The sequence below is a fragment of the Emys orbicularis genome, chromosome 10 (genome assembly GCF_028017835.1).
Source record: "Emys orbicularis isolate rEmyOrb1 chromosome 10, rEmyOrb1.hap1, whole genome shotgun sequence".
Taxonomy (NCBI): Eukaryota; Metazoa; Chordata; order Testudines; family Emydidae; genus Emys; species Emys orbicularis.
This window is the reverse complement of record NC_088692.1, coordinates 11,012,670-11,217,995: the sequence shown is the minus strand read 5'-3', so window position 1 is coordinate 11,217,995 and position 205,326 is coordinate 11,012,670. Positions and strand designations below refer to the sequence as shown.

General features: G+C 44.5%; 3 protein-coding genes across 3 annotated transcripts; 1 reads left to right on the top strand and 2 right to left on the bottom strand.

Annotated features, from left to right (window-relative positions):
* Positions 1-24,780: 24,780 nt before the first annotated feature.
* TTYH3 (tweety family member 3) lies at positions 24,781-119,024 on the bottom strand. The gene is made up of 14 exons (XM_065412370.1): positions 118,902-119,024; positions 66,920-67,089; positions 57,024-57,135; positions 55,956-56,176; positions 54,980-55,075; positions 51,106-51,178; positions 50,650-50,725; positions 40,303-40,358; positions 39,480-39,572; positions 39,259-39,351; positions 38,103-38,239; positions 33,933-34,109; positions 32,869-32,944; positions 24,781-24,904 (listed from the first exon to the last, which is right to left on the bottom strand). Exons 1-14 carry the CDS (start codon positions 119,022-119,024, stop codon positions 24,833-24,835), a joined length of 1,575 nt encoding a protein of 524 aa, XP_065268442.1. The 3' UTR covers positions 24,781-24,832.
* A 14,904-nt stretch (positions 119,025-133,928) lies between these two features.
* Positions 133,929-174,820, bottom strand: IQCE (IQ motif containing E). The gene is made up of 23 exons (XM_065412447.1): positions 174,725-174,820; positions 171,429-171,476; positions 170,600-170,642; positions 169,171-169,311; positions 168,558-168,692; positions 167,788-167,858; positions 166,918-167,031; positions 166,214-166,261; positions 164,733-164,803; positions 163,787-163,859; positions 163,264-163,313; positions 158,964-159,127; positions 157,545-157,600; positions 156,949-157,157; positions 155,683-155,787; positions 153,149-153,251; positions 149,618-149,713; positions 147,851-147,874; positions 143,781-143,903; positions 142,591-142,721; positions 137,592-137,713; positions 136,883-136,993; positions 133,929-134,056 (listed from the first exon to the last, which is right to left on the bottom strand). Exons 1-23 carry the CDS (start codon positions 174,764-174,766, stop codon positions 133,929-133,931), a joined length of 2,208 nt encoding a protein of 735 aa, XP_065268519.1. The 5' UTR covers positions 174,767-174,820.
* Positions 174,821-178,963: 4,143 nt separating this feature from the next.
* Positions 178,964-192,826, top strand: BRAT1 (BRCA1 associated ATM activator 1). Its single transcript, XM_065412329.1, has 13 exons — positions 178,964-179,090; positions 179,819-179,973; positions 183,680-183,827; positions 184,865-185,234; positions 185,349-185,468; positions 186,391-186,482; positions 187,170-187,288; positions 187,970-188,156; positions 188,602-188,675; positions 189,324-189,426; positions 189,761-189,859; positions 190,904-191,082; positions 191,276-192,826. The coding sequence occupies exons 1-13, from the start codon at positions 178,964-178,966 to the stop codon at positions 192,011-192,013; spliced, it is 2,511 nt and encodes an 836-aa protein (XP_065268401.1). The 3' UTR covers positions 192,014-192,826.
* The last annotated feature ends 12,500 nt before the right edge of the window (positions 192,827-205,326 follow it).

Below are 205,326 nucleotides of genomic sequence, written 5' to 3'. Positions count from 1 at the left end.
TGGTATGGGATCCTGCATGCCATACTTTGCACGGGGGCTGTGCAAACTCTAGTGCTAGTCTTACATTTAAGAGCCTCAAAACTAGGCCAGTCCGCAGGGGTGTGCATAGGAATTTGTTTGACTGCCTTTGTGGGGGCATATTCTGTGGCCCCAGGGCCAGGAAACTCTCTCTGCTCACTGCCTGCCATGGCCCTGGGGTCGGAGGAGTACTGTGCCCCCATGGCCCTGCTTTCCTCCTCCCCGCACCTCCATGCACGTTCCTGCCGGGCTGTGTACCACCGGCAAGCAGGCACAGCCCTACACCCTTTTTTGGTAGGGGGAGGCTAACCCCTGGTACTTCACCCTAATGAATAAGGATAGGCAGAAAGCTCCTGCTCGCTGGGAACACGCACTTGGACTCACCAATAACCCTGGAGCCCACACCACGTTGGCCAACAACCCTCTGTTTAAAAAAGCTCTCTAGAGCTTCTGAGCTGTAGTGTCCCCACCCCACCCCCCAGCGTGGTTCCATCTCACACACACACACATCCCAGTAGTAAGAAACAATCATTTGTTAACCCTGAGCCCAGAGTGAAACTTCACCACGCCCGCCCTGCCCCCAAACCCCAGATGGGCTTGTGATGCGCGCGTCAAACTTTTCATCTGACACAGTCAATTCCCCCTCGTTAAGCAGCACACTTCACAGTTTCACTTGAATTTCTTGCGTATCCTGGGGTGTATTTTTAACCTGCAAACCGAACAGGAAGTTAGCATGTGTCAAAGCAAAAAAAAAACCAAACAAACAAAAAAAGCACTCTGGCGACTGGTGCTGGGTGTGCTTTGGCGCTTGCTTTCTGCGCCCGCTCCTCCGTTATCGCACGTCCCACCATCCTGCCTTCCGAGCAATGAGTCACCCAGCACCAACTGCAAGCGGGCACAGCACTACCCACCCACAGGGAGAAAAAAGGTCAAGTGAAACAGACTTCAGAAGCACTATTGGAACATGAATCACATTTGAGAGCGTCAAAATGATCCCCCAGGGCGGGTGCAGCAAGATCTTCCTCAGCCGTTCGCTAGTGCCAGGCTCCGGAAAGGCCCATGTCATCCTTGGGAAATGATACCAGGCTACATTTGCCTGCGTATTTTCCTATGGCTCACTTTGTTGTGGTTTCATCAGGGCTCAACACATAACAGTGGCCCAGACTCTGCTGGGAAACTAAAGTGCAGTAGCTCACGCGAAAAGCTTGCACTACCTCAGTGACCTAAATCAGTATTGATGTGGCTGGCGGCGCCGTCAGCAGTGAGGTTTGGGCATTTGCCATCTGAAGAAATTTTTTCATTGGCTGGGGGGGGAATACAGACTTTGGAATCAATCTTGCTAGCCAGATTCAACAGCCCGGCGTACCAGCTGCTCAGCTCAGGGGTACATCCTGCAGGAGCTACATTGCACGCCCACCAAAACCTGCTTAGGTGTAAATGTCAATCAGGTAGAAATAGCAAGCAGAAGAGCAAGACTACGCAATTCACTATGCTTTAAAACTTCCGGCAGATCCTGCCAGTGTGATTTAGACAGGCCACACTCACTGTGCCAGTCATTAACTCAAGTCGGTGTGGTCTGTATTCAAGGTCTGGCACACCTCTGTGGGCCTCTTTCTTTTCTCCATGCTGCTGCTATTACAAATCATGTCTCCATCAGTGTACGTGGGGCAGAGGTGGCGCCTCTCCAGGGCTGGGTTTAAGGCTTCAAGAAGTGTGTGCAGTGAGACTAGACTCAGTTGTGAAATGTTGCATCTTGCGGCCCCCCCTAAGTGGCTGGCTTAGACAGGCCTCAGGTCTGCAGTCTCCCCGGGCGTGTCCCTGTGTAAATGCTTGGGCGCAGCAAAAGGCTCTCAGATTGAGCCCATGAACGTCCCCCTCCTCTCCCCCCCCCCAATTAGGGAGCTAGCAGTTGCATAAAGGGTCTTGAGATCTACCTGCAGCACCCAGTCATAGACCAGAGACGCCTACGCAGCGCAGCGCCAGTCTCCTTGCCCAGTGAAGTTGGGGGGGGGGGGAGGAGAGAGAGTGTGTGTGTGTGTCCACGTCCCCCACGCAGCAGCCATGCTGGTTTGCAGGGATTAGTGTGCAGTATGTGCCTTCATCGCGAAATGCCACGGGGGGGGACGGACGGACGGACACAAAGACGTGATGTAGGCTTTGCATCATCCCTGTGTTGAAGGTTTATTTGGCGCGCAGTCAGAAAATAAGGCAAAGCAACTCCCACTGGTACCTGGCATGGTGCATCAAGCCAATTACAAAGCAGAGTCCTTTCATCCTAGTCCCTTGGCAGGGTAAAGCGTCACAGGGCATAATGCAGTGTGAAAAGGCTGGCAAAAGCAGGATGGGCGCAAGCACTAAAGGGGTGGGGGGGCAGAGCTTTAAAAATGCAGCAAAATCCCTTAGCAAGCCACCCTTCTCCGAACACACACGTCTTCACCCTATACCTGCACATTCACAGCTGCACAAAGAACACACACGTTCATATGTTCACACAGACATGCTATTCACGCACAGCCATGAAAATCTGTTCCGTTTTCTGACTAGGCCTATGTTCCTAAGCTGCTGCCCCAGGCTGTCTGCATGCATACAGACAAAAGCCTGCAGTTTGAAAATACTTCACTTGTGTGTCTGCCCCAAGCACTTTCATCTGGTCCCCTGTTCTCTTCTGCAGGACATCCTGTTTACGCTAGCTGGCTCAACGGAGCCAGAAAGATTTGGGTTCTGATAACGTGTACCTTTTGGACACATGCATGTGGCTGGGAACTTGGCTAAAAAAGTCTCCATTCTGTCGGCACTCCTGCTATGAGGCCACTGCTGTGGTCAATCAACTATATGGCGCTATAACCGCAGTAGGACTTCCTCATTCACTCTGTGGCTGAGCTCAGACTGAGCGCATTGGGGAACTTAGAATGGGCTTTACTGAGGGTCGTGGGTAGCCGGTGACTCAGCAGTTCCTCCCCTTGGACCCGAGGTCCTGTCCCTCCCCCTCCAGGAGCCTAGAGCACCACCATTGCGGCCCCCAGCCCCAGTACCGGGCGACACGGTCACAGCCCCCCCCAGCCCTGGTGTGCAGGACTGCCAGCACCAGGCTGCAGCACCCCCAGCCCCAGTGCGCCTGGCAGCGTGGCACCAGTGTCAGCCTCTGAGTCCCTGCAGGAGGCAGGCCACCCAGCCCAGCGAGCCTGGGCCAGGGCAAAGCGCTGGGAACTGCAGAAGGGGACCTGGGGGCATGGGGGGGGGGCCCACACCAGGTGCTTTTGGGAGGCACAGCCTCCCCAAGCCCGCTGCTCATGCTGAGGTTGGAAATAACAGAATTGAGTAGGAAAGCTTAGTAACAAAGGAAATTGGGCAAATAAATTATCTGATTAATTTTTCTCTCTTGTCATTTGCAGTTAGGGGTTTAATAGTCTTCACCCCTTACTTTTGGTAAATATTCCTTTCTGGTACATTGCTCACATGCTGTTTATTGTGCATATTTGCTATCTGATCTGTGCTCGTTATCTTTGATTGGGGACTTGTTGTCATTCCCGGATGGGCTGAGCGTAACTCTTGGTTACATCGCCTTTCTGGTGCAAATATTTGCAAGTACAAGAAAAAAAAATTCACTTAGTACGAATATTCTTGGGAAACGAACACAAAATGGCCCAGGCCATGAAAGCAAATTCACTTTCAAAGGCACACCTGTATGTGTGGCATTGTTGGTGCTCTTGGGGGTAGTCACTCAGCTCCAGGGAAGAGGGAGCCCTTTCCAGTTAGCTACTTCCAAAGCAATCCCTGGTGCTATGGAAACCAGAACACAGGCAGTCCAGTCCATCAAACTACTTATTCAAATCCAATGAAGTAGGCTGGGCATCAGCACCTGAACAGACACTCATTATGCTCCACCTTTGTGCTTCATGGGAAGGGAGACAAGCGCATACACATAGGCACTGTGCAAAGCTTCCATCCCACCCCCACCACACCTCCACGTCCATACAGGTGCCACTAAACTCATTTCAGTTGCAACCTAAGGGAGAGTTGACTTCAGAACCAGGGTTGTTAACGCTGATTGAGGAGCAGAGAGGAAATCCGTTCCATAACACTGCTGCCTTTCTCAAGGTAAGTAGGCAGTTACTCAGACCTTTTGATCCCCCTCTGTGTTGTGCACAGAGCCGGGGCAGGGGTTGGACAGTGATCTCATTGCTGACTCTTCGAGCAGGAATGAGAGGGCTGCCAGGAACAGTAAACTGAGTACAATCTGAATTATGTTTTGCACTATACAGCAATCAGATTACATGCCACAGTACTGGACCAGCCCTGTATCCAAAGGTGAAAGCCCAGTCAGCAGTCACAGCGCCACTGAGCCCCCTCACCTGGTACTCTCTCTCCCCTGGAGGCACTCCCCAAAGCCCTGCAGACAGGGTCTCACGGAGCCCACAGTTCCCCTTCCTTGCCCCCTCACACACACATTTTAGCCTAGTGCCTTTGAAGGGCTCCTTTTGTTCCGTTCAAGGGGGACTGGAGGGAAGGCTTGTCAATGCTGCCTCTTAACCAAGTAGGGGGCTGACTAGCCATGCAAGGCTTTCCTCTCCCTCTCAGCCACTGCTGGCACACAGAGCAAGGGGGCTTGGCTAATGAATCAAATCCAGGCTTTCCCATGGCTGCACAGAGCACACATTCCCACCAGCCTCTCCAACTTCCTCTTTCATGGGCCCCCCTCCCTCATTCCTTTTAGGTGGGAACAATTTCCCCCCTTGAATTTTAAGAGTACCCTGACATTCACTGGAACAACAGAATTCCCTCCTTCTGCATCCGGTGGGTTCCCAGCACCCATACAGGGTGGGGTGACCTCATCGCCACAGCAGGAAGGTTTTAGTTCTTGCTGCCATTTGGCAAGCAGCGAGCGGGGGATGAGAAAAGGAGCTGAATGCAGCATCTTAAAACAGCTGGAAACATTCCCCATTGTTCTGTTAAAGGAGAACAAATAACCCACACACACAAGCTCCAACCGGAGACACTTTATACAACCATCCCATTCTCCCCACCCACCCCATCCCACAGAAACAGACAAGGGGCTGGGAAGGGCAGCGCCTCCACTGAATGCAGCATGGATTTTTGACTTGGGAACGCTGTTCAGTTTGTGCATGTCCACGCCGGGTTGGTTTTATTCACACATCACTGGCCCCATAGAGGGGGAGCAAAAAAAGAAATTTCCCCTAATAGCCCGGGCCAAGTAGCAATGGGGAGACATTGTGAGCGGGAGGCGTTGCCATGGTGACACCTCCTCAGAAAAGGGGGTGCTTGGGAGAGGTCGTGCTTTCTCTTCTTTCACAGAGTTTTTTTTTAAACGTGTCCCCCACAGTCCTGTGTTAAGGAGTCACTGGGCTGTTACTAAGAGCAGGGTGGGGGGGATAATGGGGCAAAATCCAGCTCTTTTTAACCAGCTCCTCCTTCCTGGAACCTGCACAGTGATGGGCAGTTCTTGGGCTTGGCGACACGGGGACTTTGCCCAGTGTCGTTAGAGCGGTGCAGTTAACCTGGTATAACTCCCACGTGGCCATTCCTAGTCTGGCCTAGGAGGGCCTTGTTCCCCTGTAGCGCATGGTGCTTTGGAAGTGAGATAAGCTAAATTTCAGGTTGCCAGGTGTCTGGTTTTCGACCGGAATGCCCAGTCGAAAAGGGACCCTGGCGGCTCCGGTCGGCACCGACGTGCCGACTGGGCTGTAAAAAGTCCGGTTGGAGGCTTGGGACTAAGGCAGGCTCCCTGCCTGCCCAGCTCACGGAAGCTGCTGCCAAGTCCCTGCGGCCCCTAGGCACTGGGGCGGCCAGGGAGGCTCCGTGTGCTGCCCCCGCCCCCAGTGCCAGCGTCCATTGGCTGAGAACTGCGACCAATGGGAGCTGCGGGAGGCAGCGCCTGTGGGTGCAAAGGCAGCACGCACCACGCAGAGCCGCCTGGCCGACCATGCGCCTAGAGGCTGCAGGGACCTGGCGGCTGCTTCTTTGGAACCGCAGTAAGTGACGTCAGGACCCCGTACCTTCCCTGCATCCCAACCTCATGCACCCCAAACCCTTCATCCCCAGCCCCACTCCAGAGCCTGCACCCCAACCCACTGTCCCAGCCCGGAGCCTCCTCCTGCACCTCAAACCCCTCAGCCAAAGCCCTCCCCCCAACCCCTTGCCCCAGCCCAGAGCCTCCTCTTGCACCCCTCATCCCCAGCCCCATGCCCGCTTCCAGTCCTGAGCTCTCCCAGGCACAGCCTACTGGTGATTACAGCTTGCACTGGTCATTTTGTGAGGAGGGCAAAGATCAAAGTTTCCTCTGGCAATCTGAAGCCTAGACGTGTGCTTCCAAAGTGGGATGGTGGCCTTGCCGTCCGGATCGCCAGCCCATTTACAAACCGAACCCCCCCACTAGACGTTAAGACTGCCAGCTGCAAGGCATAGGCCCAGGGCAGACATGCAATTGAGTGTGTGGCTGGGGGGGGGGGGGGGGGGAGGTTACTTTCCTTGTGGCAGGTTCTTTTCGTTCTGCTCTTTGCTACGTATCACTATCTAGTGTCGTGGGCCCTTGTGCGATCCTAGCGGGTGCAGTGTGCGCCTTGGGAGGTTGTGTGTACACACAGGCAAGCCAATGGGGTGGTGTGGGGGGTAATGAATTTACCAGCACATGTAGACATTTTAAATTGCTATTTGCACTATCGCTCCAGACTCTGGGAGGGTGCCTGACAACAGCTGATGGCTGAAACCAGAGAAGGGTCACCTCTGATACTAACAGAATGTCCTACATAAACCTGCTGCTTCTATTTTAGAGATGCTTTCCCCTTTCTGTCCCACACTGCAAAGCCATTCCTAGCCACCTCAGCCCTAGCACCTTGCAGGGCTTAATGATCTTTGGCCTTGCTGCATTTATGCTTCCCCAGCGTAAGAACAGCCTAAGTCTTTTGGGAGGGTTTAGCCCATAGCACTGGCATCCCCTGCAATGCAGTCTCCACACACTGTCTCAGGTGCAGCACCTCCCAGAGAGCCCATCACAGGGACGTGAAGCTGGAACGTCCTTCTCCACATTGTCCAGTTGCCAGGACAGGGGGCTGGATGTCCAGTTTCCTGGATTCTATTCCTGTGATGGGAGCAAGTCACAAATTCTCTGCGCCTCAGTTGTAGGGTGACCATATTTTGCAATGGGACATCACGCAGGACTGGCTCAAAGGCCGCCCCGCTCCCCTTTCCTGCTCCCTGCACGAGGCTGGGGCTGGTGGCGTTGCTCACCTGAGCCCTGCCCCTCCCTCTGCGCGGGGCTGGCATCACCGCTCGCTTCCCCCTCCCCGCACGTTCCTCTGCACTGCACCCCACTTTTTTTGACAAAAGTAGGCATTTGTCCCATTCGCTCTTGCAAACTGATCAAAAAAGTCAGGATGGCCAGGACAGGGCTTAGAAAAGGGACTGTCCTGGGCAAAACGGGACATATGATCACCCTCCTGAGTTGCCCCGTTTGCAAAAAGGATAGCAGTTACCCTCCATCCTAGAACAGATTTAGATTTATGACTGAAAGGTGCTATAAGCACTAAGGCCAGGTCTACACTACCGCGGTAGTTAGACGGCTGGCAATCGAAGTTCCGGGTTTGATTTATCGCGTCTGGTCTGGACGCGATAAATCGATCCCGGAAGCGCTTGCCGTCGACTGCGGTACTCCAGCTCGGCGAGAGGAGTACCGCGGAGTCGACGGGGAGCCTGCCTGCCGCGTGTGGACCGCTTCTGAACCGCGGTAAGTTCGAACTAAGGTATGTCGACTTCAGCTACGTTATTCACGTAGCTGAAGTTGCGTACCTTAGTTCGAATTTGGGGGTTAGTGTAGACCAGGCCTAAGTCTATAATAACACAGCTGAGAGGCAGCGTGGTCTAGTGGTTGGCACATGGGCCAGCCATTAGTCCATGTGGGTTGTATTCCTAGCTTACCTACCGTGATCAAATCCCTTTCCGTGGCGCAGTTGCCTAGGCAGAACAGGTTCCCAGGAGCGTTGTGGGATTGATCAGTGCTGTAAAGCATGTGGCGAGTCACCTATGAAAGGCTCTGTAGTAAAGCTAAGTATTAATCACGCCCTAGAGCACAGGAGAAAGTACTTCCTTTATGCTCCTTATTTTGGCATTAACCTTAAGCACCGGTTCCTTTTAACCGCTAGGATTTTGAGACAAGTGGCTCCATGGGAAGAGTTTTCTAGCAGCAGCCCTAACGGCAGCAGACACCAGCTCACACAGGAAAAACTGGCCCGAGCCCAGTCAGTGTTCTGCATGGTAAATGTGAATGCAAATCAGCCCATTCAGCAGTCCCTGGCAGGCACAGCATGGGGCATCCTTTGTAAACATATTATTTAGGGAAACACAGGATAGTCTGTTGACCTAGAAACCTGTCTGCACAGTTAGGCTTCTCTCTTTTGTTTCTGATTACTGGGGGGGGAAGGACAGCTACATCTTAACGGCAAAACTTACTTTTGGAAATCACCATCCAGTCAACACTGGGTTTAGCTCAAACACTCAGCTGCTTTGTACAGCCGGCACCTACCTCTGCCTCCTCACCCAGCTCCGGAGACAAATCAGCAACAGTCTCTATTATTCTGGGAGCCCCCGAAGCACCTACCCAACGTCAGGCACCCACAGCTGAAAAGCGGGCTCCCTAAATCCGGCAACGGCTTTACAAAACCCAGGCCCAGGCGGCAGGGAAGTGCGAGGATAAGGGAGGCCAGGCTATGGAGGAGCCTGGACAGGGACACTGCAGCAGACATGCCAACTCTCACGCATTCATCCACAGAGACGTGATTGCTGAATAAAACGAAGCCTGACTCATGATCTCGCAACAGAACTCTCAAATGTCAGGATTTTTTTCCCGGGGGTTCCAGCCTGGGAAGTGGGAGGGGGCAACCCACTGCAGCTCCCCTAGGCCTGGGTGGTTGTTTTAAAAACCCTAAGAGGAGCAGGGGTGAGGGTGGGAGGGCTGACCTATGGCCAGAGGGCAGCAGGAGAACTGAAGTGAGGAGGGGCGAGGAGGAGGGGGATAGGGTGGAGGTCTGTATTGATGGTGGGTTCTGAGCCGATGGGGTGAGTGCTGGGAGGGTGAGCTGAGGACAGTGGGAGTGGATGGGGGCAAAGGGCTGAACTGATGGGGTGATGATGATGGGGGGCAGAGGGACTGAACTAAGGGGGGGTTGGATGGGGACAGAACGCATGGGGCACTAAAGGACAGGATTAATTGCTGGGCGACAGGGAGTTCCTGCAGCAGGGGCCAAACTCACCTTATCCAGTACAGATGGGAGAGTGGGTAACACTCATTGTCACATGCACACCCCCTGGGGATGGGCAAGGGAGTTCAAACATCAAGAGACTGTGTGACAGTGTACCCCATAAGGCTTTATGGGGAGGGGGTGCTTATAAATGTATGTATGACATAACTGGAATATGTTTTGTGCTGCCTGTGCCAGGTAACATATCTCCGTAAAGGTTATGGTCTACTATATCTATTCATCCTATTTGTACATATATATATATCATTTTCTACTTAAGGTTAAGAATATGGGCTGTATGCTTGCTTGGTTTCTAAGTAAGCTTCGGGAGGCATTTGGTCAGCTTCGTTAGAAAGGAATTCGCCAGGTTAAGTACCTAATCAGGAAACACTTGGGGAACAATGCATCTTGAAATGCTCCAATCCACATAAGAAGTCTTCCTGGAGACATGCAAGATACCATGTGGACAATGGCTTCAGCCTGTAAAGACTGAGTCGTGCAGGGACATGTGACTTGTCCAGGTGACTCCAGAACTCCATCTTGGAGCTGGACTTTGCATAGGAGGGAGGAGGGGGGTCTCCTCCCACAAGAGAGAGTCTATTTAAGCCTGGGGAAGACCCCTCCATCTTGTCTTCAGCTGGCTAAAGAAGGAGCCTCTCCACCCCCCCAGGATACTTGAAAGAAACTGAAACAAAAGACAGACTACAGGGGTTGTGAGAGATTGCTGGACCCAGGCTAAAGGGAGAGTAGCCTGTAAAAGGGAGCATTCTGGAACTGGTGAGGAACTTATCTGTATTTAGTTTGATTAGGCATAGATTTGCGCATTTTATTTTATTTTGCTTGTGACTTACTTTGTTCTGTCTGTTACTACTTGGAACCACTTAAATCCTACTGTCTGTATTTAATAAAATCACTTTTTATTTAGTAATTTACTCAGAGTATGTATTAATACCTGGGGGAGCAAACAACTGTGCATATCTCTCTATCAGTGTTATAGAGGGCGAACAATTTATGAGTTTGCCCGGCATAAGCTTTATGCAGGGTAAAACGGATTTATTTGGGTTTAGACCCCATTGGGAGTTGGGCATCTGAGTGCTAAAGACAAGCACACTCCTGTAAGCTGGTTTTCGGGTAAACTTGCAGCTTTGGGACTAGTGATTCAGACCCTGAGTCTTTGTTAAAGCAGACTGGAGTGTCTGGCTCAGCAAGACAGGGTGCTGGAATCCTGAGCTGGCAGGGAAAACAGAAGCAGGGGTAGTCTTTGCACATTGGGTGGCAGCTCATCAAGGGGGTTTCTGTGATCCAACCCGTCACAGACTGACCTAACACACACAATACAAATCTGCTTTTGAAATCTCATGATTTGTAGGAGTCCGACTCATGATTTTTGAAGTTGGCAATCCTGTTGCTGTAGAGCAAATGGACCTGCAACTAGCTGGCCCAGAGGAAAACCAGCGAGTTCCCCCACAGCCCTCTCTACTGTTCTAGCTTGTACAGCAGGTGATCATGACAAACAGGGGCCCGCCCGAGGAGCTGTATGTATTCTGAATAGGGTACAATCTAACGGAGAAAGTGATTGATCTGGAAAAGCCCCCGGGCCTAGAAGAGTTCAGACAATTTGTGCGGGAGCCGGAGGTTGTGTTTTAACTGTTTCAGAAATGACTGCAGAGCCTCGCCCAGCTGTTGGGGCACAGTGGCTGGGGCAGCTGATCACGCTTTCAGTGCGATAAACACAGTCAGGCTGGTTGCAGTGTGTAAAAAACCAGGGCTCCCTTTCCAACCAAGCAGAAATCTTTGAATAGGAGTAGTGAAAACTCATTAGAAAGGGACACTAGGGGCACCCCCCGGCCCTGACTCAGGCCCATAGCCTAACAGAAAGCATTCACACTGCATGGCTGGCACAACCGGCCGTGCGAGGGGCTCCCATGGGGACAGCGCTCAGGATGCTACCCTCGCTGAGCTTTGGGGCACAGCCTGAAGGTAAACTGAGTTCTGTAGGGACTTAAATGGGAACAATTGGGGCTTTTGTCTCTAAACTGGTTTGAGCTGGTGAGGAACGCCCTGATCTTAATTGGTCCAATCAAAGGGAGACTTCCCTGCTGGCCCCGGCTCAGCACAGGGATCCCACACCGGCCATGGGAAATGCAGTGTAAATGCTTGTGTAATTGAAAACAGAGAGCAGATGAAACTGGACACAGCAGAGAAAGTCCCTCCATGGAAAGCGTTTTCACGTCTTTACATCCGATCCTGTAATTACACAGCCAGGCCCCAGAGCAGCTGCTCTCCCCCACTGCTAGGATCGCACGGGTGTGGCAGGCCCAGCTCACACTCCCCTTCCCCCATCCCCCCGCTCATATCAGGGAACAAAGGATGTTGTCCAGCTCCATGGCTAGGGTCCCTCTCCCACTCCCCTGCGTCACTCCCATGGCGAACACAGCCAGGGGGGCTGTCACTCAAGGCAGCAGAGGCTCTCCTCTCCCTTTGACAGCCAAAGAGGTGACACTTCAGAGTGTCACTGCCACGCTCCACAGTCAGTGCGTGTTACAAGCTGGTGGGGGGTGGAGGCAATCTGGAAAGTCCTTGTGCAGCTCGGCTGAGAGTTTCATTCTCAGAGGTTCTCCTTTAGCGCACACAGCCCTTTTGCCTAGCCACTACCTAAGGCCTGGAGACAGGTCCAGGCTGCGGCGAGACAAGACACGCTGGGCAGGGTGCTCTGAGTGGTCATTAGTTGGCTAGCCAAGGAGGGAGCCAAGCTCCAAGCCCTTCCTGGCAGGTGGGATGTAAGTCAAGGTTGTCTGAGCACAGGAGCTCCTGTGAAAGCTTCCTGGCCAGTCATATTTCATAGTGCCGTGGCCACTGGTGCCTGGCAACTGCTCTCTCTTCCCTCAAATTTCTTTCTTGTACCAGGCCCTGCCCCTAGAGTACAGCATCGCACCACTCACTAGCCTTCCTCAGGTCAGACAGGATCCAAACAGGGCAGGGACCCCAGCTGTCCTCCAGTAGGACATGCCCAGCACCGAGCACCAGGGCAGCACTTACTGAACAACCACCACTGGGCTTTACAGAGCCCCCTTCTGGTTGAGGAGCTATAGCTGGCCCAGGGGAATCATGCCAGATGGATGCTGGAGAAGTTATCCACAAAGGATTTTGCTTTCCTCCAGCTCCTTTTTCCGAGGGTTTGAACAGCAATGAATTAAAGACGCTGGGTGTGTGTGTGTGGGGGGGAGATATCCTACTGGCTGCTCAGCGCTAACCTACCATAGCCCTGCAGTGCAGAAACGGTTGTAGGAAGTAAAGGAATGTTGGCCAGAACTCCATTTTTGGAGGCAGACGACCAAACCACAGAGTCAGGGCCAGTTTGTGAATGGGACTGTGCTGCAGAGCACAATGAAACAGCAGCTATGCTACCACTCCTGTATACAGTTCCCCAAGCTGCTGGGCCTAGAGAAAGGCTCTTTTGCTGGGGTTCAGGGCTGTCGCTTACCAGACAAGCCACGGGGGAGTGACGCTGTGCCTCTATTGTCTTGTACTCAGGGCATCTCACTTTCAAGACTTTTCTCATTCTCCACCGTGGGGCTTCAGCATCACCCTGTGGTCAAACAAATCCAACTGCTCTCCTCAGGCTTCTGTTTAAGGTGGTGTAATGGCCTCTAGAAGATAGTCTGGCCTAACTTATCCACCCCTTCTCCCTGGCAGAGCTGCATGGACAGGCCCCATGCATTCAGGCAGACAAGAAAACTGAGTCATACTCCACATTTTGTGTTGGGAGGAACAGGTTGGAGGCCCCTGCTCCCAGAAATAGCATTTTGCCCCTCTGATTAGACATGTGCCAGGGGATGTCTCCTGTCCCTCCTCTTCTGTAAAAGGAGACAGCCAAGAGCTATACGTAATGGCCCCTGAGCTGGTGTGCGACTTAGAACAAGTCACTTCCAAACTTTGTAACATCCACTAATTTTAGGTGCCCAACTTGAGCCTCCGAGTCCAATTTTCAGAGCACCTGCAAGTGCCACTAACTTCAACTGACAAGTGGAGCACACAAAAGTTAAGGGATGCTTTTGAAAACATGGCCCTGTGCCTCCCTTCGCGCCCCCCCCCCCAAATCACAGCTACCACCTCCCTTTGCCAAAAAGTACCTAGAATTGTTCCTTCCAGCTGAGCTTCTCCACCTACAAAGCTTTATTCTGACAAATACTTAACCCTCGCTGTACGGTTCTCCCAGGGGATTGTCCCTGAGCATAGAGCTGCACTTTGCACATTGGTGCGTGAGTAGACAGTGAAGTGTAGAAGTGTGGAGCGAGGATTCGAGCCCTCCCTGCTGGGAAAGGGCAGGGCAGTGCGATTGGAGAGGTATAGCTTCGTTAAAGGTCATCGTGCAGGTGGCATTCTCACGTTCTGAGCCCTGCTGGGAGATAGCAAAGCTGGTAAAATATTTACTCAGTGAACAGGACAGGCACTCGCTCTCTGTCAATGATTGCTCCTCACACTTTCCAGTGGAAGCCAGAGACTCACTCTCTCTTTGAGATGAGCTCAGGTTTAATCATCTCAGCTGGAAGGTTGGAGGGGGAGGAAGGAGGTAGAGGACACAGACACTTCATCTCCAGACAAAACAAGTGCTTTCCCTAGGGCCCACAATGAGATGAAATGAAGCAAAGCTGGCAGTTATTTGGGAGGGAAGGTGGTCTTGCCTAGAGACGAGTCCTGCCAGGTTATTCACAAGGCAACATAGGGAAGTCAGCACTGTACCTGTGTATTGATACAGCTAGGGACGGGTGGCCTTCTGGAAGAGTTGCACTATAAAGCCACAGCATTCTCATTAATGCTGTCTCAGCTCAAACTGCTCTCCTTATAAGATTATTCCTAGCTGAGATCCAAGTACAAGGACACAGATTTCAGTTATATTAACAAGCAAGAACTGTAAAAAGAAAGTTCACATCCTCATCCAGATTCAGATTGACACTAGGAAAAGCAAAACATCTACCCCCTTCATAGAAATTATCCTAATTCCAAAGAAGTCTCCCAACAGCAGAGCAGTGTTCAAGACTGCCAAATAGCTTTCAAGCCAAGCATACCGTGTGTGGCTGCTGCTTTCTACAGTGAGAGATACACCAGCACAGATCAGCCCAGAGATAATATCTTCAGATGTAGGAGTGACCCTCATTACCCTCCAAATCCTGATATTTGTTCAGGGACAACCACCACCAACTAGCCAGATTCCTTCTGGACTTACCCCAGGGACTTGTAAAACAGTCTGGTTCAAAATATTCTGCCTTAATTCTGAAGTCAGAGGATTTGTGGCACATGGATGGAGTCATTTCATACGGCACCTGTTCCATACTAGGATTTAGGCTCCTTCTTCATTTCCCTTTATTACAAGGGTTTCATGGCCATCATGTTGTCCCTCCAACACCTTGCCCAGACATTTCCATTGGCTAGAACTCTTTCCAAACCCAGCTCATACCACCTACTGGTGTCAATTGCTAGATCAGTGAATGGCTGAGCAGAAACACAGAAGTCTCCAGCCACAGGAGTTCAGGTAGTGGATGCCTAAGCCTTTCCCCACTATTTGGGCTACCAAGTTCACCACCCCTTCTCCGGTCTCCAGCAACAGGGTGGGAGGCAAGATGGGAATAATTCCTATGGCCCATGTGCACTGCAAGGTACTGGCCTTCCCTTGGCCACACTCAGGACTTCCCAGTGCTGCTGCGCGGCAGCGCTATGAAGCACAAGTGTAGTCGCGCCGCCAGCGCTGCGAGAGAGCTCTCGCAGCGCTGTAAGTACTCCACCTCTCCGAGGGGAGTAGCTTGCAGCACTGCGAGCGAGCGTGCAGCGCTGCAGGCTCGGATTACACTGGCGCTTTACAGCGCTGTACTCGCTGCGCTCGGGGGGGGGTGTGTTTTCACACCCCTGAGCGCAGCAAGTTGCAGCGCTGTACAGCACCAGTGTAGCCAAGGCTCTTGAGTTAAATGGTTTAGTGGTGTGATGTATCTGCAGCCCTGGGAGCTTGTGCTGCAATTCCTGTCAGCTTCCACAAGGTGAGCAGGGTTAGGCCAGGTCACTACTTAAACAAGAAGGCTTCACCTTTCCAGGCAGTGGTGTTGATTATTCAGTTGGCTGTAATCAGCCCTCTGGAGCAGCAGCGGACCAGTGCTGCAGAATCAACATGAGGCCCTTGTCTTTTGGGCAAAAGGCAGAACTGTGCTCTGACAATTTATATGCATTTAAGATGGTGCAGCACTATTGGTTAGAATAGGGGTAGTGAGAAGTTGCAGAAATTTTATTCAACAGATTTATGAAAAATGGCTGCTTTCTAGGGGAAAATGGGAGAGGGGGGATGTGGGGGGGGGGGGGAGGGGAGAAGAAAAAAACCCACCAAACATCTGAAAAATTTTAGCCTAAGCCGTGAACTTCAGTTGAGAAATGGCTCCGTGGTGTTGCATCGGAGTTGCAATCAGGGTGGCCCGTGCTCCCATTCTTCTCTAACGGCCAGGTTCTCCAAGTGGCCTCACCACAGCGTGTCACCTAGCATAGAGAACATGGTGCATCATGGAAGATGTAGTATAGCCAGGGAGCCCAGCCCTTAGAGAATAGAGACGAGGCAGCTCTGTGAAGCAGCATTTTCAGCCTTCAGTTTTTCCCCTCACCAAAAAAACCCTTGAAAGGTTTTGGAAAAGTTTTTGTTTTTGTTTTTTTGTTTTGTTTTTTTAAAGAAATCTATAGTAGAATGTTTTTGCGATCCAGCTCTATTGTTAATAGCTTTGTTTTGACCATATTCTAGCTTGGGTAATGAAACCCCACCTACTTCCAGTCCCACTGCAACAGCACTGGGACATGGTATTTACTTCCTGCCCTAAACAGCTATTACACCTATCAACAGTAGCTGCCCAAGCAGTGGAACATAGCTGCATATCAGTTGTGGGGGCAGCGATCCCTGTACATTCCCTTACCTGCTTCACAGGCCGCAGGGCTGTTTTGTGTCTGTAAAGACTCCTAGGAGGATATACATGACATAGAAATGCAAAGTATTAGTATCCCAAAACTCATGAGTTTATAGGAGAGAGAAGCCTAACCCAGCCCCTCCTTGAAAGCTTCCGGTCTGGCTCCAAGACACCACTGAAGTCAATGGAGTCTTTCCACTGACTTACAAAGGGCCTGACCCCAAACCCACTATCTCAACCCATCTGTTTTACAGGTGCCTTGCAGTGCCAGGGACGACTCCTGTTAATCTGATGCACAGGTTGCTCCTGAAGCCCTGTCCTAGGAGGCAGCAGAATACCCTGACCGGAGTCCAGTGAGCTCTCTGTATCTGGGGGGTAGATCAGAAGTTGAATAACAGCAACGGGCAGTATGGGGGGGGGGGGGGGAGAAAGGAAGGAGGAAACTGGACAGGAGGAAGGGGAGGTAGCAGTAAGAGTGATCCAGGACATTCTATTGTGCCCTACAGCTAGAATCTCTCCTGGAAGCCCTGTTTCTTTCACCCAGGCAAGAGGCTGCACAATCAGATCTCAATGTGGAGCCTGCTGCCACCTGGTGGTGACATTAAAGTACTGCACAAATATACAGCAGATCAGAGATGCACAATACAGATGACCACCACTTAAACGGAACCCAGTCTGATCACATACCTGGTTTCTCAAAGCAAATTCCGTGGCTGTGGGGCTCTCGTGCTAGCATTTGGGTTAAAAAAATTTTTACTGGAGCGTTTCCATTACCAGATTACTCTGCCTTCTCCCTAGTACCATTCACGATTCCTTCCCTCATGCACGAGTACTCCGGAGGTCCCCATTTCTTTCCCTTCGCAGTAACCCCATCCTAAAATGCTTGACTTAGTTAGCTGGGACGAGTGGCAAGAGCTAGCAGCACTATCGGGAGTTTGGCTTTACTGTGGTTTCCTGGATTTAATCTTTTCATGCACGTGGCCCTCAATTCATGCAGCGGTCAGGGAGTAGAACCGACGGTAGCTAGTAAAACCCTCGACGAAGACTGATACGAGTAGACCGAACAGATCAACCAAAACTGCAGTACAGGAAGGAAAAGGATTTATTTTGCTGTTGTGATCAGAGGATGATACAGATGAACTGCAAAAACAAACACCCCACTTATTGCCTACTCTGCAGCCAGGTAAGGAGGGAAGACAGTTCAACTACAAATGGCCCCAGTCATCTTGCCTTCAGGTGATTATTTTATGGAGCAGTTTACATTAATTTTGTAGTCTTCTGAAGGGGTCTGTGAGGGTCTAACGTGGGATTCCCCCCCCCATTGTATTCGTAAATATGGGAATGTGTACAGTCAAGTGAACTTCACCAGTAAAGTTAACCCTTTTTCATTTGTTGTGGTTCAAGCACACTACAGAGAACAACAGTTGACAGTGAGCTTTTGGAACCATCCTAAAAATCTAGCCCCCTGGTTGACATGTCCAACACATTAGCTGGACAGTTCCCAAAGCAGAGTATGAAGATTACTGAAGAGTGTGGTGGGCAGGTGCACGAGCACACCCACACACACTCCAATCACCAGTTTTGCCATTTCACCTGGGCACTTGTTACACCTGAATGTGACAAACTGTCAAAAAGTGTTATGCAAGACAGTGACCAGGAATACTCAATAGCAGTTTTCAAAACTCGGTGGATCCAGTGTTTTTCCCTTCCAAATGCCCAACAGCAGACTCTTCAGTAGAGAGAAAATTTTAACTGTTTTTAAAGGATCACTTTGATTTAGAATTTCCCCTTTACCCTTTAGGTGTGTCTTTCAGCCTTTCCAGAAATGTTATACACCAAATTTCAGAATAGAGTCCACATTTGGAACCTGGTTATAAACCCCTGAGACAGACCATATTAGCAGATTCCAAACTATATCCTCCACAAGGCACCAATTCTGGAAACACTTGTGCACTTGCTTAACTTTACCAGTTAAAGCACATATGGTAGCATTAGCACAGGGGTTCTAAACTGGGGGTCACGAGGTTATTACATGGGTCGCAAGCAGTCAGCCTCTACCCTAAACCCCGCTTTGCCTCCAGCATTTATAATGGTGTTAAAATATATTTAAAAGTGTTTTTATAAGGGGGGGGGAAATCCCTTTCACATAGCAAGCCTCTGAGTGTGGTCACCAGTACAAAAGTTTGAGAACCACTGCATTAGCAGGATTGACACCTGCTCTGATCATCTGATCTCAGTGCAATACATAGTACTAAGTAATGTTTCTATTCCCTTTGCCTCCACTGACTTTACACAACATTGTACAATGTTGTGTACACTTAGCTGTGTAATAGGCAAAATAGGTCAAAATTAAAGCAAGAGATTCTACCAATAAAAGAAAGTTACAAAATAGAACAGTGCTATGTAGTTTCATTTGTTTATTTTAAAACATTAAACCCAAGCTGAATAGAAACCACAAGTTACATTTAGGGTTGTTTTTTTTTAGTATTTTCAGAACAAAAATTACAGTAAAAAATAGCTACGGTACAATCAATAAAACTACAGAAGAAAAAGGAAAGATACAAAATGGGTTCACTCCTCAGTTTAACCCTCACAATTTAAAAACGTTTTAGGTAAGTGCAGGAATACTTGAAAGGAACTAGCAGGTCCAAAGGTTTAAAAAAAGTATATATTTATATATTATACATATATGTATATAAAGTGGTATGATATACAGACATTATGGTTAAGAATAAAAACAAAAGAATTACAAAAAGGCCAGTTACATGTTCACCAGTAAGTTTCCGTGCACAGTGTCAAAAACAAACTAAAAACTTCCATCTTAAAGATGATAGTTAACTAAACCCACAGGGACTTCCCAGCTCACATTTGCTAACAAGGGACCCGAGGCATATGATTCAACAGCTGGGCCACTAGGGTTTGATCCAAAGATGACTGAAGTCAAGAGGAGTCTTTCCATTGACTTCAGTTGCCTTTGGATCTCAGGCCCCTGGAGACGTCTGCTGGTTGATTTGCAATGTGAACGTGGGAGGGAGGGAGTTTGGAATTGAATGAGGAGAGATGCGGTACTGAACGCCTAGAAAGACCCTAATGGTAGGAGTTACCCTCTCTAGAATAAAACTTCACACTTCGCATATTGTCAGGTCTATAGTTTTCCATTTCCTTTTGTCCAGGCCCTCAGATTGCTGGGCAGTTTCACAGATCTCAGAAATAAATAATTAAATCATGCCTCCTGTCAACGATCTCCAACCCGCCCCACCAGTGGGTAGCCCCCATTTTTACAAGGGGAAGCTGAGGCACAGAGAGGCTAAGTGATTTGCTCACATAGCAAACAAGCAGCAGTCTGGGGTAAGAGCTACGAGTCCCAGCTCCCAGCCCTGCACTTTAACCACTGGGCAACTCTCCTTCTCCACACTTGGTGGAGCCACACACTGATAGCTGAGGGGCAGCAGGAGGCTCCACTCATCTGTTTGGAAGGTCAGCCCACTCAGTTTACGAACGGATAACATTTAGAATTTTCTGCCTCCTGATGCTACCACACCAACAGTGCATAGGTCACTCCCCGATGTCAGCCTCTAGTTAAAGAGGGGGAGACCGGGAGTGCAAGGTGAATCATCTTGGGTGAAATGCAGGGCCAGGGCAGGGTGCCCTGCCAAGTCCTCTTTCTCGACAAGCAGTAGAGTCTGTCCTAGATTGGTGGGGGAATGTTCCACCTGACACTGTTGGCTGGTGTCCCTGCACAGTTGTGGGAGAGTGTGGCTTCTTGGCCCAGTGCAGGTGGTTGGAAGCCTGGCTTCCCTCAATACTCCTTGCTGCAGGCTGCCTCTAGCAAGGAGCCTCGCTCTCTCTGGAATAGAGAGAGTCCACAGTGCTAGTGCCTCCCACCCACAGTCCCAGCTCTTCCAGGCTGCTCTGGCAGAAATACACCACCAAAAGGGCTAGAGGGAAGGTGTGCTAGGATAGCAAACATGCACTCCCTCCCTCTCAGCTCCTTTTGGATTTCTGGCCACGTTCAGGGAACAGAGCCTGGAGTTCCCGGTTGTGGAGCCAATGTCTTCCTGCATGATGCTCCAATACTATCCAGGTGTATCCTGCCTGGTAATGAAGGACCTTGCAAAGCAGGGAAAGAAAAAGCCACAAGGAGAGTTCCCTTCTCCCCGAAAGCTACACTGTCCCTTTAGGCACCATGAGGATCTCCATTTCCTTGCTTCATTCATCCCCCTGCTCCTCAGGTCCTGCCATGTAACCACCACCCTTCTGACAGACGATGGGAACCCACCTACCCTTAAATCAACTTGAAGGGGCCCAGTCAGCAGACTGATGCTCTCCCATTTCTCCCTCCTGTAGGGCAGTGTGCTGTCTCTGCACCAACCTCAAGCCTTGACTGCCCCCAGGGAGAGAAAGAAACTGGATCTAGGAGTCAAAGATGGGTTTTATCTATATAAACATTTGTACCACGTAGGCACTTGCTCAGCAGAATGGTGTCCATCTGCTACCCACATTACGGTGCCAAGAATAACGAGCAGAGCACAAGGCCAGCCCATGGAAGCTGTTCTTTCTGGGAAAGCCTGGACTGTGCACATGAACATTACACGTTCTAAGGGCAACTTGTGTGTGACTCCTCCTCTGGGGCCATTCCAAAAACTCCCCTCATGCAAATCGGCCAGTTCAAAGCACTCAAATGGACACCCCCCCGTGCCCACAGAGCTGGCTATACAAATTAATAACTAATAATTAATAATGGGGAGAACTCAAAGAGGATGGGGGGCAATCAAATCCCCTCCCCCGGTCAGGTTTGGTCACATGATGGATGCTGCGATCTCCATTTGAACCCTTTTATCAGCAAGTAAAATGAATTCAGTTAATATTACATACAGGATACAAACACTACAGTTATATTCCCAAGACAGCACAAGAAATTCACAGCCAAGTCTTGATTCGATTTCCTTTACAATTACAATGCAGTTCTGAACACTGGACACAAGAGTCCAACATGCTATTTACATTTCACATTGTGGAGATGTTGGTGTGCTTGAAAGGTCTCAGTTCCAAAATCAAAACATCATTTGTACGTGACGATGGAGCGGAAAGAAAGCAAACAAACCAGACAAGCCGATGACTTTTTTTTCTTTTCTTTTCTTTTTTTTAAGTGCAAACAATGTCTTTGCTGCTGTCACCTTTCTAACCACACAGGAGCTGCCTCCTGTTTTGCGGTCAGCCAGGTGCCCGGAGATCAGAGTCTCACAGTTCCCCTGAATTTTGGAGCCATGTACTAATAAGCAATAACGTGGCTTGATTCTGAGATGATTGTGTGCTGTTGAGAAGTCAGCTGGGAAACATTCGGAGTGATCTGGCATGGACATGTCACACATTAAAATGCAATACAAATTACAGAAGAGGAAGAAAAAAAAAAAAAAAAAAAGACACTTTACTCACTGTATCTAAGACTCCCATAACCAGTAGGTCCACTTACAACAGATTACTCTTTGTCAGTAAGCTCCTGCTGTTCACCTATGGGGGAGTGGGGGAGAGGAGAGATTCTGGGAGATCTTGAATTTTGAGATGTCTACTCCTTGGCCATGCTGTGCCCACATGCGTTCAGGGTTTGCACACAGACTACACCAGACTGGTCACTTAAGACTACAGCGATCACTTCACACCCGTGCTAATGAGCACATGCTACTGGCTCTGCAGCAGATCCATTTGGACCAACCCCTAGAGGTGCCACACCGTTGCCCAATGATCCATATAAAAAAATAAATAGAAACGTGTTAAAATAGAGAGGTCCCTGCATCACATGCAGTGGGACAGCAGGGCTCCGTGACTCTTTACAAAAGTGCAAAATCCATGTCAAGAAAAGGAAGTCCTGGATGGAACCATGCAGTACACAGAGCACACTGCAGTCTTGTTCTTGGCCATTTGGGAGTGCACAGTGTCCCACAGAATTCTTCCTTGGTACACTTTCAAGTGTCAGAGCACAGATCTCCAATCAGCAACTGGCTATAGCCTTTGAGCCCTGTTACAATTTGTTCTGGACAGTACAACCGATTAAACTAAGCCTGGGAAGGAAGCAAGCTAAGGCAGTTTCCAGCCTGGATACTGCACTGAAAGGTATTGGCTCTTTGTTATTCCCAGCGTTGAAACTGCTGGCTCTGGCATGCTGCACCCGACTTCTCCTAAGGCCCAGTGGGAAAACCCATGTGTTCTTTGTACTGCAAAAGCTGCTGACAGATGCACCTGTTTGACTGAAGTTTATTTCCTGCTTTATGCTCTTCCAACACTTACCTTACAGGACTAAGGCCATGCTACTGAGAGGCATGGAGCAGATTTTGGGGCGGCTCTTCTAAATCTAAAAGCCTGAAGTATTTGAGTCTGGGCAGCCTCTAGCTGACAGACAACATGGGAAATAGTCCAGTCGACTAGGGGAAAACAGGGATTTGTTTCTCTCTAAAATGACGAAGTGTGGTTTCAGTTTTCCCCACTCGATCATACCAGCTGTTATGAGCATCCAACTGTCCAGAGGCTTGTAAGCCAGCAGCGCCACACGCTTGCATACCACCCACCACGCACATGCAGCTCTCACACCAGGCTTTAAGGGATCTGTGATGGAACATAACTAGCGTTTACCCTGAGACCCCCTCTCCCGGAAAAACTGGTCAGTGTGCTACTTTCCTTCCTTCTTTCTTCCCCCTTCCTCCAAAGGTTGGAGGCTAGTCCATTAGTGGCTTCTATCTCCTTGAGAGGTCTCAAAATATCCCTTTTCTTGGAGTATGTAACTTCCCCTAGAGGAAGTATTGGCATCCTAGTTAATCATCTGTGGAATATGCAAAATGTTCCCAGAGTGGCGATAACTCACCCCTAGTAAAGGGAAAAGGACAAGATCTGGAGAAGTCTGATATCATCGTCCAGAGCAAAGGCAGATTGCTAGGCTGACTGGTCCACATTATGGACATTCACTATACAGAGCAAACTAAAAGATGAGAAAGGAGTTCTCCTTTGATACAATCCAGATATTGTGGTGCTAGATTTGAACCACGTGTGTCCTGTGGCCCACCTCCGATTTATGAGATTTTGTACTTTACTTCTGTTTCTTGCTTAAGTCTCCCTAAGCAACTAGGTTAAGACGGCTTGCACAGAAAGGAAAATTCAAAAGGACGATTCTTTTACCGACTTGAGTACAAAGTTCATATCCATTTATCGCACGGCTGCGCATGGAGTCTTTTCTAGTAAAAAGTGGTTTATGTCCTGTAGAGCACCATTCTTCAACAGAAAGTACAGAACTGGTGTAGTATGCTGCCCCCTGCAGGGACACTCCATTGCACCGTGGCCCATGCACAGTGTGCTAGGAGTTTATTCACACGTGCCTTGTGTATGGCAGTTAGTGGTTACCAGTTATGACCAGAAAAAAAAACAAAAAAAAAAACAACCTAACAAACCAACCCCCCCAAACATTCATGTTTTAAGACTTGTTTTCTGGAGCGCAGAACCAAGGAGGCTGCAACCTTGCTGCTCTTATGACGAGCTTTGGGCTGAGGCCCTGGGATCCTCCTCTAAAGCCAATGCCTTGAGACTTGACTTTTCTACTCCAAACATTAATGGAAGAGTCCAGCAATCTGTCACAAGTAACTCCTTGCATTTGCTATATGTTCACTGGACCTTATAATCTCTCTTGCTCTTGCAAGTTGACTGTCCCATGAGACCTAGTGCCAGGCTATTGCCCTAGAGATTTGAAACGATTTAGTGCAAAAAACCCTAAGTCTTACAAGTCTTTTCCTGGAAAAATTTGGCACCAAGTGAATTGCTGGCTCCTGTGTGTTCTGTGTGCACCCAGTCTCACAAAAGCAGCGCCCAGAATGCCATCTGTGATTACAGGGGCTTCCCTGATGGAGCAGAAAGGTCAGGCTCACCGCAATGGGCAGGCTGGGGTGCATCTGAGACAGCTGGCTGGTGCTGAAAACCGCCTACTCAAGAATGCAAAAGCTGGTTATAAAGAGGAAAGAAAAAGCTTATTTAAAGTCACCAGAGGAGAGAGTGGAGCCCAGGTCAGACTCCCAGCTAAAAGTAGGTATTCAGTGACACAGGATGAGGGCCTCCGCACAAGGTATCGGGCAAGAAGACTAGGTGCACGGAATTTTAAGAGTGTACATTGGCATGGCTTTCCTGATCTGTACAGTATAGCCATGGGCTCGGAGCCTCTGCTTCTTCAGTGCCCTACAGACTGAGCAGCTCCGCTGGATCACCACACAGAACTGAAGATCTGCAACATTTTTCCATCCAGTTCTTCTGTGGAATGGGAGAGGGTAGGGGAGACCGAAGTAAAAATATTTGCAAATGTTTCCTGATAGACTGTTGACAAAGCTGGTCCCAAGTAGGTGAATCCCAGACAAACTGGTGATCTCGCGCAGGTGCTTGCTCGCTCTCTCCAGGTACAACTAGGTATAGGTTTAATTTGAAAGGGGCTTCCATTCAGGTTGCCAATGCACAGGTACCAGGTTGGAGGGGTGGTCTGTATTGGAGAAGCAGGAGTTGCACTGGGTTTGGGACAGGAAAGCAGGGTTGTTCTACACGGACAGCACAGAGTAGCAGCAGTTGGCACGTTTGTTTAGTTTTACTGTGTCTGCGTTGTTTTTAATGCACACTGCCAGAGTCTGGGCGAGGTTGGTTGGTAGCGAGGTATTTGGCTCTCATGCTGGAGGTGTACTGGAGGAAGACAAAAAAACACACAGTAAGTCAGAATGATTGATGTGAACTCTGAATCAGACTATTAGCACCTCCCAGCTCACTTGTGTTGGTGTTTACAGCTTACCAACGAGCTGTGAGCATGGTCCTCTGAGGCTCTGACAAGCAATCTTTCATAGGCCATTACGCAGTCAACTCTGAGCGACTAACGTTTTTACTCCTGCTACAGAAAGAGGCTGGCTGAGGCCTTCATCTAAGGACTAGCTGATTTAGTCAAGCTCCCTAGCAAGACGGAAATACCAGCATCAAGAAGCAATAGACATAATTTAATCCAAGTATTCTGAACGCAAGAGAAGAATGTGGGTGCAATGCATGTATAAAAACCCACCTGTTAGGATTTCAAAGTGGCTCAGCAGTCAGATTGCCACTTCAGCCCTGTAGAAGATGGGGAGGTTGGGGGTAAAAAGGTGGGAAGGAGATGTGTTTCATGTTCTCAGGAGAACAAAGAAGATGTCAATAGACCATATGCATCATGACAAGGATAGCTTAGAAGAGGACAATGAGGTTATGCACAGGGCAGTCATCTGTCCACAAAGGATAACCACAAGGCTGGAACTAGACTGATATCCACCAACAATAACTGGATGGTTAGTATCAAAACCTGGCTTTGGACAGTTTTCCTACAGCCTGGCAGCAATAAAGGCGGATTCTGGAGTGAAGGTGGAAATTCATGGTGGCTAGATTGTTTTTAGAAGACAGCTCCAAGGGAATCTGATAGCTGAATGATATGAACTCATCCAAACCATCTTCAGTTTTGCTAGAATACAGCAATGAAACCCTCAACACCAGGACTTGTACACAGCAGTAAGGACAGAGACACTGTACCTTCATGCCAGCATGAAGCTCCCGCCATAAACATTGTTACTGTTTCCACTTGGAATTCCACCTGGTGTCATCATGGGGTTAATATGCTTTACAGCTGGACAAAGACGACCCAGATGTCAGCAGGGTTAATTCCTGCTCCCCTCCTGCACCCTCCTTTACAAAGAGCTGCTATGAACTTTGTGTTTACTTCCTGATAATGCTGATCACAAACTGAATGTTCAACCGTTAAGCTGTGTCACTTAAAGTAGCAAGTTCACCTGGCAAAAAACAGATGTGTAGTTATATAACTAAGTGTAAAAATTAAACTCCATTGTGAGGAATCTTTCCCATTTGACGAGACCATTGTGAAGTGTTCTGTACCTGCACAGCAGAGACCAGAGCACTATGTACAGTAACAGCATTTCGCCATTATTCCATCAGTGTCTAGGAATAAATCTGTATCATAGAAGAGCTCACCACATCAGAGTAGAGCAGAGGGATCCCCAGTTGTATTAGCTTGTAGAGATGTTGATGCTTTGTTTGTATACCCACTGACTGCTCATTTTTAAGTGCCTTCCTGCATTGGAAATGTTCAGCCTGAGAGAGGACATGGGTGTTTTGTGGTAACAATGACCCAGCCCATCACTAGCATCTAAACGTAGAAGAGAGTGTGAGAGTGAGTGAGTGTGTGAGTGTGTGTGTGTCTCTCTCTCTCTCGGGTCATCTTATCTGTGCTCTCACCATTGAGAAAAGGACTGAAAAGGAGTCTAGCAGTACTATGGATGATGTTCTACACAGGTGTGTAACTATAGTTGCCCCACTGCCCCCCAAAATAAATAGTTTGGGACTCTGATAGAAACACACAGAAGAGTTAAATGCAGTAAGCTCAAAGTAGTTTAGAAGTTCTCCTCCGAGGAACCCATACAAAAGTAGAGTATTTCAGGGACAGCAGGCAGAGCTGGATTTTCCCACTGGCGTCACTAGAAGCAGGAGTCTTAAAAAGAAGAATTTTTCTGACAGTAGCACTCCATCTGTGTTGTGCAGGTGGGTGAGAAGCAGGGCCGGAGAAGAGAAGTGGATGACTGCACGAATTCAATTCTCCAAGGTTCTTAAATTCAGTGTTTAGATAAAGAATCTAGGAACATATTTTCCACATCCCTTCCTAGAGAGATCATACACGTAGACCTGCAGCCGCCAACTATAGAAGAATCGTTGAATCAAAAGAACAGCAATCTAGTGGGGTGCATTAAAGGATGTACCAGATACACCCAGTGGCATGCAGAGGCCAAAAGATATTGGACCTGCTCCAATTTATCCATGATACAGAAGTCTGAATAGCACCAAGGAATAGAACAATAATTCAAACTAAAGGCAAAATTGGGTAGAAAGTGAAACAGAAGATATTGTTTTAAATTCAAGCCTTCCTTAAAACCACCATAAGATGTCATACAAGCTGACAAAAGCCAGGGAAGTCAGAGTTAAGGCTGATGTTCTCAATTCATGCGTATTGTGCCTTACGTTGTGTCCACATTACAATTTTTAACCAACTTTGTAACCAGTTACTGGCAAGGTTAGCTCTACATAGGGTTGTGCATCCACACACTACATAGTTAGAACTTGGTAGTAAGGCAGCTAACAGTGTTTTGCTCCTCTGGAGTCAGACAGACACATGATGTCTTCTCGTAACCAGCTCACCTCACTGTTTTGGGAGTGCGTACAGAACCCCTAGCAGAACTGGCTGGTCCTGAGAGTGCGTTACCCCACATGCAACAGATACCACTCTGAGATACTACTCCTGCATTGCACTTCCGCGGGAGCATGGGAGAAGAGCTCAAAGAGATGTTAACATCAAGGTGGGCTCGTAGATGCAGGTGCCCTGTCGGTGATGTCAGGAAAACTGCCAGAGGGACACAACCTGAACTGTGTTACCTGTAACCATTCAAGTGACTAAACATCTAACTGAGTAGAAAGCCACTATTAAGAGTTATAGCGTGGACAGACATTTGGGAAAACAAAAACAAAAAGACAGTTCACAGCTAAGTTAAAGACAAAGTACCATCCTCAAGTCAGTGTTGGCTGGATATTGCCTGTCTGTGACACAACCTTGAAGTTATTTCAAGGTAGACTGTTGTATTTAATTTCCTTTAAAACAAAACAGAAAAAAACACACAACAACAAACAAAAGAACAGCTTTCATAGAAGGTTATAAAATCATGTATTATGGATCCTTCCAGCATTCTGGCTAGGACTCTCCAGGTGCCTATATACCTATATATATTCTTTTAAAAACCACGTAAGCAATACAAGTTTTAACATGTATTTTCATCATTTTATTAGCTACCCTATCAGGCCATCATGAACCACCCAGTAGATGGATATTTTGATTGTCCTGATGTCTTGTGCTTTGACATACATCACCGATCACTTACCAACCGTCAGTGAGAACTACTATGGTACCATGTACATTTGTGTTTTAGCATTTCTGCAAAAAAAAGTGTACTCTCCCCACCCCACCCCCCCAATGAATTAGACCCCCCCCCCATTATGGGGGAAAAAAATTCAGACAAGTTCTGTGAGCACACATTGGCTAAGTAGGTGCCTAACAAATACACTTTGCAGGCACAAAAATTCTTGGCCGCAAAAAACTGACGTGCACACAGTTATGACTTTAAGAGGCCGTATTTGAATGTAAGCCAGGTAAATCTTGTGGTCTTTGCAGATCTTGTGGTACTTCACAGCATCACAAACTATACTGCAAGACTGTACTATGTATATGCACCACTCCCATCCAATATAACCCCTGGGGGCAGGGGAGGAATACAGTACTTATGTACGGTGGCTCCCTTTCAAAAATGCTAAAACCCCAAGGCTTACCCTAGTTTAATTAGCTGCAAACTGAAGCTTCAAGGCTTGAATTTTATTTATTTTTAAAGTCTGACCCAAGTATCTTAGACAACTTCGGGTGCAATGAAAACAAACAAAAACCTGCCTTTTTTCAGGGCAGGGAAACAGGGCCAGCCAGTGGATCCTGAAATCGCAGAGTTCTAGTTTTTAAAAGAGAACTATAGTTAAACCCTGCTTCTAAGATGAGCACAATTTGCGAGATCTTTGGGAGAGTGCAAGAACCTTTTATCTTTGCAAAGCCACATAGGATTCTTGGTCTGACCTTGGTACACAGAAAAGATTCTAGGCTGAGACTTTGTCAAGTTTCAGTCCAGAGAATATTTTAAGTCTCGAGTCAAATCCCTGTAAAACAAAGTTTAAGGGTCTATCAACACTATTTATTGTAAACACAATGTTGCTAAGAGCGCCACTATAATACCTGCAGGAATAAGGAAGCAGGAAAGCACCAAGCGCGGATGCTCAAGGAAGGTCTCTGCAAGAGTGCTATAAGAGTGGAGAAAGCGGAGACATTCTGGAGAGCACTAGCACATGCATTAATTGTTCACGTAGATTTCCATTCATACACTGTCACAGAGTGCACCAAGGCAAAACTGTATTTCCCCCCCATAATTCAGCCAGCATCTTAGAAATCCCCAAGCACATCACAAAGCAGAGCAGACAAATGGCAAGGCGGCAGACCAAGCAGTGACATGAGAGAATGGGTATCTAGTGTGAGGCGACAGCAGAGAAGCCCCAGCAGGAATGGCGGATGTGGAAGAGGAGCAACAGCTTTATGTACAAGTATGTCTGGGGACAGGATGCAAACTGTGGACCATACCAACCCAATTGGAAAGAATCCTGCATTCCAAAAGGTGCCAACGTTTCCACTTTGTTTCAATGGTGATTAGAGTTTTCTTTGGACTGATTGCAATGTACTTTATCCAGTTACAGTGTGTTGCTCAGGAATTCAGATTACACACCATACTCCTCAACTCGACCAAGTCACACAGTTCATGAGCTACAACTACAAGACCTGGTACCAACCACTTACTCATTCCTACTGCAACTAGTTCTGGTTGCCGACCACCATGGGGAGGGAAGAAATACGGGCTATCCTGGAGACTGGTTGTAACAGCATATTAATTACTCTGACAATGAAGCAGTGCAAGGAAACGACTCACTGACACGCCATCCACAGCGTATGCAGGAAATTGAGGGAATGTTTTTGGCATACGAAAGTGTTGAAACAGAACTAGGCAGAATCAAGAATTTTAGTGCTTGTGCCTGGACATCAGGGGAAAGTCGCTTACTTGTAACCCTGAATGCAAGGATAAAATGGAAAGCTATATATGTGAGCTCGCAGTACAGCTGGTGGTTCTAACAAGCAATGTGCAGGAGCAATTGTTTGGTTTTAAGATTCTATGGCAGAACATAATGAAAGTGGCAGAAAAATCTCTGATTTCTAGCACATGCCATCGTATCAGTGAGCAAAGGAGTAGTGATAAGGGTTCAAGGGAAGCCAGAGGTGGTAACAGACAGCCAGTCCTTATTAAAAGACAGCTATGTTGATCCACATTATCGTTACCAAGTGGATACCCAGGATGGGGGTAATTCTACCTTGTGCTTAGAGTGTGGAACACTTTTGGTTTGGCGCACTCTCTGGTGCCAGGTGTAGATACTGTTCTTCAACTTGGAATCTGTGGATTAAAGCAGCAGTGACTTTGGCTCCACTCTGAGGTGTGGATGCCTGGCTGTCAGAATGCATACAAGAAGCCTTGCCATGGTGAAATGTTGATATTGCTCCTTTAGTCAGCACCAGGGCAACCCTGGTTAGCTTCAACCCTTGGCAGGAGGGAATGCGGGGAGGTTCAGGGAGAAGGAATGTGAAGAAATAAGGCACTGGCCTGGGGTAAATAGTGCAGGGATGGAGGGGCGGGTGGGAGTGGAGGAGGGGTTGCGCAAGAAGGACCTTATTTCAGTACCTGTTCCATTTGAGGGCGCGGTTACCAGTACGTCCGTGCACTGTCCGAGGGCTTAAACTGCCAGCTCATATGGCTGCTACTGTCCATGGCAGCCAAATACAACTGTGATGATGCAGGAGAGAGAGAGAAAAAGAGAGTGCAGCCTCAACGTGCATGAAAAACACAGTGCAAGCAAGTGACACGCTGTGGTGTGTGCCAGTGATAGGGAGGGCTCTACCACCCTACAGGAATAGCCCTGGGTCAAGAAGGAGGAGAACGATGAAAGGAATGACTGGGGGGGAAAAGAATAGACAAACAATGCAGTAGGTGATTAGCTCTCCTAGGATTATTGTGTCTTGGTTTTCATAATCTGGTCCCACAATCAAAGCGGAGCAGGATACTTCAGTCCTGGCCATGCACTGTCTCTTTACTCTGCTTGGGTGGCTCCTTTTTGCAGATCTCTGACACCCCCCCCCCCCCAAACAGGGAGCATGAACACAGATATTTTTTCTGTGCAACCCCAAACAGCAGGAATCGTTTGCTGACTAAGTGGGTTCAGCCTTTTCTTCCGCTCCTGAAATAGCCTCAATTGCTTAATACAGAGATCTGCCTACATAGACTCTGGAGGATCCTCTCTACCCCACTGCCTACCTAGGTGGCAAGCGCAAAGGGATCCATTCCCTTTCTCCTACCCATGTGGTGTGTGAACACCCTCAGACAGTCCCTTCCACTATCTAGGATGTACATTCTCCTTCAGAAACCCCATTTCCTCCTCTGCTTGGGTTCTTCCTTGTGGTCCAGGCAGGGAAGCTGATACATTCTCCATCCCACCTCCCACACTTAGACAATGTCCCCCCGCATAGCCCTTCTCTCTGGCTGCCCCAAGTGAAATTCCTTTGAAAAAACCCTTACCAGCATCTCTCCTCAGAAACAGCTGGAAGCACCAAGATTTAGCTCCACATTCTGGGCCATTAATGCAACCAGCTACTGAAGAACCAGGGAATCCTCTCCTCATGGTTAGAGTTCCTGCAGAAAGAAGCCTCCTTTTTCTGAGGCAGAAGAACTATGGGGTAGGAAATGCTGTGTGGCAAGACCTTGCCTCAGAGGAATAGGATGAACAGGTCTGTGCAGTGTTAAAGGGACAGTGCATTTGCTGTAACAGAGAATTCCAGCAATACAGCAGCAGTTTATGACACCGCACTGAAAGCTGCGGCTGACCTTTCTCTGGAGCCAGCTCCATTGCCAAGAGCAGATAACGCTTTCTAAGCTCAAGTGCTGAATGTCAGGGACCTGGAACAAGTTTTTTTTTCCATTCTAAGCAAGCTTCAAGAAGTTTGGCCAGTTTATGAGAAGTATAAAAATAAGTGCTGGCCTTCCTGTTTGCCACTTTTGCCTCTTCTAGATTTAGAAGAGTCTTTTGTTGTATGAAGGCCCCACTCAGTGAACTGGGCTTAGCCCCTATGGTGTGGTTTTTCATTAATTATAATGGATGGCCTGTTATTAAGTATGCTATGCTGCATCCTCAGGAACTATTAGCAGGTTGGTTAGTTAGCATTCTGATGGCCCATGGCAAAAAGGTGGTATTGCAGTAATGAGATTACAGCATCTGGAGAGAGAGGTGAATACTCACCTAATTTTATTTTTTTAAATGGATAAATAAAAATCCATATTTTAGTCTATCGAGTAAAATGGCTCCGAGGCCACTTCAAGCTCCTGATTACCAAAGAACCTTCCATGAAAGATTTTTTTCTCCTTAGGAAATTAGATACAAAAATAAGAATTCGAAAGTTGTGAAATGAAAATAAAACCCTTCAAAAAGGAAAAAAAACTTCATCCTTTTGTTTTCACAGTGTAAGTTAAGGAGAGATTCAGCATTACCTTTGGGTTTACTGGTTCAGCAGTTTATTTTGCAAACTTAAAGGACCAACCCCACAAGCAGTTAGTAACTGTGCGTGAGAGACACCCATCTCACAGAAGTCACTCAAAGTTACTCACAAGCTTCAGTGGTGGCAGGATGGGCCAAGAGCGTTATTAGATTTTTATATTTAATTTGAGCTTTTTCATACATACCATGCCCCAAGTAGCATCTGGGCTTTTATTTTCAATGGCAACTTAGACATGCCTTGTCTGTTAAGTTTTTCACCATTTATGGACCAGATCTTCTGCCTTGAGCCGCACAATCAGCTCCCCCTGAAGTACATAGGAGTGGCATGTGCATATCCCCAAAGCAGAACTTGGCCTCGGATGTTGAAGCAGAGAAGCAATAAAGACACTTACTGAGGGAGGTGGAGACTCCCGGCCAATCAGAGGCGTGTTCTCACAGCGGGGGTTCTGGAAGTTTGCATTCTGGCTCCTATGAAAGGGAAATATACATGGTGATAGGAGGACACATGGCACATTCTCCAGCATAGAGACTCTGGAACTGGCACAGGATAACCCACAATGCAGGGTAGTATTACCTCCCACAGACGCTCTCTGGAACCGTCATAATTCAATTCCCTGGAATGCTTTCCCTACATGCCAAATGGGTCACTTCTACCTTGATCAATGGGACACTAACATGGGTGCCTGTCCATCTCAGATTACACTCTCATATTCCATTTATGAAGTACCCATCTCAGAGTATCTGATTTTTTTTTAAATGTAGAGCTAAACGAAGCCAGCCTCCCTGCCCAAAAGTTAACAGCCACAATAAATGTGGGAGAACGAGATAGATGAACCAATCCAACACAGACAGTCCTTGCAGCCAGCCAGCCAGACACTCCCAGGGCAGGAGCTCTGTAGAAGGGATACCTAAACTCAGACTGCCCTGCCTGAACTAGATGGATCTAGAAAGCAAAGACTGTTGACCTCAACTGCCTTGGTGTGGACAGTCTAAAGCTGCTGTCATGTGGATTTCCACCACTTGGGAGGCTTAACACTTCTCTTGCAAAGCAGTTACCTCTGAACAGTCCTTAAGGAACAAGACTCGTAATAGAAACTGGTGACACTTAACTCCATCCCTTCCATAGGCAACACTGTAAATCCTCTAACACAAGGCAACTCAGTACTTTCTAGTCATCTACCTCGTGTAGTTATTTCTATTAGAGAACAGAAACACTTGCCAATGCTGCAAGTAAAAAGATCACTAAGATCAAGCGATATAAACAGAACCTTTTATCACTCTTCCTCTCAGGCTTATCACACTGCTGTTAGTGAGCTTGTTCATTTCCCAGGGCAGCTGCTGCAGAAAGTGTTCTTTAGCTATGCTGTGCAATGGACACCCGCAACTAAAGTACAGCAAAGTATTTTGGATGGAGATAGCTACAACATGGCTCCTCTCCTCGCTCCTGGCTACTCACATGTACTCCGTGACAGGAGCATTGCTGACTGTGTGCGCGGCCGCTGGAATGCTGGTCTCACTGCCATAGCTACTCCCACAGCTATAGAGGCTGGGCATGTGCACCCTGTACAGATTATCGTGGGTTTGTCTGTTCCCTTGAGCAGTAGATTCCTCCTCCCCATCATCATCCGAGCTCCTGTAGGAAAGAAAGTTTATCCTAATAGCCTAGAATTGTTATGTTAGTGGGGCCTGCAAGAAACCAGAGCACATGGTAATCCCAGTAACCTTCTAATCCTCCTCCATACATCCCCCTTAACAGCCAGTCAGCATGTGCCTCAATATGGTAGCATAGATACAGACCCCAGCAAGCATCTCCTCCCCAACCACTAGAGTGACTCAGGCCTCCCACAAATACCATCTGGACTTTCTCAGACTTGCATCTGAAGAAGTGAGGTTCTTACCCACGAAAGCTTATGCTCCCAATACTTCTGTTAGTCTTAAAGGTGCCACAGGACCCTCTGTTGCTTTTTTCAGACTGCAACGTTTTCCATATTGTCCCAAAGTCCTTCCTACAGGGCTTGGCAGAGAACGCAACTCCACAGATCCCCCAACCATATGAACTGGAGTGTGGACACACCCAAGAACACTCGGCGCTTGTTTAAATGGGGCACTGGTTGCAGTATTAACCTTATACCAGGTCTCCCTCATACTCATACTGAAGTTGCACTTTGCCGCGTATGTCTATTTCTTTAACTGATTTCCAGAGGTCTTCCATGTGACATACCGTAAGATAAGAAGGTTGATTCTGCAGTAGTTCTATACCATGAACTCCCACTGAAGACAATGAGAACTCCATTCAGAGTGGCTATAAAAAAAGGTCCCTTTCTACTTCAGTGCATACAACAAAAAACTTTTGGAAGCCAGTGCAGTAGGGCTTAGCTACTGTGGGATTAAGGCATTTTTGCCTAGAGCCCTTGATACTTTAAACATCTGATTTTGATGTATTTGTTTGGACTATTGTTCTCTTGGGGTCAATGTTTATACCTATACCTTCGGGGTTATAAAAAAGTAAGTCATCCTACACTTTGTAGGAATGGAAGGATTGATTTTATGAGAAACATGAACTTTATGAACTGAGTTAGTTCTTAGTCACTTTTTTCAAAGGAGAACTGTACATCAAGCTCTATGTAACAATGGCACCACCTTATTCAACAGATCTCCCCTTTGTGTGCAACAGTTATATATTTGTTAAAATCCACAGATGTATTTTTGCTATTTTTACTCTTAAGCCCTGCAGAGCCCCCCAGCTATGAGAGCGGCATCTGAATCCTATTTCTCCCTGGATAACAAAATTGCCTAGTAACTGGAACAATCTGTTCCATCTGTGTAAACCCAATGAAAACAGAGATTGGAAGAGTTTACCCTGCAGAACCTTCACTACTAGCAATGATGCACGTGAACTAACTAACTAACTAACTAACTTTAAAAAAAAAACAAAAAACACACACATCACCAACTCAGAACCCAGATCGAGTTTGCAGTTGGGAGAAAAGTTTGTTAACAGGACACATTTAATATGCAATCAATGAGAAGCAATCACTTCTCCGAGCACTGCTACACACCAAACCTTCAGCTGAAGGCCAACTGGTAGTCAAACAGAATACCAAAGGAAGAAACAGACTAGTAAATCTTCCATGATATCCTACTTCAGAACTATTCTCTACCTGCTGATCTAGGATTCCAGAGAAACCACATCTGCTTCCGTCTCCTCTAAGCTGTCTGAACCCAACATATCTTTTTTTTCCCCTGGTGCAGTATTCCTTAACCAACTTGATTCTTCTTCCCTCCCTGACATGTAGTCCCACCCCCAGCCCAATGATCTAAACCAGTGAGCAACCTATCAGGAGCAGACAGCATGCACCTCCTGTGAGGTTGTCATGAAATGATAATACCTATTTCTTACACAGCACTTTTCATCAGATTTCAAAGCGCTTTACAAGAGAGATCAGTACCATTTTCCTCATTTTACAGATGCATGAATCTCATATTCTTAGCCACACAGTATAGCTCATTATTGTTAGGCCACTGGAGTCGATTTCACAACAGTGTGTGTTTATCAGAGGCATAGGTGAACACTAGGTTACTCCTCAAACCGAGGCATGTAATTCTGGACTAAGCAGGTGACAGCAACAGAGCTGGTTTATAAATCTGAAGAGACTGACACCAAAACCCCCATATGCCTGTAATGTATATCTTAATCCTTGGAACGCTGTTCTAAATATTTACAGAAATCAAACCACACTGCTAGAGACAACTTGAGATTTTGTTGATTATAATCAACAATCTAGGATTTTTTTTTTCTTTTTTTTTTCTAAAAACAAAGTGTGAAAGGAAACACTAGGCAGTCTCAAATCCAGGCACCACATTTCCCACCAGCTGAACGCTGTACACATTATGTTAACACTGGCAAACCCAAAGAGATTGCAAGTCAGTGTGGACTCCTGCACAGCCTACACCTCTGCTTCAGTTTGGAAGAGCAGATACAGGTATCATTGCCCATCACTTGAATTGGGTGGTATGGAAATTTTTGGGCTATCGCAATATTGCATTACTGTTGCGTAACTAATTAACCTAATTCCGGCCCCTCCCATCCCCCTTCATGGATTTTCTCAGTATAGGGATACTGGATACTACACTGGACAAGTCGATTTCTGATAGGAAACATTCCACACTGGCAGGGAGCTGGACCAAACAGGACGACGTCTCCAACGTCTATGATTAGAAGACAAGTTATCGCACGTCTTGTCAGTTGCCTTTAGTGTCAGTACCACAAGGTGACAGTAAAGTTTTACTAAAGGAGGCAGACACTGTATTTTACCTGTAAGAGAAGCCACTACCTGAACTGGGTGCAGAGAGTACAGGTCCCAGCTTGATATGTAGACCTGCTGTTTACTGCTGCACATGGAAAGAGCATCAAGACCTCCAGTTGTTTTCTGAAGACATTGATATATTTCAAAGTGCCCCCTCCCCTTTAAACCAAAAAACAGGAAGGGCAGCCCTCACCACCCCAGGAAGTCTTCCTAACGCATTTGAGTGCCTCCAGTTCTGTACACTGAGCCTCGGACACTTAAAATCACCTAAATCGTATTTAGAACATGAACGTTTGTTGAACACAGGGTACTTTTCAAACAAATGAAAGCTAAAACGCCAATGCAACATGTCGTACAGAAACCAATGCGACAACTGGCCCTATGACAGATGGACCAATAAATCCTAGTCTCGTAACAACATAAGAATGGCCATACTGGGTCAGACCAAAGGTCCATCTAGCCTAGTATCCTGTCTTCTGACAGTGGTCAAATGTCAGGTGCCCCAGGGAATGAACAGAACAGGTAATCATCAAGTGATCCATCCCGTCGCCAATTCCCAGCTTCTAGCAAACAGGGGTTAGGGACACCATCCCTGCCCATCCTGGCTATTAGCCATTGATGGACCTATCCTCCATGAATTTATCTAGTTCTTTTCGGAATCTTGTTCTAGTCTTGGCCTTCAACATCCTCTGGCAAAGAGTTCCACAAGTTGCCTGAGCATCTCATCTTTAGTTACCACAACTACATATCCATTAGAAATAGCAACAGGTCTCAGATTCCTTTAGTGCCACAAAATAATAGATGTATTTTTTATTTGGTCATCTCATTACTGCTGGGGCCATATCCTGCTCACATTAGTCATGCAGTTAAGTCCCATTGACGACAGTGGAATTGAGGGAGTAAGGTGAGCAGGACCTGATCCTCACCACTTCAGGTCTCTCTCCCAGTAAATGCAACGGAAGACAATAGGTATTGTACAGTTCAAGTATTGCTGTCCTCTGCCACCCTAGAGCTATACCATTAATCTCTAACTCAGACTAATAAAAGTCTCACTCTGCACACCATCAAATACCCTCTATGGTGCCTATATACAGAGTTACACAGTAATAAGGTTCTGAATTAAACTGACCAAGTTAAGGCTAACAAATCCTCCTCCCTTTGGGCCTACGTTTTATAACAACTTATCCCTCGTGCTCTTAGAGCACACATGGTAAGGAGTTCTATGTGCTGACGGGCATAACTCCAATTGCCAGCTTTCATTAGGAAACAGCTCTATAACCCAACAGTGTGAGCAGACTGTATCTAATCCCACTGCATACCTTTTTTGCTGCCAAGTGTGTGGGACGCTGCATACAATGGAACTGAACATGAGAGCCGTGACAAAGGAGAAGAGAACCAGGTAAATGAGCCCTTCCACTCCATCGTAGCAGAAGCCTGTCAGAGCCTGGACGTAATCCTAAAGGGAGAAATTAAGCAGAGCCTCTTGGTTCACCATAAAAAGTAACTCTGCAATTTCCATATTCCAAAAATCCCATCACCTGGATTCTGGCTCACCACCTAAAAACAGCCATTTTCCACAATGTAATTTGCTTGGTTTCATTGGACTCAAGGTTTGTTTTTAAAAGCTAACCAATCCCCTTGTTTTTACACAGGGCTCCATTCAGGAACAGATGTACATTGTATTCTCAGGTTTCAGAGTAGCAACCATGTTAGCCTGTATCTGCAAAAAGAACGGGAGTACTTGTGGCACCTTAGAGACAAATTTATTTGAGCATAAGCTTTCGTGGGCTACAGCCCACTTCTATGCATCCGAAGAAGTGGGCTGTAGCCCACGAAAGCTTATGCTCAAATAAATGTGTTAGTCTCTAAGGTGCCACAAGTACTCCTGTTCTTTTTATTGTATTCTCAGCCATACATATAAAAAAGGAAGATCAAGATAAGTCTGCCTGTTCCATAGTTTCACTATTACTCATGAAATCAGTAGACGTCAATTTCCAGTTCTGCAGTTCTTCCACCCACTGCCCCACTACACTTGTGCACAGCTAGACCTGGACTATAAATTTAACTGTACATCTTGGCAAAGCAGCAATTCACTCACCAACATGGAAATCTTGCTCTACCACTACAAAGCGCTATACATGTGAAAGGCATCGGACTGAGAACAGTATGAAGCTTAGAGTTAAGGTTCATGAAGCCTCAGTGCTGCAATTTGTAGAAGCACAAAAGTTCACCAACTAATTCCCTACACTAATCTGCCATTAAAACACACACACAAAAACCCACACCACCATCTCAAAACAGATTCTCTGCCCTCTGTAGAAGTGGAGCAGCAAAGCCAGACAAACGGTCTACTGTATTTTGACGCTCCAGACAGCTTTGTACTCTGACCCTCACATTGCTCAGCACTCTGGGGCTCTGTATCTGCACAAGACAGTGACTATTTGTCAGCTCCAGACACTGATTCTCCATACTCACCAAATGAAGACTACGACAGTCTACCAGCGCAGTCAGGTGCTGCAAATTGATCTCGGTGGAGTTTAGAACCTCCTGTATCCGAGTAAGGTACTCCTGTAAGCAACAAGCTAGAGATTAATAGAACAAAAGGGCTTTGCAAGAGCTTACTTAGGGTCTCATGTTGAGGGGACACATCCTTGACTCGTCCAGTGCTTTCAGAAGGTAAGTTGAAGATGTTTTACCTTGGAGGTGGGGTACTCTCGGACGGCTGACCTGAGCAGCTCCAACACATCATCCTGCATCTCCACCAGGGCTTTGTGACTTCCTGACAGCTTCTATTCAAAAATGAACATGAACGTGGTCAGTCTTGAGGGGCAAGCCAGGCTATGCGCAACAGAGGAATTTAGGAACTGCCACTGCCAAGTACGGCGATATCATCTACATGACTGGTAATCCAGGGTAAACTAGCTGCGTCTCACAGCTGTAGTGACACTCCACATAAACCACTTCTTCAGCTCAAAAAGCACAGGATGGAATCAGCTTTCTGGTCTGTACTTTCTGGTCTCCTCAAATATACATAGAAATACAGCCAGGGTCAGATTAGTGGGAAAGAAAGCGATTCCACTCAAGGAAAAAAAGTGCCCCATAAGCAAAAAGTAAAACATGGTCCTGACCACATCTCACCTGAGCAGCAGCACCTCTAACAACACTGTGTGTGCCTGACCTAAGAAATGTGAGCCTCTTATTGCACCAATACCACTTCTCACAGCCCCTGGAAGGTTTCCCAGTCAAGTACTGACCAAATCCAACCCTGCTTCCCTTTGGAGAGCTGAGGAGATCACAGCTAGAGATGGCACAACTACAGGCCACAAGCTAGAACCAACGTTAGATCTGAAAGTCCTTTCCTTTTAAGGAAAGAAGGGGGTGACTCAGCTGGGAAAAGCCCTTATGTTTAGACAAAGCTAACAATCTCGTAACCCGCTCTAGGACCGATTTATCGTTTTAAATCCAGCCCCACTGAAATGCAGCTTGTGGCAAGAGAAGGGTGTGAGCTGAGATACTCACCTGCTGAAAGGGGTTTGGATATCCAGCATTACAGGCAAGGTAATAGCGTAGAGTATCTATCAAGACAAAGACAAATAATAGAAATCAGGCTATATTTATTTTTTCCCCCACTTTGAGCATTCTTATGCTTGCTGCAAGGGAAGATTTAATTCTAAGAGCATTAGTAGTGATACGCTGTGTTAGAGGCAAAGTGTGAGTGGACCCACTTTCTTCCCTCCTCTGTGGTGTTACGGAGCATGGAAGACACCGAAGGGAAGTTGGCTACATTCTGCAATAAAGTAAAGCCATGCTAAAAGCTGACCCTATTGCATTTTTTCCAATAAATGGAGTGAGACTTTCCCACCTATGCAGGAAAGTGAGCCATGAGGACAAAACCACCAATGCAGTGCAGAATCAAAAATCAGCCACCATACTCAGTGGCACTCAGACAGGACACTGGGCTGGAGTCTGAGATTTGATTTCTGTGATCCTATGTTAGGAGAGAGAATTACACTAACATGGAAGAGAGTGCGCACACCGGTGCTTATGCTACACATCTGCTGTAAGCACAGCTGCCTGAATACATATTTTTTACACGAGAGAACGAAGGAAGGAGACATCTTTGCAACATGGATTTACTCTTCCTCGCTTGAAGGAGCAGCTGGTTTTTAAACAGTACTCTGTGGAGGGGGGCACAGCCTGGGAAGTGCCTGAGGAAGAAATGGAGGCTGGAGCTGCAGAATGGAAGACTTCTAGCATAAATTAGAGATGATTCATACTCTTCCCCTACTAGTATTTGCGCACACATCATTAAAACCCAGCTTTTAGCATGCACGGTTTCTTTCATACCTCTCTCCTGGCTTGCTCAAAAAGGCGCTTTCTGCACACAGCCAACAGAGTTCACTGCAGGTTTAACCCACAGGAAAACTCCTTCTGCAGTGGAGCATGCCAGGGTACTGGAAACAGGGGTGGTTCTTGCGAACAAGGTAATATCACCAGACTTCCTCATAGCACCCCAAACGTTACTGAACCTTGCCCTGTGCTAAAATCAGCCTCTGACCAAGTCATGCCCTGCCAGCTAACCCCATTACAGTGGCCACCACCAGCTATACATGGACAGGTCAGCCTGGCAAATGCATGGAAATGTAGTCCTGATCCTTCTTCTTAGGGTACACCTGATGCCCACCTAGACCTCTACAAGGGTTTACCAGTTTGAGGGATGGAGAAATTAGCACATGCAAGTTAAACATCAGGATTCCGTTAAGCCATCCTTGATGAGGCCACAGAGGGGATTTTTGTAAATGACCATTTATCTTTCCACAACTCCCATCCCTTCAGACTCATTTTTAACCTGTTTGCAGATCTCAGTTCCTCTCCAGCATTCATTTTGCCAACCTCTCTTGCCTCTTCTCAGAATGGAAGTCAGTTTAGAATAGCCATGCATAAAACAGACAACTCTTCCCTCCCATACACACAAAATAATAATCGGGGCATTTTGCAGATTGATTTTCCCCCCCCCCCCACACACTATGAAGACTCATTGAGAGAGAAGTGACTTTTCCAACTACTCCTCACTGTGGGGCTCAAAAGGAAGAACAGAGAAAGTAAAAGCCATGCGAGGGAGCCAACAAGTAAGGCAAGCAGGCCTGCTCCTGCTGCACTTACCATCAATATTGCATGCACCTTTCATCGCGCCTGTCTGCACACTGGGACCGAGCGGTACAACGCAGCTTGTTAGCTCCTGCATGCTGGCAATGGAACCTGACAGCTGTTATTTATAATTCATTAGCCTACTTTGGGACTGCTTCCACCAGCTGCTCCATCTCTCCCCATTGAATTTTGCTCTGGGACGACTTATCTACAGCTCAGCCGAGCCATTAAACAGCAATTAGTAAAAAAACTGGGCAGATAATAGGATAGCGTGTGCTATTGAATGGATCATACCATGAGTGGATCGTGCGCACACTCTGAATCAGAAGGGATTGCTTATTCCAGGCCTACATTAGCAAATAGACCCTTCCTGAGCGAGAATATCATGCATAGTCCACAGTACCCTCAAGTTGGAAAAAACAGCACAGTGACTGCAAGATGGAACAGCACCAAATTGCACAGGACCCTCCCCGCCACGCCCAAGAAGCTTCACTCGGCAAACCGTCCAAAAGCTTCCCAGTCATATTTTGGACACTATGGGCATGGCATCAAAGTTTACTGGCTTCCATTCATGTGATTACTAATGCTCTGCTCAGAAGTGAATCTCTTCCCCATCCACCCCAATCTCTGGATTGTGGCATCCTAACTACTAGCTCTTGTTTTGGTAGTAAGGCATTAGAACTTGAGAGATTTAAATTTTTATTAGAGAATATTTAAAAATAAACGGTACAAAAGATTTGAAGAGTCAGTTGTCGATCATTGGGGGAACATACAGAGTATGGGGGGGGATGTTGTTATGTCAGGGTTGGCAGCACACAATACATACAGACTGTGATGTCTCCAATGGGGGGGTAAGCGGTGGGCGAGATCAAGACACAGTTGGTAAGCGGTGAGGGTCAATCATCCACATAGGGGGTACAAATAGTCATGGGTACGAGTAGGTGGGCTGGGTAATGGTGATGGGGCGACCCTCACGTGGTGGGATTCAGTTAGGTTGGGTAGGTTCGGGGTTCAGCGAAAGAGGCCCAGTGGGGGGGGAGGGGTTAATAGGTCCCTTCCCCCGTGTGGGTGGGTGAGGTCTCCCCGGCTCACTCTTGGCATTGGCGGTGGCCGGTGAGGTTGGGTGGGTTCAGGGCTCAAGGGATAAGGCCCATCGGGGGGGCGGGGGGGGTATATAGGCCCCTTTCCCCTGGTGGGTGGGCGAGGTCCCACCGGCTCACTCTCGTTATCGGCGGTGGCCGGTGGGGTTGGGCTGGTTCAGGGTTCGGGGGGGATATGGGTCCCTTCCCCCTTGCGGGTGGGCGAGGTCTCCCCGGCTCACTCACTGAGTTGACGGTGGCCGGTGAGGTTGGGTGGGTTCGGGGCTCCGGGGGTAAGGTCCCGTAGGAGGGGGTTTAAAGGTCCCTTCCCCCTTGCGGGTGGGTGAAGTCTCCCTGGCTCATTCTCGGCATTGGAACTGGCCGGTGGGGTTGGGGCTCAGGGGGTAAGGTCCCTTCCCCCTTGTAGGTGGGTGGGGTCCCCCCGGCTCGCTCTCGGAATTGGCGGCGGCCGGTGAGGTTGGGTGGGTTCAGGGCTCAGGCCTAGTGGGGGGAGGGGGGGGAGGGTTAGTGAGTCCCTTCTCCCTTGCAGGTGGGCGAGGTCTGGTCGGCTCACTCCTGGTATTGGCGGTGGCCGGTGATGTGTTCCGTGTAGATGTCCCGGGACCAACGGATAGTGTCTGAGACCATTAGGCGTCTCATGAGCCGTGCGTAGTGACGGCCCACTGCCAGTCATTTGTCTGGCCAAGATTGCAGGAGTAGATTCTTTACTGCATTGAGCACAGCTCTGCTGTAGGGAAGAAGTGGGGAAGTCTGCTGAAAAGCCAGTTGCAGCTCCCAGAGCAAGTCTGAGTACCTGCTCCAAACTAGGACTCTTGCATAAAATCCCTAAGTCACCCCACACTAGCCAAGGCACATATTAAAGTGCTCTGCTCCTGCCACACACCCTTCTCAGCCCCCCCGCCCCAACCCCAGCAACCCCTTATGCTGGAGATGGGTTAGCACATGGGTGGCTGATGTGGAAGGTGGCTAAATCACCCCCGCTGGCTTTATGCTGGCCTTCAGCTGGGTTCAACCTGGTTATAGGTTGAAACTGAGGTGTGAACACTCCCTTCATTTAAGATTGCTGTAAGGGACAGAAGGGGCCACACCTAAAATAAGGCTGAATGAACATAGGCAGCACATAGAATAGGCCAGGGGAGGCTAAGCCTCCCCTGTGGTGCAGCGGCCGACTCTCTGCCTTTCAGAGCACGGATGCCTGGGTCATGGTGGCCCCCCTTCATCTGCTGCATCCCTCCTACTGGTGAGCAGCAAGTGGTAATTAGGGGCACCTGGGGGCAGCAAATGTTCCCCCTTGAGTTTTTGTTCTTGAACAAGTTGGGTGGGGTGAGCACTCGGCTCAGGAGAGGGGTGGAGAGCGCAAATGGCGGGGGCCTCGCGGGGAAGAGGGGTATGGAAGAGAGGAGGGATGAGCGCGGCAGGCAATGGGGGCCTAGGGGCAGGGACAGAGCTTCAAGCACTAGGGCCAGCCTCCCCAAACGCAGGAGGCACACATCGCCCATGCAAATGAAGTCTGCCCAGAAACAAGCACCATGTGGGCAGAGGATTCCAATGGATATTTTTCTGAGAGCAAGCACATACGCGCGCACACACAGATTGAAAGAAGCTTGAGTGTGTAAGTGGAGAACCTGCTCCTTTTGTTCTTGGTTTCTCCTGCATTCAGAGAAGCAGGACTTGGATGCAGTCTTGTTTGTTTATAAGGAATAGACCAAGAAAATACCAGACTCCATCATCAATTTTTACTCCCAACTAGAACACCCCCAGTTTGACTAGTTGCTCTGGTCCAAAAGGGGTAACGATGATTAAGAGTTTTCATACACAAGGGGAATTCTCCCCTGACATCTGTCCAGAATACGGCCCTCCAAGACTGTCAGCTGCCATAAGCACATTGATGGCAACTTCATCGGTTCTCAAAAGTCATCTTTCTACCCCTTCAGGGGAGATGTCAGTTTAGTTTTATCCTTTCAGTTTGAAATACTACAGGCCAATCCCTAAAGTCTGGAGGTGGTTTTTGAAACTGGCCTTTAAGCGGTCTCCAAGAGAAGGGTCATACTTGCAGCTGCTTGTGCCTGCTGCTGCTGCTGGCAGCAATCCTCCTGACCCACTTTCTATGGGAAAAGGAAGATAAAGAGCAGAAATAAGGCAAGGGAACAATTTGATAAAAGCATCAATTTGAAATCCTCCCTAGAAAGGAAATTGAAACAGGCTACCAGCAACAAAGTCAGTTTCATCTGCTAGAATCTGCTTCTCACTTCTGCATACTTAGAAGCCTTACAGTTCATAATGTTATAACGTGATGGCATTGAAGCCCAGGAGAATTGCAGTATGGCCTCTGGGTATGCATCTTAAAATCAGAGGGAATCCTGTATGCTAGGATGGATAGAGAACAAGCAGCATGGGCGGTTTACAAAGGTCACTTAATTTTTTTTAAACAGAGTCAGACCTTGGCCTAACTGGCTTGCCATAAACCTGCAACTCTTCGGCCATTCCTCACATTTACCGGACTGGTTTCTCTCTGCATTTCACATACTGTGCTCAGAAGAGATCATAGTAAGAAGATGCACTGTCTCCATACTGTTTAGTTACTGGGAACTGTGGACGTTTCAGTGGTGATAATTAAAATGGGAGAAAGTAGCTTTTTCCCCCAGGGTATCCATACTGCCCAAGTAGTATTGTCACATTCCCACTTACTATCTAGTTTCCTTAGAACTGGGGATGGACAGGAAAGGGAGGTTTTGCATGGTATTTATACAGCTTTTGAATAGAAGGTTTCAACCTCACTCAAGTGGGGCGGGGAGGGGGGAAAGCAAGCAGAAGTCAAACTTTTGGTTAGAAAAGACTAAGTTAAACATCAGTTAATCTGATTGTTGTTTGACTTGCTAATTAGCTGAAGCTTTTTATGGGCAAGTCAGTGAAACCACAAAGTGGAATTTGGGTTCTAAACTTGGTGAATTTAGTATCCTTGGGGAAAAACAGGAACAAAAAACAAAAAACACATTCATAGCTCTGAAGACTCAACTTTGTCTATGAACCCCATACAAACACCAGTAGTGGCAGCATAAACCACCGCACCTCCTATCCACATGCCTCAACCCTGACCCGGAGCAACTATCTCCAGGGTTCATTCAGTCTGGTTTCTGTGCTGAGATAGTCAATAAGAGGCCATCTAGGCTAGCAATTTTTGCAACATGAACATCTGTCCACTAGTAACTGATGAAAGCCAAATTCACTTCACGTTGACCACTGAACAGCAAGACATTAACAGCTTTCAGTCACTGCCAAACTTGACTGGATTTGAGGTGAAAAGCTCCATTACCCACCCCCTAAGCAATGCAGTCCCTCAGATAAGCTAGTCTGTTCCAGATGCAGCATGCCAGTAAGAGATAATCTAATCTAGAGGTGTCTTCTTTTTGGCTAAAGAGATTACACTTTTTTATTTAATGTGACCAAATAAATCATTTGGTAGTAACAATATCAGAGAAAGGGAATGAGGCTAGAAGATGGCCTCCTGCTTTGAAAATAAACATGTTGGCTGCACCAGGGCTTTTTTTAAACTAGCAAAAAAGAGGTGATTATCCAGTCAGTGTTCAATTCCATTGGCTCTCTCTCAATTAATGAATACCAGATAAGCCAGACACACACTAGCCTCACACAAAAGGATTAAGTTTCTCTCCTCTTTTAGATTTGTTTTAAGAATTCTGGTCCATTTTTTTGCAGCAGTAAATAAACGGAGTCTTCTCTTTAGCTCAAGAGTGATGACAATAGTGATGTATTTAATCAGATTATTTCCAGTGCCATTAGTTCTGCTTAGATTTGGGAACCGCTGAAAATACTAACACAGAAGCAGTTTTAGTCCTGCTGCCCAGCTTCTCCAGGAAAATGCCCCCTTCTCCTAGAAAGCTCCTGTAACTTACACACAAGTTATTGCATCAAATAAATGAACCTAGGCCACACAGCTACATGGGAAACCTTGGACTGCCTGCCATGTCAGCAGGGCTGGGAGGCTGCCTTCTAAGCCCTCGGACTGAAGAAAAAAAAGGGGAGGTGACCTGGCATTACCACGACTCTGCTTAATTTGGATGTGGCACTGACTAAGTTCCAAGAAGGGAGCCTTATCTAGGCATCAGCCAAAGAGACGTGTTTCAAGGGCAAATACCTGTAAGGGTGATAAAGCCCACTGGGAGCCATCCTTGAACCAACAAATAGGGTACAAGTACTGAAGACAAGTAAACAAAATAAGGGATATTAAGAACTTAACCTTTCTGTTGGAAAAACATTTACCTAGCATGGTTAGGAGTAATGCAGAACAAGACGATAGCTGAAGGATTAGTACAAAGTAAGCCTCCTGGGAGAAGAGAAAATCTTTTCCTAGTTGGTGTTCTTTGCACTAACACTTTGTATACTACTACAACTACAACTACAACTGACTATTCTGAATACACTGTGTGTAAGAAAGATTTCCTATTTCCAAGTATTACACTTGTTAGAGCGGTCAGCATCTATTTCATGGAACTTAGGGAGATGAATTAAACCTTTCATCAAAGTTTGGTGTCACATGGATGCACTAGTGCAGTTATGATAGAATAGGTCTTTCATACCTGGCATTACTAAAAATGTTTTCTAGGTTATATTTCTGATACCACACTTCTAATCCTGCAGCAGGCATTTCATGAGTCCAAAAATTGTCAGAAGTTAAAAGCAGACATACATACATATTTGCATTCCTTTGTCTGGATATTGGAGGCAACGATTAGTGTCTTGCTCATTGCATTGTTTCTTATATTTAAGAAAATTACTAGAGAAAAAATAAAATGGACTAGAGTCCTGCTCCAAGCTGATGGTGCGCCTTAAGTTACTGTTTTTAGATGCACCTTTGCTGGTCCTTGAGTGGACCTCAGAGATCCCAGCACTGGCCCTCACAGGATTATCCTTCTGGCTCAAGTGCACATCACACACTTGATAATGAGGACAAGGGCTATCTGCCTAGCACCCTGGAAATAGGTATAGGAAATGCAGTTGCAGTAACTCGCAGGATGAGACTAAACTTGCATCACTTCAAGTTTAGTCTCTTCCTTGTGTTTAGCCATCTCCCCCATGCAGTCCAATGTGATGGAATGCTCATGAATGAAGCCATTAAGACCAACTCATTGCTTAAAAAGGGAGAGGGAGCTCATGAACAAATTAAATCACCTCCCATGAGCCTTGGGTGATCTTCTAGTGACCCCATATAGGACAGGCCACACTGCTAACTACAACCTCATGGCAAAGCCTGTAGTTCCTACTCCCTTCAGTGTCCCATTTAGACCCATCTACTAGCCTTATGGAGCCTTCAGAATGGTATGCTAAACTTATAGTTGGTTGTGCCAGCACAACAGATACCCATTTAATTGAAGGGTCTGCTGTCCCTATTGAGGAGAAGCAGCCGCTTCAATCAGCAGCAGGAGTCTTAACCTCCAAAGCAATTATTCAGTTTGGGAAAATTAACAGGCTTCAATCAGGCAAGGTCAAGTGAAGGAGGAACATACTCCAAGGTGCCTCCTGAGAGTGAGTTCCTTTGCTTTTTCAGGGTTATCTTCACGGTTATCAATGAGCTAGTTAACTGGTTCCTGGTACCGTACCCATGCTGTAACTGCATACAGTTGAATCAGTGAACAGTCAGGAATAGCTGTTTCCCGTCTACCCATTTGTCACCTTTAGTGAAAATGAAGAGCAGCTGCCTAGTGTCTAAAGTCAGTCTTGGTCATTTTCTCAATTGAGAGATAATTCATTTTGCACAGGCCTGGATCACTGTGCAAAGAAATGAAATAAGGCAATTTGTTCACTGAGATTACAGGGCTCCTGTAGTTAAGACCTCTATAAACAAAGGAGCTGGAATCCCTTCCTTCCTTTCCCGGAGTGTTTGATCAATAAGGCATTCCAAGATTGAGACTGAGGGCGAGAATACTAACAGACCGTTTTACACAGAATTTTACCTCCTTCCACAAACATTTCCTGTTTCCAATCTCTGAACCGCCAGCCATCAGCAGAGTAACGTTTCTAATTCCTTATCAGTTTCACAGTACTCGGTTAATAGCAGAGACACACACATAAAACAGCAACATACAGCCAGAAGGCTGGGATTTGGAGCTTTATACTTATGAAACTTCTTTAAAATGTTTCATAACACAAAACCAAAGCTGCATAGTTGTCAACATCTCCCTTTATGGGCCAATACCCTAATTGCTCCCTAGAATTGTTTGACCATAAAACAGAGCTGGACTCAGAGCATAAGATAGATGTGTAAAATAGTTAATCTGACCCTATGCTGCTTTGATAATTATCTCACCCAGCCCTAAAGATCCCTCTTCTTTAGGCTGCAATCAGAATCACATACCAACTGAATAGCCAGCCACTGCTCTCCAGAGGCTCATACAGCAATCGGTTCCTCTACCTACTACTGAATCACAGTTCTGAGCAGCAGTTTAACAATGTGGACTTTTAGCTACTGGGACTCAAATCCAAAAGCCATTAAAGCACTGCTTGCGTAAGTGCTCCATTATCCCTTTGTCATGAGGGTGTCATGTTGTGCGGCTGCTAAGTGTAATAAAAGAGGCATGAGCTCTTGCTTCCCATGGCTATGAGGTATTTATGCAATGACCCCAAGGCAGAAAAACCTTGATTTCAGTAACTAATCATGTGTTTTCAGGAAGGTCTGCAGAATTTATTTGGAGGGCGGGCTGAGAAGGTCGAAGGCGACATTTTCTATTTACCTGGCTGAACCCTTCTATTTTAAAAGCAGATGAGAATTAAAGACAACGAAAGCTGTATAAATACGTTAGCTTGTAAAACTAGGCTGCCAGCTGGACTATGTTCTCTAGAACCCACACAAAGTCTTGCAAGGAGTCCAACACTTAATGTAAACATCACTTTTGCTAGAGTGCAACTATCCAAATGATCAAACTATTTGAAGGAATACTATTTTCATATTTCAGCTTGCAACCCGGTGTCTCTGGTAAATCCTTTAACACAAACGTAATCGCTCCTAATACAGGATAAGTACACGAATTAGGATGATTCTGGTACAACAATCAGCACTGGAATGTGAACAAAACCAGCACTTAAGTGGTCAAAGTTAAACACTGTATTCTAGGAGATGAGGGAAATTCATATTACTCTCTGCAATATTGTTTTGGCATGTTTGGCTGCTGAACTCAATATGACCAGAAGAAATAGAATCTCCTTAAAAAAAAATTATTATTAATAATAATAATAAAAAATCTTGGCTGTTTCTGTACTTCCTAGCATCCAACAGAAGTCTAAACCCCAAATTCAGATTTTCTGCATCTATAGATTTCCATTCACAGCTAAAAAGAATGAAGATACAGAATGAAAAAGGAGAGGTCACTGAATATGCCTGTCTGTGAGAGAAAATTCTTTTGGGGGGAGAGGGGGGGGGGGGGAAAAGGAAGAAAGATTCCTGTAGGGTATTGGCTTTTCAGATCTTTAAATTGTCTCTGCTTTTCGCAGCATTTTATCTCCATTTCTAATACCAGCCTCAAATACTAGGCCTCCAGCGCTACCGTCAGTGCCAGCTTCTGCTACTACACTGAGTATCTGAGCCAGTCACAATCCTAGTACTTACCAGTACTGAGCACTGCATAATCCTCCACCACTTTAGAGATGTAGGCATCAGGGTTAACACAGAAGTCACTGGAGCCCTGGAGAGAAGAAAAAGGAAAGTCAACTATACCATACAAAGGTTCAGCCATATCTGTGCTGGGGAATCCTCCATTAGAGGCTCTCAAGTTTGGGGATATGCCAGAAGTCAGGCCCCATAAGTCTTCCATCTCACCAACCTCCCCCCAGAAGCAGTTTCTACAGATCTATTGCCCAGCCTTGCAGCAGAGTGGAGTTGGGATACTAGCTAGCAAACTGCACTATGGAGGTATAATTTCTGAACCTGTTTCACATGTTATTTACTAGGACAGCTACTGAAAACCAGAAGTCCCATGAAGACACGAGCACTGGGAGTCATTTATTCATGTGCCTGATAAATCTGCAGTGTAGGGTGTGGGAAGGTTGGACCAGAGCCACTTACCACTGCAACAGCCAGTTCCAGACCCAAGGATCCCCAACTGACAATTAGAGCAAGCACCCCTAGAAGACATACCCTGCAGAAGGAACAAGAGACAGATAAGATGGCTGATGTATTGGTTCCAATTCAAACACCCAAATGCTTTAAACAAGGGCTTCTTAGAGTTCAAAAGCAATAACTAACCAGTTTTCATTTGTGTAATTTGCAATGTGAAACAGACAGTCAGTGTCTTGTATGCAAATCCTATTTGGAATACAGAAACCTGCATACCAGCATGCATTACACTTACACTAAGAATGAAGCAGTCCAGGTCCGTAGTAACCAAAGGTAGTTAATCTAATAAGAGGTTGTTTAGTGGCCTGTATCATTTGATTGGAAACCTCCCGCCCCACAGGCTTCTATCCAGTTCCTAGCAGGACACTGATTGACAGCCTCAGCAAGGCAATCAAGGATTAAATAGACACTGAGACTAGAAGTGGCCTTTAGAAGCACATTGGCAAGGAGAGGTTTGTATTCCTGCCATCTGTGCTGGACCTATTCTTTGGGAGAGAAGACTGCTGTTTTAAATATTGCTAATCTTACATCCTTGTTCTCATGAGATGCCAAAGTGTTTGAATTCCCAAAGTAGAGGGGATACAAGCAAGGGAGGCATGTTCAGTGTTACACACTAACAATCGTGACTGGATCCCACAAAAAGCTCCCCTCTTCCCCCACCCTTCATTACTGGTCTTGACACTTGCTAGTGGAAGTAAAAAGGGGATGGGGAAAGAGACTAGATTTACCTGGAAAGTTACTCCATGTTTTAGATCACACCCCCTTCCCCAGCTGTCCTATTAGATTTTCCAAATCCTCCTCTGATCTACCCAGGTACTGTCCTTCACCTAACCTACCTAGACCCTTTTGCAGCACCATAGGTTTCCAACGAGCAGTGGAAACAGACAGACAAACAGGACTTTTTGATCTGAAGAGTGAAAATCCCAATAAGGTTTCTGTAATAAATTGGGCTGTCAGCATTCAGACACTGCCGGGCAGCTTTCCAGCATGGTGCCTGTGGATGGCAACATGCAAGTCACCTCAAAAGGGAGTTTTGAAATTCATTCCTTAGATATGGTCCTGACGTTCCATCCCCAAACAAAGCCATGCAGCTAGTGGGTTCCACCAGTCAGTCAGTCAATTCCTAGTCTTCCTGGTGTCAAGTACTCAAGGAAGCAAAGGAAATAAGATCCAATGCACAGCGTATCAGCCCACAGCTTAGTCAGAAGAGTTAACACATCTATTACATGCTAGATTCACAGATTCCTTGGCCAGAAGGGATCATTGTGATTCTCTAGTCTGACCTCCTGTATAACACAGGCCCTAGAACTTTCCCAAAATACACCTCTACCCCGATATAACGCGACCCGATATAACTAATTCGGATATAACGCGGTAAAGCAGTGCTCCGGGGGGGGAGGCTGCGCACTCCGGCGGACCAAAGCAAGTTCAATATAACGCGGTTTCACCTATAACGCGGTAAGATTTTTTGGCTCCTGAGGACAGCGTTCTATCGACGTAGAGGTGTAATTGCTCTTGAACTAGAGCATCTCTCTTTTAGAAAAACATCCAACTTTGATTTTAAATTTGCCCGTGATGAAGACTCCAGCAGGACCCTGGGTAAATTGTTCCAATGGTTAATTACTCTGTTAAAAAAGTTTACACCTTATTTCCAAACTGAATTTGTCTAGCTTCAAATTCCAGGCATTGGATTGTGTTATGCCTTTCTCTGCTAGAATGAAGAGCTCATCAAATATTTGTTCCCTACATAGATCTGTATAGACTCTAATTAACCCCTAAACCTTCACTTTCGTAAGATACAAATCCTCTAGCAAGAGATACTTTCACACCTCCAAAAAACAACCCATCAGTTCTCCCCAGTTTAAGAGAAACCCAGATTCCCAACCCATGTGCTCCATCTTTTGGGCCAGAATGGACTAGTTGAGATATCCTAGCAGAATGATTATATTCCAATAGCTGGAGGAGGAGCAGAAGCCGCTAAATGTACATTAACAGTACCATTATAATCTGGGGAAGAGGAAAGGTGGCATTAGTAATCATAAACTAGTCTACCAGTTATCCCAAATTCCAGGCCTCTGGGAATTAACACAGTCTGAGTGTACAAGAAGTCAGAGTATAATGGCTGTTTCATAAAAAAGGACAAAAACTGCTCATGATTTTGAGATATTTACATTGACATTCATTGCCATATTTTGTTAATGTAAATTAAATACCTAGTGCATTAGGATCATCCGAATAGTAAACCAGGGAAGGGTTATATTAGTTTGTTGTACTGACATCAGACCCTCATTAATGGCTAGAAGAGCCAAAATAGTTTATTGCATTTTGCAATTCATCAAATCATAACAAAATCAAGGGAATTGCATACAAAAAAAAAAATCCCACTTTTTGAAAAGTTTTGCTTTCATTATACATTGCATTATATTAGTAAGCGTGTGGCTTATTTCATAGAAGAAATGAAGGCTCAGCAATACACAACCTCTGGACAGTACTCTGCTATTCAGTCGGAGTCTTGCTCCACTTCTGGGCAGAGTGGTTGTGAAAATTATCAGGTTTGTATATTAACAAGGTTCTGCTGTATCGTGACATATGGATAAGGTGGCGTTGTACACTTTGACATGTTCAGCCAATCAGTTCACAATGGAGCATTTGGTGGTTTAAATGTAAATGAAGGGGATTGGGTCAGTAACTGTTTGACTAGAAGATCTACAACTGGCATTTCACCATCTTGCTTGGCTGTAAAACATGGGTTCTTTATTTTGTGAACTTCCTTTGGGGAATGCCTTAATTTGAGACTCTGGCTAATAAAGAATGAGTTTCTAATTTGAATTGCGGGTTTACCATCTGTGCATACATTTGCAATTTTGTCCCTTATAAGGTACCAAGTATGTAATAATCTGGCGGGTAACTAAAGGCTGAATATACAGTGCAATTACTATCATGCTAGGGCAATTACGATCATGCCAAGGGGCCATCATGGTATCAAATTTCCATAATGTTTACAAATGCATATTTGGCTAGGATCACACTGTAAGGATGAAAACCATGTCAGAAGATGGCTGGGGGAATAGAGTTTTATTTTAACATGATGCCCCAGCACGGTGGAAATATCTGCAACGTACATGTGAATAAAGTTGATGCACATGACTAGTTCTACTCTGACACACACCTCTTGCTTCGCAGCAGTTTCAGTGGCCTTCACAGTAAACAGTTTCATGTCTGCTGAAGTGTCACAGCCAAGGCCAGAGGAAAGGTAATACGACAATCAGGCATACTACCAGGATGCGTGTTAAGGTGCAAGGCTGGAGACTGCATTAACAGTATTAATCACCAGATTTAAGCCCAAGCCCCACCCTCACACCCCTATCCAGACCATCAATGGATTCTTCCTTTTAAAAGGCCATTTTAATCTTGAGAGGGTCTTCAATTGGGGTGACAGTACCATGCACTGCAGCTTTCCTGCCTTGGGTAAGTGAGCCAGAAAGAGGTCACCGGTGCTAACTGTTGGAATCGAGGCACTCTCAGGAATAAGTTCCTTGTCTTTTTGACACTAAAGCTGGATGTTAAACAGATCGAGTTCTTCTGACAAAAAAACCACCTTCCTGTGAATGTATCCCAGATGTTGTCCTAACCCTGTCAGTTTAGAAAGGCTCTGCAAAGGATCGCTCTAATTGGTAAGCACGCGATCAGCCATCATTGCACTCTACAAATACTACTCAGCAGCCCATGAATAGATTCAACGGCACAGTCTGAAGGACTCAACAAGCTATTGTTAATCCTCTGCCTGCATTTCCTCAAGAACTGTCTCACTGACAGGACTTACCCAATGAGAATGGCCTTGGAATTTCTAATTAGTCCAAAGAGCACCAGCAAACAGATCAGCACATGGAATAGAAGTAGGCCCAGGTATCCCAGCCACCTGCAATATATGGAAACATAGTCTGAAGACAAAAATTGGTGTCTAGAGAATAGACGAGCATGTCTTGAAAGAGAAACTTGGCTCTCCCCCACCACAGTCAAGCCTAGCAAGTAAAATTCACTACTAATTACTAATGATGAATTGCACTACTCAGATCACATAACTAGTCTACCGTGTCCTCAGCTGGCTAGCTCTGGTAAACAGGCGTGAGAAAGTGTTTGCAAGAGTGACCAAAGCATTAAGATGTTCAGTAACATGCTTCAAACTTAAAGGTGACTGGTCTATGCAGCTGGACACTATATAGAAAGAGCAAATACAACAATAGTCCAGGAAGTTTAGTTTGATCTATATCTGCCTGAAGAGTAATAAGCGCACTTCTGGACAGAGGGTACTCCTGAAGTACCTCTGAGCAGACTGACTATTCATTTCTCTCCCAAATAGTGATAGTCAATTCTGTACATCTCCAGTGGCTGCTGCATCGTGAATGCATTATAGCGTGTGGCAGGCCTTCATCTATAGAACGTCCAGACAGCGAGGCAGCAAAGTGAAAAAGCTAACCCCATGCCAGCACCAGAGTGTGAGCAACACAACTTAATGGACTTTACCTGCTCAAAGTAACGCTGATCTGCTGATTAAGTCAAGTCACATTTGTTCTAATATGTTTTTACCAAGACTCAGCACACTTTTGCTCAGGGAAACAATCCCAATAAAGACAGACCTAAAATCCCTGCTGGTGTATAACAAACCTATAGATCAACTAACTAGAAAAATCTTCAGTAGTTGATCTGACCTGAAAGACATAAGCTTTAGCATCCATCATGGCCCAACACACACATCATATGGATGTCACATCAGTGGTACAGGCCAACATGTTGCCCACCTGTACCAGTCATATAGATCAATCTGAACAGCCAGTTCCTCTAATGACAGTTCCTCATTCTTCCAGAAAGGAATCTCTGTTGTTTGCCTGACCAAATCATCCAAGAGGCCCTGGAGTTTCTGGATGACGTGCAGGTAATCAGTCTGTTTCATGAACATCTCCTCAAGGATCAGCAGGTTCGGCTCCATAGTTTGGTTCAGGGCCACTGCAGTGTCCAACACCTGTGGATCAGACAGAAGAACAAGGGGGAAAAAAACATTTACAAGAGAGTCTGCCAGTCTAGGAAGAAGGCGGGGGGGGGGGGGGGGCGGAGGAGGAGGAGGAAAGATAGAAGATAGGGATTATCACTGTCAACCAGTGATGGACAATTTCCAGATTACTGCACCAAGGCTCTTCCAGACTCTGGGACCATTTATCTTCACAGGTAACTTACAATGAGTGAGTCATAAATTCGGATTCATTTGGCACTGAAGATGGAGGTAAGCCACCACAAGTACCACCATAAACCTAGGAAAGATTCACCAGGGCTGGGCAGGAAAGAGAATAAGCTTATTTCCCTGCTTTTAATCAGGCTCCTTTGCTTTACTTTGGGATGGATTGTAAAGCAGAGGCTTCCTTTTAAGCCACAAGTCAGCGTGCACTGGAAGCCCACTGTAGTGTTGGGATAACAATAGGCAGACCAAAGCTGCAGAGAAGTAACAAAATGAAAGCCCCTAGAGGCAGCATACCTGGAGCACAATACTGCAAACCACCATGTTTATTAACAGTGCCATTTACTACAGAGCTACTGTTCTCTGCTTTTGGCCTGGCACCTCTTCTGCAGGCGGAGGAGTGCTAATGAGAAGCTGTTTTTAACCACACACAATCGTGAGAGAACACTTCATTTAACATGTTTAAGTTGCTTTGATATTTTTAGAAGCAATAGAGACTGAAGAAATTATCTCCCCATTAATGGAAATTGTGGCAAACACTTCTCAATTCAGAGAGTAACAAAAGAGGGGCAGACACAGATGGAAACATTTGTCTCACACACCTCATTTCCTTGCTACAGTCCTTCCCTGTACTTACCCGGTCTTGGACCCCAGCCACCGTGCGGTTTGCATGTCGCAGTGAGTATGTCAGCCGGTGGATGCCGTCACTGGTCTCCCCATTTCCATAGAAGCCAACAGCGATGCCAGCGCTGTGGACAGAAGAGCAAGGAAGGGCTGGTTTACAGCAAGAGTTTATCTATGCAAGTTACTGCTGCTTCTTTCAGCACTCCTACCCTCCCACCAGGATTTCCCTCAGGAGGAGAGCAGCATGCCTTCAGCTCTGGGGTAATGACACTATCCCTATTCACTAGGACAGATGGAAAGATAAGGAACTGATTTGGTGAACCTGAAAATCAGATTTGATATGCTACAAGTGTAACTGTGGGCTCTGTTCAGTGCCTCTAGGCTGAGTGACATGCACCCTTTTGTTAGGGGTAGGAAAAGAGTAGTTTATGGCCCAGCTACGAGAGTTAGGCCTGGTCTACACGGGGGGGGGAAAGAGGGGGAAAAATCAATCTAAGATACGCAACTTCAGCTACGAGAATAGCGTGGCTGAAGTCGACGTAGCTCAGATCGACTTAGAATCACTTACTTTGCGTCCTCGCGGCATGGGATCCACGGCCGCCGCTCCCCCATGGACTCCGCTTCCGCCTCTCACCGTGGTGGAGTTTCGGAGTCGATGGCAGAGCGATTGGGGATCGATTTATTGCGTCTACACTAGACGCAATAATCGATCCGACAGATCGGTCACTACCCACCAATCCGGCGGGTAGTGTAGACGTACCCTTAGTTGCAGGGCAAACAGAATTCAAACATCCCCATGGGCTATCTGGATTATAATCAACTAGCCAAGTGTCCGCCCAACTACCCTGAGGTACTGCTGTGCATTGCTAAATAGGTGCCACATTCCAACCCACATGCAGAAGCCATTCACACCCACTGTTGAAAAGCCTTACTTAGGCCATGTCTATACGTACAGCGCTGCAGCTGCGCCACTGCAGAGTGTCTGGTGAAGACGCTCTATACCACTGTGTGAGCGGCAGAAGCTATGGTGGGAGAGCTCCTCTTGCCAACGTAGCGCTGTGCACACGAGCACTTATACCGACATACCTCATGTCGCTCAGGCGGGTGGCTTATTCACACCCCCGAGTAACAGAAGTTATCCTGACATTACAACAGTAAGACAGGCTGCAGTGTAGACAGAGACCCCATGCCTCAAGCATCTGTGCACGAATTACTTTGCTCCAGACCCATCTTATTAACCCCCCCTCCCTTATTCTAAAATATAAAACTGCATCAGCATCTACTTTGACCAGTCCTCTCATAGCATCAAGGTTTCTAATGGGGATTATGGTATTAAGATAGCAGGGACTTGTAACCACTGGGGCACAAGTTTAGAAAAAATAAAAACTTGATTTTCAAAGCAAGAGAATTTAGTTTGGGATTGTTCAGACTCTTACTGATGTCTAACCTGGGCTCTGGTCAGACAGACCCATTTTCCAGTCAAAACCACGGATTGGTTCTTTTGGAATCCATTAACCAAAAGGAGGCAGAGCATGTAACCAAGGAACAGCAATGGAAACGGGACGGGTATCTCCTCCAAGTCAGTGACACCTCCTTGCTTCCACCAGGCAATCACACCAGAGACACTTTCAGTGATCTCCCTTTCCATTCCTCCCTCTCCCAAAATCCATCCACCCACTTCTGTCCCCAGTAGGATGGGGCAGGAAGAGAGAAGGAAGGAAGGTATGTAGTTAACCTAGACAACAGGTTGCCTAAATTATGGCAATTCTTGTGTTTTTTGAATTTCTTGTTCCCATTTCAGATTTTGGGGCTTCACACAAAGATGGGAAAGATTCCTGGTGCAATGGTGGCCCTCAAGATGCCATGTTTACTTGTTTCATTGGGTGTTTTTAGGTCTCTAGCTAGTATTCAAGCTAGACATCTAATTTCTCTGCACCAACTTTCTGCCAATCCCTGGGTTACAGGTTACAGCCACTGCCCTGGAGGTTTGATGGTGGTGTAGGAAGGAAGTACTCTAAACAAAAACTTTCAAAACGGGGGGGGGGGGGGGAGGAAAAGAGAGATAATGGACTTTTGCACGTGGATCTGTCCTGGCAAGTATGCCAAGCTGTCTTCCAAATTTCTAGCTCAGATAAATTCCTCCTTTGCTGCAGAAAAAAAATAGCCCCCCGCTCCCTAGCCTTACCATGTTAAAAAGGACCAGCAGGACAGTGTAGCTAGCCCCAACTGCATCTCTACTTGTTCTCAAACACACAGAAAACAGAAGCAGAGATCACACACTGGAAGCAGAGCAGCTGCATGAGTCTGTCAGTCCCATGGATTTTCCCAGCAATCAGGGCCTTCATAAATTATAAAGGGCATGGCCTGTAAAAGCCTCAGTTGAGGAGTTTTCCACAGAGGGAGTAGCTGACCTACATCTTGATTGCTTCAGGAAGAGGCAGAAGGCATACAATTCTAATGACATTTACAGTCCTAGTACAGGAAAGAGATTCAAATTCCCATGAACACTTTTCCACAGAAGCATTTTCATCATGTAAATGGAATTGGTAATTATACAGAGAAAACCCTCCAGATTCCTCCCCTGCTGGAATTTCTATCTTTGACAGTAGCTGTAACTCCAGGATGAGCGTTAGTCATGAGCAAAGCGAACTAGAAGCTGACAGTCCAGGGCTGTGTCCTGCATGAGAAGAAGCTTGGAGCCATGTCACTGCACTACACACATCAGCCCCCGCCAACCCCATGCTTAGTAGCCAAGGAAAGTAGCTGCGGAGGGGGGGTGGCAACAGACACTGAGCAGATTGCACCCTCCCCGAGAACTGAGACAAAGTCTCCTGATTGTTTTGTTGTCTAAACTGAGTCCGTTCTAGACCATTCTTAAGAATGGAGCAGCACAAATTTGATCCCTACAGTTTTTGTAGGACCACTATTCTGCAGCAAACTACAGCTGCATTAGAGTCACTCCTCCAGAACAGACTTGATCAGCGCAGGAGTCAGCTGCCTGGTTCTCAGTATTCTCTGCACAGCAGCATTTTAATCAAAACAGATCAGAAACAGCACCCTTAAGGAGTAGCAGACACTTTGTACTTAATAATGGGGCACAGCCAGGTGCCTAAGCCAGTTTTACTGTAACCTGTTCAGTTTATAAATACTGATTAGGCAGTTGAGCAGCCAGCCGCGTAAGAGACAGACATACGCTAAGCCGTCAGAGGGTTCTAGAGCTGTGGCACTAGAACAGTGGTTAGTCTCTTGCTTCCCTGACAAAGGAGGCAGATGTTCACTTGAGTGCCCTTCTCCCACCAAGAGACAGCAACTTCCATAGAAGGAAATCTATTCAGACATTCAATATCAGGATTGGAGGATAAAGGAAATTCAAAATTAAAGATACCACTGAAGTCTGCAAGTCAAGATGTCGGTCATACATCCACTGTGGGCTAAAGACGGTCTTAATTACACCACCAAGAACCACCATTCAATCCTGTTCTTTGTCAATAAGAGCCACTGAAATGCTTCTGTAAAAAGAACTTCTGTAAGTTTCACAACATGTCCATTCCCCAGGACCGGCTCCAGGGTTTTTGCCGCCCCAAGCAATTGCGATCGGAGTCAGCTCCACCACGGTGCTTTCTTCTTCGGCGGTAATTCGGTGGCAGGTGCTTCCCTCCGAGAGGGATCTGCCTCCAAATTGCCGCCCCTTCCCCTTGGCCGCCCCAAGCACCTGCTTGCTGGGCTGGTGCCTGGAGCCGGCCCTGCCGTTCCTTTTCCTACCACAATGGAGGGAAGGAAGCTCAGTGCCTGCAAGGGTTGCTGTGCTCTGGTCCCAGCTGTGAGACAGAATGAGCTGTCACAGGTCAGGGGAAGGCAGCTTGAGATTAGCGAGAAAGTAATGGGGATGCCGCTGGGGAATCCTAGCAAAAAAAGATCTGTTTTAGTAAATATTCTTACCTAGATTATATAACAGACACTAATGTAATAACTGCTAAAAAAGTACACGGTGCGTATCATAGCAGTGGCGCCTGTCCTGTGGGGCTGGCTGGGGGTGGCTCCCCGCTCCAAGTGTTGTGACCTCTATGGTCGCAGGGCCACTCACTCAAATTTGGCCCCACTGGCAGCCTGTCATTGTGACAGAGGGGTGGCTGGGCCAAACCTGAGTGTGTGACCCCCCCGAGCAAGGAGCAGAATCCAGGCAGCCCTGCAGGAGTCACCACTGTGGGAAGTCAGATTTTGGGTGCCCATCTAAAGCAGCCTCTAAGTGTCTCAACACAGATGCAGAGTGCTGACAACTCCAAGTAAAATCATCTGCAGCTGTGGATGTGCCACTCTGAAAACTGGGCTCAAGACAACTCAGCTTGGGTACCCAAAAATGGTGAAACGGAATTAGAAACCACTTTTGAAGAGTCTGTGTCTTAGCAAGCATTTGCCTGAAGTTTTATAGGAGCAGTTAGAGAGAGAGAGAGAGAGAGAGAGAGAGAGAGAGAGAGAGAGAGAGAGAGGCGCGCCGGCCACTGGGCTGTGAAAATGGAGGCACTATTTGCTATCTGCTGGAAAATTTCTTTTCTTTGCATTAGAATGTAAATATTTGTCCCATTACACAAACCAGATATGCATTGGAGAACACAGGAAGGTTCTGAAGAAGTATATTCTGTGGCTGAGTGTAAGCAGACCTGCCAATCTCAGAGCACTGTGCTCTAGGGCTCAATACTCCCACACCTCACAGTGTGAAGGAGACATGCTTTGTACCACTCAGCATGACTCCTCCCCACAAGGACAGGCTCAGTGTATCTCAGGGACAAAGCTACAATGAGGTAGTCACATTAGAGCCCATGGAGGTTATGGGAGCCCAATCTGCAGAGGCCACGCTGCTGTAGTTATGCCAGTCTACCTTTAGGCAGACAGGGCAGGAAGTGGCCCCCAGCCAGCTGGGTTCCCACAGAAGCACTCCTGCGCCTACCACAACCACACCCCACCACAGCGTGAGCTGCTTGTGGTGATGCTCAGACCACACCTGCCACCCTATGCCTGTCCCCATAGGCCCTTGCTCTGGATTCAGACTGTGGCCATTGCTTCAACAGTGAGGAGCTCATCCAAAAAGATGCAGGGGGACCCAGGTACTGTTGTGATGGACATGTGCAGCCCCTGATCAGAGTTAATATCTTTATTCTGTTACAAAGTGCTTCTCCTAAGTAGGCTAGATTCACAGGTGCACTCTAGCTCCTATGCAACTCTGACAATGATTTTCCATAGTCAACCTAGCGTGTTTAGCCAGTTAAACTGGGTTTATGGAGTGGCCCAAAAGTAACTGGAGCATAGCAGTGACCCATGCGTCATTAGGGTAGGATCAAACCCTACCCGAATAGCATACCTTAGAGGTATTTAGAGAGGTGAGATATTGGTGAGGGCTGGCTCTTTATCTAGGTCAGGTAAAATTTCTATAAAAGTGCTGAGGAGGTGGTGGTTTTAATTTTTTTTTTTTTTTTTTTTAAACTTGGCAGTATGGATCCTTGTTTGGTTTTGTGACACAGAGCACATTTATGATACCACTTGTTTGCATTTAGTGCCCAGCCACATTATTTGTGAACACAAAGCAAATGCTGTTCGTGCTCAAATGGCAAGTGTTCCATGGGCAAAATTGTTGGTGCGGGTATGAAGATTTGGGGTTTGATTGCCCACTGAATTACTTCCCTATCTTTTACAGCGGTAGTGCCCTTCAGTTAGTTCCAGTAGAGATGCACCAACTTGAAACTGGAGGAACAATGGTGACGCAAGCTCTAAGGCTTTTTGACCTACTACGTGTATGCTTTGGATATGCTTTGCTACTTAGTTAGAAGTTCGGCACATAAAAGCTGAGTTCCAGGTGTTTTATGTTGATACAATATGTATATTTACTAATGTATGAAGTCTCAACTGCTGTTGCACAGATTTTTCCATTAGATAAAATTTACTGGTAAAGTGTTAGTTAGGTTTTGAATATAGGTGCTTTATCTTACAAAAACATCCAAACAAGATAGATTTTGGAGACACTCACACTGACAGAATTTACCAACTTGAGATCAGGTCTGCAGAGCTCCTGCACCATAAAATTTAGCACTAGCTCACTGAACAGTGAAATTTTTGTATAAACGTGTAAAGAGAACTTTTGTGTTTAGACAGCCTGCATATTGTGTTGGGGTATTTATGGATAAGACAGGTACGTTCCGATTTTCCATGTTGGTAAAGGTAAGCAACATTTGAGGATTTCAGAATTGGGAAGGGGGCCCCTAATCTATTTTTGCATCAGGGCCCTCACTACGCCCCTGGTGCGTCTCATTCAGTTTTCCTATCCAGGAGGAAAACTACTGTAATATTGGGCCTTCAGGGTGCAGGGCTTGAAGTGAGAAACACACTCACGCCCCCAATGTGAAAGACTGATCACCAGGCTTCCTAAGTATTCAGAAGTGACAAAGGCAGCTCATGGAGCAACTGGCCTTCTGGGAAGAAAATACTACACAGATGAGCAAGTCTAGCAATGTTATTTGGAGTGCGTATATAGTCCAGAGTTAGCTAATTCTCAGGTAGGAGGACTGTTCAGACAATGAAAGGTTCACAATGTCTAATCATTGAATCTCCTTTCAAATAAAAAATGAAAGGAGATTCAATGATTAGACATTGTGAACCTTTCACTGTCTGAACAGCCAAGCTATAAATTTTCATCTTTGCATCCACTCCTCACATCAATAGTCCATGTTGGCCAGCTTTGCTAAATGAGCAGAATTTCTCTGTAATCATCCTAGAACAAGCCAGAGCCAGAGGTCAATTACATATTCTCTCTCCAGGTGCTGGAAGACAGACATCTGGAGTAGTCTTATTTCCAGTCACCCTAAAATACATTGGCATCTGCCAGTCTGCCACCCTTAGTTCTTCCGAGTCCTGCGGTAGAATATATACCCAGTCAACTAGTCTGACTAGCACCACAAGCTAATCTGTGACATCTAGACCCTTTTTAAAGTGCAGAGAAAGCAAAGGGTTGTCCATACTGTGTTCCTTAGCCAGCCATAAACTCTCCTGTACTGCCACCTCTAGCAGCAGGACATCTGAAAAACAGGCAACTTACCAGAGCTGCAGGTTGCAAAGACAGCAGACGCTGTCTTTGCAAGAGAGAAAGCAGCATTTGGACAGCACTTTCAATCACCACCAGTGATTATGAACTACTGCTTCATAAGCTAGCCAGTTATCAATTTGGTGGGGTGGGAGCGGGGCAAATGTAAAATAAATGAAGAGTCTAGCAAGAATTTTCCTGGAGGAGGAAGGAAAGAAGAAGATATTGCATGGACAAATCATAAACCTTTGCTGTAATGACACACTCCTCCCAATTCATGCTTGGCAAAAACAACTAGACTATCAAACACTGAAGCAGCTAGTTGAGATTTCAGAAGAGATTCTCTCTAGCTTACTTTCAAACACCAGTTTTTTGTGGGGTGTATGATCAGTAATTTAACCTTTTATCTGCCTACTTTGGGAGGCACGAAACCCACAACAACATTTCCCATCTCACCCTTTCTACAGTTTAAAAACCTCACTACTGCAGATGCCTTGGACACAAAAACACTGCATAACAATAGCTACCAAGAGCCTGCAGCAGAACATTTATAAATAGCATCATTTAAAGCTCCCGTAAGAAAAGGTTAGGAACACAGCACTTTCAAATAAATTGGGAGTGGATGTTCATGCAGCTAAAGCTCCTGGGTCCACGAACAAGCAAGGTGACTGGGAGTTTAGATTTATTCTCTGAAAACTATTATTTCCCCCCTTTCCACTCAATACATCTGTATTTGCCTAGAAAGGCACAGTTACTCACTGAACAGAAGCCACTGTGCGACAAGATGCCAGCCCTTCTCAAACATTGCAAATCTCAGCCTTTAAAGGTGAATCCATCCCCAGTTTTCTATGCTCACAATAGAACGCACTGCTCTGCTTCACTGTTTGCTCTAGCACTTCAGAGGGTTTCTATTCTCTTTGCCCTGTGCCTGCAAAGAGCAAATGTGAACATGTACAGAGTACAAGCTAATCCCTCCTCAGGCAGCTAAGCCCCTTATCCACAGAATACAGCCCCGCCACCATGCAAACCTGAATGCTGCAGTCCAAACAGCCACCGACTCACCACGTGAGGAGAAAGAGGGGGAAGAAAAAGACAATCCCCTCCCCATTTCTCTCCCTTTGCTTTCCTCAGAAGTAAAGAATTCCCCGCAAGTTCAAACACTGGAAGGAGAAATATAAATGAAAGCAAAAGCCCCCTAATGATTCTCCCAGGCTTCTAGCTTTTTACAGTGCTGATTCACTATAACTGCACCTGATCAGTGTGTTCAGGACAGGTAAGTGAAAATTAAGGCCTGATCTGACTGACATGGTAGTTTTGCATGGTCAAGGAATGCATGATCTTCTCCCAAGTATTCTCAGACTACTTTAAGAGTTAGAAACCAGGATGACGCATGGTAATTGATGCTGTAGAGTTGCATGGTATTTCTAACCATAAATCACCACGACCACACCTGGGAGATCACCTCCACAGCAGGACTAGTTTTGCGAGTATGGACACTGATCAGCCCAAGCAGGGCCGGCTCTAGGCACCAGCCGACCAAGCACGTGTGCTTGGGGTGACACCTCAGAAGGGGCGGCCAATGTTGGGATGGTGGGCGCTCAAGGGGTTTTTTTGTTTTGTTTCGGCCGGGCAGCGGGGGGGGGGGGGGGGGGGGGTGTTTCGGCAGCGCGGGGGGTGGGGGGGGGTGTGTCCGGCGGCCCGGTGCGGCGCTGGGGTTTGAGCGGCCCGGCGCTCCGGGCGGCCCAGTGCTGGGGGTGGGGGAAGGGGGGCCAGGGTTTCTGCGGCCCGGTCCAGCGCTGGGGGTGGGGGGTGGGGAAGGGGGGCCAGGGTTTCTGTGGCCCGGCCCGGCGCTTGGGGGTGGGGTGTTACGGCGGTGCAGCGCTCTTTTTTGCCGCCCCAGGCAAAAAAGAAGTTAGAGCCAGCCCTGAGCCCAAGTGCTGTCAAGAAAGGGCAGAGATTGATCTACATGCAGGGGTACTTACTCACAGTTCACAGGCTGCAGTGTATGGTTTTTGCCACACACACTGTCCAAATAAAGCCCCGGGTTTGTTTCAGAAATTGTTTAACTGCGTTTTCTATTTCCTAACTCCTGCCACTAACGTTTTGGAAGGCAGGGTTCCTGGTCTGCACCAACCCAAAAGCAGAATCCAATAGGACTGTATTCTTTCCCCGTTATCCATTTGCTGCCAGTCTCCCTCACCTCCCTCGAATGTTTCTGGCATTAAAACATTAGTGGCGGACACTAGCAACATCACTAGCAATCCTTAAGGCAGTGCATCAGTCTTACCAAAGGGATAAAAATGGAGCAATCAGGATTGCAAGCACTGGATACCATTTACATAGGAAGAAGTCAGTATTCCAAACTCCAAGAGGAAGAGCCATGCTTTTTTACCCCTAAATCCACCTACCCAATATATTTATTATTTCCTTAGGGAAACCTGCTTCCAATGTAAATTCCTGACTAGGCCCGATAATTATTTGAACTGCATCCATCTTAATTAGGTGATAAGCCTCTCAGGACAGGGTCCTTGTTTAACTGCTAGTAAATGGCAAATACCCTGCTGCTGTTATGGCACTTTATAGTCATCATCATATGACTCAAACCATTATGCAGTAAGGTGTGGAATAGCAATCAGAAAAGTCTATGCTGGATTTTAAAGTTAGGAGTACACTAAAAGAGAGGAAGCTGTTTCCAACAATACCCTGTATCCAATATATTGAGTCACTGCGTTGGTAGCTGATGCTCAGCAGATGTATGGTGTGGGAGGGATGCAGTGGAGGAAGTGGCAGTGACAAAATAGGTGATGTTAATTTACCCTGCAGACAAAATGTAAACTCACCTGCAGACAAGGGTCGCTATGATAACACACCAAGCAGTGCAGCAGCAATCCGCATTTAAATGCTCTTCACTTTTTCGATGGCGGCAGCACAGCCAGAATGAGTAGAAGAGGAGGAAGAGGAGATCCAGAGCAAGGCAGGACAGGGCAACACCACCAAACAGCAACAAGGCCTGAGGAAGATGACACCAAAAAAAAAATCAGTTACATCAGAGGCCTCTCCATAGCATAAACACATGGCAGACAGATGATTTATCTGAGTCCCAGGGATTCTGCACTCATGGAATGGGTCACAGAATCCTCCCCTGGACACAAGACTTTAATGAATAAGCTTAGTTTCATAAACAGATACTCCACACATCCGCTTGTGAATGTAATCCACAAATAATGAAGGTACTATTGTCTTCCTGAGTCTGCAAGTCACATGAATGAGTCAAGATTTGGCCTTTAATCCAGAGCAGAGATCAGTACTGGGGAAAGCTGGTCAAACTGTACAGCTACAAGTATAAGAGTTTGTTTCTATTTCTGCAGGTCTCTTAATCTTCACGAATAAAATATTCCCTCCAAAATAAATGGTAGAGCAACACTAAGACTAGAAATCCAAGTGCATGAGTGGGTTTGAAACAGAGGGTGGAATTTATTATCCACACTTGAAAGAGACACTCTGCTTTTAAAAATCAATCCTCAGTGCAGCAATATCTTGGAGGCTCAAGCTGGGCCTGTATGCTCCCACATACTGTACAGAGACAAAAAAACAAATGATCTAGATAATACCAATGGAGATGGGAATATACAATACGTTTGAAATGCTCACAATCAGAACTAGTTTATGTGTCTACTTCTATTCATGTCTATGGTTTCCTTCAACGATACCCAATTAGAAACACGAGTGCAGTGTTAACTCCAAATTTCTCATCAGAATCTCAGTGAAACTAGATTCATTAACAAAAAACAAATGCTCCATTCATAACATTCTAACATCAAATCCACACTTTTCCACATTAATGTAGTAAGAGATACTTCAGCTGATTGCATTTAATAGTCACCAACATCCAAATTCTACCCAGAAAGCAAATAAAATTTAGAAATGGCTTTAATATCTGGAATGGGGCCCAAGGATTTAGTGCTGACCCAATAGTCCTAGTAGACTAGGACTATTTAGTTTAGACTAGTACAGTTTAGATACAGATCTGTACCAGCATGGGCAAAACAAAGGATTTTTAATCAAGGTCATCTTCCTGATCTCTCTCTCTCCCCTCCCCTCCCCCCTTCTTCTCTCACTACAATCCCACACTACACTACAAGAGATTTGGTTTTTGGTTTTTTTTTTTAAATTTAAAAACCTATAACTCCTACCTGGTCAGACAACTGAGCTGAGGAATGTTGCAGTTACATGAAATGTGGATTTAAGCAAGGGCTGTTACACCATGGACGAAATGCCAAGGTAACCTCCTCTTGGAGGGAGGGTTTATAGATTTGTATTTTCCTTCCCACTCCCTTTTTGTTTTATAGCTACCCCCAGCTGCATTAGTGTCCTGGGAAGTCTTGCAAGCTGTACAGTTCACTGTACTTCCAATCAAGCTTGTGTCAGTGTAGGCAGAACTTGGTACTTGTCAACCATACATCATGAGATTTGCATCAGTTTACAGCCTGCCTGTTGAATTGCAAGTAGCCCACATGGCAGCATAGTATAATCATCAAGGCTTTGACAATAAATCCACAGCATTTACCAGAAGAAAATAACTACAGGTGATTAACGCATACCTAACAAGACAGCACAGAAAGATATCAGATCATACCAAGAATCATACACATAGCTGAAACTATCAAAATGGGGGTGGGGAGGCCAGAAGGGAGAGTTCTATTCCCGTCACTAGATCATACCACATGGTGTGTGTGTGCTGTTAAAAGAGTTTCTGAACAGAGGGGGTCTCAACAGGCAACTGTATTCCCACTGCCCAAGGCCTGCCATCTACCAGCAGACAGTCCTAAACTAAATACACCTGCCATACTGAGATTCCTTTACAACACCTTAAGTATGGTCCCAGGCAAACTGCACAAGAAAACAAAAAAATTCCCCCTTCAATGGATACGCTCAGAGAAGCATTACTGCCTGAAACAGGAGCCTCACTAATAATCCATCCCTTTCCTAACACACCGTAGTCTTTCTTCAGTGGTGAAGGTTTCATGCTGCAGCTCAGCATGCAGAGACATCATCCTCCCCCATAACAAAGATTGGGTGACACAAGCGACTGGAACCAAGCAAAAAAGTCAGGACTGTGAAGTGACGTTTTAATTTGTTTCGCTGTAACTATTCAGCCGAATGGGACTTGTCTGTATCTAGGAGCATGCCAAGGTTCTGTGTTCACGTCAGAAAGCAAGTGTTTGTTTTCAGCTAGTGGACATACACCATAAAAAAAATGAAATCATACAAGACTGGAGTTGCTAATCCTTCCAACAAAACAATTTAGGACCCAGAGACAGGATGGCAGTGAAAGACTAGCTTCAACTGAAGACAGGCCAGTACTTGCTTGCCAGGATTAAACTACTAGTATTTAAAGAGGGACTGCAAGGCTGGATAAAACCCTTAGTCACTTTATCCTGCAACACTAAATCTGGGACTCTGTTATTCAAGGCCACATTATTCTGAGTAAATTTAAAATTATGCACTTGGCTTTTTGCCATGGAGAGAGCACAGATTCCTCAAGCTATTAGAACCATTATACCAAATGATGCAGGAACCATACTTATCTGGAGACAGCCTGAAGGAGCAACATTTTACCACTGTAGCGACACTTCTGGCAGAAGCCAAAAATCGAGCAGTCCTTGAATGTGAGGGTAAATCCAAGTAGTATCAGACAGATTGGCAGATGTAGCTATACTATAGCAGCAACCTTTCAAAATAAAAACAGTAGCAGTGCATACGGAAGCAGTGATTGTTTCTATCTTAGCAGTGCTGCACAACCAAATGAAACTGGTTTCAGAGAGATTCAATACCCTGGAATTGCCATCCTTTGAGGCTGGAGTGGACAGCCTGCTGTACTTCCCACAGGCTTGCTGCTATTTAAAGGCTGGCCTGACTCTAGGACAGTCAGATTCCTGGTGTTGAGTGTCACATTCACAAAATAAACAGGAGCAACAAGTATCCAGATCCCAATGCCAAGAAAGGGAGAAGTCCCAGAGCAAGAGAGAGGGTACCAGGGGCAACAGATTGCCACCATTCAGTGGATGGCTAGCACTATCTGGGCACTTGCAAGATCATCCACATGACCCTACCATGTGCTTCATTCCTAGTTGAAGGGACCATCACTGTGAAGAGAGAGGGTAGTTCAGTTTCCAGAACGGTGCACTTCTTGACCTCTAAGATCACATCAACATGGGAGGTAATTAGTGCCAAGGGTAACTGGTTCTATTGATGTGCACCCCTATCCTTTGGAAAGAGCTGAGACCACCAACTCATTGTTCTGAGGCCAGAGGTTCCCCAACTGTGATCCATGGATCATTGGCGGGCCACAGAGAGACAGCTGGTCAAGTGGTTTTGGTTCTCTTTTTTCCTAGCTGCTAAGATTGCAACAAAAAACCCCTACAAATACACAAAATACTTTCCTAATAGCAACTTCTCCATATAAGGAGTTGTTCTTACAGCCACAAAGACATCTGACCATCATGCATGGGAGGGGAAGCGATCTGTGTAACAGCATATGGACAAGAGGTCTACAAGATAATAGGAGAAAAACTAAGATGATCCTACCTGTGAGAGAGCTTGAGAAGCCCTCACCTGGGCCACTAAACAGCTTCAATATGGTAACTTTCAGTCACTACTCCTCGAACCAGAATTTAAACTGGTGGCCTGGAAGAGAAGAGCTCCCATCTAGTCAGTCAAAGCCAATCCAGTGCCCAAAGATCATTTTATGGATAGACTGAGTATACTGAAATCAAGAGATCCTTCCCCTTGAAAGGCTTTGTAACGGGGGTAGGATGATGCAGGTGCAAGGGTTAACATTTCCATTTAGTTTGCAGCTATTTGTTCCCCACTTTTGATTTTACAGCACTATAGGGCAGGATTTTGTTTGCTTAAAAAAAAAAAATTTTTACTGAGCAAACAAAACTTGTTCAAAGATTGCTGCTGCAGATAGGAGGAAGAGGTCTGGAAGGTTGGTTTTGGGCACACAATTTGCCAGTAAACAGATTTAAATAGTGGTGTATCCCCCAGGAAACTATTTTAGAAAAGTATGGAGCTTCATTAAAATCTTCTGAAGCAGGACACTAAAGCCTTCACGTATCCTTGAAAAGCAACAGCATAAAGTACTTACTGGAAGAGCTAACTTTCCCTCATCACAACCTATTGATCCATGAGTGAGCCAGTCATTTTCACTACCACAATAAAACATAGCGCTAGTTATATGGCCTCAACACCAAGCCAAGAGAGTTGCCCTTGATCTTCATTTTGGACTTTTCATAAAGCCCAAACCAAAAACACCCACTTACTCTACACTTCAGGAACACTTCACCTGCATTACAGCAGTGGATGAAGTGTAACAACTGTTAGTGAGAAGCTATCCAGTCTACAGTGACATTTGGTGCAGGCCAAACTACAGAGACAAGACTCCGATGAGCAGACTTTCCGAGTTAGGCGCAGTGATAAGAATTTGGCTGCAATCTACTTGTGGATTGCATCTTCCACCAATGAGCTAAAAATTGCTTCTGCTTAAAATTCAACTATTTCAGTCCAATGGACAGTTCTGGATTTTAAACTAAGTGTCTACAGTTTGAGAGGATCCCAACAGTACAGTTAGTTTAATCACTGCTGGACTGTGAACTATTTATAGTTTACTTTATAATTCGCCTTTGCCAGAAGAAAGCTTTCCCTGCAATCTGTGACTAATGTTCCTTCCGGATTTACACGCAGCAACGTGAGATATAAAATAAAAGCGGGGGGGGAGGGGGGGAGTGGTTAAAGGAGTGTGGGAAGAGCAAGATGCTCACCCAGAAGAACAAATGAAGCAAACTGGTCCACTGCCAATAGAGCACTCATATCTATTTATTCCAGTGAGTGATGTCAGTAAGGTGGGGGGTGGGAGACACGACATCCTGAGGATATAAAGTAGCCCCAGAGCTATTTCCTCCATCTTTGCCTCTGGTACAAAGAGGGCCAGCACACCTCGCTCATTAAAAAGCCCAGTAGGAGTCCCATTTCTCCTATCCACTGCAAACACTACCCATCGCCTTTCAGTGCTGACAGTTTCTTAAAGCTGGTAATGTGAAGGAAGCAGCTGACCTTCCAGCTCTTCCCCAGACCATGCGATAGTTTATCTTAATTCACTTTAGTAGGTTTAATGCATTGTAATTAGTCCGCTTTAAGTGCAGCTTTCATTAATTCAGATTAATTTTCCTGAGTGTCTGCACATAGATAAGCCCTGAGACTGCAGTTAGAGTTTGACTAAAGCATCCATCACCGCCCTTCCCCCCGTCACTCTGGCCCCCATTTTACAATGAATACATTCAGCACCCTTCCGGTTTGGCCAGTGTACATGAGAGAAACTGTTGCCGCTTAAAGGTTCGTTGGCTCCAGTATTCAGAGGTCTTGCCAGATCTTTATAGAACGCCAGGGCTGCAACAAAGGGCGATGCAGGTAAGGTTGGACCCTTAATTACCACAGGTCACATGGGGGCAAGGTCTAGAATTCATTCCAGTGGCCCCCAGTCACAAAACAAATGTTAGCTAATAAGAACCCAAACCACCCAGTACAAAGGATTAACTTAACATGAAGCTGGTATTTTCTTTAACTGCAAATTCAAACCCAAGCCATACTAATCAGCAATGGAATACTGGTGTTCCAATGGGTTAAAATTAAAGTACAACCCATTCTTTCCCCCAGTTGTTACCACACTCTAATCTCCATTTTACAGCAAGGAAACACTCCCTTACTGTAAGGGGGCAGGGGGTCCCTCTAAATTGGTTGCTCTTATCCTGTTTCTCTGTAATAACGGCTGAAAGCCTCCACACACTATGGAAAGAATAAGACTCTCTCCAAATTCAGCTTCTACTGACAGGTCCCCACAGACTAAAATGTTTATTAAATGAGGCTTAGCTCAGAACTGGCAGCTTGTCAAATGAACGTTCTCACTGAAAAGGTGGATTTCCTTTCTGGGGCTTTTGCAAATTCCCTTCCAGGAATCTAACAAAACAGATGCATCAGTGGTAAAGCAGTTATTTGTATTCCACTTTTGCAGGATTGGGATAAAGATTGTCAGGGGAATGGGCCTTCACCTTCAGAAGCTACCCCTTTCCCATATTCCCTAAGGTACAGATCAGACCAGATTGGTAACATTGTTTGGGGACAACCCACAGTTATCTGCAATACTTAAGATAAAGGGACTCTCACTGGCAAGGGGATAGCCTAGAGGACCCAATGGGTCTCTTCTGTCACTAGTGTTTATGATTCATAGTTCCCTACCTCAACTACTACAGGTTTATACCATTTCTGACACTGCAAATACACAATGGATTAGTACATCTATTCCTGGCCCACAATGGTTCCTCCATTTGAATGTTTACCTCCTTAGACAGTTCTACTTTCTGTTAAAAAGTTAAAACCAAAACCTCCTCACTAAGTAGTTTGCCAGCAAACTAGAAATTGGAAAGCAGTTGTGATAAACTAGGAAAGTGTGTTTATTAATATGGTACAGGTTCCTGTGTGGTTGTTTATGATAAGTTACTTGCTATGGAGTTAGATCAAGAGGGACAGGTAAAGAAACCAAGAATAGGTGAAACAATGGCCCAGATAAAGAACACCCCTGCAAAATGCAAATACCCTTTATAGCCATGGAGAGGAGACTTCACAGGCCCAGACCAGGTGACACGTTGAGAAGAGCGATCAAAGGGAGCATTAAACCCTTAACCTTGGTCTACGCTACCAACTTATGTTGGTATAACTACATTGCTCAGCTTTTGATTTGCCACACCCCTGAGCGATGTAGTTATACTGACCTAACTCCAGGTGTAGACAGCGCTATGCTGACAGACAGATACATAGGTATCGCCTCTCAGGGAGGTGGAGTAAATACACCGATGGGAGATGCTCTCCCGTCAGCATAGGTAGCATCTTCACCAAGCGCTGCAGTGGTGTAGCTGTGCCACTGCAGTGCTGTAAGTGTAGACAAGCCCTTAGAAAACTTTAAAGGCTTTAGAGAGGGAGGAAATTTTGGCGTATAGGGGAGACTGCCCAGGGTGTCAGTGAAAGAGCTCACAAGCGGACACAGACTGGGAGAAATAGGAGCTGAGAGCAGGCAGGTTCTCTCTAAGCAGGCCAGGCATCTAGCCCGGGAGCTGCTAAGAGCCATGTGGTTAGGTCTCTGTGTTACCTTTAACCCACATCTCTGAAAGCTGTATTCCTGCTGTTAATATTAACACTGAGAGAAGGCTTTGTGGTGCCTGACTATTAACCACTAGTCTCACCTCCCAGGGAAAGTCAACCACAGGGCCTAAATGCCAACTGGGCGTGCTGAAAGTCAGGGTTGGTACACAGGGGGCTGTAACCCAAGTCTTGGTGTAAGGGTGGGCAAGTTGAGAGACTGAGGCCTGACACCTATGGGGTGCACTCAGGGAGACCCGCAACAAGGACAGCAGTGCTGTTAGTCCAGTTAAAAGAACAAGTATTAGTGTCCATACAAGTCAGAGACAAACAAGCACTAGGCTTTAGCCAGGTAGTGCAAGCTCCACTGCCAACACTTCCCCCACAAACACAGCTCTGCTAATGGAGTTCAACTCTGCTATTCCAAGCCTGCATGTCTCAATGGCAAGACTCAGTGGTGCCAAGCTGCCTGTTGTGTACATAAAGCACTAGAAATGTACCAAGTCATTTTTACCCAAGCACATGATCCAAACACTAGCAGTCTTAAATATCTTAAAGGAAGGAAAAATTACTTCTGGGTGGAGTCAGTGGCTTAATCCCACTCCTCTCCTGCCCCACTAACCAACCCCCTGCCTGTAAGTCTCTTCAGTCTAAACATTTAAAAAAAGGGAATTAAAAAGAGGCACCTCAATTTCTACCAGTTCCAGTCCCAGCCCTTGGGGTCACTGGGGAGGAGGTACCACACACATCCAGTGTCTGCACATTCCTAGAACTAGCTCTGCACCAAAGCCAGAATTTGAAGCCAAGACTCCAGATGTAAGAAATCAATGCTTTAGCTCGCACACAAATCCAGATACATATGGAATTTCATTTTGAGCTAGCCACTGATTCAGCCCTTCACCTCTTAATTTGGTAGACTCCTCTGAGCATCTACTAGACCCATGGACTCCGCACATAAAAGAAGAGAGTAGTTCAGGAGTGAATAACTAATAAATCTCCATGTGTGCCAGGAGTTGTTACCACCTACTCTCACTGAAGGAGGAGGTTTGGCTCATGACATTAGTCCAGTTACTAGTGTGAAAACACTCAGCCCTTCTGGCCAGTTAGCAATGTCATGCATATTGGGGCAAGGGACAAGGTGACTTGCAGAGACTTAGTAGTCTTCGCCATCCCCTGCCAATGCAGGATTGTTCCCTACACCCCTCTGGAAGCGCTAGCTGTCTGTCACTACACACAGAATGGTGTCATTAGGGAGACCACCTGCCATTTCAATTACAGGGCAGGCACTGCTGAGATCTGAAGGAAGCAGATATAGCACTTGGTATACAAGGAATACCTAAGGGATGGTCCAGACGCTACTGGAGGCTAGAAAAGAGTTAACCTATTCTCCCTCCTGCAGAGTCTGTTTTTGTCTTCATGGAGTATGGGATCCTCCTAGAAACCCTCTTCGACCTGAGCATGCACCACACCGCACAACTTCAAGGGCCCTCTACCATGGCATACTTGCATCCAGCAGAGATGGCTAGATGCAGCTCTCCATAATTGCAGTCATCCCTGCTCCTTTGGTCAGTCCAGAATGCCTTTCCCAGGGAACTCTGTATAAAAATTGCCCTCCTACTGGTAAAGGTGGGGGCCCAAGACCAAATTCAGGATCACAGCAGTGTGTTCCCCTCCACTGTGGCCAACCAAATGATTAAAAGATGACTTTAGCTGGAACTGTGTTTAAACTACTCACTGAGCCCCAGCATAGATGGGTCCTTTAAGAGAGGGCTCTCCCCAAAGTGCGCAGAGGTGGAAAAGTCAATGATTTTTCCCAATGGAAACAGCCTGTGAAGGTCACTATCTGGAAGTCAAATATGAAGGACTGGAGGACAGCCTTAAACAAAAAAACAAGGAAGGAGCAAGGGCAGCCAGCCAGATCTGTATGGGACAGAAACAAAACAAGCTTTATCCAGTCACGGAAAATTAGCTGAACGGAAATCCATCAGTGAAGAAGATATTTTTCCATAAGTGTGACCGCTGTAGATAATACAGCTCAGCTTGTTTCCTTTTCAATACAATTAGGCTGCATTTTGAGTATCTTCAAGGATTCAGTACCATATGCAGTATTTGAAAAGCTCTGCTATGGAAAGAAGCCACTTTACAATGTGTCTTAAATATATGCATGCACTTGCAGATCTAATTAGTGCATGCGCACATGCGTGACTGTTCTTCCAATATACCTTGTGTTCTCTGCTAATGGCATCTCCACCTAAAAACAAAAACATTTCTCAGCACTGAGTACCTCACTATTTGGAGGCTTAGCAAGAGAAACTGAAAGGGAAGTGGTTTGAATAGATCTCTTCCTGTAACAAACGCAAAAGGAAAAAGCTTCCATAGAAGAGTGATGGAAACTGTATAGTCTTCACAACAGGAGTTTTGGTTGTGCAGATCTACTCTGAAGAACAATAATAAATAAAAAACAACCCACCACCAACTATCACACTTTGGGTTTTGAAGTTTGCCACCATTAACGGTGTTCCAGTTTACAAGGAAAAAGACACATTCTAGTTACCAGTCCTACAAACTCACCTCATTACACAAGATTCAAGCTGGGCTCTTCCTTCTTTCCCATCACCTCCCCTAAAAAGCTTTGGCAGGACAAATCATACCTTTTGTGATATCTCTCACCCCTTGCCTTCAAACAATTTTGCACAGCTGTAGCAATGCTGTTGATTAGGCACAGGGGGAAAAAGAATCCAGCTCACTTCCCTAGCTCAGATGGTTCAGTAGGGCTAATGGGAATTAAAAAACAATACGATATATTTTGCCCCTAAACTGAGCAGATGATGATTTCATGTAGGGAGCAGATCTGCCAAACAGAGTGGTGCTATTTTTACCCAATCACTTTGCAGACTACAACCATGCGTTATATGGCAGGACTAAAGAGATTAAGGAGTGACTTCATTACAATTTAAGTATCTACATGGGGAACAAATATTTAATAACAGGCTCTTCAGTTTAATGCAGAAAGGTATAACAATCCAATGGCTAAAAGTTGAAGCTAGACAAATTCAGACTGGAAATAAGGCATAAATTAAACAATGAGAGTAATTAACCACAGGAACAATTTACAAAGAGTCATGCTGGATTCTCCATCACTGACAATTTTTATATCAAGATCAGATGTTTTTCTAAAATATATGATCCAGGAATTACTTTGGGGATGTTCTATGGCCAGGAGATCAGACTAGATCACCACAATGATCCCTGCTGGCTTTGGAATCTATGACTTTCAGAAGTTTGTACAAGCGGAAAAAGGATGCCATCAAAGAAGGTGTTCATTTCTCTCTGCAACGGTTATTATTCGCAAAACATAGCAAACATCTGGGTATGTTCAAAGAAGTTGTGACTTGACACAAGGAATTAATTCTTGCCATCAGAGTGGAATCAGAAGTAACGCATAGCAGATGCTGGTGGAGCACCATAAACTTATTCACGTGACAGATAGGAAATGGGAAGAGTCCAGGGCTAGAGAAGTGTGGGAATGTGATGTGCCCCTGGGATGTGAGCTCTATGCTGTGCCAATGGGGTTTATGGGGTCCTTAGATCATTTCTAGAAAGAAGTTTCACCTCTGAAATGACGACATACAATACTGCTGTGAGGAACCATTTGAAGAAATTCATCTTAATCCTTCTTAGGTTTCTAAATCTAAATCTGCTAGAGGTCCACTGCTGTCTACTCTCTGATCAGGGATAACTTTCACAGCATTAAAGCAGTTTATATGAGGCTGTGTAATTTGAAGGGAATTCAGAAGTCAACACCAAGACACCAACGTAGTAAGGTTAGTTGAGTAGAAAGGCAACTTAATTGGAATGTGGGAATAAATTCAACAACATTCTCTCATGGCATTAGCACGTCAAAGAGGCAATCCCCAAAATGGCAACCACCAAGGTACCAAAATATTTCCACCACCACCAAGTTCACTAAAGATCTTTCTCAAGAATAGAGAAGATTGCCATATCAGCTCTTACGGTACAGTCTTCAGGGATTAAATTAGAAAAAAAGTGAGTAATGCATGTTCCCCATCTCTACTCACTTAGACCCCAAAATAAGACGTTCTGCAGTGTCTATCATGATGATCTTCATAAAGCACTGTAAGGGATAATCATTTTATCAGCAGTGATACTGTTAAGAGTTTAAAAGTTACCACAACTAGGCTTCAGCGCCAACACACCATTAAGATGAACAGGGCAATTCATAGCACTCACAACTATTGTCTCAGGCTATCACTACTGTTTACGCTTGGTTCACATTTTGCGGATGATCTTTGCAACCAAAGGGCAAGAGACTTTTTAAATGAAAGTTTAGGAGTAGTCTATACTTGAGATTTGCCCCAACTGCAATCCTCCATGGCCAGCCACAAGCGTGGCTGCAAACCCTTGGGGTAGGCAAGCATACTTCCTGTTTGCACAGGGGGAATACAACATGGGTTTCGCACAGGGGTTAACCCCACCCATACAAATAATGGTTCTACCAGTCTACACTGCACAAATGCAACCTGCTAGCTACACTGATGGGTGACCTTCCACAGATGGGTGACCTTCCACAGACGAAACACACACAAATCCACTGCAAGCCAGCCCACTTGACCCTCTCTTTTAAAATAAGCTATTTAAGGCCAACTTTAATAGGGTAGCTACTCTGGAGGAAGATGCCAGGTTTTAAACAGAAAACAGAAGAGAAAAAGCAATAGTTCTCTGATGCTAGGTTATTTTAAACTATGAATGGGAGGACTGGAGAGGGGAGGAGAGATAATACAGACCCCTGATCTGTCTACTGACTATGTGGAATTTACGTGACCCAGCATGAACGAACAGTGTAGCAGGCTGTTAGACATTTAGACACAGTATATCTGTAACAATCAAGTGCAGCACTCTTCACTTGAAATGGGCACAAATCCTCAGAACTTCTCCTTCAAAAGCATTTGTATCTGTATAGGAAGGAATTTTTCTCCTTGCCTTCTGGCATGGGGTATGGGGGGGGAGGGGGAGAGGAGGAAAGGGAGGGAAGCACAAAAAGGTAAAGCTTGTTTAGGTGCAGGAAAGAAAAAAGCTTTCCCCCATCTGCTCTCTCCCTTGGGGGGGGGGGGGGGGTGAAGAAGAGGGAGGAAAAAACAGCAAAAGGATATGTCTACACTACACACTAAGCTCCAAGACAAAGGCAACTGATACTTAGCATTAAGGAGCCTTCCAATCTAGAAACAAACAAAAAACCCTTTACCACTTAGAGCCTGTAACATACAGGAAGCAGCAAGATCAAAGCTATCAAAGCCAGCCAAGACCCACCACAGTCACAGCTGGAGAGGCCTTTCTGCACCACTGACAAGACGAAGCCTCATTAACCACTTCTTTGTCTCAGCACTGCAGACTGTGCAAAGCAAGCTATACAGCTGAGAGGCCTGGTGCAGGCTCCTCACCAATTGCTGGAAATGACTAGGGCCTCCAGCAAGCTACACTAAAGGGAAATACAGTAACTCCTCACTTAACTACAACGTTATGTTCCTGAAAAACACAACTTTAAGCAAAACGATGTTAAGCGAATCCACTTTCCCCATAAGAATTAATGTAAATGAGGGGGTTAGGTTCCAGGGAAATCTTTTTCACCAGACAAAACACACACAGAGTATAAGTTTTAAACAATTTAATACTGGTACACAGTGATGATGATTGTGAAGCTTGGTTGAGGTGGAGGAGTCAGAGGGTGGGATATTTCCCTTACTGCTAAATGATGAACTAGCATTTGGCTGAGCCCTCAAGGGTTAACACACACACGGCAGCAGGAATGGAGGGAGAGATGTGCATTTCCCTTAAGTACACTGCCTTGTTAATTAGATCAGCTTGCTGATAGGCAGCTGCTGCAAGCTCCCTGGTATGTCCCCTGTGCTCTATGGAAGATGGGGTAAGTGGTGTGCAGGGGGGAGGGGGACACCCTGACATTAGCGCCCCTCTTCCTTCCCTCCCCCCTACCCCACAGCAAGCAGGAGTCTTGGGGAGCAGCTCCAAGGCAGAGGGCAGGAGCAGCACATGGCAGTGGGGGGAGGGACACAGATGAACTGCAGGCAGCTGCTGCACAGGGAACTTAGGGGAGCTGATAGAGGGCTGCCGGTCCACACTGGTTCCAAGCCCCCACCAGCTAGCTGCAAGGGGCTGGTCTTCCTGCAAGCAGTAGACAAAGCAGGTGGCTGCCAAATGACATTAGAAGGGAGCATTACACAACTTTAAACGAGCATGTTCCCTAATTGATCAGCAACAAAACAACGTTAACTGGGACGACTTTAAGTGAGGGGTTACTGTATAGTTTTAAATAGACACTTTCCTTCACTTAGCCCCACAGAACTGCAGACATCTTCTCGGCAACCAGAGGCAGTCAGACAGTATGTCCCTGAGAAGAGCATTCTGGCAAGCGGTCAACACTCATGATGAGTCACGCTGCTTCTTCTGTCCAGTTGTCAAGATAATCAGAGAGGACCATATGCTTTTAAGTATCATTCATAAGAGAAGAATACATATGCACTGAAGTGATATACTTCTGGATCAAACTATATAACAGCAGCTTGAGAGCAGTTGCAGGGTAAGTAGGGTGCCACAAGGCTGCGGGGGGGGGGGGGGGGAGAGAAAAGAGAATCTGCTTGTAAAATAATCAACGATGGAAGGGTCTCTCCATAGTCCCTCCATTTTAAAAAAGTGAAGTTGATCCTTTCATTCAAAGCAAAAAATTATTAATTTATGTTACAGCTCATCTGTCCGTGAAGTTAAAAACTGTCAATGCCAATGGGCCTAAATATTATAGCCACCAGCTTTGTGCAAGTCTTCAGGCATGTGTATTCCTCCCATTGCACAATTCCTCTGCTCTGCACACTGAGTTCTGGGGAGCCTGCAGGATATTGGACTATCTCACAGAACACGTTTCTTCCCGAAGTGAACAAAATAGACTAAACAATTCATTAGCTAGTCTGCAGTGTTATTTGTGCTAGCAACCAGAAACATTTTAATGACAGGTAGACTAGAAAAAAACACCCACCCAGCCACTCTCTAAGGATGCCTCCAGCCTGCTCAGGACAATAACATCACTGGCATCACTCCTGCATAGATAGTTCAGAACAACTATTTACACGCACTAAGTTTCCAGATCTGTTTCACAGGAAGGGATTTCCTGGCGTCTGTTTAGCGGCTCCACCTACACTGGCCTCATAGCTGTGTTTGAAGAGTGACTCTGTCTAAAGTGGTTTACAAGGCAGTCTGACAAGGCTAGTGTGAATGGAGCCAAATTCCATTAAAAAAAAAAAGTTTCAAATATTTTAACATCCATCCACAGCAGCCAGTCAAACTTTGTCATAACGCAGTTTAGCTGAAACCATGTTTAGACACTGTTCTTAAAACACAGCTGAGACAAGAGAAGACTGGGACACTGTGCTGTTCCAATAACCTCCCTGGAGCTCAGAAGGTGAAGAAAGCTAGTGATTAGCCTGCCATTTAGAGTCAGATTTTAACTTTACTCCGCACAGCAGCGGGCTTGCAAGCAGAGACAAAGCATGTCCTTTCTCTTCCCACCCACCCACTTCTATTCCATATCACAAAGGGAGGGCAGCAGTACAACACTTAAGCTTAAGAGATGGGCCTCGGAAATGTACAGACATAGCCATAAGAGCACAGAACTCTTTCCAAGCAAACCTGAAGCTAGAGGGGGACGAGGCGAAAAGAGAAGAAAACAAAAAACCCACCAAACTTATAGGGAGAACGCACTTCAACATTAACTCTGCAAATCAGGGAGGAGAAAGCACTAAGCAGCATGCATGCAGTGGGAAAGGGGATTAGAAAATTAGCTTGAAAACATGCATTGAGTAAAGTGCCATAGTCTGCATGGACGCCGAATCTTCAATTTTATTAAGAGGTTTAAAAAAAAAAAAAAAGTGAACGGTACAGAGTTTAAGCGTAGAAGTTTCCAGTTATCAGGGAATAACATACAGATTATCAAGGGGTGCAAAATTCGGTTTAAGATCGGATGGCATAAGGAATACATAATCTGCAATATCCCCGATTGGGGGTAAAAGGTTAACGAGTCAAAGTACAGACATTGAGATATGAGGGTATGTTGTTCATATAATGGCTATGTTCGGGTGTGGAGTATAATGAGTGGATATGATGAGGATTACTACACACTCTCCAAGAAGCCAACATGGTACAGGTGTCCAGATTTCATAAAACAAGGGCAAGCTGTGCCTCTCTATTTCACAAAGCCACAGCTTCTTAAGAAGTCTGCACTGTGCATACTACATGCCTGGGGCACAGTCATACACCCAGGGCAGCACAGGTCTCGCTTGTCAAATTTCACTAGATTCCCCTCTTACAGCAGTGCCCTGAATTCTGCCCAGCTGAGGGCTACACTGGCAATTTTTCAGAAGCCCTCGTGTTGCACCAAATTGCATGAAACTCCGATTGCATATGGCGGCAATGACTCAGGAGAGACTAGGTCCCATCAGACAGGGATGCAAGAAGCCCAAATATCAGTGGGGCAATTGTCCAGAGAACTGTGGTTGACATGGTTTCTGCTTTGACTGCAGAAGACTTCTCTCTGCTCTTGAGTCTCTCCCTCAGGCTTGTATATGGACTCAGTTGTGTAGATCTATTATTCTTACTCCCCTCTTCCCACAGGGAAAAGGGTAGGAAATACAGCAGAACCTCAGAGTTAAGGACACCTCGGGAATGGAGGTTGTCTGAAGCATTCGTAACTCTGAACAAAATGCAGCTCCGGCTCCAGCAGTCCACACTCTGGGCCAGGTTCTGGAGGCAGCTCCCTTTCCGGGTAGGGCAAGTTCGTCCCCTTCCCAACTGGGTGTGTGAGAGTGTGAGTGTGTGAGAGAGAAAGTGTAAAAACAGCACCTATGGCTTACAGGAAAGCAGAGTAGATCCCAGTGCTGCTCCTGCCTGCAAATCTCAGCCTCTTCAACTCCTACCTGTAAGAGGGTGCCCTGCGTGTGGGGGTGGGGACAGATGTGCGTACCTTTAAAATGCAATACAGGCACAGTACAGTATTTGCCCCCTCCCCCCCACCCCCGGACACCTGCTGCTGCCTGATTGGTTACTTCCAGTTTCACTGTCAGTCCATAACTCTGGTGTTCGCATCTTTGAGGTTCTACTGTAAGTTAAACGCTTCAGACTGATAAAACTAGGCAGAGAGTTATTCAGTGGGCCGTACTGCCTTGACGCTGTGCTGCTGATTGGCTGATGAATTTCACAGCTGCACAGCAACACGAAAACCTAATGAGGTGGGAGGTTGGCAGCGTGCATGAGAGCTTGCATCTCAATCCTTCCTCCGCTACATGCCCACAAGTGAAGCATGACACCACTATTGCTTCGGCACTCTGGATAATCACAATATTGATCTCTTCCCCACCCAGAGGTCAGGGAAAAAACAATTGCAGCAGGCAGCGCCTTTGCACAAAAGCAGAAACAGTTGAATCGTGTCAGCCTAAGTAGCTTGTTTTAGACAAGCACACAGCATGATCCTGTTCTCTTCCCAGCCTCACCTCTTGGGGAAGGGGGGAGAAGAGAATACAGTATGTGGATTTGCAGAGGAGGAGAGCCAGCCCACCCGCTTCCTCACAACAATGCCAAAGGCTGCTCAAAACACCCATTCTTCACCAGTTGGCCAAGTCAGGTCTATTATCCTATTTACAATGTTGACATTGTAAGAATGCTACCTGAAAATGAGTCACAGTTTAGGTCAATCAATTGTAAAGCAGGAACTCAAGCACTGACCCCTGAAAAGATAGATTTCTCTCTCCATTAACCAAGAAAGGGAGCACAGCAATCACAGAATTGCAAGGTACAGCTCTGTTCTAGATTCCCAGACTGCAGCGACATGAGTCAGACCAGAAGTTTTTCAACATCCAACAAGCATCGTGTTCTCCCAGATACGCAGATTCAAGTGCAAGGAGGGCTTGTAGAATTGGCATACTGTGCTATGTTACTTGATCCAGTGGTTTGACCACTACAGCCATACAAAAACTGAAACAAGACATGTTACGATCTGGAGGCAAGGCAGTGGACCAATTCCAGAGTGCCCAACTGTAGGGACATTTACCAGGTTTAAGAGGAAAAGACAAACCATTTCACTAAAGATTTTCTCCAGTACCCCCCACCTACCAAAACCAGTATTTGTTGGTAGGTGGTGAGAAATGACTAAGGGAGAAGACCTGACTGAGGAGGGGGGAAAACTGCTGCAACTGTGAAAAAACAAAGGAGGTGGAGATAAAAATATGCTGAATGACTGCTTTCTATGACTAATAGACACCATGGCGACAGGCACCTTAGAAGCTCTAGTTCAGGGCTGTGCCTAATTTGAATAAAGTGGAGCAGACTGCACAGACTACTGACACCAGCATGTAAGGATACCCCCGACGGAAGATCTGAAACCAAAATGGAATGACCTTTCTACAGGCTACATCACATATGGTCCTGGCCTGGACTGTGGAACTCCTTAAGTTATTTGGGTCCTGAATACCTGGAGAAAGCTGCCCATCATTATGGAGTTGAAAGGTAGATGAAGAAGTGGTTGTTCTCTGATCTGTGTGGGGAAAGAGGTCCTCTAAACTAGCGGTTACCAAATATCTGCAGAAAGCTGTCTGGTCACACAGTGCTGGCTTTCATCCTCTCTCTCAGTTAAGAGAGTGGACTGAAGGGGAGAATTACATCAACAGGGCTGTTTCCACTTTTTTTTTTTTTTTTTTTAATTAAAGTGAACGAAGTAGTCACTAAAAATACATCCATGGGTACATTTGATACAAGCAATTGAGACTGGGTGGGAAAAGCATCTATGCCCAACTATGAAGATGGGTGTTGTGTAGCACTTCCTTGCGTTCATATCTAATGCTGTCTTGTCATCTTCCACCAGGCTACAAATAATCTAAGAGTATATGTGGAGGAACACACACAAAAGCTACTACAGTACTTTCAATGAATGGCCACTACATGTTGTAAAAATCCATTAACACACTGTCACCACCTTTGCCTCTCCATCTGCTCCTGACCATGACAAATGGATATGAGGAGGGAGAGGGGATGAGAAAGAGCCAGTTTCTCTTTCCTTCTGCCATCATTCATACAGCTGTGACTTTGTGCTAAGGCTGCATGCAGTCCTAGGACTGCAATGCCCCTCCCCCAAGCAATGGGTGAAACAGAGTCCTGAAGATGGAAAAGTTCTACAGTGCCACAGCTTGTAATGAACCAATTACAAGCAAGTCTCTTAGAAAAATGGGCAAGGTATTGAAACAAGTGAAAGGTATTCCCCACACACACACACCCCACACAGCTAAATGTGAATGTCACTAGAGCTCCAAGCACTATGTGAACTCTACTAGGCAAGCAAGGCAAGAAGGTAGGGACAATGGAAATATAGCTCTTTTGACGTGTTACTGTACAAACGGATCTGAAAAGACATTGAAGACAGTGAAACTGAGTGCAGAGACACAGTAAAGTGGACAGATGAAGATTAGAAGACACATTTGTTATCACTCAAAAGCAGCAGCTATAGTTAGCATGTTCAGAATCACTGGATGGATAAAGTTTGCAGCGGTAACTTACAAGGCTATTTCCAGCTCCTCAAAGCAAAAAAGTTAGAAGTGCAGTTTTAAGAAATGGTGTCTCTAGCACTGATACAGCGTTTAGCTTTCAGTATTAGATACAATCCTTGAATGTTCTCCAGGGCTCTTCTGCTGACGTAGACATTTCCCCACCACCACCACCAGAGAGATGGGAATGCTACAGTGGACAGGCACTAGCGATTAAGTATGCTGTTGTGTAGACCTGCTCTTAGCAGGCTTGGACAACAGTGGCTAACATCAGTTGCCTGTCTAGTCCAGTGCTCCCCCGTTGCTACTGCCAATTTATTTGCAGACGCAGCACCACCTGTAGCACCCTGGCGAAATTTCAGCAGAGAGGCCAGTGTAGACATTCCCAGACAAAGTGGGAACTGTAACAGAAAAATAAAAAGGGAAGAATGACAAGGGCCACATTCATCATGAGGTACTCTTCAAATGAGGGTCTGACTCAGCTCTCTGTGGAGCCCATCGCTACTTACCATTTGTATAGTGTTTGATATCAAAGCACTATATTTTTTTCAATGTTTATATAGTGCTACTTGATCAATCAGTTAACGTCACAGATCCACTAGAGTGGGTGGCTAGACAGCAACAAGAGAAGTTGAAACAAACTTCAACTCACGGACTAAGCAGATTATTGCTGACTCACGATTCCTAGCCCACAGGAGCAAAGGGAGCAAGCTTTGATCCTCAAAAAACAGTAGTTAGGAAAATAAGGTGCCTCTTAATATCTAAATACAAGTGAACAGCTGCAATAGTTAGAAAGCTGTATTCAGCTCAGAGGAGTGCATCCACTGCAATTTGTGGGTTGACCCACTGCTGTTACTCACGCTACTAGGTTAGCAGCAAGTAAAAATCCATAACTGATCAAACAGTTCAAAACTCCCTAAGTGATGGAGGCTATACAGGCCCTGCTCTCAGGAATATTGCATTGTAATAGCACTCTATAGCGCAGGGGTAGGCAACCTATGGCACGTGTGCCAAAGGCGACACGCAAACTGATTTTCAGTGGCACTCACACTGCCCGGGTCCTGGCCACCGGTCCGGGGGGCTCTGCGTTTTAATTTAATTTTAAATGAAGCTTCTTAAACATTTTAAAAACCTTATTTACTTTACATACAATAGTTTAGTTATATATTATAGACTTATAGAAAGAGACCTTCTAAAAACGTTAAAATGTATTACTGGCACGGGAAACCTTAAATTAGAGTGAATAAATGAAGACTCGGCACACCGCTTCTGAAAGGTTGCCGACCCTTGCTATAGCGTTTCCCCTCAAAAAGCTGTGGTGGGTCAAGCTGGTTCTTACTAAGTTGTGTACAAGTTCTTCAACCAGGTTCAATCAAGTTAGAATAATTAAGATCTTGAGAGTGGTCTTTTCACTAAATCTTTTAACCAGGACAGATTAATTTGAGTGCAGGGTTTTCCCCAGCAGCCAGAACACTCCAGTAGTTTTTTGTACCAGTTGTACAGCTCAGCCATGTGAAAACACCAAATCAACGCGTTGTCTATGGCCATATGTGGCCAGCATCTCTGATGTCAGGACCTTCGTGGCTCTGACAAGAAGGCCGTAATTACTTACTCCACCTACTGGACCATGGTGTTTAAGCAAGACTTCTCCCTTCCCCTTGGTGTATTGTTTGACTCCTTAATGATCTCTTCACAACAGAGAAAGGCTCTCCTATGTTTGGAAAGCACCTATCACGTTGGGAGCACTATTGTGGTATAACTAGCTATATGAGTAGCCTTTCTAAACTCACGCTTAGCAAAAAGACAAATTAATCAGGGTATTTATTCCAATATTAGCCCACAGAACTACTCTATTGACACATTTCTATTGACACAAGTCTTTCTGCCCACATTACGGAGGAGGGACTTCAAAGCTGAAATGTTATTCTCAACTCCTGCCTACATTCTGGAAGGCATTTTCTATCTCACAGCTACTGTCTCCCAAAATACCTCACACTCATGTTGTCGGAGCAATTGGAGGGATGGCACAGGTGCCTGCTAATCTGTTGTTTTGACAGAGATACTTCAAATGGTATTGTGGCAATAGTTTTTAATCAGCAACTCCCAATGAGAAAATTGTTAAGCAGTGAGTCTTGTGCTGAGCAGCACCTGCAGTTTATGAGGGAAGTCTTCTCATGTGACAGCGCACTGCCACACCCACCATTTGTTACCAGGTACAACTGAGGCACTCTTACCACTACCCACAGCATCAGGCTGCAGCTCTTTCACTGGCAATAGGGAGGAATCATTCACATTCAGACATGTTCATCACTGTGCTCTCACCACACTCCTCTTTCCCACAAGCCACTTTCAGCTAGAACTTCAGATCAAACTCAGAAGAGCCACGTCCCAGCTATTTCTGTTCACCTAGCAAAGAAGAGAGTATTGGGCATCATTCACTGCAATGCACAAGTGCATAGGAAATCCAAATGATCCATAATGTCTACAGCTTTGGCTATACCATGCTCTCAGACATCTGAACCTATGTAGCTCTGAGCATCTAGTTTAACCTTCTCATACCCTGGCATTGTCAGAGATGGAAAATCCTTTCACACAGATGTTTTGTATCTTTTAAGACAGATTAATTTATTTTCATTTCACCCAGTGGTCGAACAATATTGTAATATTTAAAAACACTGTTGACCTCAATCTTTTTATTAAGAGTTTACTCCACTTGCTTAGCCACACATGGCATGTACATTAAACCACAACTGCCTGAACTGCTATTTTGCTTTTCCAAATAGGTTTTCCGGTTCACAGCACAGATGTAGGCTACAAACCATCATATTAAAAAAAAAGTTAGCTCTTCTATAACTTATTGGATAAATAGTTGACAAAATTTACTGGGTTGATATTGGCATGATGGCCACGAGAACAAATATACAGTGAAAAGAATGAGTGCCCACTTAGGACAAAACTGGTCATGTACCATCCCAATCATTGCACCACAGTTCTGGCTGGTAAAATGCTAGTAAAAAAAGTCACCAGCAAGCTTTATGAATGAGCCCTGTCGGAAGGCTGAACATGGGCTATATATAAACCAGTCAGAAGAGGGCCTGATATTGAGGAGAATTACTGTAAAACATTGACAAATACAATGTATTACTTCTGCCCCTATGTTAACCACCATCTACAATCCTTGAGCTACTCTGCAGAGAGCCAGCCAAACTTACACTTCAACCTGAAGTGATCGGGCAACCTTCCTCAAAAAGCTATTTTTCCTATAAATGCCGCCACAGAGGTCTTGTTTCTAGAGGCGTCACTAAACTGACCAGAATCAAAAAGGATTCGCACAAAAAAAGTGGTTTATTTTTGGCACATTGCATTAGTGGTGAGCAGGGTAAAGAATGCTCCGCTTGCCTGTCTGTTAAAAGCTACAGCTCAAAGAGGCACAGTTTGTAGTATCAGGACTAATGAGTTCCTACTCAACAAGCCACTCCGCAGCTTCCCCTTCCTTGTTCATTCCGTGCTGCCCAACTCCTTTCCAGGTTAGGTTCTAGCAGGAAGAGCTACTTCAACCAGAAAAGAAATATTGAATTCTCTGAGCATCTAAGAGTCCCCGATGCTGCATTGCATTAAAGGCAATAGCTACTTGGAAATAAGGCTACAGATTGAAGGAAAGGTGCTGTTATTTCTAATACTCCTAGCCCATTTGAAAGGATGCTCCCGCCACAGTTACATTTTAAATGTCTCCCTAATGTTTTATAAACAAACTGGTTTTGGTCTCGGAGAGAGGCAGTCTCAAAATTAGACCATTCCTGCCCAGGCTCCTCCAAGTTGGTCCTCAAGTAAACATCTGGTACTTTACATATCAGTATTTCTTCCTGAAATTCAGTTCCCAGGAGAGCAGAGTAGAAAAGAAATAAGACTGAATATATTTATCAGGTCTGACAGTTTCTATCGGTCCACAGAGCTGGAAAACAAATTTTACTGAGACGGACGGGCTAGAACTACCTCACAGTCCTACATCATCTTTTCAAGCTCATTCTTCTTTTAGAGGTGTAACTCAGCAACAAGCTGCAGCATACAGCCAGAATCACAGCAACAGGAACCCACTGGACAGACACACACACACAGGAGAGAGAGAGAGAGAGAGAGCGCGCGCAGCCTAGTTTTGAGAATAAGCTGAGTTAGGACTCATGACTTCAGGCAAGTCATAGAATGGGGGAATATTCACCACCACCACCCACCCAGAGGGAGGAGGCTGAATTAGTGTTTGCTTTGCATGCTTCTAAGGGTGGCCATACAGAGGTGGGAAGAGGGCCTAAAACAAGTTGTCTGGAGCACAGCGACAGTGTTCATACAAAGATCAGGAGTGTAATAGGGCAGGGCAGGTAGTCTAGTACTGAGAGAATAGATCATGAAGAATAAGTGAAATGCATCAATATAGGAGTGCCCCAACACTGACACAAAAGAAACCCACAATCTGAAGGCATAAGGAAGCCACCATTATACACGATCTTATCACTTTAGAAGCTTTAGTGACCCCCAATGATCTGCATATGCATGCATGCACCCACAAAGCCTGTGCGACAGTGAGCGTATCCACCTACATGAAGGTTTACTTAGTAATGTACAAATCTGACACCTGCTCAGATAGCTGTGTATTAAGAACAGTTCAAATAAATAATTTGTATGTATACTTTCAGAATACCCCTGGCAGAGCCAAGGTGAGCTTCCACAGTTCATGGGTTGTTCCACCAGTGCTGGCATCCCTTATGGTTGTCAGGGCTTTAAGCACCACATACAGAAGGAGCACCAGCAGCAGCAACACGGACCTCTTTGTAGAGATGCTGGGTTTTCATGTGACTATTTAACAACACAAGACAGAGAGGAGAACTGTTCTCAAGAGCTACTACTACTGTGTTGTTTACATGTTCTAAATGACAAGTATGCTATAAGTGTGGCCCTTCATTCAGAGGAATGAGATGCAAGGACAGAAGGGAGAGTAGGTCAGAAAGGCACACGCTGATTCTTGCTTCTTACCAGGAGTACTCCTTGTCCAACAGGAACTCTCTAGCCCACATAAAAAAAACCTCAACAAGTAACCAGAAACTAAAGCGCCTGTCATTGGTAGTATAATGGTTTGTTCTACTGACTTTACCACTTCAGCTGCACTTCTGAGTTCAGAAGAGAAACCCACAAATAGTAGGAAACAACAAGTGTACATGCCAAGTGCAGAAGTGTGGTTTTCCCATGATAGCTAAAAATTAAAACCGCTTTGTTTTGTAAAGGCAGAAACTGGTCAGGAAGCTTTTCATATTACCAGCATGTTTTCTGCATTTTGCCTATCGATTCAAAGATAAACCACTCCAAAAGGGGAATTTGACTCTTCACCCAGAACACCAACAGCTTCCTCCAGTCAAACATTAAAGCCCCACTTGTCATGAGAAAGTTACATAAACCATTGCTCCATAATACACCCCTTTCTTCCTCAAGGACGAGATGAGATTCATCAGCTTGCCACTGATTTAGTGAGAAACCATATGCATGCCAGGTCCTAGCTACCAGACTACCAAAGTAAATGTTTAGCACTTCACTGTCAAAATGCATTATGTACAATAATTTCTTCACAGTAGTGATCTAGAAGCTCTGAGCCTTGGTTTCCCTTATGTCAAAAGGTATTCAGTATCAGAGCTAGGAGTAGAAGTCAAATTCCCAGCCCTCCGTTCCGTCCCAGCCACTAAACTATGCCTCTCACTAGTAAGTAACTCCTCAGAAAGCAGAGTTTCTTTCCACTCCCCCTAACTCCAGAATCTCTTCATATCCTCAGTTTTAGGGCTTATCGGCACAAGCAAATGTAGAGTAATGGACAGCGGCGGCTCCAGGCACCAGCGCTCCAAGCGGGGGGCGCCCTGCCGGTCCCTGCGAGAGCGGCAGTCAGGCGGCCTTCAGCGGCTTGCCTGAAGGAGGTCCGCCGGTCCCGTGGATTCGGCGACAATTCAGCGGCGGGTACTCCGAAGCCACTGGACCGGCGGACCTCCCGCAGGCATGCCACCGAAGGCAGCCTGGCTGCCATGCTTGGGGCAGCAAAAAAGCTAGAGCCGCCCCTGGTAACGGGAGACATAACATGGTCTGCACACTGCAGGGTCTTGCCTATACAGGCAGGTGAAAACCATGTTAAGGCGATGAGCTACAGCCTTTGTCTTCTAAGGTTGTTCAGTAACACTGGTTGGTTATTTACACACAAGACCAAAATGTGTCCCAACAGGTTCAGAGCACTGATGTTGTAACAATCCCCCACAAACATACAAGTTCACAGCCAGGTTACTAGACAAACTCATAATTAAGAGCGCTGAGGAGGTGGCCCCATCAATCTCTTCCATTTGTTGCATAGGAATGTCATCTTGCTTCCCAATTCTAACGAACACCCCTAAGATGGGCTCTTTAGTAGAGGATTAGCTCAGCCCAATGCTAGGTTTGGGTATTATCTTATTTGAGAGAGGGTACTATGGAAGTGACATTTGTATCGTAGCACCTAGGAGCCCTAGCCCTGAACCAGGACATTTATAATCAATGTATCATACCAGTGACATCTCCTGAGAGTTAAACCTGAGATGCCACTAAAATACTAATGGTATTTAGTACCAAAAATACTGTTCAATGTATTGACCTGGTCTTAAAAAAAAAACCCACACACACTCCCATAAAGTGCCACACTGTGAATGATACACAAATAAGAATTCCATAAAGAGAATTGTTGAGATTGTACTGTTAAGCACAAGAGAATCAGGAAAGGATAATTCAATTTTCATCCAGCATGAACTGTGCCACCTTGTGTGTATAAGTTACGGGACTCTTGTCATATGCTATTACTCAGGTACCATTTTCTCTACACCCTCAGGTATCTGTAGCATCTTTATATTATACTTAAACCAATTTCACTATCATAAATGGTCCAGTATATCTTTATTGGCTTTGACTTCTTATATAATATCTTAGTAGTTTGTAATATATTACACATTTGCTTTTTAATCAAACAGTACAACCTTACTCAAGTGCAGTTCAATGGATGAGACAGCTAGCTAGGGAGCTAACTGAACTGGAATCCTCAGTAGCCTATGCATAGCATCAAGTTTTCAACATTACTCTCTTGTATGTTATCCAAGGAGGGTTACTGTGTGCTTTTTATAAAGCTGCCTTGTGTCCTGTCTAGCATGGGCAAGAGTACATAGACTGTGGACCACTTAGAGGTTGTGAAAAAATACTAATCTATTGTAGAGAAAATATTGGGGGGAGGGATAGCTCAGTGGTTTGAGCATTGGCCTACTAAACCCAGGGTTGTGAGTTCAATCCTTGAGGAGGCCACTTAGGGATCCAGGGCAAAATCAGTACTTGGTCCTGCTAGTGAAGGCAGGGGGCTGGACTCGATGACCTTTCAAGGTCCCTTCCAGTTCTAGGAAATAGGATATCTCCATTAATTTAAAAAAAAAAAAATTTAAAGGACCACTTTAATGTACACACATGGGGCAGAGGTAGGACTGCACAGAACCAAAACTGTTCTACGACAGGGTTGCATGGCTCACAAACCAGGAAAGATTTGTTTTCATCAACTTTTACATTTTGAAAAAGCTCTTTCCCAATACTCAAAACTACTCAGCTTGCAAAAGAAATTGGCAATAGTCAGTTTCTTAGTTATGCACTTTACAAGCAAAGTGAACCATCCAAACTGTACCAAAAAAAGCTTCCCCAAGGTGCCCACCCAAACAAGAGGAAGAATGCCTGGAACATCCAACTTCTCGATTGTATTAGAAGTAGTCTGTCAAAACGGAGCATAAACAAGGGTGCATTTTTATGTTTCTTTGCTTCAGTTAAAGCAACTGTAAAAGTGGTGCTACCTCTTGTTGCAAGCACTGCTAGCACTAACTTCAATCGCTGCATCCAACCCATTTTGGACTCCAATAAAATCCTTCTGCAATTTACTGGTGTAAAGAGGACTCTAACTTTTCAAGCAGCCCCAGCTTTTCTATTCAGTAAGGGCATGAAAATGTACAAGACAGCAGAATTATAAATCACTTGATTATAATTTCAGAGGGAAACACTCTGCTCTTATCTGCACAGCTTCAAGCTGCCCTTGCGATGCTAATCCAGTAACAGGCTAACACTTTCAAAGATGCCTGAGACGGATGCTGTGGAGAATAAAATCCTTCACCATTTGTTTTAGTAGTTTCTTTGGAAACATTTCCTTCCGATGCAGCATCTGTTTCTCAGGATAGGTCTTCACTGCAGAGTGCTGCTTGAACACATTTCCCTAGGTTTACAGCTATTTATAGGCAAGGCTGGGAGTGCTACCTACTAAGGTTGCCCAACACTCCCATTGTTTTTTCAGTCGCTTATAACTTTGTGCTGAAGTTTGCCCAGCACAGTGTCTACACAAAGCTGAATTTTTTGGAAAGATTTAGCCAAAAGGGTTCAGTTGTTTCCAAGAACGAAGTTGAGGAACATACATTTAGGGCCGGTGGGCCACAGGGATGCACCTTTCGCTGTTCCTGTGAAAATCCACCCAAATTTGGCCAGGCATTAAGCCTTAAAAAAGGCTGCAGTTCACACATGCTCAGTAGAGACTTTATGATTTAGCAGCCAGTCTCCAAAAATTCCATGTGGTCTCCACATGCTGCATCCCCTCACAGCACCTAGGGCCAACCAGACTGCAATCCACATCTCCAGAGTAATGAAGAATGCTTCAGCTCAGGGCTACTGGTCTCAGGAGGACCTTCTCTGCAATTGCTGCTCTAGGCCAGGACCGGGCATCAGAACAGAGAGCCTGCCACTCCTGTGCGCTCAGTGACCCGTGACAAGTCAGGGCTCGTTGATATGGCTAGTTAATAACTGGCAAGCTGGGGCGTGAATGTATAGTGCAGTAGCTTGCCACACAAGAAGTGGCTGTGTGGACTCTTCCACTGAGCACTAAAAGCTCTGTTGTGTACCTTGACATAGTTCCATTTCAAGATTCTAGTGTACAGCAGCAGGGTCCACACTAGGGTGACCGGATGTCCGATTTTATAGAGACAGTCCCGATTTTTGGGTCTTTTTCTTATATAGGCTCCTATTACCCCCCACTCCCTGTCCCGATTTTTCACACTTGCTGTCTGGTCACCCTAGTCAACACAGCCAGTTAGTATGCTGTATATTGACAACCTGGCTTGCCACACGCTAACTAGCCACATGCACTAGACCAGTGGTCACCAACTCATCGATCCTAGAGTCTCTGCCAGTTGATCACAATCTCCAGGCCGCTAAAAGTCACCTCCGATCCTGACCGAATGGCCCTAAGTCCCTCTGAGCTTTCCCGAGTGCTGCTCCAGGCAAGTCAATTGAGGAGCTGAGCTTGACCTGGCACAGTGGGGCTCAGGCAGGGTGCCTGCCTGCTGTGGTCCCATGCCGTTCCCAGAAGCGGCTGGAGGGGCAGCGGGTCTCCATGCACTGCCTGCGCCCACAATTGCCGCCCCCGCAACTCCCATTGGCCGCTTCCCACACTCGGAACCCCTCGGCCCCAGCCCAGAGCCTGCACCCCCTCCTACACCCCAGCCCGGTGAAAGTTAGTGAGGGTGGAGGAGAGCGAGTGTGATGGAGGGAGGGGGGAAATGGGGTGGGGCCTCGGGGAAGGGTAGATCCTGGGTTGATCTTCAATTCAAAAAAAGTGATCTTGTGCGTAAAAAGATTGGAGACCACTGCAGGAAAATCTTAAATTCTGGCATTTTCTTAATGCTTGGTTTGCAATCTTAATGTAGTCTAGGTGTAAATTTTTACATATGTATTTGTGAGACATAAGAATGTAAGAACGGCCGTACTGGGTCAGACCGAAGGTCCATCAAGCCCAGTATCCTGTCCTCTGACAGTGGCCAATGGCAGGTGCCCCAAAGGGAATGAACAGACAGGTTATCATCAAGTGATCCATGCCCTGTCACTCAATCCAGCTTCTGGCAAACAGAGGCTAGGGACACCATCCCATCCTGGCTAATAGATTCATGGAAGATAGCCACTGACTGACCTATCTAGCTCCCTTTTGAACCCTGTTATAGTATTGGCCTTCACAACACCCTCTGGCAAGGAGTTCCAGAGGTTGACAGTGCATTGTGTGAAAAAATACTTTGTGTTTTAAACCTGCTACCTATTAATTTCATTTGGTGGCCCCATGTTCTTGTATTATGAGGAGTAAATAACACTTCCGTATTTACTTTCTCTATACCACTCATGATTTTATAGACCTCTATCATACCCCCCCTTAGTAGCCTCTTTTCCAAGCTGAAAAGTCCCAGTCTTATTAATCTCTCCTCATACGGAAGCCGTTCTATACTTCTAATCATTTTTGTTGCCCTTTTCTGAACCTTTTCCAATATATCTTTTTTGAGATGGAGCGATCACATCTGCATGCAGTATTCAAGATGTGGGCATACCATGGATTTCTATAGAGGCAATATGATATTTTCTGTCTTATTATCTATCCCTTTCTTGATGATTCAACATTCTGTTTGCTTTTTTGACTGCCGCTGCACATTGAGTGGATGTTTTCAGAGAACTATCCACAATGACTCCAAGATCTCTTTCTTGAGTGGTCACAGCTAATTTAGACCCCATCATTGTATATGTATAGTTAGGATGAGGTTTTCCAATGTGCATTACTTTGCATTTATCAACATTAAATTCCATGTGCCATTTTGTTGCCCAGTCACCCAGTTTTGTGAGATCCTTTTATAGCTCTTTAGTCTGCCTGGGACTTAACTATCTTGAGTAGTTTTGTATCATCTGCAAATTTTGCCACCTCACTGTTTACCCCTTTTTCCAGATAGTTTATGAATGTTAAATAGGACTGGGACCAGATCCCTGGGGGACACCACTATTTACCTCGCTCCATTCTGAAAACTGACCATTTATTCCTACCCTTTGTTTCCTATCTTTTAACCAGTTACCAGTCCGTGAGAGAACCTTCCCTCTTATCCCATGACAGCTTATTTTGCTTAAGAGCCTTTGGTGATGGACCTTGTCAAAGGCGCTCTGAAAATCTGTGTACACTATATCCACTGGATCTCCTTTGTCCGCATGCTTGTTGACCCCCCTCAAAGAATTCTAGGAGATTGGTGAGGCATGATTTCCCTTTACAAAAAACATGTTGACTATTTCCCAACAAATTATGTTCATCTATGTGTCTGACAATTTTGTTTGTTACGATAGTTTCAACCAATTTGCCCGGTACTGAAGTGAGGCTTACTGGCCTGTAGTTGCCAGGGTCACCTCTGGAGCCCTTTTAAAAAATTGGTGTCACATTAGCTATCCTCCAGTCATTTGGTACAGAAGCTGATTTAAATGATAGGTTACAGATGACAGTTCGTAGTCCTGCAATTTCACATTTGAGTTCCTTCAGAATTCTTGGGTGAATACCATCAGGTCCTGGAGAATTACTGTTTAGTTTATCAATTTGTTCCAAAACCTCCTCTAATGACACCTCAATTTGGGACAGTTCCTCAGATCTGTCACCCAAAAAGAACGGCTCAGGTTTGGGAAACTCCCTCACATCCTCAACAGTGAAGACCGATGCAAAGAATTCATTTAGTTTCTCTGCAATGGCCTTATATTTGAGTGCTCCTTTAGCATCACGATTGTCCAGTGGCCCCACTGGTTGTTTAGCAGGCTTTCTGCATCTGATATATTTTAAAAAAAATTGCTATTACTTTTGGAGTCTTTGGCTAGCTGTTCTTCAAATTCTTTTTTGGTCTCTCTTATTATATTTTGACACTTCATTTGCCAGAGTTTATGCTCTTTTCTATTTTCCTCATTAGGATTTATCTTCCACTTTTTAAAGGATGCCTTTTTGCCTTTCACTGCTTCTTTTACTTTGTTGTTTAACCATGGTAGCTCTTTTTGGTTCTCTTACTATGTTTTTTAAATTGGGGTACACATTTAAGTTGAGCCTCTATTTTGGGGTCTTTAAAAAGTTCCCACACAGCTTGCAGGGATTTTACTTTTGGTACTGTACCTTTTAATTTGTTTCACTAACCTCATTTTTGTGTAGTTCCCCTTTCTGAAATTAAATGCTGCAGTGTTGGGCCACTGCTTCAAGGAGATACACCAAGCAACATGCAAGATAGCACTGGATGCCTCTATATCCAAAGAGCTATTTTAAAAAAACGCAGCTGGAAGATATCTTATCTAAGAACTGTCTTTGGTATCCAGGTATGGGGAGAGAACATCTCCCACAAGCCTCTTTCCTCAACATTGGGGACTTGGTCTCTAGAACAGTTACCATTTCCACTTTGCATTTTATTGAGAAATTGAAGCTACATACTGAGCGCAGATTTAAACAGGCTTTCCCTGCATTTCTATACAATTATTTCCCCCACACTGCTCAGACCTAGTTCACACTTCACCTTGAGCATTTCTCAAATGCTCAATCAGAACAGGAAAAAAAAAAACTTTCCTCTTATCAGACTGCAGCCTCACAGTTAAGATTAGCTAGCTTGAAACATTGTCCCTAACACTTCAGTTTAAAAAATTAAATTAAAAAACCCCAGAAGATAAGTGTCAGTGCTTCAGGATGGGGAGACCTTATTTCAGGCAGCAAGAGGAGAAGCATTACTCGCTAGTGCAGAATAAAAAGGTTCAATAAGAGAAAATGAATCCATTCTGTTTAGGATGTGGAAAACAGAATGCTCCAAGTTCACATGCCATAAAGCCCTTGAAAAGTCACGTCACTCCTGATCGCTCCAGATGGATACAGCACTCCAAGTTTCCTCATGTTCAGCACCAACTGTACAGACGATCAACAGTTCTGAAGACAAGCCAAATTCTGGCTAGAGGGAACAGCCTTAATCCTTCTACCTTTTGGTGTCCACCTAGCTTTCCACGCACCAGTTGGGAGCGACACCGTCATGCTGCATTCACACCCTGACTTGCCACACGGTCGTATTTTTGCAATAATATTATAAGTACTCTTTCACAGTTGTGCTGTGAACATAAGTCACCAGTTAAACACAAATTCATTTCAGATGTCTCGAGCAAGAGTGCAGCTAGGCATATCCTGCTTGAGAGAATGAAGTCCTTCGCCAGGAATAAGTTTGGCAAGGCAAGGCAAGGCAAGGCAAAGCAAAGCTGAAGTCGACGTACTTAGATCAACTTACCGCGGTGTCTTCACCACGGTGAGTCGACTGCTGCCGCTTCTCTGTCAACTCTGCCTGCGCCTCTTGCGGTGCTGGAGTACAGGAGTCGACAGGAGAGGGCTCAGGGGTCGATTTATCACATCTAGACTAGACACGATAAAAATAGATCCTCGCTGGATCGATCGCTGCCCGCCAATCCGGCGGGTAGTGTAGACATACCCCTAGTCTCTCTTTGCTCCTTCTCCCATGTTGGCACAAGAATATTGGCGGGGCAGGGCAGAAGATGGGAGCAGAAGTTGAAAGTAGTTGAGTAAGGAGAAGCCCAACTTGACAATCTTAACATTCCCCCTCCCGCCCCTTCTCTCCCCTCCCAAAAGAAGATGGGGGGGGTCTTAGCCACATGAAAGAAAGAAAGGGAAAAAAAAAAAAGGTTAAAAAGCTTAAACTTTTAAGCACTTGCTTAGTTTTCCACATGGGGGCAGGAGAGGGAAGCCATCATCCAGTTTGGTTTTGGCGCAAGTTTGCACAGGCAACCCTGATTTGGTCTCCTTGCTTATGTATCAATTACATAAAAATCACATACTATATTCCCCCCACCCACAGGACCCCTACATCATTCAGTTTAGTTTCTAAAACTAAATTTTCTAACACAAAATGATGATTTTACTACTGACTGCACGAGACCTCCAGCATACGTCTCCCAAATTGAAGTTCCCCATAAACAATTTTTCTTCCCAAACCATTAGACAGGCACTTCAATCACACATTAAAGTATCTTCCAATGTGGATTGTATTCTTTGGGAGTCAGGAAGAGAATGCTGAATACAAAGATGGTAGGGTGGAAGGAACAAAAAAACAAAGGCTACAGAGCTTTTAAAAACATCTCACTGCAATCCATTCCCTAGTCAAGAGGCTATGACTACACTACAGAGCTTGCAGAGACAGGGCTGCTAGTGTAGATGCTCTAAGCCAACAAGAGAGAGTTCTCCCATGGACTTAGCTACCACTGCTTGCAAGGGCTGGAATAATTATGTCAGCAGGAAAGCCTCTCCCACCAACATCGTGCTATCCACACCGGCACTTAGATCGGTGTAAATTAAGTCACTCAGGTGGGTGCCTTATTCACACACAACTGACATAATATATACAAACGTAACCTATAGTGTGTACATAGCCCTAGTGAGATATGCTATGATGGGAGGGAGGGGGAAAGAGGGTAAGTGAGCAGAAAGTAGTCCCTCTGACACATAAGTAATGGGCCTGTGATAAGTCTTAGCGCAGCACTAACAGGCTAGCAGTATTTGCCTGGAATATCCCACCTTGTCAGCAGGTGTTAACCTATTTGGGAAGATTTCAGTGAGTCTAACAGCCAACAGGTTACACCATCTGAATATAGGAGGCGGTGGAAGCAATTCTCTAGCAAGAGGATTTAAAGCACAGCCTTGGGGTAGGATCCCCAAAAGCAATGAAACAGAGGTTTGAGTTGAACATTTGTATTTTTTTGGTTAAAAAAAAAAACCCACAAGGCCAGTGCGTGTTGATTGTGTTTCTAGAATAGGTTTGGAAAGGCACTTGCTCACAAGAACATGCTGCACAGGACTGCAGGGTGCACAGCACATTTCATTAATGTCACCCCAGTAGCTCCCTGGTATGCAAAACCCGACAGAAGACAGTGGGCAATAGTTACATATGTGAAGCAGTCTCGTTATTTATAACTCAGCTATTTACAGTTGCAAGAGCAACCAATAGGCCATTTTTGTAATGAGGACTACAAAATAGGACTGGATTCTGTTCTCACATTTTACAGCAGCTTCTAGATAAGCAAAACAAGATCCAACCAACCCAAGGAAAAAAAAAAAGGGGCAAACCAAGTTTGAGAACATTGTGGACGCAACATATTCACAACTGTCTTCTCTCACACAGTTATGCAGAGATAGGTATACCTAACAACTCCAGAAACTATGTTTTAATACACTACTTCAAGCTCAATTTGTGCATCTTTAGAGTGAGTCCACAACAGAAAAGCTATGTTAGCTAACACATAAGATCCTGGGGAATACAAGGCCATAAAAAGCTGTAGTCTCTGAATAGAAGGTTGTATTCTGAATGTCTGTGTCACTCTGTATTTACCCTTCCTATTTCTACAGTACAGAGGATATTTCCATGCAGATAGGAGCTTTGTTTCTTAAATTCATCATTTGCTCCTTCATCCTTAAGTAGACATCATAAACCTGTTTATGGCAATTATTTAGATCATGGAAGTTATGCTTTCATGAGATTCATTCCTGAATGTAACGTGGAAAACAAACAAAGTTGGTTTTCATGTATATATTTGAGGCTATCCCAATGTAAAGTGGAGGTGAACAACTGTATCCAAGGGCAGAATTTGACCGTAAGGAACAGAATTCTCTCCACCCCCGAGTTTTCCCTGAAGCGTCGGGGGGGGGGGGTGAGGAGAGGGGGGAGAGAAAGGGTCTTTGTTTTCATGCTTCTGCTCATACTATTGTAAAATTACTGAGCCTTCTAGGGTTGAATGGTACCACCTGCCATTTTCCAGGGTTCTTGGAAACATTTTAGTTTCAAGTACAGCAAGATGAAATCTGCTTAGTCCAAAGATCAGAGTGTGGAACGTGACAAGTCCAAAAACCATATAACCACTCCATTCCTTTATTCTCCTGTTTGTAGCTTTACTGCAGCTATGATTCAGAAAGAGCAGAAGCAAGAGAAAGAGTTTCAGATATGACAAACTCTGAAACGCATGACTAACCCAGCTTGAACTAGCAGAGTGAAGTACGTGCCTGGCATACGGAACTCTGCTTGGAAACCTATTTGCAAGAGAGAGAAGTAGGAGCCTCTCTTGGCCCTGGTCTACAGGGGAGGCGGGGGGTGTCGTCGACCTAAGATACGCAACTTCAGTTATGCAAATAGCGTAGCTGAAGTCGGCGTATCTTAGGTCAACTTACCTGGCTGTGAGGACGGTGGCGAGTCGACCGCTGCCGCTCCCCAGTCGACTCCGCTTCTGCCTCTTGCGAGCTGGAGTTCCGGAGTCAACGGGGAGCGCATTCAGGGATCGATTTATCCACGTCTAGACGAGACGCAATAAATTGATCCCCAATAGATCGATCTCTACCCACCGGATCGGCGGGTAGTAAAGACTTGCCCTCAGTGTCTGTTGGAAATAAAGTATACCACAACCAAGATGCTGCATAAAATAATCTTCAATCCCATTCCTTGGAAGCAGTTGAGAAAAACCTACAAAACCGTTTCTACCTACTCAAGTACTGCTTATTGACATTTATGGGGCTTTTAATACACACCCACACCACAAGTTCCCCTTCCACAGTATAGCAAAAATGTCTACATTCAGTTGTTAGCTTCAGTTCTGTTTGCTGCTCAGGGAAACATATCTCAGCACCACTAGTCATGTTGTGCTATAGATTTAGCCCCTACAAACCTGCAACATAGGTGGTCTGATGGTATGGTTTGCTAGGATATTTCCCAGATACATCCCATCCAGGGAAACTGTGCTAGAATCCCAAGAGCCACCACCATTTTTAAATATGGTTGCAACTAGTTCTTGTCTCAGTAAGGACCAGACTTTTAGAAAAGACATCAACTTCAGGAAATATAGCTTCCTACAGAGGTGTAAGGGACACAGTTGTTGAGCACTTCAAGAGACACAGGGTAGAGGTTGAGGCAACTCATGGGAAGGGCACAAAGGGTCATGTGCCCCTCCAGCAGTTGGCCTGGAGGGGAGAGGAAGGGGCGGGGCCAGAGCCTCTTCCAGCCACGCTGCCTGGGACGCTGCCCAGTGCGGCGCAGCAGCTGACTGGGAGAGCGTCTGGCTGCGACAGCAACAGGCTGCCGCCCACCCAGGCTCAGCTTCTGGGGACAGCTGCTGAGTGAGCCGGAGCCCCCCCTCTGACATGCTCAGAGATGGCTCCTGTCCCCAGAAGTCAAGCCTGGGCATGGTGCAACCTGCCTCTGCCCCCTCCCCAGCAAGGCTCTCTCACAGCCAGCTACTGCTGTGCACAGAGCATGTGGGGATGACTCCTACTTTCTCAGCCACTGTCCCGGAAGCCAAGCCTAGATGGGAGGCAACCCACTGCCTTGGTAGCCAGGCATTCTCCCAGGCAGCTGCTGTGCTGCTCCAGGCAGTATCCAGGAGTGGCTCCAGGGCCTGGCTGCTAGGGAGAACAGCTGAACATGCTGGGGGAGCCAACGCAGCAGGAGGACATAGCTCCGCCCCCAAGGCAACATGGGGTGGGGAGGTCACGTGTCCTCCCCTTTAGCTGGTGCTCCCCCAGGGCACCACTCATCTTCCACAAGCACCCAAAAATTAAAAGAAAAAAAGTCTTGCTACACACAACAAAAATAAAAGCTAAATATCTGCTTTGTTTTAATGTGCTTTAATGCACTTCGTTATGAAGTCTAAGTTTATTACACAAGCAAAAAAAACCACCATGATATATATCAAGTGAATTCCAAGAAACAAGGGACCAATATCAGAGCCAGCCAACCGATAATTGTGTGCATCCCCAACATTGGAAACTCATGCAAGGCTAGTCACCTAGTTTGGGGCCATGGTTACATTACACCAAGGTTGAGAAGTGATGAAAGAATAGTTGATGCACACAGACCTTTTTCTTTTTTTAATTTAAAAATTAAAAGTGTTTTAGAAGAGTGCTTGATTTTCAGGAGATTGGCAAACATGTCAAGAATTGTTATGCTGTTCAACAAGGGTAGGATTCTGAAGGGGAGAAATTTCAGAGGACAGTTACAAAAAAAAAGTTAACTAGATACACTACAATAAAGGAGATACAGATAAGGCCAGTACATTCCTGAAGAGGCATTTTTTATGACAGCTTGCAAAACATGGGGAAGTCACTAAAATTCCAGTTTTATTTGAGCCTGGTTAACAAAACACTGGTAAGGCTATTGGTTATCATCAGCAAGAAAGCTATAGTAAGCACAGAAAGAAAGAAAAAACCCATTTTAATTTAGAAATTGGGTTTCAAGTGCTAGTCCTAGATTATACTTGGAGGATGGCTTCTGTCACCTGTCCTGACCAGGACTAGGGCCTAGTCAATGTTGATTGAAGACAGATTCAGCGCTGTCCTCTGAATGATCTATTACCTACTACTGCTCGGATTGGTTTTGTAATTCTGTGCTGCACTGGGAAAGTGTCAAAAATGGGTCAACCAACAGGGGGAGGGAGAGGACAATTCCATGGCTCACGAGAGCCCATTACATGGGTATAACAGCAGTAGCTCAGGCCTTGGCTACACTCGCAGATTCACAGCGTTGCGGCGGCAGCGCTGTGAAGCACGAGTGTAGTCGCGCCGCCAGCGCTGCGAGAGCTCTCTCGCAGCGCTGCAAGTACTCCACCTCTCCGAGGGGAATAGCTTGCAGCGCTGCGAGGGAGTGTGCAGCGCTGCACTCGCTGCGCTCGGGGGGGGTGTTTTTTCACACCCCTGAGCGCAGCAAGTGCAGCGCTGTGAATTGCCAGTGTAGCCAAGGCCTCAGAAGCAGCAGCACTGCAAACAAGGTTTCCTTGGGGACTAAAAGATGGTCTGCTATAGAAATTCTTTACAGGTCGCTAGCTGTATTTCACTGGATGCGAGAATGTGCAGGCCAACACAGACAAGGATAAAAAAAAAAAAGAGGTGGGGAGACAAAATGTTTCCTCTTATATGGATTTGGCAAGGAATCCTCTGGGTAAGAATTTCATATCGGCAGGAGGGAGAAAGGAAGCGAAAAATACAATTCAAATCAGTAGCAAGTTCACCACTCTGCTTCTCCCCACATCCAACAGCTGAAGCCCCCACAGCCCCAGGAGAGAAGTCTGGCAGCAATGCAGAGGCTAAAGCGAAGCAGGAGGAATAAAAAGCAGCAGAGCCAGAGGAAGTGTCCAACCTGGTTATTTACAGCCCAGTAGAACGCTCCCAGCATTCTGGACAGGCTCACACTGCAGCTCGAGAGCTTCATTCTAAAACGCACACACTGGGAGCAGATCAGTCCATCCTGGCAGAGCATATGTCCATTCAGCGACCGTCTCTACAGCAAGGGGACTGGACACATTTTAGATTAATGTTGAGGATAAGCCCAAGACTGTGAAAGAGCTTAATATGCTTTTCCTAAGAGCCTATGTTTGAAATATATTTTTCCTTTAATCTGCAGAAGGACAAGATAGAAAAGCTCAAACCAGCAGTTAAGAGTTTCAGTGGCAAGCCTGTTAAAATACTATGCCTGCAGTGATCAACCATCACTTTTGATATTCCAATCTCTCTCTCATGCCCACCATGAATTCTATCCACAGTGGTCTTATCTGGATGAAAGGTGATCACTTTAACTCTAAAATGGTGGTGTTCAGGCTGTTCACTACAGTTAGTAGGATTGAGTCCATTTGGTCAAGTTATTAGATTCACCACATGGGCACTAAAATCCATTAGACCTCGATCAGTCTAGGAGTGCTCCACAGAGAATTTTCAGTTTTAGACACTGAAAAACAAAATGTAACCTTCCATAGCTGTGTATTACACAGACTTCTGAATTAGCGGTAGTCCAAGAGATTGCAGAAGCAGGCAGCCTTATTACATTAATAAATAATGGACTAGTCAGAAGGAACCACACAATTTGAAACACTAAAGGGAAACAAATCTTTGGCCAAGGTCCTGCAGCCTTTTTTTTAAATTTATTTATATATATATATATATATATATATATATATATATATATATATATATAAACACCCTTATCCAAGTTGATACTCCACTAACTCACGAACAAAACCAAAAAAAGTTCTTATCTGTGCTCTCCTTGCTTTCCACTCCACCTGGGCAAAGACTAATTTAATAACCAAGTTGACGAGTGTAATAGAAACACACACACACACACACACACTTTCATTTTCAGGGGAATGTCAACATTCTAACAACTGATTTTTGTGAAGACATTTCCATCCATAATGAGTTGTTGTGTCTCCCCACCACCCATTCCCAGATTACCACCAGACTTCAAAATAGATTTCCTACACTTGAGGCATGAATAGGCCTATTTATCTAAATAGAACAGTGACCAGATATCTACTTAAGAGTGCATAGGGATATCACTTTGGTATTATCCACACTACTCTAATCAAGGGAGCATTAGTATAGACAGGCTGCCAGTGCTAGTTTAGAGGGCAGTTAGAACAGTCCCATTGTTTTGCATTTGCTTCCTCTATAGGGAAAGGAATCAAGTAGCTACCATCTGTACTGTAACTGGATGAGAAGTTAAAAAAATCCAGCCAGCCACTCTTCCACCTCAGAGTAAACACTCACTTTTAAAGTCAATGATGACAACACCTTTTCTACACTAAATTGTTACTCCCATTGTTGGGAACCTTCTTATAGAGGGCAATTAAAGTTATTGCTATAACTGTCAGCACCAAACTTGGCAGATGATTTTTACTCAAAGAAGGAAGAGAATGTTACAAAGGCCCTAATTGCTTTTATATTTAAGGACTAGCTGATTGCACATCCCATGAAAGACATGTTTGAAGGCACTCCACCCTTTCCTCTTTCTGCTACCATTCAGTGTCAGAAGGCAAGATGTTGCCAGAGGTCAGTCACCAACCACTCCCAGTCTCTTCCTTAGTTTCTGTACACAGTGACAATTTACTTTGAATGCAGATCATCTGAAAGCTAAATCAAATCTGATTAAAATCCTATTATATGCACATCCCCTGGATCAGACCTTCAATGGTTTACTAAACAGAGCATTCCTAGGCATTGGCACACATGCTGTGCTGTTTAATTTGAAACACCACACACACAAAAATATTTATATGCATGCTCTTTGAAGGAGCAAAGAACCAAAGGATTTCCCCAATGGTCTTCAAGTTATCATTGTAGCTCTTGCCCTTAATAATCAGGGTGCTGAAAGGACACTACAGTAGGAGGGTCCAGGGAAAATAAAAAAAACAGATGCCAACAGCAGATATGTTCCCCCATCACTCTCCGGTCTGACATGCCCTAGACACAGTCACTCAGACCACTGACAGTCAGATCAAAGCTGGCAGGGGAATGCCAACACCTTTTACTCAGCTGAATACAAATGCTTTCTGAAGCTGTTACAAAACACATACCAGCAGCCTTTGAATACAGAAGCAGCTAGATACTGTGTAACAAGCTCTAGATAAATGCTGACTTTGCTACTTTCATTCATTCGATACCCTTCCCCCACCCAACTTTAACAATTTCAGTTCAGCTTGAGGCTTCCAGAGAACAGGCAGAAATTGAAAACAGATTTCTCCTAAAGCACAGCTTGAGTTTCATGAATTCTATTACTCTCAACTTTCTCAGCATTTCTTGGAGGGAGTACAAGGGGGAGGGAAGAGCAGGAGGCCAGTCATATCCCACCCCTTCCTCTGATTGCTTTTGCAGGCAAGCTCAATATACACCAAAATCCTCTTGCCATAGTCTTCTCATCCACCCACAAGAATGTCAGACTGTCTTAAAAGATGAAGGATTCTGAAAGGGGGGGGGCACAAGGAAGGGGGGAGAAAGAATTTGCTAGTTCCTTATGAACTGCAAGCTAGTTGAATGCAAACAGAGGACAGGCCAGCAGTTCCAATCTGCATTACTTCTGCAGACCTCAGTCAGTGAAAGCATGTGGTTCAAACATCAGCACTTTACTATTAGCTCAGTCCAGACACAAATACCCATTAATATCAACATCAGCAAGCCACTTTTGTTTTACCAGCACACTCAATCTTCTAGGAGACCGTACCAGAATTCCATGTATACTAGGTAGTGCCTACATACGAACCTACCAAGGAACTAGGGGTGAGGAGATGACCAAAGCACACATATCCGAACAAGAGGAAGACAGTAGGAAAAGTCATTAAAGGGAGGGAAGGAAGAGCTTGAAGCAAGAGTGGTGTACACGTGGGGAAGTGTTGCTTTATACTTTCAACCAGATGGTATATTTAAGTCATAACCCCATGCCACATTATTAGATGTACTTTTAGTTTGTAGATTACTAAAACCATGAATCTTCAAGGGGCAGACAACAGGGAATTAGCTAATTTGTTTAGACAAAAGATTAATTATAACCCAAGTCAGTTTGGGATCCTTCATGAATTTACAAGTGCAACTATTTGTTCACAGTTTTGGCATAACCACTTTTACCTTTGGTGCTTCTTTCTCTCACACACACACTCTGCTGTCTGAACAAGCAACACACTGTACATGTAGGCCAATAAGTGTTCAGGTGAACCGCTCCCATGAGGAAGCACTCTATTAGTCAAGAGAAGTTGAATTGTTTCAATTTGAAGTTGAATTTTATAATGAAGTTTTAACTCCAACTTCGAATGGAAGACTTGCTTGTTAAAGGTCTATGCAGCATGCACGAACAGCAACATTTTGGAAGCCAAAAGGAGTGGCCCCTGCACACAGTAGGGACAAACATCAATATGAGTCTATCCCATCAAAATGACTTATACGCTACCTGAATGAAACTTCTCATCTTCTAGAAGCGTGGTATGGAAGTGTTGTGAAGCTAAATTAGATGTGCACTCCTAGGCATGATTTGGTCATCCAGGAAAAAGTATTATTCCTCATCCCTAGTCTCCATGCCTCACCAAAGGACCCTCTCCAACATAAACTTGAGGAATATCCCCTATTGCACCAGCTTGGGCAATCTGCCTAACACTTGTATTTGGGATCACATCAATAACTGCTACTCAGATTATTCAACTGGAGTTGACAGTTGTCTGATTTGAATGAGATGTTGATTAATGTGAACCTATAAATAATCATTGCAATATTAAGTATTGGACATCCACAACTGTATTCATTGTTCAGTTTATTGATGGGACACTTGTCTTATTAAAGAACCCTTAAAGCCTCTTCATTGTTTTGAAAACATGAAAATCAGGTTTCTTTAAAAAGGAAATCAAGCTAGCAGCTCTGACTTGTTATAGCTGATGAATACAGATAACGTGCCATTTGCATCAGTGTCAGCACCACTCAAACATCCCACCCCATAATCACAAAAAGAGACCTTATTGTAATGCATGCGCGGTATCCAACTGGTTTCAGATCACTGTATCCCAGTGCTTAAATAAAAGTAGAAATTGGTGCAAGAACCTTAACTGGGCTTCTTAGAGTTCAGTATTTAAAACATGAAAGTTAACAACCTATACGTTTTTGGCAGCAAAAGTAGCCTTGCAGCATTAAGCACGTGTTAGCAGAGGTGTTCTTGTGGGGGAGGGCAGTTAGGTCACCAGACCCTGACGCCTGTGGGTTCTAGCAGACAGAACAGGAGACACAGCCTGTGAAAAAGGAGAACAGACTCATGGTCGTCTTCCGACAGGATCTCTGGTCCAGGAAGAGTCCCAATTCTTCGGCTAGGGTTGAAAACGGCTGGGCATACTGAAGTCCCATAAGACTGAGTGCTTGATCTGAGCTGAACTGGTAACTGCAAGGAATCCCCTTAAATGAGTTGGTTGCAGGACTGCTCCTGCTAGAATGCACATGAGGGTGAACTCTGGTAAGCTTATTAGCAGGCATGTCGCTTCTTTTATTGTTAAAGATTCTCTGTAATGCTTTTTACCTTAAAAATAAAGTAGTCTTGCACAAGAAGCATGTGGGGTATCTTTCAATGGTAGGAATTACACCTGTTTTCCTGTTTTCTCTTCAGAAATGGTCGTGTCCTTGGGCAACTTGTGTGTGCTGTGATTGATAGTGAAGGCAGGGAACCGTGAAGCCTGGAAACATTCCAGTCAGAAGGGAGAGGCGCACAGGTCTACTTCCAGAAAGGCAACAGCTGGGAAGCTGGAAGCCTGAGAGCGGATGTCTTTGTTGGGACACTGAAGGGGAACTGCAGCTGTAGTTCCCCTGAACAGTGAGAGTCCCCATCTATCACAGCACTGAAGTGACTTCTCTTCTGGTCCCATGTGGAGCACCAGTACCTTGTGCACTCTGGAATGTGCAAACTGAAGACAGGAAGTCACCACCCCCAAGATCTTGTGCAGAAATAGTAATAAGGTTTGTCTAATAAGAGGACATCAAGTCAGATTTCACTCACTCAGTCTTTAAGGGGAAGCCAATTTTTATTCAAAATGATTTTTGCTCACGTGTCAAACTCAGAGCTAAACGAACTGCTGGATATTTAATAACCTCTCCCCATCTCTTCAGTTAAGGAGAGCCTCCAGTCCTCATATGGGTCTTCTATAAGGAGAGCTTCAGAAAGATGGGGAAGGCAAGACAAGATTCCGCATTCCTGATATTTCCAGAGTAGTTATAACCCACCCCAAGCTCAGATGTTTGGATATCCAAGGAGCCAAAACGTGCACAAACCCAGGCATACTGTGCCATGCTCCTCCCCATTTCAAATCCCCTTTACTAGAAAACTGACCTAAGCTGCAGGACTGGAGATTGCAACTTCCACTTAATATTGGAAGACCCAACAGGAAAACAAGAAGGGGAGCAGGGGACCAAGCAGCTATCAAGAGCTCATTCTTATGCCCTTTGTAGAAATTAGTCCTCAGACATAACTGACTGAATCTCAATCTGGAGGAGCACCAATACGTTTCTCTCCCAACATTACCACTCCCCTGGCCTTCAGGTCTATCTTCCTTCCCCACTAGCCATAGCCATTTGTAATTTCTGATGCACTCCAGGACTGGAATGACATACAGCACACTACTGCGAGCTCCACCACAACACAGGCCTGCAGAGATAACAGGTGGCACAAGACAGCAATTCAGGACCTTACCTTTTGCACACAGGTAATGAAAAGGAAGCTACTACCTCAAAAGACCAGGCAGATACTAGACTTAAACCTCTGTTTACAATGTTCAAAAGGAAATCTATGCCCCCAAGCATTGGTAAGAAGGGACAAGGAAGCAAGGAACTAATCCTTGTGCACAGCTCCTTAACACACATTTCAAAGCTGTGGATTAATTAGGGCAAAGCCACCTAGATTCCCACCCTTAATCTCCGGTGTCATGTCTAATGGGATATATTCTTCTGGGTGAGAATTTCTCACTCTCTCAGAATGCAAAAGAAAGTCTATTAAAAAATCCCACACGAGCTTCTGCTTGAAACTGTACTGATTTATTGGCTCAAAATTAACATTTAACCAAGGGCTTTGCATAAGACACAAGGCGAGAAAATGCCTATCCAAAGAAAGGCAAAGCAGCAAAAGACGAAGAGCAGAATCAGTTCTGCTTGGCATTCATTTATCCTCTAACACCAGAAGTCAGTTTCTGAAGCTAGATTCAAGAATCCTCTGGCAACTTAAAATTGTGTTTATGAGCTGCACCTAATAGAATACTATCTAAGTCTTCAGTTTTTGCCCTGGGAAAGAGGGATAGAAATACGGCCACCTCTAAACACTGGAATATTTATATCCATCCATACTCAGATCTGAAAATGGACCTAATTTATAGCAATAAGCAACACTGCCCCCCAGACCCTCCCCAACCTCAAAAAAAATAATCTCACATACAGCAACAGGCATGATTCCTTCTAGATATACAAAGTTAAGTGATCAGTGCACCATGCTCAATTCACCAGGCCAAGCAAATGAAGACCATTTCGGGAACTCACAGCATTTTGAAGCACACAAATAATTAAGACCAACAAGAACACCCTCTTCCAACACTTGACAGCTGTCTGCTTCAGGACTACACCTACACTATAGGCATAACTACCTACCTAAACTCCAAAGAGGAAACCGAACTGGTAAGACAAATGCAAGCCGCTCAGTGCAGAAACACGACCAGAGGATTTATAAATAAAGCATCAGTTTCTTGTTTTTTTTTTTTTTTTTTTTTAATTCTTAAGTTTGACCTAAACCAGATAGATACAAGGCTGTAAAGCCTGACCATACTCTGCAAGAGTCTCTCCAGCAGGAAAAAAGGGTTTCAATTTACATCAGCTGATTAGACTTCTAATGCTTTTAACTTAAGTTTTTATTCCAGCTAAGACCCAGCAGGACACTTTCTAACAGACATCTGCTCTGTAAAGATTTCCTAAAACCAGAGCTCAACAGCACTGGCAAGACAATGTGCATTCTCCAGACTAAAGTTAACATTAATCCCACATTCTGCCTTGATGAGATGGGCAAGAGTTAGACCTTCCTCTAGCCAAGTAGCCATTTGCATGCACCATGATCTGCTAAAATGATGCATTCTCAGCAACTGTTGTTCTGATAAGCTTACCCCAATCAGAAGTTTGTTGTTTCCAGCAACAGACAGTTCTCAGGGGACTAGCTGAAAATGCAGCAGTGCAGCCTGGATCAGTGAGCAAGGGACCCCTTCAGACAGAAAGCTGGCAAGAGTTCACTGTCTCCTGACTATATACCAGATGTTGCTACAGAGCTAAATGCACAGCCAACACAAACCCCAACTTGCATGGTTTGCTAGAGAGACTTTTTAAATCAAGTGTTTGCATTTTGGAGTACGTTATGTTGCTACACCATGCTGCCACCTCCACACCCCTGTATGAACAAAGAATGACAAAATCAGACTGCAATATCCATCTGCTGACAGAGGCATAATAGCTACTCAATTTTAGGCCATGGGAAACTGGGGGAGGCACCACCATTTTGAGACCCCTAAATGCAACTTTTGCTTCATTGGAGAGCAACAATGGACTCCCACAACCCAGCCTCTCCTGACACTATAGAAAATAATTAATGCAACCTCAGGCTAATAGAACTGACCTGGAAAACAGGCCATCTATCCTTGAAAGAAACTTCAAGACTAACCCATTACCCTCTGACTTTGAGCCAACTGGTAACTGGACAAGAACACATCATCCAACTCCACGAGTTTTGAATTTACAGAAATGCTCTTGGGTTTCAGGATTGGAGTGAGACGCCAGTACAGTAGAGGAGTTCTACAACAATGTCTCTAATCCAAGTTCTTTGGCAGCTTAGTCTGCACTGAGTTTCTCCATCCAAGAAATACTAAAAAAAAAAAAAAATTGTTACGTGTAGGGCGAGGACCTTGCAGAGCCAGAAAGTACCAGATGGAATCTGTCTTGCTGAACTCCCCCCCCCCCCCCCCCAAATCTACACAAAAACCATGCACTAAACTGAAGTCTGCAAACCAAAGTGAAGCATCAATAGAATTTAACATAGCACCAAGCTCCAGAATCCTGGTACAACAAGCTGACCGTTAGCCTGACTAGCAAAGTTGCCAGACGGTACTACAACAGAAGAGCTCTGGTAGAGGTGGAGGTGTACCCAAGGGAACAGCTGGGTGACATCACAGTAGGGATTGCCCCCAAAGGTTGAGAATTAGTCTAGTGTAGACCCAGTACCACCATCACTTCAACTCCACCAGTGGTGGAAAGAATGGCATAAACCAGTTACCAATGGTTTAATCACCATGTCATCTAACCTTGTTCAGAGCAGGTTTAGGTGACATGACTATTCAAATGCCAGAGGCTGCCTGTACTCAGTCTATTCTAGGCCTCCCCACAATTGCGGTCTATTCTAGCCCCTTTCCAGGGAGCCACATAGGTGGTAGTCATGGTGGAATTTAAGAAAAAAAAAAACAGTTTAGACAAAGCCTATGATGCTGTAGTTAGTTAAATGCCTTTAGAACAAAGTGCTCTAGAGGTGCAAGATAATCCAGTCACAAGTGAAATAGACTCCAGTGGACTTTGCCATTTTGCAGTGATTCAGAGATGTTTTATCAGCTTTCTGCAAGAGCTAAATTGAGGTAATGACTAAGGCACAAAAGTAAAGCTGTGGGTAAGCTTTCATAGCCCTTACTTGTTCATAAATAGGCTTAGCAGAATTCTTTAATTGACAAATACCTATATTTATTTTTTAAGCATTTATCAACTTAAATGTTCAAAGTTTGGGGAAATTAGAGAGCAGTCAGACATTATTTAACACTAGTAGATATTGAGATTCAAAAAGTTAAAGCTTTACAACTGTTAAAATATACAACTTGTCAACATCTCATGTCAAAAATATAGAAAGTAAATATCCTTAAATCAAATTCTAATTAGTTCTCAAGCAGCATTTTTCTTATTTTGCCTACTTATAAATTTCAAATCAATGGAAATATGTCAGTTTGTGTGTGTGCGTGGTGAAATCCATGTTTGCCAACATTACCAATCAAAATCTAATCCTTCCAAGTCTATTTATAAAACACCACACATCCGAATGCTTACAAGAGTTAAGAACAGTTATAGTAAAATACATTAACAGCTACTATTGAAACTTCCCTTTTGATGGTATTAGTACCAAGCAGCAGTCACTCCTAGGACATCCCATTAGCAACAGCTCTGCTGTGTTAAAAAGCCTCTTAGGACTTCAGCTCATCCTTCCAGCAGGCAAGACATTCCTGAAAGAGGCTTCTGGCTAGCTCTCCTCTCAGCACCATAAATTGGGTGGCACACCACTCAGGTCACCTGGGCTAATAAATGAAGAGCTTTTACATTCCTACATTGCTTTAGTCAGGGACAATAGCACAAGCTGCAGAGAAACCTTACTGATCTGGTGGACTGGATCCAAGGGTAATTTGACAGCATTGGTATGACCATCTCCTGGAAATTCATTAAGACAGTAAAAAGCATAGGAACTGGAGATAGTACTGTGCTGTCAAAAGCAACCTAGGCTCGGTTCCATTTCCCACCTTATGACTCGCTGCAAAATAAGCTTTAAAGGAACACTGCAATATGACTCAGGAGGAGGATACAGCTGAAACAACTGCTTAGAACTCAAGATATAACTGTTCTACCTCACTGATCCAGGGGATGGTGGGGCTCGGGCTTCAGCCCTGGGGTGGTGGGTGACAGGCTCTGGCCATGCAGCAGCAGCAGGCTGCTCCATCCCCCAGCCGCATGGGGATGGAGCCACCAGCAAGAGTTGGTGGCCGCACTCTGGGGCCACCCAAAAATTTGTTGTGAGAACCACTGCTCTAGAGTGATTTCAGTAGGTGCAATCCTCAAAGCAACACATGGAAACCAGAAACATGAAAGCAGAGTCCCGCCCCAGAAACAGAAAAACCTCTTCCCTAATCCTAATCTAGTTAGCAGTTGCATAACTACTGTCTCCTTTCCTTGTCTCCCCTAGTTACATATCCAACTCTTTATATGGAGGAATGCACAATTTGCTGCAACTGATGTGAAACATTTAAAAGGGCCACTATGTACTTTACGTAGTAACACCAGTAGAGAAAATGAGAAGCTCTTCAAGAATAACCAACCTAACCCACCCTGGGAGGGCTCATTCTCCTCTTCCCACACAGCCTGTTCTAACCCGTCAGTTGAACATATAGTGAAAGAAGGTGGGAAGGCATGAAAAGTCACCACCACAGATTGTTTACAGTCCTTCAACAGCCAGAGGGTATATCCATACGCACACACACCCCATCTGAGTCAGATAGACTATGGCACACTGTTGCCATAAGGATCCCTCATATTCTCACGGACAAAAAGGATGTAGTCCCAGTTACTACAACACAATGGTCACAGCTATCTCCAGGCAAACAAGCATAGAGTAGTCCCTCCCCTCAGAGACAGGACAGCACTGTCTCACTACATGCAGAACAGAGCCACCAATTACAAGCTCCACATATGCATACACAAGGATCCCAATAGACACAGGAAGGATTCAGACTTGAAAGACAAGCAGAATGGATTCAACTTAAAACCACACGAGCATTACACAGGTTTCAGCAGACATCAAATACACACCATTTAGCACAATGGAAGCTTACTCATTACACTAATCATAGCAGATGGAAAGACCTATTTGATCTTGCCAATCCAACGGGGGGGGGGGAGGGGGTGGAGAGAAGCAGCCACACTACACTGTGTTACAGAACACAGGCTACATCGATACTAAGATACTATGTTTGATATGCCACCATTCTGTGCTATGTTACAGTGGCCATTAAAGCCCATGCATTTCCTGTATTCCTATTTGGATGAAACAGGGATACAAGAGAACAGCTTTCAAGACCACCATCTTTATTAGTCTATTTTAAGGGAAACTGCAAACATCCTCTTTTCTTCAATTAAGAAAGTTCTTTCCCCCCCACCCCAGGACTGTGGAAAGAACAGGATGCTGTTTCCTTAAGAAAATATTTCCATTCCAATTCTGATTTACTCAGAAGCCCTGTTGTTAAGTGTGCAGGTATCCACTCATGACAAGGGTCTAACTATCTAGTGGCTTGACAATTCTCAGGAGACGGATAAAAGCATATTCTCCTGTCCCTTCTTACTGAAGATAGGAGAGCAAAAGGATAGAGTGCACCTATGAAGTCTCCAGCATTACTGTCAGTTCCAGTTAGCTCAGTAGAGTGCAATCAAGGACGTTGATAGAACTACAAGCTGCCACACTGCATGCTTACATTTAATATAGGTAGTTTTTCCTAGGTACTGAAAACCAGGGGGCAGGGGAAAATGCACCATCACCATATGCTCAGAGGAAAAAAATAAATTGCAAATTCCAAGAACCAGTTTAAACAGAAGTGCCTATATTTTAAGTACTTAAAGTGCATGAAGAATGGAGCATGTTAAGTTACTTGTGTTGTATTTAGCGGGGGGGGGGGGGAGGAGATAGGTCAGTGTGAACTGTAAATGGAGCAAAACGATAATAATATATGGAGATATCCTATCTCTTAGAACTGGAAGGGACCCCAAAAGGTCATTGAGTCCAGCCCCCTGCCTTCACTAGCAGGACCAAGTACTGATTTTGCCCCAGATCCTTAAGTGGCTCCCTCAAGGACTGAACTCACAACCCTGGGTTTAGCAGGCCAATGCTCAAACCACTGAGCTATCCCTCCCCCTCATACTCAAAATACTGACAAAACAAGCATTCAAACCAGGAGGCCTTCAGAACAATTTATAGAGAAAGGGAGTGATTGCAATGATACTTTGACCACCAGGTTAAATTTTCTAGTTTTACTGTATTGTATTATGCTTTGCACACATGCACACAAATCCTTGACATGTCTTTCCATTTACAGAATCAGAGCATCTTTGTTACAGAGTCAGCAACAGGATGGAACACTGCTACTATCTTTACATTTGTTCATGGAGCTGCAGAGGTTATGTGCTATACATAAACAGCACTGAAGTAGGCAGGGTTGACATTCAAAACACACAACTTACACCTTCGATTTCTGGTTTGACAAGAGTTAAAATAGCCATATAGCAATGGCAAAAACAAGTCCTTACCTAGCACACACTCTTTTTGCAACCGTACGAGGCAGGAACAACAGGAGGTTTACCAACCCCAAGAGACTTCGCTATAACACTTTAAGTCTCAACAGAACTACTGTGAGAGTATTTTATAATATATACACAGAGCATACGGTATTTGGAAATAGTGCTTTTATTTTAAACTACTAAAAACAACACAAGCATATCAGTGACTGACTAGTGTGTTTCTTTCATAACAATCCAAGAACAGTTTCCCCAATCTACACTTTTGTTTCTCCTCTTCAATACCTCACACTCCTTGTTTCACTACAGGAGGCAACTACCTCAGTCCAAAAAAGTGAGCTAAAACCATTGGACATATGTAGAGGTGGTTTTTTTTTTATTATTATTATAAACATTGCACATCTTGATTTCTCCTCCAACCAAGGAAATTCAGATGAGTTAAGAAGAGAAAGACCAAGATTGAAGATCAGAAGACAATTCTGCTCTCAGATTCAGAGACATTTTTGTAGCCACCTACCCACTTTATAAAAAAAAAAAAAAAAAAAAAAAAAAAAAAAAAAAAAAAGAGAGAGAGACCCAAGAATAGTCTTTGCTATAGTCAATCCTGCAATCTGAAGCGACTTAAAAACAAAAACACTGCTAGCTAATATAGCATCTCTCTTTACAGTAGGTAAGCACTACTTAGATGCCTTCCCATTTCTGCATTATGGTATTGTGGTGCCCTACAGAACTAAGTATATTCAGTGAAGCAAAATGGTGTTTTCAAAGCCAAAGAGCGTGGCACAATGAGGCAGTAGAATCACTGCAGCTCCAGTCTAAGATGGCAGCAGAGAACACAGATGTTAGAATACACAGATCCACTCCACCATCATTCTAATTAGACAGCAAGTCACTCAAGTACAGGTTAAGCAGCACTGAAGGACGCAAGTATCCTGCCAGTGTCTCCTCACACACTTGGTCCTCTGTAGCCACTAAGCCATCTGTTGTCTACCAAGCATTTTAGATGGCTTCAGAAAAAGACACTGAACATTTCACTGAGTCCCAACAAAGGCAGGGTGCTGAGCTATCTGAACCACCGCTCCAATCCTATGTGGGATGGGATATTTTGTACAAAGTGGCACCACATCTGTTCGGCAACCAAGTACCTATCATTCAGCCACAGGATAGAAGGCAGTGCTTGTGCCTCACCTGGGCAGCTCAGCCTGCTGCAGCGTTACCCTTCCAGCCCCGAGGAGCCATCTCCCCATCCCCGTTTGGCAGCTGGGCCCGAGGGGCTGGTGTTTTACCCTCCCCCAGAGGAAGGAGAGCTTCAGCTGCTCTCAAAGGAACTCAGGGTCTGTGCTCATTGTTCCAGGGGCTAAATAATTTCCTGCCTCTCTCCTGTGGGGGGGAGGGGGAGAGAGAAGAGATGTATTATAGACTACAGGCAGAGAAGGCAACCTGCCCCATGGCTGATCTACCCCCCGGGGGGGGCAGGATACCCTCCCCCACCTGCCCCTGGACGGATCTACCCCCGTGGGACCCCCCCGCAGGATACCCTCACCTGCCCCAGGGCGGATCTGCCCCATGGGAGGGGCAGGGCAGACACCGCCCCCCCCCCCGTGGATCTACCCCATGGGGTGGGGGAGGGGCAGCACACGCCAAGCCGGGGGTGTCGGAGGAGAAATTGACGAGACCCTCCCCCCACAGCCGGCCCCTCACCTGCTGGTACTCGGCGTCCTCCGGGCGGAAGTCGGCGCTGGCGGCCTCCCAGCGCAGGCTGAAGTGCGGCAGGCGGTGCAGGAGACTCACCCACCAGGGCGGCGAGTAGCTGACCCCCGCCATGCCCGGCCCTGCCGGCCGACCGCTCCCTCCGAGACCCGAGCCGCGGCCCCCGCCTCACCCGCAGCCGCCTGTCGCTGCCATGGGGGGGAAGGAAGCGCCGCCGGCTCCGCTCTCTCGCGCTGGCTCCCCCGAATCAGGCGGCCGGGCCCCCGCTGCTCCCGGGCGGCGCCCTCCCCCGCATGGCGGTGCCGGCTCGGCCCAGGTGAGTGGTTCCCTCCCGTGCGGGCGCCGCGCTGCCAGCCCGGCCGCTCGCTCTTTGTTCGCGGAGACTCCCCCGCCTCCCCGGCTAGCCCCGCCCTCCCGCTTCCCATTGGTGCCGCCCGCCGCCGGCCACGCCCCCGGGAGCCCTCCGTGAGACGAGTGTGCGGGGTCTCAGCCCGGGGGCGGGGGGCTTCGGCCCAGGCCTGTGTCAGCGACTGGGCATTGCCCCATCATCACATCAGGTCACTGCCCCACGCTGCTGCACCATCATGCCACTACACTATCGCCACCCTGCCAGCACACCATCACGCCACATCATTGCACTGCCACCACACCACTGCACCATCCCATCAGACCATTCCGCTGCACCATCATGCCACTACACTATCGCCACCCTGCCAGCACACCATCACGCCACATCATTGCACTGCCACCACACCACTGCACCATCCCATCAGACCATTCCGCTGCACCATCATGCCACTACACTATCGCCACCCTGCCAGCACACCATCACGCCACATCATTGCACTGCCACCACACCACTGCACCATCCCATCAGACCATTCCGCTGCACCATCATGCCACTCCACTGCACCATCGCCACCATGCCAGTGCACGATCACGCCACCACATGCCACCACGCCACTCCACCATCATGTGGCACCATCACGCCACTGCACTGCCACCACACACCATCATGACACTGCAGCACTATGCCACTGCACCGCCACATCACTGCACCATCACATCACATCACAACATGGCCACCATGCCAATGCATCATGATACCATGGCACTACTCGGCCACCACGCACCACCTCTTCACTGAACGGCCACCACATACCCTCACACTGCATTGTCATGGCACTGCACCAACACCACACACGCCAAACCCTGCAGTCATGCATCACCAACACAAGCTGTGATACCACACACCTTCATGGTACTTCTACACCCCCATAGGATATGCACCAACATGGGCCTGCACCAGTGTTCCCTCTAATTTTTCCCACCCATGTCGGAATGAATTTTGTTACATAACAAAATTCATGTAGCAGGGTGGGGCCGAGGGGTTTGGAGGGGGAAGGGGCTGAGGTAGAGGGTTGGAGTGCGAGGGGGTGACGGCTCCAGCTGGGGGTGCGGGCTCTGGGGTGGGGCCAGGGATGAGGGGTTTGGGGTGCAGTGGGGCTCCCCGGGGCTACGGTGGGGAGAGAGGACTCCTCCCCAGCTCTCTCTCCCCGCAGCAGCAGCAGGTTCGGGGCCGGGCTGGGTCAAGGCATCATGTCCCTGAACCATTATATGCCAAATACCATCATGACACTATCACAACCATTCACTGTTACTCCATATTACTCTGCAGATGTGCAAGCACCATCACCACCACGCTTCAGTGCGCCTTTCCACATCACCATGCCACCACCATTACATACCTGCAACTTCTCATCACATCATTACTCTGCCACACAAGGCCCGTGTGACATTACTTACTCATGTAATGCTGACATGCCTTTGACCTTGGCTTCTCTGACATATATACATAGCAATATATACTGAAAAAAACACCACCAAAAAAAAACAAAAACAAAAAAACTAAAACGCCACCCAAACAAGTTACTCCAGTGCACAAGTTTCTGCCCCAGGGAAGAGGATGAAAGAACAAACAACATGTCACAGATGTATAGTTACATTACTTAATGCACTACTGAAAGGCACTCAGATACTACAGTGATGAGCACAGCATAAGGAACCATGTAGAACAACAGGTGTTGCTATGAATCAGCATAAGGCACCATTGTACATTATGGAGAGCAATCATACCACTGTGCAACATTAAGCAATCTCCAGTTCTGGGATTATCACAAACACTCCACACCCATTCCAGAGTTTTACTTTCTTCCCTAATGCCTCATCTACAAAAAAAAATCAAAAAAAAAATCAGTTCCTAAACTCTTTAAATGGTCTACATTACAACATGTAATGTCAGATTTTGAGAGGTATTTAGGCACCTAAATGTACCTATCTGCGTCTTTAAAGATCCACTAGATACCTAACCTATCTGCATCTTTAGGCACCTAAATACCTTTAAAAATTTGGTCCCAAGCACTCTGGGGCAGAGGCTGTCATGTAGTATATGTTTGTACAGAACCTAGCACAATGGGGCTCAACCTGGTTGACATCTTTAGTCATTACTGCTAGGTAAATATTGGAATAATAAAATCATCTAGTTATAGTTAAACCCCTGGTCAGCATGATATCAGCTAATTTGGTTCTTCACAATCATATTTGTGCACAATAACCTTTTGTACTACAGACAAGTCTAAAGAACAAATGTTTTAAAAGAGGAAGGATGGGGGGGACAGTACAATTTCCAGAATGTGTGCAATAATCCTAGAAAGTGACAGAGAAAGCAAAAAAATTGAAAATTAACTCAGAAATTACAAATACATCTTTTGGCTAGCAGGTTATTTAACAGTGATAGCTAAATGTAGAGAAGCCATCCTCTGCATCTCTTCCCACATCTTTCCTCCTACTCCCAATCTCTCCTCTCCTGCCCCCAAAATCAAACCTGCACAGTGCAGCTGATGCCTAAATCCACCTCATTTTACTTCCATCTGGAGCTGAGCTCTCTGCACTGAGGGAAACTAAAAGACGCTTAGTCAGTTTCATTCTCTGTGCTAGGAGAGCTGTTCTTAAAACTCAACAGGAGCTAGAGTTAAACTGACTGTGCGCTCGTCATGTTCTACCAGAAGAAGCAACACCAAAGTGCTCGGTCCTCCCACCCTTCTTGGGCAAGAAACAAAAACACAATCTAAAATGGTTGTGTTGATTTCTCACCTGCAGTGCTGGAATTGATAGTTTTTTCCCCAAAATAATCAATTTGAATATAGGTCAATATTAGGGCTAACCTCTGCCAGATTCTCTAAACAGATTATTTGTATGTCAAGTTATTTGCCCCAGGTATGAAATCTTTCTCCATTTCACTAGTCAATAGGAAAACAGTATTAGAATAATTAGATGGTCCTCAGAAGACAGAGAAGTTAGTAGTGAGATAGCTCAGGGATTGGATTCATGCCCAGTATCTGAATCAGTGTTGTTCAATATATTTATTAATGGTTTGAAGGGGAAAGTGGATAAACTGTTGATGAAGATTACTGACAATACACAACTATTTCGTTTAGGAAAAACTATGGAGAATCATGAGTAACTTCAGATGGATCTAAGTACATTAGGGAACCGGGCAGCACTATGAAAGATGATTTTAAACTTTCATAACTGTAATGTAATTAATATTGGGCCAAATAATCTAAACTTGTGCATGGTGAGGGGTTCTAAATTTGCAGGAGTGCCTGAGGAAAGAGAACCAGGAACATATGTGAGAAATTCAAAAGTAAAGAGGATTGGATAACTGTGATCTTTAAGAACAAACTACCTAAGCTTGTTAAAGGTTAACCCAATCTCACGTTAATTGCTTGCAAGGATCAGTAAAGAATGTCCTTTTCCCTTAAACATAAATGTTGTACAGCTTTCCACATTCATGTAGGTATATTATCTAGAGGAGTATTCTCCTCTGAAGCACCAAAACATTGAGTCTTAGTTAATGATAGAAGCAGAATAGTGAACTTGATGGAGTAATACCCTGATCCACTTTGGCAAATATGTTTAGTATTTATACTTTTTCAAATGTAATATAGAGCTTTTAGTGAGCAGCAGGTATAGTATGTCAAACATAATACAGACGAATAAATAAAGTCAACAGTTTTGTTTATTCCAAATTGAACAAGGAGTTAATAGCATACCTCGTGTGGTGTACAGAAATGCACCGATACGGAACAATGAAGACAAGAACTCCAAGGGTGTAATCCTGACCCCCCATTAAAGTCAGAGGGCGTTTTAATGTTGACTTTAATGGGGGGGTCAGGATTACACCCCAAATATTTAGAAATAGGCAAGTGTAAAAAAGTATTAAGTCCCCATCCTACTTGTTTATTAGAGGTATTTATATGGCCCTCATCACTGTAGTATCTGAGCAACTCACGATCTTTAATGTCTTTCTCCTCACAACACCCCGTAAAGTAAAAAAGTACTGTCAGCCCCCTTTTCCAGATGGGGAATAGAGACACAGAAAGACTTACCCAGAGGAAGTCTGTAGCAGAGCAAGGACTTGAACCTGCTAGGTATCGTAAGTTCTCTCCTGAAAACATGTAAACATCTTAACTTTTGACATTCATACCCACTTTTCTATCCTCCAAACCCATTCAAGAGTTTTTTTTGTTTGTTTTTTTAATAGTCATAGATTCCAAGGCCAACATGAGCCATTTTGCTAATCTTGTCTGACTTGCTGTGAAACACAGGCCATAAAACTTCCTCAAAATAATTTCTACAGCATATTCACTCATTCGGGTTTCCAGATCTTCCATTGATATGGGTGAGTTTCAGTCAGTCCTTTAACAACCCATTCATACTATCCCAGTCAGTTATGTGACACAAACACCTCATGTCTTCTGCTCTGCCCCAAGAGCAACTTTTAAACTTTCTAGCACCCCTGGGTAACAAGCTCTAGTCAAGCAAGTCACTGCCATTAATATAATTAATAAAAATATTATAGAGGATTCCCACTTTGTCACATCTTTTCCCCTCTGACACAGAACCAAGCAGGGTCACTTTAACCAGTCACCCGGGAAGTTCAAACTCACAATTGTTATCATTGGATGCCCAAACCAATTTCCCATCCCCTTGGTAGCTGTCCTACTAGGTACTTTCAAGATTCTTACAGCAGAGTTTTCACAACACAGGACACAGCAGTTTCACACTCTGCCTTAGGTCTTGAGATGACACTAGCAGCGTGCACATGACATGCTCTAGATCAAAAGGAATTATTGTGAAGAAGTTCTATGGCCTGTGTTTTACAAGTCAGACTAGATGATCACAATGATCCCTTCTAGCTTCAGAATCTATGAATCCAAACAAATTTCTGGCATTCTTTAGGTTCTGATCCAAAGCCCACTGAAGTTAATGAAAAGATGCAAATTACATGGGCTTTGAACTGGGCCCTTAATTTGATTTGGTGAACAATCAGTACATAAATCAGACCCTTGCATTAAATAAACCCCTAAGTATTTAAGTACGAATTGACTCTATTATGCATAACACACCAGATCATGTGTTGTGCTCTTAACAGAGCCATTCATACATTGTGACTTACCTAAGGTCTGCAACCTGATTAAGCTGGAGGGTCCTTTCACATTCTCTAACAAACAAAAATTAAATAACACTATTTTTAGTTTCAAAAAGTAAGAAGTGGAGTGTATCCTCCTGGGAAATGTACTGAAAACTAAGTAAATTATCTGACTAGCTTCAGGACCTTGCAGTAAATGGGGATGATAAATAACAAGCAGCCAGTGCTCTCAAGCAGGAACAATGGAAATCACAATTTCACTGGCCTCATTACAAAGACTGTATTGTTTTCTACGGAGATTAAAACTTGTAAAAAAAATGTTTGTTGTTTTTCATTACAAAGGAATGTTCCCATATGTAAGTGAATTCTTACTGTAGAGAGGCACGTGGTCTATTATTATTGCAGGAGCTCTCAAACTTTTCTACACTACAGACCAAATTTTAATACAGAGATCATCTCATGCACCACCTGCCTCCCATTGGTAATCACATGAACAATGCATTCTCAGCTGTGACTGTAGAACATCCTTGTGGCAACACACATGAACTGATTACATGAAAGAGTGAACATAACATGTTTTAAGTATAATTTATTGCAATTTAGCATCTGGAAAAAATAAAACAGCCAGCACCATGTGACCAACCAGTTTTTTTCATGAGCCACCAATAAGCATTCCACAGACCACAGTTTGAGAATCACTGGTCTATTTAAATAATTTAAGAATTAGGCGCCATTGTGACATAAGTCAAGCTACAAAATCTGTAAATAGCTTACTTTCTCTATTTGAAAATGAGTATAATGCCTACAACTTTATCCTCTAAATACTAGCAGATGAGTATGGACCATGAACACCTTTATTTTCAGGGAGAGATTTTATCATGTTATCCAAATGCAATTTAGGATTTTACAGTGTCTGCACCAGCATCGCTTATATAGATACGGAAAGCAAAAGACTAAAATGGGCTCTTTGAAAAACTAGGATAAAATGTTAGTTTCTGTAAATGTTTTGAAATATATAGTTGATTTTAATGTCTTTTTACTGAGGAGGGGTAGACAAAAACAGTTTCTTTTTCTGCATAGACAAAAACAGTTTCAAGGAATCCTTATAATAAACGCTAAGCAGATTTTAAAACACAGAGGATTCAGGGCTAGACATACAGTAGCATTGCTAAAAAGGAGTAACTATGAACTATAAAAGCCCAGACCCTTCGGCCCTTTTGTAAGAAAAACTCCAATTTTCTTGCACAAGGACTGCAGGATTCTGGTCAAAGTGTTTTGCTTAATTTTGTTTTGTTTTAAGTGCCATCAAGGAGGAGGCAGACATTATTTTGGATTCACACGTTCTAAGATTTTTCACCTTTAGTTCAACAAGCTGCAATTGACAATCCTAGGACAAGGAGCTGACAGAGCTCACTGTGAAAGCTGGAAATATCCTCATGCAGGTAACCAGTGGCAAGGTATTTATGTCTCATAATTATAAGCTGAAATGCTCTTGGTTGGAATCCGTCCTACAGATGTTCCTGCCCATGGACCGAAAAAAAATCTCTTCTGCATCCACTGAGCTCTCAGTCTCTCTGTCAGCAATAAATTGAACATAGAGCCATCAAAACAACATTGAGACCTAGTTTGACAGCACGGCTGTAAATCATTCCAAAGTGTTTCAGTCTGTTTGAATTACAACAAGCTGAATACAATTAAGTAAGAGTATAAATGACAGAATAACAATAGTATCATCTCGGGGCACTTCATGAGGATCAAAGTGGTATACAGGCTGGAGCTCCTGCAGGCTGAAGAATGGTAGTGAACATGCCTCACCTGCAGTTATATGCTACAGGAGAGAACTGGACATAAAGACATTGGAACGAGGGCTGGGTTAAAGGGAACAAAAAGAGGTATCAATGCTTTGAAACTGCCTCACAAAATCAATAACAGGTGTAAGGGAAAATATAATGCAGAGAAAAAGATGCACTCTTTAATCTAGGACAGTCGCTCTCAACCGTTCCAGATTACCCCTTTCAGGTCTGATTTGTCTTCACCTCACTTAAAAACTACTTGCTTACAAAATCAGGCTTAAAAATACAAAAAAAAAAAAGTGTCACAGCACACTAGTACTGAAAAATGGCTTACTTTCTCATTTTTACCATATAATTATAAAATAAATCAATTGGAATATAAATATTGTACTTACATTTCAGTGTATAGTTTATAGCGCACTGTCTGTAATATGAAATTTTAATTTGTACTGACTTCTCTAGTGTTTTTTATGTAGCCTGCTGTAAAAGTAGGCAAATATCTAGATGAGTGGATGTACCCCCTGGAAGACCTCTGCGTACCCCCAGGAGTATGTGTACCCCTGGTTGAGAACCACTGATCTAGGAAGTAGAGATCAAGTACAGTATTTAATACTAGGCGTATTTTCTATTATAGAGGAGCAACGGTATATCCTGTGATTGAAGGCAGAAGGGACTCTGATCTCTTAGCTATTTTGCATCTCTTACGTGAGCCTATTTAAGTAATTCTTGCTTACATGAAAACCGATGGCTGTTGGCCCCCATTGATTAGATTTTAGTGGCCTCTTCCCTGCCCCAATTTTTTCTTTTTAAAAGGGTATTTCTCCCACTATCACCAAAACAAATGAACAAAATAACCACAATAGCCAGGATATATTTAGGAATAGCAGACGCAAGTAAATCACCTTTATATAAAAAAAGTTCCGCAATCAGTTGGAGCCAACTTCAAATGTCATCTTGTTAGATGGCAATCCTGCTGAAAAAATGGTCCTTAAGAGATTTAGTTACTTACAATTTGCTAATGTGCAGCAGTAGCAACATATTTTGTAATTCATTAGCTTTGTTAAAGATTCACCAGATACCATCAGTCAATCAATCAATCAATCAATCAAAGGAATGGATTTCCAAAATGAAAGGTATTGAAGAGATGATGAGATTAAGGCCAATTTAAACCTGCAAAACAAGACATGCGACAGGGTGGCCCACTTCAGCCCATGATATAGCTTGAAAAAAAGCAAATACACCTAGTAAATGTAAAAGCACTTACTCTTCACGGGACTCTCTTGACAGTCAGTCAGCCAAACCATTCATACATTTTTCTTTACTTATTCAATGTAATTCTTTCTGGTTGTGCTATAGAAGCATATTATGCAACAAGTAGGCCCACACCCCTGGATGTTAGGTTTTGAGTTTGGATAATTCAGACTATGTCATGCTGTGAAGCCCACACTAGCTTATTGTTTATCAGATCTTGCATGTGGTAGAAAAGATTTTTCCCCACATACAGATTTTTTTTAAAATGCAGGCTTGTACTGTGACTAATGCTAGGAGGTCATCTTATGACCCTCTTGATGCTGGGGGCTAAACTACAGGACATCAGTGAGAGGTCAGTATGACATATGTATCTCAGCAGCATTTCTGCAATCCTACTCCATTCATCTTGGGAAATGCTAGGATGCCACCTTCTAGTTATGCAAAATCCAAACTGAGTTTGCCCTTGTCCCTCCACAAATTATATGCCCTATGTCAAGCTAGGACCTTCTCGCCTGCTGAGTCAAATTGTGCTCCTGGGATCAGGGCTGGGAAACTGTAGGATTCCACTCACTGAGCTTCCTCTGCATTTTTCTGTTGAGCGGAAAAACCAACCAACCAACCAACGAACCACTACCCAGAGGCTGGTCCCCAAGCCCCACAGATCATCCTGTGCCTCCATATTAGCCCTGGGTCCCCAGTCCCTACTCCCTCCAATGAAGCCACACTGCCAGGGCTTTCCCCTGCTGGTGGCTACCCCTCAGCCCATCCTCCCTTAAGGGGAGTTCCCCAGCACGGAGGAGGGAAGGGCTGAAGTAAGTAATACATGGCTACAGGGCTTTCCTCTCTTAACTGCAGTTATCATGGTCGTCTCGCCCCTGGCACTGGTTGATTTTCCCTCTTCATATAGTGGCATCTAGGCTCTCCCTATTTTCCATGGGACTCTTCACTAAGTCGCTCTTTTCAGCAAAAAACAGAGACACCCACAGCCCAATTCCTTCTCCATTACCTCCCAACACAGTTTAAATATCCAGAAATAATGGGGATGAAGGCAGATTAACCCCAAATCTTTGCAACCCTGGGATTCTTATTCCTGCCTGCTTTCTAGCAGACTGCGGAGCCTACTGCTAAGTGTATTGTTCTGTGCATTTCCACCATTGCCTGGTCTTAAAGCAGAGCGCTCCATGGTTCTGATAAATCCAGACTACTCCTGCAGGCATTCTGCACCAAAAAATTAAAAATTCTGCACACTATTTTAAAATTCTGCAAATTTTATTTGTCAAAACACTACATAATCATGCCAGTTTCAATTATGTTGGTAATTTATTTCAAAATACCTGTCAGCAAGTATGTCTGTAACAATACAGACACCCACAACAATTCCCCCAGAAGTAGAAAGTTAAAGAAACCCCTATGACAACCTAGTTCCTGTTCTCTGCCTCCTCCCCGAGCCCAACCAGGGGCCAGACACGCACAACCCCTTTCCCACCCAGAACCCAGCCATGCCCCCATGCCAATACACCTGAACCCCCTACCTCCCAGAGCCCAGTCACAGGGTCCCCTCAGCTCAGATAACCGCACCCCCTCCCCACAGAGTCCAGCCAAGGGCCTTCCTTGCCCAGACACCTGCCCCCTCCCTGAGCCCAGCCATGGCCCCCCCAGCCCAGACACCTGCCCCGTTACCCCTCAGAGCCCAGGGATCCAGAGGGAGAAACAGCCTGATGCTGAGTCTTGGGCTTGTGTGGAGTTTCCTGTGCGCTGCCATCTCCTTCCCTCAGATTGTGCAGGGAACTGCAGCTGCTGGGAACCCTCTAATTCCCTCCCCTCCACCGGCAGTGTCTTCTATGTGTGAGCTGGGCTCTGCTGGGTCCAGCGGTCCCTAGTGATGGCCAGCAGCACCGAAGCCTTTTCTCTGGGGGGAAAGGAAATTCTGCATGCACAACATCAATTTCTGCAAAATTCTGCATTGCGCAGTGGCGCAGAATTCCCCCAGGAGTAATCCAGGCCCAGGTTAGTCTTAATCCACCCATAATAGGAAAGGAGACTACTGAGGGGTCAGTCCACTTCTGTAAGCATCAAGAACCCAGGAAACCTGTACACTTCATCTTTCTCTGCTTACAGTAGGTGCTTCATGCAGTTGGCATGAAGTTTCTTTTTAGTCTTACACTTGAATTTTATGTCACAACACAGAAAGAGATACAGATTAAACTTCTTGTTGGCTGTATAAAGCAGGAAAATCTGAGGCAGTGGCAGTTTTGGTTGTACATTTTCAGGACTCTTCTTTTCAACAGAACACCAGAAACAAATATGTGACATATGAATTTATCGTCTCTGTCAATTCCACTTGTGCTTTGGACAGAGTCAACGATTGTCTTTCATCCTTAATTCCCCTCCTCCCCCTACTCACTTAGATTAGGACATTAGGAGTAGAGTTAACACAAATTCTACCCCACTCCCATCTTCACTTTTCCACCACTCCATCTCCTCATTTGTCCTGTGGAACATAAAAAGAGGGACTAGGTACACCTGGTGCAGCAAGACAACCTCTGGCAAAGGGTTGAACAATGACCCAACTGAAAATATAGTGACCACATCTTTAATGCATTATGAGTTAGGGTAATAACACCATCAGAGGCAGTTACTGATGCAATTATGCATGAACAATTAATTTATAAGCAAACTTTATTTATAAAGTTCAATAATTAGAGGATAATATAGAACAATTGATTTTAAATCCAAAAGATCTCAGTATAAATTATGTACAACATTTGCACAGTTCTAAATAAAATATTTAAAAGATCATAAAATATATTTGCTCTTCCTAGTGTTCCAAGGTTAATACATTTACATTTAATCTACATTAAAAACTGCTTTTTGTCTGAAATTCTTTTTTTAATTCTATGCAGAACACAACAAACATATCAGGCCTAGATGCCACGTTTAAAATGTATTTACAAGCATAGGCACTTCAGGACCAAGAAGAAAATGGAGGAGCTGTAGTCTCAAGAAAGTTGTATTCTGACTAAACACATGCACAACACACACACACACACACACACACACACACACACACACATTTTGTCTTCCAATAGATTTAAAATGGGCAACACTGGCACAGAGAGCACTTCTATAACAGCAAAATGGAAAATTTGCAATTAGATTAGATAGGTTATAATGGAGTTTAATTTTCATTCAGGCCTTGAAGCCCTTACGAGGTTATCAGTGCCTTCTGCAGTGAACATTTCTCAGAACCTGAATGAGTTTTTATAGGAACTGTGTCTAGGCAGGTCTGAGCTACGCTGATTTTCATTTCCTGGTCTCCATGGTGGGTTTGCGGGGAGAAAGAGGATGTAGGGTTGTGATCTACTTTGAGAGTATTCCTTCCTTCAAGTCTCCTCTCAGCTTTTTGTTACTGACACTCAGAGATAGATAGGAATAAAATAAAGCTCGCAATGTTAGTCAGTGTTTATATATTGCTTTCAATGTATTCCTTTAATAAATAAAATAAAATAAAGCAACAGTAAAAGCTACTAATATTGTAGCTTTTTCCCTTCTGCCCATATCAGGTCAGGGCTCTGATATAAAATGAGTGCAGTTACTTTCCAAACCAAGAGGTGAGCAGGAGTGCAGTACTCAAGGGAACATCATTTTTTTGACAGCTCAGATTTCAAACTTTAAATTAGTCTCCCTCCAGACACATTTTGATTTGTCCCACCCCACACAAAGTTGTGTCTCCTTTACCCCGAACTCACTCTGTGCCTCAGAGAGATATTCCCTCCACTCTATCCTGGAACTTGTCTGCTGATGCTATTACTGACTGCAAATATCCTTTTAAAATGATTCACTGCTTAGTGAAAATGAAAGCCTCTCTGCTCTGTATCTGGTTCCTAATGCTTTGTTATATAGCTCTTTATTACTGCCTACTATTTTAAGAGAGTATTCTATCCATTATATTCACCATCCAAGTATCTCCCCACAGAGTAGAGGCTGGGAAGCCATTCTGGTCCAGTCTTGGCCCTAGCACATGCCATGTACCACACACTATCCCCTTAATCTGTCAGAGCCCTGAGCTCTTTCTAGTCTCTACAGGCATATCCATGACACTTAACCACAGTTTAAGACCTAAAATTTTAGACATAAGCAACTTTTACAGACCTACCACCATTTTAACTAGCTGACAATCTCTCTCATAGTTTATGTGACTGTTTCAGAAAAGAAGGAAAACGTCTTCCTTCAGCTTCGGCCAAGAGAACTGTTTTTCTCCCATCCCCCTCATGATAATCACGTGACTGCAGTAACAGCAGGAATACCCTATCCAATGGGAGTGTAAATGACATTCTACAGATGCATTGGGTATGGAGAGCTCCCAACAACTGCCTCTGGAAATAGTGCAGACAGCATTTCCACTGATGGGATTAAATGAAATCAGCTGCATTGTCCTGCAGCCATCCAGTTTCCTCTTTGGCTGCAAGTACTGGCATGAACTATGATAAACCTCAGATAAAGCACAGTCTCAGTCCCCTGATTGCAATGAAGAACTGACTTATTAGTATTCAGCATAACAATGCTGACTGACTTTTCATTTAAAAAAAAGAGAAGGAGGGAGAGAATGTGATAAAAATCTTATACCTAGAAGTATCAGAGGGGTAGCCGTGTTAGTCTGAATCTGTAAAAAGCAACAGAGGGTCCTGTGGCACCTTTAAGACTAACAGAAGTATTGGGAGCATAAGCTTTCGTGGGTAAGACCTCACTTCAGGTCTTGCATCTGAAGAAGTGAGGTTCTTACCCACGAAAGCTTATGCTCCCAATACTTCTGTTAGTCTTAAAGGTGCCACAGGACCCTCTGTTGCTTTATACCTAGAAGTGTGGTTTGGGTGTACAAGGGACTCAAGAACTCCTGGATGACATCCTTAGCAAGCAGCTACTAAATGCAGTGTTAGCCCTCTACTCGGGAGAATGGGTAGACTCCCTAAGAATCCTATTGAGTTATTGAACATATTTACAGAATTGAAACATGCGATTGCTTTCTGATGTATGCGACATCTATTTGCACTCCTGCTCAATCAACACTGAATGAAGGAGCATTTAAAAGTATATTTTCTTTAGTTATAGTCAGCATTAGAATGCAATATTCCTTTTCACTCCCCAAATTGCACTTGTGTTTAAGCTGTCCTGTGAATTATTGACAGCTCACTTCTCTGCCACTATGGAGGAAAGATGGGACAAGGTTAGGTAGAGGACTGAGAATCAAGAGAGCAACAGATTTCCTGTGTGGCCCTGGGTAGGTCACTTAACCACACTGTGCCACAGTTTCTTGATAATAATTTTTACCTCCTTCACAAGGGTGCAAAATTCATTAATGTTTATAAATCATGTTGAGAACCTCAAATAGAAGGTGACATGCAGGGGAAAAATAATATCAGATTTTAAAATACAGTAGTGTTCAGCAGATTGAGCCATCTGTATAGATGACATTTCAGACATTGAAAAGTATAGTAAGCTAAAACAGAACACATAGTGTATTTCCTCTGTGAAATATTTTCACACATTAAAGATAACTTTGCACAATCCACTTGTGGTTCTGCTTTGCTCCACTTACATATCATAAACACGAAGGTCTCTCTCACACAACACTCCCCACCATTATGCATTCTCTCCATGGATACTATTATAGTAAATGTAATGGGTTACATGGTTACATATTTCACATACAATGCAGTACACAATACGTACTATAAAATACATACTTGGTAAATGCAATAATTTAAGTTCAACTGCAGACACACTTATGGCATAATACACTTATGACAGAGATAGCTTTCTAAAAGCCTTAAACTAAGTTCTGCACATAATGGATATATTTAGGACAAAAAATTAAAATTAAGTACCTATTAAATAAATAGAGCGGATCTTATGGCATGGTTTCACTTAGCACACAGAAGCTGATGATCACAAACATGCATTCGAGAACACTGTGCATGCATCCTCTTGCCCAACGCATGCAGTTCCTTCCTATATCTATCTTCATCTCTTGTAGCCACATCTACTCTACATTAAAGTCAATGGGACTACTCACATGAGTAAAAACTGGACAAGAGTTGCAGGACTGGGGCTCTAGATTGTAAACTCTTTAGGGCAAGGACCTTCTCTTCTTTCCTGACTGTGAAGCATTATGCACATCAACAGCACTGTAAGGATCCTGCTGATGCACAATTATTGAACAGTGTAACTCCCCCATTCTAAATATAAGAAGAACAGGAAAGAAATACAGTAATGAGGTTAGAGAGATACAGTCAGTAGAGAGGTTATATAAAACAAAACAATGATTTTTCATGGCTGAAATAACAATGGCTTTAAGGTGACAGTGCCCCTTTTAACCCTCTACTTGCTTTATCTTGCCAGAAAGAAGAAAACATTTTTCTTTTGTTTGTGAGCCAGGCCTGCAAACGGGAATGAGAAGAACCGCCCCCCCCCCCCGCGAACCTAGAAGTGGGAGTAATTTTTCTTCACCAGCAGGGATGGAGAGACTACATTATCATCCGAATCGTCTGAGTGAGCCTCATCCAAAGGCGGAGAGAATGTGGGCTGCAACTGGTCCTGGGAGGACAAGACTGAAATAACCACAAAGAAGACAGGAGCATCAATAAACATCATTGACAAAACCAGGCCCTTGTGGGAAGTGTAATATCTCTGGGCCATTAGGTTACCACAGTGACCTACTGTTAAGAATAATTCTGTTCCCTCTTTTCCTGCATACAACTCTTTCCTCTCCCCTTTCCTGAAAGAGCACGGCAAGCATTAAACTGACATACTGACAATGCTTGATTTGTCTTATTGTCACGAAATCTTCTCAAGTGGTTACACGCCATAAAGTAAAGCAATTTGAGACCGAAGTCATCTCACATCAGAAAAACAGATATTTATTAGCAGGCTAGAAAAGGAAAAATTGACCCAAGCAAGATCAAGTTAAGTGGAAATGTCATGGAGAGGCCTTCAGACAGTCATGCATAAAGATATGGGAGACAGATGGCTGAGGACAACGATTGCTGACTTGCAATGCACTATAAAGTACCATACACAAATATGTTGGTACAGCATGTAAATATTAACAACTAAAAACTGTCACCAGACTATGTTTTATCTTTTTAAAAAATTATATATTTTTTTGGATGAATGGAGGAAGGTCCTTCACTTAACTTGATGGCATTCTTCTACAGACTCCCAGAAAGAAAGAAAAGTACTAAGAATGTTGCCGGGGGGAGGGGGGAAACAGACATGCACGCAGCGCCCATGGAACGGGAGACCCTGGCATGGGGGGAGAAGACACACAGAGCCCCTGTGAGAGGGGGCTGGGGGATTGGACAATTTCCCTGAAATAGAGGGGGATGGGAAGGTGGCACACAGGGACTGTGTGTGTGGTGGTGGTGGTGGGACTGAAGGAAAGCAAGGCTCTTCTGGTGTGTGTGCAATGTGTTCAGCCTACAGAAGCTATGAAGTGTGCACCCCTACCCCCAGTTAAATGCACCTATATACATTCTGTATGGACTGCTGCTGAAAAGATGAGGGAAGATTTTCAGAAAAATGATTTATGAACTAATAGCACTGTGGATAGGAGCAAATAAAGGGAACTCTCAGAAGCTGACATAGTAATAAAAAGATGCGACTTCCACAATAAACTGCTTGTTTCTAAACGGTCAGTCTTTGCCTCTCTAATAAGACATACCTGATCCATTAACCTGGTAACTTTGCTGGTACATACTATCTTGCTCTTTTCCCCCCCTTTTTGTCCTCCTTTTAGGTTTTAGGCTCTTTGGGGCAAGAACTCTAAGTCTGTGTTTGTACAGAGCTTAGCCAAATAGGGTCCTTATTCTGATTGGGGTCTTTGGGCAGTACTGCAATACAAATAAATAATAATCACTGCTAAGCAGCTTGAGTTAGTTTAGCTGTGTTCCGAGAGTCCATTATATACTACTACAGAGATGGGAAGAGATGCCACTCTAGTTAAATCATGAAGCCAGAAATGCAGAGCTCCACCCTGAGATGGAGAAGGAAGTTATAAACCAATGAGTTTCACATATTGTGGTTGTCACCCCTATCTGTCCAACTTTATGGGAAGGAACAAATGTGACTGAACAAGTAGGATCTTATTGAATACATTTAAAAATCAGTCTCCAAAGACTGTTTGCTTATCTTCAGAAAGTTCTGGACTTGAAATAGTTACAGAAGTCACATGAAGTGAAGGCCTTGAATAAAATACCACTTATTTTAGCATTTTCCACACAGTGGAGTTTTACCTCTCTATAGCTAAATCTAGTTTTTCAAAGAGAAGGTTAAGAGGTGACTTCATTAAAGTTTATAAACTAAATACCTATATGGGGAACAAAAATTTGATAATGGTCTCTTTAGCCTACCAGACAAAGGATCCAATGGTTGGAAGTTAAAGCTAAACAATTTCAGACTAGAAATAAGGCACACATTATTAACTGAGGGTAATTAGCCATTATAACAATTTACCAAGGGTTGTGACAAATTCTCCACCATTGGCAATTTTTAAATCAAGACTGGATTTTTTCTAAAAGATATCCTCTAGTTTAAACACAAATTAATTCAGGGAAAGTCGTGTGGCTTATGTTATAAGATGGTCAGACAAAATGACCACAGTGGTCCCTTCTGAATCCAGTAGAGACAATACAATGAAAGCCAAGATGCCACTAAACCTGAATAATACCTACTGATTCTAGCCTATATACAAGTCCTCTTTAGCACTTCAACATTTACAACTCATCTGAAAAGAATGCCAAAGGGCAGGGTAACTAAATGACTTCTTGAAAAATGTATTTCCACAGAACACTTAAAGCGGATCAAAAATCTAGAGGTCATCAAATGCAAGTTTGAGGTTGGAAGGTATGAGGTGAAGAGCTCATTCAGCAGCTGAATAATTTAAAGCTATCAAGTCCCTTCATAGGTGTGAGATGACCAGGGAAGAGCATTATTGCAGTGGGGGCCTATTTCACTAGCAAATGATTAGATCAGGCATCAGCTAAGAGTTAGGGAAGTTGGACTTTTAGTGAATGGAATGGATTCAAATGGTTAACAAATTATAATCAACTGCAGAATAGTCAGAGTCACTCATCAAGAGGGTATTTATGACAGAGCATTCTCCTTCATTCGGTAGTTAGTTGTATTTGCCTTTTGGGAGGATTTGGTTATGCTATCTATAAATGACCATGCCTAAAGGCAAAGAGTCCAAAGAGACATGTAGTATCAAGCCCGAAAACAACATCTGTTAGATTTATATTCACATGTATGCTTGCTCTCTCTTCAGTGGCAAGCTAAATATTTTCTAATCGCCAAGAGTGTTTTGAAAAATCTGCCACTTTCTTAGGGGCAATGACCAAATACCCCTTTGCCTCCCGCCTCTTTCTTCCAATACTCACCAGAAGAGGGCTGCAAGGAGGAAAGTTTGTGTTCCCTTGATCTCCTCTCTCTCCCTTCAGCAGTAAGTTCCTCCACAACTTCTTCACTGGTCACTTCACTGTCTTCATCATCTGGAATAATTCAGCAATCAGAAACCTCATGACTGCATAGTGATGGTGCTCTATTATTATTATTAATTATTTGTATTATAGTAGCACTAGTTAGCCATATTTTCTAGAGCTAAAGTTTTTTTTATTTACCTAGTCTCCCTTGTACTTGTAGACAGCTGAAAAGACATTACCACATTTATTTGGCTGACTGGGGATGCTTCTTTATTATCAGATACATCTATTTCCTTTAAGCAAGAAAGGTGAAATCCTCCCAACTTCTACCTTGGTTGAAGCCTGAAATGTCATGGAAACTCCCAAAGTACATCTGCATGGTGGGGCTGAGCTGGAAGCAGACAGGCTGCACAGAGGAACACCATATCCTCTTGGATACTACCCTTTTACCCCTAGAGGTGGCCACTCCAACTCAAGTTTGTGACAAATAGGGAGAGCAGTATGTGGGGAACTTGCATTCACACTGTCCGGATATCTATTTTGTGGCTACAAGATTTCAATCTTCAAGACTACCAATCTTTCACTAGACGTAAAGCTCTCTTTAAAAATTGTGAGAGTGCCCATTCATAGCCCACATACTTCTGAACATAGAGGGAAATGAGATTACCAGGAGAGGTTGATGTGAAGGCTGAAGATAAAGGTTTCCTGAGTGATGATGAGATTGGTTTCTTCTTCCTATTGGAAACAGCAGGGAATGTTCTTTCACTTGAAGCTCTGGAGACAGAGGGCCTGCAAAAGATGCACTGCATTAGCATGAAACAGGAATCACTAATCCACCTGCAGAGCTGCAGGCAGGAAACGTAAGACAGATACAGTCGAAAGAAACTATAATAACTCACAGAGATGACAACATGTAAACCAGATGAGATTTCACAGGTGGACTTTATGTTACAACTATCTCCTTGTTTCATCTCCCAAGGAACAATGTTGGGCAGTGTGGATGACGTGAACCTGCTCTGTATTTACTTTATTGCTCTATGGTTGTCCGATTGCTTTATTGTTTTATATGCTCTATGACTGTCCAATTGCTGTGAGGATGCTTCCTGACTATATGATGCTAAGTCAAAAGGGGCTTTTAGGAAAAACAAGCAGGAAACAAAACCATGACTACAGAAAAGATACCTAAAGAAGAACTCAAGGACGATAAGGCCATTGCGGAGAAACTAAATGAATTCTTTGCATCGGTCTTCATGGCTGAGGATGTGAGGGAGATTCCCAAACCTTAGCCATTTTTTAATAGGTGACAAATCTGAGGAACTGTCCCAGATTGAGTTGTCATTAGAGGAGGTTTGGGAACAAACTGATAAATTAAACAGTAATAAATTACCACGACCAGATAGTATTCACTCAAGAATTCTGAAGGAACTCAAATGTGAAATTGTAGAACTACTAACGGTGGTTTGTAACCTATCTTTTAAATCAGCTTCTGTACCAAATGACTGGAGGATAGCTAATGTGACGCCAATTTTTAAAAAGGGCTCCAGAAGTGATCCTGGCAATTACAGGCCAGTCAGCCTGACTTCAGTACTGGGCAAACAGGCTGAAACTATAGTAAAGAACAGAATTGTCAGACACATAGATGAACATAATTTGTTGGGGAAGAGTCAACATGCTTTTTGTAAATGGAAATCATGCCTCACCAATCTACTACAATTCTTTGTGAGGGTCAACAAGCATGTGGGCAAGGGAGATCCAGTGGATATAGTGTACTTAGATTTTCAGAAAGCCTTTGACAAGGTCCCTCACCAAAGACTATTAAGCAAATTAAGCTGTCTTGGGATAAGAGGGAGGGTCCTCTCATGGATTCATAACTGGTTAAAAGATAGGAAACAAAGGGTAGGAATAAATGGTCAATTTTCAGAATGGAGAGAGGTAAACAGTGGTGTCTGTACTGGAGTCTCTAGTCAACATATTCATAAATGATCTGGAAAAAGGGGTAAACAGTGAGGTGGCAAAATTTGCAGATGATACAAAACCACTCAAGATAGTTAAGTCCAAAGCAGACTGCGAAGAGCTACAAAGGGATCTCATAAAATTGGGTGATTGGGCAACAACATGGCAGATGAAATTCAATGTTGATAAATGCAAAGTAATGCACATTGGAAAGCATAATCCCAACTATATATATACATATATATATATATATAAAATGATGGGGTCTAAATTAGCTGTTAAAACTCAAGAAAGTGATCTTGGAGTCATTGTGAATAGTTCTCTGAAAACATCCACTCAATGTGCAGCAGCTGTCAAAAAAGCGAACAGAATGTTGGGAATCATTAAGACAGGGATAGATAAGACAGAAAATATCATATTGCTTCTATATAAATCCATGGTACACCCACATATTGAATACTGCAAATAGATGTGGTCACCCCATCTCAAAAAAGATATATTGGATTTGGAAAAGGTTTAGAAAAGGGCAACAAAAATGATTAGGGGTATGGAACAGCTTCTGTATGAGGAGCGATTAATAAGATTGGGACTTCTCAGCTTGGAAGAGAGACGACTAAGGGGAGATATGATAGAGGTTTATAAAATCATGACTGGTGTGGAGAAAGTAAATAAGGAAGTATTATTTACTCCTTCTCATTATACAAGAACTAGGGGTCACCAAATGAAATTAATAGGCAGCTGGTTAAAAACAAACAAAGGAAGTATTTCTTCACACAATGCAGAGTCAACATGTGGAACTCTTTGCCAGAGGATGTTGTGAAGGCCAAGACTATAACAGGGTTCAAAAAAGAACGAGATAAATTCATGGAGGCTAGGTCCATTGGCTATTAGCCAGGATGGGCAGGGACAGTGTCCTTAGCCTCTGTTTACCAGAAGTTGGGAATGGGCGACAGGGGATGGATCACTTGATGACTACCTGTTCTGTTCATTCCCTCTGGGGCACTTGGCATTGGCCACTGTCGGAAGACAGGATACTGGGCTATATGGACCTTTGGTCTGACCCAGTATGGCCGTTCTTATTTTCTTCAAGAAAACACTTCATGAGTCTTTAAGAAAACGATGTCTGGGCTATTAATTGGTCTGTGGACCACGGCTCCAAGAAAGTTAAAAGACTGATTCTGCCAGGGCTGGGGGCCTACGATCAAAAGGATACTAAAAAGTTTAAAAGTCCCTTATACTGGCTTGTCCAGAAGAACGGGCCCAGACACAGAGGGGTTCTGCAGAGGGAGCCTGAAGAAACTGGGTTACCTGGCTGACATAGGGGGACAAGCCTGCACAGAATCATAGAACTGTAGGACTGAAAGGGACCACGAGAGGTCTTCTAGTCCAGTCCCCTGGACTCAAGGCAGGACTAAGTATTAGGTAGGCCATCCCTGATTCTACAGCCTCCTTAGGCAATTTATTCCAGTGCTCAACTACCCTGACAGTTGGGAAGTTTTTCCTAATGTCCAACTTAAACTGCGTTTGCTGCAATTTAAGCCCATTGCTTCTTGCCCTATCCTCAGAGGTTAACAAAAACAATTTTTCTCCCTCCTCCTTGTAACAATCTTTTATATACTTGAAAACTGTTATCATGTCCCCTCTCAGTCTTCTCTTCTCCAGACTAAACAAACACAATTTTTTCAATTTTTCCTCATAAGTCATGTTTTCCAGACCTTTAATAATTTTTGTTGCTCTCCTCTGGACTTTCTCCAATTTGTCCACATCTTTCCTGAAATGTGGTGCCCAGAACTGGACACAATACTCCAGTTGAGGCTGTATCAGTGCGGAGTACAGTGGGAGAATTACTTCTTATGTCTTGTTTACAACACTCCTGCTAATACATCCCAGAATAACATCTGCTTTTTTCCCCCAACAGTGTTACACTGTTGACTCATATTTAGCTTGTGATCTACTATGACCTCCAGGTCCTTTTGACCGTACTCCTTCCTAGGCAGACATTTCCCATTTTCATGTGTGCATTTGATTGTTCCTTCGTAAGTGGAGTACTTTGCATTTGTTCTTATTGAATTTCATCCTATTTGCTTCAGACCATTTCTCCAGTTTGTCTAGATCGTTTTGAATTAGAGTCCGATCCTCCAAAACACTTGTAACCCCTTCCAGCTTGATATCATCTGCAAACTTTATAAGTGTACTCTCTATGCCATTATCTAACAATGACTGATGAAGATATTGAACAGAACTGGACCCAGGACCGATCCATGTGGGCAGAGGCACCAACTTTGTGATTTCCCCGGGGGTGCTAAACCCGTGCTCTGCCACAGGCCCCACCCTCACTCCACCCCTTCTCCCAAGCCCCCACCTCTGCCCCGCCTCTTCCTGTCCCATCTCCACCCCTTTCCGCCCCACCTCTTCCTGTCCCGTTCGGCTCCCTCCCCTCACCTCTTCCCTACCCCGCTCCTCTCCCTCTCCCCCAGTGCCTGCTGTACACTGCTGAACAGCTGATTACCGGCAGGTGGGAGGCACTGGGGGTGAGGGGAAGGAGCCAATCCGCAGGGCTGCTGGTGGGTGCTGAGCATCCACTATTTTTTTTCTGTGGGTGTTCCAGCCCCAGAGCACACATGGAGTTGGCACCTATGCCTGTGGGACCCCACTTGATATGCTTTCCAGCTTGACTGTGAACCACCCTCTGGGAACAGTTTTTCAACCAGTTATGCACCCAGTAGCTCCATCTAGGTTGTATTTCCCTAGTTTGTTTATGAGAAGATCATGCGAGACAGTATCAAAAGCCTTACTAAAGTCAAGATATACCACATCTACCACTTCCCCATTATCCACAAGGCTTGTTATCACGTCAAAAAAAGTTGTTAGGTTGGTTTGACACAATGCATGTAGACTGTTTATTGTTTTAAAATCCTTGTTCTCTTGCTCTATGCAGTGTTCCCACTATTAAAAATACACCATACAGAGTTTAGAAAATGCTTTCTGGTCACTCAGCATAGACCATTTGTCACAGGCAGCCCCCAGAGTGCAGAGGTGTAGTGGCTGGGGACTGCCTGTGATAAATAACCCTGCTGAGGAATTCAGGGTTAGTACACAGGGATCTTAGTGTGGGAGAATCATATGATTCCATCCTGAGAGAGGAGAAAGCTTAGGCTTGTCACCTGAGGGGTGAGCTCTGACAGCAGTGCGGCTTGCCCTCTAACTATGAGAGCATCTAAAACTTTGGGGACCGTAAACTATGGAAAGAAAGGAAATGATTTTCGATACAGTCATTGTACATCTAAAAAATTCACAAATCTGGGCTGCACATGAGATTCCATTCTAGCCTTTTCCTCTTAAGGTTAGGGCTTTAGACTCCCCTACACTAGCCCAGCGCAGTAGCACTGAGCACTGATTGTTACGTATGTGAAAGGTATAGTAATCATTTTCTACACTTATTTTTCCCACCTCTAAAGGACAAAAACAATGAGAATACCTGAGGAGATTACAGTTGCAACAAGAACCCTTGCAGAAATAGAAGGACGGGGAATTTTTGTTGCATGCCCCTCCTACACATTTTACTTGTGAACTGTTCATACTGAACATACCTATTGCTCCAAACGGCTCTCTCTTTTGCTCCCTTGGAGCCTCTACTACAATTTTATATCGATATAGCCATGCAAATAAGTAACAATACTGTGTCCTGATGGAGACACCTGCTTCTGACTTACCTTTCCTCATGTTGTCCTTTACGTGCTAAGTGAGCCCGGAAAACTGATTGGATGAATGTCACAACCTCCTCATCCTCCTTGAAGTCAGAAGACAAGCTCAAAGAGCTGGACCCGTGAGACATGTTGGGGCCCTGCAATGTAGAGACCAAAGGAAAAAATCAGCCTTTTAACAAATTCCTTGCCAACATAACCGCACCTTTGACATTTTCATTCTTGATTGTGAATGTGGTGTCACCGGGCAGTGAGCAAGCATTTCATTTCTTTTGGGTTGCAGCCCAGTGAGGTTTTACTAGACTTCTATTGATCCAATGATAATCTGTCATCATACACTTGTTAAACAACTATACAACAGATAAAGGGTAGGCAGCTGAAATGAATGTTAAATGATTTCAGTGGTATTGTGGGCAGGACTCGTCCTCAAGCTAAGAGAGTTAAGGCAATCTCCAAGATGGGTCTGACCTCTGTACAAAGCAAAAGTTTGTTAGTGCCGCCAAACTGAGCTGAAGCTGAGCTTAAATATTATAATGTGTAGTGAGATGGAGGGCCTGGCTAGAGAATTCTTCATTCATTTTAGACTGCCCTAGATCTAAATGGCTACTTAGGACACCAGTACATTTACAGCATCTAAAATGTGTAATCAGTAAGGAAGTCTTTTTATATTCAGAGCCTGGCACTCAGGGCCAAGTGTGACATGATTTAAGAAATACACTGCAAATCTTCAGCAGAGCATGCTGGATACCAGGCTCCAAACCAACCATCATTTTCAACTTCTTCTTTCTAAAGCACAATGAGTAATGTTTGCCTAGCGCTATGACTCCATGAGTGCCTGGGTGCAAGTGCAGCTTTTGAAAAGGCTGCACCCTAACAATATAACCCTTTACTTTTACTTGATGACAGAACCAGATAAAGAAAGCCAGCAGCTTGGATACAGGTTGCAGCCTACTGCACAGAGATAGTATGGCTTTATTTCTCAGGAGGACTATGAAGTAGATGGTAAAAAGGAAAGCCAACAAATGGGCTTAACACATTTTGGAATTTAAATGACACCACACACCAAAGTATTAAAAAAGGCCACTGGATGAGTTACAGAACTAAACCTGGAAGGCTTGGAAGCCTAGTACTTTGCATTGTAAACTGACTGTAAATAATGGGAAAATGAAGAAGCACGTTGTGTCTATGTCCCCACTTACCCCAACAGTTACCTTATTTCCAAGGCTATGCATGGTGGGAGATTTTTGACTGAGTGTGTTATTCAATAACAATTTCTGCCGAGCTAAATGTCCCCTGAAAGCTGCCTGAATCACAACAGCCGCCTAGCAGGGAGAGAGATAAATGGATGTTAACTCCCTTGAAAGATAGCAGCTACAAATTAAAGTAGTGTCCAGAGGGAAAAAGGCATTACAGGAGAGAGAACTATTTTCCCTGTGCAATGACAACTGTTTAATGTGCAGGCATTTCCCCTCTCATCAAGAGGCACGCTTAACCACTTCACGTGTGCTGGTCTGGAATCCAAAAGGGTTCCAACCTATAAATTATAAAAGAAATGCACAGACATACAACTCCACAGTAAATTTAACCTGAGAATCTGCACATTATGGAGCCTGTCAAACGCAATTAAATTCAAGCTACCAACATTAGCCCATATTTCACAGATACAACAATGTAGTCATATTCCCATCTTAGTTCCCAGCTATCCAGCAGGCTTTTCTGCTTGATAACATCATCAGAAATCAAGTGGAGTCTGGCAAACATTTTGGTAATTATGTTAAACAAACGTTCTTCCTATCTGCTAAGGGATTTTAATTCTCAACTAGGTCCCCAAATATCAGAAGATATCAAGGGTATAAAGTGACTGTAAGAGGAGCGGACTCACCCCTGCGGCGCCTCCTGCTGGTCGTCCAGGGAATTAGCTCACCAGCCTCTGGAGCGCCCTCTGCAGGCCGGTGATCCGCCTTGTCCTCTGCACTGGCCCCCGTGTCCCTCCCAGGACCCCGGTGCCCCTTGCTCTGGGTGCTGCCCCCTGGCAATACCCACACACTAGGTCTCCCCTCCCAGGGGAACCCCCACCCACTAACCCCACCTCGCCTCAGGATAAGGCCACTGCCAGTCACCAACTAGCCTCCACTCTCTGGGGCAGACTGCAGTATAGGCCACTCATCACTGGCAAGGTTGGGTTTGGACCTGCTGCCTCCACCTAGCCCCGGGCTGCCCTCTGCAACCCCCAGTACCCCTTGGCCTATTACCAGGCCGCAGCCTGGGGCTATCCAGGCTGAAGCTCCCCAGCCTTTCCCCAGCCCTGCTCCACTACAGGTACCCTGTCTAGCTCCCTGCAGCCAGGCCCTTCTCTCTCTGAAGGCAAAGAGAGACTCTTGAGCGCCTGGCTCCTAGCCTCTTATATAGGCCTGCTGAGGCTGTTTGGGGCGTGGCCCCAGCTGCAGCCACTTCCCCCAATCAGCTCAGCCTTCACACTGCGTACTCCCTGGGCTATCTCTGGCCCTTCCAGGCCGGAGCAGGTGTCCACCCTGCTACAGTGACATTTTAAAATCACCATTCTGATAGATGTTATATACAGTTTCACACTGGAAGAGCGTGGAAAGAGCTTTGGCACTTCTCATCCTTCTCTTTACTAACCTACTCAAAGCAGATTTTCTAAGGCTAAAGAAGAAAATGCATATGATATTATGTTGTGCTAGGTGAGAAATAGTATACAATCATGCCATTAAGAACTCTATTACAATGAGGGCTGGTCATAAATTTTCTATCAACCCTGTCAAAACAGTTGAGTTTTCAACAAATTTGTGTGTGTGAAAGACGTCTGCTTTCTGTGGAAAATTTTTGATTGTTTTGTCAAAAATCTAAGCACCTGTTAAAAAGCTACTTCAATTCAGCTATTCAGCTATGTTGCCTCATGGGAGCTTTATTTCAGTTTCCTCCAATGCCCAGTGTCCTTTATGAGCTGGGCTACCAGGCTGAACTACATCTCCCATGATGCACCCTACCCAGGGACTCGGGTGATACAATGGCCTTCCCTCACCATGAGGGGTGACTGTGGTGCATCATCCAGGCATCAGGAACCAGGTAGGAGGAAGTAGCTTAGGGGGACTAGTTGTGGTATCGAATGGGGTCAGCGTGTTTCGGGGTGGATTCCCCACTGACGGGCATATTTGCCACTCACAGGGCCCTGAGCTGAGATCCAGGGGAGCAGGGAGGGCCGGGTCCACCTACCCGACCGCCACCCACTCCGGGGTGATGGCCCACTCCCCTGACAGGCCACTAGGCCATGCAGCCCCACAGAAGGGGCAGTTATGCTGACTCAGGCCACTAGGTCACGCAGCCCTGAGAGAGGGTGACTTTACTGATTCTTGCTGCTAGGCCATACTGCCTTGCTGAGCCAGGCAGCCACAGTGACTCTGAGCACTAGATGATGTACCCCGGCCGAACCAGGGAGCCATATTGATGCAGGCCATTAGGTCCCATAGCTCTGTGGGAAGGGGTTGTCACCCTGACCCTGGCCATTGGGCCACACAACCTTGAGAGAGAGAGAGCGGCCACAATGATTTTTACTGCAAGGCCACACTGTGACGTTTCACTCCATATTCTTTATGAAAATATGCTTATGATATGAATATGACATAACTGAGATGTACTTTATGCAAGATGGGTCTTGTAAGATATCATTGGAAAGGTTATAATTTATTGAATGTGATTATCCAATTAGTATGCCTATATCATTTCTGTATCTAGACTCAGGAATATTGACTATGTGTCTGTATTTCAACTATGCTACTTTGGGTGACGTCCACTGCTAACACTTCAGGTACAACAATGGAAAAGCCAGACAGGGCAGATGGCACATCAGCAAGGACAATGGCCTGTGAAAAGGCTTGGCCTTCCTGCGGACATTCCATACTGCCACTGACCCATGTGATACTCGCTGTGATACTACAGAGTCAGGTGGTCTTTGTCACCTGATACTAAACATTACCTGGGACTTCTTGTAACTTTCCACTGGGGAGTGTCAAGTTTGGGAACAAAGGATTACTGCCTTATGTAAATCCTATTTAAGGGTGGGGAGGAAGGCAAATGTGGCTCCTCCTCTCCATGGCCTGTCTGCCCAAGAAGAAAGACTGCTAAAGCCACCTGAAGGGAAGGCAGGGGGAGTCCAGACTGAGACAGGGGTCCAGTCTGAAAAGAAATATAACTGGAACTCTGAACCACAGAAACTTTGCAACCTGCCTAAAATAACATTTAGGGTAAGAAATTACATTTTGTAAACTGTTTCTTAAGTATATTGAGCTTAGCTTGCGTACTTTGTTTTATTTGCTCAGTAATCTCCTTTGTTCTGTCTGTTATCTCTAATATTCACCTTTTGTAGTTAATGAACGTATTGCTTGATTATAATATAACCCAGTTTACGTAATTAATTTCTAATGGGGGGAGGGACACAAGAAGTTGTGCATATCTCCCTCCACATTGAGGGAGGGGGCAAATTTCATAAAACCTTTGGGTTTGTACTGCTTAAAGGGAGTGGGCACGTGAGTGCTGGGGGAGCCCTCTCACACAGAGCTGACTTCAGTCTGTATCGGCAGCGGGGTGTGGCCCTACCTGTGTGTGTGCTGCAAGAAGCCGGAGAGCCTAATCCAGCAAAGCAGGGAGAGGGAACCCAGGCTAATCGAGCAGGGGAGGCTCAGTTAAACCCCAGCACATCAGGTGACACCCCAAAGGGCCCAAACCTGTCACACACACTACCCCAAGACAAGGGGTGATCATAAGGATGCAACCACAGGGAAAATAATTACCCCGCCCCAAGAGGGGACGGGGCACACTTGCCTTGTAACAGGCACTTCTTAATGAGGGCTGTTTCCATGTCAAATGTCAACATCCAGCCTTTTTGAAGATAGAAAGGCTGCAAGAATTATTTTATTATAATGGGAAAACTCTTCTCCATCTCACCCGCAGTTCCTTATACTCAAAAGTGCCAGAACCATTTTTGCTTCCATTTTCCGAAAGGATGCATCTTTTGGCAGAGACCACGTATAGAAAATTTGAACTCAAAAGGAGAAAGTTTAGGTCAGTCATGAACAACTGAAAAGAGGATGTCAGAAGGTAAACTGTCACACAACCTGAACTATTAGTATAGCAATACTTAGTGCTCCTGCTCATAATAAAATCGCTTAAAAAATTACATAACTACTTGTTTCTACTTGTTTATTACAAAGTGAACCTGAATTGTCATTTTATTGGTGCGATACACACTCACCTGATCCAGAGCAATTTCTTCTTTCTGAAATGGAGAAAACTTCTAAATTAACATCATAAGGATTTATGGCTTTTATTTAATAAAAGATTACTCCAGAAGGTCTCATATTTTCTTACAGCTACTACAAAGACATCCCAAAACAACTGAAAACCCCAGTTTTTCTTCCCTGGGGAAGCTTTCTGGAATTGGATTTTTTGGGGGATTGTTTATTCTTTAGCTTGATAGTGGATTTTTTATGTTCCCCTATTTCTAACCCCTGAAATCATGGATATAGAGATGCATCATTTACTTTGTTTGTTCATAAAACAAAATTTAATATAAGCTATTCTTTTAATTTGTCACCTTATCCTAGCTGGATGGAACTCAGGCTAAGGAATTTCCAGGTTTGCAGTGATGGTTTAAGTGGCACAGAATCATCCCTCTGAACCATACTGAGTTACAAAGACCACCACTCATTTTAGCTCCACATATACCGACAGTATTATCCTACGTGAACCTGGACTGGCCACACCATTTACTTCTGCAAATTACTGATCTCAGAAACGCTAAGCCATGGAACGGATTTCCCCAAAACTTTTTATAATACCTTTCAAAATAATTTAAAACCTCTTTATTTCATGCACCTTACTTTATTATTTTTCATTGCATCATTTATTTTGCTTCTGTCTCACATATTCTAAAAATCAGGTTCTCACATTTGGGCCCTGACTGGTTGGGTTATGGAAAGAATGTCTTAATTCCACTTCTTTCCCTCAACATCTGAGCACTGGTTTCCAACTCTGGCACTTAAATACAAGTTCCAAAAATCTGTAATGTCTTGCATTTCTGTTTTAGCTCACTTTCTGTACTCAGAGCTTGCTGGAAAATAGGTTTTCTTTTTGAGAAAAATGTTGATGAAAATGAAAAAAAAAATCCAAGTTATCCATTGAAAATTTCAAATTTTCAGTGAAAAATCAAAATCTAACATATTTAAATTCTGAAATGTCTCCAGGGTGCCTGATGGGAGTTATAGTTTGGGTTCCTCATGTTCCCTTTCTCCTCTATAGGCTGGGATCCCTGGTAAGACTACATCTCCCATGGGAAATCTCTTGGTGAGGGAGGCCATATACTGGGGGAATCACATGGCTGTGATGAGTCATGGGAGAAGTCAAGCTGGAGAGCCCAGCCCAGAGGAGGATGGGAACATGAGGCAGCTTAACTACAATTCTCAAGGAACAGTGCAGCAGCATTTTAGAATCAAAATAGTTGTTTTTAGCCAAAAATTTAAAAATACTCAGTTTCTGGGTGTGTTTTTGTTTTTTGTTATTTGACAAAACTATCAAAATTTTCCACAGAAAGCAGACAATTATGAAAAAAGTCATTTTAATCAAAAACCAAGTTTTCCATTAAAGTACAGTTTCAATGGAAATTTTTTGACCAGCTCTAGTACTCAGTACTCCTTTATCCTTGTCTTGGCTACTACAGACACCTTTCCCATTAATTCAGTCAAGTCATGCCTGGTCCTAGCAAAATTCACATTCACTGTTAGAATGCCAGCAGAGTTTCCAGCATACAGGATGACAGAAATGAAAAGAACTATCCTTAATCAGTGGCCCTGAAGAAAGGAGAAATATCCAGGGGAAGAAGGAAAGTCAGACATTTAGTTATGACTGCATCAGTGCTCTGATTCCTGATGCTCATCAGCAGGCTACTCAATACCCTGAAATGAAGGTGAGGTAGCAGGATATTAAAAAAAAAACCCTCTCTGTCCATTTATAAGAATTTCACCTTGTTTCTGTATGCCTTCCACTGGCTCTGGATGAGTTTGGCTGCTTGCTCCTTCCTGTTGTCTTCTTTGCCCTGATGAAAGCGGGCACATGAAGGCTGTGAAGGCAAAACACTTGAATGTAGTGTACATACTAAATGGGATTGCTGGTATGGGATTCTTTCTGGAGCTGTAAGACAGCAAGGACTGGAAAGAAAGAGGGAGTTCAACAGGAGAAGAAATCATTTTCTCACATGATGTAGGGAAGTTGGAGAAGAAAATCCTATTTTAAAAGATATCTGCATTTGTTATGTTGAGCTCAGAATTTGGAAAATTCTTACAGCGAAATACACTCCTCACTTGTCTTAACTGTGAACTGGATGTGAAATTAGAGTTTTTTATTTAAATATCTAAAGGTGTATTATTGTAGGTATTTCTTAGATACCCATTCCCGTAGTGGCAGTTACTCTCTTGTTGAAAAATGACATAACTTGTAATGCTGACAACTTGAGAATTTATGCCAAAGGACCTGATTTTGCAGTCCTTTCACAGGCAAAACTTGCACTAATTTCCACTGGAGTTTTGCAAGTGTAAGGACCGCATAACTGGTCTTATACTCATTTGTTTCAACTTACTGATGGGATGGCCATCCTGAAACACCAACAAGGGGAGTCCAATGTAAATGAACACAATCCTGTTCCTCTTTATACCTTTAACAAATCAGCAACTTGGAAAGCAAAGGAAAAGTAAGGATAAAAACAAAGAGCTTCCTATTTCTGGTTACAAGGGTACAGTTTGGTACTCTGTCTCAGGCAAATCACATGACTGATCCACAACATGTCAATCTGTCTCATACAATTACCTACCAGGAAAATATTGAAGGAATTCTCACACACTGTAAAACTTAAAACACTATACTTGTGTGAGGCACAAAATGTTGGGGGAGGCGGGGGGGGAGGGGAGAGAAGGCCTCACAAGGGAAGCAACCCAAGCAGCTACTAAAAAGCTACAACCAGGCAAAATGCCTGGACCAGACAGCCTGCTTGTACACTTTAAAAGAAGCTGCCCAAAAGAGATTAGTCAACCGTTACTAGATGTGTTGACTATGCCCACCTAATTAACTTATTAGCAGGCTCTCTTAACTTGGCCATGCTAGCTCCATTTGTCAACTCTAAAAAGACCCCACTGCTGTAGTTCACACAAACCTACCACATTGCTGTATAAAGAGACAAAACCCTTGCCAAATTGCTAGCAATGCAATTATACAAGAGAACAGCCACCATTATAATCCATGAAGACCAACCAGGTTTTATACCAGGAAGATCCACTCTCTGCGCTTTAGAAATATTTAAGACAGCCTTTTTGTCAATATTTAATACAGCAAAAATGGTAGTGAAAATCCACCAGCCCAGGCACAAAACCAAATTTTCCACCTTACTAGGAGGATGGTAATGAAAATGTCAGTGATATTTTACTAATCAATCAACAAAAAGTTATAAGCAGAATTTGAAGATTGATTTAATTCATTCTCCTACAAAACATTTTACAATAACATAGAAAGTTTATTTTACATGAGAACTGAGAAGGGCTTTGTATTCTGTTGAAAGGACTTATTTACTTATACACTTAAAAAAAATTGAATTATGGACCTAAGTTTATTAAATGGATCATCTTATATTCAAAGCTACAGTGTATTATTAAAATTAAACATAAATAGGAAGACAAGAATGATTAAAAACAATGGGCACAAGACCTGTATTTTCAATCAAAGGACTGATATTGGTCAAAAAATCTGTAGGTTTTGGTTTTTTTAAAAAGTTACTTGGAATTCATGACCCTATCTAATATTCATCAGTCCACAACACAGAACATAAAACTGACCCAGACAGAATGGCATCTTATGTCCAAAACAACATCCTCCTATGCAAGCGGACACTCTTATTCATATTAAGTTGTTATCCATGTTCTGGTGTCTATTTTTCATAACACTGTGATCAAAAACACCAGCAATATTACTTACTTGAAACTCCCTATCACCGCAGTCTTTTGCTGAAGACAAATACTGAATAATTCATGTCAGCATCACAGAAGTAGGAACTAGCACCAAAAAATCCATTTTTGGATTATAGACTAAAGGAAGCTAATCCTAATGGGAAAAGTCGCACACTTTTGGCAATATAGAAAACAGAATAATAAAAAGATATGTGGTTCAAGGGGCTAACTGGCCAGGTATTGAATCTGAGACCAATTCATGCAATGTGTACAAATTAATAAAAAGTCATAGCCCTTGGATCTCCAGGAATACATGCAATACCAAACAAAGAAAAAGCATCAATATAATACACTAGCTTTATTTAGGAAATCTTTCCACAACTGTGCAAACTGCATGATGATAAAATTTAGTAATAATACAGAAACAAAAGCTGTCAAAGCACAAACCTTCTAACAGATACTAATATCAATTTTGGTATCTTGGTTGTTTCTGTTCATGCTCCCGAGGATTTTATTTTTAAATTTGTTGGGTATTAGTAAAAATGCAGATGCGTGGAAGAGAATCATAAGGCTCTGCAATGGATTTCTCTTTGGTGGTGTGAAACAATGTCCAATGTAAACTGAATGTACTACTCTATATTTTTAACCTAAAAGTATCTGCTTGAAGTGTTTTTAAACCCACAATTCTTTTTTCTGTTTAAAAAATAATCTTTTCAATGTGTGAGCTCTTGTAATACTGCACTGAGCAAGCAAGGACCAGCTTTACATTAAGGGTAGACAATCACCATAAAGCCTACGGACAAAATTTTGGGTAATTAACCACTGGAACAATTTACCAGTGTAGTGCATTATCCATCTTTAAATCAAGATTTGATATCTTTCTAAAAGATATGCCCAGAAATTATAGATTTGATGCAGAAACTACTGGGTGAAATTCTACAGCCTATGTTATATAAGAGTTAAAATCTATGAATCTATTAAATTAAGCCCACTCATCACACACCCAGAGGGCTAAAGCCTGCAATCCTTACTCCAGCAAAACTCATAATGAATTCAATGGGAATTTTGCTTGTATAAGAAGCTGGGACCAGACTGACAATGGTATTTAAGCACCTAAAAATGCAGATGGACACCTTAGGCACTTTTATATATCCACTAAGTTAGTTAGGTGCCTAACTCAAGTGCTTTTGTAAATCCCACGAGGTGCCTATCCGCATCTTTAGGTGTTTAAATACTTTTGTCAATCTGGTCCTCTGTGAAGGATTTGGCCCATAAAGTACAACTGTTTCTAAAAGGATTAGCAACAAAAGGGACTGCCTGCTGACATTCTTCCCTTGAGGACACATCTGCAAATGAAAGGCACATCTAGGAAAATTATAATTTACAAATGAAATTGGTTTAAACAAGCAACAACCTTCCTTGGTTACAGTTTAAGTTACTATAGGAAGGGATCTGAAGAAATCACAATTGCATTATGGACCTGAATATCTATCAACCAGAAAGACTTCAACTGCCCAATTTGTAAGGGTACAAATGGGATGCAAGAAAGAATGAGGTTATACCTTGTTTGGCGTTTCCATGGTATCATCTGCAGTTTGTCTCTTGTCTTCATGTAGTTCCGCCTCCAGTTCTCTCACTTTGTGTGTAAGGTTCTGGATTTCCTCCCTATAGTTAGGAGTGCAGAGTTATTTATAGCCAGAACTTTTCTGCTGTACAGGAACACACAATGCATGTCTCCATAGTGACAGATATGGAAAATGAACTCACAAAGAGAGATGTCAGAGTACTAAATTAAAATTAACAGTGACCAAGGTCACAGTGATACTTTTGATGCTATTTTTTATGCCTCTGCACCTGACCCAATAATTCAGTGACTGACAGATACAAGATTGTGGCAAAATTGTGTGTTTTACTTTGGCTTGATGTTAGTTTCTGATTGATATAATGGGAACACATTTTTTGCCATGATTGTCTCTCTAATGATCGCTGCTCAGTTCTAAATACTGTAACTCCTCTAGTGGATGGGAAACCACACTGTTAGGAGTCAGGGTGGAAGGGTAAAGTAGAGGATCTACAGCTCTCTCCTCATAAGCAAAAAGGAGGACAAGAAAAGGTCATCCAGACTAACATACCAGCTTTTCAAGGTTTACTTTAATCTAGGGCTGTCAATTAATCGCAGTTAACTCATGCGATTAACTCAAAAAAATTAATCGAGATTAAAAAAATGAATCATGATTAATCGCACTGTTAAACAATAGAATACCAATTGAAATTTATTACATATTTTGGATGTTTTTCTCCATTTTCAAATATATTTATTTCTATTACAGCACAGAATACAAAGTGTACAGTGCTCACTTTATATTATTATTTTTATTATAAATATTTGCACTATAAAAATAATAAACAAAAGAAATCGTATTTTTCAATTCACCTCATACAAGTACTGTAGTGCAATCTCTTTATCATGAAAGTGTAACTTACAAAAGTAGATTTTTTTTTGCTACATAATTGCACTCAAAAACAAAACAATGTAAAACTTCAGAGCCTACAAGTCCACTCAGTCCTACTTCTTGTTCAGCCAGTCACTAAGACAAACAAGTTTGTTTATATTTACGGGAGATACTGCTTCCTGTTTCTTATTTACAATGTCACCTGAAAGTGAGAACAGGCATTCGCATGGCACTTTTGTAGCCGGTGTTGCAAGGCATTTACGTGCCAGACATGCTAAACATTCGTATGCCCCTTCATGTTTCGGCCACCATTCCAGAGGACATGCTTCCATACTGATGATGCTCATTAAAAAAAATAATGCATTAATTAAATTTGTGACTGAACTCCTTGGGGGAGAATTGTACGTCTCCTGTTCTGTTTTACCCGCATTTTGCCACATATTTCATGTTATAGCAGTCTCGGATGATGACCCAGCACATGTTTGTTTTAAGAATACTTTCACAGCAGATTTGACAAAATGCAAAGAAGGTACCAATGTGAGATTTCTAAAAATAGCTATAGCACTCAACCCAAGGTTTAAGAATCTGAAGTGACATCCAAAATCTGAGAAGGAAGAGGTGTGGAGCATGCTTTCGGAAGTCTTAAAAGAGCAACACTCTGATGCAGAAACTACAGAACCTGAACCACCAAAAAAGAAAATCAATCTTCTGCTGGTGGCAGCTGACTCAGATGATGAAAATGAACATGCGTCGGTCCGCACTGCTTTGGATCGGTATCGAGCAGAACCTGTCATCAGCATGGACGCATGTCCTCTGGAATGGTGCTTGAAGCATGAAGGGACATATGAATCTTTAGCACATCTGGTACATATCTTGCGACGCCAGCTACAACAGTGCCATGCAAATGCCTGTTCTCACTCTCAGGTGACGTAAACAAGAAGTGGGCAGCATTATCTTCTGCAAATTGTAACCGAACTTGTTTGTCTGAGCAATTGGCTGAACAAGAAGTAAGATTGAGTGGACTTGTAGACTCTAAAGTTTTACATTGTTTTATTTTTGAATGCAGTTATTTGTTTGTACATAATTCTACATTTGCAAGTTCAACTTCCATGATAAAGAGATTGCACTACAGTACTTGTATGAGGTGAATTGAAAAATACTATTTCTTTTGTTTTTTACAGTGCAAATATTTTTAATCAAAAATAAATATAAAATGAGCACTGTACACTTTGTATTCCGTGTTGTAATGAAATCAATGTATTTGAAAATATAGAAAACATCCAAAAATATTTATTTAAATTGTATTCTATTATTGTTTAACAGCGCAATTAATCACGCAATTAGTTTTTATTAATTGCTTGACAGCCCTACTTTAATCCTACATTTCAGCTCTTCCACCATACTCCTGTCCCCCATCCCTCCAGACACAGAGATATCATTCATACTTCAAATCACCTTCCCCCAAAACTTATTCCAAGATCATCATCATTTAGCCAAAACAGTTCTGCCCAGATACCTCATTTACTCATCGTTCCCCACATTTCATATGACATTCTGCATATTTTGAACCACTTAGTATGAGAACTGTGTCATACTCAACTTTATCAGTCCCTTTCAAAATTGGAAAATGCCTCTCACGGTACCTCAAAGTCTCCTCTTTTTCACTCTTTTCTTTCTCCATCTCCTGCAGCTTTTGCAGTTCCCGCTCCAATTCAGTCTTTGCTTGCTGTAATTGCTTCACCTCTGAACTGTATGAGAATAGGGAATTAAGCTCTAAGGCAATGTTTATATAATTTGCATTTCAGTGCATTAGAAGAATTATTTGTTGCTTACACTTCTAATGTTGAATAAAATCTGTTTTGTTTAAACTTGAACAGTAATTTTATATTTTAAATAAGTATATATTTGTCCTTATAACCCCACACACTATGGTATACATGGTTTAGATGAAAAAGGACTTTTTGCATGGTATTGATGTTAGGTCTTTGTCCATGTGCATCTTTGCACTGAAGGATCATATTAACATACAGGCTGCTCTGTGCACACATCTAAGCACCTGGTAAAGTTAAGCTTTCTCTCCATGCACTGACAAACACAACTACTGTAAGAAATAGCAAAGGAATTCAGCTGCTCAGTTGGAGGATGAATGCCAGAGTATAGCAGAAAATGAGAGGTATGTTTCAGAGGAGAAAATGGTAGATCAGGTCAAAACTTCTGTTGCAAAATTCTCACAGCAAAACTGAAAAAGGTTCGCAAAATGATTTAAAGAAGTAACTATGAAATTTTAGTGTTCTTCAAATGTTATCTTTCCAAAAATTTCATTGGCCTTTAAAATTCTTCAGAAACATGCAGAAGTTTCCATTTTTGATGGTCAATCTTGCCATTCATAAATAGCAAAACTTTTTACAAAGCTGATATGATAAAGAGTGGATTTTTAAACCTTTTTTGCAAATCCAGCCAAACCCTTCCCAAAACCTCAAATGGCTCCAATTTTGTTTAAAATGTGAGAAACTTTTCACATAGCTCCTTTCATGATACAATGTGAAACGCTTCACACCTATGAAAAGACTGTCACAGAGGGCTTGTCTACACTTACCAGAGGATCAACCCTGCGGTGATCGATGCATCAGCGGTCGATTTAGCGGGTCTAGTGAAACCCGCTAAATCGACAGTCGATTGCTGTCCCGTCGACTCCTTTACTTCACCGGATTGAGAAGAGTAAGGTGAGTTGACAGGAGAGTGTCTTCCATCGACGTCGCATAGTGTTGTCCCCGCGGTAAGTAGATCTAAGCTCTGTCGATTTGAGTTACGCTATTCATGTAACTCAAATTGCGTAGCTTAGATCGACTTTTCCCTTTAGTGTAGACAAGGTCAGAGACTGTAACATCCCAGACAATAGTCAGACTTACTATTTACTGGCCAGTTGATTTTGAAGTGCGCTCCTATCACCTTTCAGTTTCTTCACCAGCCCTCGGAGATGCTCACATTCTTCAAGGGGGTCAGGTTCTTGAGTGTCTGGCTGATCCAGTTGTACAGAAGCTGAAGGTGGCAGAGCAAGCAATGGTGATGTGCCATTAGCTGATGACTGCAATCTGTTGTTCTCCATCTCATGCACTTCCTAGAGGTTCAGGGGGGAAAATTGAAAATTTTCTCTTTCTGCTTCTATAAGATATGGGGAGGAGGGGGACAGAGGGAGGGAAGATCCTCATCTGGTACAAACTGACTTCAATGGAGCCATACTGATTTACACCAGATGAGGATCTGCCCGGGCTAGGGAAGAGGAAAGGAAAGCAGGATCAAAGGGAGATTAATCTTAAAGCCGCAGCTATACAAGATGAGTATGACACAGCAGAAAAGGGAACAGTATAGATAGCTGTTCATATGTATAAGAGAGAGTGCACCAAGCTGATACTTGGAAGGATAAGGCACCATGAACACAGATCAGTGACTTTATGTTTTCTGTTCTACCATTGATAAGACAGGCTATATTATTTCTGTCACTCACTTTTTCCAGTTCTGAAATCCGTCTCATCAGCCTCTGTCTGCTCCACTCATTGTAATCTAAAGAAGGTAACAAGGTTTTAAACAAGAAGCTGGATTGGTGAGACACAAATCCCTAGAAAAAGGAAGCTTGTGTCCATTCAGAAAGTCCACCTCATTGTAGGAGACTGAAAACCAGCTTTAGAGACGGAATGGTCTAGAAATGTTTGACATCCTACTCAAACCATTTCAAATTAGACCATTTAAACCAGTACAGTATATTTTTGGATGATGGAAAACAGGGCTTTATGGGGAATGTCTTGTTCCTCCAGACTCTCTGAATGGATACAAGCATGGGTGTCAAACACATGGCCCCAGGACACTTTCCTCCAGTCTGTAATTCCCTCTGATTTAACAAAGGGGTCTGACCTACAGGTGCCTGCTGTAGCTCAAAGAGACTGGGAGGGAGCTGGAGCAACTGGAATTGAGAAGGGAACTCATGCCTGATTGGGTACCCCACTACCACACACCAGAGCGCAGTGTCGCCCCCCCCCCCTTCCCTGATTCCTACTGCCACATAGCCCACAATGTCAAAGAAGGGGTGCTCCTCACTCCCCCTTCAGAGAACAGCACCCAGAGGGGAAATGCCACAAGGGTGTGGGAGGGAAAAGAGAATGAGGAAGACTCCCTAGAGGCAGTGGGGGATTGGATTGTGGGTAAGCAAAAGAGAGAAAACTGACAAATGGGGATGGGAGGTGTGTGAACGGATTGTGGCGGGAATGCATAAAGGGGTAAATTAGGGTTTGTCTACACATACAGCGGTGTAGCTGCACTGCTGTAGCACTTAGTGAATATGCTACCTATGCCAACAGGAGAGCTTCTCCCATTGGTGTAGATACTCCACCTCCCAAGAGGTGGTAGCTATGTCGACAGAAGAAGCCTTCGTGTCAACATAGCGCTGTCTACACCGAGGTTAGGTTGGTATAACTGTGTCGCTCAGGGATGTGGATTTTCCACACCCCTGAGCAACGTAGTTATACCAACATAAGTCTGTAGTGTAGACCAAGCCTTAGTGACCAGTAGAAGGACAGTTTCACAAAGGCATTTATTTTTTCAAAACAGAATGTAATTGTCTTTCAGTATGATCTGTAACTTTGCCAGCTACAGAGACACATTCTGCAGTCAGATGAGACAGCAAAATGTGCCCCTTGCTAGTGACTCCTGGCCCACAGACCCTAACTGAAAAGGTAGTTCAGTCTACTCAAGGAGCGAGTTTGATGCTCCTGGAATAATAGTTGATTGCTGCCCATTTTCAGGTAACACATTTGCAATGCCTCTAGGAGCTGTATCCATATTGCCATGTTGTCTATGAACTGTGCCTCTCTCCCAACTCCTTTCTGTGTATTTGAAGCCTAGTTCCCTACCTTAACTTTTCAACACATACTTTTTGTTTTGCTGGAAGCAGGGGAACTGCTCAGCACTCGGTCTAGATCTGCTTTCAGGCTCTTATTTTCATCTTGCAGCTCTTTGATGTTCTTGGATAATCGCAGAACAGCAGCATTCAGCACCTTCAGCCGTTTCTGGGATTCTCTGCTCTCTGGAAGGGATCTGTGCTTGGAAAAGGGGACAAGAGCAGGGGTTTAGACTCAAACACAGCACACAGAGGCAATAACTACAAGCAAATGAGAAAAGCCCCCACACTCAATAAACAAGCAGATTGGGGTTAGGAGAGGGAAGGGTGCATTTGGGAAGAAGGAGCAATGCATTACAAGTAATTTCTAAGCTAAATTTTCAGACATGTTAGAGCATCTGATAACTGAATGCTGCACTTTCTCCTTTGAAGGAAGTCCCCTACCAAGCTTATCTCTCCACTTATAAAGATACACTGGAATCAACACTAGATAAGAAACAGACTTGGAGAATGCAGGCAACACGAGTGTGGTGGGAACACCAGGAAATAGACAAGTTAGAGACTACAATGTGTTCAGAGCCTCCAGAACTAGATGATGTTGCTGCAGTTTTGCTTTTTAATTATTCTACTGGACATACTGAGGGTAACTCAACTTCCATTAGAAGTGGTTGTAAAGTTTGTTCCTACTACAGGATTCCTGATAACCTGGAACAACTGCTCTGCAGTGCTATGGGAGAGACCCAGGTTATAGAGCAACCTCCTCCAGCAAACCATGCTGAGAGGCTTAATGAATTGACCAAGCCCTGCCATGGCCAAATGCCAGTCACAATGGCCAATACATAAAACAGTTTGTGAAGAAGCCACACATCTCTGCGCACTGGAACACAGTCTCAATGGCAGCCTACTGGAGAAGAGGAAGACAGTCGTGGATATGGCATACACAGTATGAAAAGCTGGGCCCAATTCACTCTTAAGAGGTCTACGAAGGGAAACAAACAACCAAACAAGGAAGGGTTTTTTATAGGACTGCCCCAGAAAGAAAAATGGGGAGATGACAGAAATGGTACCCGCATCACTCAATGCCCATTATTTCAGGCAGCTGTCAAGTTAAAATAAACAATCACAGAGTTGCAGATTGTGTGGAATGGATCATACTGAGGAGCTGAAGGTTTTTTAACTTTGGCAGCAAAGGGACATCACACCCTCTCTGATGCCAGAGCAATTTAGTTATTTTTGGAGAAATGAAAAGATAACTGCCTAGTCCTTTTTATGCATCCTGCTCAACAGAGAGTCAAAATGTACTTTAAAGGTTTATATTGTACACACATAGTTCTAAAAGGCAACGGTATTAAGATTCAGGAAAGGAGAGACTAAACACACTATAACTTAAGTCCGCAACGATCCAGGCAGGCACCTTGCACCATAGTTCTGACCTTCAGCATCATTTGCTATTCCAGTCCTTGGCCTTGTGAGTAAAGACTGCTAGTCATGCAATTGGCAGAGACTGTCCTCACCATTTTTTTTTTTTTTGAGCTATGCACAAATGAGGACTAGAAGGAAACCTGACGACTCATTTTCACCTGTAACTTACATTGAATTTGATAGCCTTCAGCACTGAAAGGCAACTTCTTTAACTCACTGCATGCCTGAGCCAAAATAAATGAAATATTTTTAATAGTGACAAACTAAATTCCAGTTTTTAATCCACCACAAATGACAGAACAGGGGAACAGAAGGAATATACAGTATTACCCATCCACAGTTCTGGTGGAATTGCACTGATTTTAACAGTTATGCCAGGGATTAAAATGGCCCATTGTGTTTCAGATAGGGAAGCACAAGCACACTCTGAAGTATTGATATATTATCTTCCATGCTCAGCAGATCATCATCCTTCCTGTCTAACCAGTACTCTGCCCTCATCTTTCAGGAGGCTGGACTAACACTGCCTTGCGCATCTGCGCTTACTTTGCTCTCTGAATGTAATTTTACTCCCATGTTACTCACATTCATGATAGAGATTAAATTAAAATCATATTACACTAGATACTTTGAAAGCAACCTTGAGCCACTGCCATATTCCTATCTTCATCCTACTGCACAGACCTTTCTCTATCGTCTTCATGGTAGCTTCCATCACTGCTCCAGAATCTTTATCTTCATGTCTATAATCTCCCTGGATATCATCTGGACAATTTTTAATTTAGAGTTTAAAACTATTTTAAGAATACAGATTCCTCCAAAATATCTCCTTCATCCCACCCCCAATATTCCTCTCCAATATGCCCATGTTGGAGCAACACTCCGGTCAGCCAAGAAGGAGTGGACATCACTTTGGGTAGGGGCCAAAGGGTATTAGGTGCTCACATCCCCCACTCACAAGCTAATTTGTTGTCTTGATTTTTCCTTTTAATTTTTAATTATGAGACTAACAGCACTATCTATATTTAGGTAAAGTGGAAGCAGTCATTGTGCAAGCTTCCTCAACACCGTTTAGCAATTAACCTCAAGCATGACCTACAACCCCCCACTATTCTAATCCTATTTTTATAACCCTGCTATTATAATCCTGATTATTATGGGATTATAATCCAGTTCTGCTGATTCTTAGTTTAGAGGGCAGGTATATCATACTGGTACTTTTATTTATTGTAATTAGAGATGTGCCTGAGCTGCAAAGTTGGGATTTGGATCTGAATTTTTCCCCAAATGCTTGGCCCAGAACTTTGGTTCTGATCAATGGCTAATTTTAATGCTGTAATATTTCTTATTAAAGTTCTCCAACTGCCTGTGTGCCTTTGGTTGGGCAGGTGACACACTATAAAGTTATTAATATTTTATATTTTCCCTTTGTGTTTTATTTTTAGACTCACTACAGCATGTTTTACCCAGCATGCATCTCCTCTTGATCCCTGGTCCATCAGGGACAAGCATTAGTAAACTGGCCTAAGGGTATGTCTACACCGCAATCAGGAGGTGTAACTGTAGATCATGTAAGCATATCTGAGCTACCTGTCCTAGATCAAAGCTAACTCAAGTGACAGTAGCAGTTTATCTGCAGCAGCAGTGGCAGCAGCACAGACTAGCTTCCTGACCCTGGGTACATACCTGAGCGGCTAGCCCAGGGGTAGGCAACCTATGGCACGGGTGCCGAAGGCGGCACACGAGCTGATTTTCAGTGGCACTCACACTGCCGGGTCCTGGCCACCGGTCCGGGGGGGGGGGCGGACTCTGCATTTTAATTTAATTTTAAATGAAGCTTCTTACACATTTTAAAAACCTTATTTACTTTACATACAACAATAGTTAAGCTATATATTGCAGACTTATAGAAAGAGACCTTCTAAAAACGTTAAAATGTATTACTGGCACCCGAAACCTTCAATGAGAGTGACTAAATGAAGACTCGGCACACCACTTCTGAAAGGTTACCGACCCTGGGCTCGCCCGTGTTCATGCCCATGCTAGCTTGTGCTCATGCTGCTGCGGCGTCACAGCTATTGTTACTCAAGCTAGCTTTGATCTCTAGCTAAAGCAAAGCTAGCCTGGGTACGCCTACATGAGCAGCAACCACCCAACCAGACATATCTTCAGAGACACTGCCCTGACTATGTCTCACTCTCACGACATCCTAACACCTCCTAACTGCTACCATTAATCTGTCTCAGTCACACTGTGGACCAATGCCCCTGCGCTACAGGATTATTTTCACACCAAAGCACTTTCTTTATTTGCAGCACACATTCTAGAGCAGTCTACATAAGTGACTTAAATGTGCATAAATTAAATATCCAACAATCTCTATCCATATAATGTTGCCAGGAGAAGCAGTTCAATTTTTGGGGTAAAGACATGGATTTTCTTTTATGGGGAATAAATGCTAGAAATTCTTTTTTGAGCTTTCAATTGCTCTGCTTTAAAATGTTTTGCTTCATTTTCAAACAGCTTTAATATTTGGTTTCCCTGTAAAGTAAAATGTATTTCTTTGTTCTGTTTGACAATGAGAGTGTTCTTTTGATTTAGTGTCTCTTTAGGGAGATCCTGTTTTGGTGATACAGGATGGGAATTTAAAACTCTAATTGAGGTAGATGCCTTTTGTTTTCCTCATTAAAAGCCCATCAATTCAGAGTGACAGATCTACTGTGGAAGCAACATGGGCATGACACACGCGCTGTGACGTCAACAGAGGTAGTGTGGAAAAGCAAATCCACCAGTATCTAAGTTATGAGACAAACAACAATTTACATGCAATTGTTTTCCATCACTTAGTATAGTATACAAAGTATATACCAAAAACATATACATGCACACGTCCCAGAAGAAATAAACATACTTTTTCCCCACAGCCTCAGATTTTGCCAGCAGGGTTTGGAGACGATGAATCTGAAGTATAAAAGATAGATTGCCTTAACGGACATACATAGCTGGCACAGAAAAGACTTAACTGTTGGAAAGCTCAGAATGCTAACCTACTATGCAGTGTCTGGTAAGTGAAAATAGAAGTGAGATCCTTGTGGCATTAGCACAGGTAACAATGCCATGGCCAAAAATGAGAGTATGGTCCTACTGGCATTAATATGGATGCTGTGCTCGGAGCTGTACACTGTATTAGTTTCATTACTTGCCTTGTTTAATTAAAAATAGGTTTTCTGCTTTACATCAAGGCTTTTACAAGTACACCTAGTTGGTGCTTTTATATATATACAAAACACACACGTGTCTACTTGACTTGCACACACAGACAGGTGCAGTTGGGCTCTAGGAAACAAGTGTAAAACTGTTCAGGGTTTCTACCTAGAATCTATAATTGAACCTCTCCTCCCTGTTTACACGGGCAGGGGTCTCACCAGATGTACCTCCTCATAGTAGGTCTCCATAGCAATCCTCATCTCTTCCAAATTAGTGGTCTTCACATCTGTCTGGAATTTACTGAAAATGGAAGAATACAACAGTAACCTCAGGAGATCTGATAAGGAAGGAATGACCATTAATGGTTTAAAATATCTGGGAAGGGTATGGCGAGAGTCACATGTGGTTATTGTAGTAAGATGAGGCCCTGAAACATAAACTCTTGTGTCAGAAGCCTAGTCTGAGGCCTGAAGCCTGAACCAAAGTACTTCCAGGCATTGCTAAGCAAAAGCTGGGCTGTGAGCCAGAGGCAGGCCCCACTCACAGAAGTTGGCGAGAAGAGGAACTTGTGCCAAGATGACATCAGGACAATCCACAGACATAACAAGGAACAGGCAGGTGCATCTTAAAGACAGGACAGCATGATGGATAGAGCCCTAATGAGCCAAGAGGCTGTACTTCAATACGTCAGTAGGGATGAGTAATCTGTCCTGTAACTGTATAAAAGTAGGTCCCGGAGTGCGCATCTTTGTCTGGCCTAGGGGGCAGTGGAAAGTCCCGCCACTGACTGAGCCGGTCCATTGCCAGGGGGCACAAATTCGTAGTATGTCTTGTAGAGTCTACGGGAAACTATTACTGTGCTTCGTTTGACAATAAACCTGGCTCAGGTTCCTTCGTACCTTACTAGAGTCTGTGGTCATTGGGGGTTCTCTCGGGGTTTGCTATGTCAGCTATCTGCACAGAGCTGGGGCAGCACACAGAGGGAACACGCACACAGCCGACTGTTATCATCATCGAACAAGAGCAGAGCACCACACAGGTAGCTACTGACAACAGTTATGACTTAATTCATCTTTCCCAAGGAGTCAGAGAATCTAACTCCATAAGAAAATGGATGTCCAATTCCCTCCCCCCTCTTGTCCTATATATTTCCTTGCCCCAAAAGAGCCATACTTGATAGTGTTGTCTTTCTCTTTGCATTGCTGTTCCAGCTTGAGAATCTTCTGCTTCAGCCCATTGATTACCTACCGAAAGGAAAGAACACGGCTCATCAGTTCTAGAGAAATCTCAGAATCTCCAGTCAGAATTCCTGTTTCTCAGGAATCCCACTTCATCTTTCTAAATCCATCTAATCAGAAATATTTAGCCATATGTGTAACAGGACAAACAAACTGTAAGCATTACTGCTATCCTTAAAGGGAGAGAGTTAAACCAGATGCCTAATAAACAGCTAGTTTAAATATAACCACATTAAGAGCTGAGTGCAAACACTACTAATACATAAGCATACAATCATAGAAATGTAAGGTTGGAAAGGACCTCAAGAGGTCATCTAGTCCATCCCCATGCTGAGGCAGGACCAAACATATATAGACCACCCTGACAGGTGTTTGTCTTACCTGTTCTTAAAAACCTCCGATGATGGGGATTCCACAACATCCCTTGGTAACCTATTCCAGTGCTTAACTATCCTTATAGTTAGGAAGTTTTTCTTAATATCTAACCTAAATCTCCCTTGTTGCAGATTAAGCCCATTTCTTCTTGTCCTACCTTCAGTGGACAAGAAGAATAATTAATCACCATCCTCTTTCTAACAGCTCTTTCTAACAGCCCATATTTGAAGACTGTTATCAGGTCACCTCAGTTTTCTTTTCTCAAGACTAAACATGCCCAGTTTTTTTAACCTTTCCTCAAAGGTCAGGTTGTCTAAACCTTTTGTTATTTTTGTTGTTCTCCTCTAGACTGTCTCCAGTTTGTCCACATCCTTCTTAATGTGTGGCACCCAAAACGGGATCCAATACTCCAGCTGAGGTCCACCAGTGCTGAATAGAGTAGAACAATTACCGTCCATGTCTTACACACAACTCTCCAGTTTATATGCCCCAGAATGATCTTAGCCTTTTTGGCAATTGCATCACATTGTTTGCTCATCTTCAATTTGTGATCCTCTATAACCACCGGATTTTTTTGCAGTACTGCCACTTGGCCAGTTATGTTCCATTTTGAAGTTGTGCATTTGAATTTTCCTTCCTAAAGGTAGCACTGTGCACTTGTCTTTATTGAATTTCACATAGCATGTAGTCACTAAATAAAAACATAAACTTTGATAATTGCATCCATTCACTATTAGGGGGTGTGGGAAAAGAGGTGGAGAGTGCAAATGTACATCTACTCTGTTAAATTCAGGGCTATGAATAAGCTGATGTATTGATGCAAACACATTCCTCCTGAGGATGAGAAAAGGCACTTTGAATTGCTGTTAATTCTAGACCTTTGTTACAGGTCTTATATCTGGCAATAATGAAGACATCACTTATATGATTGCCTAATTAAACTGTATGGTCTCCTTCTGTATCTTGGATATTCTTCTATCAGGAAGTGTTCAGCTGGAAAGGAGAAAAATCGTATTTGAAAGTGCAGGTGAAGAAAATTACCCATCTAGTATCGTTCTTCTCTGCCAAAGTCTGGGCAAAATCAGAGCCCTGCAACAGAAGACAACAAAATCAACTTAGTTTTGTTAAATTCTCTTCAGCTTCCTCCCTGCAGGTTTTCCTCCTAGCCTCCAGCCCAGGAACATGTTCTTACACTTATCTAAGGATTTTCTGTGCCATCCATTACAATAGTGACTAAGAATTTCTCTTCCAGGCTCATTGGTCTTACAATAGGGTTTTCCTTCTGCTCTACAGGTGAGGAGTCAGGACCATAACATATAAGTTGTCCTTGAATTGAATTTTGTGCTTCCAGTTAACGGATAGACTGGAAAGACAAACTTGGATACACAGAACAGAAATCATCTGGTATCAGCTGTATCTCTGTCTTAGGCAAGCTCGCCATTACTACAATTGAGATATTCAGAATAGAGAAATGATGGGCGCAGGGGCAGGCCTGATTTAATATTACCTCCTGTGCTCTCCTACCACACTTACCTTGAAAGTTCTTAGAAACCATATTCAAGTTGGAACCATCATGTTACAGACTGTTCATGTCTGAGACATGAGTTTCCCTTACTGACTCAGAACAGGCTGACCTTTCAGTTTGACACTAAAAATTCAAAAACACCACCTTCACTATCTTGCACTAATACTGTAAACTAACATCCTGCTGTCAGCTATGCTACTGGGAAGGTTACAAGACTCACCCTGGAAGGATCCAACAGCTGCTCAATTTGTCGATCCTTCCTGTTATTCTCCTTCTCCAGTCGTCGGATCTTTGTTTTCATCCGATCCCCCTCACTTTTCTGAACCTGTATTGTCTAAAATGGAACAAAAAGATAACAAATTCATCTACAAATTCTGCCCAAGTTCTCCAGGCAGGAGAAAGTCAGAGGCACATTGTGAGCTTTTACAATTAACTCACTCTTGGACACCAAGAGCAACCCAATTAAAATAGCTAGCACTAATGATGAAGGAAAAGCAAGAAGAGGATCATCACTTTGGATTAGGACTGATTAAGAGGGGAAGTTGCAGGGTATGGAGAAGAGGGGGAAAAAAAGAGACTTCAATGGCAGGGCAACTTTACTGGAGCCACTGGAGCAGCCAAGATGATTGTCTACAGGTACCTCCATCTCAGCTCCTCCCTCTAACCAAGAGCCTGGCTCAGCTTTGCCCAGGAGTCAAGCCCAACATCCGTCTTCATGTACACATAGACCCAACTGGCTGACTTTTAATCATTAAAAGAATAATCAGGGGCTGCTATGGAAATTCAAGTGGCAAAGGAACCAACCCCAATCAACCTTTTCAAAGTCCAGATAGGGGTTTGTTCAGTCTTTTGGGTATACTTCATGGCCCTCCCACATCTAGAAGAACTGACTGTCACACCATTAGTAAAATGAAATATCTTTAAATAGGCATGGTTTCAGTTCAGTCCATACATTACTGAAGTGAAGAAGCTCGGTGGCTCTTCCAGGTATAGGCAACCAGACCCTGCTGATCTGATCAGGGCTGGGTACCCACAGATGGATGAGGCAGCACATAGGACTTTTTCTATTCAAGTAGCAAAGCAACTATACCTTCTTCAGTTCAATAATCTCATCATACATATCTTCCTTTTCTTTGTAGTCAGGTGTTCCAGGGATGTAGCCTACAGAAAGAAAGTCAATAAAAAAAATTAATTGAAAATAGAAAGAGTTTCAGCTGCTGCAGCTGCACCTGAAACCCCTGTCAGATTTTGGGGGCAATTTTTTCTTTAAAACAACAACAACAACAACAACAACAACAAACCTCTCTCCCCGCAGTTGCTGTATGAAAGATCCACACAAAAACAAGACAAACTAAAGGACCATATAATGGAAAATACTGAAACCAACAACTTACAAAAGCCACACAATACTTTGGAAAAAAATAGAAAAATTTGTAACTTTTCTAGCCTTGTAAGTTATAGGAATCTTAGGTGTTACTTGTAACAAAATTTTCAGACAGAAGTTTGATTTTTAAATGTATAATTTATTGCTAAAGGGAGAAAAAGCAATATTCAAGTGTGCGTGTTCCTTTTGATTTTCTCATACAATCGAACTGATTTTTACACAGTAACATAATGTATCACAAACACTTTATAGAGAGAAGTAACAAAGGGAGTCAATACTTTACACAGAATTTCAGGTAGGCAGCTGTCTTATGTACTTAAGTAGCTAGAAATAAGGAGAGTGAGCACCATGTGACCAGCCAGCTCACAGAGAACCACCTTTTGAGAGTTTGTTCTATGGGTTAGAACTAGAGGAGCTGCTGCCTTACCGAAGCAAGGACCTTAAACAAAATGATGTTGCCTAATTTCTGAGCTCACCATTGCTAGAAGAACGAGCATGCTTTGGCTTTTTCATGCCTAGAGCTTCCTTTAGATATTCTGGAGTGCTGCTGGAAAGGTTAGTTCGTGCATGTGCCACATCAAAGTCTGATTTCAGGGCCTGGCTCATACCTGCTAGTAATGAGAAAAAACAACAACAGATAACTATACATTCAATTCACCCTGTGTGAATGCAACAGCAAAGCCCAGAACAGCTCTGGCTGCCTCTACGAACCCCCACTAGAAACAAGTATATCCAAATACTGTCAAGAATTATGCAAGTCAAATTCATTCCTAACAAACGAACCAGACACCAGCAAAGTAAATTCCAGCTAGGCATCTAATCAAGGACAAATTTCTGTTTGGAGGCATCCCAGAGCCTATAGGTACTCAACACGGAAGAGAAAGTTATGCAAATATTGATCAACCAACAAAAACGGTCTTAAGCAAACTTTTAAATGTAAAACATTATGGTGGACCAAATGCAACCCTGGAGTAAACAAGATTAATTTATACTGGACTGAATGGAAGCTGAACCCACTTAAATCAGGACTGCATTATAAACCCTATGAAATTTCACTTGCAGATGTGGATGGAATTACTACACTGATACCTTGCTTCAGAGATCCTAGCCACATCTGCCTTGGTGTTTTAGCCATTGGGTTTTCATGGTGTATGATCCCTGTTCCCTTCAAGGACCTCCAAACTGCAGCCTTTTTAGGATACAGGTATGTGCTGGAGATATATGGAGATTCTAAGGCAAGAGAAAATATTTCATAGCATTATTACAGTTGATGTCACAAAACAATTTTCTCCTTCTTGAACATAATCCCTGATACAGTCTTCCAAATTATCAAAATACATTTTATAACACCTTAAATGCTTAGCTCTTAAAAACAACAACAAAAGGCAAGTGGAACATAGCTACATCAAAATAAGAAAAAAGTCCGCCTTCCAGAAATAGTTGCTACAGAGAAGAGGAATAATCACATGACTTAATATATACCGACATATTTGTGTGTACACTTTAAACACATCTATGCACCCATAAGAAATATACACACACCTAAATTAATACATCGAAATGATCTATTAAGAAGAGAGTATACATATATGCTCTACCTACACAAAAGATACTGTATGCCTCAACAGAAGAGAGCACTTTTACAAGTGTGCAAGTTTGTCACAGCCTTTATGACATCAATAAAAGCATAGTCAAAAGTGATGTCACAAAGGCCATGACAGAAATAAAAGTGCTATTTTTAAGACAAATTGATCATGTAGTCATAGGTAGTTCAGAAAGAAGAAGGTGTTTGTAGGTACAAAGAAAGGGAAGCACCTAATCAAAACCTAGCAAGTTAGAAAAAGTCCACTGTTTAGAAATATTATATACTATTTATAAAACACATAAACATCAGGTATGAAATACAAATTCCCAGAAGATAAATTGAATATTAGACAGTTTACTGGGAATGGACTTAAAAAATAAAAAAAAGGTTTTATCTGCAGTTTATAGATATTAAGGATTCCATGACAACAGGGGGCAATTTCCTTAACCATAGAATTATAGTGCTAAATGAAAAATGGAATGGCTTAAATCCTTCTGTAGCCTCCATGACTCAGATACTCTGCAACCCACTAGGTCCATTGGATGTTAGGATGCACTGCTTCAGTACTTCTAGACCCCAAAACTTTGGATCTCTTTCTGCCCAGGTACAGCAAAGGACACAGCATTTCTTCAAGGAAATAAAAGGCAAACAGTGATTTTATCTGCAAACTGTTTGCCACCACAAGGGAAAAGTGCATTACTACTCAGTTAGTGCCCAGCACAAGAATCTCCAGAAAACTGTAAACTCCAGTCCAACTCCTAGAAAAGTCAAATGTCTCTTGTTATAGGATATAACACTCAGCTGGGAAGGCTTCGCATTCCATAGAGAATCACAGATGTTCTTATTTGGGGCATTCTTCAAGGTGTTGTGTCCCATGGAGATCGATCTCATTCAGGACAAAGAAGACAGAAGAAAAATTTTGGTAACACTTACTTGGTGACTTTGGGGGTTTATGAGAAGTTTTCTTCTTCCGTTTCTGGAAGAAAAAGAAAGATAGGCTTTCTGTATTCAAACTCTCCCATTCCTAAAACACCTCAGCAAGTAATCTGAAAACCAGAAACTGCAGCCACTTCTAATGGGGAATCAGCAGAGATCTAATAAAACAATATTAACTCGTCTAAGAAACAGGACTGTAGTGCATGACTACACGTAGAACAAAAGGGATTCAACATAGCTATCCCAACTGGTCTAGTTTTACCAAAGTTCAAATGCCACTGTAGCAGGCTACAGCAAATGAATGAAAATAAATGGACGCCAAAACAAAGCAACCCACCACAATTAAGGTGCTGCCCCACAATGGTGCATGCTACAAAGCCAAAGCTACCTATTTTTGCTCATTTATTGAACAACTCTGTGAGATTTACCTGTCCATCTTAAATATGGGAATCAGCAAGTCCTTAGAGGTGCAGGACTATTACAGGGCAGAGAATGGAGCTTACAATTCCCTAAAAGATGGAAGAACCCTTACTTGTTCAATTCAACTAGAGCGTACTAGACAGACAACTTAGGGTCCCTTAACTTGATGGTATTGAGAAATTCCCTGAATGTCATTTACAAAGTGTCTCAGACCAAGCATGAGAATTTTGAAATTATTGGAGCCCCCACATGTCAAATTCTTTGTTGGAACAATATAGTTAGCTCTACTTTCTAAAGTATCTATCAATAATCAGTAGACATAACTGGGATATGCTGTGTGGGGTACAAGCAGATTCTGAGAAGTTTTTCAAGTGTTTACAAAAAGCACATTGATGATAAAACTCACCATCTCTGTGTCAGATTCGTAGGTTACAGCAGACAGACTGTCATCTCCCTGGGGAGTAGATATGTACAGTATAACCTTTTCTGCTCTCTAGATGGTTGCTTAATATATAGATCACCAGAACTTAAATAATACCCGTTTTCTATAACAATCACTGCAGTAAATTCAACTGTGTACTCTGTCACTGCATTTACAAAGAGACAGTGTAGTTGGGAAAAATTTCCTAAAGAGGAAGCCTCTGCACGATCTGACCCTAAAAAGTTGAAAACCTGGGCTACAGCAACCTGGACTGCTTATTCACAATATCAGACAGTATCAGTAGGTGTAGAATGAAAAATCACTGCAGAGTGATAAATCAATTTCAGAAAAGGTAGTAACATAAGAATTACATATAAAGTAAATGACAAATGTCCATGGAAACCCTAACATTTTCCTAAGCTTGTAATAAAAATCTCACTTCTCATTAAATAACATTTCTACTATTATTTTTAAATCATCACTATCTTTTCTCTGACAGCGAGTGACAATGCTGGGTGGGATGGCCAGAGCAGTTGGCAGGAAGGCCAACTTCATCTCTTTATGCCCCCTTTTCAGTGCCTTTAGTCTAATAAAAGAGTATGATGTTCCTGTAAGCCTCTCTCTCAAGTAACTCTGCATTTAATAAGTAGTAACTATTTTTCAGTGTTCGTTAATATTCTAGATGCAATATGACCAGAGATGCTCATATTAACCTTAACACTCTCCCACTTACAGGCTCTCCAAAGAGTACTGGGTGGCTAATTAGTCCAGTATTAATACCTTAGCACTTATACACTGCTTCACATTTTCAATTGCAACATTAAGCAACCATTAAGCCCTGAGAGGGAAGTATCACCATCCTCATTTTAAAGACAAGGAACCAGAAGCATAGCAAAGTTCAGTGATTTGACCAGGGTTAGACAGTGAGTCAGTGAAAGAGTCATCATTGGAATTCAGAGAGAAAGGATTGTCCAGTGGTTAGGGCACTTACGAGACCCGTGTTCAGTTCCCTACTCTGCCACAGATTTCCCATGTGACCTTAGGCAAGTCACTTCGCCTCTGTGCCTCAGCTTCCCTTCTGTAAAATGAGGATAAGAGCACTTCCCTACCTCGCTGGGTGTTGTGAGGATACACACACTAAAGACTGTGAGACACTAAAGACTGTGATGGGGGCCATACAAGTATCTAAGATAGGTAGATGGACAGGTTTCCCCATGTTTATCCCTTCAGATCACAGTACCTGAAAATAGCTATTGGTTTAACATTGCGCCAACACAGAAGAGTACGATCTCTTCATACTGAGCCAACGGACGATCTTTGCCTACTTGTCATACACGAGCATATCCAGGAAAGTTTGGAAAATTTCAATTTCATATGATTTTCATGTTATGTTGCCCTTGCAGAAAGGACCATGCAATTCATTTCCGCTTGCTGCTGGCTTCACTGGCGCTTACAGATGCAGCTCTGTTCCTAGGCAAGATCCAGATCTAGCTCATTGTGAGAAGCAGGAGAAGAGGTAAAGCAGATTTTAAAGTGTTGGCTGACAGGAAAGAAGGCAGCATAGAAAATATTAAGAACAGATAAAGCAGCTTTTTGGCCTGGCTGAGTGCAGGTAGGCATACATTTCATACACTATGCCATACGGTTTTTAATTTCCTGGGTCAATGTTCCTAGCAGCATACTGACACAGGTTATTTTTGTTATTCTTGGAGCATTTTATCACACTGCTGGATATCACTATGAAACTCCATCGGCTATGTTAGCAATTAGATAGGGAACAGCAGAAACGAGAATGGATAAACAACAGAGGGTGAGAAGCAAAACTAACTAATGTGCATATAAATCTTCAAAGAAAAGACTCTCCTACTCCTGAAAACCTGCATCTCCTTCTCTCCTTGAGGAGGTTAAACAAAAGGGACAGATAGAAAGACTGTGCCAGACAATAATAGAATAGTATGGCTTTCAGCAGATGAACTCAAGAAGTTTAGTGCAATGGAGGTGACAAGGAAGTAATTTTACAGATGAGGTCACTAAAGCACAGACAGGGGAAGAGTCCTTCCCAAGGTCAAGAATGAGCTGGTGGCAACAAGGGCATTAGCATCCAGGAGCCCTTACACCCAGTCCTAGAAGAGTTTTACCACATATTTGCGCATCCAACACTTCACAACATTTTGACTGAACTGCCACAGGTTTCAAACCCTCATTATATGGCATCTTCACGGCATGTGCAAACCTCGCTACAGTGTCAGGAGGCATCGACACCAAGCTGCTAAGAAATATTGTATCGAGAGAAGTCAAACCACCAAACCACAGTGTCAGTGCATGACACTATCACCACATCCATTTAGAAAAAAAACTTAACCCCGTCTCTTGTCAGCGGGGAAGAAAGAGCACAATATCACTGGAGTCTTCTCAAGAGGTGCTCAGAAACTATGGTGATGGATGCCAAAATAGGAACTGAGCTAGATAGTTCCTTATCACACTCCATGATGTCAAAGCCCCTTGGTGTCACCACAGCATGCACAATCCCAGGCACATCATATTAAGAATGCATAGTGAGGTGTCATCACTGCAGTGTCCTTATTGACGTGATGATGCCCAACCTTACGTGCTACTGGAGAGAAGGTTGTACTTGCCCCAGGGACGCTAGAGTAGTGGGCATCCCAGTCCTACCCTTCAACTCCCACAGCCTCTCCACACCACACCACACATCTGCCCCAGTCCCATTGTCCCCCATCCCCATCAGTTTTGGTCCTGTCCCTGGGCCCAATGTCCCCCTCCCCATCTGCCCTGGTCCCAGTCCCAATGTCCCCTGCCCTGGTCCCTCTACCTCCTCCCCATCTCCCTCGGTCCCAGTCCCACTGCCCCCTCTCCCCATCTCCCCCGGTCCAGGTCCCACTGACCCCCCCTCCCCATCTCCCCCGGTCCCGGTCCCACTGCCCCCTCTCCCCCAGTCCCACTGCCCCCCCCCATCTCCCCCGGTCCCGGTCCCACTGACCCCCCCCCCCCCATCTCCCCTGGTCCCGGTCCCACTGCACCCTCTTCCCATCTCCCCTGGTCCCACTGCCTCCCTCCTCATCTCTCCCGGTCCCACTGCCCCCTCTCCCCATCTCCCCCGGTCCAGGTCCCACTGACCCCCCCCATCTCCCCCGGTCCCAGTCCCACTGCACCCTCTTCCTATCTCCCCCGGTCCCACTGCCCCCCTCCTCATCTCCCCCGGTACCGGTCCCTCTTCCAGCCGCTCCCATTCGATTCCCTCAGTCCCCTGTCCCCGTGCTCACCAGCTCCCCCTCCGTGGCCGCCTCGCTGGTCGCTAGGGACATGGCGCGAGCGGCGCTCAGGGAGCGGCCGGATCACAGGAGCCGCTTCGGGGGAGCGGGCTCGGCAGGTGCATGTCACCAGGCAGGAGGGAGGACAGGGCGGCCTGAGGGCAGCGTCCGGCGGTCCCGGCCTGGATCGAGCCCCCTCCCCTCAGAACTTCCGGGTTTCCGAGGCCATGGCAACCAGCCGCGGCAGCCTCGCCAATACCCGGATGAATAGGGCACGGGACGGCCGGGCCAAGCGTCTCTGCACCCGGGGTTTGGGGAAGCGGCTTCGTCACGGGGCTGGGACAACCAAGTGTTTGCTCGGAGTTAGGAGAACACAGCGCAGGGGAGCAACGGGGTCAGCTGGGGAGCCAGCAAGCAGGGGCTGGGGAAGCCCTACTGATGGGGTTACCCAGGCGAGGGCCAGACACCCACACAAGGGCCCCACGCACAGAGTCTGGCCTGGCACCCAACATGAGGGACCCTCCTCTGGGCCCTCCCCAATAGGGCCATGGTCAGACGCTGATCCCCATGGAGGGCTGGTTCTAAAGGCCCCCCGCAGCACCAGATGCTGGCGCTCAAGGCCATGTACAGATGGCACCTGTGGGTCTTCATGCAGTCTGGCCAATGGCACAAAGTCTGGTCTTTTTCTTAAAGCCCCAGGTCCAGACGTCAAAGGATTAAATATGAATCTCAGTCAGCCCCCCACCAACTCCCTGTGTGGCCGTGGACAAATCAGTTAGCTGCTCTGTGCCTCCTTTCTCCATCTGTAAAAGGGAGTTACTACCTCACTCCTGTATGTGTGAAACCTAGTTCATTAATGTTTGTATGGTGCTTTCAGATCCTCTGATGGACGGCACCATAGAAGTGAAAAGTATTATTGGTATCCTGGTTTCTATTATTCACCATTATATATTTTTTTCTTTCAAGGGTCACATCTTGCTGCAATTGACACATAGACAACTGTGTCTACACTCCAAAATTCCCCAGTTACTACCTACCACCAGTTCTACCACTGGAAGTGCTAGTGTAGACTGCACTCTTGCAGTGTCCAATGTGTATTTTACCACCTTGTTGTCTAACCGTACGCAGAGAAGTTCCAAATGCCTTGTGGTAAAAAAAGCCAGCACTGTTACTTATTTATGTCAGTGCTCTTATAGTTGATACCAATAGTGGAACTGAACTAGTAGTAGCAACAGTGGGAAAATGTTGGGGGAAAGGGTTATTGTAGGCATATGTATCTTTAATTTGCCAAGGCCCAAGCACAGGGCTGTTGTGGGACAGTGGCCATGACAAGGGACACAAGAAAGCTAGCCTCGCTGCATTTACATTACACTTCTATAACTGGTTTCCAGATTCCACATTTCTAGTGTTGATAATTTACACCTCAAGCTTGCGTGGGGATAGTATTCTCTCTCATCATGAGGGATAGCTGAGAGGCATGATCCCACACAACGCACTCAGGATGGGGCTCTATCTCATTCATTAAAGTAAGAATAATACAATGAAAACCACCAAACCCTAAACCCAATAAAAAGAGCATTAACACTTACCTGATGTCATTAAAAATCATATTGGGATGACAAACACCAAAGGGGCTTTGTAGGTATTTATGTGGAGCAATAGTGCCATCAAGTGGTCCTTCAGCAAGCAGAAATCCCCAGAGGTTCTCAGGGTCTTGCTTTCAGAAAAAGTGACAGACTTCTGAATTCAAATCAAGTGGGAACTGTTCTTCCAGCTCACCTCTCACAGAGTCAGCCTTACCATTTTTGGACAGGCCTGTAGTTTTCCATTCCCCAAATATAACTGCCTCCTGGCCACCAGGGCCAGCCTGATGATTTGGGGAGATGGGATGAAAGAGGTGATTCTTTGAGATACACCCCAAATGTAACTGATTTCTCCTCCATAAAGAATTGTACAGTATATGATCTTTAGGTCCCCTCTACCTCTCAAGCCTCCTGCTGTATAAGTGGAGCTTAACTGTTTGTGAAGAACCCTGTGCATAGCTGCCAACAAGTAGGCCTAGGCTACACACATTTTTTTAATAGATTTAACTATTTCAGTTAGAAGTGTGATAGTCTAACAATATAGCTAAATGGATACAATCCCTTGTGTGGACACAGTTATATCAGTATAAGCTGCCTCACACCAGTATAGTTTATACCCTTATGGGATATTCCTACAGTCCTCACTGGGACTCATCTTGACTAGGAACATCAGGGGAAAAACTTGCCTTGTCTCCTCTAGGATTTTACCTTGCGATAGCTAACTGGAGATGTAAAAAGCAACAAAGAGTCCTGTGGCACCTTATAGACCAGGGGTCGGCAACCTTTCAGAAGTGGTGTGCCGAGTCTTCATTTATTCCCTCTAATTTAAGGTTTCGCGTGCCAGTAATACGTTTTAACGTTTTTAGAAGGTGTCTTTCTATAAGTCTATAATATATAACTAAACTATTGTTGTATATAAAGTAAACAAGGTTTTAAAAATGTTTAAGAAGCTTAATTTAAAATTAAATTAAAATGCAGAGCCCCTTGGACTGGTGGTCAGGACCCGGGCAGTGTGAGTGCTACTGAAAATCAGCTTGCATGCCACCTTCAGCACACGTGCCATAGATTGCCTACCCGTTATAGACTAACAGACGTATTGGAGCATAAGCTTTCATCAGACGCATGGAGATAGCTCTTCCAATACAAATCCCCTCCTCCCCCCTTTTAGTCAGTGAAGCCAAAGATAAAGTGGCAGCGTATAGACACTCTGACATTGATTTAAACCTGACAGAGCGCCATAGCTTGCTGCTACTGATGAAAATTGCTATGATCACTCTCAAACCAGTAAAGCGTGTCCACACAGGGGTCTGCGTCTGCACCACTTTAGTTAATACCAGTGCACGTTTGTGCGCAGAATTTAAATGCCCGTCCCCCACTGTCGGTATAACTTTACCCCGAGAACCGCCCCCCTCGCCTCGCCTCGCCCCGCCCCGCCCCTATAGTCCCGTAGCTCCGCCCCTTGGCTATTCCGCTTCTGCGCCGTTTTACGACAGTAGGTGGGAGGCGTGGTTGGCGGCCGGTCTGAAAGGGAGAAGCCGGCGCTGTCTGTGGTGAGGTGGGTGTCTCAGCCCCGTTCCCCTGCTCGGGGCTTCCGGGAGGAGACCTGACCTCCCCCAAGAATAGAGAGCCCGGTGCTGCAGGGGGAGGTCGGCTGGAGCGGGGCCCGCGCTGAGTCGGCGGGGTGGTGCTGGCCGCCCCCAGATGTGGAGGGAGCCCTGGGGCGGCAGGCTTTCCTCTCCCCCTGTGCCTGGAGCCAGAGCGCGGACAGCTGGGCTCCAGCGAGCCTGCGGATCAGCTGTGGGTAGATGGCTCAGCCCGTTCGCTGAGAGCGTCTGTGGGCCAGGTCCTCAGGGGTATTTATTTGGGATCCCTTTGAGCAGGGGTTCTCAAACTGGGGGTCACGGGGTTATTATATGGGGGGGTCGTGGGCTGTCAACCTCCACCCCAAACCCCGCTTGCCTCCAGCATTTATAATGGTGTTAAATATAAAAACATGTGTGTTTAATTTATTGGGTGGGGGGGTCGCACTCAGAGGCTTGCTGTGTGAAAGGGGTCGCCAGTAAAAAAAGTTTGAGACCCACTCCCTTTGAGGATTTGGTCCTATATCTTTACATCATTCTGGCTCCTGAAATAGTGGGAGTCAAATAGAAAGCATGATTTAATGTTTGTAAAGCACTTTGAGGCTAAAAGCAGCAGAATAAATGCTGCTTATTACCAGATTCAGTTGCAGGCTTTCAGATGTAAAGCACTGTGTCTCTTAAGGCTTGTCTACACTACCACGCAGGGTCGATCTAAGATACGCAACTTCAGCTACGTGACTAGTGTAGCTGAAGTCGACATACTTAGATCTACTTATCGCGGTGCCTTCACTGTGGTAAGTCGACAGCTGACGCTCCCCCGTCGACTCTGCTTGTGCTTCTCGTTCCGGTGGAGTACCGGAGTCGATGGGAGAGTGCTCAGCGGTCAATTTATTGCATCAGTCGACCCCCGCTGGATCAATCGCTGCCTGCCGATCCGGTGGGTAGTGTAGACAAGCCCTTAGATTTCACAGCAAAGTGTGTCTACCTTGTACCTCCCTACTTGACTTTCAATGTTACCTTGTTATGGAGATGCACTTCCACTGAGTTTGTTTCTCACATTCTTTTACCAGAAGAAAACCAGACGCACTATGGACAGGGAATGTTCTCAGCTCCTGCCTTCTGTTTGTGCAGTTCTAGCAGACTCAAGGCAACTTGTTGCAGATGACACCTTTCTAGAGAAATTTCTGGACTGGTTTAAGTCTCTGACTGAAACAGGTAATTCTGGTTCTCTGGATTTGGCCTATGCCTCTTGGCAGCCCGAGGGATCATCACAGATGTGTTTAAGGAGAATTAATATTGTACATACCACTTGGTTGTACCTATAGGTTTTTAATAAAATGGTAGGTTGTCTGAGGGTGATAGAAGCTTCCCTCAGTTTGGAGGGTGCTGTCTGGACACTTTCATACTGTAACAAGAACACAGAAAAGCTTTACAAGTGAAGTTTTGTTTCACTCCTTGTAAGTGGCGGAGATTCTTAATCTAATAACATATTAATTAAGGTCTGTAAAAGGGCTGGTGCTTTAAACGCTTCTGAATCCTTGTCCAACTGACAACTTAGGCCTGGTCCACACTAACCCCCCACTTCGAACTAAGGTACAAAGTACCTTAGTTCGAACTTACCGCGGGTCCAGACGCGGCAGGCAGGCTCCCCCGTCAATGCCGCGTACTCCTCTCGCCGAGCTGGAGTACCGGCGTCGACGGTGAGCACTTCCGGGATCGATCCGGGATCGATTTATCGCGTCTAGACAAGACGCGATAAATCGATCCCAGAAGATCGATGGCTTACGGCCGGACCAGGAAGTAAGTGTAGACCTGCCCTAAGTGGGTACACTTTACTCTTGTTGGTTTTTAGGTGAACCTGCTAGAACTAATACAAAATAAAGAGATGTCCTAGAAATGATAGTCAATTGTTGCTCCACCTTCCATGGATATTTCTTCCCCAGAATCTAGCCTGCTGCTGTTACAGGAGAATCCATGCTTGACAGAGCTCATCACATGCGTGCTGAAACTGAAGGATCCAAGTTCTAGCACTCTTTCCTTTATTCTGAGATTAACAGGGATATTTGCAGCCTCCGAAAGCTGCTTCCAGTATTTACAGGTAAGTTAAGGCTTAAGCGACTAATCACAGAAGCACTTCCACTACTCAGCTTTTGTCGACCTCACCTTAATAAAATACAACCATAGTTATGTAGGGTTATTTTCTAGTAAGAACATTCCAATCCTGAAGTCATTCAAGCATTGAGTCCTGTTGCTAGATTCACTCTATGGGATTGTCAGAGCAGACAAAAGGCAGTAAAAGCTGCTACTTGCTCATCCTTGCATGCAACAGGGTATGTATGCAGAACATAGCTGTCAAATGCTTGGGAGAGGGAAAGAGAAATGACATGTCTCAGCCCCAAAACTGAATATAGAATGACCGCTTGTATGACTGTCTCACGTTTGTTGATCTCTTTTGAGGCATGTGACAATAAGTAAACTGTTTTCAAAGAGTTGTGTGTGCATGCTCCTATGCAGGTACTATCTTCAGTGGGTTTTAACTTTGCATTTCCTGAATTCTGGTTATATACCATCATTCAAAATTAATCAGTTAATTTACATGGCTTCGTGTCAGAACTCTGCTTTACAATGTGCTACCAAAACACATTTTATAAAAATCACACATGACCTTTTAGCACAAAGTATTGCATCCCTTGTGAGCTCACTATTTTGGACCTCAGGATGATGGATAAAAATGAATTAATTACTCACTGAAAGTTGGTGGTTACCTACAGACCAGTGATCATGACTTACTTATAGTCAACATAGCCAAACATAAGACAGCACCAACCAGTAATATATTTATGGGCTGCTTCAAAAGAGCTAATTTCCAAGGCTGAGAAAAATTGAGCAAAATTGACTGGGAGGAAAACGTAGACAGAAAAATGTGAATGAAAATTGGGAATTCTTTTTAAGAAGAGTTTAAGATGGCCAGAAAATCATGATTCCTCATTCAAGAAAGAGGACAACTTTGGCTAAAAGCCCATACTGCTTCAGTGGTGAAGTAAAGGCAGCAATTAGAAATAAAAAGGCAATATATTAAAAAAAGGGGAAATCGTAACTTTTAATTTATATTGATTACTAAGTGTAGTAAATTGATAAGAGAAGCTAAAGACTTTAGAGGAAACTTAATGGCTGGCAGGGCTAAGAACAATAAGTATATTAGGAACAAAAGACATCCGAGCAATGATATAGGCCCATTTCTAGATGAGATGTTAACATTTTTAATAACGCACAAAAAGACAGAAGTGTTCAATAAATATTTCTGTTCTGTATTTGGAAAGAAGCAGCATTATGTACTTGTATCATATGAAGATGAAGTACTTTCCAGTTCATTAGCACTGAGGAGGATATTAGACAACATCTACGAGGCATACACATTTTTAAATCTGCAGGTCTACATAACTTGCCTGTAGAGTCCTAAAAGCGTTGGCTGAGCAGATCTGTAACATGCTGGTATTGATTTTCATAAATCTTGGAATAGTGGGAAAATCCAAAAGACTGGAAGAGTGCTAATGTTATCCTAATATTAAAAAGGCAAGTGGGATGACTTGAGTAGCGATAGGCTAGTTAAGCTGACATGAATTCCAGGCAAAATAATGGAAAAGCTAATAATGGAATTCAGTTGATAAAAATCAAAAGTTAGGAATATAACTAGTGTAAGTCAACCTGGTTTTATGGAAAACAGGTCTTGTTAAATGAATCTGATTTAATTCTTTTGCAATTAAAAGTGTAGTTGATAAGGTAACTCTGTAGATGTAATATACTTAGACTTTAAGGCATTTGACTTCTACCACATGACATTGTTTACAAAATTAGCACTATACCATATAAAAGGAGCACCCTAAATGGATTTACTGGCTAACTGACAGATCTCAAAAAGTAGTTTTCAATGGGGCATCATCACATGGGAGTGTTTCTAGTAGGGTTCCATAGGGATCTGTACTAGATCTGATACTGTTCAATGCATTCAGTGATCTGGAAGTAAATATAAAAAATTACTGGTCAAACTTACAGGTGACAAAGATAGGTGGAGTGGTAAATAACCGTGAGGACAGGGCAGTCATACAGAGTGATCTGGATCACTAGGTAACCTGGCCCATTCAAACAAAATGGGTTTTAATACAGTCAAATGCAAAGTTATACATCTAGGGACAAGGAATGCAGGCCATATCTACAGAATGGGGGGGCTGTATCTTGGAAAGCAGTGACTCTGAAAAGGATTTAGGGCTCAAAGGATAAGCAACTGAACATGAGCTCCCAGTGTGATGCTATGGCAAAAGGACGAATGTGATCCATGGCTGTACAAATAAGGGAGTAGGGAGGTGATTTTACCCCTCTGTACAGTCTTTAGTGAGACCAATACTAGAATACTACGTCCAGTCCTGGTGTCCACATTTAAAAAAAAAAAAAAAAAGTGGTTTAAAAATTAAAGGGCATAGAAGAGAACTGCAAGAATTATTCAAAGGACAGGAGAAAATGCTTTACAGTTAGAGACTGAAAGAGTTGAATCTGTTTAGCTTATCAAAAAGACAACTGAGGGTGACTTGATTACATTATTTAAGTGCCGTCATGGGAAGAAAGCACTGTGTACTAAAGGCCTCTTTAATCTAGCAGACAAATGCATAACAAGAACCAGTGGCTGGAAACAGAAGTCAGACAGATTAAATTAGAAATTAGGCATAAATTTAACAGTGAGTGTGATTAACCACTGGAACAAACTACAAAGTAGGGGAAGTAATGAATTCTCAATCTCTTGATGTCTTCAGATCAAAACTGAGTGCCTTTCTGGAAGATATGCTTTAGCCAGACGCAAGTTATTCGGCTTAATACAGGGGTAACTGGGTGAAATTTAGTGCTCTGTGATATACAAGAGGTCAGACTAACCAGGCTCCAGGATGCTTTTCTCAAACCGGGTGCATTGTGGAAGGAGGAAAATAAACCCCGTAAAGCCATGGTATACACCAGTATCTCTCATTCAATCTACACTAAATTAACAGTGATCTAAACACATTTTGGGCAGTGGTTTAATTTGTGAAAACTTTCTTAGAGTATACATGCTTCAGACAAAGCAGCTAGTACATGCCAAATATTAATACAGTAAGACAGACTTAAACCCACTAAACCATGGGAATTCTGACTTAATGGAGTCACCACTTTCTTGTCTCTGCCATATGATGCGCTTCGAATAATAGCACACAATAATAATAATTTATGTAGTGTTTTTCATCTTTAAAGTGCCTTGTAGTGTGTGACCTTCTAACAGCATCCTACAGCAGTGGCTGGATAATAGTAGCTCCCCAGAAAGATCCTTTTAATTTAAATTGCAATAATGGAACATAGTTTTTCCTGTGGGTAGGATAGGGTGGGGACCCAGCAGTCTCAGTGTGCCTCAAATATGAGGGAAATATGTTTTTAAAATCCCCTTGTTTTGTATGGTGGTATCTGAATTTAGAGTATGCTCTAACGTCAGATAGAGGCCTACAGGGAAGAGAACACCTGGCTAGGAAACAACCTCATGGGGCAGTCAGAGCCTTAGAATTTTTCCTAAAGTTCTAAGAATCTCATTCAAATGGTTAACATTTTGCTCACTCCTGGTTAAGCATGTGACAAGTGTTTTTCCTAGATATGCATAGCACTTTTATTAAATGTTTAAATTAGGTAGGGTTTCACTGAGGTAGTTATCATCAAATTGATATACACAGCTAACCTACAAGCCCCCAAAACTGCTTGCTGCATAGTTTACTTGTTCTCTCCTCTTGACTCAGCAGAGGGAGCTGTTGATCAGTCTCTTTGGAGAGGTGGGGCCTCTCAGCAGTGCTCTGTGGGAAGAGGCATCTGTGCGAAGCGGCTGGGTCCAGGGTGTGCACAGCATGGTGCAGCACCAGAGCGCCCTCCATTTTTTGTGCAGCTGTGGTGAGCATCGTTTCTTGCCAGTATTCTTTAACTTCTTAAATCCTTACTGTGCCTTGGCTATTGTAATCTGTCACTTAAGTGTTAAATGAGCAGAATCGTTGTAGGATATTCTGTTTAGATGTCATTATTTTACTTTGAGAAAAATAAAATGAGGAACCAATGACAGAAGGGACTTAAGCTGTTGTAAAAGTTAATTGTATTGCTTTATTTTTGTTACACGTACATATGTATTAAGGTTCCTCAATATAAAAAAAAATAGCCTCCATGTTGGAGGGAGAAACACACACTTACCCAATAGGCAAAGTAAAAACAGTGCATTAGAAAGCCACCAAAATTCTTATTTGCGGTCTATTAGAAATAGTTCAGGATTATTGTACTCTAGGGAAATTAACCCAGGTTTCGTTCCCACGCACTTTTAATTGGGCTTGTAGATTTTACTCAATGTGAGCAGTCCTATTTGTGTTTTATATTCAAGTAATCCACTAGTCTTAATAATTAATGGCTGATAACTTAACTAGGTATCTAATAAAGACTTAACATATACAGAACATCTTAACTCAGATCAATTTATCAGTCTAAACTAAAACTAACAGCCTCCTCCAGCTGTCAGCTCCTACACCCTGAAGATTCTATTCATTCTCTTTAAACCACAGTAACACATCCTGAATGACATAAGTTTGGCTGGCATAAGTGGTAGTGTGCACTGCACTATGTTGGCGGGAGAGCATAAGCTGCCTATCACAGCCCCTATAATCTTACAGTTGGAAAAATAGAAATTTTACAATGCCAGCCATTGTCATTTTTATTTCCTTTTTCCCCCCTTATGGTCAATGATGGATAGACTGACTTTTCTCAGTCTGTTCATGTGTAACATTAAGTTTTTGTTTTCATTTTAACTTTACATTATAATTTGTGTGAGTTACTCAGAAGTAGGATGACACATGATCGGATTGCAATGAAGTCTCCAAGTTGCAACAAAACTCTTGTTTCTTTGAGTGTCATGGCTTTGTTGTTGTTGTTTTTTCCCTTTGACATAGGAGCCATAGATGTGATCTTCACTCTGCAGGGAGACCCCAGCCTGTTTGTGGCTTCAGCTGCCAATCAGCTTTTAGTGCACATGCTCACCTTCTCTCTACAGTCATTCCAGACTAAACCTGTAAATATAAAGGACTGTGATTGGCCAATATGTGCTCAAAAGCTTATAGTGCACATTGAAGAGTCCCTTAAATCCAACTCTGCCTCTCGTATCAAGCAATCCTTGAAGCTGCTAACTAGAGTGTTTGGATGCTGTCATGATCTGTGGACTGAAGTACTTTGGTCACGGCTATCAGAGCCAATTGTATATCTCGAGGAGGAGCCAGTCCACGCCGGGCACTCACTGGTGGACCTTTTCCTTAGCATGGCCAGGTAAAGACCTCTTTGGAACTTGGATTCATGCAATACTGTCCAAAATACTATAAGAAATGTGGCTGTCTTTTCCAAGGTGTTCCCCAAAAATATGTTAACACTTCTTTCTTTCAGGTCTCCTGTGTTTAGCTGCCCTGAATGTAGCCTGTGGACATCAGTAACGTCTGCTCTGGAGCACTTAAAACCAGCTCAAGTTGGTCGTTTGGCAGTGGGAGTACTGAAGCTTCAGGAATGGTATGAATTGTTGGTATCAAACTTTAAAAAGCTTTCTTACGTTCTTGGAATATTATTCTGCAAATCTTTTAATAAGTTGGTCAAGTCCCTTTCTGAGTGTCAGTGTTCTTCTATATGAGAAGGGAAACTTCGTGGTGCAACTCACTGCCAATGGTACAGAAAGTGTGTCCAGGAGCTGCACATGCTGATGGTTTGACAGTCCAGTTCCAAACACGAGGAACTGTTTGAGGAGAAGCAAATGCCCTGTATGTGCTCTCAAATCCCACCTACAGTCAGCCAGCCTCTAGGGTCGGAATGACAAACTTTGTTTTTGCTCTCTAGCGCCAAACTTAACATTCAGAGTAGGCATTATCTTGAGTGCAAGTCAAACACGACTTCCCTCTCTTTCCTTCCCCTTCACATATGCTGTCTAATAGAAGTACCCTCTCTGCTTGCCAGCAGAAATCACCATCGTTGCTCTAGGGACTTCTATCTAAACCAGAAATGTGAGGAGCAATTAATTTAATTTATTGTAAATAGGAGAGAATTATTGGGTGCACGTGATCCAGTGTTGCAGGTTAAGTAATGCCTACACTCTGAGTATATGACATTGTTTAGATGGGAAGAAGGTCACCCGGGATTCCGCCCCTTTACAGTCCCCTTCTCTTGGAAAACTTCACACCAAAACCAGTCAGCTCTACTGCAGTGACATTGCTTGAAAACCACAAAGACCTTTCTCCTTCCTCTCCTGGCTTAGCGCAGGAAGCTTGGGACAGAGCTTGGCACACATGGCAACGTGTTACTCTCCCACCAGTACCAGCCTGATTTAAGGCTGAAAGAATCTACTCTTGTGAATTGTTATGAATTTACTAATCAGAATTTGGGGGCAGACACTCAGGGAGAACGAAGTGTTGTCTGTTCACTGCTACTTCTTCCTTTGAAGCCCACAGGCAGTAAAGATCCAAGCTCTGAGTGTTCTGCTTCAACCAATGGACTGTGTTCTGAAAGCAGCCTCCCAACCCTTGGAATATCCAGGTATAATAGTTATAAACAAGTGAAGGATAAACAACCAATCTGCCTATAAAGGACAAGACTGTATCCAGAAGGAATGTGGGTATGAGTTGTATCTTTAATGAGTGGGGGTAAGCGAACAATTGAAGTAACAACTGTTGTGTAAGAGTGAGACTAAAGTCAAGAAGCAGTGTTTGTGATATAGCTGCCAGAGTATACAGCAGGGATCGGCAACATTTGGCCCGCGGCCCGCCAGGGTAAGCCCCCTGGTGGGCCGGGCCAGTTTGTTTACTTGCTGCGTCCGCAGGTTCGGCCGATCGCGGTTCCCACTGGCCGCGGTTCGCCGCTCCAGGCCAATGGGGGCTGCGGGAAGCGGTGCGAGATGAGGGATGTGCTGGCTGCTGCTTCCCGCAGCCCCCATTGGCCTGGAGCGGCGAACCGCGGCCAGTGGGAGTCGCGGTCGGCCGCACCTGCGGACGCGGCAAGTAAACAAACTGGCCCGGCCCACCAGGGGGCTTACCCTGGCGGGCCGCGGGCCAAATGTTGCCGATCCCTGGTATACAGTATCCTGCTGAGGACAGAGTCTTATTCTTCAGTGAAGGATGGCACTAAATCCATTCCTTCCTTTACTTAAAACTCTGTTGCCGTCTCTATTTCAAACCCATTGCTGTCCTCTACTAACCTCAGTTCTCTCCTCCTTTCCATCTCCAGGTTTGCTGAATAGGTCTGTGAATGATTCTGCCACTGTTGAAACTCTTCTGTCCTGCAGATCCTCTTGTGCTAGCCTCCTGTGTCAGACGTTGGCTCATCTGGAGGAGCTGCAGTACCTGGTAGTGGTCTGGGGAAGGAATGGGTTACTTGAAAGATTTCATTAAGATAGGCCCTATTGTGAAAATCTGCAACCAAACAGAAGACGGAGAAAGGTTGGCAGTGGGGACTTTCCATTGGTGACACATCTAGTTAAAGAAGAAATCTACTACCCTCTTCTCCCATCTTGCTTCTACCTCACTCGCAGAACAGGCATAGTTAAGCTTTAAAAGAAGGCTGCACTTAGCTTATGCATCACAACCATAACAGTGGATTTGAGGCTACTGTCCACCACATGTCAGTGATGGCAGAGAGATGATCATCTTTCCTCCTTCACCCACCCATACCAAGTTTGCCATCTAGCACTGCAGAAGTTTCTATTCATAAGTTTCCTTTCAGATTCTGACGTCTCATCTATTGTAAACCCTGTTAAATTGCTTTCTCTAGTACTAATAGTAACCCTCCCTCATTTGTGCAATAGCTTTTTGGGGTGTGGGAGGGAACCTGTTCATAACTATCAGACTTGTGATACCACAGGGATGATGCCACATTAGAACGAAACAGGTTTCTGCCCATCCTCTCCAACTTCTCTTGTGATACATACACAAGATGTATCACAATCTTGTAATATAAAAATACATACACTACATATACAAACACATGCATGAGGTATTTGCTAGAAACGTATCTGTTTTCTCTCTCAGACCTGCTTGCCAGTGGATTTGCCCCATATACCTTTGCTACAGTCTGTAGTGACAATATTGCAATTCTGTATTGGCCTTGCGACTCCAGCATCTTGTCTGGGAAACGAGATCAGTAGAATCCTGATTGGTTGCTTCAGAGTTCAGCGGTCAGCACTTGACATCCTGGGAGCGCTCTCTCACTGGGAAAGTGAGTGTTTTCCACATTTTATGCTTCAGTGTATTTACTTATTTCTGGAACTTGTAGCCATTCTGGATTTGTAGCAGTGCAAAGTGTCCTGTACCCATTTCCTCTCTCAGCCTCTGGGTCTGGGTCCACCATTTTGAGGTATAAGAACAATCCGGTTCCCAAGTTTGTTCAGTTCTGGGCTTCTCAGCCCATACATCAACTTCACCAATGAATCTTCATTACTGTTGGTAAGTTAGAGCAATTAGTGATGAAAGCAGTTTTTATAGGTAGGCCATTTCTCTTCTCCGCTGCTTTCCGACATAATGTATTTTGCTGTTTAGTGGAATTACACTTGCTTTCCTCCCCTACAAATAGTTCTGTAATAAATATTGGTAGTTCAAGAGTTGATTAGTCTTTTTTTTCTGATTAGTATTGATCGTTGGCTATCACTTTTCCTGTGTTTCAGGCCACAGTGTATTCATGGGAAGTGTATTTGACATCCTCCTTGCATACCTGAAGAGTCCAGATACCAGTCCTACCGTAAGTACAGAAAACAAACCACAGAAGTGATGGTTTACTAAAACAGTAATTCTAGTGTCATTAGGATGTGGTTCTGAGAAACCGTTTGACACCACAAACAACTGTACTGGAACATCTTAAGAGGCCCCTGTCTCAGCTCTGAGTGACAGAGGAAGTGGCTCAAGAAATGTGATTAAGCCATTATACAACTGACTGTGTTCAATATCCTTGAAAGGAAACAGGAGTTATTGTACCCAAGAGTAGTGTGTCACCACACTTCCCTCAATCTTGGGGTTTCTAGTACTTGGTCCTGGGTTTGCCAGTGTTTTTGGTATTACATTATTGCATTGCTGAGATTTCCTGCTGGTCGAGACTCTGGAAAATTAGAAGCTGGTATTAAGAGTAGCCACGTTCCAGGAGCCTGCTAGGAAAACAAACAGGCACCATTGGATTCTTGATCTAGGCAATGTTTACCAGCAGCCTAGTTCTTGATGATAAAGGATGCTGGGTTGTTATCCCTAGCAGTTTGGCTGCAATTGAGAAGACTAAGCAAATGTTATCCAGTGTAATTGGGGGGGGGGGGGGGGAAAAAAAAAGCCTCCTTGTGAAGTGAATATTAGAAGGGCAGCCTCCCTCGGATTGCTGTAGCCCTGCTTTGTCGTGTTCTAGGTTCTGAAGAAGTCATTTCAAGCAACACTCAAATGGCTGGTGGGTTTGTCAGAGGCACCCAGCTCCAAGGATCACTGGCAACAGACTGAGCAGTTTCTCCGAGGTAAGCGAACTGTTGGGGGTAAAGTCAAACTAATGGCATAAAGCATTCCAGAAGTAATGGGCAAATAGTTCCAACAGAGAAGTAGCTCGTATAGAACTGCTACTCTGCCTGTCTTTCACAATCCCTATATTAGGTGCACATATACTTACATATAACACAACTGTTGGAGCAGTGTCCAATAAGATGTGCTAGGGATCTTTGAAGGAAGTATGCAACAGCAGTAAAAGATGTTGCATATGATGATTTAAAGGATGCTAATGTTTAACAAAAAAAAATTGCTACTACTGACTTGTTCCCTTCCTGTTGATCTAAACCTATTGCTTGCCACGTGCAGATCTGTTTCTGGTGCTGCAGAAGCGTTTGTGCAGCCCTTACTGGGAAGTACGGGACTCTGCCCTGGAATTTCTCACCCTCCTGGTTAAGCATCTGAGAGGTAAGTGCAGAGAAAGTAACATTTTAGATTTGAGGCTTATCACCACATCCAAGCATTTAATACCCAAAAAACCTTAGCCTGCAAACTCACCTACTTGCAAAAACAAACCCATCGCACTCAACACTTTTGAGTGGCCTAAGCCATGAGAAACCCTGACAAGTCATCCAGTAGGTTTATCCTACTTTCCCACTGTGGTCCAAGTGCTGAGTCCTCCTGAAGTTCCAGACAGAGCAGTTTTAAGGAATCTGACTAGGAGGCAGTGAAACAATGAGGTATGTAGGGAGGCAGTTCATATCTGTTAAAGGCAAATAATAATGTCCCCCTCCTCCACCAGTGTCTCGAAGTGGAATGGATAAGGTTTCACTGAGCTGGCAGTGGGGCAGGATTTGGGGAGCTTGCACAAGGGGCTTTCTGCCCACTGCAGATTCACCCTCCATTCCCCCCCTTACACGGCAGAGGCCCAGCTCTGAGGCCAGGATAGTTAACCCCACAGTAGCTCAGTTCCTGTTTGATGGCAGAGAGGAGAGAATTTTCTTTTCCCTACTTCTGTCCCCAAAGTGGAACTCTCCAGTGCACAACCCAGCTGCTTGTCCTAGCACACAGCCTCTGGCTTTGGGCCTTGAGCAGCTCACACCTGCTTCATGGGACCTGCAGACCCCTCACTGGCACTGTCAGTTATTCAGCGTGTGTTGGGTAGGTTCTTTAAAACCATCAGGGCTAGACATTCATTTTTAAATAAAAGCCTAAATTCAGCAAGCTGAGAGTAAATACCCACTTTCCATGGAGAGGTTCATTTGCATGCACACCAATGGCAAGTAGATTTTCTGAGCTCTAACAATTGGGGGGGGGTTGGGGTTTGACTGGAATTCAACAAGCCTGTGGTAGCGCATCTGTGCTCTTATCGGCAGTTGTCTGGTCTCCATAGCAGCTCAACTCATTCTGCAGGCAGCAGACATCCTGGTTAGACGAGGGGCTGTTTGCATTGGAAACAGTTTGGCTGGATAGAGGAATAAAGCCTTTCTTTGGACTGCTGTATATTTACAGAGAAGGAGGGGTTCAGGCAAGTTCTCTTCTCTTCGGAGGTGCCCAAGCTCACAGAGGATCTTCTTGAGGACCCAGAGAGTTATGTGAGAGCAAGTGCCGTGACAGCCATGGGACAGCTGTCCTTCCTCACCCACCTCATCTCAAAGAAGCCTGGCGTAGAAAATGGAAATGTCAAAGAGGTAAGGGAGGGGGAAGATAACCCTTGTTTAACCCACAGCAGAATCTAGTAGAACTTCCCATGAGCAAATAGGAGATTTTGCAGCCATTAACTAAGCTGCTGAAGCACTAGAGAGAAACTGGAGTGTTTTGAATTCTTTAGCCAAGAGTTTCCATTTCTTTAAACATATTCCCTCCTTGTTTTCTCATTCTTAGAAAAGCATTGTAGCACAACTTAAAGAAATCTTATCAACAGACTCAGAAGGCTTCCCTAGAAGAGCTGTGATCAGTGTCTTCATTGACTGGCTGAGAGAAGGCCACCCAGATGTAATGAAAGACACTGAGCAGTTTGTCTCCAGCGTGCTCCAAGCTGTGAACAGCGACTTAGACTGGGAAGTTAAAGCTGGTGGTTTGGAACTGGCTGAAGTTTTCTCTGCCCAGATACTTGGACGGCTTGGCCTTGCTGCATGCCCATATGCTGCTGTCTTATCCTCTGCCACCCGCTCCACTCATCTGAGTGAGTCTCTGCAGATATTCTGCCAGGTGAAACTGTTTGAGTTCCTGTTTGGTGCTTTGTGTGACTGTGACAGGCCAGTGGCTCAGAAAGCCTGCGATATCCTCATTGCCTTGAAAGCTGAGCTCTGTGATGAGAGCAGCCTGAAGGAAGGAACGAGTGCAGGCTTGTCTACAGAAGCGCGTGGTATTGCTTGGTTAGAAGAGACTCTGAGGAGATGGAGTTCCTGTGCCAAGCCCTGTCCCAGAGGTGATGCTGATGAGGCTGGATCCCAAGACCCAAACGGTGTGCTGCTGGTTTTGAGAATAGTGGACTTAGAAGGGCTGCACAGGTCTCTGGACAGAAGTAGTGACCACATTGAGAAGAGCCCTCAATCCCTCTTGCAGGACATCCTGGCCACTGTGGGGACCTTGGAGGAGAATGAAGCTGACTGCTATTAAAGTCAGGGGCAGGTTCTTGCTCAGAGAGGAAGCCATTCCAAACAGGTATCTGGCTGCAGGAGAAGTTATTTGCTACCCAAGAGTAGAAACCAGGCCTTGCAAAAGGGGAAACTGTTAAAGAAAGTCCCAAGAGGAGGACTCTGTCTTGGACTGGTATGAACAGTGAGGATGACAACTTGGCTGGCTGTCAAACAGGTTAGACAGTTGTTAGTGGCATGTTGTCCTTGCTAGCTGTGGCCCAGAATGCAAGGAATTTAAATGAGAGAGTATTTAAGAGGTGCAGCCAGGGAACTATAATACAATGTATTTTAACAAGTGATTGTTAAACACAGGGTTTGTATGAATTCAGACTCTGTAGTCACTGCCCAAAGCTTTTTTTTTTTTAAAGTCCAAAAAAGCATCTGTTTCATTTTAATATACCCTCATGTAAAGCCATAGAGAATTACCAAAAAAAAGTTTTTTAAAACTGATTTAGAGTGCTGGTGTAAACAAGGTAAAGAAATCTATAAACCCTTTTTTATAGCCTGGTTGGTTAAACTTGCTGAAAGCTGATTCAAGTAGACTGGTTTTAAAAGGGATCTATCCATTTTTGCTTTGTCTACACTACCACTCTAAAATCAGAGTCCCTGCTATAGTGAAGGGAGAGGAGGCAGAGGAGAACGTTTAGGGAAGAGTCATGACGACAGTGATTTGAACGTTTCCTGTAACTATGGCAGGAGATCAATTAAAAATTATATTGGCAAAAATGTTTTTCTTCTTCCTGCTTAGGTTCCTAGGGAGAAGATGAGATGCTAGGTGCAATACACTTGCATTTCAGTGACGCAGGGGCAATTGCAGTTGCTAAGCCTTCAGAGTGCTCTAGTCCCCATTTCAGAAAAGCTGGAACGACTCCCAGTGGGAGAAGGCAGCTTTGGCAGCTGGAGCTTTTAGATCAAATGCCAATGTCCGACTTCGGTTTGCCTCATCCAAGTCAACAAACCTCCTTAATTAGAAATCTAGCAGCCGTACCCAAAGTGGCAGAGGTGCTTTCTGAGGACAGCTTTTAGAAAGCAGCTTGGGGGAGATTTGTAGTTTACAACTTCAGCAGCCCAAGAAGCGACACTGTATTAAAACCTCTCCTCTATAGTGAAACGGCACAGCCATGGCAACAGTGTCAAACTGTACCTAAGCCCCTTGAGCACCGATGTGAAACTATACCATTCCTGGTTGGCAAGGTAAGACCACGCCATTCAGTTTAGGCTAATGGAGGATACTGAAGCTCTCATCCAGCTGCAGTGTCTCAGGAGGCGAGGGTCTCAATTCAAATACCATCTCATTCATTCCCTTCTGCCAACAGCTGTGCTAGCCAGTGAAGCAGCATCCCAAAGTCTGTGTTTTTGAACAGCTCCCTGGCAGCAATGCAGGGAGGCTAGACATAGGTTTGAATACTTAACTGCTGAAGGTTGGAAGTTTACAACATACCCTTTAATGAATTCAGACAATAAGCTTATCTGCCACGCTGCACACAGCTTTCTACATAAGAGCTCCAGCTCTCTTATGGCAACTGGGAGGAGCAGCCTTTGATGATGATATACAAGCCTGCCTGGCCTTGGGCTGTATCTGACTGAAGAAAGAAAAAAAGTATAATAAGACCAAGATGGCCATATCCTTACCCTACATGGCACTTGCAGAAGCTGGGAGGGTTAGTGAAGAGGAGTCTGGCTAATTTAAGGAAGCATAGATTGTTTTACACAACCGCTGCAGCCGTGTCTGCTGGATGGATTGTTATCCAAAGCTAGCAGCACACACATTGCAAGGCATTATCTGACCTGTTTAAAGCGCAAGAGAGCAGGGTTATTAGATCACAAGCAGTGACACTTTTTAGGTAACGCCTTTCATTAAAGGAATCCAAACAACTATCCAAAGAAAGACAAGTACAATTACCACCTTTTACAGGTGGGGAAGGTTAAGGACTAGAACTCCGGTCTCCTGCCGCCTAGGCCACTGGACTCTACCTGCTTTGCTTCCTCAGTGTGTCACCTTTAGCTAGAAGTGATCTTGAAGCTAAGTTCAGGCCCCTGACTGCTTGTAGTCTGAAGCCACCTTACCCAATGCATGATTTATATGCCACCAGAGAAAGACATGCACACAGTCTGGAGTGATGGACAGGGTGGGCTACTTATATCTGCAGTGGGAAGTAGCATCTTATTCATCTTTCTGTCTGCAAGTGGAGGTGACAGGAGGATTAATTTTGGAACTTTCCTAAACAGTATTGTACTGAAAAGCTCTCAAACTTTAGCAATTAGGCTAAAAACAATACTGACTTTTGCACAGCTTCCATTTCTTCGGATCTTTCTGTTTTGACCTCCTTTATTGTTCCTTGCACGTGTCTGTTCACTGCACTCTGTTCTTCAAGACTTGCATTAGTGCTGGGAGGCTGAGACTGGAATCACGTATCCAACAAGAGGGAGAAAAGAGCTGAGTGGTGCAAAAATCAGCAGCATGACAGCAAAGTGGCGGGGGGGGAGGGGTGGAAAGATCAAGGGAGGTAAAGAGCAGCAAAGAAAACCCTACTTTCCCTGCTGCAGAAAAATTCAGCTAGTGCTTAGGGATGTTACAAATCTTGTTTAAACCAAAGCCTTAGCTGCCTGACTTGTAAATGAACACCATGACATAGCCAGCAACTAGTGCATTCCCCTAGGTGCTTGTAAGGGCAGGGAGCCAGTTCAGAGAGGAATTGAAACTGAGTTCTGGCACAACAGGTCAGCCACTGGGCTTTTTCACCCCCCCCAGGTGTTCAGTTTTTAGAGTTAAGTAGAATGTTTTCTTACTGCACCCTTGAAAATAAAAGCCTGGTTCACGTCATGTCTCTATCTCCGGAATGACATATCCTAGACTTGTTCCAGCCCCCAGAGGAGTTCTGCCTTTGCTGCTGAAAAATGCCCCCGTGCCAACAAAAATCCAACAAGCAAATTTAAAATAAATGAGCCTCCTACCTTGGTCGTCTAGTGCTGTTCTGTAAGGAGAGAGATCAGTGCCCACGGCCTGATCTGCCTCCTGGCAATGGTTTACCCTTCCCCTGTACAGTGACGTCTCCCCAGGACACTCTGATCTCTTGGTGAGTCAGTGAGGAGTCAGGACTGTAAGTCCAAACCCTTGCAAGGCTTCCAATTTATCGAGCAGATTCAAGATAAGGAACTACTCTTGTCCTGCAGCAAGAGCATCATCCCAATCCCTGAATATATTCTGGTACAGTCTGCCATGACGTTGAGAATTTAAGCAGTTTGCCTATGTTGCCCTTCACTCCTGAGCACCAGTGATCACAGCACCTCATGATGTGGGCTTTTCCCAAGGAGACTGCCTTGCTAAATTCATAACAGACCCCTACACTCTCACCCCCAATGCAGAGACCAGGGTTCGGCTCAGACAGAATCTTCATCAAGGCCTCCAGAGCACATACCCTGCCTGTTCAGAAATATGCACACTGAACACAACACCGCAAAGTTACAGGTTTTGCTGTCTAGCACTTCATCTTCTAGGTTGGGGTAGTGGCCTCCTTAAATTGTGTATATCCATAGTACTGACAGCAACAGCCATCATTCATGCTGGGCAAGGGAGGGAAGGGATTTTGTAGGTATGTGAACAAGAACACGTGCTCATCAGCATTCAGAACCCACGTTCTAGTGGAGGGAATCCAGCAATGCCCACACTGCCTCGTTTTGGGGGGGGGGCACTGTGGAAGCCCTGTAGCTTTTATAACTTAGAACGTTAGCTGCTGCCCTAGGGAGACTTTTCCATACACACAATACAACCCCTAAGCAAAATTCCCCATTGCCATCAGCTATTTCTTTGAGTAATAACTTTAGGCTGTGGCCTGCTGTATCCACATTTAGAGTATAAAGATGCATCAGAGCAGGAGCTTATTTCACAGGAGCTTTTTCTAAACACTTGCAGTATAAGTCCTGTTGCATGATCTCTGAGGGGATGTGAAATTCGATGCGTTACTTCTTTATTCAACAAATTTCAGCACAGCTTGGGAGAAAGGATTTGTCCCTTTATCGGCTCACGCAGAGCCACCAACAGAGAGCACAAGAAAACAAGCATTTTTTGCTACCAGCAGCTCTGCCCTGAGATGTCTCTGTCTGAAGAGATGAAGCCCGTTGCAGAGTATGGCTTGGAAGTCTCTGTTAGAACTGTAGTTCTTAGTATGCAAAGCCACTGTTCGCAAAAGCAATTGACAAAGGCCACAACAAAGGTTACACTGCTGATTCCCCCTGTATAAATTGTAATGCGATTTTTCATAGTGAAACTGCTGAACCAGTTTCCTCCCCATAGGTGGGTGGCTTTTAAAATGTAATTGTGACGCATGCCTGTAGAAATGTACATTCTTCACCAGAGATCTGTTTGTATTACATATATGAGGCACTTTCAAAATGACATGACATTTTCCTTTAAGAGCTATGGGTTAATGGAACAACCGTATTCATTTATGCCCTGCATTTGACCAATGAATACAATTGTTATAACTGGGTGGAAAATGTTCTCTGGATTCTAAATAGCAAATTAAAACCCACCCATGTGTTCCTGTTGCATTACACAGCTTTAAAATGCACAATGAGGAGCAAATAAGGACGTGCCCACATGTAAGTTGTATCACTTTTTAACTATACCAGTATGGTTAGAGTAGTACAATCTCCTCCCTCATCCCCTCCCCAGTGTGGATGCAGGGACCCTGGTATAATTAAAGTGTTGCAACTTTGCTAGTGTGGATGCAGTCATACTAGTATAGCTTATTCCCTTACAGGAAGGACATAAGCTATCCTGGTAGAGAAGTATCAGAGGGGTAGCTGCGTTAGTCTGGATCTGTAAAAAGCATCCACACTGGGGGTTGGACAACAATTTCTGTAAAAAATAAATAAATAAATAAAAACCCGTATCCCTAACCAACGGTTGTACCAGCGTAAGCCCTGTATGTAGACCAGGCCCAAGACATTTCCAAGGAACATTTATCATAGCTATAGCACAGTGCTGTGACTAGAACCCAAACTTTAGATAAGATCCTAGCTTCACATCAGGAAATGTATCGGTACATCTGTGCCGCTGTAAGCTTGTAAGCATGGACATGGCCTCAGCCCTCCAGCCGAGTCACATACAGTCTATATGTGAAATAAAAACTCCTTCCGGTCGGCTGGGGGCCTATCCCAGTACCCCTCGGTTGGCCTTTCTTTCCTGTAGCCCTCCCTGGGCTCAGGCCCTTAAGTAGTCCAGCAGTCTTTAAAATGGCCTCGGCCCTGGTATTGAGCCGTACTCCAGGGCTCTCTCTTAGAGGCAATGTCCTCGCCCTCTCTGGGCCCAGCTTTCCTGCTGGGCAACTAAAAGAGTTCAGTTCCCCTTATGGGGTGCATCAACGTCCAGGCCACTTTCCCAGCGGTTGGTGGGGGGGACCCAGGCCCGCCCTGAACTCTGGATCTAAGCCCAAGGACCCTAAAGAAAGCAGCCATCTCCTGTGTCCTTTTAACTAAGCTGCCCCAGCTGCTCTGATTCCCTGGGCCACTTCTCCGTGGCCCCAGCATGTTCTTCACCCTTATCTCAGGACCTTGTCCTAGTTGAGTCCCTGCTGCCAGCCCAGAGCTCCTTCTCACGCCTGCCAGCACTGTTCTGTTTAACATCCTGTAGCTCCCTCAGCCAGCACACCATCCACATTCCTCCAGCTCCAAGGAAAAAGGAACTGAGCTCACTCTGGCCCTGCAGCTCTTCTTATACTACCCTGCTGGGCCCTGATTGGCTGTGTTCCACACAGTCACTCTAGGCAGCTTGGAGGACCCTCTCCACTGCCCTTTTCTGGAGTGGGTTGTGGCAGGGTCATGAGGCCTCTAGCCAGGGGACCTCAGGGCATGGTCCACCCCGCCACAATCCCACAGTCCCAGGCAGTCTTCATTTCTTCCACTTTCAGAAGTGAGGCTCCCAGCTGAGTCCCAGGCTATGCTGAGACCAGACTGAAAGAACTGAATAAAGAGACAGGGCATGTCTAGAGTAGGAAAATAGGTCACATGATCACAACCAGACACACATTTTTAAACATGACTCACCCTGTCTAACAGGATTTTAGCTGGGACTTCGCACCTAGTGAAGTTAAAATGCATTAGCTAACACAACCTATTTTCCTAGTCTAGGCATGTCCCTCCACTAGGAAAATCATCATGCAGTGAAGGTACAGTTTAGTGCTGGAATCCATCATTGTCTAATATAAACCCCTTCTACGAGAGTGAGGCACAGATTACAATTCTTGCTATATTCGGATAGAAAGCTGCATTTCAAAAAACAGCTGTGGTTGCTAAGTGACAGCATTTGTACAAACCTCTCATATTCACTAACCCAAGCTCTTAAAACCAAGGAAATGAATAGCTACAACCTTCATAAAACCGAACATGGCCCACACATAATCAAACACGTTCTTATCAAGCACAAAGAAATGCGTATTTCATCATAACCCAACGTCCTTAACCCAGGGCTATTCTTTAAGGTTGTTGAGCTGTGAAAGAAAAAAACCCACAACCAATGCAGGTCCACAACTCCCATTGAAATCAGTGGCTGTAGGTTTGGGCTCCAAGGTCTCCACAGCAAAAACTGTTCATTTCATTTCAGTTCATCCGATTTTCTTGCAAAAATAGCTGGTGCATAAATTTTCAAGACGAGCTGACAACGTGGCAAGTTTAGTAGCTACGTGCCATTTCTGAGCGAGAGAGACACACAAAAATCAACATTTGTCTTTAATTACTTGCAGCTCAGCATTCTGGGTGTCCAGGGTCAATCTGGCAATTTCCAGGCCAAGCCAGAGTGATAGGGGGTTCTAAAATAGAGCTTTACAGTAGGTGGTGATTGCAGTCTCACCCCGGGAGAGATTACCCACAGCTTTCTATACAGACTATGTTTCACAAGGAAGATTCCTGCAATATTCATGACCTATGATAAATATTCCAATCATCTCCTGGGCTTACAGGAGCTTTGGGGGACTCATGCTGGTTTCCTCCATTCATCTCAATTCCCTGAGAGCCTGTTAGAGGCCCAATATCCTCACAGTCAACGTTGATAAAGTGATAGAAAATCATCTTTGGTATTTTAGACGTAAGCCGAGGGATAATTGTGCTCGACGGTCTGATCCAGCTGGGAGTCTTTTCAGTGACTAACGGAAGTCGGATCTGACTCTTAGCAAACAACTTCTCTTCATTTGTTTCTTTCAAAATGCCGTCAGTGAGCCTCCTAACCCAGGTCTGGGGTGTGTGAGGAAAAGAGGAAGAAATGATACGAGTGAATCCTTCTCACCAATGAGAGAATCAATCCCTCAGTGTTTTTCTTGCAGTCCAATACATATAATTTTACGCACACACAAATCACGGGCACTTTATACAAATGTCAAACACCTTTGAAGCCTGGGCCCATTTTGGCAGTAGCATTTTCTTGGGATAAATAACAAATCCCACCAAAGAGAAGGGCAATTCAATTGCTCTGTCTCAGGAAATCATGTTAGTATTCCAGACAGCATGGTCTAGTGGATAGTGCACTAACCTAGCACTCAGAAGACCTAATTCCTATTCCCAACTGTGCCTCTGACCTGCAGGAGCAAGTCATTTCACCTCTCTGTGCCTGTTTCCTCTCACACCCTTTGTCTGTCTTGCCTATTTAGATTGTCAGCCTTTCGGGATAGGGATTGTCTCTTACCATGCACTTGTACAGTGACTGGCACAGTGAGAAAGGGGCCTTTAGGTGCTATCACGATACAATTAACAGGCAGACTGCTGCTGAGTTCTCAAAGGCTATTAGATACCGCGGGCTATGAAGGGCCTATATGCTTTAGTGAAACTTGCATTGGTATAGACATGGGAGACCTGTGTAGCAATGCAAATTCCCTAATGTAGACAGGTCCTAAGAAAAAAAGCAAGTGTGGTTCTGACTGGGAGATGCCACCTTTTGGAGTTTAATGCCCCTAAGGCTGAGATGTGCAAATGAGAATTACTGGAGGGGATCAAAATCAGAGTACACACAGAGCTCATTCACCCTGGGTATTATGTAACTTCACAACCTCACAGAAAAACCTTGCATGGCTGATGCAGTGGCCTTGTTGGAAGCAAAGATAAGGCAGCTGAATCTGTCCACATCCAATAATCAGTGGGACAGATAGGAAGTGACAAAGGAAAGGCACCACCTAGAAGTTAAGGGAAGTGAGAAACTTACAAAGAGATATGCAGAAATATGCATACATGCAAGCCTGCTGCACACGTACACAGATCCATGTATACAATATCCACACAGGTACTGTATAGATACTGCAGCTAGGCATTCAAGCCAATATGAACATGTTCATCTGTCAACATGCATCTTTGTGAGTGGAATACACTGGCCTAGTGCATGTGAAACAGGTTTCCTTCAAGGGGCTGATCCAGCCTCCTATTCTCACACCCCTAAAGACATTCTGTATGGAGCCAGGTTTCATTATATATGGCTACAAAGATATATGCACATGACCACAAACCCCACGTCAACATGGTAAATGCTTTTAATCTTCTTCCCATACCAGTAAAATGAGGTACTCTTTTACGTCCCATCCAAAGGCCGCACTCCTTGTACATCCCCTATGCACCCCATCCATAAAGGCGGCATGCCTCGGTATGTTCCCCATGGCCCAAATCACTTCTCACCACTCAAGAAGAAAATCAGAATGCCACTTACTGCATGGTGCATATCAAAGCTCTGTGTAACATGGGTATCTATGTTCCACAACACATGCTGGCTAATGCTTTGGGGAGGGTTGTACCTACAGGCATCTGGCTTGACCTCACAGCAAATGCAAATGGAACCAGCTCAAAGATAGGCCATGTTTTCTGTCTGCCTGAGGAAATACCATATGCCAAAATGTGGCTGCCCTCCACTCATTACCTTGTGTAGCACAGGCAGGAGGGCATCCTATTCTAATCATCACTACAGACCCTGCAGCATCACAAAAACAAAAAGTCTTGGATCCAATTGCTCTGATTCCCAACTTCACAGACACGGGCTCAGCAGGAATTAGCCCTTTCTGCATGTCTAGATTGGGACTGTCTTCTCCTTTGTTTATTACTAGATCAAAGATGTGTCTCCATGGAAACATCTTAGCTCCTACAGTTTCAGTACTGTGGCTTTAGATCCTGCTTATTGTTTTCAGCTCTGTTTTTAAACTGGAGCCTTGAGATTAGATATATCAGCATTCACTTCTCTGCGTAAATGATTTGATTAGTAAGAACTGATAATGTGAGCAGCATACACATGCGTGGGCGTGTAATTAGTATGTGCGCATCCATGACAGACTGCAGCAGGGCCAAAGTTCAAGTGTGCATGCGTGCCTATACAGAGGTTTGTATACTTGTGGGGCTCCCTTCTGATCTGCACAGGTGTACATACATAAGAGAATGGGAATGTGTGTGTGATCGTGAAGGTCCACCTGAATTTTGAAGCTTGTGAGTTTTTGCATTTGGCTTTAGCTGGAAGGTTGTAATTGTTCTTGTTGCATCTGCACCTCAGCATGCACCTAGCATCTCTCGACGGGATTACTGTACCTTAAAACCACTGGGAAACTTCAGGCTGCACAGATTTGCTGGTACCCACCTACTCACTGAAGCATATTACATCTGTGCTCCCAGGGCTGTTTCCTGTTTGCTTCCAGTGTAATTCAAAGTGGTGGTGAATGCATAAAGCCATAAATAGTTTGGATCTGCAATCTAGGCGACAGCCTCTCTTTCTTTGCTTTGTCCCCCACAGCTGAGATCTAGGTGTGCACTTGACAGGTCCCAGATTTGTCCACTGAGGAGATGAGACGGTGGAGGTTCCTTCTGCGCGGTAGTTTGTCCCCAACTATGGTCTGATAGAGCCCAAGTCATGCAGGCCTTGGAAGAAGCACTGGGGGGGGGGGGGGGGCTGATTGCAATGCTATTGTAGGGTTACTATATGTCCGGATTTTCCCGGACATGTCCGGCTTTTTGGGCCTCAAATCCCCGTCTGGGAGGAAATCCCAAAAAGCCAGACATGTCCGGGAAAATAGGGAGGGAGGGGCTGGCGGTGCTCGTCCGGGCGGTGCGGGGCCGGGGCCGGCGGTGCTCGGCCGGGGGCCGGGGCCGGGCCGGGGGTGCTCGGCCGGCGGTGCGGGGCCGGGGCCGGCGGTGTGGGGCCGGGGGCTGGGCCGGGGCCGGCGGTGCTTGGCCGGGGGCCGGCGCCCCAGGGCACGAGCCGAGCCGGGCGGGAGACGCCAGGGCCAGAGCCTCTTGGCCTGGGCCGGCCGGCCGCCGGAGGGAGCCGCTCGGCCGGGGGGGCCGGACTGGGCCACGCCCCGCCCCAGCCCCAGCCCCAGCCCCAGCTTACCTGCTGCCTCCCTGTTTCAGGCTTCCCGCGAACATTTGATTCGCAGGAAGCAGGGGAGGGGGAGGAGCAGGGGGCGGAGTGTTCAGGGGAGGGGGCAGAGTTGGGGCGGGGACTTTGGGGAAGGGGCGGGGGGGGAAGGGGCAGAGTTTGGACGGGGCTGGGGGCGGGGAAGGGGCGGAGTTGGGACGGGGCCGGGGCCCCGTGGAGTGTCCTCCTTTTTTTAAATTAAAATATGGTAACCCTAGCTATTGCTAAATGAGTCCAGAGATGGTAACAGACGCAAGAGACAACAAAACAAAGAATACAGTGCATTAAATCCTGAGCTGCAGGGAGAAGGGACAGCCATCGACGTGCATGACTGTGCATGTTTGTGAGGCTGTGTACGTGCTAAAGCTTGGGACGATATTAACCCTTCTTGCATCAGAAGCTGCATCCATGAATTCTGTACCGAGGCAGCCCAGGCGCAAGTCAAGGCCACTGACTTTCTCCTTTTCTTCCCCTTGAAGCCCCAGATGTCATGACTTGCAGACCTGAGCCAGCCCAGGGAAATCAGCCCTGGGATTCAGCCAGACTCCAATTACTTTGGCTGAGCCATGCCTGAAACACAAAGGAGATTTTAAATTTGGTTTAAATTTCTGAGATCTCCCAAAAATAACGGCACAGACTGAAGAAAATTCGATTCAGTGTCGAGACCCACATTTTAAAATGCATGTCATGAGACGAGCAAAACAGGTAGGAGGCATCAAGTGATTTAACTGGCTAATAAGAATGCCAAGCCATGCCTAATCAATCCAATTCACTACTGAACTGGATAATGCTCCCAACACTGCTGAGAGTCGGATCCTGCTCCCACTGAAGCCAGTGGGAGTCTTACTGTTGCCTTCAATGGGCATAGGAGCAGGCCCTTAATTACCCACACAAATACATTTTTATAATCACATTAAGAAATTCCAGAGTAAAAACTGTGCTGTGTCAAATCAGGCTGCCAACACACAGCCTTATCCCAGGGCACAGGCAGAATACGCTAGTCACGAATGAATGCCACAAAAGCTGTACCCTGCTGTGTCTTATGGCTTAATTATGGAACAGAAAGCACAAAAATGAAGGGATGTGTTGGGTTAATCAATGTTCCGAGTACTCTGACTGTGATAACAACAGTTACAGTCAATGGGGACCAGGCACATACATTTTAAAAGCACAATATTTTGTACTCACATGTGCTGTATTAATTCAATCTGGTTGCAACGATTGCATATGGGCATTATGCACAACGCCACACCAGGGACATCACCACTGTCATTGAGCCAAATGCAAACTAAGGTGTAGGTTAATCTTAAGGAAAAATAACAGCCTCACTTACATCAGGCCACAAGTGAGGTCAAAACAACGAAGACATTAACTCAGACTGAAAGTGCGACAGGCCAAGGGTCTGATCCTCCACTCTTGCACCTTGTATGGTCATTTATATCTGCACCAAGTGCACAACGGATGTCAAATGCTACACCGTGCAAGTGATTGGAGGATTTTGGTTCAGTAGCATCTTACCCCCCCTTTGCACAGGTGTAAATAACCACATAAGCAGCAAAGCAGGGGAGAAATCAGGCACTAGGGATATCCTGCATATAATCAGTTCTCCAAACACCTGTGCAGTATAATAGCTAGAAGTCCTTATCTTTCTCAGTGTCTACAAACAGCTCTCCTCAACTCCTCCATTACCTCACCTCAAACCAATTCTTATTTCACAGTCAGCTTTTCATCAGGTTCATTTCTCAGTCACAAACCTCTCTTTTTAAACTGAAATTCTTCCATGAACGGTATTTTGTCTGACTAGACAATTTCCTGTAATAAACTTCTTGTGTTTCCACCTGAGTTGGAGAAAAACTCTCAAAGGAAGCTTAGAGCAGGGACATTGTTAGGCAGAACCCTTCCACCTGCACCATACACACACCAGTTAGTTGTACGATCTGAATTCCATGATCTCACTTAGTCGGGACCTTACTGTTTTATCAAGGGATGCCATCAGCGAGACAGTCCCAGAGCTGAAATGTTACAGTATTGGTTACCAATTGATACTACATACTCTGAGTAACAAAATAATCTCAAACACTTGTTTCCTTTAGTTAAATAACCTGTTCTATGAGAAACAGCTTCTTTAATTCAACCCTCTAGCCCTCTACAAAGTACAGGATTCCTCTCAAAATTTCTCTGCACTAAAGCTCAACTATCAAACAATAGTACATCTCTACCTCGATATAACGCTGTCCTCGGGAGCCAAAAAATCTTACTGCATTATAGGTGAAACCACGTTATATCGAACTTGGTTTGATCCACCGGAGTGCACAGCCCCCCCCCCCCCCCCCCCGGAGCTCTGCTTTACTGCGTTATATCCGAATTCGTGTTATATCGGGTCGCGTTATATCGGGGTAGAGGCGTACTTCAAAGGAAACATCTATCCTCCCTGTCTCAAATTAACCATGTTCTACTTAATACCTCAACCAAAAATAAGAAGAGAGATGCTATCTCTGCTGTCTTCATAACAGACCTCTGCAGAATCCCTTCTATATGCAGAGAAACTTCTCAGAAAGTATATGAGGTGTCCAGTGATCATTCAGGCCCAGTCCATAAAGGTTTTGGCACCTAATCCTAGATATAGGCACCTAAGTCCCATTTTTAGGCACCGCTACAATTCACAAAACCTCCATTTGGCTGCTGCCTAAACCAGTGGTGCCTAAACTCATGTGGAGCCTAAGATTTTTGCTGTAAAAGTTCTCTAGGTACCTATGTTTCTGCCTCCAGGCATGAGCACTGCTGCCTCATTCTAGACGTCAGGACCCCTTTCCGCCGCCAGAGCTCCAGAGCGATCCACAGAGGAAAATAGGCAGAGGAACATCTATCTCGCCTGATGAGGAGAAGGAACATGAACAGAGATCAGCCACCTCTCAGGT

What these genes read in the sequence shown, in the direction of transcription:
- TTYH3 (XM_065412370.1), bottom strand. Translation starts at nt 119,024, where the DNA reads ATGGCGGGGGTCAGCTACTCGCCGCCCTGGTGGGTGAGTCTCCTGCAC. An exon ending in GCTCCTGTCACGGAGTACAT is followed by an intron (nt 32,945 to 33,932) that starts GTGAGTAGCCAG and finishes TCCCTTTCATAG; the next exon opens with GAGCCAGAATGCAAACTTCC. An exon ending in GGGAGTCTCCACCTCCCTCA is followed by an intron (nt 24,905 to 32,868) that starts GTAAGTGTCTTT and finishes GTCTTCCTCCAG; the next exon opens with TACACCTCCAGCATGAGAGC.
- IQCE (XM_065412447.1), bottom strand. Translation starts at nt 174,766, where the DNA reads ATGTCCCTAGCGACCAGCGAGGCGGCCACGGAGGGGGAGCTG. An exon ending in GGATTTCAGAACTGGAAAAA is followed by an intron (nt 157,158 to 157,544) that starts GTGAGTGACAGA and finishes CTGAACCTCTAG; the next exon opens with GAAGTGCATGAGATGGAGAA. An exon ending in CCATGGAAACGCCAAACAAG is followed by an intron (nt 149,714 to 153,148) that starts GTATAACCTCAT and finishes TTGCCTTCACAG; the next exon opens with CCTTCATGTGCCCGCTTTCA.
- BRAT1 (XM_065412329.1), top strand. Translation starts at nt 178,964, where the DNA reads ATGGACAGGGAATGTTCTCAGCTCCTGCCTTCTGTTTGTGCAGTTCTA. An exon ending in GTACTGAAGCTTCAGGAATG is followed by an intron (nt 185,469 to 186,390) that starts GTATGAATTGTT and finishes CTTCCTTTGAAG; the next exon opens with CCCACAGGCAGTAAAGATCC. An exon ending in CCTGGTTAAGCATCTGAGAG is followed by an intron (nt 189,860 to 190,903) that starts GTAAGTGCAGAG and finishes GTATATTTACAG; the next exon opens with AGAAGGAGGGGTTCAGGCAA.